The sequence below is a fragment of the Phaethon aethereus genome, assembly GCF_964289735.1.
Source record: "Phaethon aethereus genome assembly, chromosome: 8".
Lineage (NCBI taxonomy): Eukaryota > Metazoa > Chordata > Aves > Phaethontiformes > Phaethontidae > Phaethon > Phaethon aethereus.
In genome coordinates this window covers 19,409,394-19,681,978 of record NC_138584.1, presented here as the reverse complement: position 1 = coordinate 19,681,978, position 272,585 = coordinate 19,409,394, and the positions used below count along the sequence as shown (strand labels likewise).

At 42.2% G+C, this 272,585-nt stretch overlaps 12 protein-coding genes across 14 annotated transcripts; 4 read left to right on the top strand and 8 right to left on the bottom strand.

Annotated features, from left to right (window-relative positions):
* Nucleotides 1–14,703: 14,703 nt before the first annotated feature.
* Nucleotides 14,704–24,607, top strand: SAMD13 (sterile alpha motif domain containing 13). The gene is made up of 3 exons (XM_082002945.1): nt 14,704–14,771; nt 18,880–18,991; nt 24,298–24,607. Exons 1-3 carry the CDS (start codon nt 14,719–14,721, stop codon nt 24,439–24,441), a joined length of 309 nt encoding a protein of 102 aa, XP_081859071.1. The 5' UTR covers nt 14,704–14,718; the 3' UTR covers nt 24,442–24,607.
* A 9,098-nt stretch (nt 24,608–33,705) lies between these two features.
* Nucleotides 33,706–41,333, bottom strand: LOC309407517 (uricase-like; the record flags this gene model as incomplete). The annotated part of the gene is made up of 8 exons (XM_082003063.1): nt 33,706–33,843; nt 34,858–34,941; nt 35,362–35,485; nt 35,964–36,150; nt 39,398–39,476; nt 39,602–39,718; nt 40,485–40,703; nt 41,127–41,333. The coding sequence occupies 8 exons, from the start codon at nt 41,331–41,333 to the stop codon at nt 33,706–33,708; spliced, it is 1,155 nt and encodes a 384-aa protein (XP_081859189.1).
* A 750-nt stretch (nt 41,334–42,083) lies between these two features.
* DNASE2B (deoxyribonuclease 2 beta) lies at nt 42,084–51,505 on the top strand (the record flags this gene model as incomplete). Its single annotated transcript, XM_082003062.1, has 6 exons — nt 42,084–42,402; nt 46,222–46,399; nt 47,657–47,738; nt 48,708–48,869; nt 50,386–50,583; nt 51,150–51,505. Exons 1-6 carry the CDS (start codon nt 42,290–42,292, stop codon nt 51,503–51,505), a joined length of 1,089 nt encoding a protein of 362 aa, XP_081859188.1. The 5' UTR covers nt 42,084–42,289.
* Nucleotides 51,506–74,056: 22,551 nt separating this feature from the next.
* Nucleotides 74,057–80,472, top strand: RPF1 (ribosome production factor 1 homolog; the record flags this gene model as incomplete). Its single annotated transcript, XM_082003100.1, has 9 exons — nt 74,057–74,218; nt 74,318–74,374; nt 75,403–75,483; nt 75,875–75,970; nt 76,695–76,848; nt 77,438–77,520; nt 78,396–78,577; nt 78,663–78,789; nt 80,376–80,472. The coding sequence occupies 9 exons, from the start codon at nt 74,057–74,059 to the stop codon at nt 80,415–80,417; spliced, it is 984 nt and encodes a 327-aa protein (XP_081859226.1). The 3' UTR covers nt 80,418–80,472.
* A 3,806-nt stretch (nt 80,473–84,278) lies between these two features.
* Nucleotides 84,279–85,602, bottom strand: GNG5 (G protein subunit gamma 5; the record flags this gene model as incomplete). Its single annotated transcript, XM_082002883.1, has 2 exons — nt 84,279–84,404; nt 85,522–85,602. The coding sequence occupies 2 exons, from the start codon at nt 85,600–85,602 to the stop codon at nt 84,279–84,281; spliced, it is 207 nt and encodes a 68-aa protein (XP_081859009.1).
* Nucleotides 85,603–87,078: 1,476 nt separating this feature from the next.
* Nucleotides 87,079–103,017, top strand: SPATA1 (spermatogenesis associated 1; the record flags this gene model as incomplete). The annotated part of the gene is made up of 13 exons (XM_082003061.1): nt 87,079–87,114; nt 88,006–88,112; nt 91,550–91,667; nt 93,799–93,852; nt 93,951–94,281; nt 94,396–94,644; nt 96,397–96,520; nt 96,671–96,731; nt 97,720–97,837; nt 98,620–98,745; nt 100,554–100,723; nt 101,973–102,071; nt 102,910–103,017. 13 exons carry the CDS (start codon nt 87,079–87,081, stop codon nt 103,015–103,017), a joined length of 1,701 nt encoding a protein of 566 aa, XP_081859187.1.
* A 2,380-nt stretch (nt 103,018–105,397) lies between these two features.
* CTBS (chitobiase) lies at nt 105,398–111,028 on the bottom strand (the record flags this gene model as incomplete). The annotated part of the gene is made up of 7 exons (XM_082003059.1): nt 110,661–111,028; nt 110,012–110,150; nt 108,801–109,009; nt 107,995–108,166; nt 107,278–107,375; nt 106,450–106,611; nt 105,398–105,583 (listed from the first exon to the last, which is right to left on the bottom strand). Exons 1-7 carry the CDS (start codon nt 110,790–110,792, stop codon nt 105,398–105,400), a joined length of 1,098 nt encoding a protein of 365 aa, XP_081859185.1. The 5' UTR covers nt 110,793–111,028.
* A 255-nt stretch (nt 111,029–111,283) lies between these two features.
* Nucleotides 111,284–134,302, bottom strand: LOC309407512 (vitellogenin-2-like; the record flags this gene model as incomplete). Its single annotated transcript, XM_082003058.1, has 35 exons — nt 111,284–111,399; nt 111,514–111,675; nt 112,753–112,912; nt 112,993–113,090; nt 113,565–113,656; nt 114,961–115,147; nt 116,262–116,397; nt 117,185–117,323; nt 118,538–118,680; nt 118,773–118,985; nt 120,504–120,590; nt 120,749–120,796; nt 121,141–121,467; nt 121,729–121,904; nt 121,993–122,221; nt 122,998–123,142; nt 123,333–123,518; nt 124,282–124,375; nt 124,714–124,903; nt 125,003–125,122; nt 125,732–125,833; nt 126,491–126,615; nt 127,041–127,138; nt 127,257–127,474; nt 127,888–128,106; nt 129,167–129,292; nt 129,783–129,948; nt 130,031–130,188; nt 130,296–130,446; nt 130,885–131,033; nt 131,187–131,348; nt 131,498–131,749; nt 133,559–133,710; nt 133,899–133,919; nt 134,263–134,302. The coding sequence occupies 35 exons, from the start codon at nt 134,300–134,302 to the stop codon at nt 111,284–111,286; spliced, it is 5,187 nt and encodes a 1,728-aa protein (XP_081859184.1).
* Nucleotides 134,303–138,535: 4,233 nt separating this feature from the next.
* Nucleotides 138,536–162,571, bottom strand: LOC309407580 (vitellogenin-2-like; the record flags this gene model as incomplete). Its single annotated transcript, XM_082003145.1, has 35 exons — nt 138,536–138,654; nt 139,524–139,685; nt 141,117–141,276; nt 142,024–142,121; nt 143,204–143,295; nt 144,391–144,577; nt 145,014–145,149; nt 145,679–145,817; nt 146,249–146,391; nt 146,487–146,699; nt 147,800–147,889; nt 148,813–148,863; nt 149,355–149,930; nt 150,308–150,483; nt 150,574–150,796; nt 150,915–151,059; nt 151,585–151,770; nt 151,875–151,968; nt 153,734–153,923; nt 154,009–154,128; nt 154,736–154,837; nt 154,948–155,072; nt 155,371–155,468; nt 155,627–155,844; nt 156,762–156,980; nt 157,324–157,449; nt 158,323–158,488; nt 158,571–158,728; nt 158,845–158,995; nt 159,585–159,733; nt 159,820–159,981; nt 160,577–160,828; nt 162,117–162,268; nt 162,375–162,395; nt 162,502–162,571. The coding sequence occupies 35 exons, from the start codon at nt 162,569–162,571 to the stop codon at nt 138,536–138,538; spliced, it is 5,469 nt and encodes a 1,822-aa protein (XP_081859271.1).
* A 5,204-nt stretch (nt 162,572–167,775) lies between these two features.
* Nucleotides 167,776–185,284, bottom strand: SSX2IP (SSX family member 2 interacting protein; the record flags this gene model as incomplete). The annotated part of the gene is made up of 13 exons (XM_082002944.1): nt 167,776–167,857; nt 168,063–168,183; nt 170,639–170,750; nt 173,017–173,190; nt 173,632–173,768; nt 175,281–175,431; nt 178,612–178,783; nt 178,861–178,936; nt 180,595–180,730; nt 181,971–182,081; nt 183,843–184,043; nt 184,284–184,450; nt 185,242–185,284. 13 exons carry the CDS (start codon nt 185,282–185,284, stop codon nt 167,776–167,778), a joined length of 1,683 nt encoding a protein of 560 aa, XP_081859070.1.
* A 39,377-nt stretch (nt 185,285–224,661) lies between these two features.
* On the bottom strand, nt 224,662–233,783 carry LPAR3 (lysophosphatidic acid receptor 3). The gene is made up of 2 exons (XM_082003206.1): nt 232,633–233,783; nt 224,662–225,585 (listed from the first exon to the last, which is right to left on the bottom strand). The coding sequence occupies exons 1-2, from the start codon at nt 233,366–233,368 to the stop codon at nt 225,236–225,238; spliced, it is 1,086 nt and encodes a 361-aa protein (XP_081859332.1). The 5' UTR covers nt 233,369–233,783; the 3' UTR covers nt 224,662–225,235.
* Nucleotides 233,784–236,876: 3,093 nt separating this feature from the next.
* Nucleotides 236,877–270,812, bottom strand: MCOLN2 (mucolipin TRP cation channel 2; the record flags this gene model as incomplete). 3 transcript variants are annotated; one of them, XM_082003096.1, is made up of 15 exons in its annotated part: nt 236,877–236,922; nt 245,210–245,292; nt 248,119–248,238; nt 249,616–249,822; nt 252,555–252,677; nt 252,799–252,900; nt 254,268–254,417; nt 255,802–255,917; nt 257,477–257,576; nt 258,047–258,143; nt 258,278–258,365; nt 258,930–259,074; nt 263,886–264,059; nt 267,150–267,309; nt 270,763–270,812. In XM_082003096.1, the coding sequence occupies 15 exons, from the start codon at nt 270,810–270,812 to the stop codon at nt 236,877–236,879; spliced, it is 1,761 nt and encodes a 586-aa protein (XP_081859222.1). The 3 variants fall into 3 exon arrangements, with proteins under 3 accessions (XP_081859222.1, XP_081859223.1, XP_081859224.1); XM_082003097.1 differs by lacking the exons at nt 236,877–236,922; nt 245,210–245,292 and adding an exon at nt 246,447–246,807 and having other exon boundaries at nt 248,123–248,238; XM_082003098.1 differs by lacking the exons at nt 236,877–236,922; nt 245,210–245,292; nt 270,763–270,812 and adding an exon at nt 246,447–246,800 and having other exon boundaries at nt 267,150–267,305.
* Between the last annotated feature and the right edge of the window lie 1,773 nt (nt 270,813–272,585).

Sequence of the window (272,585 nt, the reverse complement as noted above, 5' to 3'; positions counted from 1 at the left end):
CAGTTAGCAGGTATGAAATGGCTTTTTTAAGAACATAAACGCTAAACTCTTAAAGGAAGTTTTGGTCAGTATTGTAGTGAATATGATTCATTTTGATTCTTTTTTTTTTTTTTTTAATAAAAAAGCGCCAATGTTTGGGCTCCCAAAAGTATTCCTTGTTTTGAGCCTTTTTTGATTAAAAAAGGCATCCATTAAAATAAAAACCACCACACCACAAAAAGCAAAGTGCGCTCTGCCATTAGCTATGAAAAACAAATGGTTTAGCAAATGCAAAATAATGTTCTAGATGCATTGCTGGATGAACACGGTTATTTTTTGTTAGCTGTTAAAAATAAGAGGTTATTGCCAAGTTTTTATTCTGGTATACTATATTAGTAAACTGAGGATGGAGTACTGCTACAATCATTTTCTTTTTAATTACGGCACTTCATTCATGAAGAAAAGAGACAAAGTTTAAAAACTGCAACAGCTGGGTTTATTTTAGTTTTGTTGTGTCTTCATTTCTAACCTACTTTCTTTCAATCAAACAGAATGTATGGTCACACAGATATAAGTATTTGGGCTTAATTATGTTTTGTATACTCTCACCAACTGACTTAAAAGATATTGCTACCATGTGCTAGCTTTGGGCACTTTTACACACTTACTTCAATGTTAATAATCAGTGGCTCAGCACTTTTTTGGGGGTTGCTTTTAAACTTATTCATAGTAGTTCTATTTGTACACTTGATTCTGGCTGTCTCAGTGACCTGTCTTAAAACAGCACATCAAAACAGTTTAAACTAGATTCATATTTTATGATAAATTTACATGCATACAAGGATGAATTGTTTTTAAACACAAAAGAGCTATATTGATACATAGCCATTGTATTTGTTTGAATGTCAGTGCAAATAAACCACTGACATTCCTTCCTTTTAATCTGTATGACACTCCTTTAAGAAAAGCCTTTGTCGACATTTTACAAAAGAGTATGAAACGTACCATCCAACATTCTCTATGTTTAGGTTGTTGAGCATTTTTGCACAATGTCATTAGGAGGCTGACACTGAATGCAGTCTTTGTCCACCCATATTTACATATGTGCAAGAAAAGTATAAGATACTTTGCTGTAGCAAATTTTATGTAACAAAGATATAGCGTCACATTAATAAATTTAAAGAAATCCTTTGTATGAAAATGTTAAAATCTTTTGTATTTCATTTAGACCAAGGACATGCTGCTGTATGCTAGCTGTATGCGATAAATTCTACAGTAACTTTGTTGTCGTTTATGAACTTTAAAAGATTTTAATAAATGTTGGAGATCACAATTTGATTCTGTTATGATTTTAATTTTTAATCATTGCATTTATAATTCTAGTAAGGTTGGAGATTTTTCTGTTTTGTAAAATACTGTAATCATTCATCTTGCGTGTACAATAAGACAAAAGTCTAGGAAATTGGTTCTGCCATGTCTGTCTGATTATCCAGATTAAATTCTATGTGGGCATAAGTAGAAAAGTCATCTTAATGCCATGATATTACGCTGTTTTTTAATTTTATGAAAATCCTGTTAGAAAGTAAAAAACTTTTCCAATATGGCATAATAGACTTCAGTATGGAAATGAGATTCTATTTTGGAAAAAGAGGGGAAGTGTGCAATTTCCAAGGCATTAGTGAGTACATTTGACAATGTGAGTATTATACAACCCTCTCATTTAAACACAGTCATAAAATATAACTACAGAATATTATGTTACCTGTATTTAATTTGAAAAATCCTTTTCACAATATGGAAAAATTGTATATCTATGACAGTAGAAGCTTGTTAATTTTACACATTTGAGGAATTCAGTGTTGAACTATATGGTATATTTTAATTGTACTCTAGTTGTATGTAACTTTCATTTCCAACATAAAGGATTGTATCTCATTAAGTAAATTGCTTTTTTATTATCTTGTCAGTTGCATTAAAACCCTTATTTTTAAATCCTTTAAAGTATTTTACTAATTTTTGCAAATACTTAGATGTTTTTAAGTGCTGCAATAGTGTGCAATATAGTAAACATTTATATACAGAAGTGAAAATTAAATTATGTACAACACTTGTGCTGCTTCTTTGTGAATCAGAATGTTGTATGATGAGAGTCGTTGCATCTCCCAACACGCTGCAAACAGGGTTTGAAAGCAAGAGGAAAAAGTTATGAAACATACTGCACATATTAGGTGGGACCCATTAAGCTTTACACTAACTAGGGTGTTTGGAGAAGATGGTGTGGAGTTGGACTTCTTAGACAATCAAAGGCAAGGTGATCATCATCTGCAATATTGTTTGTCTTCATATTTTCATATTCGGACTCAATGCTTTTTATTAAAGATGATTGCCTGTTTTTAAATTGTCTGCAGATCCCGCTGTACAAACTTTGTGCTGTGTCTCATTGTGCTGTGAAACAACTGATAGAAGTAAAGACTGTTCATGGTCTTGGCATTGTTTGTCTTGAGGCTTTTTCTGCAAGTGGTGTTTGGAGAGGCTCTGGTACCTGCTCTCTGTAACACAGCTCCTTCTCTTCCTGTGCTCTGAGCAGAGCTTCGGCCTCTTTGCTTCTGCTGCTGTACGCCTACTGACTGTGGTTTTGTGTTCTTCTTGGTTTCATAGTACAAACGCTACATTACATTTCAAAGATCTTTGTACTTTTTCTAAAGCTGAGCTAAGAAACTGCAAAAATACTGTCTTCTGCTTTTACTACAGTTCCCATGCAAACACAGCATGTTGAGCAGCAGATTTGAAGGTGTCATTCAAATCTGTTCTTCTAATGTGTCGTGCATAAGGAGGACTTATCCCAGATAAGAATTTGAGAACCATTCCACAAGAAACTGGTAAAAGGATGATTCCATTCTGAAGCTGGGGTGTGTGTAGCTGATCTTGGATGTGTTTGCCTAAAAACAAACGAACGAAAACAAATTCATAGAACCACCATAGCTTTACAAGTGTGGGTCTTGCACGCATTTTTAAAATGTTTTTAATTGACAGCTTGAGGAATCAACTGATTTGAGGTCTCTGACAGAAGGGGTAAAATATGAGTGTCTAACGTCAGGCTGGGCAGTGATCACTTCCAGTAAAAGGGTTAGAGCTCCACAAAGATGTTTGAATGTCTGTAGATCGTATATATTTTTCATCTTGTGTAGGAATTATGTAAAGTGTTGGGGTTTTTTAGAAGGATAAGACAGGTATCTCGGGGCAAGATAGGATCTCAAGATAGCTTCCATTCCTAACTTTTGAGTTTGATGAATAAAAGTTTGAATTAAACCTGAGGTCTAGTCACATTTTGACCTTCTGTTGTTGCCTTTTTTTTAATACTACAAAAAGGGATGCCTGCCTGAAGGAAACTTGCATGTGTTGAAAATGTAGTTTATTTTTACAATTCACTACTACAAAAAGTTTCTACCTCAGTGGGATAACAGCAGCTTGAGGTTTCCATGAAATCATTTGGATGAGTTCCCAGTACTCTGTTTCAAAGCCAGTAAAATTTCCTTTAGATTCCTGACAGTCTGGTTGTCCTGTTCCCTCCCTCAGAGGGTCGAATACAAATGTCTTTGCAAAAATGTATTTCTAAAAGTTGTGTTTACGTTGCTCTTTGCTTTAAATTTTAAAAGCAACATATTTGTGATGCTTATTTGCATTAGCTCATGGTGAGCGAAGCATGTAAGAAAGACCCAGTGACAAACTTGCACATTCCTTATTAGTGCTCAGTTTACAAGATTTAGATTTTGATAGATTACACAAAAACAATCTAGTATCTAATTGCAAAGTCTACTCCTTGTGCTGAGAAGCAGCCTGTCTGAGCATGAGGCGTCTCTGCAATGGACAAGATGGACAAAACACTTTGCCCAACACGTGGACACGCTTGCAGCACAAAGCTCTTTAGGATGACAAGGTTGTTCTCATTGGAAGGAGTGGGAGGATGGAGGTCAGCATCTGTTCCTGTACGTACCCAGCCGCAGTAACAGATGTTTTCCTTTGCTGGGAGGTAGAGGTCAGAGAGGCTTCTTCCTTTGCCTTTGGTTCCAAGATGCTGTGCAAGATTGGAAAGGACTCAGCTGTAGGTATATTGACTCAAACGGAGCAAGGTCTTGGCAGCCTGGCATGTAGTGCGGTACATTCCGAGTGTGTCCAGTCAGTTACAGGAAAAAATACTGGTGATTAGGGCAATAAAGAAAAAAATGGAGTGCTGGAAAGGCTTAATTAACTTTCTGAAATCCTTCCTCCATCAAGATAATTTGATTAAATAAATTTAAAAAAATCCAACACCTCATTTACATTTAGTGGTGTTATCAGTGCTTTGGTCTATACAAAGAACTGTGTTCTACTGGAAGTACTGTTCTTTACTGTGTATCTACATTGCTGCTTTGAATGTATAGATACTTACCTAAGTAATAGTTCAACAACAAAAAAAAATGCTTGATTGGGATGTCCTTTCAACTTCTTTCATCTTTACCATCATCTTTCTACTTGATGTTTGCATAAAGTGGGAATCTAGGTGTCAAGACTCCATTAAGTAAGTAACAACTTGGATGAGTAAAACAAGGCAATGCACCTATCTCACAGGTTTGTTAATTAAGATTAAGCAATCAATATTTTGCTATTTCATAAATGCCCACAGTTTATAAAATAATCTCATTTTTAACTGCCACCCTAAAAAAAAGGAGAAAAAAATCATGTGTGTCGCCAGTGAAGACATTATCTTTATTTCTGCTTGTTCTCTTACCATATATACCAGGAAGTAGGCATCTGGCCGGCTTGCTTACCCGCGGGGAAAAAACTGAGAGAGGATCTGAGCACATAGCCTTCGTAAAAGCATTATATAGTACCAGAAAGAGGATTGTGGTAGCAGTATCAGTCTAAGGGCCACATGATATAACGTGTATAATGTAGTGATGCAGTTCGTTAATGTTAGCATGCTGGTTCATGTCAGGAGTGTGGTTCTACTTCTGTAGAAGTATCTGCTCTGTGGTTTAGGACATAACCCAGGAACTTGATTCCAGCAAGACATCCCCATCAGAGAGCCACCTTCCATGGCCAAAGCACCCACAGCTCGCTCGCTCGCACTGGAGGGTGAGTCGGAACGGGACTGGGTCGGCTGCCAGGTACGTTTCCTGCCAAGAGAAGTGTTGCAGTGAATGCTGGAGGGAAAATAACTCCCTGAAGTCTCCTAAATTAATTGGTCTAGAAACGGCAGCTGCAGAATATAGTGAGAACACAAGACTTGGAAAAGATGTAAGAGCAGTAGGGAATGAGAAATTTGGACTGTACCAGTCATATAATATGTCAGATAATATATACAATACCAACCATGAGTATTTGTTGTTTATGTATTAGTACATTTTGTCTTTAAATTGTTTTAATTATTAATACTTGCAATATTATTTTTGCTGGTTTTCATATAGGTATCAGCAAAAAAGGAGTTTTTGCCACTAATTTGAACAAAAGCATTTTTTTTGTAATACATATTATCATACAATCTGTATGAAAATTCCACTGAAAATCCCTGACTGATAAATCCTATTTTCATTAGAGGCTAGAGTCAGACGGTCTGTTTTAATAGCACACAATCACATTTCTGTATTATGTGCACTTGAAAGTTCAGAAATATGCTGCTTTTAGACAAAGATTGTCACAAAAAATTTGAAAAGCGTGTCTAAGCTGGTTCATTAAATACATAGTATTTATAGTAGAGAGGATCTACATTTTTGAGTTGGATGCTGATCAAGTTTAGATATATCTCTACTAATTATAGTTATAATGTTTACAGGCAAAAACCATTGTTCGATATTTTTCTGAACAACGTGACCACCAGAGCAGTTGGAGAGAAAGTAAAGTTACAGCGAACGTGCTCTGATCAGAGCCTCATCAACCAACTTAGAGCTGAGCAAATTTTGAAAAGGTCAGTTTAACTGTTATAACCTTAACGTGTAACTTTCGAATGTCATGTCTGCTCATGTTCACGTGTGAATATCTGTTTGGGGAAACAGGGTCACCTTCTAATGTGTGACTGCAACACCCACCCTGCTGTAACAGTGGTTCCCTTCTTGCCGTCAGTGCTACTGTTCACAGCCAGTCTGCCAAACAACACATGCATCCTTTGATCTTTCAAATTTACACGCAGACTGTAGGGTTGTCATGATTTCTTTTGGTTTCCTCATAGTTCAGTGCCTATGAGCAGGTAGAGAATCCATAAGCCCTGCTTCACCAGCAACTGAGAACTGCAGAAAAGACCCTCTTCTGGGTCCATGGTGCTTTCAGTGGGATGAGGAGTAGCATCCTCCATGGCTGATCAGAGGAAGACATGCCATATTCTGGTCTTCCACACTTGGTATCAGTTCTGGCAGTTGTCAGAACTGTAACCTGTAAGGAAGAAGCCAGTGTTTACCAGGACACAGATGCTTTACAAATCCTGGAAATCTGGATTATTCTGAAGCAGACTAAAACTGTCTGCTGCTGGCTCTGTTTGCCTGCCGACTGGGTATCTGGTGGAAAAACTTCACCACCCTAGAAACTCACTACATGATCCACCTGCACACCTCTGAAATGTGATCATTCCCCAAAATGGCTATGGTTAGCAAAGGTGAGAGCTTTTCAAGAGCCTGCCACTATCCAAACGTTGCACAGATCTCTACATGCTCAGAGTATTTTTTTATGCTCAGAAAACCATGAAGGAACAGACTGGTTCGGCTGGGCTCCTGGTACCAAAGTGGGTTTGTGACTAAGCCTCTGCTCCTCTTTACTGAGAGTATATGTGGACCTGAATCTTACTGACCTTACTGACAGTGCTTTTAAGGGGAAATCCATGACACCCCAGGAAGTCCGTGTAGGATTGAGCAGAAAGGTCCATGGGCAGGTGTGGAAAAGGCTCTTAATGTCACCACACTGAAATGTCTCACACGGGGGAGAGCTCAGCACAGCTATTGGAACACTTAGATTGCTGCTGTCAGGTGGCTACCAAGGAAACTAGACATTACTCTTATCTGTTGTAAAAATAATGCGTAAGTAGGGATTTTTGGAAATGGAGGAGATATTTGGGGCTGTCCCTGCAAAAAATATTTTCCAGCTTGTGGACGAGGTGTCTATGATGGATGGATGTTGCCTCGGTCTGGGTGCAGGTCTCCGCTGCCTCTTTAAAAGGTGTTGCGAGAGCGCTGCGCGGGCTCATGGGTACGCCGGCTTCCACAGGGGTCTGTATGGGACCCAGTTCCCAGGCACAGTGTCCAGGGAAGTAAAAGATCATACGGGAGGCTGGCGAGGTATCAGAAGTCAACTTTACAGGCAGGACTCACAGAAGATGGCAGCCTCACCCCTGTAAATACTGTCTGGAGAATGAGGAGGAGGAGCAGAAGTGTACAGCACCAACCCCGAGAGCACTGCAGGGGAAAGCTGTCTGGTGGGAGTTGGGTTCCTGCCTCCCCTGCAGCAAAAGCACCTACGAATTGCACCGTCAGTCACCAAGTGGGTCACTGGGCCACCAAGGCGTCCAAACCAGGCTTTTGGTGGTTTTTCGGTCATAGTCAGGTTCTTAGCTCCTGGGGAAAAAAGCTTCCCAGCAAAGTGGGAAAAAACCTAGCACTGATTTCTTCAAGTAGTGTTTGAAATATAGTTGAGATTACTGCTTGTGTTTCTTTGACATTTTTCTGTCTATAACTATTTTTTAATTCTTATGTGCATCAGCATGTTGTGCTTTTTCATTTTCCTCACTTCATACAATCAAAGTGCTACCTTTCACATTTCCCATAGATTTAACAGCTATTCATTGAGATGTCTGAGCCATATTTATATAAAATATTTTTACTAGGCTGGATTCTGTTTTACAATGTTGGTATTTCATGTGAATACTTTTTATAAGCTTCTTGCTACATTATCACAAGCTAGGCAAATATGTGGCAGGTACAACTGCTAGTATGGGCAGAATGAGTTGTGTTTTATACAATGTTGGGGTTTTTTTATATATATATATAAAGCATAAGCTTTAAAATAACAAGGGTTTAAGTCTGGACAGTAGCTTTATTAAATGTGAGCAACCACCAGAATAAGGAGCACAACAAAATAAGTAGGGCAGGAAATTCTCAGTGAAGTGGATGTAATTCACGTGCAGGAAGATTTATTTAAGCAATTGGGTCTTGGAAACCAGAGGAAGCAAAAGCGGAAAGGTACCACCGGCCTTGCACTGTAGTCAGCTGCTGTACACATTCATTTTTTAGCCTGCTGTGAAGAGGGTGCAAGGCTGGCCATCTTACTGAAGATTCATAGGATTAAAAAAAAAAGGTTGGATAATGCTTGTTGTGTAAAAAGGACCTTAGCATGCTAAAGCAAAGGTTTAAGGGACTCCCCAACAGGACAAAACAGAGGGTCTTTGCCATCCTGTTAATTACTGCCTTGTCAGTAAACCTGAGCAGCGCTCCTCCCCTCCAGGCTTGCAGCAAGGGAGCTGTGCTGCTGATTCAGCACTGTGCACCTGCAGAACTCTGATCCCACACATTGATCCCGAAACCCAGAGCTTTTACAAAACTTTTTGCACATCTATGAACCCCGTTTTTCACATTATAAGAGTGTACCCAGGTAACTGCATGGAATATAAATCGAGGCTGACTGGCTCTCGTGTTCCGACCTAGTACTTAAATGTGCACTTGAACTTAACTGCCTTAGAAATGAATGCCAGGTTGGTACAAGTCACTCTGCTGTATTCTTACCACAGGTTTTCTGCCTTCCTTCCCTCCACACTTGCTTTACACCAGTGCTATCTATGGCCTTTTGTCTAGGCTTTATGCAGAACTTCTGAGCAACATGACAATGTTCAGCGATGCAGAAAACCCTGGCAGGTCAGAGGGACTGTGAAGACGACACAGCACGGCTTTTGGATTACCTTCCTGGCCAAGGCAGGGATTAAAGAGAGAAGCTTCATTGCTGGACTCCATGGGAGGACTGGAGTACCTTGCCGAGAACTGTCCCTCATTCCTCTATGCAATGCCTAAGTAAGGAAGGGAGAGCAGCACGACGGGTATGAAGCTGTTGATGCTGCAGAGCAAGGTAAGCGGCAAAATCCCATTCAAGCAAACTAGAAAGAAAATGGACTGGAGTGGGAACTACGTTAACTGAGGAAAGGGAGTTTTCTGAGAGCGAAGTGTTGGAAAGGTGCAACCAGGACCAGTAACAGGGATTTCACCTCTTTCTGGGTGTACAGTAATTGCCAGGGTCTCTGGAAAAGACCCTGGAAAAAGTACTTACCTGGTTCCTCTGGAAAAGGTACTTACCAGCCCGTGGATGACTAAAATCATCAGTGCCATACAGGTGTGATAAAAGACCTCCATAAGTGTAGTGTGGAGTTACGGGCTACTCGGAGCAGATAGGGAAGATAGAAGGTACTGGTGAGACCCTGCTGTGCCCCAGGGTGCAGCTCCACGTCTGCTCCTGGAAGGCGCATGTACACAAAAAGGAAAGGGGAACGAGCTCAGAAAACACAGGGCTTACTACAGAGAAGCAGAGAAGTCAGCTATTAAACTAAACAATATTACTACAGGAACCAATAGGTATAAACTGTTTGTCTGTTTTTCAAGTTGTAAGTTAAAAGTTCTTAACCACCAGTAAAGGTGGTGGACGCAGGCTTTCTGACTGGCGCAGTGGGGCGGGATTCCTTCTGGGCGCAAAAATGGCGCTAGATCCCGGTGTGGTTACGTGAGGGTTTGCCTGTGATGGCAGGAGATCAAACCCCACGGCCTGGAAGGTCCCAGTTTAGTCCTGTATTGCTAGGAAGGAAATGATGCAAAAGGAATTTTTGAGGCTACTGTTATTAATGGACTGGAAATAGCTATAAATTCAGTTTGGGTGGCAAGCAGTCATATTAAACCTGTGTCACTTCCACCACATCTGTGACAAGAATGGCTTAAACACAGCCCGCTTCCCCTGCCCCCAGTGCTGCACATTAAGAGGAGCTGATGCTTTGGCCGCTGGTCACGCTTGGATGAACTCTCTCGGCCTCTTGGCTCACTCTGGTTTACTTTCTTCCTTACCGCGGGCACCGTTTCCAACCTGGCCGCCGGGAACCGCAGATGATCGGTGCCAGCCCCGAACTGTCTCCCTGAACACCCAGAGGAGAAATGTAGCACCTTCCAACGCCTACCCCACGCTGCAGTTCCGTTCGCAGCGGCACCCCGCTGCTTTAAAAGCCGCACCCCGGGCCCTTCAAGCCGAGGGGCGACAGGTCGGCGGGGCGGGGCGCGGCGCGGCGCAGGCCTGAGGCAGCGCCGCCGGGCGGGGCGCCCTGCGGGACTTCAGTTCCCAGCAGGCCCCGCGGCTGCCAGGCAGGCGGCTCTGGGCGGGGGCGGGGCCGTGCGCGGGCGGCAGCGCTCCCGCCGGCCGTTGCTGCCGCCTGGCGGCCGGGGCCGGCCCGTCGCGCGAGCGGGCACCGCTTGCCCTCGTGCCGGGGCCGCTCCCGCGGGCGCGGCCGTTGCCGACAGAGCGGCACGTGCTGTGCGCGCGGCAGAGCCCTGCGCAAGTATTCTTCCCTGTGAACGCGCTTAACCACGGTTTCACCCAGGGCGCCGGAATAAGAGAGGCTTAAAGGGCCTTATTTTGCTCGGGGGGAGCCGAAGGGCAGCCCCAGTGCACAGCTAAGAGGGTGCCCCGCTCTCCTTTGCCTCACGTGCGATGCGTTTTGTCTCCAGGTACTGCTGTCCCTTCCAGCCACAAAAAGAAGATCAGCTTTTCAGGAGAAAACTGGCATTTTCCAATACCCAGAAAACAGGGCGAATTGGTGTCCGATACCTACGCTGACTTCCACGTGTTTCTCCTCGTGTGACAGCAGAAGTTGGGAAACACACAGGGTTGACACTCTCACTTGGGCCTACCAACCCTGGTCTCACTTTGTTCCCCACGGGGCCTGGAAATGTTTTTTGCCAGGAGTGGGACACAAATAGCCGAACAAAAGTCTAATTCACTTTCCTGCTTTGTCTCCCTCCGGACATAATCTCATTTTAATTAAATTACCTTGCCCCAATGAATGAAAATACAAACCACAGATCATATTCCACGTTGAATTTTTCCACAGCCCGTTTCCTTACAATTCCTCTCTCTGCTGTTCAAGGTCTTTCAGACGAAAGGCAGGCGCTGTGTGAGCCTCACTTTGGATGCTCTGAGGATTAATTGAAGAGCATGATGGAAGGAAGGGAAGAGTGTGAGTAAAATAACTGGTTTATATTTGTATCCTCAGATGTCAGTTCATTACCAAAGTTAGAAACCAGCTGATGTAGAAGACTCATTGTGGCCTCATTTAGAATGCTTATTTCTTGAGGGACAAGAAGAATTGCCTTGCGCAGCTTACTTGTCCAACACAAATATCCCAGATTTCACAGTATGCTTTGGGATGTGAAGTAAAGAGGGTTTTCTTTAGTGTGCACTATGTTTAATCCTCTATTTAACTTGTTTATCTGCATTTATTTAAAATCCAAAGCAGTGAAGATTCCCACTGCTCTCTGTTCTCAACAATCCTATCAATACTCGAGTCACGTTATTTGCATAGTTTTTGCAAGCTTTGGTTATTTGTTTGCCAGCTTTATTTTGTCAGGCAAAATCAAGTGGTGAGGGAAGTCATGACTATAGTCCTTTGCACAGAAGTGCAGTTTTCCTGCAATTTTAGTGCTTGTGACTGCATCCGGGTAGCAGTTGGGTGACTTGGATCTCTGTTCACAAGTGCAGCCGGGATGCAGCAAACATCTTTTGGGAGTGAGACAGAGGCACGGCGCCTGGGACAGCCCCCCGCGCCCGCTCTGCAGCCCAGCAGGCTCTGTTGGTTCCAGCTGGGGCACTCGCGTCACAGAGCCATGACTTGCTCCGCAGAAATCAAACTGAAGCCACCAGCCGGGTCTGTACGAATCCCCAGGTGGTTTGTAATGTCTCCCTTGCCTCACAGTGAACAGCAAGGGTGTCATTTTAAGCAGTTTGACCCAAAAGGAAATTCCACCAGTAAAACATCCCACAAATTTGTACTAACATGGACTGTTAAGGATGGTCAGAAGCTCACTGCATCTGAGTTGGGGTTGGGATGCAGCCCTGGTGCTGGGAAAGTCTGCAAAGCCCGTGCGTGGGGAAGGCAAGGTACGGTGGTTGGTTGGCATTGCTTGCTTAATTTCCCTAACACTGGCAGCATATCCTCCATGTAACACTTCTATACCATTAGAAAACATCCTGAATCAAGGGAAATTTGGAAGAAGAAATTAAAAAGTATTGTAATAAAAAAAAAGTGCAGTTGCTGGAGAAACTTGCCAACAATTGTATTAGTTTCTGCGGGCGAGGTTTTATTGCCAGTGGGTCAGACTCGGTCGTTTGCAGGCGCTTGTACCTCGCTGTACAGCAAGCCCCGTGGGCATCTGTGGGTCTCCTTGTGAAACGTGCGGTGCATACAGGAGTAAGAGATGCAGCTGTCCCCGGCGCCGGGGCCTCCACCGCCTCCCGGCCCCGGCGGGGCAGGGCGCTGCCGGCAGGTCCTGCTGCCCTTAGCCGCTCCTCTGCGCTGCTCCAGTGCCAGGGAAAGCCCAGTGGCTGCCAGCCTCATGCAAGCTGACGAACTCATTCGGGAAATGAATTTTATGTAACTTTATCGATTTTCCGAGATCTGGCTGTTCCCGTTTCCCACCTTGTCTAAAATTTCCTCGTCTCGGTACTGCATCCTTCAAAAAATGCCTGCGGATTTATTCCCTTCCCTCCCCCCCGCCCCCCGTTACTGCCTGCACCCCATGTAGTAAGAGGAGCAGACACGTTTACAAGGAGCTCCCAAGAAACTCGGGTCATGAATCTTACACTGAGCGCTCCTCTCGGTCTGCCGCCGCCCCCCCGCAGGTGAGCGCTGCCGGCAGAGAGTCGGTCCCGCTCCCCGCAGCCCGACAAACTTCCCGGGGCGCCCTCCCGAGCGCCCGCGGGGCGGGCTCTTACGAGGACGCGGGCTGGCGCCGGGCGGCAGGCGGAGGGACCCCGCGGCGCCCCGGGCCCCCTGACGGCTGGGGGGGAGGGCGGGGGGGGGGGGGTGGTGCAGCGCTGCGCCTTTAAAACGTCCGCCATGACGCGGGCGGCGGTTGGTGCGGGCCGTGTGTGGCGGCCGCGTCACGAGGGCCGGGAGCCAGGCGGGGCTGCCGCCCGGTGTCAAACTGAGCCGCCTCAGCGCGCCCCGCTGCCGGCGGGGGGGCGGGAGCCGGGGGCTCCGCCGCTCCGGAGCAGCCTGTAGCAATGCTTTGGTTTAGTTGCTCGTAGGTAGGTTTTTCTGTCTTGCTTCCCCCCACCCCACCCCGGCCAAAAAAATGACAGCGTGGTGCAGTGCTGCCTGGCGAGCGGTTTCGGAGATGCGTGTAAAATGGTGAACGCGTGTCACGCCGTCCCGGCGGAGCCGCCTCTTCGCCCGCCGGCGGGGAGGGGTGTCCCGGGAGCCCCCCCCCCCCCCACGGCGCCCGGGTGGCTGCGCGAGGCCGCGGAAGGTGCGCTGCCCCGAGCCCGGCGGCTGCTGCGCGGCCGGGGCGAGGGGACCTGCCGCAGGGCGCCGGCGCGGGTGTCGTTTTGTAGCCGCCTCAGGTGAACCAAGGGGTGATTTTGAGGGAGCGCGTTGAGCGAGCGGGTCAGCGGCGCAGGGAGGAGCACCTTTCCGATTAGTTTGTCGCTGTTTCCTCGGTGCTTTTCATGCTGCTCGCTGTATAATAAAGGGTCTCTTTTTTTTTTTCTTTTTTCCTTAACAGCGTTATTAATTGCTGTCCTGTATTTTTGCAAAGTTTTAGCTGAAGAGTGTGATTTCCCTATTCTGTACTTCCCAGAGCTCTGTGACATTTCACTGGCATCCATTAATGCCACAGCAAGAACATCCTGAGTCCTTGGTCAGTTCTTCGGTGCTCTCTGAAATAGAAATGGCTTACCTGAGAACAGAAAGAAAAGGCTTGGGTCATTTCTGCATGTTCCATGGAGTGGTGGAAAAAGCTGTCTGGTGAACGTACTCCAGCACGCTGTGAGGAGGGAAGCAAACAGGATTTTCTGCCGTGTCCTTCGTATGCTCCTTTCCTTTTCAGAGTTCAGTATACCATACCGATAGAAGAAGCTGTGCTAGTGCAGGAAGGATGGTCTTATGGATAAGATACTGATTTAGGCCTCGGGAGTTTGGCACTTGGTTAGGAACTCTGATTACTAGCTTTCTGTATGCGTTGGGTATAAGTCGCTTTGTGCTCATCTGTATCCCACGTTCTCCATTTGTAAAACAAGGCTGTGGATTTCAGAACCTTGCTAGGGATAAGATCACGCGTCCATTTGGATCCTCTGTACAGCAGGGTGACGGAAAGCATAGTAAGTCCTCTTGATATCTAGCTATATGTGGTAGGTCGGTCTCTATGTGTATGAGTATATAGTTTGATCAGAATTTTATTAGTTTCAGAAAAGATCAAATGTAACATTACCTTCCTTGATTTTTAGGCATGAAATATTTCTTTTTGAAGCACAGGTCAAGTTTTCCTAGTTCATTAGCTACTACCAGCTTCGCCAGGCTTCTGAGGAAAGCAGTCTTTTGACAGCACCTGGGCTCTCAGGTGGAAACATGGTTGTGTCCCTGTAGAATGCTTGTTTCTGTTACATTATGTTTCTCATTTCATACTACCAATAATTAAACACAGCTTTTTTCCCCCCTATTGATCAGTTGCTGAAGTAAAAGAAACCTCTATCCTCCCCATGCTAACTGTTGACATGGAAAACAAGGAAAATGGCTCTCTGGATGTCAAAAAGTAAGTGAATCCATAGTGTTCAGTTTATGTAAACAGCACATGGATTTTGATTGTAGTTTTCCTTTGACTTAATGCGGTTGGCAATGGTGGGCACCTCCATCTTTGCTCATTTCAAACCTTACTTGTTCTTAATTACTTTTTTTGTATTTCAACTTTGAAATAGAAGAGTCTTTGGCACTGAATTGGTTAAAAGTGATATGTGGGAGGACTGTATAGCAGTGGAGAGATGTAGATGCTTGTAACTTAAGTCTCCACTGATTTCTCCTCTCAACCAGAGACTAAAGCAAGTGGTAGCACCGTAACCAATACTCTACCTCTGCTCACTGGTCTGCTAGTGGCTTTTGCAGAACCAATACCTGATGGTGAGAAGTGTCCTGTGTGGAAGTCTCCTCTCTGTCTTTTGCAGAGACATGCAGGCCCGTCTCTGCTGACTGCCCAGCCATCCAGAGCTGAGAAGTAGTAGCAGCAGCGTATATCTTTGGTGTCAGTTCTATTCTGGAACAGATATTTTAAGCTCTTCGCTGGAGAAGAAGCCCTAAACTGCTGGGTTTTTACTTCAGACCTGGGGTGGGAATAAGACAGAGGTGGGGTGTGCACTGCTCTACAATTTTCTTTAGTGTGGTAGACTGCAGGCTAAGAGGTAGGAGGTGTTTTGGAGGCATTTCTGTATCCTTAAAGGTCAGCAATTTTTAGATTAGGACTAGCAATTCTGAATGAAGTTATGATATGAGGAGTGAAGCTCTGTGTAGAAAAACTGGGCCTTGCTGCTTTAGGGTTATAGAAACTGTGCTGAGATAGATATATACATATTTATATAAAAAAACCAAAACCAAACCCAAAACAAAAAACAACACAAAGAAAGGTACCAGAGAGACTTCTTAGTCTGTTCTCTCAAAATACAACACTTCTGCAAAGCTGCACCTCATTCTTCTCCTTCAGGTCTCTTTTCCACAAGACTTCCAAGAAAACATGACAATGCTTAGGCTTCCAGGCACTAGAGTAATATAAATAATAATAATAACAACAACAACAATAATAATGGTAACTTCAGAATGATGATAAAGCACCTGACTATGACATAGCATCAAAAGATCTGATGGTGGCCATTAAAATCAGCATGCTGCCCCTTCACTTGAGACATTGGTTACACCACACCAACATAAAATGCATTTCCCTATTCAGTGACTATGAACAGATTATGCCGTGTATGTCCTTCAGAAGCCACCTTCAGCTGGCAGTCTTGCTTCTACAGTGAGGACTCCATGGTGGGATGAGAAGGCAGGCAGTCAAAGCAAGGGCAGTTTACACATAATCATCTTCCCCTGAGGCTTAGGTGATAAAGGCTCAACTGCTAGTTGCCAGCGTGGCTTTTTAAAACTGATGGGGATTGTAATTAAACTGATCAGGAGCTGTGGTTTCTAAATGAATGTATACAGTTTGTATGCGCACGTATCTGCAAAGGAAGTATTTGGCACTTTCTTGAAGTGGTTATAAATAGCTTGGATAAAATCTGTTTGTTCACAGCTATATCCTTTCAGGCCTTGCTGCTTCTGCCACATGATGGCAATAAAGGCACAGGGACAGTGGTGAAAAGCAGACAAGCCTAATGTTTATTCGTTATCAGTGCATCTAGTATCTCGCTACAAAGCCTAAAATGCCTGTAAGATTTTACAGCATCCAGGATGTCTGGCATAAACCAGCGTGTGGCTAAGCCGTGGCTGTTGTATATTCCCTTTTTTTGTCTAAAGACTAGAACCATGGGCAACAGCAGGGCAAGGAGGAGACTGTTAAAATCTAGAAGCCAAATGAGCAGCTGCATGGGTAGATGGGTTAAAATCCAGCCAGCCTCCAACAGTCTGCCACATGCCTTTGAGTCTTCTGCAGCTGTAGCTGTGGAAATTGGCTCTGCTTGAGGTCCAGCATGATGCTATTCCTTGAGGCAGGAGCTTGCAGTTATTTCCTGTGATTAGTTAATGACTAAGGTAGAGCCCCTGAAGTCATTGCAGTTGAGCCTGGGATAGGACTGGACCAAGCTGTAGTTCCCTACTGGTAAAAGAAGAGCTACATGAAGAACTGACGCACCTGGGCTGAAATACAAAATTGTGGGAAGGAGGGTTCGGGACTATATTTAGCTTGAATTTAAAGTGTTTTGGGAAGTAAGCAAAATACAGTTAGGAGGTATTTTTACAGATTGACTCTTTTATTTGCTGTTTAGGAAGAATTAAATTCAGTATCTTTTAGGTTTGTGGGTTTTTTTAAATGCTGAGTTGTTGGGGTCTTGTTTGTTTATTTTTAATTTTAATTGGAAGTAATTGAAAGTGGTTGTCTTAGAGAAAATGCAAAGATTTAAATATAATTCTTCAAATTCTGCTTTTACAAAAGCAGGTTTTGTGTGATGCTTTTCACATTTTACTTTTTATGTCTCAGAATCAGCACTTTACCAAAAATCTTAATTGAAAGGAATTCTTTGATTTAAAAAAAAAAAAGTGCAGCTCTGATAAGGCCAAATAGTCTCATTTTCAGTTTTGCTGAGTGTTGGCTTTCTGTGTAATCACAATCAGTGAAGCGATTCATGAAGTCAGTCATTACTTGATGAGTAAAAGTAGGAAACTCTAGCCCTTTGCTCATTGCTCTGATACGTGCATATTCTATGTTATAAGTGAAAGAAACTACTTTTAGAAGGCCAAGTGCAGCATACAGTGTGATATCGAGGTTGCAGTGCGAGTGCCTGGGGACAGAATTTTGTTGCCATATTGACAGGTACATTCCAAGAGTTAGGGGAGAAGCAAAAATCATTGTGTTCACAACTCCTCCTTCCCAAGGCTCAGCTAGTTGTAGAATTTGGGGTGTTGTAGAAACAGTGATGGGAGGCTTTGCATGTGATTCTGTTTGCTTCTCTTCATGGCTGGTTGGAAAAATGGTTAGCCCTTGATTCACTTAGTTATTTTGCTGAAAGACATGCAAGTCTAGGCAAGACAGAGGTGGTGACAGTTGGAAAAGAAAAAATTGAGGGAGAGAGCAAAAATGCTGTCAGGAGAGTATAATCTGTGTTTCTTTTCCACCTGGTGCTGTTGAAAGTCAAAGTCCTGCCTTTCAGCTTCAGGACCTGAAATGGACAGGGTTCTGACATCTGCCCCAGCCTGTACATTTTCAGTATTTCTTCATTAGCATTATGGTTAAGCATGCATGCAGAACAGTGGAAAATGTCTGGCATGAACTTCAGGACTTGTAGTTGGAGAAACATGTTAAAGAAGTCCTTTCTTTCGATGTCTTTCTCTTCATGCTCCTAAATGACTATAAGAAAGGCAGTCAAGCTCACTGTGTGTCTTTTTACCAAGAATTTGCAGATACGCAAAGGTTATCTGAGATAGGGTGATGGCAGTTTGAGGATAAGAAATGTAGGATAAGGGTAGTAATGTGAATGGTTGTTTTTACTACCGTGGAAAGCAATTGCCTGAGGTCAATCACAGAAGGAATTCGTTCTGATTGTCTTTAACAGGTGTTTTCTCAGATTCATAGCTATTTAAAAAGTCCATAGATTTGTCCAAAGATGAGTGCAAAAATTATTTTGGGAAATTTTCTATATTGAGCAATTAGTGCAATCATTGGTGCCTCTTTTTTTTGTTTTTTGTTGTTGGTTTTTTGTTTTGTTTTACAAGGTAAAGATGGTTTCCAAGAGTTTCTACCCATGTTACAAGGAAGCATAGTCTCATCTGGGAAAAGAATAATCCACATACTGCAATTCGCTATAAGTACTTGGTAGCTGAAAACAAGCTGCAGTCTTGAAAGACACGGATTTGGTACCTCAGTCATGGTAGGCTTTGTTCTCGAACTGCAGAGGCAGCACACGTGCAGGAGAAGATTCTGATTGCCTTTGGCTGATGTGAACATTCATATACTTTCTTCTTTTCTGAAGGGAGCGGTACCTCAGTTGTCCCCAGCATCCGCTCTTTGAAATGGAAGAGAACAGGAGTGACAGTTCTGTATCGGGGCAGGGGGAGGTGTGTCAAAGGGTACTTTTCCTGGAGGAACAAGGAAGGAGGGGATGTATGTATGCAGACGCTCTGCACACTTTTAGTGATTACTTGTCTGGATTTGCACTTTGCAGTTCAGTAGAGAATGGGAGACCTCCAGATCCTGCTGACTGGGCTGTTATCGATGTTGTGAATTATTTCAGAACAGCTGGATTTGAAGAACAAGCCAATGCTTTTCAAGAACAGGTAAATCTGTTAGGAAACACTTTTTGACTGCCACCATTGCACGTTTTTGCCATAGACCTGGTTATATACTATTAAATGGGAGTGAAAAATCCCACATTAATGGGGGGATTTGAGTCTGTTACTGGGTTAAAATCCATGGGACTATGAACTTTGAGTAATAATGTTGTTCTATAAGATGTAGATAATGGGTTGGAGTTTATTTAAAACAGTCATCTGAAAGGTGAGGAATGTAAACAGATTTTCTGGCTTGGACTCAGTCTCCCTGTACAACCCACTCAGTTTCGCTATCTTGTTATTTAAAATGTGAATGTTAATTCCCTTCTTCCTTAGCGTATTGTGCAAATACACTCATGCGTATTTATTAAACCTGGGGCTCCTAAGAAGCAAGTTGCTTTTGAAGACCTAGGCTGAAAAGGGGCTACTGTGTGGCACTGAACTTGGCAGTGCAAGGGAACAGAGAAAGGACAAGTTGGCAATAAGGGGGAAGAATTAGGCACAGGAGCAGCATGTTTGTAGGGCTTGGACCGAGAAAGAGATTGGGTCTTCATGTCTGGGCCTTGTGCCTGCTCATGCTAATGGATGGCTTCTTTTGGTAGTTTTGATCAGCAAAGAGCTTAACAGTCATGTGGCCCCTTGTAACTCGCCTGTCAGCACACTGGGTAAGGTGTATTAGTGGGGTGGGATAGGGAAGTTGCATTACCTGGCCTACAGCCCACCTGTTCCCTAGAGGAGGAACTTGCATCTCCAGATGGCCAGTTCAGGACCTTCCCTGATATGTCTATAGGTTCACATGCGACTACCAGGAAATTAGTTACCAACACTTGTATTTAGTTATCAAAATAGATGGCTTGACCTTCCAAGGTACTGAGCTAGTGCAAGTTATTGGCAGCTTTGCCGGGAAACTGTACACCTAATGTGAAATAACCTTACTGTTGGTCAGGTTAATCTTGCTGACCTTCAGCACTTGGGTAGTGAAACCCCGTCTGATTGTAGCTTGATGAGCATAGCAGGGTATCTAACTTTATCTCTCTGTTCTCAGGGGTGAAAAGCCTGGTGCTGGGTAATGCTCTGGCAGGGTGCAGAGAGAGGCTCTTTCTGCAGCTGCTACTAATTTTTCAGAATTTGAAGATGGGTAAACAGGCAAAAAGAATTGTTTAAGTGTATCCGTTCCTTAGCACCAGCATCCATGTCTCCTCAACAGCCCTGGAAATGTGGCTGAAAAAAACACGCAGGCAAAGTAATTGCGCCCTCTGGGTTTTTTTCCGTATACTGACAGATACCTCTGACTTTCATCAAATATCTTAACCTCTCTGCACCTCAGCTGGCTTGTCAATAATACTGCAGTAATTACTACTGATCTTGCGGCAGCAAGGTGAGGCTAACTCATGAGTTTTGGCAAAGCAATTTGCAACAGCCTGATGGAAAGCACCATAGAAGTAGAGTGTAAAGCTTTTATTAGTATTCTGCAGTGAGGGCAAGTGGCTTCAGGAGGATAGCTGAAGTAAGCTGCTTTTTAGCAATGTGTTGCCAGGGCTTTGCTAGGATAGCCATGGGCAGAAATGTGGCTGCCAGCTTCACTTTATGCCAAAGCCTTGGAGAGAGAGTCTGACAGCTGCCACCAGGCTGTGGCCAGGAGATGGGGACAGGCACTCGGCGGCAGAAGTCACTGCCACGTCTTTCCCCCTCCACTCCCTGAGGAGCAGCAAGTGTCCATGCCAGCTCCGCTAGCCCATTCCCTGTCTGCACCAGGAACAGCCCCAGGAACAATCCTGTCCCTGACCTCTTATCAGTTGTGGTGGTCTGTTTCCTCTACACAGTTTACTAGCCACTAACTTTAACTCTGTGTACTTACAGTATTTGTTATCAGGATCTCCCAGGCCTTCCAGGTATGGCAGTGCAGTCAGGTTGGCTTTGAACCCTTAGCCGTCCTCTGTCTGTAGAGTCACCAGGCATGCAGCTGATGGTTTGGCCGCCTCCATTTTTCTCTGCCATTTGTACTGTAGCTTGCCTGGACCCCAGAAACCTGAATTCATGTGGTTTGCTACTGCCCTGAGTATGTACTGGAAGGGGAATGAGGTTGTAGATGGTAAAGTATTGTGTTTCACCTACAACACTAGGAAATGGTTTTCCACTGAACTGCTTCAGTAGGGGTAGCACAATGGCTTCCTTACAAAACATCTGTAGACCAGAGTGTAATCATGAGATCTGTTATTACATTCAGCTTTTATACAATGGTAACTTAAGTCCACATGTTCTTTTGATGAATCTGAATATATCTGGACTCACCCAGAACAAGTAACTCAAAGAATTTTGAAGACCTGAATTTTTTGTGCAACATTTTAAGGAGAATGAGAAGACATTTTAAGGACTGCAGAATGTTCTGTTAAAACTGTACTATAAGTGCTGGTAAGACATGATGATTGTATGATGATTATGCATTATTCCTACTTGGACTTCCACTGATGTCAGCAAGTCAAAAAAGCTCACTGATGAAAACAGATTCAACTGAAAGATGTTGCCCAATAACAAAAAATACGTAACTTCAGCAAGCAAATCAGACAAGCCAAGAGTTGGGGGCACAGGGTAACTAAAGAGAGAGGCAGACCAGATGCCGGATGAGGGTGTGAACATCTTCAAAGAACTGCTGCCTGCCAGTACGTGGCTGATCTTTCACTAGGAGCCCTGGGAGCACAGAGGGCTGTGGCTCACTCAAAGACTGAAGCTGTTTGCCGTGTCTCGAGACATGCTAGTGTTATGCCTGACCTTCGTTGTTGCCCATGTGACTTCTTAACCATTAGTATTGCAATAGCCACATAAGCCCAAGTAACCCAATGGTAGTTTGCAGGCCTCACTGCAATGCGTTACCAGAAGAGAAATAGCAGTTTGATGCTAGCCTGTGTCCATTGCTGCTTTCTAGCAGAGCCACGGCATGGAGGAGCGTGTGAGCATGCTGACTGCCATGCTTTCAAGTTAGCTGTACTATAAAACCTTGCAGTTCTCAGTCACTTGGAGAAAGAGCAGAAAGAGTTCTGGGCGGACTTGAAGCTTAACTGGTCCTTTGGTTATTTGTTGAAGACAATATGCTATTGCTATTGAGGTCATCCTGGCACAGTGGGGAACTGCTGTTAGCTCTAGTTGTGTAGAGGGTTGCCTCTGCAAATGACACAAAGACATTGAAGTTGCATCCTGAAAAAAAACCCAGAAAATAGAGAAGTAGCCGAGAAGAAATTCAGAGAAGTCACCAAAGCATACAAAATCCTACCTGGTGCCAAAAACCGGAATGACTATGACAAATCTACAGAAGCAGGTTTAAGTGGAAAAATAAAAAGAAGTGGAAGAAGTAAAGCGTACAATACATACAAAGATATAAAACACTTGAATTCTGTATACATAATCACTCATTTCTCTCCGGATATGTTTAGAGAATCAGTTTTCTATTCAATGAAAGCCTTAGTAGTTACCAACATTTCTAGAATCCACGGGGAACCCTGTGAAAGAAGAAGGGAAAGGAATAGATGGTTTTTTTCCTATTCTTGGAGTTTCGCCTGTTCCAGGTACTGGATTTACTTCATTTGGATCCTACCAAGCTGGAGGCTGTTTTTCCTCCATAGCATCATTGAACAGCAGCAGAAAAGGCAGCTTCAGATCAGTCATAGCAATGCGCAAAATACTCACTGGTGTCAAAATTCCCACAGAAAGAATTGTGACGAACGGAAAAGAGAGGATAGAAACTGGTTTTAACCATTAGCGTTCTCAACAGTAATTGGAACGAGGTTCCTGCTATAATTGGGTAAAAGTTATTGGAAACTTTTTTCTTTTAGAAATACTGTTATACTGCACTCCTCTGACAGATTATCAGTCATTACTCTTGGGGAATTTTAAAGAAATTCCACTTTCAGCTGATCTTTGACTATGTTGTGGTTTGTCCATGTATTTTGTATGTGTAAACTTTATTAAATCATAAGGGAGATCAGTCTGGACAAATTCATGCTGAATTCTAATATTAAAGTCTTCCTCTTCATGTTAAGTTGTAATCAAGGACAGGATCTCTTACATTTCCGAGACAACATTCAATATTTCTAAGGAAGTCGCTGCAGTGGGATAAATCGATGTGTGATGTTTACAATATTTATAAAAATACAAAATTTTGGCAATATATTATCATGAACAACAACAACATATGCAAGCATTTGAAATGGTTGTTGTCTATTGATAACAAATTCAACATTTAATAGTGGGGTTTTTATTAAAAGTGAAAAAGAATGTAACAGCAGAGTGAAGTCCGGTGCAGGAGAATGCCATAAGGCTATATATTTCTTCTGGTTATGACTACCTTGGGAGGTCTGGCTGTGTTGTGAGGCACCAGTCAATGCATTGTTGTGTAGCTGTAGCTCCTGTTTCCTGAGCAGTGTAGTGTGATTGTACTGTAGGAATGTGTAAAGAAAAGGATGGTCCTATGTCTGAATTGAGAAACGTGGATTCTCTCTCTTCCACTTTGACCTTTGAAAAGTCATTTACAGGTAGTTTTCAAACATACAACAAGGTTTTGAGGTGGTAAAAATCCCAAAGCCTACAGGATTTCTAATCTAAATAGGTCAGAAAGCCAAGGTTTGAGAGGAAAAAAACCAAAACAACAACAAACATATCTGTGATTTAAAAGTGTGAATTTTAAGCAGGAACAAGTATGAGTTGTTGAGACCTAAGCTGGGAAGCTGCTGCTTTTAGCCTCTTCCGTCCTAAGTGGAGGATGAGAAGTTCCCTCAGAGTGTTGAGCTCCACAGTTGGGCCCTTCTATAATTTCTGATTGCAAGAGTCTTTTTTTTTTTTTTTTTCTTTTTTCCCCCCCTCCACAGGACCCATGGGAAGTTTGGCCTCTTAAAGAAGGCACCTGAAGTTATTAGCAGATACTGACTAGTCCAAACTTGCATATCACTGTCAATGGCAATTCTTCTGAAATGCACTTCATAAGCCACCTTCTTAAGAGTTTCCTTCCCTTAATGGCTGATAATTAGGCAATCTGCACATGCACCTATTAATTTGAAACAGATTTACAAGGAGGGAATTTTGAAATTAGGCTCATTTGGGTTTTGTGCTTACTAAATAGTATTTATGCCTTAGTCAGCACAGGTGAGCACTTGAAAAGCAGACAGCAGAATTTAGCAACTATGAACATAGTTCCAGGAAAAAACAAGCTGCTATTTCTCTTCTTATTGATCCTCTGTAGTAGTCTTCCATTTGATGCATGACTGTTCTTATCTGTTAGATTTGTACATTTGTCTTTATCAACTCTTTAATTCTTCTTATAGGAAATTGATGGCAAATCATTACTGTTGATGACAAGAAATGATGTACTGACTGGACTTTCATTAAAACTGGGGCCTGCGCTGAAAATCTATGAATATCACGTAAAACCTCTACAGACACAACATCTAAAGAACAACTCTTTATAGCGAATTGTCCAATTGGGGTCATGTTGTGCCTCAAACAATAGATAAGCAATTTGGTTTCATGTGATGGAACTTTGTAAAGAGAGACTATATCTATTAAGAATTTAAACCAAATTACAATATATATCCTATTGGATAGAGTTGGCAATATACTATATACTGAGTCTGAACTGAGAGAGGTGGTGTGTATTTTTTACATAGTACATAATGATTTTCTCTTTTTAGGAATTGTCAATGAGCGTGTTGAGATAGCTACATCACAGTATCCAGAACAAAAGGGAGGTTTGTCATTCTAATTTTTGAGCCAGACATGTTCTTGATCTCATGAATTAAAAAACCAAAAAAACCCCAACCAACCCCAAATAAAGTTTACATGCATCTTTGGGAGAGAGAAACCAATTAAAGTAGGTTTTGGTTTACACTAAAGACCTAGTAAAATTATTACTAATAATTTTAGGATGGGACTGACACTTGCCAACTCACCCTTTTTTGCAGAGGGTCCTATTTTGACCTTATTAAGGTTTACTTGTGGTATGCTGCAATGTTTAAAACTGTACATACAACATAACCCCTTCGATAGTAGAAGGTGTTGCTGACAGGTGAAACTGGGTTGTGTATTTTTTGCCGTCCTTTAAATTTTCAGCTTGTTTTCACCTGTTTTTAATAGTAGTTCTATGTAAAGTACAGTTGGTTTTTAAAAGTTTGTGTTGCTTTGCAAAACAAAAAAGCTTCATTTTATTCCTTTTTTTAATTTATGATAACTTGTTTTCTAACATTATGCAGAAATTTGTAAAAGGGGTAAAATTCTGCACATTTTTAATATTGTCTGTCATTGGTGTTGTAATGGTTGATTTTTTTTTTTTTTAAATGCTTTACTTAGAGGTTTGAATACTTGTTTTAAAAACTGAAAGAAGCTGTCTCATCACCATAGATCTCTGTTAAAAGAGAGTCTTGTTCAATCTGTTTGTACCAGTTCCCTATTTGATAGGTTGCCTGCTATATCCCAATAAAGCATTGCTTATGTTGCATTCAGTTTACTTTACAGATACTTTACTTTCTCTATTTCTTTGTTGTGGTATATTGGAGCTCCTGGTTTTTTTCCATTTTCCCATTAAAAAGGTACCAAAACCTACTTAATATTCTATGTTCTTGTGATTACTTTTAATACCACCTACCAAGACATTTAAAGATTTCATTATTTTTGCTTTTTCTGATCTAGTGTTGTATACTGCTGAAGGAAGAGCCCTGGTCACAGTTCACCAGTAACGTCTGCACTTCTCTTGTGCCTTTCTAGAGCTGTTGGTGGTGCAGATGCGCTGTGCTGGCCCTGGTACAGCAGGGACATTTACCCCAGAACGCCTGGGAGATCGCCCACAGGTGGTGCTAAGCACTGGGCTCACTGGCCCAGAGAGCTTTGTGATGAGCCCTGAAACTGGGATGTGGGGTTGCACCAGTGAGGCTGAGCAAAGGAACTGGGAAGTAGGAAGTAAGTAGAGAGTGTGGTGGAAGTGGAAATCGTGTGGGAGGAAATGGTGAGGGGGTGCAGCTGAGAAGGGAGAAGGTAAGAGAGAATGGTGCTCTCTGCGAAGGTGGGGGACAGGATTCAGCAAAAGGAGGAAGTTCCTGTAGTCTCCTGCCTAGGTGGTAGACCTGCCCTCACTTCTGACTTGGCCAAGTGCAAGGTGGCTGTTGATGCTACAGTGCTAGGAGAGTTGCTTATGGTTTCTGGTGTTGAGATTTGAGAGGGCATAAAGCCACATTAATAGCTTTATGCCATACACTGGTGTATGGCATAATACATAAACTACGTAGCAGCATGCTTTCTTGCATACTTCCGACCTTTACATTGTGCAGCGTATTTGTTTGGAATTTGAGACACTTGATAGGAGACAGGGATGTATTCACCATTTCTCTTTCTGTCCCTTGTGCTGTGCTCACTTCAGGTATCAGTCTGTTAGCAGCAGGTTTGTAAGTCACAGTCTGAATTCTACTTATGGTTTTATTTATAGTTTGGTAGTGTCCAGAGATACTTACTGGGAGCAGGGATCTTCTGGAAGACTAGGTTCAAATAGAGAGCATCACCCCTGCCTTGGAGAGTTTTCAGGTACACTCTGTATCAGGTTAATTACAGGCTGCAATTGAAAAATTATACATGAAACTCCAAAATATTTTAATATAGAAGTAGGTAGGTTTATGAAAAGGATTATGTGAAGCAGCTGCCTGTAGCAGTCTGAGGATGCCTGCCAGCACTGTATTTGTAGAATTATTGTTGGAGTAGAATACATAGTGCTATATTACTGAAGGATGAATTGAATATTCTCTTTCTCTCTATTTGCATGTTTGGTGTGGGATTGACACATTTTGTAGATCTATGGATGACACAGAATTTAAAGTAAAACATTTATTCCATCAGGGCATAAAAATCTCTGCTGTACAGCCGTGAGAGCTCATTTGGTGATTACTGAGCACCGTGCTTTCTTTTAACATGTTTTAATGAGCAAATGAATTGCATTCAGAAACATCCAGATTGTATTCCCCCTTTGATCAGCACTGCTAACTGGGTCATACAAGTAGAGGCCTAACAGAAAGCTCTCTGCAAGCGTGAAAGAGAATTTGGAGGATGTTACTCGGAACTGTTAACAATTTCTTTTGTTGTCTCTGATCTTTATTGTAGTTTCCTACTGTTCTCTAAGCTTTCTAATGCTGCTGTTCTCTTTGTGCAGGTGACCATTCTGGTTTTTGTCTGTTACATTCTCCTTGCTGTTTCTGGGAGAACAAAAAAATCTTTTTAAAAGAGACTGAGGGTTTGAAAGAGGAAGTCAAAGCCAGATTATTTTTAGCTACCATTCCTCTTGCAGAAAACACAGCTGCTGTGAGATGAGGAAGCGACTGATGGGCATTACTGGATACCCTGTCAGCTCTGCAGCTCTGAGAGTTGCAGAGCTATGCAGGAATCCCGTTTACCACATGCCCTTCATGCCCTGCAGCTAGGAGAGTGCCTCTTCCTTAAAAGCCCTCCCTGTGCTTTGGGTGGTGGTTAGGCTGCTCAGCTGACAGTGGGTGCGAGAGTGCCAACCCTCTCCTTGCAGTGCGGCTCCTTGCTTTTGCCCGCAAAAGGAGAGAGATGCGCTGCAGCCAGGATCTTCCTGTTCCGTCTCCCTCCTCTTGCCCTTTTCATAACACCACTAGTGCACATCTATCAGAATCTTTCCTAGTGCTTTTAAAAATTATTTGAAAGCATTACAGTATTCCTTTTTTGATATGATGGCTGTGAAATATATTGATATTGTTCATCAGCTCTGATATTCCCTCTCCTCTCAAGCTGTGTATACACAATGCGTAGCATGTTTACATCCAAATACAGGCCCAGGTACCACACATAAAACACATATAAAGCAACTGTCAGCAAAGCACGAAGGCTGGGGCTGTGCCTGTCCACCAAGGTTGCTTTCTCAACCCAGAGGAAACTTCTGTCTGCTTGCTGGTATCTCCCATCCCTGTGTGCTGTTATTCCCTTTAAAACAGTTTGCTCTAATGTGCTGCACTCTATAAATTTGTAGGAAATTCTCTGCTCTTATAATTACAGGACAAGCCTTGGCAGCTGTAGCGAAGGGAGTAGCCACCCATGCATCACTTCTGGTTAGAAATGGCCCACGCAAATGTCGCATTAGGCACTCGCTGTCAGTGCTAAATGAACTCTCCTTTCACTGCTTTTTTCAAGATGTTCAAATTCTACCAAGTCCTTTACCCCTCCCTCTTTAAAAATCAGCATCTAATTGGCAAATTAATCTTTAACACCTCTGTTTCCATTGTCACGTTTAAGTTACAATCACAGTTATTTGAAAAGCAGAGCGACTTAACTTTCTGTGGGTCTGGGGGAAGCTGCAAATTAAGGTCTCAGTTTTTAAACGGCAATATTGACTAAAATTTGAAGGCTGAGTCTGAGCAGGACCAGAAAAACATCACCTCACTTTGTCTCCATTCTGCTTCTTTACTTCCAAGTCAGAAGAGCAGTTCCTTCCCTTACAGGAACGGGTTTTGGCCCAAAAGTCATGTGGGAAATTAATTGATTGTCAGTGTGCGTGTGAACAGTGCAACCACCACTGGCTCAGGAGGCAGCAGGATGAATGGAGCTGTACAGAGAGCATCTGTGCTACTCCCTCACTTCAGGGACAATTTACACAGGCAATGAATTGGCTTCTGCGTCATCTAACAGAACAAGAGGACTTGGTGCTTGAGGATGTCAGCCAGGAGAGCCCACCCATGTCCCGTTCCATCACACCAAAGGCCTCCAGACACTTTCACCTCTGTGTTGCTCAGTTTTGATGGCAGCTTCCCTTGAGGGAGGTGCAGAGGGCAGTGGCCATCATGAGGCCACCGGCAGCCTTCAAGGGCATTCTCTGTTGGACTGATGGGCAGACTGATTTAATAAGTAGCCTTCATTCCTGTTGGGAAAGGCTGTGTTCTTTTTAACATGTTAGCCCCTATAATTATGGAATTGTTTGATTTGGTGATGTTCCTCTGGATCCCAGATGTGTATTCCACTTAGTCCCAGAATAACATTAGCTGGTAGATGCTGTAGATTTGGGGGATGCAGTTTGTCTCTCTCAAACACCTGGAGAGCCCAAGGGGAGCACCATGAAGACTGTAAGTGGCCCTTGGTCTCCACGTGAGAGTTTCGTTGCTACTGAAGGCTGCTGGTGAGTACTGGAGACCACTGTTGTATTTATACGCTGCCCTCATGAGCATCTTTGTTAAAGGAACACTTAGCAGTTATAACTGCTGTATCATCAGCTGATCTACCAATAAGACAACAACAAATGTCTTGGCGTTGGCAAGCTCTCACTCATCTGAAGGTGTTTTCTTCCCCTTTTCAGGTGATTGCTATAATCCAGCTGCCCCTCTACAAACAGCCTGCAGTACTTGCTATGTTGAGGATGCCGCTGACTTTGTAGCAGCTAAATCGTACCAAAAAAGGGAGGGAAGGCTCATCATTTGCACTGATCTCTGATTCAAAAGTAACATTGCTTTGTCTTGTACTGGTGGATTGCAGCAGGAGAAAGGAAGTAAAGAGTAAGGAACTTGTAGCTGAGTTTGTTTCCCAGATGGTGGCCAAACCATAGAGAGAAGTGTGGAAGCGGGGGTGTGCCTGGGTGAAGCAACCCTGTTTTGCAAGGATACTCCTCCTCTACTCCCTCCTCCCTTCTGTATAAATGCCACATGGCTGTTTGCCTGGGTTCTCTACCTGGAAATATGCGTAATCTAGAAGATTTGGAAACATTGCAGGAGTACAAGGGCATTGAAACCTGAGCTCTTGTCTTTTCCAGTCAGGTGTAGATGTTAATGTTGGAGTTCACGCCTGATGCCACTCTTGAGAGGTGGCAGAAGCCGCCCTCAGTACTCGGGCACTCTGCTTTCTGCTGTTTTGTTGCCCTCTGTACCAAAGGTTTCTCTACGTCCTCCTTTTTTTAGTTCCGAGTCCCTCCAATATTGCTTGTTTTGGGTTTGTGTTTTCAGCTCTGAGGTACCCAGCTAGGAGAGCTACGTGTCCTCACTGATGTTTTTATTTTCTGTTCTCTCCCTTCTTTGATTTGTCTGATATTTTTTACTACCACTGTATTTCTCCCTCCTCTTTCCTCCCCCCATTTTTCCTGCTTATCTTCTAGCATCTCTTGCCTCTGTTACCCTACGTTCCCATTCCAGGCTCCCCCACTGTGCACCTCCATTCATCAGGACCTGGGCTACAAACGCCTGTCCCCACAGGCAAGCATTTACTCGCAGCGATACCTGACCTGCTGCACTAGCCGGCAGGACTGGCTGATGGGCTTTGCTTCTCACCGGGTCCCTGAACTACACCAGCTGTCTCTGGCGGGCAGCAGTGCCACGTGTGCCCCTTTCCTGGTTCTCCCCACTGCTTTGTTTTGTGAGCCTGGCAGAGGTGAACTGCTCTCCTGGCATGTAGCTTGGGCTGGATCTTGACGTGAACATGGCAGACTTCAACTCAATGCAGCTGAGAGTTTGCAAGTCTGTGATAAAACTATATAACAACTAACCCCAGCTCATGTTGTTTGTTAGTTGATTGCCATAGATCAGTCATGCACCAGCTGATCTGGTAAGTGTCATTTATACATATATTTTTTTATATATTTGTGTATACATATGGGACCAGGTGTGTGTGCATGCACTCACGTACACGTGTGTGTCATTTCTTTCTCGGCCTGCTATGAATGGTAAGGTTCAATCCCAGAATCACAAAACAGTTTATATCCTAATTACAGCTGAGATGTGAGTTGACATTTTTGATCCTATAACTGGAGACACTTAATAGGTTTCCTTTCTAGATATACCTGTGTGCTTTCCAGGAAGAAGATGGTTGGCTGTTTTATGTACACAAATAACGGGATTCTAACTTCAGAAGTATTTATATTGAGATTTCTAGCCAGTCACTTTTCTTGTCACTTTAAGTCAGCTCATTTCAAGTTAGTGTCAGGGTTCTGTACTCATGGTAAAAGCAAGATTTAAAAAAAAAAAAAAAGACAACTTTAAAGAAGGAAAAAAATAGCTGTAATAATTAATAAAAACTGACAGGCTTAAGTGTGTGTTGGAAAGCAGGTAGGATGAATATATATATATAATAATACAGACAGTGAAGACAGATCACTTGTACTGACCCTGAAGGTGGCATTTCATCTCTGTTTTAGATATTGGCTAATGAGCTTAGCTAGTGCACTTTATCTGTGTGATGTTGGTTGCCCATGGAGCGTGATAAGCAGCTGAGGAGGATTGCAGTCGGACTGTGCTGGGCAGCTATCAGAATGGAACAGAAGCAGGATGCGAAAGAATCGGACACTAAAATGATAGTAAGATGTTTGTGCACTTGAAATACGCTGTTTCTTAGTAGGAGTCTCCAGGCCCTATAAACTACTGGGATATAGCCCAGGACCAGCAAGGTCCATGTTACCAGCAAAATGATGTATTTCAAATAGCAATTTTATGATCTGCTAGCTGCTGCTCATTGTCATCAAGTGTGATTTTATCAGCAAAGCATCACAGCTGCCTCTGAGTAAAACACAGTAAGGAACTTGAATAGCTCCTCAGGACAGGAACTGAAAAAAAAAAAAAATCTCTTAATTAAAATAATGCAAGTCCATAGTGGAGACTGAGTCTAATGAAGCCAGTGGGAATGTGGTCAGGTTTCAGGCACAAGTAAGTCCGGCTAAGTCCCATTTTCAAGAATGATTTATGTCATTGTTATCTGAATCTAATTGCCATGTGGAAAATTTGGGCTTCTTCCAGTTGCCTAAGAACTTTCTTTAGAAGCAGTCTGCCCGCATGAGTGACTCAGGTTTGCAGCGCTGGATGGAGCTGTGCCAAGATGTGTTTAAAGGCTTGCTGAATGTCTGCATGTCTGTGGAGGTTTATAGAAACCTCATTGCATGAGTGTACGTGTGTGCTCGTTGCCATGGGAGAGTCTGAATAAACAGCTGGTTGCTGCTCTGTGTCCTCATTCTGCCGTGAAGGTTAGTCCACTACTAGCTTACAAGCCTACAAAGGAAGCACAAGTAGTAACGCCAGGAAACCTTCCGCCTAACGCAGTGCGTTTCTCGTAAGGTAGAAGGGAAGTGGGTTGTGCAGATCTGCCTTGTTTAGAAAGAGGTAAATATCGAAATCTTCTGTAAGATCCTTTTTCATCTATTTTTAACAATTGGTAGTGAACTGTCATTTGGAACAAGACTGGTTGCAATTTGAGGTAAAATTGGCTGAACTAAAGCATATTTTGTTTACTTGCAATGTTTGCCTTTAGGTGGAAGTAGTAAATGGTTTCATTTCTTATTTGGTAAACAGTCAAATACTAGTTTGTTTTTTGATGTTGCTCTTTATTTGCCCTTAAAAGATACATTAATAAATTACAAGCACCTAAAAATAGCAGAAATAGCAAGACAAAAGCCCACAAGTACAACACAACACAATCTAACAAGGTGAGAAAGAATGTCCCCAGCAAAAGCTAAAAGTGCTGTAAATAAAACTTTCAGAATTGGCTAGTGGCCAGAGAACAGCATATCTGGAACAGATTAACTCTGTGGTGTTATTTGTCCTCTTGTTTTTCAGGAGATTTGTCAGGCTTGTGAACAAGTGTCTTCCCTTTGCATCTCTTATGTCCTGCTCACCAAGGCAAGTTCCTATCTTGCAAAACACTTCAAAATGTCACCCGGTGCAGGACATGTTCCTCATTTTTGGTGCCTATGAATTTAATGATTGTACCCAGAGGAATGCTGTCACGTGGAGTCTGTGAACATGACACCCGGAGAAAATGAGAGCAGCGGTTAGAAGTTGTCAGAAGTTGAGCAGGATTTCTGTTGCAAATGTGGCAGCCGCAGTTTGCGAGACGAGAATTGTTGGCTGTATGGTTTTATCTCTGTGTTCAAAGCTATCACCTGGGGTAACTGAAGTAAGATACGCATTGTCTGGCTGTCTAGCTTTCCCTGCCCCTCCCGAAAGTAATAGGGTTACTTAGGTTGACTCCTGCCTGCTCAGAAGTCATGATGAGATTATTAGACTAAAGAAAACTATTTAATTAAACTTACAGAGATAGCCCAAAACCTCAAACACCTCAGTGGTTAATATAAAAGTAATTATATAGTAACTGTATAGTCTGATGAGTAGCAGCGGCAGCCATGCAGTCAGGGTACATGTAGAGGAATTAGTCAACAGCTGTAACTATTCACACCGCAAAGGAGATAGAATAGATACTTTTTTTTTTTCTTTTTTCATTTCCTTCACAAAGAAATCGGTGTCTGACTGATTCCCTGTTCAGTTACTGGGTCAGAACCTCAGCTCTGTAGATCAGTGGTCATGACAGGTTACATCAATGAAACATCTGGTCTCATGCCTGTATATTCATTTTACTGAAGGAACGTTAATAGAATATACAGAGTTGCTGATTTTACCTATCAAAAGTGTGTTACAGACACTATCAAATTCATTGTTTCATTAAGAGGTCTGGGAATAACTCGTTTAAAAATTAATTTACCATAATGTTTCCAGCTGGAATTTTCAAAAGAGCATAGGGAATTTCAATCTGCAAATCACACTGGGATTCAGGGGCAGACTTTGATTTCTGAATTCCTGAGGGTCCTTCAGAAACCCCAACCTCAGGAGTTCATAGAGGGAAAGTAGTCAGCAATGGAAGAGGCCAGCAAGGAGTATACGTTGATAGGAAAGCCGTACTGTAAGTTTATCAGGAAGGTGTGAGTGTAGCCAAGACGTTTAATTGCCCTGGGCAGTTGTCAGTCCAAACTGACTTTGCCTCTCATCTTTCTGCATGTGGCCTTGTGCTTCTAAGAACTTCTTCCTGCCGAGTGTGCAAGCGCAGGAGCCATAGGGAGCTTCCACTGGAACCAGAACCTGAGGGGGACGAGCACAAACACAGAGGTCATTTCAGAGACAGGGATGTACCGGTGCCGTCGCAGCAGAAACTGCAGCTGTTCACCTCCTCTCAAAATCGCGCCCAGGCCCTTCCCTTCCCCTCCCTTACGAATATCAATGGTAGATTTCGCTGTTTTCTCAAGCGAAAGTGGATCTATGGTGTCCATCTGAAAAAGGGCAAGGGTAGGATGGCAGCAGAATCACAAGACTTAGGGAGGGAGACTAGAGCATAAAGAGACTATAGACCATTGATGCAACATAGAATAACCCAGTTTCTCTCTGTCATGTGGGGATAACATATCTGACTTTCAGCTGGACTTGGCTGTCAGCTAGAGCAGCTGTGGAGGGAGGAGCAAATTTATCTTATCCCCCGCATCTCTCATCCTCTGCCTGATCCCAAGCTTATACCTCGTCCAGTGTTGGACCAATCTGCTTTGGCTCCTGATGGCTACAGAAACATCCCTTCACTGCTCCCTGCGCGTGCTGGCCTTCCATCACCTCGAGTTAGCCTATGGCCTGGCTAACCTACTTGTGACCCCGCTGCACCAAGGGTACTCCCTGGCCTCAGTGCTGTTGCTGGCGGAGCAGAGAGAAGAGCCATAGTGGGCTAGCTTTCCACACTACCTGGCTATGGGAAAGGATGCCATGACACATTCTGCTTGGTTAAAACCGCACAGGTTGACATTATCACTAAAAGTCAAATTCAGTGGAGAAAACAGGAATGATTTTTCAGAGGTAGTCTCTGTTACAGATCCCTTTGATCTCCAAAGTGTTCCACCGTGCTGCTGTAGCTTTTATCAACAACAGAGGAAGGCGATTATCCTCCTTCTGTAATCAGTGTAAATCTCTTTTTAGAGGTAAGGGGCAGCTTTCACTGGGGCTGGGGGAGAAAGTTTGCTCCCTTTAATTCTGATTTATGCAGAACTGCTGCTCTGCTTTAAGGCTGAGCATTTCTAAACATGCAGGCAAGTTGTCTTTGGAGCATTTACTTACTTCTTTGTCATTGGTCAAGCCTAGATTCTTCATGTCTACGACATTATAAAAAGTGTTGTTCAAGATGGCTTCTATGACCTGTACCTGAAACCATGAAAACGGATGAGACAATGAATTAGGGCACCTTCTCAGCCAACAGCCCGGCAGGCTTTTCACTCACTGTACAGAAAAGCAGTGCAGCCCCCTCAACCACCCCATATGTACAGTTGATAAAATGCAATCTACAGAACATGTAGACAGTGTTGTAGCACCTCTTTCACTTTTACTCATGTCCTGCCAAGCTCTGAGTGGTACTGTCCCCCATTATGTTCACAGCTGAGGAGCAGCACATGAACTTCTCAGTGTGTTGATATTTTTTTCAGATCATCTACCGGTACCACCAAACCATTTCCAGGCTGACTTAGAACTGTCAGAGGAAATAATAGGCTCATTTTGGTCTTCTCAGTGGTCTGATTAACACACATTATTGTTTAAGTAAAACCTCAACAGGAGGAAAGAAGATACCTGTGACACTTTGGAAAGAACAAGCATCTGGATACTGTTGACAGTCTTCTGGTAAGAGCGTGAATACTCCCCACAGTCGGGTGGCCCAGAAAAGGCTTCGAGGATACATTCACGGATTTTGTTCCTAGAGGTAACACAAGTTCTTATAAAACCTTCTATCAGCTTTCTCTGTCTAGATCCATAATGTTTTACTGTGGTGGGTTTTTTAAAATTTTATTTTCTCTGTGTTTTCTAACAAATACATAACACATGGGATTTCATGGAAGAAGGGTTTCTTTGCCCTGTCACTTCCAAATTCCCAGCCCCCCCCAGCTCTATAATTCACAGGTAGGTATTCTGCTAAAAGTGCTGTTAGTTTGTTCTCCTAAAGTGTTCTGTACTGACGACTGAACTGTCCATTTAAATACCGGCCACTGATGCACCATCTGAGAGTGCAGCAGCCCCCGAGGCCCCTCGTAGCAAGTGTGTAGTGCTGCCGCTGAGGTCCGTGGGAGGGGCTGGTGCACAGCACCTGCAGATCTGGTCCTTACACCTGCCATATTGCCTACCGGGAGTTTGGGATCATCGGTTAGCTAATAAATGTTATTTGATTTGACATATACCATATGCAGTCAAAGTCAAAATCCCTGCATTCGCCGTATGACCATTTGCAGAATAGCTCTCCGCATAAAATCCGGTCGTTCCTTTCGGGAAGTGTGGTGTGTTCATTCTTATAGAAGCCTTCAAATCCAGACTGTGTTGTCTTCATAAGTTTCAGATCTTTAATTCCAGCAAAAACAACCAGAGGACCTGTGATCCAAAAATATGAGACAGTATGAGTTCCTTTTCAGGCAGAGAGAAAGGAACCTCTGGGTGCGTCCTTGCGGTGCCAGCTCCAGAGCCGTGAAGCGGTCTCTCCAGGACTCACTCCGGTGCTTCTGCTGCAAGCCTAGCTACTTCTAAAAATTATCTTCTGCACACTGACGTTAGCAGAAAGGTAAGAAACAAGACAGAAACTACTGATATCAGAGCTGAATCTAGAAAACAGAGAATCCCATCAAGTGACCTGCAGTCAAGGAGAGCTGAGGACACCCTTTATCTCAGCCCCTTGGAGCTGGGACGTGCCGTGGGTTGGCTCACTGATGTCGGGGACTACTAATTGCTCTACAGGGAAATGAAGCAGGCTACTAGTGCTGTGGGGTACAGGAGAGGTGAGGTGAGCCTTTTCTAACAACACAGACGAGTGTAGATACTGTCTGTACAAAGGCAGAATTCTCAGTCAGAAATTCCCTTCACATACCCATCCTGTTGCAAGTTTTGCATCCGAAAGAACGAGAGGGCGAGGAGCCAATGCAAATCCCTGCAGTTCAGCTAATTAGCAGGAACTGGCACTGACACAGATGGCACCCACAGGTTCAAACTGATGGTGTTTTTGCTCTTAGCCACTATTTATAAAATGTGCTGTTGTAGATCACTGTTGCATGGGTGGATTATAATTTTCTAAAGACCAAACAGTTGTGTCCTGAACTTTTTCTTCTAACAAACCTTTTGGGGGGTGGCTAAAAAATTTCAAGCAATCAGTCATTTAGAGCACACGAAACTGATAACTGAAAATTTCACTGACCAGAGCTGCCAAAAAAGCAGATTCAGAAAAGAGAAACTTCATGGCACACAGCCTTATCCAGAGCCTGTACAGATAGTCAGTGGCTGAAGCCCAAGCTTCTGTTTCTGTGCTGCTCTCGGTGCTCACACTAGCTAGTTCAAAATTAAACCTTGAATATGTCTGGCACATAGTAATCTTGCCTTTGGCTGGGAAGACTGACAGACTTGGTCTTTAAACTGTGTCCTTGCAGGAATTTGTACTGGAAACAATTCCTCTGTGATGGATATTTCCAAATTACATGATTGTTTAGAGGGGTTTTGTTACTGGAAATGGTCAAAACTGCATTTTATCTATTTCTTCTCTTGTTTACATTCATTATCATTTTTTAATGGGTTCAAGGAGGTCTATCTATAATTTTGGCTACATGCCCCTGTTGTTTACTAAAGCTTTAAAAAAAAAGTCTAAAGAAGAGACCGTCCTTGGACAGGATATTCTGGTGTTTGTTCAGACCTTGATGAATTCATTGCTTGGGTATAAGATTGTAATACACAAGTATTAATGTAGTGCAGATACTATCAGGGAACCTGGAGATGTATTTATCTCATACTGAAATGCACAGCCTTGTTTGAAAGAGCTCCTTGCAGTGAATGATTTACTGAAGTGCTGGCTGGCTGTGTTGCAATCGCCCTGAAACTCACACTGAAGAGTATAACACCTAGGCAAAGTTTTTGGCATGGATGGCCCGTGCTATGCTTTCAGTATCTTTTGTGCTTTCAATATGTTTTGTGCCATCTTTTCAGTTGTAAATTGTTGACTCTATTAAGTTACTTATGATGTTTTCAGTTTCCAAAAGAGTCTGAGCCTTTTATCAGCCAATGTAATGGAAAAAAATAAGCCTATAATTCTATTAAGCCTCACGAAGTTTCTTTTAGTGACAAAAAAAGTGTTAAAAGATAGGATTAATTGAGAAATAAATTTCTGTGTCTGGCTGATAGGTGCATAGGAGGATGCTAAAGATAGAGAAGGTTCTCTTATAAGAAAAATAAAAGGGATTTGAAAATCTTCTCTTCGGTTATTGTTCACCTAGGCAGGGAATCCTAAAGAAAGAGCAGGAGGGCTACATGAAGGGAAGGCTAAGAAGGAAAGGCAGTTTCTTCAGTAAGCCTTAAAGGCTTTTCGTTTGTGTAGAACCTGAAATCGCAGAATTTCATGCTGAATTTTCAAGATGATGAACAAATTAGATTCAACCTGTACATTAAGAGCAGCAGCTTTTCAAGAAGGCACAAACTCTTTTCTTTTTTTTTTTTTAAATTAAGGTTTCTTTCTTTACATTTCCCAGAAACTTAAGGCAATGCTATTGAGGCTGGCAAAAATGCAGTCATAGTTAACATTACTAGGAACATTAAAAAAGATTAGGCACTGGAGACTTGTACAGGCTCTCTCCTTTCTGTCAGCAGGAATACGGGGACAACGCTCTAATGAGCCTTTCAGAACTTGTGTCCTGTCTGCAAGGGAAACTGGTCTTGCCGCTGGTCCTAACCCCAACGCGTTAGGAAAACAGGGAGAGAGGGCAGGATGGGAAATAGTTCTAAGTTACATTAGGACAGTAACAGCTAGATACTGAACTAATGCCTAAAACCTCTAAACCCACTGTGTGAAACAACGTAGTGTCTCAGCCCAGTTCCCAGTAGTCTGAGAGACAGGTTAAATGCAACACCGACACAGTGAGGTTGAACTAACACTCTTGTCATGAGTCACAGCCAGAAGAGATAATTTTTACACTCCCTTTGGAATGCCAATTTATGGACAGATAGTTGAGCTTGAAAGCCTATGTCTTTTAAGTATCACAAAACTCTTAGTGAAGCCAAATGATGCTTTGTTTACGCATGGCGTGCAAAAAATAATAAGCACAGTCGGAAGTATTTTCACGTGAAAAATTGTTTGCACGTAGACCTGAGTGCTCACAATGTTCTGGCTTGCAGCAATGAAATTGCATCTTAGAAATAAAACCAAGGCATGCTGACAGGGTTTTGAAAATAACTGCAAACTAGGCAACTGGCCTACAGCGCTGTGGTTTCATGATACATTCTCTATAGGGTAACGATAACAGTGAGACTGCAGAACATGGTATAATGTAAACAAGTAAGCAGATCGTTCTCAGGAGGCTGTTACATCCTGTGACAACATATAGCAGTTCTGTTGTATGTGCTGTTGTAACTACTGTCTGTTTAGGATATACGTACAAATGTGAGCTACATTAGTTCTTTGGCCGTGTCTCAGAGATCAAGGAGTACAAAATTAGACCATGAAAGTGCTCTTTGTTTTAGACCTCTGGAAAGGTTTGGCTGTGCCGTAAGCCCTGTAACACCTTTCACAATCTCTAAAGCCATCTTCATCCCTCATCGGCAGAAATATTTACAGAGAAGTAAGGGAAGCTGCAAATTCTTTTCTCACCATTTCGGCATTGCTCAGCTTCACAAAAGCGGATCCCGTCAGGAACGCATATAAACGAGTGGATGTGAGGAACACCATTCTGCAATTTAGAGTAGATATGTAAGTAAAAGTGCAGCAAATAATGTCTTAACTTGAAAACAGGAACTAAAAGAGTGACAAATGGCTCCAGCATAAACAAACTGAATATATTAGTATTTTAGATACCTCGTGTAGACGTTGCCATGGTACTTCTTGAACGTAGGTTTTGACGTACGCCACTTGGCAAAATGTTGTCATGAAGTGTTTGCAGATATCTATAGCAAATTGTTCTAAAGTTGGGATCTAAGACACAAACAGTATTGTTAGAAAGAAGCAATTACCTTCTGTACAAAAATAGACCGTTCTAATTGTGGTAAACATTTGGGAAGGATCAATGTTGTTAAAAACACAGATTTCTTTCAATTCTGGTTTTGCGCACTGCAAATTTGATCAGCTTGCAGCATATGCTGCAATACCAGCTACAGAGGCATGTCAAAAATCTCCCGTTCTATGGCATAACGAGCTGCAGTCCTTGGACTGAGAGACACTGCTACAGAAGCCTCACCCTTCGAGGATATAATGCTGAAATAATCATAGCAATATTCTGATTAAGCTTTACAGGCCGAAGATGGGATGTCATTCCTGAGACAGAGAATTTGCACTATTGTCATTACAACAGACACAACAGAGAGAGGCAAGAGCACAGTTAACAGAATTAAGAGGAGTCTCACATACTTTGAGACCTTCTGTTTAAAAGTGCTATATAGGAATAATGCACTATTAAATGCTATTAAATTTAAAAAAAAAGTTGTATCTTACATGACAAATACACCACAAATACTGCTAGCTCTGGGAGAAAAAAAGGCTTTGGAAAATGAAGGAGTCCACAGGATAAGCACTTGGAGGAGGAAAGATTCTCTCCCAAGTCACTGAAGGTGACTTGAGTGCTGATCTGACATGCCGATGGAGGGAGAGATTCTTTGGATGGATTTTGAAAATAAAAAGTATAACAAACACTTGCAAATGAAGTCATAAGAAACAGCAAGGATAGTTAAAAACTGAAAAATACCCCATTTTTTTTGGCCAACACAAGGACAATATTCTTCATGGTGTCTGTAGGTATCACAAGAGAGTTGTTTCCATCCAGGTACTCATGCGCAGAAGTCAGCCGGAGATGCGTGCACACTTCCACTTCTTTAACGAAGTGCTTCTTCCCTTCTCGACGAAGGCGAAGGAACTTAATTGTGTTCTTGCCATATTCGCAGTTAAGGACTTCTACATCCTTGATCTGCAGAGAAAATACATGACAGTCAGAAAGGAACTCGGTGGAAGCCCGAGTTATGCTTGGTCTATGGAACATAAACAACGTTTAGGGCCTTTATTTCCGTGGTTACCTGTGATGAAAATATTTCCATTATAAATCGCAAAGGCCCTATAGGGTCCTGCGCGCCAGGCTGGGCAGGCGGGGGCAAGCGGGCGCTCCGCAGCCCCCGTCACGCCGGCAGCGGCGAGTGTCAAAGCAATCTTTCACGGGGGCGGGAAGGTGGCTTTGCAAGCGGGCAGAAGTCCCAAACAGAAAATGGAAACAGCTGAAACGTTCCTGGCACGTTGTGTGCTCGTTACCCGCTCCGTGCACGCTGCGGTTCCCGGGAGCAAGAAGAAAAGACCGAGCGAGCCGGTCTTTTTGGAAGCGTTGGAAGTGTTTCCTCACAGCCGGGTCACGCTTCTCATCTCCCCTTCTGATCTCTGAAGGGATCAGAAGCGCGTCCGAGCGGCAAACTTCAGGTCTCGACCCACACCTCCAAAATCCTGCTGGCTGGAATGGCTGGGTTCGATGGCGCTCAGCCCTATCCGCTTTCATCCTGCTTCCGTGGAACACGCCGCCTTTGCGCGGCTGCCGCAGCGCCGGAGAGGCCATGGTAGGAAGGAGACAAACTACTGCCGAGGTTGCGAGGATTTCTGTTACGCTAAAATACCCGAAGCTCATTGCACTGGACTTGCCCTGAGGCTGAAATATCCCGTACTTGGTATCACCATCTTTTAATGTAAACCGGCACCTTTCGATGTAAGCATAATGAGGAGGGAGAAAGAGTACTTTACACACCAAAATATAAATTGAAGCTTTTCATGCATGAGTTGCTAAAAGATTATCAGATGTAAAACTGCTCGATTCAGACATTTTTGTTCCTAAGAGAAATGCTAATGCACTTAATTAAAAAAAATAATTAACTAATTGTAAGTAAATTACTGTGGCTCAGAGATCAGAGCACTTTCTCTGGCTGTCAGTCCCCGCGGGCTCAATCCCCACGGGCAACTGGAGGCCCCCGCTGCCAGAGCCAGAACCGGGCAGGGCTGCGCCCGAAACCCTCCTTGCAGGAACGGTGCCACGGCTGTGCTCGCTACAAGGGCTGGCTGGGGAAGTAGTGAGATGGAAATGATTTTGTTTTGCTTGCGTGAGCACCGAGTTTTTTTCAGATAGTTGTAAAAAAAAAATTGTACTTCAGTCATGCAGCACTGAAAAGGAAACAAAAAGGGTTTCAGCATCTGGAGCCTTTTTTTTTAAAGTGGAATACCTTGAATATTTTAAATAGTCAAAATACTACCTCCTGAAGTACAACGGTAAGTTTTCTCAAAAAGATCACTTGACAACTGTCATTTTGCCATTTTGTTGCCCAAAGAAATCCTGAGCAGTTCCCAGCGGCTGCCGGGAGCCCTGGCCCTGCCGCCAGCGGCCGTCCCTGCAGCGGGAGCCCGACTTCCCAGGCCGGCTGGGCTGTGCTTACTGCATCGTACCCGGGAGCCGACGGTTAGTGCAACACAACTTCTGCTTTTAGAGCCTACCCGGTGCTTGCCCCGTGCAGCCGAGAAGCTAAAATGCCTGCGGGATCTGCCTGGTGTCACCCTGCTCTGCTACTGCTTCTCTCCCCCGCGCCCCTGTGGGCAGCCGAGATTTCCTGCAGGAATGAACACGGGGAGATGGTCGACTGGTGAGTAAACACCGCGCAGGGGAGAAGCTCTGGGTGAGTAAATAACGCTTGAGATCAAACCGCATGTAGGTGGATCACTGAGAAGTAACGCAGAGCAATCGCTGCTTTAATCCTGTTTGCCTGTGAGTAGTAGCTGAATTTTGCATTTGGAAAACCTCGGATAAGTTATTGAAATGTGATTCCATTGCACTGAACCAACCGCCCTGCTGCATTATGGCTCACTGCAGAATAATCACCGGTTTACGCGGCGTTCAGGTCTCATCATCAAAGGCAGCGTAACCTGTGTTCGGATGCCAAGGCTGCGCTCGCCGGCGGCGCCCGGCCAGGCCAGGGCTCCAGCACGCGGCTCGGCTGGCTGAGGGACCTGAGCTGGGCTGGGGGAGCACCCATATCTCGCCCTTAGCCTCGTTGCTCGTACCCGAATGGCAGCGTGGCGGGACTTGTCCCCTTGCTGCCGTCGCCGAGGGGGAGCGGAGGCTGAGCCGCCCCTGAGAGGGACGCAGGAGAGGCGCTGGCGCGGCGGCGGTGTGGGAAAGCGCTGTCTGCGCCTTGTGACTGCAGAGCAGAGGCCGCTCCTCGCCACCCGAGCTGCGGCGCCTTAGAGCTGGTACATCCCAGCGCCCGCGGCGAGCCTGGGTTTGGGGATTAAACGATTAATTGGATTAATGTGCTTTGAAGATGAAAGATGCAGAGTACACTGACATAATATCCAAGCCTGGTTTAAAAAGTGAAATGAGGGCCCTTAGAAAAGAGCACAGAAGCCTCTCGGAGGTAAGTATCAACCAACTTTTAAGAAAGTGTCTTTTTCTCAGAACAACAGTTAGTTTGGATACAGGAGATAAAGAAGTAGGTGCTATTCTCGCACGTCCCTTCCCTTGCACACAGAGCTCTCCGCAGGGAGCGCCAGGGCTCCTCGCCGCGCAGGCAGGCTGCTCAAGCAGGGGCACAGAGCCGGCTTTGCTCTCTTTTGGCATAGCATCAAACACGAGGGGCTGGCCCATCCCTGTGACTCGTCACCCTTGCCAAGGCCCTTCTGGATAATGTGATTTTTTTCAGGAATCATACTCTTAGTTGGTGCAGCTACCCAACAATTTAAAGGTACAAGAAATTTCATGTCTCCACAAATCGCAATTACTCCTTGCGGAATGAGTCTGTGTGTGCTAAAGCTAAAAAAAAAAAAAAAGAAAAACAATAGACCAAAACCCAAACAGAAAAACAAAACACAAAAAAAATATACTATCCATATCTTGAATTCTTGAATGAACACAATTTCTCTGAGAAATTCTTTGAAAGCTGTGACTAGGAGTAATTCCCCTGTGAACACCAGTGATGTGGGACCCGTTCCAGATGGAACAGGGGGGTCCGCACAGGTAAAACCATGTTCTCTTCTGCCAAGTTTAGCAGGAGGACATGGAGGATTTCCTTTCCAATGTGCCATGATCAAATGAAAGAGAAAGCTGCCTATCTGCAGGGGTCATCCTGGCTTATTGACAAGAAATAGTCAACTTCTGCCCAATTCTGGGTTTGGTTGCTATGAAGCTGATAGGAGAAGCAGAACTGAAACTGCTGAGAAAAGCTTCCTCTTAGCCAAAAGATGTCAATGCCCTTTCAAACACACACAGCACTGCAGGTTTTATATGCAGTTAGCAAGAGCTTTATGTGAGTTCCTACTATGCAGTGGTTTCATCCTGCAATATTCCATAATTACTCATAATTAGTGTCCTGCACACTTGCACTTGCCACTAAACCGGAGGAATCACTTGCCTTGCCCGCCCCGCCCGCGCCGCGCTCCCCAGCCCTGCCAGCCCTGGCAGAAGCCCCTCCCGCGCTTTCGTGCCGGTCGGGAGCTCGTCCCGCCATCTTCACCGCACCTCGCGCAGGGGCTACCGGAGCGAACGGCCGTAGGGTCGGCTCTCTGAGGAGGGCAGAAAGTCTTTCCTTTACTCACCCAAACTCACTGTATTCTGTGGGAAGCTTTTCATGCAAATAAAAGCCAAAACTCTGCTTTCTGAGAAGTGTTGAGTCAAGGACTGAAGCCATGGATGCGCATTGTTTGGGGTTTTGGGGGGGAAGTAAAGATGTGATTAAGAAGTAAAGATGTGATCATTTGTAGTCAGTTTGTGTTCTGTCACAAGCAAACAATGTGACAGCGCTAATTGGGTATGAGTGGATTTGCTTTTCCTTGGTTCTCAGGAAAATAACTCCCAGTCTGCTCCCACAACTGCCTAAGCTCTTGGGAAGCTTCCTGTGCACAAATAGCAGTGAAGACTTTTATGCAACTTCAGTTGCTGAGGCACTCAGCTGGCTTTCCGGAAAGGGCCAAAACACGTATCCGCTGGGAATTGGCAAGCAATTCACTGATAGCTGAAGTGCCAGCACCTCTGTAAGCGTACCTGCTGACGCCCGTTTGTCAGGTGCCAGGCTGTGAACACCCCGAGAGCATAAATCTTCCAATACGTTTCAAAGCAGTTTGGAAAAGCTTCATATACTAACTCCTGGATCAGCTCATACTGCTGTAACTACTGCTACTCCCCTCCTTTCCAAACCTTCATTTCAAAGAAATGGGTTGCTGTGACTCCGCGCGCACGGACAGCTCGCCCCAGCCTTGCTATACTAATCGCGTCCCTCTCTGCTCATCTGTGATCAGCGACAGTTTCTCCTGAGATGTTTAAGGAGCACCGCTCACTCAGCGGCAATGCAGGTGGATTACCAGGATCATCAGTGCTGTGTGTTTCTCTTCTCCCCGTACTCCTACGTTTCGCACGGATTAAATGCTCCTCTGGCAAAATGCTTTCCTGCCACTTCGTACCTGCTTTCGGAGATGCCTTTTTTGACCAACTTGAGACTGTAAATCAACTGGGCAAGGCTCGTTCCTCCTGACATACTTGAAAGGTTAAGCACAGTCAGGCTGCGTTTTTGGTAAATAGTATAGGACTGAAAATAATGCCACTCAGTTCTTACTGTTGACATAAATAACAAGTTACTCAAGTACAGCACTCAAAGAAAGTGGCTCAATTCACTCAAAGTGGCTCAATTAATTATATTGCAATTAATCCCATGGACTTGTGCACTGGGAAAACCTCTTTACTTCATCAGAGACATTAGTATGAACTGAGCCATTTACTGACAATAATGAGTACTCCACAATTTTGAAAAGATTTGTGTTTCTGGCTAATGGTTTGCAAATACCCAGTCTGCAACAGTTCAGCAGAGTGCGAGTCTGTTATGAGAAGTAGCTTTAGAACAACATTATCGCACGACTTTGTACTTATTTTGTGGTTTTAATATGCATGACAAGAACATTATGTATTCTTATAATTTTAATACATAATTCTATCTATTTCATATAAAGTTATATTTATATAATACAAAAATGTATTGGTAAGAGGTGTCCAGGTTGACCATGAGAATGTCAGAGTGAGTTTGGGACCCGAAGTTCTCTACCAGAACCAGGAGCGGTAGGGATTTGGTGGCTAATGGGACTCCAAACCAGGGCTACTTCAGATTCTTTCGGGGTACCAACAGCAGCCTGGCCACGGCAATAGGAGTTTGGAGCCGAATCAGCCTCCCTTGCTTGCTAAGCAGCAGCACAAATTTGTCTGCAGCAGGTACTGTGCTGCTGAACTGCTGCTGGTCCCGGCGCTGGGTCACCTGCTGGAGGCTGCGGCGTCCGCGCCGCGCGCTGGCGGCGCTGGTCCCCCTCCAGCGCAGGCATCCCCGGGGTCACCCTTCTCTTAAATCCTCGGGGGGGAATGAGATACTGATTCCCACATTCAGACAGGATGGTTGTAAAAAACCATTTGCTCTTCACTGTTGCAGGTTTGCTCTTTACAAGTTGCCGAAACATGGCAAAGGGGAGATTCCCATGCTGGGGCTGGAATACATGTACATGGACACCCTGGCTCCGGAGTGGCAGCTCGGTAAATACCTGGTCAACATGACACAGGGTGCTCTGGGACAAACACTGAAGCAGCTGTACGAGACATACCAATCTGAGGCAAGTGACATTTAATTATCATTTTGTTATATGCTTACTTGATATTACATGCAAATGAAATGAAACCAGCCAAAATAAGCAGGTAGAGGTATGGCCGGACCTGACCAACGAGATCTACTAAAGCACATCAAGGGGAGCGTCTTGACAGCTGGGAGATTATTTGCAGTTTTGGCTACAATTAGAAATTATCCTCGAACTTCTAATTTCTACTCCAGCCTTTCATACACGTAAAGTATCGCCCATCAAAAGGTACGTAGTCCCTTTGGCTGCTTCTCTGCAATTCATGTTGAGCAACATCTGAAGCTGTGAACTGGCTGTGAACTCAGACCAGGGCCAGTGGTGACCATTACAGACACCCATCCTAAGCCCTCCCACGTGCACGTGTTTCACGCTCTGTCTCAAATCAGTTCTGGGTTTTGCTCTTCCCCCTGGAATCACTGTGACTGCTTCAGCAGCGATACGCTGCTTGTTAGCCCCCCCCCAACACCTCATTTATATTTGTGTGAAGCGATTATAAAATACCACAAGATCTGCCTATAGTTATTTTTTTACCATCTGCGTAATATTGTTGGGAGTCCGGGTGCGCCTTTGCATTGCCGCTGTGGGCTACAGGTAGGGTGCCATTAACTTATATGTAGAAGAGATTCCCAGAAGTCAGTCAAATGTTGGCAATCCGGTCAACTGTCCGACTCCAGGTCTTGCTGTAATTGTGATAAACTGTTTACAAACTCCAAGTACATCGGGAGGGGAAACATGTCCCGAGTCCTTTGAAGTTCTCTATTCAGGGGGAATAAGGTGCAGTCATATGCAAATATTTTGCAAAACGCATTCATTGCTTGTCCTTCGTAAGAACACCCGTCATACCTATTTTTCCTCAGCAAACTTTTTCACTGGACCTGGTTGCTAAATCAGAGAGAAGCACAGAAGGGGGGAACTTCTTTGCAAGCGAGTGCCCAATAAACCCATGTAAATTGTCTTAGTGAGCATATTTGACCTCTTGAGGAAGGGCTGTTGCAGTGATTGAGAGAACTTCCACTTTCTATTAACCAGGACCCTAATAAACCTAAGACCTGAGTCTTCAGGTTTATTTTACTGTAACTGCTGTGGAGACTCTGTCAGCTGAATTGGGAGAAGGATTAGGCTCATGATGTTCATACAGAGAAGTCCGGAATTCTTTCTTCTGCTCCCAGCAGATGTTCACTTAAATGCCTTCCTTTTACTGAATGTCGCGTTTCAGAAATGTGTGTTTTCCTGCAGAGGAACAGCGTCGCGTATGCGATATACAACGATGAGGTCCCTGAATCAGCCTCTGACGAGTGGAAAAGAGGACATACCAAAGGTACAGGGGAAGTCCCACGCTACTATTTTCTCCTTTCTAAAGTTGTGGATAGCATCTGCTTATTTGTTTGTCTATCTGCATATCTAAAACTCCTGCCTAAAGCAAAGCTGGAGAATTATTTGCATGATGCACGGTTTGTTGTATAGTTACACATGCTGCAGCTTCTGTTTTGGTTTTGCTATGCCTATGCCGTGTTGAAGAACTCTTAGGGCCCCTTGGTTTTCAAGAGCCGAAACTCATATAGCTCCTTTCAGTGAGTCCAGACCACATCATCCTGAGCCTAATGGCAGCAGCAGTACAAGATGGGAAAAGAAAGGCACCCTAAACATAAACCCCTCCAAACTCTCTCTGTCTGGGGCAAGAAACTGCTGCCAAGATCATGGAAGATCTGAGGAAGCAGATGGGTTTGCCCAACCTGCCTCAGGATGAAGACACTTTGCAGGGCCGTATGGCCAGGCTCAGCAATGGGGAGGGCTCGGGAGCCGTGTGTCTCCCCGGAGCACCCTGCTGCAGCGGGAGGCATGGCCCCTCTCTCTGCTGCTTCCCCGTGGGGCAGAATTTGGTCCGGGGAAGAAGACACAGTGTTGATGGTGTCCGTTTCCCCTTACGCAGTGAATATATGAAGGGAGGGAAAATGAGCAGTGGGGAGAGGGTCACAGCCACTACATCATCAGACTTTTTGAAGACAAAATTTGAGCAGCCAAAGAGAAAAGGTTTTGAAAATATTTTTTTTTTCCAAAAGAAACATGGTGACAGTTTAAGTTAGGCTATTGCAGGAGAGAATTAATGCAATTTTAATACAGTATTAGTGTCTCCTATAATCCATTAATCTACTTTAGAGCCAGTTTACTGTAGATATTAACACACTGAAGTGAGGTGTCTGCAGCAGCAAATGCAAAGTAGGACACAGCTGTATCATCTCAGGGCTTTTCCCCTCTTAATTCATTTGCAATAACTTTTTTCTGACAGGATTTCTGCTCTTGGACAAATCACAAGGCTTCTGGGTGATTCACAGCGTGCCCCTGTTCCCTCCCATCCCTGAGGATGGTTATGGGTATCCCGCTACTGGGGAGTCCTACGGACAGACGGCCATCTGTATAACCTTCAAATATGAGCAGTTCACAGAAATAGGTAGGAAAAGCCTCTCGCTAAGAAAGCCTTTGCCCCACCGCACCTCTCTTGACTGCTTTCCTCGAGGCTTTGCCTGAAAAATTGCTTGTTCTTGTCCTTCATTGTCAGACTGGGAAATCGAGTGGACCTGGGAAGAGCATTCTCAGCTTCAGTTACGTTTATCCAATGATTTCCTGTGTGAATGTGGGAAATTCACTCTTCCACTCTGTCTCCATCTCCCCGTGGGGACTATTGGGATAATAATAGCCACAAGTGAATATCAAGGGTAAACTCAGTCCATGCATAAAAAATGCTTTGGAAATATAAACTAGGATGATTAATCATTTTTAAGAGTAATAGTTCATTCAGCTGCAATCGTCTGCAGTTCTAAAAATGTAAGGCAACCACTGCTTGAGCTGGAGTAGTAGCCTTGACATGTCAGAAATACGAAGTATGGAATAAATATCACCCAGAAGCTCCCCAGGTACTTCTTGATATATAAAATACCAATACTAAAAATAAAAAAAAAAAACAGTAGCTCTACCCATAAGATTCAGAACCATCTGACAGTGATATTTGGTACTAGAATCCTGAAAAGGGACTATCAAAAGGCATTTCAGAAAGTCATACTGGTATGCTCCTTAACGCTTTTCACACTGTTTTTCACTCTTTTCTCAGTTACAAACCTCAAATGATCTTAATGAAACACATAAACTGTGCAAATGGCCAGGCTGGCCACACCCCAGAGCGATCTAAACCAGGCTCCTGTTCGTGGAAGCGCATGTATGCATGTGTTTAGGGAAAGAGGACAAGAAAATGAGATGGATACACTAATGCTTTTCCTGCCCCATCCTCCCAGCTTCTGGTAATCTGTGGTTCAGGCATTTCCTGAGCTGGAAAGACTGGAAAGTTCCTGATGGACTGGTCTTCCATGAACTCATCTAATGAGCCCATTTGTTCCCTTGCTCTTTACGATATCCATGGCAAGGACTTCTACAGTTAAGCTGTGCGCTGTACAGAAAAGTAAATTTCTTCTGCAAATTCAATCCAGTTGCTGAAAGTCAAGCTCTGTTCTCCCTAAAACCAAACTAGACCCTTTGGCAGCTCTTCTGTTTGCATTTGGCTTGGCAGCTGTAACTGACTGGAAACCACTCCCGTAAATACGGACAGGCTTGGATCCTCACGTGCCACCTGAGTGCTGTGTGACAGCTTAGAGGCTTAGAGCATGGGTGGAAGTGGCACTCAGCTGAGACCACTGGTTAACAGTTCTGCTGAGAATAATGAGGTATATGTGGAAAAACCCGAGCACACTCTCCCAGCCAGTCTACGTGCTGCGGGGCCAGTTAGAATACAAAGCAATTTCACATGTCTTTGGTTGCTAAACTAAGCTACTTTGACACTGAACTCCCCCAGGAGGCAGGCTGCAAAGATTAAGAAGGATTTAGGTTCCATTCCAAGGCAGAACTTTAGTCTCTTGATTGCTTTGCTTTAACCCACTTTAACTCTGCATGTCTTCATTTCTTTGCGGTTTTCTCAGACCAACAGATGCTGAGTTATAATCCGGGAATCTACAGCTGCTCCATCCCCAGCATCTTCCGAGCTGACCTCCCAAATCTGCAGCGGCTCTGTGCAGGGTCCAGGCTGCCCCCGGTCCCTTTGCGTCGCCTTTCCAAACTCCAGTCAGCTCATGGGGAAACCTTTCTCCACTTTGCGAAGTCACACTTGTTCATAGATGGTAAGAGAACCTGTTGCTATCGATCACACATTCTCAAGCAAGTAATAAGCGATGAATATATTCTTTGACAATTAGTATTTTCTTTGAGGGCAAAAAAGAAGTTCAGCTTCAGAAATAAATGTAACAGAGGGCAGGGAAAGGTGTCCTGTCATAGTATTCTCTCAGCCTCACGAAACAAAAAGCTGGCTGGTCCTTTAAACACCTTCTCAAGATGTTCAGTAATGGGATTTTCAGAAAATTTGTTTCCTGCTGTTCAACAGTAACAGCAAAGAACAAGAATGGGGTTTGAATAATCTGCTTTTTTTTCTTGTTATGAAGGTGGCTTGAAATTTTTTTCCTTTCCTTTTTTCTCTGCTGATTGTTTGTAACAGTTTTTTAAGGAGAAGGAGGAAAAGTAGAAATGAACTTCTGAAACAAAAGTCAAAATGAGGAGAGGGGGCAAAATCCCTTCTGTCCCACTTTATGCACTGGAAGGAAATGGGCCCAGCTTAGGTGATGCTTTTCAGTCCCCTCCTAAATGAAGGAACATGAAAGACTAATTTCCCACACCCTGTGTTATTCCACAGATATCTATGTGGCCTGGGTGGCTCAGGAACTGAAGACCGATTTGTTGGCTGAATCCTGGCAGCACTCTGGCCAAAAACTTCCCTCAAATTGCTCTCTCGACTACCACGTCTACAACATAAACCTAATAGGGACGCCACTGAATTTTACCTTTTATTCCATTAACGATCATTCGAAATGGGCTGTTTCCAGGGAAGACAAGGATCAGTGGACCTGCATCGGAGACTTAAACCGTGCCGCCGAGCAAGCTTGGAGAAGTGGTGGGTTCGTCTGTACACAGAACGAACGCATCTACAAAGCCTTCAGGCACTTGATAATCCACTACGAAAGCTGCACTGAGGCTGCCGCGTCCGCGTAACGAACCATTCCTCCCACAGAGCACGGTCCCCGTCACACAGGAAGCGTGGGAAACGTCTCCCTCGAACTGCATTGTCACTCTGAGAAGTGGCCCTGTGGGTCGCCAGCTGTGTCTGACCTCCACCTTATTAGCTACCAAAGCAGCTGGTTTGCAAGCAAATTACGGCCGGTTCTCCCGGGGCGCCGGAGCAGCCCGCTCCGCGTGCGCCAAGCCACGCGCCGCTCGCGCCCCGGCTCCTCTGGCCATCCGCGCCGCGCCGGGCCGCCGCTGTGCGAGGCTGCGGCCAAGCACGTCGCTGCGAGCCGCTGGACATGGGACGGGAGGGCAAGAGGAACCTCTCTCGTCAGCTGGGGCTGGGCGGTCAGCAAGAGAAAAGTACCCCAAAATGCTTCAGAGCCGCCCCGGGCGCCGTTGCCATCAATCGCAGCGTTTCTGCTCAGTTTGGGCTGAATCTCTTGGAGAGCTGACGTTAATTGGATACGGGCAGGGAGACCGGTAGATCTGTGGGCAGGAGGGCTTCATTTTTACATGACTAATTTTTAGAGAAGAAATGAGCTTTAAATCATTTGTAACCAATAGCTTGGCAGTATTTCTAGTGCTTTTATTCATGTACAGCAGTCTTGCAAACAAATAAATATGTCCAAAACATAAATAAGCAAAATAAATTAAGAGCAAAAATGGCCTGTCTACAGTCTCCCTCTTCCATCTTTATAGTTATTTACGGTTGGTTACGATGTTTTATGGCTGCCAAAGGAAAAATGGAGACAATTAGGGAAAAAAATGAAAAAGAGAAGAAAATGTTTGTTGGAAGATATTATTTCACCTACGCTTTCACACTACAACAAATGTGGCTGTTAATTTTCAGTACCTCTGGTCTCAGGCTTAGGACCTGACGTTTGCATGGACTTGCTATAAAGACAAAGCTGATTTGCAAAATCCTGATACACTCTTCGGTTCAGATTTCAAAAGTGTATCTGTATTTAATATGTTCCTAAGTATGTTTATAAGGTTATATCTCACTTGTTTGGGGTTTTTTTTTCCTGAATTGTAATATGAACTCCAGCCTGAAGCGTCGGCTGTCGCGCTGATGTTTGTGTTGTGCTGTGTTCATAGTCCATACCACTGATCTCCACAACAGTGTCCTAAAAGGAAGTAGATACAAAGAAAAGCCCCACAACTGCAAGAAGTTGTTGAAGATTTCCTTCCCTTTTCACCCTGAAAAATCAACCAAACAACAAAGTGTACAAAGTACCAAACAAATCAATTTCAGAAAATATTTTTGCATAATTCTTGAAGAAATAAAAATAATGTATCTGGCCTGCTTAATGAGGAGAATTGTCCAGGAATAGATTTTATATTTAGTTGATCTGGATTGAAAGCAAACTTGAGTCTCATAGCTCAGTGAAAATAGTTTAGATATTCTGCACAAAACAGGACTTTTTCTTTTCCCTGCATATGACCAAATAACATTTGATAAATAATTTGCTTAATAATGTTTTTTCTCTGATGCTTGTCAAATTGTTTTACATGTCTACTTTTCGTTGTTTTTCTAGCTGTGGTCAAGCAACACCTATTTGCGGCAGTGAAAATTGCCAGTGACACAGAATGCTGAGCAGTGGGATGGTAGGGTATTACTCAGATAAGCCGAGATAAAATTTATTTCTCTTGTCCACGTTTTCATGGCAGACACTAAGCTAACCTAGCCTGCCTGGACTCTTATATCTTGCCCACAGCTTTGCATACGCATGGCCTCAGTGTAGAACAGCAAGAAGTCCTTCACTGGAGCCACTGCTGGTGAGGTTCACCATGGTGCATCGGAGGGCACCTGGACCTATGACACAACCCGTATTTTTTACGGCAGATGGTCAGCCACAGCGTTTGGGTCACAGACGTCAACAGCAAAGAGTCGCTGTCCACCAGCTGTCACAACAGTGTTGCCCCAGCCCTGCTCCCCAGGCTAAAAGTCAACTGTCCATCACTTGGTTTTAAGTGTTGATTGTTATTCTTTATTATTGGATCAATTGACAGCTGTAATAAAGCTTCACAAGACTACTTAAAACATTCCTCTTTCATTATACCCAATATTGGCAGCCTCCATTTTAGCTCTTGCTGAGGAGGCATGAACAGCAGCGGGAAGATGGAAACAGCTGGACCGCACTACATTACAAGCACCTACATAGCCAGGTTGTGCGCACACAACCAGTGTGTAGCAATAAAAAGGCTGCAGTTCTTGTTCTCTCATTTTTTGAGTGTAAACAGTTTTAATTCAGTTTTGCTTTCGTTGTGTAACTTCCATATTTGCATATCCCGGTGTTTCTACTACACGCATTATGAAACATGGGCAGACTCTTTGTTTCCCAAAAGAGATGATAGTCAACAAGAGAAATCACACAAATTTTTAAAGGGTTTGTAACTCTCAGGCTTCCTGTGCAAAGGCAAGACCATTCGCCACTTACTCAACCCCGCACGCCCTCACAGCACGCACCGTGACCAATCGTTGGTGTGAAATATTTCTGCATATTTTGTATGTATATTCATAGAGGTTTTAATTTTAAAATGTGCTGTTCTTTTTCAAAATGCCACGCTCTCAACAAATACCTGCCTGTCCCAGTGACTCTGTGCTGCCTTCGCTGCCCACTGTGACCCTTTTGACCGGACAGACCTTCTCCTGCGGACGGGGATATCTGGCGCTGCCCCCTCTGCCATTTCAGGGGGTCCCGCCCAGCAAAGCTGACAGTGCAAAGGGCAGAAGTCTCAGAAGACCCCGGCATGGAGAGGGGAGAAAGCTGGTCTCCTTCTGGATGCCCAGAGTCTCTTCTCCTCGGCGTGCAGGTATGGCTATACTGACCCATGGGCTCTGTTCTAGTTAGACTAAATGAGAACATTTATTATACATGAAAATTGTTTGCCGAGGGAGTAGGAGCGGCCAAAAGCAGACATTATTAATCCACTAAACATTACTGTACTGCAGCCAAGTTTGTAACCAACACAACAGTAGGGATCGTTGTTTGGTATAAATTGCCTTGTAATCATTTCCACAAGCTGGGACTCGGTCCCAGCACGCCTGCCAGGCTCACGAGGGGCAGGAAATGCAAATACAGCCTCTCGAAACACACGCTTGCCACTCGCTCACCCACCAGGGCATCTCCTACCCTCCCCACGGCCACTGCGGTCCCAGAGCAAAGGCACAACTTTGTCTCCCTGTCACTACTCCAGAAAATCCCGATGATTTTTCTGTAAACCCCTGTATCCCCATGGATGCTTCTATAACATGGGTAATTGTGGATTGTCAGGGTAGTGGTTTGCTGTGTTGGGAGAGTGCAGTTTTACACAGGCTCAGTGCAAGAGGTCAAAGGATTAGGCATTAGCCTCACTAGGTGAAAAAATAAAAGAAAATAATATACATATTTTTTTTAATATATATATATTTGAAGGCATACAAACTTAAACTGTGTGAAGCTTGATTCCAGCTGGGCAATTACAGCACTGGAAAACAGGCGCAGCCGTTGCAGGCTGAGCCCGCTTCTGAGGGCAGCCCTTACGGCGGGATTGCTTCTGGTGTCTCCACAATGACTGAAAACATATAGAGCCCTCATGACGGGAGCGATGGGCAACGTATAGGACAATTTCTCGAGGACACCATGCCGGCTGTCTGCCAGCAAGCCAAGGGAAGCTTGGGAAGAAATTACTTGACTGAGCTGGGAACCTCCCCTTCTCCAAGGCACGCTAACTCAGCCTGGCACTTGCGCTTACACGGAGGTTGGCAGGGATATTTCTGAACCACAGCAAAACCTGCTTCGAAGCGTGCTGGATTGTACAGCAGTCCTGCGAAGCCCAGGAGGTTTTGATCGTTTTGCTGTCAGTAATGCCTGTTCTTCCAGCTATCCCTGCAAACCACACACGCTGCTCCCCCTCTGCACTCTTTCTGTACTTTTCTGCTCTCAAAATGGGAAGTTTCCAGTAAAGGCGTCTAATGTAAGCGCTTGTGACAAACGGAGCTTCCTCGGCATGCCTGCGGTGGGAAGGGAGAGGGTTATTTTTGTGAAGACATATGGGCCTCTCTCATCCCTCTCTCCTGTTTAAGTATATGCACTCCCGACTCCTGACAGCAATGAAATGCTCCGGAACATAATGGTGAGAATTTGTTTTAATGTATCAAAGCATCCCTGGCGTTATTAGCATAGTCACATAATTATCCCCAGAGAAACTTACACCCATATGTTAACGCCCATAAATTACTGTGTGGATCTCTTTTATACCTTTATTTTGAGTTTCTGGGAACGATACGTCACTGGGTACTTAGCATAGTAATTGCTTCAGAACGTGTGAGCTGCCTATGCCCTGGCTAAAACGCTCGGGAGACAGAGCAGCGCTGGCAGCGTCTTCTGAAAGCCCGGTGTAAGCCAAAGCCTAACTGTGCTCAGAATGTGATGCAAGAATATGATGCACCTCTTTAATTTCATAAGAGATTTCTTAAAAAGACAGGAATTTAAAAATGAGAATGGAGATGAATAGAAATTTATGTTAGGCGAAGTGTGGAAAAAAGTCCCTTGTAGCAGGGAATAAATTCCACAGCACAAGGCAGAGAGCCAGACCTGAAATTTCAAGCTCGGGTGTCAATATTCATGTTTCCGAGATACCTTGATACCCTGAGTAGCTTAGCCATACCTGACACTTTTCTATTTAGATTGGAGGTACCAGGTTAAAGGCCTAATCTCTTGAATGTTCTCATAATCCCTATGAATTTGGCATGAATGCAGTAAAAGAAGCTACATATGAATTCAGAAATCAGTTGTAGCACTTTCAGCTCTTGGCCTCAGACAAGAGCTAGCTCATAATATAATTTTTTGATCCAGACCCATTGTATTCTTATCTTTATGGTTTTTAACTGATTTATCCCAATATTAAGAGTATGATATACTATGCATATGTTATATGTTAATTTTATTCAAACTGTTAAATACAAAACATTAGGACTCGAAAAAATATATCTTGTCTTTTATAAACAGCTGTGTTACACTTTTACTCAAGTGATTTTAGTAAATCCTCTTAATTTCTGTTGTTGTTGTTGTTGTTGAATTTGTTTGACATTTCTACACAAGGTATCTGGTGACTATTCTGATTCTCCTGTAAGGAAGATTCTTCCCTTCCTTTGATCCCTTTGCAGCTTGGGAACTGCAAACTGATATGCAAATATTCAAGGCTTTACCGGAGCAGAGCATAGTACTTAATGTTGCCTGCCAGAGTGCTGCGATTGCTACACGTGGTTCACTGTAGTACACTTGTAATAGCATTGCCCAATGTATTAGATCATAAAATCACAAAAATTTTGCATGCAAATTAGCCACACAGTTATGCATCATAATACAGTAACCTGAAAATCTGTCTTCACATGTATTAATGCCTGCAAATAAACATGCCACATTACAGCAGTACACAGTTTCACCATTAATTCCAAAACCTGCCAAAAGCTCGCTAAAAGTGGTATCATCAAGTGTTTTCTTTTTGTTCCTTACTTCTGACTTTCTAAAGTTTGAGAGTATTTAGCTCCAAGGCTTCTTTGTTTCTTTCTTTTTTCAGGTTTCATTTTTGGGCTAAGATTCTGCCAGACAAAAATCAGTATTTCTCTTGCTATAATGCAGTTTTAAAAACATATTTTTTGCACTGGTATGAGAATGTCCAGCACCACTGTCCACCATTTCATGTTGAGGATTAAAAATACCCAGCTCAGTACATATCTCAGGAGCTATTTCCTTCCCTGCTCCGAAAGCTGCTCCATTTTACATACTGACCTTGTAAATCTTAGGCATTGTGCAAAGGAAATCTGCATCTTTTCCTCTCTTGCTTTCTAATTACTCCAAATATGTCTTTCATGAAAGTCAAGGTGAGAATCAGGGAAGTGACAATTTTGCACGGGACATTTTGCGAGGGAAGACCGTGGAAGTAATGCTGCACAGCGTATAGGGACAATTAGTGCAGTTGTGTTGCCAGCCAACTTGCCCTCCTCTTTACTGCCCAAAGATGTGAAGAACCAGAGAAATGGAGCAAAGAGAGCTTGCAGGAGAAATGCAGAAGAGGGAACAAGACCACTGAAGGTGAGCAAGAGAGAAAAAGCAAGGGAAGGACAGAAGGAACGATGGGCGACACCAGGGATGTCAGCGACCTTGAGTTTGGTGACTCAACAATTAGGAGTTAACTGTGCAGAAACCCAGTTAACAGGATGTTTCATTCACTATCATAGTTACTTAACATTTATCCATTTTTACAGCCTCTGTGGCATGCCACAGAGGCTGTAAAAATGGATAAATGTCACAGAGAGACAAAAATGAAAGGCATAAACTGAAGTGACTTAGCCAAATATTAAAAAAAACCCCAACAAACCAACACCCGGAGAGAAAGTCGCTACCTGTCTGTTACCAAACTTAAAAGAGGTGGGGCAAGGCGAAGTCAAAAGCATTAAATATGCAAAAGTAGGAGGGAAAAATTCATAAGCTAAGCTGAACAGTTTGAACCACACATATTTGAACAACATGCTAAACAAATTTTTAAAAGAAGGAAGCTACTGTTAAAGTTTAAAGCCAATATAAAAATCCAATGAAAACAAGAGATGCAAAACATTCATAAGAGTAGCTGCAGATCATTTCATTACGGATCATGGCACTAAAGCTGCCTTCATTCATTCTTATGAGTTATTCTCTTGAGAGAGAACTGCAGGCAAAAAAGTAAATACAAATACAAAAGAACATAATAAACAGAACATAAATGGTGATAAGCCTTTAACGCTTTGCTCTTGGGATTATTATTAGATATATCTACAACATATGCCTTTTTATTCTCAGGTAAAAGTCAGGCTTAGTTTAGGAACCTCCCCAGTTTTATATTTTCTTCAGTTTCATCTCTGATCCTACTTTGCTCTCCAGCACTAAACAAATCACCACCAGTCTAATATAGTTGTTTCTCACTGCACTGAGTCAAAATCACCAAGCATTCCTAGATATTACTTACTGTCACTTGGCTCATGGTGGCCTGCTGTTTTATCACCTCCCGGTCCTGGATCCCACAGAGGAATAATGGCAGTATAGAAGCTGTAGCTCTATAAAAAGTGTCATCTTAATATCAGAGGAGGAGCTAGGCATAAGGGGTTGGTTTCACAAATGTAAATATTTCATAATTTATTTAGTAACGTGGCTTTTCTTCTTCCCCCAGGCAAAAGCTTTAATAAAGGAATAGCTCTACTGCAACAAAGGAAACAACAGCAAAAACAGGGACAAGGACACATCCTAACCCCATTAATATCAGTGGGAATTTGCCTTCATCTTCAGTGGGAACAGAACTTCAAAGACACAGGAATCACCCATAAAACCTGAAGGATAAAATCTGAACCATTCGTGGTCTATGACACAAACTGTGTTTAGAGAATGGTAGTGTAGTCCCGACACGGTGGAAATGTCCCCAGCAGCAGTTTCACATCCTTGGCTTGACCACAGCCTTGTACCCAGCACTGCCGGGGGGCTGTTGGGACAGACGTCAGAGAAGCCGGGTGTGTGGGCAGTTCCTTTGACAGAAGAACTCCTCTGAGGCAGGACCACGCAGGAGCTGGGCAGAGATGAACCTCCTCTTGGTGAACGCTGCCTCTCTTGTTGTTCATGGCTTTACTTTCAGCGCCCAAACCAGGAAGAAATGATATCCCCACCTTTAGAGGTATTTTTTTTTACATCTCAGTAATTTGAGATATTCTTTCAAAGCCTGTCTCTGGCAGAATGAAGACTGAAAGTTGTATCTCCTCAGTCCTACCTGGTGGTGTTAGCACTGAGGAATATGAGTGGTGTGGATAGAAAGAATCTTTTCTTCTCCAGGGAGATTCAAGATCTCCCTCAAGGACTAAGAACACATCCTGGGTGCATTCTGCCTGCTAAATGCTGTGAAAAAACAATGTGGGAAAGCCAAGATGAGGGAACTCATTCCTGAGCATCTCTGCAGGTCTTGTTTTGGTACTGGCATCATACAGCAAAGTAGAAATTAAAAGAACAGAGGTACCATTCTTCTTCTAACAGCTGAATTAGTTTCCCTCTCTTTCCTTTGGATGACTCCTTATCTTCTTCCATTCTCAGGGTTGCATAATAAGACACAGTATCAAGTCACTGTATGATAATGTGCATAATGTACAACCTGGAGAGGTTGTTACATTCTTGATGGGTGAGTTCATCTGCCCCACAAACACACAGCTCCTCCTCATAGTCCTATTTTAGCTCTTTAAGAAAAAGTCCTCATCTGTCCTTCATTATTGGTCACCAAAATAAGACTGACAACATAGACCTTTCCAAATAAACCAAATTCCAAATAATGGTAGGTGTTTCAGGAAAATGTTCCATAGGAGTGCATACCCTAACTAAGGTCTCCTCATTAATTTCAAATTATATTTCATATGGGATCTGCACCACCAGTCCATTGCAGGTCACATCAAGAAAACAATGACAAATGTTTTCAAAAAAGCCCTTGTAGAAGAAATATGTTTACCATATGTGAATACATCTGTGTAATATATGACAACGATTTTCAATTCCTGGGTGTAGAGAGGTCTATGGACAACCTTTATAAAAAGCCACAAATATCACTACAAAATACAAGTTCATGCATATTCTCCATACATTAAATTTCTTAAGGAAGCCTGTGCCCCTACTGGAAAACTATAGGGAAATTCAAAACCTGTGCTTTTTGCAAGTCAGAACTATATTGTATGTCAAAATATGCAGCTGGGGTTTGTGGTTTTTGTGAGAGACCGAGCATTGCTCAGGATCCTGCAGTAACAGAGAACTTATGGTTTCAATATTTTTTTCAATAAAACACAGCATTTGTTTAATGCTCGATTCCTTTGGTTTCCAGTGCCCCCATTTTTAACAATCAGCGTGTATACAATCAGTCTAAGAAATGAGGAATGACGCATGTGGTTTGGCTGCTTGGAAAATCATATAATAATGCTATTTGAGTTTGTGGGCTCAGCTTGGTAGTCCAACTAAAGAGACTGTGAGCTAGACAGCGCAATAAAGGTGAAACACAGTATTGCTGATAAGAAACTAATATTTATTTCATGGTCCCCGTCTTCTCTGGGTATATGAGCCCCATGCTTTGTGGGATCAAGTGACACTTAAATATAACGCTATTGAGCACAACCAATTTGTTTAGATTAGTTAAACCAATGTGGTAAAGGCAAAGTGAAACTGAACAGCTTCATGTCCCTTACCACGTACACCATGAGCACGGTATCTTCCCTTAAGCAAGGGAAATTTCAAGGGCTAAGAGCATTTGTAATTTAAATATAGTATTGTATGAAGCGTGGCAATAAGATCAACGGAGTAAAAAACTAGAAGAGCTAGACTCTGGACAAATTTGTGAATGCACTGCACAAATTAATACGTATTTGTGCAAAGTATTCAGGAGAAGAGAAATAATGTTCTTTCTAAGAGGATGTAGGTGTGGCTACTACGGTGTACCAAAGAGATTAAAAAAAATAATCCTGTTGATGCTGTGTTCTTGTTGTGTTTGAAGTAATAATTAGAGTCTGGCGTCAAGTTTGAATGATAACTATTACTTTCTTCACACAGATTTTCTAAGCTTGAGAGACCAGTTTTCAAAAGCTCTCTAGCAAAGCTATTATGTTACCAGTATTACTCCATCAGAAGAAACTGTTAAAGGATGATCAGAAATACTGACGGTGAGTCCTGGTTTTCCAGTATTGTCTCAGGACTGGGCTTCAAAAATGAAAGTCAGCTTTTCTGACAGTAATCTCTCATAATTACAACTGAAAATGACGCAATTGGCAAATTCTCAACAACCTTGGAAATTGGACCTAATACATTCAAAGGCATAAGCGTTTAAAATATTTCACACACAGACACTTCCTGACAATATTCTCAGTTAGAACTCACGTTTTTGTTCTTAAGGAAAAAAACAAACATGCTATTTCTTTCATTGCTGATACAGTTTTGTATCTGTCACTGCTTTGAATTTTCTGTTTTTGAATACTTCCAGAAGGAGGTTGTCACTGCAGATGCCCCATGCTCTGCCAAATGACTGGCTTTCTATGCAGCTCAGCCATTTCCCTCCATAGCAGGTATTAGATAACCCAGCTCACTTCACCGTAACTCCAGTTTGTGGTTTTTTCTTCTTTAGGGTTAGTAAAAAACAACTCTTGGGCTGAAAAGAAAGGACTTTTACCAGAACAGATATCTGGATTCCTTTTACTCCGAACTGCCATAGCACCATGTCCCAGATGGCTTAATACTGAAAAGGATTCCAGTAAGTCTTGTATATGGATGTATGAACATACTATACATAAAGAGAAACTTACAGCTGAAGAGCTCTAATACTGTAAAATAAAGCATTCAAAAGGGAGGAAATATAGAACTACATTTGCCTGTGCAACTCTGTTTTGGCCTGCATATGGCTATCCTTTACAGCTGGACCATCTTTCATTTCATGTACAAAATCTACAGCCTTCCCAGAAAATGGGTAGGGGTTTTGCTGGTTTTTAATCCTTTTTATTAAGTGTATAGTCTTCTAATACTATTTATTGCTCATTAGACATCTCCATCCCAGAACTGAATTCTGTCATGGGAGTTTTAAATGTTTAGCCTCCTGAAGTATTATGGTTCTCACGTTTGCTCTAGGATATGTAGTAGTGGTACAAGTAAGATATATGCCTATGGGTGGAGGGATAAAAAGTATTTACTAGTAGCAGACTCAAACCGCTCATTTCCTTCTTCCTGTGGGTTCCCTTCTGGTATACTATAGCAAGTTCTGCTCCTAAACAATTTTTCTGAGGTTAATATATTATTAGTCACAAGATTATCTCTGCTTCATGCTAAGCCTTTACCTAGTAACAAATCTTTTCTTAAAACCCACTGAAATGCTTTTCACCCTAAGTACCTAGTTCGGTTTCTGCCACACAGTCCTCTGCTAGTATTATACATATGTCTTTTCCAAATCACAGTAGGTGGAAGCTTGGTTTGAGAATACACTGGAACATCCAGTAGCATTAAAGTTTTAGGTAGTGACTGTTAAAGATTCTTGGAAATGTAAGAAATATTTAAAAGCCAGATGGTTCAGGAAGCTAAGAGGAGATTAACTGGCACCAAAATGTGGGACAACAAAAAGAATTAAAAGGGTTCTCTGCTGCAGCTTGCTTTTCAAATCAAAAACATGGAAACAATTTATGAACGCAAACATGAAGAGGACAGCAGTTTTCAAAGAGTTTTGAACTGCAGAAAGTTGTGGAGTGCCCGCCTCTTCCTAAGGCAGGATAATACCTAGAAATGCAGCCAGTAGGTGAGAGTACCAGACTGACATCTCACCTGAAACAACAAAATTACCGTATTTAATTTCTGCCAACAGGCATAATGGAAGGAAAGATCTTGAGCCCAAAGGAAAGCACATCATTGTGTCCCCAAAAAGATGGATTGCTTCCTCATGAGATGGTGTTAAGGACAGGCTGCTCTCCATGCAAAGCTGGAGGGGTACCCAGATGAAAAACAGCATGGCCAATGGATGCAGTTCATCCTTGTCAGGGTGGCAGTCTGCTCCCATGACTACCAAGCAAAATACAGCTGAACAAACAAGTCAGAACAAAATTTTAGATATCAGCCTCAGCTTGGATAAAAGCCTAGAAAATTGTACATTTACTTGTAAAAAAATCTAGAATGACATGCTAAAAATCCTCAACAGAGACCTGCAAAGAGACTACAATCATCTGAGCAATATATTCTAGTTAAGTTTTTAAAAAGCACAACAGAACTTGGTCCTGATAAATAACTTGTGTGCAGGACCTAGAGCAGTTTTCTCCAGCAACACCATCACTCCATCTCTCAATGATTCTGTGGTTGGCATCGAATCAACAATATCAACCTGCAGGTTGTGTAACAAGATAATGATGCAACCCTTAGGGATGAAGGTGGAGGTGCTGGTAGGATGACACCCACATACAGTAAGAAATAATTGAGATTAGGTGAGGCTGCAGTCAAACTTGAAACATTAAAAATACTGTTTATTAACAATCACAGAACCAATTAAACTAAATTTATATAAACTATTTAATTAACAGATTAGAAAGCCTGAAGTGACCTCTGTGATCTTTTAGTCTGACTTGTGTATAATGGAGAGCAGACTTCCCTGAACTAGTTCCTGTCTGAACTAGATTGTATCATTTTAAGGGGGAAACATCACATCTTGATATAAATATCAACAGAAGAGTTACCACAATTCTTGGTAACCCTCTCAAGGGTTAATTATGGGTAACTATAAATTAAGATGGTAGGTCTTGGATCTTTGTCTGCTAGAGCTAAGCCATGTATTTTTAAATGGATATTTACTACATAGAAAGGTACATAAAAGGCCCCCATTAATTTTTTCTTTGGTAAGATAAATAGGTGGAACTCCTTGAGCCCCACATTAGAAGGAGAGTATCCTAATCCTTTAATCTTGTCTCATGTCTATTCTATGAAATCCCTCTTATTTTTCATCACTCTCTTTGAATTTAGGACAAATACCCCATGTACATCATTCCAATTTGCCTTGCGTCTGTGCCAGATACAGAGGACATACAAACCCCTCTATTCTTTCTCAAGATTTAGTTGCTTGGGCAGTCAAGAGTTGGATTCCCTATTCTAGTCACCATGGCAGAGAAGTAGCTATTGTGGTTATTAATCTCCAACTCCTTTTCAGTGACCCTGCTTCTCAGGAGAGCATTCCCTACGAGGTTTGCTGGGCCTTTGCTCTTCTTTCTGGAATATATGTTATGCTTATTTACCCCTATAAGGCAAAAATATTTTCACACTAGTTTTCTAGAAGTATAAGGTACAAAGGAACTTATCAGAGGTTACGCATGAAGTATTTGTGAGGAAGGAAACTGAGGACAGGACAGGTCTCCTGAATCCCATACTGGCACTAGTACTGCACACTTACATTTGAAGTGGAATTGCAGAGGCCGTGACCAGATGCATTGTCAGCTGATGGATACAATCACACTGAATGCTATAATTTCTTTACAGATGCATTTAAAACTCTCCTGGTAAAATAAAAGAATAGGGCTTGAACCATTTAGCCCAACCCTCTCCTGCCAAAGGTAACCATGTTGTACCTCTCTTTCATAAATAATTCCACACAAACTTAGGAAATAAATTATTTTCCCAAGCAGGAGGAAAATATGATCAAACTGGAAATATACACAAAGGAAAATATTATCTTAGCTAGTTCTTCCTTGTCATCTTGAACAGTAACTTTTACTGAAATGGTGCTTTTGATTCTGTCCTCTGTCTCTGTAAAATGCTACAGAAGAGGCTGCAATCTAGGCCAGAGCTAGGGATAGTTCTTGGGAAGCTCTCTGGATTTCCTGGAGGGCAAGGTGTGGCTCTGTATGTGGGAGGTAAATGCCAGTGATTTTCTGCTACTAGTAATTAGGTGCAGCTTGAGTTTCATTAGTAAGAGCTACATATGCATACTGGAAAAAAAGAGGTTATCTGACACTGGGATTATTATATGTTTCCAGCTAAAGGTCTTACAATGTTCATTACCTTTGTTATTTTGTGATTAGCACTTATAAATGTCCAAAAGCATGTTCATATTTTATCAACACCTAAGAAAAAAAAGTTCTGCCACTGAAAGTTTGTAATATAAAAGAGAAGGAAATCTCCTGGTAAATCTCCAAATTATCCCAACAATCTGTCTAATATTTTGGAACTACTTCTTGCATTAGCATTTGTTTTTATTAGCTTTAGTAATTTTGCTTTTGTTGTTGGTCATGATCACTACCAAATATAGAAATATGCTTCCCAGAAAGTTATCCTGAGGTGAACACCCAGCATGGAAATACCAGTCTTGAAAGATTTGATAAACCAACAAAGAAAGGAAACAGAATCTTACCAGGGGAAAGGGGCTGGATAACCTTAAATAAAAGAGATACTGCAATTCTAATGACTATTCATCAAAACTTAGCAATACAAACAGGAAAACAAACCCTGTAACATAGCTAAAAATGTCTGTTAACTTAAATTATTTTAAAAATCCATTAATTGCATACTCTAACCACATACTATCTGAATATTATGGCAGATATTCTAAAATTCTTGTAAAACATTTTAAAGGTATTTTTGGCTCCATTTTAATGTTTCATAGCGTCACAGGTTTTCAGGACAGAAGAAAGCACTGTGATTCTCCAGCCTGACCTTTTTTTTTGCACACTACAGGTGACAATTAGATCAAGTGATGTCTACCGAATTTCTGGTGGAGCTAGAACATTTCTTTTAGGAAAAAAAAACACTTTCGTTATTTAAATATTTCAGGTGACAAGGAATACTTCACAGGCCTATCTATCTAATTTTTTTTCCAAGGCTTAGTTAGTCTAAGGTTTTTTTGTTTGTTTGTTTTGTTTTTTTAATCAAAAAATGTCTCTTGGCTCAGCTTTCAAACACTACATCTTTTAAAAGATTTGTCTGAATAAACTGAAGATTTCTATGATTACATTATTCTCTTTACTTAAAGTGAGTTAGCTCTTACGTGATTTGTTGATGGGCTGAAGTGATTAAGCTTTTTAAGTCTCTTCTGTAAGAAGGGTTTCTAGATCCCAAATCAACCATATAGTTCTGCTTAACCAGTTTCTCAATTTTTGTCTCAGTATGAGGCCAAGACATACTGCTCCATCAATGAAATCCCTAGTGCTACGGTGTGCTCCCCACGTTCATCCACAAGGAAAGCATCTCTGTGTGCTCTTAGCTGCTTTTCTGTATTGCTACTTTTCATAATGCAGTCCTCCATCACGTAACTGATCTACCTGTTTCTTTCCTAGAAATACTGGCCTGCGCTTAACTATATTAAAATGCATATTGTCCAAGTTAGCTCATCTTACCAAAGATCCTGGTAACTTTGTGGAATAAATCCTTATCATGTATCACTTCACATCTTCTGTTTTTCATGCAAATATTAACTTACAAATTTGTAAACTAACTTAATATGTGTTACTGGCTACTTAAAAATACTTCTGACTTATTAGTAGAAAACAGTCCTGACTATTTTTTCCTAATTTAAAATGTGATGTATCTACTAAGAGCTAAAAAGTAATATTGCCAGACACTGCAATGTATTAAAACAGAAGAATAGCTAAGCAACATGCTTGCTTAAGTGTTGATAACATGGATGTTGATACCATGGAGTTAAGAGTGATTTGCAAGGGGAACAACAGTTTCACATAAGGTATTTTACTCTGTAACAATGTAGTTACCTTATTTCTATAGTAACACATACAAATTGTGTCACAATCATTTTGAACAAGGAGAAAATTCTTAGATATCTGTGGGCAACCCGCAAGCAGAAAAAAAAGCAAAATTTTTGCTATACCAAGTTCTATTTATTACAGAGAAATTGTTCCACTACAGTGCAAATACGCCTTAATATAAAGTAACAGGAAGTCAATAAATAAAATGAAAACACAAGGTAGCATATTCTGAAAAATATCTAGCTAGAAATGAGTCGTATTCTAATGTTGGATAAACTCTTTCTTCTTCACTACGTGAAGGACTTTTATTAAGGTAGCCCAAGCTATGTGTAATTGCCACCAGCAGAAAGATACTAGCATTGCTTCCTACAAAGAGAACCACACCCCCAAAGAAGCACAAGTTTTTCTACACACTCATGAAGTTGATGAAATGTTGCCATTGACTACCTTCACTTTTACATGGGAATTCTTTATAAAAGGATTTTTTTTCCAGAAGCAGCGAAATGAACTCATCCAAATACCAAGTTGGAAACAGTAGATGCTTCTTCAGTACTTTGCCATGAGTAGCTATTGGATAAATTTTTCAAAAAGTCTAAATGTGTATAGAATTTCTGTTTGGGGAAGTATTCCAGTTTTCTGCACTAGGCACTTAAAGCTCCAGCAAACACCTTTTTTTTTGGGGGGGGGGGGGGCTTACATACAATTAATGCATTATCTAGTAGTGTTAATTTACTAACCAGAAGTGCTGACAGACTTGTATGAAATCAAACGCCCAGTATTCATCAGGCTGGTCTTCCCAGATTAAGATAATGGCCAGCTATGCTGTCTTGATAGGTCCTGTGGGAAGGAATTATTGTAATGTTGGTTATAACTACATGTTTAAGATTGTGTTGACATCCATACATAAAGCAGCTGTAAAGTAATTTTCTTAAACTCTAATGAGCTTTAAAACTGGACACTTACATGCAGCAGACTACAGAATTTCCATAATTTTTAAATAATACATTTGCAAGGTTTTTTGCAATACCACATAAAATACCTTCTTTTTTAAATGCTCTCCTTTGCTTCATTTTTCCTTATTATTTAAGTTTTGCTCTCTCAGCCTTCCAGAAGTTTTGCTTCTTTTTCTTTCTCACACACATACACACGTGTTCTGAGATGTTAGACAGAGACCATTTAAATGCATCAGTATTCACTGCTCTTCGCACAGTATAGCAAGAGAGTTACACTAAATTGAATTGCTGCAACTTCAAGAAGGGCAAGATGAAAGAGCCAGGGAACTACAGGTCTGTCAGCCTCACCTCTGTCCCCAGGATGCTTGTGGAGCAAATACTCTTGGAAGATATTCCAACCACCTGAGGGACACAAAGGTGACTGAGAACAGCTGGTGTAATGTGGCTTTACCAAGGGCAAACCTTTGATGGGAAGACTGGCTCAGCAGAGGAGGAAGAGCAGTGCGTGCTGTTTACCTTGACTTTAGGGAGGCCTTCAACATGGTCTCCCACAGTACCCTTACAGTCAAATTGTTGAAATATGGAGTAGAAAAATGTACTACAAGGCAGACGGATAATTGGCTGGGCTGTGGAGTACAAGGGGTATTGTTCAGCAGTGCAAAGTCCACCAAAAAGGTGGCTGGTTACTAGTGGTATTCCTCAGGGACCCATATAGGGGCCAAAACTCTTAATGTCCTTATTAATGACCTAGACAAGGTAACAGTGCACTCTCAATAAGTTCTGAGGTGACACCTATTGGGGTGCGGGCATCAATACTCTGGAAGATAAAGCTGCTATTCAGAGGGGACTTTGCCTTTTTTTTTAAGCAAAGCATTGTTTGCTTTCTTAAACCTAGGTCTTTTTACACAAAAGCTATGAAAAGCACAAATAGTGTAAAGAAACTCTCAAAAGTGAGGGCATTACAGAATGAAAACTGATTAAGAAAATTTCACTTGGTCTCCTTATTCACCCATAGTATAACAAACTTTAATTTCATTTTAGGGACAGACACCAAGTCTGCATTCCTCATCTACTGGGTGCTGAACTTGAGATATCTGGAATCTGATATCTAGAAAGATCCTGAGCATGGTGAAGTTAATTGTGAACCTAATTGAACATAGTTGTGGGTTTGAACGTATGGTGCTAGATAGTCTCAAAATATCCAGCTTTGGGTTTCTTACACTGGGCATTCCAAATTCATAGATGCATTTGATAAATTTTGTTTTGGCAAACTTGTTTAATTTTCCCATCTGTATAATGGACATAATACCTTCTTTCCAATAAGCACTTTAATGTTTGTACACAGCTCAGATACTGTAGAATAACCCAGAAATGCATGTGAAAGTAATTCATTTTTGTGTCGAATTATGGGATGAGGACAGGCATTGGGAGCACATAGTAAGATCTAGTGTTCATCCTGAAATGTTAAATAATACCCAACTTTATTGAGCATGATCCCCATTTTGTCCATTAGAGAGATTGCCCTAGGTGACTGAAAATACTGAAATTAAAGACGGTAAACAAGATCCACTAAGGAATGCAAGCCTGTAAGTCCCAAACAGATGATCTTGAAAACTATCCATGCAGTTCCTTGCATAGGCACCTTGTAATTTTACTTTGCTCCCCTATGTAATGCTCCCCTGGAGAAACAGCTCTGGGTATGCCCAAGTCTGGGAACAGTCTGAAAAGCACGAAGCAATTTAAGCATTTGTTTTGTGCTTACGCCTACCTGGATGAACAAGAGGCTTTTCTAAACAGACATCCCAGATGGCTTGGTGCAATAACACATAACAAGCATCACAGGTCTAGGGTCACCAGAAAACACAGTGCAGGCCTTCTCTCAAAAAGGGATGGTATAGATGTCCGTTTTTTATATGGCAGCATACTGGGGTGGGCCCTTTTGAAGGGTACAACTCCTTCCCCACTTAAAGAGATGTGGGCTCACAGATTCCCCTGCCACACAGAGCATCTCCCACCACTCTGAATATTCCACCCCCGTGAGACCACTTTACCCTTTCTTCACAGTGCAAAAAGCCCAACAGAGCATCAGGCCAGGAGCGTAAAGGGTGACTTCAGCCCAGTGATGAGGGCACACACCTAGAGAGTGAACCTGGTTACAATCCATTCTCTACAGCTTGTTTCTGCTTTGTTGTGTCACTTTTTAAAGTAAACTACAGGGGGAATATTGAGACCTGGCCAGGAATCCAACATGCCTTCCTTTCAGGAAGAGAATGCCCCAGCCACTAGCTATTCGGTCCAGCATTTTCTGTATCTTATTTTGCACGCAACAATAGCTTCAGTTGGAAGAATGAAGGAAGTTCTCACCTCTGAAAAACCTGCAGGCTCATGGTTTGATTGTTCCATTGAAAGGGAGGATGTTATTCTCAGTCTCCAGAGGCTGGAATGTCCTGTCTACTGTACCAAGTGTGAATACTTTAACTTTTGAACTACCAGTTAAGGAAAGCTACTATCACTAACTTTGCTACACAGTCAGTGCTGTTAGCCCCTGAGAAAGATTACCAGAGGCTGCAAGCAAGAGTGCGAATTTTGAGGGGCCTGGTAAGGCTCAGACATGATCAAAGGCGTACTAACTGCTCTGCAGTCTCAAGGCTGAGGTGCTTATAGGCATAACAAAAAACAGACCTTTGGCATACAACTTCATTATCTACACAGCATCATGAAGGGATGGGAGAACTACCTTTGAATGCAAGAATAAGAAGAGTACATGCGTCTTAGTTCAGTCGTCTGCTCCTGACAGTTAGTCCTCCTGGGCAGCTGAACAAAGGATGCCTGCTGCAACAGCATGCAACCATACTGCAAGGCCCCAACTTGTATTTCTGCTCCGCGTTGCCTCGTGCTGTTGAAATGTATAAGCCTCTTTGACTTAGCTTGACTACCAGTACACTGCACTAACTTCTACAGCTTAGATACATTCTTTGCCACCAACAGAAATTTCAGAGGGCCTAGGGATTCTGCAGAAGGTGTTGAGGGCCATAAATGTGGACCTCAACAAAGCTAGCCCTTGAGGGAAACTTGAGCCACCTCACTTCTTACTTAGCTTTGTTGTGACCTTGTGTTCCTTGTATTTCCCCTCTCCTCACCAGTTTTAGATCCATGACAATACTGTTTTCAACTGTGTAACTTGGGGGATTTCATCCTAAAGGAAAATCAGCCACTTCTTCCTTGTCCTCTACTCTACCAACACACCAAGAATCCTTAGAACTGAGACACTACTTTACAGAAACTGTGTTCATGAATCTTGTGATATTCAAATTTCTATTTCCAATTGGTGGTTATCTGTTTTAACAACCACAAAGAATTCTGGCTTACTGATTCCGAGGAGAATTCCTTTGCCATATTAACAAGGCAATGTAACTACAGTCAAAATGAATCCATTTTAAAAACATGTAAAACAGCTTTTTGTTTTATTTTTCAAGTGAAAAACAGTATTTTGTAGAAACAAAGAAGGAAGCCTGTAGGCCATAATCTCTCTCCCAACACAGATAACAGTTTGTTTGGTTTGGAGCACTGCATTTTCTGGGGCATTTTGTTCAGTATAATGAACCTTGAAGACAAGTAGTACATCCTCTCTACCTTCAGGTAATGAAACTAAGAAAAACAAACCAGGAAAATAGCAAAACGTTGGTTATTGCATTTAAAAAACCAAACCAGTTCTTTAATAAATTTTTGAATCCAGAGGCACTTTACCCTCTTTTCTCATTTCCTTCCATAAATATTTTCTAACCTCCTAATTTCCTTTCCCAGCTGAATTTCTGTCCTTTCAACTTAATCCTAAGATATTTTTCAATTGTTTAAAATGACAGAACAGCAAAAAAATTCTAGTTCTCTATCAATACAACTGAAAATGCTGCCCTCATGACTGCAGCTGGGTCAGTGGTAATTTACAGAAAGGTTTCCTCCAAAATTCCTTAGTGCTGATATGGAATAAATGTCTTCATTTAGAAGGAGAACTTACTTGTTGGTTTACACAAATCAAAGCTACTGGTTGTTTGGGTTTTTTGGGGGGTTTTTTGTTGTTTTTTTAACCAAGCAGCTTCTTCCAAAAGATGGTTTCCTGGCAATGCTACAATAGTTAAAAAAAAAAAAGAAAAAAAAGAAAGAAGAGTATCCTGATTAAAATGTTATTTACATGGAACAGAATTCATAGCTGAAATAAGCAAAAGACCCTGGGACCTTCTCTATGAAGAAATTAAACTAATACTATGCATGCATTTATTAGCTGGGCCTTCTATTGAAGTTATAATTGTACCTTGTTAGTGATTTTTACCACGTCCACAATGTGTTTCTGGTGTCTTTTTATTGCCCCTCCCCTGCCCTAGGAAGTTCTTGTATTATTGTGTCTCATTATTTTGTTCCTGTGAGTCCCTGGAAGAAAAACCTTTGAATAATATTAGGAGGTTGTCTTCCCTCTTGCTGGGAGGGAGAAAGATAATGTGTTTTTTCCACATGTAAGCACTCGGTGAGCTTCACACAATTATGCTGCACATCAGTTTCATAGAATCATAAAACAGTTTGGGTTGGAAGGGTCCTTTAAAGGTCACCTAGTCCTACCACCCTGCAATGAGCAGGGACACCTTCAACTCGATCAGGTTGCTCAGAGCCCTGTCCAGCCTGGCCTTGAGTTCGCAACGATTCCAACAGAAACACCATTGGAAACTGAAACTACAAATAACTTCGAATTCCCTATTAGCTCTGCTAACAGCAGTGATGAAGATCTCTGCTAATTACTTTTACAGATACTTTAGAGATCAACTAGTGAGAGAAAGTTACAGAAAGTCCTTGTTAACATATTCTCAACTAAATCCCCCAAACCTTAATTACCATGGAAACTACTTATCCTTAAGGCACTAAGGATAGATGAAACATTCTCTTGAAAAAAATGGGAGCGAGGCCAGAAAAATATGGGATTGTGCATAACGAGGCCTTTGATCTTTCATTTACATCTGTGTTAGGTAGAAATAACCTCAGTGAGGCAAGTTGAGTTACAGAGTTTATAGGACAGAAGTAGGTTTGACATGTTGTCTAGTTCAGATTGTTTCTGGATCTTTTTCCATTATCTTCATGCACTTATGTTAATGGATTTCTTTTTCACTCTTCTAGTAAGAGAAACTTAGTAATGCAAAATAGTATTTGTATATAAAATTAGTAGACATATTCCAAGCTGTGAGACAATCCTTGGGACAAACAGAACTAATCAGTCCCACTGATGTTCAGAATTTTGCAGTTCCGAGATTAAAAATGCCTCTAATTTAGCCCAGGCTCCCCAAAATCAATTTGTACAGTCTTCACTGTGCAGCAACACTTGCACACCTCTAAGCAGGAAAATCAGCTCAGTAACAGAAAATGTAATTTCTAGCTTTGCACGAATTAAATCTCTTTAGTTGTAAGGGTTCTCGTTTCATTTTGATGTAAGCTTTAACAGGCTTTAATGGAATAAAAACAATTCTCAGCAACATTACCATCAAAAAACCCTATGGCTGTTTTTAAGCAGATACTCCCCACAACAAAATCACTGTGAGCTAATGTCCGAGTGTGAAACATGCGCACATGAGAAAATACTACTGGGTCACAGTGCTACCATCATTTATGTAAATCCTTCAGTGTGTCATGTTTGTTCAAAGCTTCCCATTTTGATACTGTTAACCCTAATTATAAGTTGCACTGCAGTAATAATTTGTATTAAACACTCTTGTCTTATCTCAAGTTTTGTTGCCTGCTTGAGCAATTAAGCTTAGCCATTTTGCAGGCACCTGCAGTGAAGCAACAGGCTATGCAGGTAGCTCAGTCAAGGCACGCTGCCTGCGCCCTGTCAGGGCCGAGGGAGACAGCCGACGCCCCTCTCTGCCGCACAGCGCCATGGCCAGAGCCGGGTTCCCCGGCCGTGCGCCGCAGGGGGACGGGGGCTGGGCCCTTCTGTGACTTGCTGTACAACGACTGTCAGCAATGCCCAGCCGCGTCCCCTCGGCGCGCCGAGCACGACGGCACCCGGCTTAAAGAGCGTGCTTTCTCTCAAAGGCTTCACCGCAGCCGCCCTGAGGCACGGAGCCGGTAGGCGCCCAGCGACGGCGGTTGGCGCAACGCGAGACCTCTCCCCTCAGAGCCACCCAGCACGCGCCGATGCCAACGGCCGCTTCACCGCCCCCCTCTCCGCGCATGCGCGGCGGGAGGCCAGTCCTTCCGGCCGGCGGCCCCGGCGCAGGCGCAGCGCGTGCTTTCCCGGCGGGCGGGAGCAGAGGTCAAGGGTGAGGGGTTAGTTCCTGCCCGGCGGCGGCAAGCATGGCAGGCGGCGGCAGCGGGCTGGTGGCCTCTGCGGCGGAGGATGGGGGGCCGCCGGCCCCGCAGCGGGTTCTCTTCCCGCCCACCTTCAGCGTGTCCGAGATCAAGAACAAGCAGCGGCGGCACTTCATGTTCCTTCGCTGGAAGCAGCAGCAGAGGAAGGTGGGGAAGGGCCCGGCGCGGCGGCCGTTACCGGCGGGCGGGGGAGGCCCCGGCCGTGCTGCGGATTTGGCTAACGGATCGCCCTCCCTCTCCCCTTAGGAGAAACTGGCCGCCAAGAAGAAGCGGAGAAAGGAGCGAGAAGCCCTCGGAGACAAAGTAAGGGCGCCAGTCGCAGCGTGCCGCGGCCGTCCCCGCTGCAGGGAGGTGGTGCTCCGCCGCAAACGGGGAAGAGCTTGCCTTGGTGGTGGTTCTTCAGCTTGGCCTTGCGCTGGGGATTCCTCAGTTTCGTGAGTGAAACGGTTTCTCCACAGACTTCAGTGGAGCAGTTGTCTCGGCGCTTGCTGGCCGTGGGAGCCTTCAGAATGCTGTGTTGGGTAGGGGAAGTATCAAACAGCTGAGCTTAGAAGCGTTGTTGGTACAGTGTTAAGTGATGCTGTAATCAGGCAAGGTGAGTTTTATGCTAATAGTGGCATAAAAGCAGGCCCTTCCTGAAGAGTCTTACCTGTCCAATGTAATTGCTATGGCATTGTGTTGATGTTATTAGGAATTATATTCTACTAAGTAACTCCTGTATAAATGAAAACATTCAGATGTGACTAAACCCTGCCCAGACCAGTTGTCTGCTTGTTTCCAAGCCTAGGCACAAACATGAGTTTTTGCTTATTTTCCTGAACTACTTCAAAAGCTTATTGACAGTTGAAGACAATAAATTGTGAATTCCTGTCTTTATCATAATTTCACAAGAGTAGTGTAAGTAAACAGGGTAAACATTATACACTATTAGTTGTTAAATTGTAGATGTCAAAGCAAAAACGTGTTGCTGTTGAAAGTAGAGATATTTTTTTTTTTCCATGGGAGAGTAGTGGGTAGAAAGTTCCCCACTTTTTGTTTGTTTGTTTGTTTTGTTTTGGAACTCCATTTCTTAATTAGACTGAAATTAAGCGGGGTCACTGTTCTAGCGATGCTTCTCCTCTATACAATGCTCTCTGGTGTCCCAATAGCCATGCACATTTTTACTCAAGGTGATGTTGTAACTTTTCTAAACTCTGGCATAAAATAAACAGTAATTCTAATTCTGTGCAGAAATATACACTATATAATGGTAGTTATACTACCGTTGTGTTTTTCACAACACACTTAAAAATTACATTAATGTCTTATGTTAATAAACTTCCTTGTTTTAGGCACCTCCAAAAGCCATACCAAAGACTATTGAAAATCAGAGAGTGTATGACGAAACAACTGTAGATCCCAATGATGAAGAGGTAATGCTTAATTTCTGCATATGCTATTAAGTTAATCATTTTTTTCTAAGAAGGGACAGAAAATGGATTGATGAGACTTAATATTCAATACTCTCCTGTTAAGGTGTTAATGAATTACCTTTTACATGTGATGTGATCTCACTAAGATATTATGTCATTCTTTTATTATCTACATTAGATAATTGCCTTTTGCATTACTGTTATTGATAGCAAAACCTGTCAATGTTCATCACACTGGATTCTTAATGTAAAAACCACATGCCTTGTGATGATTAATTATAGGATAGAGCTTGTGAATGGAAATTTTTCCTACTAAATTCAATTTCATCAGAATTTAGATCAGATTAAACAATTGTTCTTCAATTCTTCAACAAGAATTCTGTTCTTCCAGGTTGCTTTTGATGAAGCAACTGATGAGTTTGCGCCATACTTCAACAGACAGACAGTTCCGAAGATTCTTATTACAACATCAGACAGACCTCGTGGGGTATGTATGCTTTACTTGGAGAGTTCTGAGCATTCAACTGGTTATGAGATACCAAGGTTTTCATACTATGTTTGGTAAATTAAAGCTGAAAATAATAGCTTTCACATGGATTTTTTTTTTTCTGCTGTTTTATTTAGTGACTATCAATAACCTTGTATATGTATGTAAATCTATTAGTTTCTCTAGCACTGTTTGTTTCCTTCATAAAAAAAAACCCAACCTCATGCATATGTTCTTGTATGCAAACAATCTGTGTTACCTAACTGGGGAGATTACTGGTATTTGTGAAAACCATAGAAGTGGTTTTAAAAATAGGAAAATGTACGCCTCAAACAGTTTATCTGGAAACTCAGACATTAGTACCAGAAGTAATAGTATCTTACTGTATTTTGAAATGTTACGAACCTTTTGTAAACCAGTGTTCTTAATAAATAATGAGTCTGGGGGTTATGCTTTTGGAATTCTCCTGTTTTTTTGTGATTGGGCGTGGGGAATCCTTTTAAAAAAAAAAAGTCCTTAATGTGCTGCAGTCTTTACTGCAAATACATTTTTTTTCCACTGACTGAGTGAAGTAGTTTAATAGCTTGTCCTCAAATGTTTTTAGAGATACTGGAAGTAGTATATCATCAGGGAAGGCAGTTGGAACAAGCAACCCTCCATTCCCCTAATATTTGAATTTGGCACTGTATTTACCACATTGCAATTTGACTCGCCTGTTTTGCAGAGAACAGTGAGATTCTGTGAACAACTGTCTACCGTTATACCTAACTCGCATGTCTACTATCGAAGAGGACTGGCTTTGAAAAGAATTATTCCACAGTGTATTGCAAGGGACTTCACGGATTTAATTGTCATTAATGAAGATCGCAAAATACCAAGTATCCTCCTGTGTATTTATTAAAATAGATTTACTAGCTCTGGCCCTATTAGGGAAAGAAAATAATTTTGTAGTGTGCATCAAAGATCTACTTTATTCTGGATTTTTTTCTCTTCACTGTGCGGCTTACAGTATAGCTATAGAGTTAAAAATCACTGTGCCAACAATATCTGGTGGCTAATGGAACTTGGAATTATTAAAGAAAGTGTGTTGGGTGGGTTTTGGGTTTTTTTTAGTTTGTAATGCATGGATAAACATTGTTATTATTTCGATAAATTCAACAGTGTGATTAACTAACAAGTTTTTCTGACCAGGAAGTTCCATTTAGTTTTGCTGACTAGATAAACCATTACTAAGTGAGAAAGCGATAGAAGATAACTGGTTAGCTATTGAAACAAAATTTAGTGGACATACTTCAGAACACTACTTAACTAGTTTATGAATGTATGTTCAAAAAAACAATGAAACGTTGTCAATAGGGCATAAATTATGGATATAATATTCTAATGTAATATTGCATTTTGCAGAAAACATTCCTCTGTAAATTATATATTGAATTTTACCAGCCTTTTTTTTAACTCTGTGAACAGATGGTCTTCTTTTAAGTCATCTGCCTGATGGTCCTACTGCTCATTTTAGAATGAGTAGTGTCCGTTTGCGTAAAGAAATAAAGGTGAGACTCCAATTTAAAAAATGTGTAGTCTGTTAATGATAATACGTTCAGTCTACTTTTAACAGTCAAAACGAGTTGCACTTTTGTATGATTCAGCTGACTTTGTAAAGGCATTTTTTGGTAAGCTAACAAGAGGCCAAAGACTAGTATATTCTAGTTCTGTAAGCAGCATATTTCCATTTGCATAGTTACTTGTTGAATTTCTGTACCTGTCTGCCAAGTATTTTTATAGTCATGCCAATAAATAGCAGCTGATAACCTACATCGATAGGGAATACCCAATGTTCAGTATACACACAATAAGGTATATAAAAACCAGAGTATAAAAGATTTCAATAGACATTGTTCCTAGTCTTCAATAAAGCCTAGTTTTTCCTATTCTTATAGCCCTGTCACCTCTTCTGTAGTATTAGTTCTAAATAATTTGCAGTAAAATTTTTTTTTTTTCTCTTTTGAAATAAGTGATTTTTAACCTTAACCTTCTTCTTTAATAAGAATCCCATACAGTCTTAGTCCCATATACTCTTAGTTGGTATTAATATAGAGAGAAGACTCCTGTGGTAGGCAGACTGCAGTATTTGCTACAAGGGATGCTGCCAGGAGAGGAAATTGGTGCAGGAGAGAGGCAATGTAAAATTATTTCTTTGTCCTGTTGAACCAAAGATAGTTATGTTACCAGCTACTCCTTTACTTGTATGCGAACTTAGGTTGTATTTGAAAAAATTATTAGGGTATGTTACCAGCCCTGTTACACAGGAAGTTGGCCCTGGTTGTCTTCCTCCCGCATTTTATTTCAAACTCTTCTTTGATAATATATTAAAATCCTTTTGCATTTGAGCTATTTTTTGCATTCTTATCCATTACTTTCATTTCAGCGAAGAGGGAAAGAGCCCACAGAACACGCACCTGAAGTAATCCTGAATAATTTTACAACACGACTCGGACATTCTATTGGTCGCATGTTTGCTTCACTCTTCCCGCATGATCCTCAGTTCATTGGAAGACAAGTAGCTACATTTCACAACCAGCGAGACTACATCTTTTTCAGATTCCACAGGTGACGTTTTCCGCAAAACTCACAAATGACAAGAGAATGTTCTTGTAACTTAATTCCTAATTTTTATTTTTATTTCTTCCCCAAGATATATCTTCAAGAGTGAAAAGAAAGTGGGAATTCAAGAACTTGGGCCACGTTTTACGTTAAAGCTGAGGTCTCTTCAAAAAGGAACCTTTGATTCCAAATTTGGAGAATACGAATGGATTCATAAGGTATGTCTAAGTAATAATAGTCCTGCTTGGGAAGGGAGACTAAATCTGACATGAAATGTAACCACAAATCTTAGCCTAAAAAAGTGGCATAAATGCAGTTCTCAATACAGAATCACAGAATCACTAGGTTGGAAAGGACCTTCAAGATCATCAAGTCCAACCATTAATCCAGCGCCACCATGTCCCCTAAACCATGTCCTGAAGCGCCACATCCACACGTTTTTTGAACACTTCCAGAGATGGCGACTCCACCACCTCCCTGGGCAGCCTGTTCCAATGCCTGACCACTCTCTCAGTGAAGAAATTTTTCCTAATATCCAATCTAAACCTCCCCTGGCGCAACTTGAGGCCATTTCCTCTTGTCCTATCACTAGTTACTTGGGAGAAGAGACCAACACCCTCGTCGCCACAACCCCCTTTCAGGTAGTTGTAGAGAGCGATAAGGTCTCCTCTCAGCCTCCTCTTCTTCAGACTAAACAACCCCAGTTCCCTCAGCCGCTCCTCATAAGACTTGTGCTCCAGACCCCTCACCAGCTTCGTTGCCCTTCTCTGGACACGCTCCAGCACCTCAACATCCTTCTTGTAGTGAGGGGCCCAAAACTGAACACAGTATTCAAGGTGCGGCCTCACCAGTGCCGAGTACAGGGGCACAATCACTTCCCTACTCCTGCTGGCCACACTATTCCTGATACAGGCCAGGACGCTGTTGGCCGCCTTGGCCACCTGGACACACTGCCGGCTCATGTTCAGCCGGCTGTCAACCAGCACCCCCAGGTCCCTTTCCGCCGGGCTGCTCTCTAGCCACTCCTCCCCAAGCCTGTAGCATTGCATGGGGTTGTTGTGGCCAAAGTGCAGGACCCTGCAGAAATGTTTAACTGAAATATTGAGAGGTATACTTTGAGAAATATGCAAAGTAGAAGCATTCTGCTGTATTGCAAGTCAAAAATAAAAATAGCAAGGGTGATGAATATCAATACACTGTGACTACTTATTTGCAGAATGCAATTTCTTTAACATATAGATACAAGCAAGCATGAAAAATGCTCCCCTGGTATAAGCTATTATTGGAAGCCTAGTAAACTTGACTAGAGCTATTTTTGTGCAAGGTGAATGCAAGCATCATAATGTAAAAATGATTAATCTAGTTACATAAGTGTCACTTCATAATACTGAATGTAAAGTAACACTGACATCTGCACATCTTCAAGTGAAATGGAAGTATCACCCTAGGCAATGATAAATTACTTTTCCAGTCATTTTTACCATGAAATTGCAGTTGATTGTCAAAACTTAGACATGAGTATCCAAGCTATACCGGAAGGAAAATTCTAGTACTCCTGGTGTAGTCCATGAAATAGATAATCTTGCTTGTTTTCAGTAAACAGAGAACTGCTACATGTTCTTTAGTTCTACATCACTAATCTCTAATTCTTCTCCCTTGTTAGTCTTGAAAAGCTGACTATAAAGAACTACACTGTAACTGTGACAGTTTCACTTGCCTACCCTGCTATAAGCTGGAGTGGTCATCCTTATTTGTATCCTGGTGCATGAATTTGCTGGTTAGTAACTTTTCTTTTAAATTTCAGCGCCGAGAAATGGACACAAGTAGAAGAAAATTTCACTTATAAGGGACAACTATCTGCCAATTTCTGGTGACCAGAAATACAACTACTGCATTGAACTATGGATTACCTTAAGAGTCCTAACTAAAGATATCTGTCTGCAGAAAGACAAACTGCAAACATTAAAACTTTCTACAGGAGCAGATCAAGTAGGACACATCTTTCTTCTTATGTTTGTAGCTAAATCCAACGTGACAAGGACAGTGACTCTCTTTCCAGTTTAGCTGGAAAAACTATGGCAACATCAAAGCAGCCTGTAATTTAGTTATCACTGAAGATTTGCAATGATTGCTGCTGTGCTGTAGAGATAAATTACACTTTGCAACAAAGACAGTAAATATTTGGTTAAAGATACTCTCAAAATAAAGTATTGCTAGTTATATGGCTTTTTTTCTGTTAAGCAGCTAAACCCAGACATCTTCCATTAACCAAGGCAGACATAAATACTTTAAATCTCTTTCTAACTTACAGTTCCCTGACAGTATGGTGATAGTTTTCCAAAAATGGTCTCCTATCTAGAGAACGCTGAGAAGGCTGTACACAATCCAGGAAATCTGCGGTATTTTATTTCATTAGCATCTTGCATAAAATAGCCATGTTGCTGAAATTACAAAAATCATATGCTTGACTCCTGCAGGTATCTCTTCTGTGAATGTCATATTTAGAAAAGGTATATACCCAAGGCAGTTGATATTCTTGCATATAAAAAGAATAAACACCGGTGGGAAGGAATTTGTAAAGCCAGCTTGCAGGAAGCATATCAAGCTATCTCATCTAAAAATGCTTGCTCAGTTGAATATGTGAGGTCTCTGAGAAGGGTTTTTCCCATTTAAGTATTAAAAATGCTTCTTCAGCCTCATAGCTATACTCAAGTTGGTATTACCTGCAGAAGAGACTACTGTTCTGCCTCAAGTTTCACTGGCACTTAAAAATGTGAGGGTTTTTTAATTACTTTCCTTTCACATGCAGCTATAGTAAGTGCTTCTTCATATTTACCTAGAGAGTAAGATGGCTCAGTCAGTCATCTACAAGGGTACATGACTTACCTCTTTTAAGATAAAGACAAAGAGTAACTTAATTATTCTTTATTTAATGTCTATGCTATGGGACACCTGTATAGTTGAATTATAAACTAAGAGACAAAAATTTTTTTCTGTTCTATTTCTATTATGCTTCTAAGTATAGTACTGATGAACCCTCATTGTTCTGTAAGACAGTCAACCCCAGGCAAACTTGCAGCAGCACAGTGTATTTAAATACAGATTCTTGTATATGCTTTCCAGCTGCTGCAGAGTGATGCGGTTAACTGGTGAGGTGTCAACATATCTAGAAGTTAATTACTGTAACAAAGTGATTTCAAGACCAGACTAAGTGAAGACGCTTTTATTTTTTTGCTTGGCATATAAAACTGATTCCCTTATGAAACAGAAGTATTTAAACTAGCATACAGTTCATTTGGAGAGGTAGATGGTAAGAGGTTTGACGACAGTAGCAATTTTACAGTTAGATTTGGCACGTTAAAGCTAAGCTTTTGTACAGATTTCAAACCAGGCCACTCCTTGAGGCACTCTGGCCCTACACATACCAGCAGCTAGGAAAAGATGCGAAAAGATCTGAAAAACAAAATGAAAATGTAGTTAGTAAAAGTATCAGTGCTAAATGAAGCAACTCTGTCTAAGAACATGCACCTTCACAGTATGCCATGAACAGCTAGTTAGGAAAAAATCCTCTTTTTCCATAGCTGTTTTATAAAAGTATTAGTTTATAAAATAAGCCTTTAAAACCATGAAACTATCCCCAAGGTTACAAGAAGATAATCAAAGCTGTTACAAAAGATATGAAGCTTAGTGTCTCCTGGAAGCCAAGCTAAGTGGAAGGACAGAAGAAATTGTTGCCCGTCACTTGGTGCCTACAGAAATACCAGGCACCTACTTTGCCTTTGCAAAGCAGGGTGTCTGTGTAACTGGTAAATTCCACTTCCTTTTCACCGAAGTGGTGCTGAAACTGTGTGAACATGAACTCCATTGGCTCATCATGAAAACACCAGGATTACAACTAAGAAATTGCCTATTTTGAGGAAGTGCTTGCAAGAGATATAGCGAAGGAAAGAAATTTTTCCATATAGGTAGTGTAACTAAAACTGCTGTTCTAATGACTTTTGCCTGTAACATCATCAGAAACAAGTGCTCTGTTCCAAAATCAGAAAGGGAAGGGCTGTAATTGATAAAGACAGTATTAGCTTTTTATGCCCTGTGTATGCACACATATGTGTGAGACGTTATGAGGAAACGTTATTTCCTGACATCCATACCCAGGAATTAGCGGATCTTGGCAAAGCTCAGTGAGGAACAGTATGTGTCACTGATTGAAGTACAATTTATTTGGCTTTTTATAGGTTATCAGCCTATAATGCTTACAGATTAATCTGATTTCTTCCTTTAATTACTGCTTAAGCTGAAGCTACAGTAGTGTGAACACAAGTCAGCATCCAAGAATAATATCTTTTAAATAAGAATAGGTGATAAAATTCACAACAGAAATAACTTTAAAAGCTACAAGAATTCTAAAGCACATTTCAGTTACACTGGTGCAATTCATTGCTCAAAACGATGGAGGAAGTGTTTTTGTTAAATAGTTAAGCATCAACCTCTATACTGCTGCTACTCTGGTCTTTACTAGCATGAAGCACCTTGTTTATACAAACTTTTTGGAAGCTTTCTGCAGTTTGCTTGAGGGAAGAACAATTTTAAAGAACAATTTTAACAACTCAGTTTGACTGTGGTCACCTTTCTGTAAAGCTGCCTAAATAACACAATTTAAATCTAGCAAACTGCAATTCTTTGGGTGATGTAAGTCACTACAAAACCAGAATTCTTCCAGGTTAAGATGTGCTGTGAGATTTCTAAGGATTGTGAGCTATGGTTAACTGCATATCAGGTGCTTCAAAGTAACTATATGCTCTCACCCCCAACAGATCCAAGCCAAGGGGCACTGGGGAAGAGAGACACAGTAAAACTATCATGCATTTACTATGGGCAAAATATCAAATTATTGTGACTCAGAGTCTTGGTGAGACTACTGTGGATCTAAAACTCACTCTTCTAAATAGGTTAGTCTAAAATTTAACCACCAGAATTTTCAAGGAATGCCAGATTAGTAATCTTCATAGTGATAGCAGTAGTGCTAATGAATCTATTGAAGTTTTGGAATGAAAATCCAAATGAGTATTCAACCATTTCTAGTTATTTTAAACTGCTACTGATGTAGTAGCTTATTTGTGTGGAGTATGGGCATTGATAACAACTCTTGGACCACATACTTTTTTCTTTTGGCTTAGAGAGCATGTCCTATAGGGGACAGCGCTCTTTGAGACCACCACTAACCTATCTTTGGAAGTGCTCTTTAAAAGTTGAAGAACTAAAGTCTGATTTATCTGCCACAATCAGGATTTGCCATGTATGCTGTCAGGCGAGTAATCCTATGTGAGAAAATGGAAATAATACTCTTACATGGAAGGAAGATACAGCAGAATTACTGTACAGCCAGGTTAGTCCAAATAGCAGCTCAGTAGTAGCTGGCCCCACTACTACTTTGCTGCAGCAACAGAAACTAATTGAAGCTCTGTAATAGCTAAATGCTACTCATAATACTTCTGAACATCATGTGTCCAGTACAAAGCTACCACTAGCATGGGGGAGGAGGGGCCCAAAACGGGGATCTAAACCCAGCTGCAGCAGTCAGATGTCTCTTCTGAATACTTTTAATACAGACAGTCTCATTTAAAGCCAGCTATTTTTCATGACGGAAGAGTTTATGAATTGTAACTTAAGAACTTACCACTGAAAGATACCAAAGTAGTTCACGTAATTACAAAAATGAACAAACTTTCTGGGGTCTGAATGGATTTGTACTTGACGATACTCCTGTCAGTAGGGGATCATGTTGTGCATTCTGCAGGCAGAATTGCTTCAAGTCGGCTGCAGCCTGAGAAACCTAGTCATAATAAAAGTTGGCATTAGAATTGACTGAACACTTCACTGAGGATGTAGCTACATTAAAACCTATAAAGAATACCATTAAAAGATTCTGCAACACAGCTTATGTAGATTTTATACAACAGTTTCATCATAATTTTTTGGTTTCTTAAAGACAAGAAGTTGTGCAATATCAGAATAACAATTAATTTGGAAAATTTTCATGTAACACTTCTAAGCATGAAGTGCGAAAGTTGAGCAACATCTTGGGTATAGCTTTGTTAAATATATGAAGATCCTTGTTCTAGCATAAATTGCTTAAAAATACAGCCTACAGTTTCGGATGCTTTACTCGACTAAACTGGCATTTTATGTTCCCTTGGAAAGCCATCCTTACGGTGAGGCAGTACCTACCTAAAAACAGAACAGTGAAAAAATTGTCTTGCTTTTCTTTGCTGTAACTCTGAATTCATAAACAAAGAACGATCAAAGTTTCAGAAAGTAGCATCTTCACTGATATCTTGTATCTGGGCAGTTTGCCCAGAGTTTCTCCCATTTGACAGGGCTCAGTCTCGCCCCAAAAACGCACAGGTTCAATGCACTGAGTATGTATTGCAGCAAAGTCTCCATTTTCTAGCGTCGGGGCCAGGCCAGCCAAGGCAACCTGTTGTAAACCCCGACTCAAGCTGCCCATTTCACCGCAGTTTGATGGAAGAAGACACTCCTCAGAAGAAGGAAATGCAAGGGGCGAGTGGGGCGCGCCCACCCCACAGGGGAGCGCTTCGGCCGCAGAGCGGCCCCCGGGCGTCCCCGAGAGGCTGCAGGAAGCGAGACGCCGGGCCCCGCACGGGCCGGGGCCCCGGGCAGGCGGCGCAGCGGCGAAGGGACGCAGCTGCGCGGCCACCCCGGGGCTCGGCTCGGCCGGGGAGGCCCGACGGAGTCCCGGGGCTAAAGCTGGGAGCGGGGTGCTGCCGCCGAGGGTCGGCGGGGCGGGGCAGGTCGGAGCTGGCTGGCCCGGCCCGGCCCGGCCCCTGCCCCGCGGGGCGGCCCGGCCGCCTCCGAGGAGCGCCGCGGGGCGCGGCCCCCGGGGCGGTGTAATGGCGGCGCGTCCTTCCCGTCTCGGCTCCGCTTCTCACCTTCACGCGGGTCACGCTGGCCTCCAGGCGCAGCTGCTGCACCACCTTCTTCATGGCCGCCACGTTGGAGGAGCCCGACATGGTGGGAGCGGCGGCACACCCAACCCCAACTTCCCGGCGCGTCCCAAACTCTCCGGCCCGGCGGCGCCTGCGCAACCGCCGTCGCGCCCAGGGCCAGGGCCGCCGCCGCCGCGGGGGGCGCTGCGGGGTCGCTGGAGGCGGCAGCCGCCGGGGCCCGGCGGCAGCCCCGGGGGCCCGGCGGCAGCCCCGGGGGCCCGGCGGCAGCCCCGGGGGCCCGGCGGCAGCCCCGGGGGCCCGGCGGCAGCCCCGGGGGCCCGGCGGCAGCCCCGGGGGCCCGGCGGCAGCCCCGGGGGCCCGGCGGCAGCCCCGGGGGCCCGGCGGCAGCCCCGGGGGCCCGGCGGCAGCCCCGGGGGCCCGGCGGCAGCCCCGGGGGCCCGGCTCTCACTAGTGCTTGTGGTTTGTGGCTGTTCGCCTGTGAGCTCTGTATGCCTGGGACAGGGAGGAATTGCCTGGAAACACAGAAATAACAAATATATATACAGGGACTCATGGGAAGAACTTGTGCTGTCACCTGCTGTGTCTTGGGTTGGGAATAACTGTGGAGAAGTGACAGGATGTTCTAGGGGGGTTGTTCATGAGAGGTCTTTGCGGTGTAATTGTGAAGAGGCAAGTAAGGACATAGGCCCTTTTAAGTAGGTGCTTAGCACTGGCACGAGGAAATCTTAATTCCACTGCATGGCGCCAAGGCGAGACCTGGAAGGTCATCTGGAAGGTCTGGTTACTTGCACTCAAGAAAAGGTGAATTAGAAATAGCAGAGGTGCGAGGGAGAGCTGCTAAGATCAGGACAACAGCGAGGGTGTTCAGCAGGCTGAAAATCTGGAGGAGGTTTGTAACCTCGGAGGTACTGGAAGAGCCTTCAAAGTGAGAGCACTGAGAAAAGTCATAAGGGTAGGGCAGAACCATGGTTTCTAGTTCATGAAAGGATTTTTCTGACATGGTCGCCTGGCCACAGTCAGGTTTCCTTGGGATAGTTACTGTGTTTGGCTGGGGCAATGTGCTGTGCATGTGGCCTGGCTGCAGTTCACAATAATCGTTCCTTTATCAGAGGTAAACCCAAAACCTGCAAGAATCCCATTTTGTGGGGATTTAGGTCTCTGGCTTTAGGAAGATGGTACAATTGTGTAGCAAATTACATACAACCAAAGTATTTTTATGAAAGGAGAGAAAACGTTAAGAGGAAATACTCCAGGGCAGATCTCTCGGAGCTGCAGGGTTGTGATTTAGCAGCTCCCCCAGTTACTTAGGTGATACTTGTGTAGAAGGTGTGGTTGAATCTGTTCGCAGTTAGCTCGAAGTTTTCTGCCTCAGCACAGGAACAACTCTTCCATTTTCATAAATGGAAAGAAGAACAGTAAATGAAAATAAAGGATATTAATGGAGTAACTTCATGAAACTAATTCTTAAAGAATGTTTTGATCAAAAATAAACTTAGAAAGCCCACCTGGCATTCGCTGTGATCAAGTACAGGGAGCAACATGTCATTCAGTCAAATGAGACCTCGAACATCGCAGGTGAGAAATTTTGTACTTTTCCATAGAGGTTTTTTTAGATTTCACAAATTAAAAAAAAAATTAAAATAAGTTACACTGTACCTTTTTTAGGAGACCTGAGAGGGAAAAAACATGATTTTAACATAGTATATATAGAAAGCATTCTTTTCTAGTTTATATTTAGTAACAACAATTGCAGAAATATTTAATACAGCTTATTTGCATGGATTCTAGTTACAGGGAAGAGTATCGTCTTTGTCAATACCATCTGATTTTCACTGAAAATATCAATACCCAGACACTAACAGTCCCACAACTACCACAGGTTTGAAAATAATCTAAGTGAACCTTACTCAGAGCAGGTTTAATTGCTCTTGTTGCGGGCATTACCAGGAGCATTTATGTGCTTCCAAGGTAGCTAATATTATTACTGTTAGAAATATTTTGATTTTTTTTTTCTTGCTGGCTTAGTTTTGGTGCTGTTTGGATCAAGCTTTCTGGGCTTTGCATTTTTTATGAGGTGAACAAAAGTAGGATTTCAACTGAAGTATTCTTATAACTGTGACACGCTCCAGAGTATCAACGGGTTTTGGTAAGCTTTGTCCATTGCTGTCACAGCAACATACAGCAGCAGCACAGGCTCTTTTCTGTCATTCCCACTGTTGAGCTTGTCCTAATGTGACTTATTTTGATTGCCTGTCAGCTGGCATTCAATCACAAATTGTGCTACTCATCCCTGTTCTCACCATCTAGTCATCATTTTCAGATAGAGCCTCACTCTTCTAGCCCATGTGCTAACATCAAAGAAACCATTCCTGCCTCCAGAAATTGAAAGTCCACCTAAGCAAAACTATGCATATAGAAAAAAGGTTATAATATATTTACAGTTATGATCATCTGTTCTTTATTTAGTTGGTGGAGCTCCATGTTTTTTATGTCCCAGAAGAAGTGTGGAACTTCAAGCTGAATACAGTTCCTGTAGCTCTTACGAGCAAATTCATCTCAGCTGGATTTATAAGGTCAGTATAGTCTTAGGCTTTATGTACAGGGAAGGTCCTTTACATTGTCCTTCAGTCATTTAATCCATCTGTTGCTCTATAGAGCACAATTACATCTGTCAGAAGAGACTTGTTCTTTAATAATTTCTGGAGGGTGAGTGGTGCCCACGACCAGTCTTATCAGGCTTAGGTCCATTGCAGCCCTTGGTGTAGACCATTGAAATGCACTTCCAGAGCAGTGCTAGTATTTCTGCAGAATAATTTCTTCTGTAAAATCACAGTTTTATAGTCTTTCTGTCTCCTTGAACCTGATTATCAAAATCTTGAATTCTTTTTGGCAATGGGCCAGCTTCAAGACAGTGGCCTGATGAAGACAGGAGAGCCTATCAATTCCCAGGAACAGGGATATGACGATCTGAGCACTCTCAGTCCAAAGAAATAGCTTAAGCCATGTATCTCAAGCGAAAGCCTTACAGCCCATGCAACCACCAGCCTATCTTCTTTCTTCTTCAGTAGTATTTCTGAAAGGTTGCACCCAACACCATGTGCTTTGTGTGCTCTCAGGTAGCTACTTAGAGAACTTAGTGAAAGAACACCCTGGTTCCCAGTCCTAGGCCCAAGCCTGGCACAGAGAGTTGCAGCTTTAATCTTTCATAACTTTGAAAGTTCATTTTATACTCCTAAACATTTTACTCACAAAACCTGTGTGTATCTAGTGTCGTAAGAAGTTGTAGGAAAATCAAATAATGTGAAGATGAGTATTGAAACAGAGCTTTTACATGCACCTTGTCTGCTCCTGTGCAAAACCTGCCAATTCAGCTTAAACTGCAGGGAATATGGGTTTTAACTGACTTAAATTTAGGCTTAAGACTAAACTTAAGACAATATACTGTGTAGCTGAAAAGATTGACAGCAGTCAAGTATGAGCATGTAGGGCAGAACGTATTTATTCTCGCAGCTTCTTTTCATGAAAGGCTGCTCAAAACCAGAGGAAATAAGTGCACGTATCCATTTTGTTTGCTGTTCTAATTTCCAGCAGAGGTGCAAAATACACAGCTGGAGTGGTAACTTCAAATCGTTTCATGTGATTGGACATTTGTCATTGCCCTCTCTTCTCTAGTGTAAATTTATTTCGCTGAGGCATCAACTTAAGTGAGGATTCTCAGTGATTTCACTGGGTTTATATCTGTCTGGGTATTTGTTGTTTGCTAATGAGTCTTAAATAATTGCAAATTAATTATTCTATGGGTACTATGCAATGCTGCAGTACATTAGCACTAGCAATAACTAGCACCTGGCCAGTGTGTCACCATCTTTAAAAACAGAAAAATATTTTTAAAAACTTCTCTTCTTATAATCCAGGAGAGGGAACAGCAGCCTTGCAGGTATTAATGCTGTTTGGATGTTGTCGATAGCACTGTCCAGTCAGCTTGACAATCCTAGTACTGTCTGAGTCTGCTTAACAAATGATTCCTAGGTCTAAGTACAAGTCATTTCCATTAATCATGAAATTAGAGGAAAATATTAAGTGTGTAATTGTCTATGGCCCTGAGTTCTTGTTCCCATGAACTTGATTTCTCAGCCTCTGTGATCTTTTATTTATTCCTCATTCCTCACCACAGAAGCCATACTTTTGTTATTTCTAGATGAGATGGCTGCAGTGAACTCTAGTTTGCATTACTTTTAAAGGAACACCCTGAAGCAAATGACTCGGATGTGACTAGTCTTCTGCTAGCCAGTGGCAGCAAGTAAGAAATACATTATTATTTGTTCCTAGCAGCTGCACTGGCAAATAATTTTCAGATAAATTTCTATCCTATATCTCAGGATCTGTATACCTAGCTAATTTTCTCCAGTGATACATTGTAGTTACTTAGATGTTTTTCCTGCTGTTTGTAAATGCGTTAGATTTAGATTTCCTTGCTCATTTGGGCAGGCATTATAAGTGAAGGATGTGTAGTGTTAGAATTGCCGCTGAAAGAGCTTGCATTTATTGGGTTTCAGAAGACCATTCAAGGGGCATATCTTCTCTGAGACATCACCTTGAAAGAAATGATAGTGAATGACAGATATTTGAATTATAGATCATCTCTGTTCTCACATAAGACCTTGGAAGGATGTGTATTGAATTATATATCCATCTTCACATATTTCTTTATATATTTGAAATAAATGACATTAGGGCTAATATCTGCAGCAAGTGTGGGCAAAAAATGGCTGCGGAAGAAATAAACAGGAGCTAAATGTACAGGGACTGAGCAGTGTGGCGTAGGTGTGTTCACCCTGCAGACGCTGGTCTCCTCTGCTGCATGCCTGTGCTCCAAGGCAGATTTATGATCTTGAGGAGGGTCCTGTAAGTCCAGGGTGTTTGAAATAGTGCAAGGGAAGCGTTGTAACCTACTGAAGTACTGTGTTTATGAGATGAAACTGAGGGTGTTTTTACATACCTACGGTGTGAGATGAAGGCATATAGGGCTGTTTGAAAGTGCAAACAAACCCTGCCAGCTTAATGTTGAAGACCTGTCCAAAGTGAAGGGATGGCATGTTCTTGTCTATACTGGTTACTGAGAATGGCATGTGCTATCCGCCAAGCTATGTCTGTGCATTGCTTGAAGAGTGATAGCTGCCTGAATTTGTTCTCTGGTTTATTTTATATAGCAGCATAGGAGCAATTAGAATTGCTTATGTTGTGCTGCAGAGCTCTTGTGTGCCTCTTGCACATTTGGTTTTATTCTGTGGAGATAGTTTTTATTCTATAGTGATTTTTATTCTGAGCTTATTACTTCAATATTTACGTGGTTTCCAGTAGCACATTAAATGATGCAATTTGTATTTGCATCAGCTCTCTCATCCTCAAAGTATGGTGGAAAAGCTCACACTGCAGTGTTTGGTTTTGATTGAAAATACATTTGCATGTACACATGCACACACCCAACTTAAATTTGTGTTGGAGAAGACAAAATCAAAGGAATGTGCCTGCTACTTAAAGTGGACAATGATGAAGTCTCCTCTAGCCCTTAGTGCTTCAAGGGGTATGTTCTACAGTCCTGGACCAACCCCATGAAACTTCATCACCTATATGGAAATGCATGACTGTAGTTTCCAATGGTTTTGTTCTCCATCTGCAGATGAGCAAGAGCGTTCTGAAGGAGTTGTTTTCAAGTTGCAGCTACTTCCATATTCTCCCTCTGTATGGGGTTCCTAAAATATGAATATTGCTAGTTAATGTTATGACAGCCCTTGTAATTCAAATACCACAACCTGATACAATTTTCTGACTCTACCACCCCAAGACTCTCTGGCATATATGTAAGTAGGTTTAGTTCTAGGACATAGTTCCCATTTTTGGTCATTCTGTCCATGCAGGCCAGCATGTATATAGTATTATCTTCCCCCTCTTACTAACTAGCCATCGTTATTTGATCTTACAGATGTATTAATGAATAACAACATTCTAGGGTGTCTCCTCACATCACATTAAGAGTGCTACGGGAACAGCTTGGGGACTACCTGGGTGGAGTTGCAGTTGCAGATAAATTCAAGTTTTTAAAATGCATTGGGAAAAAACTAGCAGTGGTAAGTTAATTTTTTTTTCTTTAGTGCTCTTCTTCTTTACAGTGTAAACCACAGATTTCATTCCTGCAGATTAGATAATATCACAAGAAAATAGAGATAACTTTAGGAGCACTGTTAGCATTTGTTTTTGAACATGCTGGAGCATAAGGTCTTGTCAGAGCACATCTACTTCCCCAAATACAAAGGAACAGCTGGACAGGTATATTAGAAACATCCTTTAAAGCATCAAATTTAAATAGTTGCCCTCCAGTCAAAAGATGCAAGTTTTGATAAGTCAGTGGGCTAAATATGACAAATCTGGTTGCATTAAAAAATAATCCCCCTAAGGTCATTATTACCAGTACATGGTTGGGAATATGGCAGTTGAAGAATTTGCAATGGAAGATAAGTCAGAGTTCCTCTAATGGTTCGTGCTGTGACTACCCAAAAGCCTTTAAAAGATCAGTCTCTGAATGAAAACTTCTCTGGATGTACATTTGTGTTCCACTAATGAGTCCAGTAATACAGCCTGAGATGTATGTAATCAAAAACCTACGTCTCTAAATCATAACTGATCCTCACATTGATTCTATATATATTTATATTTTACAAACTATAGCTAAAGATTAAATAAACTTGCAAATCAATCCAACTGAAAGTTTGTTCTTGTAATCCACAAAGACTTAAGTCATGTACATAAGTATGGAATACTTTTTTCGCCTCTCATTTCACCTGTTTCTCACAGATTTGGAAATTAATTACAAGCTGGAAATTTGGTGCTGTTTTTTATTTCATTTGCAGTTGAGTTATCACTAAGATTAGTCACACAGAAGACTAGAATAAATACTAAGTAATGTGCAAAAACTAGGTGGAAAAACATGAAGGGAAACTGAAAGACTATGACACAATCTAAATCTGAAAATGTGCATATGTCTTCAAAGACAAAGGTCTTTTTAACTGGATGATAATAAGTAAGATGGTATATTTACTTCCCCACTGATAGTTCTGAGATAGAAGAAGAAATTTTCCATCTTCCTTTAGAATGTCAGGAAATTAATAAAATATTTTAGTTTAATAGAGAATTAAAAGTATCAGTAGGTACAAGTGAAGATTTTTAGTGACAAATTAAAGATGTAATTTTAATTTGGGGTATTTACTGTTGCTTGATGTTTAACTTTATAAAAAAGTGTAAAGCAATAAACCCACTAACTTGTTTATTTGTTGTTTAGGGTCATGGTAACCTTCCTGAATTACATCTAAATGATCAAATATTTGTTGAGTGTGGTTCCCCGCCCCCCCCCCCCTCAGTCTTCTGTTTCACAACAGCAACAATGTAAGCAGAGCTAAGAGCTGTGCCCTACTTGCAAGTAAAGGCCTTTAAATGAAAAATAAACATAAAGCAAAATCGTGTTAATTTGCTCTTCCTTTTCTTGCATATAGCCTGTGTTTCTAATATGAATCAATGGCATTGCCTGGCTGTCACTGAGACTAGAATTTGGCCCCATGTTTAGTTCAGTTTCATTAGTTAGATGTAAGCTCAGATTTCTTTTTTTTTTTTTTTCTTTTCTGTTGGAGCACATCTTTCAAACATACATTGATTATCTTAGACTTTGTTTTTAGGATGACTGTTGAAATCTGGAAGTGTATATCACACAAAGAATATAAAGACAAACAATAAATACAAGAAGACATAGGACAGTAATAGATTTTTTAAATATGTATACATTAAATATTTTGCAGTATTGTATCAGCTGAATAGAGAAAATTATGTGAGATCCAGCACTTCTATTCAGATGCAGCTTGAAGCAATTTTTGCTAAAAAAAGTCGAAGACCTTCTTCTGTTGGATCAGGTGCTTTGAACCATAAGTGAAAGTGCTAAGGATAAAAAATATTATTCAGTACATCCATGCACTTTTGTGGGTCTGATTGAGATTTTGAAAAATAGACAAAATAAAGTTTCGGTACCACATCAGAAAATAGAATAGTAGTCTATGTTCCTTCTTCCCTACGAGACCATTGCAGAAGATAGTACTGGTTATGAAAAAATGTAGTATGTAAATACGATGGTAGAATACAGAAATTATGTGATATGCAACATTAGGGATAAAAAAGTATTTTTATTGGTTACACTTCCATTCTTTATCTTCCAAGGTGAAAGCAAAGCAAGAAACAGAACTGGAACTGAAGTCATTTGCTCCTCCCTATGTAGGTATTGAATGGCTTTTAAGGTATCATTTTCAGAAACTTTTTACATCATCCATTTCCCCTTTTGTCCTGTCTGATGAATATACTGCATATTTTAGGCACTTTATCCTGAATTATATTTATTACCTGGAGTGGAATACTTTGAAGATGTTTATCCATTATCATCATCAACTCAACAAAGACATCACTTTAATGCAGAAGCTAGTAGGTTTGGTCATGGATCAAAATTGTCCAGTCTTCCCCAACAAAAATCTGAAAAAAGCAAACAAGTTTTAGAAAGCATACAAAACAGTCATCAGCTAGAAAATCGGGAAGTGCACAGTCCTGTGGAATGGGGTGAAAAAGAACCTGATGCAGTTTTGCACAGAAAACATAAGCAAGACCATAACAACAGGATTCAAGAAAAACAGATCCAGTTTAGAGGAAAAGGTAAGTTTAACCAATGTAGTGAAGGAGGATGATGAAGGAGGAAAAGAATAAATATTACTGTTAACATTTACAATAAAATAATATTTCTGTTTTCTAATATCAATTACTGTGCAGATCAAAGTGGATCCAGTGGATCTCTCTTCACACCAAGTAACTCATATCCTGCAGATTGTGAGTCTGGAAAGCGTAATACGGTATTACAGACCTCTCAGCAAAATCATCTCAGCCAAGATCAAAAAGAGTGTAACACTCCTAAGTGGAATGACAAAGGCAAAGGAATTGCTCTAACTCTTCATGTAAACCACAGTGATGAACAAGACCAGAATAACCAAACACCTCAAAATCACATTAAATATCAAAAGGGTACAACTGTTCATTATCATATTTTTGCTAAAACATGTGTTTTAGAAAGTTGGCAGAGTAAAGCTAAGTTTTAAGAAATTTATAGTTAAAGCACGAGTTGGAATATTGCTAGTAGAACAGTATTCTAATTTTTAAAATAATAATAATGTCATTCAAAAAGCTGTAGTCTTACTTTGGATTAGTCCTTCTTTATCACTGTGTACTGATATAGGGAAAACCACTATAGCTGATTCATTTGTCTAATCATACGGAAAAAAATTACTAAGCAGCTACTGTAAAGATGGAGAATAATGATCCCATAATTCAACACCAATTTTAAATGAAAAAAAATCTTGTTTTTTCGTCAGCTTCATACATATCATCAGTATATCAGGGAAAGCGTTTATTCATTTCAACATTAATTGTCATCTTATCTGTGGCTACATTACTACCAAGCAGGAAGGGTTTCCTCCTCTCTCTCCCATATAATGTTTATTTATATGCTATTGAACTGTGGCAGTCCTAAAACTGAGAGGTGAGAGAACTCTTTGAGAAGATTACAGTAAAAATAGTACAAAAATATGGAGGGGTTTAAAGCACACATTAACTAGCCAACAGTTCTGTGCCAAAATAGAAAATGTTGTTTGGAAGAGATCTGTTAACTACTACTTCCTTTAAAATGGGGTATCTTATGGATACTGAGGGCCATTAAGTCCCTGAATGGTTCTATAATGTTCCTAATATTCCTAAATTTTTAGTGATTACAAAGAAAGAAATCACTGGCACATTTCAATTGTATTTGAATGACTACTGCTATATTAGCATCAAAATTATAACAATTGTTTTTGAGGAAATACTGTTGAAAGACAAGTCATATATATGCGCAGAATTTTACAGTTAATGAAAAAAGTTGACCTTTATTCTAGTGCAAATTTTTAATGAGTAATTATTAAAAGAGGCAATATTCAATTTTTCATAGATATGGGTACCTTATAGATTACAGTTACAATGTTTTTTCTGGATACTTGCCCAGTATTTTCTGGATACTTTATTACTTTGAGTAATAAAACAAAAATTTGGATATTGTATTTTTTGAGACATGTCTGGAGGATGTATTAGAAAAGGCTTTCAGGGGTGACTTTTCAGCAATTTCAGTTTCCAATCATAATCTGTCAAAAATAGCTTTCTCCCTCCATCATCACGTTAATTGATATTAACTATAAGACCACTTAATATACAAATATATATGTAAATACATAGCTAAAAGTTTTCCATAACTTTATTTTGAATGCTGAAGGATGTAGGATTTTGTAGTAGTAAAATCTTGTCAGCAATTTCATTTTGAAATATTTATTTTATATATTTTAAAGCAGATAACATTTATTCATTAACATTTAAATGCAAAACATTTTGCTCTCTCTTTCTTTGCTGGCTCCCGTTTGTAGAGTATCTTCAGTCTCTGAAAGCCAGAAAGTGTTAGATACAGAATTAGTTTAGGGAAGGTGAAATAATTAAGTGGTTTCCTTATCTGTGATAATGTTTCTTGTACTCGTTACCAGAATTAGTTAGATACAAATTTGCAAAACAAAAATACTTTTTTCTTTATTTCTTTCATTATTCACATGGCATTTCCAAACCCCAAAGATAACATTATTTATTGGATTGATTCACTGAATTTCTAATAAAGGTGGAAAGTCCAGGCATTGACAGTCAAAACAGCCTAAATTTTGTGAGTGTGATCTATATATTTTGATCATCGCTATCCTGTCATAGAACTAATAAATGTGGAAAATGACCACCAAAAAGATACCAAACTAAGAGGAGAAAGAACACTGGATGCTGGAATTCCTAAAATAATGGCAGACCAAACCACAGAGTATGTATGCAAAAAACAAAGGTTAGTAAATAATGATTCTGCTAAAATAATAGATAATATTAATTCATAGCTAGAAACTTATTTTATAGACTTCAAATAAATGAAAGAAAGTGTGGAAAAAACTCATTTCGTTACATGAATTTTCACTTGCTGCTTTGATTTTATCTTTAGCTTGCAGCAATACAGAACTAGCAAGTCTATAGCTGATCCTGGTAAAAAACTGGATGATCAGGTGTGTTTTTCAAGTTAACATATTCGTAGTAATCTTGAGCAATAAATGTAGTCCTCCACTTAGAAATAGTCTAATTTTATAAGACAGGTAACTCATTAGAAATATGAAATACTCAAATGTAGATTTGTGAGTAATTGAGAAAAGTTAATTCATGCACTGCTATTTAGCAGATTTGCTAATGAAAAATCAGTTGTATTTCCAAACAATGAAATAATCAGAAGTTACACCTCTGGTTATAATTTATCAGGAACTACATATGCAATAACCATCTCAGTCTTATTAATGTTAGCTGATTTTTTTTTTACAGTTTCTTGACAGTAACATTTTATTGTTTTTACTGGTGACATTTTTATAATTTCATATTTCCTATGGGATAAATTTGTCTTCTCTCAAGCCAAAAAAACTATAAAAACTATAAAATCCTTTAAAACATGGATGTGACACAGTCATAGTATCAGAATAAGAACATATTTAGGAAGACTTGGCACCCACATGCAATCATACAGCATAATAGCCATCACTGTTAACTGTCACCTGTGAGCTCTTGTGCAGAAGTGATTGTAGTGGGGTCTTACGAAAATAATAATTAAATTGAAAATCTGCTATTATAAATTTTAGCTTAGAAATTGGCAGTCCAGGCTTTGTAAGCAATGAGCGAGATGGCCGTTTTAAGGCCCATTATTCCTGGTCTTGCATGGGAGTGTCAGTAATTATGGACATGGATAAGAACAATTAGCAATAGTCCATGTTTTTGTCTGCATGTTCTCTGTGATGTAAGTGTTCAGTGTCTTCTGTGTTCTGATTTTATGTTTTATTTGCAGAGGTCCAGCTGTTTGTAATTTAGTAATCGTTTGTACTGGTAACAGAATAAAAAAATCTTACATGCAGAATTCAAAATCAGCCCTCCCATTCATTCAGGGCATATGACTAATGTAACTATTCTGAATTATGAGTTATGTACTTACAGTTGTGTCTTTTGACTCTACAGGCAGATGAAAACAAGCAAAATCATCTTACTTGTCCAAGAGAATATACTTTACCTCCTAGTCCACCTTTTCTGGCGCTTTCTGTAAATCCAGCTCAAGTTCCTGCAATTCAGGCAGCAAGTGAGTATAAGATTCCAAGAAATTGCAGGCAAGTGAACATTTAATCAAGAAGGAGTAGTTAATGAAGACAGAAATACCTATACCTACTTTATGAAAGAATTTGTACATATATTCATTCACAGTATTGTTACAAATTTTAATTTGTGGTTGGAAAATTCCAGGCCTTTATAATTGCATAGAGCATGGCAGGTTCCCAGTGCTAGAAAACTCATCTTACGGACTTGGGGATGGAAGGGGAAGAGGAGGTCGGTCAAATGAAATACTGCTAGCTCAAGTGAGAATGTAGCAAAGAAAACCACTAGTAGTATTGCGGAGGATCCTCCACTAGTGAGAAGATAAGGGATTGACCTATTGTTGCAAAGTAGTGAACGTCTATCTTGCCTATGACCAGCTGGAGTTTAAGGAAAGGTTTTGCTACAGTTTATATCACACAGTATTTTGAGCAGGAAATAGTCTTTTGGAGGCTTTTTCAAATGTATGCAGTGAATATAGGTATCTTTAATATATAGTTTTAGTGATACATTGTCTAGGCATATAAAAGTGTGTTTACTTGTTTGTGTGTGTGTCTGAATGCCTGGATGCATGCTGTATTTCTCACTTTTTTCTAATACACCAGCCATTCTTAAAAGTTAGAGATAGTTTATTAAAATAGAAAAATTTCTCCTGCCTGTTCTGACAGAGCTTTTGGTGTGATTTATGATGGGTGCATTACAAAAATCTTGATTGATCCTTCCGACTTACAGTATCCAGATGCTTGCTAAGTATAATTATAATATCTTTAGAAAACAAGATGGTAGAACAGTTGCAGCAAATGAAGAAAGACAGAAGGCGCACGGAAAAAACTAGAGAAGAACTGATCAAAAAAGCTAAAGGGCTACTGGAACAAAATAAGCTGAGGAGATACCACGGTACACTTTTAATTTATTTTGGAATTTGGAACGAGTGAGAAATGACACTAAAACCAATGTGAAAATTTTGTCTCCTTGTCAGTGAGCTTACGGAGGGAGCAGTTTGCTAACCAATAGCTCCGAGAAGGCTCATCTCTATAACAGCATGCTGGAAAGATTCAGTGTTTCCTTCCACTTTTTTGTGGCAGTCTTATAAATCTAAAAATATCCTGGCTTTTATAAACCATTCAAGTTGTGTCCCATGTACGTACAGTGCCCAGAGAGCTATCGCAGGCCACTGTGCTGTTTGAGGGCCAGGGCAGCTGACATATTCTAAACCTGCCTTTAGCTGGTGCTTACAGAGTTTTTTACTGTGTTGATAGGGCTTCTAGTCAAATTGCCAGTGTAATACTCTTTGTTCCTCCTATCTAATGTGCCTAAGTTTATGCCCTGGAAGTTACAAGCCTGTCATGACAAGCTTGACAACCCTTGTTTTTTAACAAGGTAAAAGCTCATTGAAATCCCAAATTTTCTTTGTAAAATTATTTTCAAGTTTATACTTCAACAATCCTCACTGTTACATTCCAGTTATAGAGAGATGAGGTTTAGTCACTTTGATGTTCTGAGAGCATTCTCAGCTAAATCACTAGGAGTCTCAACTATTATTAGTAGCTTTGTTGGAAGGAGAAGACAAGCCAATTCTTTCAGTTATTCTCTAAGGGCACTCTGCAGCATGGTGAAGTTGTATTTTAAAAAAAACAAACTTGGGTACTTAAAGCAGTGAATCTGTAGTAGCATGGAGCTGCAAGGCAAGCTAATTCACCCGGCTGAGATAAGCCCTAAATGGCTCCTGCATTGTCTTAAATTATGTTATCCAGTTAGGTAAAATAAGGGTTATTTCACAAGGATTCAAACAGCTTCTGCAGGTTCTTTAAGAAGTGTTGCTACCTCTGAATTATTTTTATCAATCATCAGACCTGTAGAGTTTCATAGGTAAGTGCATTTGCAAACATGTTTCTTCACAAGGTATGAAGGGAAGAGCATATTCAGTAGGTAGCGTGATCCAGCCTATATTTAATATCCTCCTAAGATTGCCGTGCTGACAGTCACTCTCAGTAACGTACCATACAGTCCTCCAACAGCTGGGTTCTTTTTGGTAAGTTTCCGAGAAGCAGTTGTCCTGATTTACTGAAATATGCCTTGAAAGAAGGAATCTTTTAAGACCCTTTGCAGACTAGTCGAAGTATGTGGCCATAAGACTGCTGCACTACACAAGGGGAAGTTTATGTACCAGCTGTTGATAGCACATTAGCAACATAGGAGGAATTGTAGTTAAGTGCAAAGGTAAGTAACTGTTTCCCATAATCTTGGGACTTCTGTATAAAACAAAGCTGTACAAAAGCTCTGTCCCTGCAGAGCTCAAATTTTGCATAAATCTATACTGCTAAATATTCTGCTACAGTAAAGCTGTGGACTTCAGACTGTGGTAAGCATACCAGTCTTCACAGGTCTGGAGCACTTACTGTGTACGTGAAACCTGCAGAACAGCCAGGCTGAATTAAACTTTGGTTTTGGACCTTGTGTTCTATCTCAGTGGATAGATAGAGCCTTTTGTTGCAGGTAGTTGTGTGAAAATTCAGTTGTATTTATAGTGAATGTCATTTTAATTAAGATTTTCACTGACAGCTTTTTTTAGAGAAACCTTTTGCCACGTTTTAATGTGTGCATTGGCCAACTGAATCTTGTGAGACCAGTTAGTTATTACTGTCTTCAATAGACCTTACGATGAGGTCAACAAGACCAAAGCATATTATTGTTTTCTTGTGTAGTTCGTGAGGAATGGAAAAAGAAGTACTTTGAAACTAAGAAAGCGACTGTTTCACTGGAGGATGCTTTAAACAAACTGCGACAAGATTTAGAGCTTTGCCACCAGAAATTACTCTTGCAATTGGAAGCCAGAGACAGCCGAAAGCAACCTAACAATATGACAAACTCCAAGGTATTTGCTTGTATTATTTAATCTATTTGCACAGCCTTTTTTTTTTTTTATAAAATATGAATTAAAGTAACAAATTCATCACCAACCAATGACTTGTAAACTAGCTTTAACAGCTAAATATCCCTCAATGATCTGAGGTATATAATTACTTCAGTCAATTCTTCTCAAAAAGACTGAAGAAGTGCTTGAGTCCGAGCATTTGATTCTTTCTGCTTTGTGTTTGTACAACATGCTACGTGCAGTGCTGTGGCTGGCCTCAGTCAGGCAGGAGGAGCTGGGCTCTGGGGACCAGATCCTGCTGTTGCTGGTTTGCCCTCTTCCACCAGCTTTGTCCTCACTGGTGACTCAACCCAACGATACGGTGATTCCTCAGTAGCCCCCAACTAGTCTGATGGCCGTGGCTGTTTTTTTCTTGTATGACTGTATACTTTTCCATGCTTTCTCAGTGGTCTGAGCCAGGGTTACACCGCTGTGCAGTGTCAGAGCTGGAACTTGGACCCTTTTACAGAGGCAGCTACACCCCAGGGTGGGGAGAAGCTTACAGCAGGAGCTTGGTGATGAGAGGCTACAGATACCACTTAATGACTTCTTGTATGGGCAACTTTATCGCATCACTTGCTTCAGCTGGCACTTCAACAGCATTTTTAAAGAGCTGGAACATCAAGAGATTACCACCACCCCTCAGTTTTGCTGACTTCAAGGGACCATGGCTGACTTACATGAGCCAAGTATCAGAACCTACCTTTTGAAAACATTAATTTTAGTTTTACAGGTTAATTCAAAGACAGACCCACCCACAGCTACTGCTGAAATCATGTGCTGTATAACCAGGAATTTATTTGCACTAAACATCACATGAGTGTAGCAATCTCATCAATAAACATATTGTGACAAAGTGGTGCTAAGTCTGTTAGAGGGAAAAAATATTATTTGAAGTATGTCTTTTTATTGTAAATGGGGAGTAGCCATAAAAGATAATTGCAAAACAATGTGCTATTACTCAGGAGATCTGATCTGGATCTTAACTTCCCAAAGTAATAGGGAGTGGAAGAACCTCTGCACCCAGCTGAAGGGAGCTGCAGTCTCTACAAACCAGAGACAGCCCAGCATGCATTAAGGACTGGAGGAAAGCAGAGGAGTTGGAAAGAGTTCAGAGGATTGTTTTGGAGTGGTGAAGTAACACCCAATGAATGAACAGATGCACTAACTCTGCATGTCATGTTTTGTTGTTGTTGTTTGTTTCATATAGAATTACACAATCGTCCGGATTACTACAGTGCAGCATGAACTCGATCAACTGAGGAGGAAGCTGGATGATACAAAAATGAAACTCATAATAGAAATTAAGGTACACTGCCTTTTAATTAAAACAGTCAAAATGTTACTGTGTATAAAAATACTTAGATCTTCCCAAACATTAAATGATGTAAATATTTGCTAAACAGTGCTTGTTTTATGCTGTTAGTTTTATGGTGTTAGTTATCGTTGTAACTTAATCACTTTAGCCAAATTACTCCAGAAGACCAGATTATTAGATGATTTTGAATGTATAGCATTCAGGCATTTAGCTTACATAGTTCCTTGGAAGTCTAAGCTTCCCAATCTCTTTCATAAAATTACCATTTCACTCTAAAAGTAATGGAAGGAACATACGTGGGTGAGGCACTGGTCACTAGTAGACTATGGCTAAGAAAAAAAAAGTTGTATAAAGAAAAAAAAAAAAGAGAATGGATCTCCAAGCAGACAGGAGTCCTCTTGATCTGCTTTATTCCATACCAGTGCTGCCTATGGCTCCCTTTGGAAGGAAATGGTGGTACAGGCCTTCACCTTGGATAGCTTTTCAGCTTTGAGTGCTTGAAATAGGAGTCCTCTACATCACAAAGATTGCCCCTGTTTACTGGGTAATCTAGGGTGGATGTACCCGTTATGCCTCCTCCATTGTATAACAAGGAGTGGAAAGAACAATGAATTTCACAGCTGTCTCTTAAAAACACGAAGGTGAAGTACAAAACAAAGTAGTGCTAGAACTAGGCTATCCAATTAGACATGTAAAATTTTAAAGATGAAAGATGTATCCTGTATTCAGCCATCCTGTATAAAACTCAATCTTAGTTATATAAAAACCCGTATGCATGTCAACTCCACCTTCCTTAAATCACAGTTCCTTAAATTAGTTTTTTCTGCAGATGAGAAAGCAGGCAATATCTGATTTACGAGCACTGAGAGCAGAACTGACGCAGAAGAAGATTCATTCAGCTTTAATTCTCCAGAAAGTCAGGAATTTAAGAGGATGACATGACTTGAACAACTGTAAAGTCTTCAGAAGCTCTGTAATGTATATAGAAGCTCAGAATTTCAGAGCATTTGTTTGTATATTCTTGAAATTATCTTGTAAAGACATCAACTCTATAAATGTAGAATTTGTATACTAGGCTACTGAGGTACTACAGCTCACTTCTTTTGAAATCTCATTCTTACTATAAGATTAGTCAGCTGCTTAAACATACAGTTTAACCTAGTAACATGTCTAAAACAAAGCAAAGTTATTTTAAAAGTGCAAATTAGTGAATTGTGTAACATCACATTAGTATGCTGATGTTCTTTCATTTAAAAAATACCTACTAAGCAAATAAACCTATAATCTATAACCTCCTGCCCCATGGACATTAACCTTCTTCAATAGTTAGTGGAAGATGTAAGCTTTGTCTTGGACAAGCTGTAATGATGATCCTGGTCCTACTTACAGTATTGCATACTCTGTTTTTCTTTAAGTTCAAGCTCATGCATGTGCTTAGATAACAATTCTCTGAAAGAGTAATCAGAAAGCTCTTCATAGTAATTTTTTCTAGCTCTCCTGCTTGCTTCTTTGCAGTCCCAGATGTTAGTACATATTGTAAAGATTTAACAAAGATTTTAGTGCTGAAGTATTACATTAAGACACAAGATCAGGCACTTAGCTACTCAAAAATCTGAACCCAAATTAAAAAGTAAAAAATATTAACCCATGATTCTTGACTGCTACAGGAAAAAGAGTTTTATTATAAAGTCCTCTGGCCTTCAGTTAGGATTTGGTAGCTCAGATCAGCTGCTCAAGAAGACCTCTCAATTTCACAAATATCTATCTATCTATCTCACAGTATTTTAGCATATGAATACAAATAGTAATATAAATTCTGAAGTAGCTATATGTCAAATTAAATGTAACCGTTTCTCCTAAAACTGACAGATCAGATTCTAGTGTAGAGCCCTCTGATTTTCCAAGGGATTTTTTTTTTTATGTGAGAGCAGTAGGTTTTACCTTCTGCTTTCCATCCCCTGTAGTATCAAGCAGTCAGACACTCATGTGAAGTCTTCTAGTCTTCTCCTCAGTAGCCATTATGGTAGTGCTGCTATTCCATGGTGTTTTCCCAGTATAACTATTTAGCAAGGGAAAAACCAAACAAAACCAAAAAAACCACCCCACAACTGACTACATATATCTAATTAAATAAATGGTTTAATTAATGGAGTCACTTAAGCAGGGCACAGTTGCACTTTAATCTGGTTGTGAAACAGTTCTGAGAAGCAGAGAAGCAGTGTGGGCTGTAAGCTGTGTAACAAGTAAAGCGTAAACAGGCAACACGGTTTACCAACCTCAGTGAAGACAGCATTTTATTTAACAAAAAAAATCCTGTAAATACCAGCCAATCTTTCCATGACTACAGATATATTACAAAGCTACACAATTTCTCTAGGTAAATTACTTTATGAAAAGTATAAGCTAGGAAGAAAATATAACCTCATTTTTTCAGAGGTTACACCACATAAAAACAAACAACAGGCTACCGAATGAATCTTAAAGGGTGTAGAAAAATACATGTGCAGTTCATTAAATAAGCTTCTGAGTTTTAGTTTTCAGGAAGTAAAGAATTTTGAAATGGACAAAAACATCATCCAAGTCCTCTCCATATTAATGCTTCCTCTTCAAGATAAGATTTTTGGCTTTTGAAACTAAGGAATTTACATGATGCATAAACACAGTAAAACTGTATTTTCAGTTACTGAATACTCCTTTCTAACAACAAGTCTGATTGATTGATTGATAAAAATCTTAATGGCAACTACTTCATGTTACATAATTTCTCCAGTCTATGAAATATTTTAATCTCTAGAAGAGTAACCAAGTACAAACGCAAGCTGCATGTAATCAATAATCTGTCTCTCCAGTGTTCTGTGTTTACTCTGATTCAAAAGTGACTGACTTTGCTAAAATGTAGGTTGGGGTGGGAAGTCAGAAAGCTGAGACTGCACCATGTGGCCACAGAATGAGTACTTTCTGCACCAGGCAGCCTTAGCAGAGGACCATTATTAGATTAGACTGCTCCTGTAAATCCACTTGGTCTTACTTGTTAGCAGATACACACTGGGTTCAAGCTTTAACCAACTTACGGTAGCTGTTGAAAATGAATAAGATGAGCAGATAAGTCTTTTTAAAAAAAACACTGCTAAAGCATCATTGGAACTTTTTGAAGAATGAAAATGGCTTTGCATACAAAACAACAAGATGAATCTGGCTAGTTATCAAAGTTTTTTGTAATCATAGTATATTTATATAAAGTCGAAAGCTATAATAGTATAAGTCATAACAAAAAAGTACCAATTTTCATCATTCTAAATCAAGTGTTCACATAATTCTTACAGTGTCAGGGCTTGCCACATTGCTTCAGTTTGCTGTTCCGCTACGGTTTCCCTGGAATAGTCAAGACTATTTCCATTCCACATGCCAATGCCCTTTAAACCTCGACGTTTCACATACGCTGCTTTTAGAGAGATGCTGTGCGGGTCATCATACCATACTTGGTGGAAGCGACCAAGCGAATCCTAGGAAAACATTTAAACACTAGTGTCAGTATCTACCTATCTATATAAACATGATACATTAAAGTTCATCAAGTTTTCATAAATTTGCTGTGGAATGCAGTGAAAAGTATAATTAAAAACTCAAATAAACAAGCTATGTAGATTTACATAATGATACTTCCCTGATTTACAAATTGTTTTTCAAACAGGACAATTAAAAATTTTAAGTCAAATACTTGGCTATTTTTTTACTTGTCGAATCTAAGTTATGTTAGATGAAAAGACTTAGCTAATTTGTATTTTAATAATTTTTAAAAATACAGCTAAAATCTTAGTTAGAGATTAAGTGCTTTTTTCAACAATAAACAGTTTTAGAAGAGGTTGTAAAATTTTGTCAAAGTTATGCTGCTTTTACCTGGTCATTGCTTACAATACCATTTAAATCATCTACATGTGAAACTTACAATTATGTCTAAAGAAACAAGATGAAATGCATACTGTGTTGTTCACCTAAGCACAATCATTCATGGACTCTTTCACCATGTCTATGTAGAACATGCATGCAGGCCACTGGGTTAGAAAAACTTAACAGCATCTCAGAATCTGTTTTAGTTTAAATCAGTCATCAACTCATAAAATACAACAATGAAGGATGGAGCCACAGGATTTCTTTGTGCCAAAACATCCTTTTTGACATGATACAATCTCTCAAGAAAACGGCAAAGTGATAAAAATCTTTATTATTCCTGTAGTCTTCATTCACTACTACATGAAAAAAAGAAATATAAAACACAAATGGAAGAATCTAACCCTGAAAACTTCATAGTCAAAGAACTATGGTTCATGAATGTTTACTCTGCAACATGGTCTTTTATAGAGACACTTACCTTGTATTCATAAAATGGAGATTTCTGTACCTCATCCCACAGCACCCCTGAAAGAGAACTGTTCACCTGCTTCATTATTGCTCCATAGGGGACCTGACGCCCTGCAGCATCACTGCAAGGAGCCCCACGGAAAGGTACTTTGGAAAGGGAACAAACGTGATCCTGAAAAAAAAGCAGAAGGTATGAGTTTCATGTTACATAGATTTATTGAACTCCAAAATACAGTACAACCAAGAAAAAAGTCACGAAAGGCACTGGCATCTCAAAAATGCCAAATCTTCAAGTATCTGTGGCAGACGTGCTATTTGTAGACAAAAGTAGCTTAAAACAGTTAAATTTTGTTTATTCTCTAGTAATACAGGATTGGATGGACATCATTCATCTTACACAGTTGTCTTATCTTTCCCACTTTCACTTCACTCCACGATTTATCCATAAACTGCTATACTTTAACAGTCATAGGTTTCTATGGTTTGTTGCACCTAGTCTTTACACAGTGAGCTTAGTGACTACGCTGAGAAGGCAGATACAAGTGTTGTGGTGCCTTTGGACATCATCTCTTCTCGTGCAGATAACATCTATAGCTCCTTAGTCAAACATAGTATCATGGGGTTCAGGTTCCCTAGGGAGAGATAAAATACCTTGTTTGGTAACACTGCTCATCAGTTATCAGCCAAGCAAAAATCGCTTGTCTTGAGCCCCAGCATTATGCTCTTATCCATCAGACCACAGTATTTCCTAATCCAAAAACAGAATCACCAAAATCTAGCTGCCTCCTTCCAAGAAAAAAATAGCAGGAAGATTGCAAATGAATAATCTTCATCTTACCTTAGATAGATTTTGGCAGACATAGTCATAGCCATACCAGGGGACACCCATCACAAGTTTCTTAGGATCAATGCCCATAGTTATGTACTCTTCATATCCTAGTTTTGAAGGAAATAGAAAAGAAGATGCATTACTGCATTTTCCCATGCTTATTTATATATATTTTAATAATAAGTTATATACTAAATTAATAATAAATAATATATATTTATTCTTAGAACTAAACTACAGACAGAGCCAATACAGGACTTCCATGATTCCCAGACAGAGGCTAAGGTGCAAGCTCTTCTTTACCTCCCACCTGCACACTCCTACACTTGCTCTGTTCAGAGCCTAGTAACTGCTCTAGTTGCTCACACTTAAAACCAGCTGCCCACAGCAGCAGTTCACAAGGATGAGAGACCAATGTTGCAGGTTCTTTGCAAGCCCAGGCAGACACCATTGCTTTGGGTGCTGTCTGTCATTCTAACACTGTTCTTCACAATCGTGAGGGATAGACAATTACTTTACAAGTAACAACACACGACTACTAAAGGTCTATCCATTGTGTCGTAACGATCTGAGATACTCTTTTCACATTAGGACAACGCATATTTGAGCATGCTCGAAAGCCTTAATACAACCAAAAAACTTGTCTAAGAAAAGGCAATCTTCTTCTATCTATTCATGTGAACAAGTGCAAGTGTTCTGACTCCTGAGGAGGTGTTCTGTCCTCACCAACTAAAGTCTGCAGGTAAGGAGCATTGGCTTTTGCAATACAGTCTGTCCAGATCTGGCTCTGTTCGTCATATGACATCACAAATAAGAAGTCACAGGCATCTGCAATCCCAGTGTAGTTGTAGCACCTTTTATCTATGCATGCTGGAGACCAAGCCACATCAAATGTTACCTGAAGGAAAAATGCACATTAGTATCATGTATGGCACTTAGCTGCTCTGGTTTTCTCTTTGAAAAAAAGCTATAACTTCTAAAGACAGTATTTCCCAAACGATGCACAGTGTTTAACACATGGTGATACTAATGAACTACAGGAGAAGCTGCACAGCTCATAAAACAAACATTAGGCAATAAACAGTGAGTGCCCCTATTAGTGAATTCAAAACACCAAAGAAATTAAAATACAACATGAAAACCATCTGATAAAAATATGAAGCATAATGCAAATCCTTAAAACTTTAGTGATGGGTTTCCCAAAGCATTATCAGGCTTTTGCACCAGAAGGCTGTATTTGCCCTGCATTCAAAGATTAATTAAGCCATACTAATAACTGCCAGCTCACACACGGCAATAACATTGTATATACAAATCTCAGTGAAGCCCTCCTTCCATTTAAATTCATACAGGTCAAAAAAAGTGATGATGATAGCATATCACAGCTAACATTCATAATTAACCATTCATGAGATTATCATGCTTTAGATCTGCACAATTCTTTTCATAGTCATATACTAAACAGCATTCTCAAAAATCCCTGCATTTCATAAAGTTAAACTTAATGTTTGTGTAAAGAACAGTATTATTACCTGTGATCCTGGAATTTCTCTGTGAAAAGCATCTGTAGTTTCTTTAACAAGCGCTGTTAATGCATAATACTCAGGGGAGGTTTCATTAACCTCTTGCTCTATATCTATGTTAATTCCATCCATATACTGTCTTTTTGCAAGGTCCACTTGTTGGGATATCCATGCTGCTCTTTTAGCAGGATCAACAATTTCCATCAGAGGTACATCACCTAGACAATAGGCCTTCAAGAGTTAATTCGTATTTGCACCACAGTAATAGTAAGGAGCAAAGGTTTGTCTGTACTAAACCAACTAACATAACCACAAAATAAAAACTCCCCACACCCATGCTGGTAAAATAAAATGAAGTTAACTTTTTTTCCCCAAGCATAATTTTGAGAACGCACTCAAGAAGAGCTTACCAAGCTTCTGTGAGACAAAGGTGCTTAAAATCAAGTTTCTTTTGGATTTTTTCCCTATAATTTTAATCTCCTTACTTCTACTTAATTTTTTAGCCACTGTAACCTTTCTTGAAGTCAATTTACTTCCTGTATTTCCAGGGAGCCAGAGGGTCTGTGTCTTACTGTTTCAATAAACATACTTTTACATTTAATCTTTGTTGTTTTCCGCATTGTGGTCTTGGACTACCTTTTTGCCTCAACAGAGCCAAAATTTGATTACAGCATGATCAACAAGACAGACTTTGCCTTTCTAACCAGCATTTATACCTACAAAGAGTATTCATGTTTTAAAACTCAACCACTCCCTAATACAGAGGGATTTATTTAAATGAAAAATACTAAAAATTACTTGCAGTCCTTTCCTTTACCCTGTCTTTCACGTATCGTGCATAACATCGAGAACACAAACCCAAACACACAGCTACTACCGGCCTTTCCTTCCTTCCTCCCTGTTTTCCCATAGCTGTGACGTTCCCTGTTAGAGAACTTTTATTTCGATGTCACTGGAATGGTTTTGCTATTACTGTGACAGAAGCCACTGCTTCTGTCAGCCACAGGGTATTTCTTTTTAATACCCTGCATACCAGCATGTGCAAAATGTTGAGGTATTATAGCCCTGTGTGCATCATCCCCTTATTAATTAATCCTTTTACTTATTTTTAATATTTCGCATACAAGTAAACATGAAATGTCAAGGTATTACAGCCCTGTGTACATTAAGTTCTCGTTCATGTTTCACATAAACACCCACATTTTCGCAACATAACCAACCTTTCAGTACTATCCTGGAGCCTTTAGAGTGAGCATACCTCATGAGGTCAGGATCATACTTTCCGAAAGCTGCCACAGTTGTAATTTTTGACCAGTCGTAGGATTTCCAGGTTTCCTTTCCCACATCGAACACGAAGACCTGGAAAAGGGGTAAAAAGCACCCTCATTAGCTCCCAACACTTCTCAGCACGATGATTATTTTCCACGTCCCTCTTAAAAAAGGGTACATGACTTGTGTCCCTGGTAACCAGCTTGCCTGGTGGCTTCTCTGCGCTCCGCCAGCTTGCAGGGACGGCGGCCCCGGGCTGCGGCCCCGCTGCCGGGCCGGGAGGGGCCGAGGGTTACCGCAGCGGTGGGCGACCCTCCACCCCGCCGCGGGGCAGCAGTCTGCAAAGCCAAACTCGTCACAACCCCGGCATTTCCCAGTAAATCACGTGCACTTCCCCCCCCCCCCAAAAAATCTGTTCGACTCCCACGCAGACAACTGACATAAGGCAATACGGCAGCGGCGCACGGTATGTTTTAACACGCTGCCAGCCGGCAGCGCCGCGCCTCTGCGGGCCGCTCTCCCCGGCCTTCGCCACGTCCCGGGGCCGCCGGACCGGGCCGGGCTGGGCTGGGGGTCCCAGGGTCGCCGCGGGACGCGCACCTCGAAGCCGCCGGTGCCCGTGACGGGGTGGCAGAGGCGCGGGTCCTGGCAGGGGCACGCGGCGGCGGCGGGGTCGCCCAGCAGCTGCAGGAGGCCGAGCAGCAGCAACCACCGCCCCCACGGCCGCCCCATGGCGGGCCGCCGCTTCCGCCTCGGGACCGGCGGTGCCGGCGGGCGGGGCGCCGGCCCGGCCGTGGAGCTCCGCCCCGCAGCCGGCGGGTCAGCGCCGCGGGGAGACGCCGCTGGGGCCCCGCCGAGGGACGGGGGTGAGCCCGGGCCGGTCTCCCGGCGTCAGGGCCGGGCCGGGGCCTTCCCGGTGGTGTGGCCGTGGGCGGCCCATGGTACCCCGGGCCCACGGGCGGCCAACCCTCAGGTAACCACTTGCTCAGAGAGAAATGGCCTTGACTGACCGCTTTTACAGAGCAACGGTTTATTAAAAGATCAAACCCGGTGAAGGGTGTCCAGAATTATTTTCAAGATCTCAAAACAACTCGAGAAAATAGATCTCCTGAAGGGGACAGGGCCCTATCCTCACTGTCCAAGCCAGCCATGTCCGCAGGGTCCAGAGGCTGTCCAGGCTGACGGTGAAACCCAGAAACGAGTGGATCCGGTCAAGCGGGGCATCATGCTGGGCATGACTGTTGTTGACAGGAACACGCCATATGAGCAGAAACCGTGCTCACGATGTCCTCAGATTTCTGGTCTAGCCTAATCTGCCCTTCCAGGTCGAAAGTGGAGTCTGTAAATGAGAAAAGAGGAAAAAGAAGTTGTGCAAGGGTTTCTTTTACACACTGAGGTACTCGCATGTTAGTACTGGTTCTGTTGTGCCCGAGTACCCGTTCTGCAAACTCACCAGCTGGTACACAGTGGAAGCCCACGGAGATGGGAGCAGTCCTGGTTGCTGAACAGCCTTCTACGCAGCGTAGAACTGGCTCCACGGAGAAGCATTTTGCCGCCACCTTCTCAAATGCAACTGGCTTCTCAATTTTGACAAATTTGCGCTGCAGCTTACAAGCTATAAAACATGAATTCTCTTAAAGTGCCTACGGAATTTATATAGATAACTTTTTGAACTTACTTTGTAGAATTGGCAACAGCTAAGACCAGTGGATGAGCAAAGTGACACAAGCTATGTGAAACTAATCTGGTTGAAGTGAGTTTCTTTTGTGTCAATGGCTCAGGCTGTGGGAAATTGAGGCATGTGGGGGACAGTCCCAAAGACAAAGGCTTGTCAAATAGGATCTAGGTGTCCAAATCCAAAAAAGATACATGTGGAAACCTTGGTCAGCTGACACTCAACTTTACACAATGACAGCATTTCATTTTGGGGCAGTAGTGGCTCTTAGACATCCACATATCCACTTCTGCGCCGTACCTAGTGTCACACCTGCCTTGCTGTGGCGGAGTAGCTTAGTTCTTAAGCCTCTGTGATCCAGACTTTCCTGGACCAGTCCCCCCAGGGGAGCTTGATCTAAGAACACATTCCAAAAATGCCACCACATGCCCAGAGTGTTGGGTTCCACACAAAATATGGTGCACCCTGATGTTATCAATATGTTCATGTTGTTGTTTTTATATAGGACCTGGATGGTAAGAACAGTCATTCCCAGGCTGAAAGTTTCAGATTAAGTCTGTCTCCAGCCTGAGGAAATTGAAACAGGTATTTCCCACCTCAAATGCCCTCTAGTTTGATAGCCAGGGCTATATTTTTTTTTTCTTTTTCTGGGAAGCTAAAAGCCTGGAAATAAAGAATGAAACTATTAAGGATGACATAAAATGTGTTTTGTCAACAGTAAAACTGCCTACTTTGCATAGTAACATCATCTTAGGGAGTTTTAAGTTTCTAGTTTTATCTGGAACACACAAACTTCAGGTAACTACATAGTGCATGAGAAGTTGATATAAAAATGCAACAAAACGAGAACTTGCAGTGAACTACCAAACTCAGGAAAAAGATTTTGGTTTAGTCTATGGCCACTAATCACAAAAACAGTGAAAAATGATTGTGCTACAATTAATATAAATAATTTATTCATCTGACTAATTAATTAGTCAAAGGCAATGACATTAATATATGTTAGAATCTTTGTACCTCCAGTGCAGGGATCTTCTGAGATGATCCAAGACTGACCAAAACTCACTGCATCTTTAGCTAAATATCCACTGGGCATTTGATATTCCCTTTCCTTCTCAGCGTCATATTTTCCACAAATACCACATGTTTTTCCAGCCATCCAGAAAGCAACCTGAATCTTTGTGGAATTAAAGAAAATATGCACTTAAATGTTTTTCTTCTAAAAAGAAAACCACTGAAAATAAGTTAAAAAAATACCTCAAGTCTATGCCTATCATAATACAGTTTATCTATGCCATAATCTGGGGCTTCTAGTGACAGGCCTTCCTTTTCACTGCTGATCAGCATGCTTGCATCTGCAACAAAAAAAAAGCAAAAAAGGATTTCTTTTAAAAGGAAGTTGTTGTTTTAAGGGTCCAACCTGAACCACTTTTTAAATTCCTGAGGACTTAATGCAGGCTCTAATGTATCTTGAAAGAGATGGGGAAAGGAGAAAGACCGTACTGCTCCCTGCCCTGGAACAAGCCAAAGCCCTGTGACAAGGGTGGCCGTGGCCAGGGGACATCTAGATGCTTGTTCTGTGGGTGACCACAAGGTACCACAGCCCTGCATTTTTTGGTTTCAGCAAAGATACACAGGATCAGCATGTCTATCTCTGCTCATCTTTCTTGCCACCCCCTACGAAAGCTAGAATGAAATTATGGTAAAATCACCTAATTGTTTCTCGAATTAGGGTGATCATTGTCTTGAGAGGTGTTTGCAGGATCACGTCCTCTCCTTCTTCAAAAGATCACAAAAGATTAAACGAAATATAAAGATGAGTCTCTTACCAGAATTAGATGTGTATGGAACATCTGTTGGGGCTTGAACACCATTAATCTTCAACTGGATGATTCCACTGGAAACATACATGTCAACCTCACTGTAAGTAAAGAAAATGAGTATAAACAAATGCTTCTCCTTCGCACTATTCAGCTCTAGTCCTGGTAGAACCAACGCTGCAGGATGCTCATATCGTTCTGGCATGAGTCACCTGCTACCCTTTGGGAGGAAGATTGAGAGAGCCCAGGAAAGCGTGCCAGGAGGAGTGCTCACAATACACCTTTCCCTGGCTTTACTCATCTCTGAGTGTCTGCTTCTGGCCATGTTCAGGCAGGAAGACACCAGGCTACAGGGACCCTTGCTGCGGAACAATATAATTGCTATTACGTTTGCATAAATTGAAGGCACTTTACATTTCAAAGGAAGATTGGATTCCCTATGGCGGTTCTCTTACAGCCTGAATAGTCTGTGTATTGTAGTATTTTCTTCAGAGCAGTGATTGCCCTAATGAAGAAATATGAAGCTCAAGCACATCAAAAGCACATCCATACAGTTGTATGAAATGATCGGGAATGATACCGGGACAAGGAGTGTCTTTATCACAAAAGATACAGTCTATAAAACAAGCATCCTTCTGTTCTTCCACAAAACATGTGCAGGGAATACTAGTTTCTCTCCGTTTCTCTAACATTCTGGCACAGTTAGGCACACAATTTTCAGAAATAAATAATTACTTGTAATGAAACCTTACAGATCAAAGCATATTTATGCGCTTTGAAGAATACTCCCTACAATGATTTTGGTATGCATAATCCCATGCAATTTAGAGTATCAGACTATACTTTTAAAAAAGAACCTATGATGGCAGAGGTGATTGCTCCAAGATGAAACAAAGTGTGTCTTAAGTTAATTTCAAATAGATTAGAACATTATGTACCAACTAAGGGATGACCTAAGAGAGTGCCTCTAATCTGGGATAAGTAATTCCCTTTTTAGGTATGTCCACTTCTCAACATCTCTGCTGAGATGAGTGCTAATTAGTTCTAATTATTAGCTTAGGGTAGGAGTCCAGACTAAATGATTACAATAGTCCCTTTTGGATTTATAGTTTATGTGTCTACCCAATTACTAAGAACTGAAACAAGATGGTTAAATGCTAACAAATTAATGAAGAATTTTGGAGAGTAAAGACTTTAGATTACTGTGAACCTCAGATATATTTCAGAAGCACTTTTGAAAGACAAAGTCCCAAATCCCAGTGACACTCCTATAAATATTTCCATTGACATCACTGATTTTTGCATGAGTCTTATGCTAGCACCAATCTGCCCTGACAATCTGGTCTTCACATTTATAGCATATTCAGCTTGACATCTATTTCTTATTAAGTTTGCAATTACTTACTGGCTGGCAAGTCTGACATTTATTGCTGTAAAGTCAGCAGACTCTTCAAGTCTTTTCATCATCACCAGGAATTTCAGTTCTGGACTACAGTCCTGCACCAAGACGTGGTAGCAATTTGCAGGCATTGAGTAGTTAAATTCAACTCCATTGAAGGTTGTGATAGTATTTTGGAAAACTGAACAATGAGCTGAAAAAAAAAATCAGTCAAAAGCAAACCGTTTATACTTTTTATAAAAGAGTTATTTTAGATTTGTAATTAAAAAAAAAGACCATTTTCTGGTTTTACCTATTCCCACGTAAAAGCAAAATGAGTAGATGAAATATTGTATTTGTAGTAATGCAAAAGCAAAACTTCGCCAGTCCCCACACAGCAGCGTAACCCACTCATGATTCAATCGTTGTGCGAGATGAATTCTGCTCACAGCTGGTGCTGATGCAACTCTCTGTTTGTGGCCTTTTGGCTTTTGTAATTTTGTTGTAGTCAAAAGAATTTCTCAAATGCTGTTAAGAATTCACATAGCATTAACACTTGAGGAAATTCACTAAAATGCTGCTGCCTTTACTGAGTCATAACCAGGATTAGAAATTGTTAGAAGATGGAGAGGAAAAAAAGCCACACTAAAGTAACTTCTCCCTTTTCCACTGTAATGGTATTTTGTTGGAAATCCTACCAGCTCTGATTAGAAATTATTTGACAGGAATTTTAATTAATATGGACTAGTTTTGGTGTTTACCAAAGAAATATGCATAGGGATGATATTAGCCCACTGATTTCAAGCAAAATGTGACTCGTTATCCTAGGATTACATAAAGCCTTTCCATTTACAATTTACCCTAAGTAAGTATAATATGATTAGTTCTTAATACAGCATTAATGAAACAATAATCCCTTCAAAATCAAGTGCAGGAGGTGAAATTAATGGGTACACTTTTGAAGCAATTTTAGCTTCTATGTAACAGCACTAATCAAGCAGAGTACTCCAGCTCTGAGGTCACTTAGATGTCCCTCATAAATTTTTCTTCACGAGCAATCTCTGCAGTGAAGCTGAAATGGATGCATTTGGGAATGGGTGCATTTGGAATCACTATTTGGCATGGAACTGAATATTTAATCTTACTAATATAAGTTTCCTTTTCTTTACATCTTTGCAGCCTCACAGATAGATGCATTTATTTCTATCTGAAGTCCCACTGATTTTTCAAGTGAGTGTAAAATAATGTCAAGTTATGTCAAAAGTATAAATCATATTTACAAAATCTGCAAAGTCAGTCAATGCTTGTGCAGACAGTTAATTGCTGACCTTTAAGGTTTTCAATGACTGAAAGTGTTGCTTGGGAAAAGACATTCCGGCCAGGGGACGGTAGTGTTGAAATCTGTGTACCTGGACTTGAAGGGAATGGCAGGGGAAGCCTGATGGCTCTGTCGTAAATTGTGAGCTGAAAAATCAGTCAGAAAACAAACATGAATGTAAATGCAAAATACAGTGTAGAATGAGATAGCATTTTCCTAAAATGTTCAAAGAGGACTGTACTGACTGAAATCTAAATTAGAAGCTAGATTTAGGTCAGAGCTAAAAAGAAATTAAGTCCCCTGTCTACAGCATGAAGTAGCTCTACAGCTTGACACATCTACAACTTATAGAATGGCAGTGCTATAAACGAATTTTGATATTCACCAGTTTTCAGCTTTTTGGGGAATTGTACATCATGTTTGCTCACAGTCCAAACAGTTTGCTTACCTGAGATCCACACCCTCTGCTTGCCTATACATTGAGGGCTGCTGTTTGGCCATCATTCTCTGCAGCCTGGTTTTATCTTTCCCAAGACGCAGGAAAACTTATCATCTTCCTGAAGATTTGGGGAGGACTGGTCTTTTTAATAAGTTATTGTTAATGTGCTATCAATCATGATGATTGTTTTGTAACACGTTTCTTATTTCATGTGTTTGCATGCTACATGAGAAAGAAATTTTCATAATGGAACCATTTAGGTCCCCTTAAAAGACTAAAAGAGGTAGTCTTGGTAGGAGTAAGTTATTTGTGAGTTGGGTTGGACTTTGTGGGCTTTTTGTCTTCTTTTAAAGGTGTGAATATAATGTCCTTGTTATGAGAGCTTCTTTATAGTTTGATAAATTTAAGAAAAAATCAGTGGCTTAAAAAAGCTATTGTCCTTCGATTTCATAAGTACTGAAGGCCCCAGGATAAAAGATAGTGGAAATAGTTACCTCAGGTAGCTTGAGGACCACATTGCAGGTTCTTGGAGATGTCAGAGCCATAACCAAGGTTGCCTGGTGAGAGGGACCATGCTGTTGCCTTTGAGAATACCCAAGCACATATGCAGCTCCTGGAAGAAATGAGTAGAACCTGGAAATGGAAGTAAGTGATTAAAACGACCTGTCTTTGAAAAAATTGGTTATTATTTGTTCAGACTAAAATACCCCCATAAAGCAATATGCATTCTGTGTTATATACGTTTTGTGTCAGGGTTTGGTAATACATGGTGTTGTGTATAGGAGGAGGGGCAGGCAGACTTTGACTGCTAATGGGTGAAACAGTCTTCAAGAGACTGGATGGCAGAGTGATATGAGAAGAAAAGTATAGCCAATTGTTTTAAACACATTCAGAGTTAAAAATAGACACCAATTACATAAAAATGAAAATAGTAACATGCTAAAAAAATAAATTATCTTGTATTAATGTGTCAGTGCTGCAGTGGTAACTTTTAGCAGGATCTTTTACCCACTACGATTGTCAATGAGTTGACAGAGGGAGCTCTATGATTGGGTTTCCTTACAGGCTTGGGACTCAAATAGGGAAATACAGAAAATATTCCTTTTAAAAAAGGCATAGTCTCAGCGCGGAAAAAAGCTGACTTTTGTGACTTTGCTCCAGGGTAGTCAATTGGATGGTTTCAACCCTCTAATACGGGCACATAACAGCAGTTCAGGTAATTCAACCTAATATGAAAAATTATCCTCTTCAGTAGACATTTGTTAACCAAATCACCTGTAAGCCTTTAATGTGAAAGCTTGTGTTGCATGCATATTTAGATAACTGAGTTGTTGTATGTGTCTGTATTTTGGTAGCACTATGAAAAATCCCAGGCTTTGACATGGATCTGTATGTTACTGTGGGCAAAGGCATGTATGAGTACAATGAATGAGGGAATACAATATATACTATACATATATGGCTAGACACCTATATGAACTGAATCTGGCAGTTACAGGTTGCTTACACTAAGCATCACACCTAAGGTTAGGCTTCTGCTCTGAACCTTCATCAGTTAGGAAGCATCAGGAGACCAATTTCCTAATTCAGGCACTTTAAATTAAAAGTCTACAATAGAGTAGGTGAATCCCATCATCCCCTTTGTTTCAAGTGGTTTTCCTGCAAACTAAAATGCACTAGGCTTTAAGTGAATGAATACATAGAAAAAACAGACATGTGTAATCTGATTTTATAATATCATACTGATTAAGGGGACTTTTTCCAGCTCAGAAATTGCAGAACTGAATCTGTAATTATCTGGAGCATTGGCACAGGTGAATTTTTCAAAAACTAAAGTAAAATCTCACCATCTTGCAGTTGTTCGGACTATTGAAGGTACTTTTGGCCACTCCAGCTTCATCTGCATAGCTGGATAAGCAGCAAATTGCCCTGTTGCAATCTGAGTAGCAATCCGGTAGTCCTGGCAATCTCTACCCCATCTAAGAGAACCCTAGTAGAGGGGAAAATATATATTTTTGTATAAAGCATAGTAAGATCATGATATTTCATTTACATTGGAGCTGATCATTATTTTAAATTTACCGATACTTTGCAGGAATTTATTACTGAAGCATCAGCACAGAGTTTCCATCTGCTTGATCCTGTGATGCTTGACACAAACATCTGTATCCTCGATCTCACGGGTTCTGTATCAGTGTACAGCACAAGCTGTAATCCTGTTGGTGGCTCGTTTCTGTGGATGGCACGAAGGACTGCAACCAGTACCGGTGGCTTACTGTCTCCCAAGAATTTAGGCTTAAGTCAGTAGAGAGGAAATGCAGACCAAAGACGTAAACAAAGCATTAAAATTACTACATAAAAACCACAGATAAAAAGTATTTGTAAAGGAAAATTTTCATTCAGAAAGTCTTTTTATGTGAGGTATGGGACAGCATCATAGATCATCGCTCAATCTGTTCAGTTCATACATAGTTTTGCCACAGTCTTTCAAGGGAGAGCTGTCGTGACCTATATAACTGAAACAGTAGTGTTGGGAGTCCTTTTGTAAGGTAATTTCAATGCAACAAAGGGAAGTATGGAGTAGGACCCTACGGTATAAAGAATCAATATTACCCAGCTCAGCACTGCTCTTTTACCAACCTGTAGTTTAGCTAATATTCTTTTTGATAAAATTCGTTTAACCATTTGTTTGTGTTGACAGAGGGATCTGTTCAGTGCAGCCCAAAGTAAGTGCAGTACTTGCACGAGGAGCAGCACATGGCCCCGTTCGAAGTCAGAGCCTTGTGCCCAGCAGCAGCATCGGCTCCGGCTGTGACTGCCCTACCTGAGCTGTGGGGCGGGAGCTGCAGGAGGGATGGGCTGTGGGGCAGCAGGTCCTCCCTCTGCTGCCAGGTCTGAGTGACAAAGACCCACAGAAGCATTAGGTGAGACAGAGCTGGCATGGGCTTAGGGAGAGAAGGAGAAAGAGCAAGGCTGTGGCTGAGGAAGAAGGTGTATGTGGTGAAGCGTTCAGGGAAGTATTAATGTGGTGAAAAGACGGACGAGAGTTGAATTCAAGTTACATGGAAATGGGCGGGGGAGAAAGTAGATCTGGTTTGCCTTTTTTCCACAAGCTACTCTCACTAACAACTGAGAGCTGCTGGTGCAGAGGGGGTGCCTCAGCAAAGTAAGGTTTACTATTTTATAGGCATGTAGGTCATTGTCTGAAATGTGTGAAATTTTCCTTTGATGAAATCTGCTCCAGATTCCATCAGTTTTTACAGTAGTTTTTGCAGAAGGACCAGGTTCTGTTAACTGTGTACCATGCAGTCATTCCTGAATAAACACCTGGATTGCTCTCAAAGTTGGAGCATTACTGCAAAATCAAGGTCTTTTCAAAGGCCTTGTATGGTCATGCTAACATGAAGAGAAGTACTTCAATAATGAACAAAAGAGTGGCAGAGTCAAGTCCTGAACTTTTAGAGAGAGCTATGCAACAAAAAAGGTACCCGAAACCAGTTTCTGATCAAGCAGGTCAGCATTTCTAAAGTGTTCTCTTTTTTTATAGTGAATTATTTACTGACAACACAGATTTCAACATATACAGCAATACATTCCAGTTTCATTAAAAATGTAGACTGTATTGAGTGAATATTAAAAAACATTCAATGGCTATCCAAGGTACTCACCTTTATAAAACAGGAAACAATTAATTTTCATCCTGTATATTATCTAATACGCTAAACCGCCATATTTTTCTTATTGTGTTATAAACATACAGTAACTGGAAATCCAAAGTAAATGTTGTTATTTCTTGTAGATTAAGACACTCACCTGAGACATGGCTCTAGAGATGCCTTCGTCACTAGCTGAAGAAGAGGAGGAGCTGATGCTGCTGTTCAGGACTTCCCTTCCTGGGTCCTGCAAAAACAGAGAATCAACTTGAAGCAAGTTGTTTACCATTGGAAGTTGCAGAATTAATTTCTTACATTTTTATTCTCAGAGAACAAATCTCTAATTGCAGCGAAGCTAGTGAGAGCAGTTGCAGGCCCTGCTCGCAGTATAAGCACTGAATGTACCTGTTCATCTGCTGGCTTGAACCAAAACTGGTGAACAGGTAGATTTGCCTGTGAAAATAGATAGTATGTAAGAAGATCTGAGAACAGACAAAGAACTAACTCCTGACAAATGCAAGTTCAGTATTGAGTATGGAAAAAGGCAAAACAAAATTAATTTTTAAAAACATTTTAAACTGAAATAATCTGAAATGTGAAACTTCTGAACTGAAAGGTTTCAAAGAACCAGAGAGATTCTACTCCTAGGTGATTACCTCACACATCCTGCAGCAAACAGCCACCCTCAGCAGCCTGTTTTCTCTTTTCTTTGGTCCATGCTCTATGGGCACAATTTCCTGATGTACAAAAGCATTCACTACAAGAAATATAAAAAAGGTCCAGCCTGAGTGAATTACCTGGTTGGAATATTCATTGTCCCCAGTGCAGTGCCTGTCTCCAGGGTGATCTTCTCTGCTGCTGCAGATTTTACTGCTAGCAGAGCTGACACTGCTGCTGCTGCTTCTCCTGCCACCGCTGCTCCTGCTGCTGCGCTTCTTCCCAGATTGCCTTATTTCATCTTTCTTGTGTTCATTTCCAGGCTCTTTACCATCAGCAGAGGAAGCAGTGGAAGAAGAGGATGAACTGGAGAGCGGGGTTGCACTGGGCTCTGCCCAGAGGTCAGTAACTGCAGTGTTGTCTGTTCTGTGAATCCGCCTCCTACGGTGCCGTGTTTTATTTGCGATCTCCAAGAACAATTCAAAGCATTATGAATTTATAGCTTGTTCTGTAACATTTCCCTGGGTGTCAGACAAAGCTTCTTATCACAGGCTTTCAAGGAAATACAATTTCCTAGCCCTGCACACTGCAGAAGCTGCACCAGAACATACCTAGACCCATTCCTCCCAGCCAAAATCCTTCCTTTCGCATGCCAGTGTTCCACAGTGGAAACCCTTGGCTTCATTTATAGGAAAATATTTCCCTCTCCGATGCTCAAAGTCTCTTACCTTGAATACATTTTCAATGCCTAGAATCTTCTTCAGTTTATCTTGAATGTCCTTGTATGGAGATGCCTCATCCTCTTCCTTAGACCCTGAGCTTGCTACATCAATTATTTTGGAAGCTGCTTTGGATCCTGCCTGAATCTCCAGCTGTATTTTGTCAATATCAGCATCTGTATGAACTAAAGTTAAGATACTTACATTCCAGGGTTGTGCTGCTTGAGCAGCATTCACAGAGATCAACAGAAAAGCTTGTTGTCATGACTGTACCTGGTTTCAAAACTATTTTGGCTTCAAGTTCTCCAACTAATTTGTGCAGATAGCTATTTCTTAAGAAAGCAGAATTTCGTGACTTTAGGCTGAGACAAGCAGAACATCCCAAACTCTCAAATTTTCTACAGAAGATGTGTGCGTAAAATCTTCCTCCTACACTGTGGTGATGTGCCTCGTCTGAACCTTGCTGGTATCCTTTGGATATCACACTAGGAGTATTTCTTTGCTGCATTAAACAAAAATATGGCAAATAAAGATACTTTCCACAAAAAAATTGTCACAGCTCCTAAAATCTTTCCTCCTCTTAATGAAGAGAATGATGACAGTCCTGCCTAAGTAAGGAAGTGCTGCTTAAAATTAGAGATCCAAGCACTGGAAGCAGTAGGGTTTCCTCAAAAGTGCTCTGTGGAAGAGGACAGCTCTCCTGCCCGGCCTTTCCCAGGCAGCGGTCCACAAACACACTTCCCAGTGAGAACCTGCAGGGCTCTTTGGAGGGTCTATTTCTCTGCACCAGTTTTGGGCTACTAGCCCTGCTGTTGCAAATCAACCTATTCACCCCACACCAGTCTCAGAAGCTGAAGAGCACATACGAGAACGGGCTTCTGCAAACCACTGCAGGGATTACCTCAGGATATGGGAAGAAAAATTTATATCCTGACCAAGAGCCATCTTTTCCACATTGCTCTGACTCAGAAAAAAGGGATATTGTACAAAGGATATGAATTTCACACACCCTCCCCATGGCTGTAAATAAATAGGAAGACATGCCATCAAAGCAACCCTACCTGCATGAGATGATGCGAGTGAGCAGACTGTGAATGATCATGACCCACTAGGACTTATGTTAGGCTTGGTTTGCGAAATGTCAGGCGCCTGTTGAATCTCACAATTTCTGTGTTTGTGATCCGGTTAGCCAGCTGCTGTGCTGAGGGTGCTCAGCCCCTCTGAGGAGCTGCCTGATCTCTACCTGTCTGCAATAGATATGGTGAGAGGCCTCCTTACCTTCCAACTGCCAGGTCTTGAAGATCTTTCTGATGGCTGAAATGGCTGATCAGAGATACTTGGTACTTCTCCTTTGGGGAGAAGCTGGGATTTCTTTTCGGAATCTACTTCTTCCATGTTCCTTGAAATAGCATAAACTTCACTCCTGTGGAGGTGATAAGTAACATCTTCTGATTTTGCTTACCTTTTGCTTTGCTGGTGCAAAAAAGGCAATACTCTATGTGGCTGCCAGTGTACGGCAGAGCCTAACAAGGAGTTGTAAGTTCATGCTTTTATAACGGGGAGCTCACAATCAGTAACACATAACAAGCAAAATGCAACAAACCCTTCCGTACCTGGCAGCTGCGATCTCAACCTCCTGATGGCAGGGTGGGATCTCAATCTTCAAATTTTTCTCTTTCATATTTATCCTGGCATCAAATTTCATTGTAGTGTTGGCACTGAACTCTGCTTGAAATTCAAGACCACTCTGAAAGTATTGTGTATTAATCCCCATCATTGCAATCATATGAAAATATGCCCTGAAAGAGTGGAAATGAAAACATGCATAATTACAGATTAATATGCACATATTTAACTTTGAAATGCAAAATTGTATTTTCACGCTGTTCTGTTTATTGTAAGAGCCACTACTGATGGATGAAGAGCCGTATGGTAACAGGATAAAAAGCTGAAGTGCCACTGGGAAAGGTGAAGGGATTTATCTGATGAACAAAACTAACATCGACCCTCTCACTGCTTTGTCACTGATACATTGCTTGAGGACAAGCTAACACCAGAATCTTCTAGCTTCAGATTGTGCCTAGTTTATTATTATTATTATCGCTATTATTATTATCATTATTACTATCATCATTAAAAGTACTGTTGCTTTTGGTTTTGTGGATCCAGAAGCATTTCTCTTTTCCCCCTGAAATCCCCCAGCTTGTGCCAGGTGGTGATGCAATTCTATGTTAGACTTGTAAAAGCCTGTTCATACATAAGCAAACATATCTTTACAGCTTGGTGTCTTTAGTCACTGAACAGGTACACGTGTGAGCATTTTCAGCAATGGCAGAACAGCACAGCATCCTGTGGGATGCAGTGCACATTGCTACGTTTGCAGGGCCATAAAGCATCGGGTGATTGTGTTGCTCTCTCACAACTTCACTGCTCTGGACTAGCACAGCTGTCCCAAATCTGGGACAAGTTAGACCCCTATATAACAATATGCGATCACATATCTATTTCAAATATAGTTATAAATGCTTGTGTGTGTATGTGGAAAATACATGTAATTTTTACTTTGGCTTGATGTCAGCATGAATATCCATGTTGGTTTCCAACAACTGTGAAGGTCTAAAATTGTCAGATAATGGTGGTGATATCTGTATATCCACTGCAAAAGACAGACAGGAATTATATGAACAGAGAAACAATAAATGCTGGAGTTACAATGTTTTCAATAAGCAGAGCAGTTAACACATGGGCAGTGCTTTTACATTTTTAAATACTTTACACGATTATTTAAAGATTGCAACTCCAAACCACAGTTATACAAATATGTCCCAGATGAAACATGATAGTTACTTCTCAAGCCCTTTGGAGGTAGCTGAACACTAATGTTTCCGCATTACAAGAGTATTTTTCAAGATTATAGAAGGATTTAATTTCAGCAGAGGTATTGGACCCACAATTATTGTGGGGAAACTGCTCGGTTTGGCACTGCAAGCTCACCATCAGCTGCAGCCTGGGCCAGCGCGGCACCACACAGGCTGAGCTCCAGTGGCACGCCGACCACTGTGGGGACGATGTGCCGCAGCTCGCCCACCATCACCGGTAGGGTCCATTGGCCTGAAATGCCTTGCTGGACCTCTTCCACCACTTTTTTCACCACCGGCTGCCAGTTTGATGATTCAGTTAGACTCTGAAAACAGAGAAATAGGTTAGGTAAGTAGGTAAGGAAAGACAGGGAAGGGAAATTATTCAGCATTGAAGACAAAAAAGACAACAGCCTTGTCAGTACCGTCATGGTCTGCTGAATGGCATCTTTATCAATGACAACAAAGGCTATCTCTTGGCCCAGTACTTTGATGTAAGCGGACACCAGAGGGTCTTCAGGAGGCAGTTCTTTCCATCCCAGAAGCTGTTGTGTTAAGGAGAGATGGGGACAAAGGGAAGAAGCAGATAATGTCACTGAAAATACAGTAATGTGTTAGCAAAGAGTAGAGCCCATCTGAAAGATGCTAACTATGGTTCCTTAGCCAAAAAACTAATAGACATCTTACAGGTCTGAACCAATGTGGCCTTTCTTACGTTGCATAACCGACTTCAGTGGGAGTTTTCCCACATAAGGATGAAGTAAGGACTTTGTGATTTCTGCTGCTTTATGTAGTGGGTGACACTGAGGACTCATGAACAAAAAGCTTATTCAATGATCATTTTAAAAGACAAAAGGAACCACTTACTGTGTTTTAACATACACTTTAAAACTCATGAATTTTGGCTACTAGCGTCATCATCATCATCATCATCTTTTGTACTGTACATTAAGGGCTGACACATATTGAGTGAAAAGGTGGCATCTGTTGACAGTGTAAGACAATGTAAGAACATCTTTCTGTGACCAGATAGGATGATTGACTCCTTTCTCACTGAAATATCAAAGGGATGGCTCGGTGGGTGGGTGATGCAACCCTGGCACTGGCAGGAACCGTGTATTGCAAACAGCTCAGAGGGGTGCATAGAGACATACCGTTTTACCGAGTTCCTTCAGTGTCTTGTACGTGTCATACTCAGCAAAGGGAATATTCTGCTTCCTGATAAGCTTGCTTAGGCTTTGTGACTGGAGAGCCACCTGTAGGAAACAGAGTTAAGTCAAGCCAAGTACAAGAGAGCCCAGGAAAACCTTTGTACCTAATGTTACGCTCACCGAGGCCACTCTACATACTTGATGAAGCCATGGCACTTACAGGGCTGTGTCTACCTGGCAGATGACTGCAGGCTATGGCTGCAGATGCTGAGCATGTGCTGAGCCAGCTTTGAATTAGTCAGCAGGGATAATTTTAGGGCAGTGCAGAGCTCAGCCCAGGCTGCAAAACTTGCCCAAGAAGCTGAGTAAATGCCTGCATGCTGTTACATGGAGCTTCATGCTGCCCTGGCTGCACTGCTGACTGAAATTTAATTTCAGATGTTATTTCCCTGTACTTACGCAAAATACCCTAGATGCCACGTGAGTTTAGGTAGGCAGATGAATATTCTGCTGCATAGGCTTTCCTCTGCTCTCCTAGATTTTCATGCCTATGCTGAATTGATGAATGTATGTGTCAAGAAGCCCAAATAAAAGAAGAAGCCACCTAAGTAAAATCATAATCATTATCTAAAGTTTCTCTTCCACATCCGCCTTCACAGCCAGAGATGGAGTTAAACACTACATCACAGTCCAAATAGCTTAACAAGTAATACTATCTGTAGCTGGCTTGCATCTAGCTGGCTGTTTTAATGAAATACTTACCTCAATAATATCCGTTGCGGTATTTGCATAATATCCTCTGACTTTTGTGATTATATCAGATGGAAACATGGTGCTGGGACTGTTCATTAGGTAGACCCTCCAAATGGCACCAACCTGATATTCAGCTATCACAGGAGTAAAAAGCAGTAGAGATTTTGATTAGGGTCTGAGGTGCCTGGCGTGTGTAAGCCACCTCAGGTATGTGCTGTAGTAGATCACGAGGGGTTCTGCTGGGATTCAGTCCCACACATCCTCAAGTTTGCAACCTCAAGAGGAGAACTTTGTTCTAGGGCAGAGTCAACACAGCCGCAGGGACTGTGGAAGAAGGACGCCTAAATCCATGTGCAGGCACCGCTTTCCCTAGCAGATACCCAGAGAGTAGTAGAACACCCTCAGGGAATTTTGCATGTTAGGAGACTCTTGTCTTTTTCTATTTCAAAAGCACACTAAACTCACAGCCCATGTTTGGATTTTGAATTAAAATCATGTAACACAAGAGAGGCATTTGTCTATATAAGGTGATGCAGTGAACAGGGCACCTGGTACTCACAGGAATAATCGCCGACGTGAATGACCTTGCTGTAACGATAGCTCAGCCTGTCAAGTCTGGGGCTCAGTATTTTAATGGCAATGTTACAGGCAGCAGATCTGAGTAATAAAGAGTTAAAATCATATAAAGATAGTCGAATGTGACCAAATTCTTAGAAAACTGCAAGAAAGAAAATCACTATTTGCTACTAAAAATTTTACTACTTCCTCTACTTACAGGTTGTAGAGCTGTGGGATTCTGCTGACTGCCAAAGCCTTCATGTGCGAGTATGTGAAACTGGCTACTTGTAAGCTGGGCTCCGTCAGCAGTGAGCTGGCCATAGCTGTTACAGTTGGAAGAGCAGGCTTAGTTTCGAAGAGGACAACACAAGCCACCATTCGGATGTTAGGAGCAAGTGTGTTGTCCATAAAGACCTGGAGGGAGATCTCCCTTACCTAGAGAGGAAGATACAACCTGTGAGTACCTCATAAATTCTCAGTGAGAAGTGGTTCCTACAGCATGCATGTGTGATCTGCAGTGAATGGAGAACAAAACCCTAAACAGACACTTGAGCATGGGACCTGTCACTGAAAATGAAGATACTGCTGGGTGCACAGGGAACAGGGCTTGAAGAAATAGACATTAGTAATGGGCCCAGTGTTACAGCGACTAAAGCAACCTTTTTCCCTGGGTATCAGCAAGGGTAGGTTGATGTCAGGAATTTGCAGTGTGGGCAAGAGGAAGACCAGTAACTGAGAAATATGCCCAGAGTTGCTAACATTACCTGATGGCTTTAGTATTCCTTAATCACTAAGTCAACCCCAATCATACCCTCTAAGACATTTGTTTAAATAATAATTTCAGTTACTTTTGCACGGTCTTTTCTGGCAATTTTCCTCAAGGCCAACACGGCATCAACATGAATTCTGTTTGGTAATGAAGCTGCAGCTGAGGAAAACGTTGGCAAAAACTTCAGGATGCGTTTGATACTGGCTGGCTCTCCTGCATTGCCAATGGTTTTCAGGGCCAAGGCCATGTCTTTGGCATCACCTTTGCTGGTGGCTTCAGTAGCAAGGTCGTGGAGCGGCTGAAAACAGAACAGGCTGTGTTAATCTTATCAGGTAACGAACTTGTAATGGTGCATAAGAATATGCATGCCATAGCAAGCAAAACAGCCCCTGGTGCAAAGCCCAGAATAAAGCTGTTCAGATTTTTCTCTTAGGAAAAATCTCACCATCATTATCAGGATGTCAAACGTGGAACATACAAGCAAACTTGGTTTTCTGCTTACACAGTGTTGGAATTTATTTTAAATTGTGCCTGAGCCTGAGCGTAGGAGATAATCCTAGGTGGATGCCTGCGCCAGAGAATCTGTTGCAACTTCAGGAGCAGCCCCGAGCTGACGCTGGGTTGGGTCATTCCCTGGGGCACCTCCACCAGCCCCGCCAAGCCTGCAGCCCCCAGGGTCTGTGCAGCTGCAGGATGACACGTGCATATTTTTCACTTCATATAGCATAGCAAGTTTACTTAAACAGTTTTGCTGTTCTGAGAAGAGAAATTACCCTCCCAGTGGCTTGGCTTTGTTTCACTCTTTTTTTGGAAGATTTAAACATGTCAAACACCAGCAGGCCATCTCAGTGCTGTGGTTCTTCTGAGTAAGAAGCCAGAGCTGCATAGTTTGAGGACAATGTTCTGAATATTTCTGACAGTGACACTCAATTATATATCAGGGCCTCTTTGGAAGCCTATGGCATATCTAGAGCTTTGCTTATATTCACACCTTATTGCCTTTTTAACAGATTTTTTTAAGTACATGCTACCTAATGTAAAAGTAGAGAGAAGAATCTTAATTATTTTGCTTTAACACTAAATTTGTCATACCTAAACTCAGTTCCAGGTTGTTTACAGGATCCATTATGCCCACGGGCTTCTACCACTTACATTTGAAATTCTGAACTGTTAAGACTAGATTTTTTGAAGGCATCAGCTCAGTGTTTCATTCTGTCTTTGCAATTTTGCAGGCAATCACAGCTAAGAGTGAGGCACGTAAACAGCGAGTTACCTAATTGCCAGCATTGAGAGAGCTAAATTAGAGGCATTGAAAAAAATTCTTCACCCCTTATGAATAAGAAATGAGAGTCACCTACCTGAAGAAGTTCATTTGGACAAAATGAAGTCTGAGCACAGTATTTATTTACCATGCTACCATAACCAAGGTAAACAATTATTCGATGCATTGGTGTTTTCTGGATTTGGGGACAGGTCAGAAAAGTCTGCAGAAGAAATAAGTAGCAGTCTTCAATGTTTCAAGTAATTAGAGCTGGTATTTAGTGAAAATTACATTTGAGAAATAAATAGATAAATTTGCTTTGGATTTTTCCTAAATATTTTCAGAAGTTAAATCAAATGCTAGTCATTCAGCTACAATAAAAGTAAATAGGCTCACTCCAGTTATACTGCATGTACTTTAGATTTTGGTTACATGATATTATATTCTTGAGTTTGTCTATTTTTATTTAAATATTTTGGCAAAAAGAAATCAATAGCAATTTTCTTAGGATTTGTGGGTTTTAACATCAAATATCAAAGCCATTAAAAAAATTTTGGCAACACGTGTTCAGAAACGTTTTCTAAAGCATTCCTCATTTTTGTTAATACCTTGCATTTTACAAATTTAGAAGGAAATCTGTTGTATCTTTCAGTTATAATTCACCTTTAGAAAAAGGTAAGAGGGAAAGAGAAGGAAGAATGCTCTGTACTCACTGAGGCAACTTCTAGGGTTTGCTTGTTGGGTGTAACGAAATGGAAGGCAAGAGGGAGAATCGCAGCTGCTTCCCAGATGTTCAGCTTCTCATCATGAATTTTTTGCTTCAGGAATCTGAACGTGTCAGTAGCTCCAGCAGCACAGACAGCGCTCAGGAACCAGTGCCTGCCAGGGAGAGGAGGATTCACTATCCTCACTGCCGGGTATGCCTCTGATGGGAAATCCTGGCTGAAGGCAATACAGATACCTGTAGGGAAGGTCGCTGGCAAACTGCTCCCACAAAAACTCAATTTGATCAAGGGTCACTATACGAAGAAGCCGGACTATTTGTAAGAACTTGGCTGAAGCTTCTTTAGTGGCTCCTTCCTTGTTATTCTGAACTAATTGCCGCAGTGTTTCTGTTATCTATGGGAAAAAACAGACAGTTGGAAGGATCCCTGTCTAAAATAGTTATGTGATGACCTGTTAACCTTATAAATAATGAAAGAGTATGAATAGTAAGCCTCTAATACCTGTACATCTGGATTTTTAATCCTTATTAGAGGAATGGGCATCTGGAGTAGCTCTCCTGAGAAATGATAACGAAGACTCCCCTGGTTTTGCAGCTGAGTTTTTGGTGCACCAATGGGAGTCCTTTTAATGTTGACCAAAGACAGTTCTTGTCTTCAAGGGAAAGAAGGAAATGCATCAGTAGCCTTTAACCGCACGCATTGTGTGCATGGAGGACACATACAGTGGTTGGAGCAGACTGAGGGGTGCCCAGTAGGACCGTTGCATTGACCGCAAATGGATCGTGCACTTCTCTGTTTATTCATTGCTCAGGATCATCTGGGAATGTCATAGGACTGGCAAGGGCTTTCATCAGAGTTTGACAAAGTCTCTGAGAGGTTGAACACATGTCTCAGGTGGCCCAGCAAAACCCCCAAACAGCAGGGCACAGGACTTGTTTGGGCATCCCAAGGGATGTAGGGTGCCTTGGCCTTTTGCAGCCCACAGGCCAGATGCTTCTTGTTAACTCACAGATCAACAGTAAATATGTTTTAGGTACCTCCTCTTGGCTCTGATAATCACAGCTACACTAAGGACATGTACGGTGCCTACCTTGCCTCCATGACTGCTGCCCCACTGGGTTCACTGAAGGGGGAGATCTGGTACACCTGCTCAGATGTAGCAGACGTCATCAAGGCCCCACTGTCATCATACTTCATCTTGTAAGTGAACATCACCATGCCCTTAATGTTTCTGACTTTCTAGAAGTGCAAAGAGACCCACTCAGAAATACAAATGGGCAGTAGTTAATTAGCACAAACAAGCCAAACTCCCTACCAGCATCAGCACGATGCACGAATATTTAATGGTGGCTTATGCCTGAGCGTGGCAGCAGGGCTCCATGCTGCTCGTACCAGGGGGCAGGTGGGGCAGGGCCGGATGTACGCCATTCCCACGTTCTTCACCGCTTTCTCCTGGCAGTCCGTCAGATCCTTGCTTTTGGAAATGGTGGCACGGTTATTCTTGCTGTCATCCTGGATAACGTATCTGGTTTGGCAGATGCCTTCAATCCCGGCCTGTGAGTATTGATTAAACACAGTGAACCTTCCACTTGAAACAACAATAAATAGGTCAAAGAAAATTGCCTGGGAAGTGTACATACAGGCACGTTACTGTATAACAGTAAAATGAGAATAAAAGTAAAATCAGAATGGATAAAACAAACCTCCTGTAGTTCATACGCATTTTGTGACTTTTTGATGGTTATCTGCATCATGTTCAGAATCCCTCTCACTAGGTTAGTGCACAGGATGGGACAGTCCTCCGGGGCAAAAATACTTCCAACCCTTCCTTCAGTGTATTCAAACTTAAAGGCCTGGCTGAAGCATGCAGCAATAGTCTCTGTGAGCCTCGAAGACGGAGTGAAGGGGTCCGTGGGCCAGAAGCCGTTATATTCCTCCAGCTTTGGTGATCGAATCTGTGAACAAAATTAGGAAAACATTCATCCTGTTCACCATCAGTTTGAAATAGTGCAATAACAGGGAAGCTGGGCACTGCCCATCCAAGACTGGACACAAGCCACTTGTCCAACACTGCAGGAAACCTTTCCTCTTCAGACTCCTGTGCTGGGGCTAGGAAGCATCCTTGAAAATGCAATTGCCATGAAGGATTTCTACCAGAAAAATAAGATTGTGCAAGCAGCATTCAAAACTTCAGCAAGCCTGGTGAAGCTTGCTGGGTGAGTGAAACACCGGCTGCCAGCAATCTGTACGAAAAGGATACTTGCCTGTTTTCGCCAGATGTCCAGCGAGATCTCCCTTCAGCCTGCAAGCCAAACCATTGCTCAAGCTGCCTGCCTAAACACGAGGACTATTTTGGCTGCTGCTTCAGGTCCAGCACATCCCAGAGTGCCAAAGCCAAGGCGCAGCTGATGGGCAAGCAGAGATGATGGCAGGACCTCGCACGGGAGATGGCCCAGCGGGAGCCAATGTCTCTTTCTTTGGAAGTGGCTGTCATCATTTTGAGCTTATCAAGCTGTAAAGCTTGCACACAAGTCCTTGACTGCTACCTAGTGGGAAATGCGTGCCTGCATGCACATACGTATCTGGTCACATACACATACATACACACACGCCTCCCACCTTTGTACATAAAAATACACGTTCCTATGTAGAGGCAAATGGTGTGGGTTTAGTGCTCTGTTTGATTTTAGGCATTTATAATCAGCGCTGCAAGGGTGGCTTGCCTCTTGTCACGTTTTCTCAAACTGAATCCTACTCAAGACTATTGTCTTTAGCAGTTGCTAAAGTTACAGCAACTCTAGCAAGGTTATACAGAGCCTGCAGTTGTAGCAGTGTGTAAAATTTGATAATAGGTATTCCTTCATGCTGTTTCAGTAATATATGCACAAGATTACAGATTGAGTAAACTCCTAGGATGAACATTAAGTGCTCTCTTACAGCTTTCTCTCCACGTGGTGTCTTCTAGATCCCTTTTCTGCGGTCTTTCATTCTGTGCCAGTATTTTAAGCTGTTCAGTTTAATCTTTTTGATAAGTAACAGTGCTTCCAGATCTGATATCATTATGCCAAGCACAAGCATTACCATTACAGTTCTTCACATTTGAATTAATGCCTATGTGAAGAATACCAAAAGCAAGATAACGGAGACAAATGGGACTTCCTCACGTGGTATCTGAATTCCAGCGCCGAGCTTTTCTCAGGCTATGGACCAGGTTGAAAAATACGGATATTTCCTGCTTGAATTCTCATTTTCATACTCCAGCTTCACGTTGCTTTAGTAAAACTATCATAAGGACATTTCTTTAAAGCAGCTGCCTGCCATATTTCCACACAAAGATGAACCTAAGGCAGCTCTAGTCAAGGCGGCCCAGGTACTGACAGCAGCAGAGCCGGGGCAGCAGTGGCTCTGTCCTGCAGAGGCACAGGCTGCGAGGACGCCTGTGGCACTGTCCGTAGGTCACCCCAGTAATGCAGAGCAGTTTGGCTGCAGCTGCAGATGCTCCAGCGGTGCCCTCGGCTCTCCCCCAGCATGGCTCAGCACTATGGGGTGCAAAGCTGGTGCGCCCATGCCCGCACCTCCACCCGCGCTGGGGAGGTCATCGCTGCCTGGGCGAAGCCGCTTGTTTTGACATTGGACTTACGGGCTCATCTTGGCTCTGCATCCTCCTGTTGTTGTGTATTTTACCAGCCTGGAGGTATGAACCGAACATCTGTAGCTGCGTGACGCAGGCTCATGGGTAAGTTCCCATGCCCATGGTGATTTACCTGGAGAAAGTGATCGCTGCGAGACACACGGCTGATCTCCAGCTTGCAGGTCAGCTTCACCCCCACCATCGCCAGGCCTCTGCCAGGCAGCCCATGCAGGATGAAGGTCTCATAGCCATACAGGTAGGTCTTGCCGGTATGAAAAACAGGCTCTATAGAACAAAAAATATAACAGAAATACTTCCTTTGCTATGACTGTTGTGGTGTTACTTGCAAGAACCATCCCAACAGAGAAGGTTGAGGCTGCTACTGCCAAAACGTAAGTGGAAGCAGTGGGCCAGGCACGGCCACAGGGGAGGACGGGGTGGGAGCCGCTCGCTGGCGGTGGGAGCACACTTACCGAGGTCCTGCTTCTGGCCCCCTGTGTGGGAGGAAAGAGAAGGATGGGTGAGGAACCCCCCATCTCTGTGGATCCTTTCATTTATTACTCATTTACTCAGCATGCTAATGGTTGGTAAACAACCAGTAATGGGCTCCCAGGGTGTACCCCATGCCCCTGGGAGACCAAGCCCGTGCCAGCCCCGCTCACTAGCTGCTGCTTGCTCAGCTTTTCCCCTGCTTCTGAGCTTAGGCAAAGAAATCTAAGGGTTTATAACCGAAGTCATAAAAGGGCTTCAGCAAATTAAAGGCCCCAAGGAGATGCAGTTTGCTCAGGACTGCAGTAGCCGTCACGGCTCGGCAGTGCTGGTAAAGCTTCAACTTACCCACGAGGGCGAGCACCAGGGCCAGGATGAGTCCCTTCATGCTAAAAGCAACTGAAGACTGCAGGGGAGAATGTGTGGCTTTTATAGAAGAATTATTGACAGGCACAGTGAGTTTTGTTGAGTTATCAACTTTTTATCAACCACTCAAACTCTTTGAGGGAGAGAGGGTCAGGGACAAGGCGCCAGCTATTATTGCTGAGCCAAACCCATCACAAGCACTTTTGTTCTCACTTCACCACCTGAATGCTCTGAAAGTATAGTCTGAAACAAAAACTTAGGAGTATTAAAATATAGTTAAAGCCAAAATATTTATTGTCTAAGAAAAACCACTAGTTATCACTATTCACTGGAAGCACCCGGTGCTATTGCAGTCCGCGCTGACTTTGCACAGGTCATCCCGACCTGACCATGGGGCACACGGCTTATCTAACTGATAGTGCCCCGGCAGGATTGTGCAAAACGCCCGGGCAGCCCTGCTGTGACACTGTGCCAACACCCCCACTGCCGCGAGCAGGACAGGCTGTCACTCGCAGCGCTGCTCTCCGAGGACAGGGACGTCACCCCGTAAGACAAACCTCCCGTCATTGTCACAAAGGCCACAGCTAAGCGCCGCTGATGTTCATGCGACCCTCACGTGCCTTCTCTTACAGGGCTGACGCATCAGCCGCTTCCGCCGGTGCAATTAGCCATAGAGGGGTGTTGGTGAGGGTTGCCCCTGCAAGGTGGAACAGGTGATGCTGGCGAGCGTTACAGACACAAATCTCTTGGTTTACAAAGGTGTACAAAGTGAGGTTCATCCAAACTCGTTTCCCATCACGCAACAAGGGGCAGCACCTTCACCCCACAGCAGAGCCCCCATTTCCCATCAGTAGCCTTGTCCCTGCCCCTTTGGAGGCAGCCCCACGGGTCCCCCAGGCTGCCCTTGGCTGCAGGGCTGGGCTCGACCGGAGCCGCCCGTCAGGAACCTGCACGAGGAGGGTTGCGGCGGCCCTGGGACTGAGGGGTTCATGCCAGAGCCGCACAGCTGCCGTTGGCCCACCAACCTTCCTCTCCGCAGGCGGGGAACCAAAGCTGCTGCCCAGCTCATTGTGGGGAGGGACGGGGTTCAGTTTCTCATCAGCAGACCAGTGGCTCCTATCCAAGACAGCCTGCTTTTCATAATGCTCACTCTTTAGCTGATTTTTTTTTTTTTTTCTATAATTGGCAGTTGGGATATAATTTCTAACGTCTGACAAACTGTGGATTTTGTTCCTAGATCAAAGATTGCATATGTAGGATAAAAAAAATTAATAATTTTGAAGGGCAGCAAATACTTTATGGTGTTTTTACCAGCACTATATTCTGGTCCTGTTTGCTTTAACCCCTTCCCTTGTAAAACTGACGGCCCATGATAGAAAAGCCAAGCCATTCACTACTGAGCTGTGTCATGTCTTTGGAGATTTGGTAAATGGAGCTAAAAGATTGGAGTATACAGCTACTGGCAACTGGTAATTGAGGCTCAAAAGCTAATATATTATGGCATAACTATATGCGGCTGCACAGGTTGTTGTTTTTTTGTAAAACCCACCTTGCAGGCAGCAAGGACTGAAGGTCAGTGGCAGCGCAAGCGGGAGAACACTGCTGTGATGGCAGGTGAAATACAACAATGCTTGTATTCAGTGTCTCAAAATTATAACACTACATTGCTAAAACGCCACACTACAACAGTGACACCACAAACCATAACACTCCTCAAAATAAGGGTCCTCCCTGGGGGCTGTATGGGCTGTGCCCAGCTGCGAGGGAAGTGTCTCCCCAAAACCCCCAACCCAGGGCTTGCAGAGTCTTTCCCCCATCCCATGCCGTGCGTTGGGTGGCAGACGCCACATCCCCGCTCACCCCGGCCATGCTGCTGCCACGGGGTGGGATCCTCTATGCTTCTGCGAAGTAGGCGAAATCTGTTGGTGAGGGCTTTGCCTTTGGGGGTTTCTGTATAGAACCAAACCCTCTTATTTTTTAGATCATTTCTCCAGTATGTCAAGAACGATTCCAACTCCCAGCCTGTCCCCCCATACACTCACAGCCCTTTCACGCTTCATATTTCTCTGGAGGATATAACCTGAATTAAGAAGAGAAAGGAAAAAAAATCCTAAGAAAATTGTGAGTTGATGAACAAGTTTACTGTGCCCAGGACCTGCCCTGAAGACCATTTCCTTAGAGCTGTCCTCAGCTCTCTGCAATGGCAGTGGGGGACAGGGGCAGAGGCTGGCTGAGGCCTCCCTGCAGCCCTCTGCGGGGTGGGCACCCCCAGCCCACGTCCCCCCGCAGCCCCATGGGTGCTCCATCTGCCATGGTGGTTCGGCGGCACTCACCCGCAGGTCTCCTGCCAGGGCGGCTGAGGTCTCCTGCTGAGCTCATCTCACCCCTCGCGCCTGAGCACGGGGGCTGGAAGACCAGAGACCCCTCCAAAACTGTGCTCCAGCCTCGGCAGGCCGGGAAGAGAGGAGCCCCATGGGCTCGTCCCACCGGAGCTGGGAGCTCGTGCCAGAGCCCCCCATGGAGCCCAGCTCAGGGCTCATCCAAAGCCCCGGCTTCTGCTGGATTCAGCCTCAGGGGTTGCCCGGAAAGTCTGTGCTTCCCATCACTGCTCCGGGCAAGCAGCAAACCCACCAGCTCACCGCTTTGCCGCTGCCGCCGCGTAGCGCCCGAACGCGGCCTGCTGCCAGCTCCACGTCACCTAGCAGCGCAAGGCACCATGGCAGCATTTAAACTGTATAGAACTGGGTATTTATGCCTGTCTTTCAAACATACTCCTTTTGGTACTGAGGACATTACCTTTCCAAACTATAATCCTCACATCCAAACCATAAAACACACATACCTGCACCCATTGAAGGTACCAAAGCTGCTGGGAAAACAAAACACCGCAATTTTTACAGAATGTTTTCAAAAACCAGCCAGTGATGACCTCTCCACCCCACATGGTCGTAGGTAAGTGCCGTTTTTCTTCATTGGTCTCTACTGATTTTAAGAACCGAATAACTTGCCTCACTTTTAATTCATTTACTGAAGAACTACACTTTTAACAATTCAGTAGGATAACATTCTGCTTTGCATTAACAAACTTCAATACAAAAAAATGAATGCGTGGTCAGTCAGAGATAAAAATGGCTGGATGTGTGTGTATTAATTGGGAGAAGGCCGATGAATTAAGGCAGAAAAACTTAAGCAAGTACAATACCATTTCTGTTGAAATTTGTGCAAAACTCCTGATGACTTAAGCTGCCAACAATCTCATTGACATCGATGGTTAAGTCTACGCCATCTCCTGAGGCAAATCTCTGGGGAACAAATTCACTCAGCATACCCAGCCCGCAAGCGCAGCCTTAGGGGCAAGCAGGGAACAGCTTCCCGACCTGCTGGAATCCTTCGGGCTCCAGCGGTCACAGCAGACGAGTACGTCCCTCACCATGCCCACGCAGGCCGGCAGCGGGTGGGCAGGGGGCAGAGCCCCCCTGCTGATGGTGGCCGCAGCAAGGGCTGGTGCTGGGCGTGGAGGCTGGGGCACCCAACCTGAAGTGCAAAGGTCCGGCTCTGCTGCGGGCCCTTTGGCGGGCCGTGTACCTGAGCGACTCCAGCTCAAAGAGCCCCGATTCGCAGTAGCTTCTGCATGTGGTGCGTCGGGAGCATAACGTGTTCATGGCTCCCTCAGGGCAGCCTGGTCCAGTGGCATCAGGTTCGGGCTTACTCCCTGATCTGGCTGTTCCCTGCAGCAGCACTGGCCCGTCACAAGTTACTGCAGAGCAGCGCGCGCTGCGCCGCGCTGAGCTGATCGGTTCCTGCTCCGGGTGCACAGGGTCCCAGAACCAGGCAAGAGAGCACCGGGGGAAACAAGCAGGAGCCTGGTACCACAGGTACCCAACCCGTATTCCCAGTGGGGCCCGGCACGGATGCATGCCTGGTGCGCAGCAGAGGGTCACAGGCTCAAGAATTCTACAAAATGTGGGGGTGAGGAGAAGCAGCACAGAGCTCCTCTTTCCATAACCAGGGAAATAAGTAAGCCTTCATAATTTTTTTCCATGCATGGATTTATTATGAAATCAGGTATTTAGGGGCAATCATAACAGTTTCTACAATAATAAAGTTTAATACTTTAAATTACTTGGGAAGATTCCGCACGTCCTTAAACACTTAATTTAGTATCTCTATTATTCCTTAAGCTGAGTTTTCTTACACCACGCAATAAAAACATGAAAGTGTTTCTGTTTTTTTTCCTGTGCTGCAATGTACAGCTTCATGTGCTGCAGTCTTCGTTCTCACAAGAACATGCTATGTGTGCATCAACAGTGTCCTGCATATCCTCTGACTTCTGGTCGAACTTCATCTGTTTGTCTGTCAGGCTGGTAGCTGAATCTGACGGGGGACAAGAAATGTAAAGTAAACAGTATTCTTCAGAAGCAGCTTTGCAAGGTACAGCATTTACCATGCACTAGTCATTAATTACAGCAGGCTTGGCTTCTCCTCGCTGGCTCACATATTTATATTTGTCTAAGTCACGCAGAGTTGTTCCAGGAAACCCACTTAATTAATAAGCCAGTTCTACATTGAAAACTACTACTTCCATGTAGAATTTTATTAGTAATAGATTTATGAAAGGATATTGTGGTCTTAAAGGAAAAACAAACTTGGAAAACGGACATAAACCTATCATCTATATCTATTTTCTTTAATCTCTTATAATCTACAATATACCTGTAAAAAAGACATCCTCCTATGTCACTGCACCTGTGTGCAGGAATTCTGTCCACACCTGCCCTCCTATTGCCTAAATCAGCCCAGTGAAATAGGATCACGTGCAAAGGCAGCAATATATGAAAATATGCAAGGCGAAGATCCCCGTTTCGGGGTGCTGCACGTGATCAGATGTGGGTGAATCCTCACAGGCTGCAATACACAGGTTTTCAGCTGACTCATAACGTTGACTGTGCTGTTATCTTGCACTTACCCTATTAGTTCGTAGCACCATGGAGTTCAGTTTAGATTTTAAATGCTGGTATCGTGAAAAACATAGTAAAGTTAAAACAGAAAAACATCTCTCACTAAAGATAGTTTTACATATTAATGCAAACAGGGAAACGTCTTCAGTCAACACTGCAGGACGTCCTTCCCTTCCTGTGGGTATGTTAGATTATTCATACATTTCAAGCAGAATAACTGAGTCAAGGCACAATCTCTGCAGACATACGTGCAGCTCCGGTTCAGCTGGCATTCTGTTGACTTACCAGCTGGGAGACAGTGGAAACCAACAGTGACTGGAGTAGTCCTGGTGGCAGAGCATCCTTTCATACAGCGCAGCACGGGCTCTGTAGAATAGCACTTGGACTCGACGCCCGCAAGCTGAACTGTCTTCTCAAGCTTCACGAAGGAGCGTCGCAGTTTGCAGGCTGTAACACAGTCGTTGGTGACAGTCATTATGTGCTTATGTTCAAAATCTTCCGATCTCCCCAGACTGACCCACCTGCCAATGCTGCCAATTTGCAAACAAATTTCCTCTATGAAAACTATGTTTTGATCACAAGTAAAGCAGCATGGCTGACTGATAAACTTTTCAAATCAGCTAATTAGGTATGGAGCTACGGAAAGCTAATTCCAAATGCAACTGGTTTGTTTCTAGATTAGCATGTGGAAACAGAGACTGATATACTTTCTAACAAACATTTTGCAAAGTAAACTGGCTCACAGAATAGCTGCAAACCCACATTCAAAAGCTTTGAATATTCAGCAGTGGAAAGAAAGGGGGGATTTCTGCACAGTTAGAAGTAATCACTAAAGAATTACGCTACTGCTACTGTCATTCAGACTCAAAATTGCTGTAGGGAGAGACCAGAAGTCAATGCTGCCAGTCAGTAATGTTGATCTTGTTTTCGATTACCAGTACAAGCAGCTACAAGTGTGTGAGAAGCTAAATGGACCACAATTTATTCCTGACTATAAGTTTTATTCTCTCAAATTCCAGCCATTTCCACCATATGTGAAATGGAAACACACCACGTGGTCACCACCAGCCATGTGAATATTATTGTGTTCATGCACGTGGACTCCATATGCATCTGAAGTAAGTTTGATGCCCAGTATTCTTTACAAAGACAGAGCAGAATAACAGTTGATGTACAGCTAAACATGTAGAAGCCGCCTCCAGGGACCAAGGAAGTCCTTCCCACCAGGACAGGTCTTCCTTACAAAGGCAACATGCCCATTCTCCTTGCAGCACTATGGCACGCTGTTGCATCATAACCTCAGCTGAGAGCACCGAGCACACCATAAGATCCTAATCTACTGAAACACTTAAAATACAGCTTTTTTTTTTTTTTTTTTTTTTTTACTTCAACCATATAATTAAGTCCCTGGAACTGCTCACGCACTCAAATGCTTTGCTTGACAGGTTGCACTGGTTCAAAAATGAGGTGGTCAGCCAAGGTAAAATAATTACTAATCCTCATCTGATTTTTTGATGGCTCAAATGCTGTCTGGAAAATGCTCTTGTGCTTAAATCAAAGCATTCCGTGTGAATTTGTCCTCTTTCTTACATTTTTTCCTGATCTTCTTCTAAAACACTTCAAAATGGAAGCAAAGATTTTGTTTCAGCTTTGTTACTTATTTTTTTAACTGACTTGTGCTTTTTGGCTTATTTGCTTAACTTATAGTTTCTTATTCCTTTCTAAATAGACAACTACTTTTTATACTTAAGATAACTTAATAACGAACCCTTTTAAATATCTTTCAAAATATTTACATATTTTAAATTTTCTAAATCAATTCTACTTTTTCTATACAACTGCAGTAATATTCTATTAGATTTATTAGAGCTTGCATACCTCCTGTACAAGGCTTTTCTTCCAAAATCCAAGAATGTCCAAAGCTCACTGCATCTTTAGCTAGATATCCATTGGGCATCCGATATTCCTGTTCACATTCTGCATCATATTTTCCACATATTCCACACATTTTCCCTGCCATCCATAAAGCAACTTGTATCTTCGAGAAAAAAAATCAAAACCATTTCAAGTCAAAGAAAAAAATACCTATGGAGCAGTTTTTTGCTATGTAGGTCACTTCCAGTATAAGTTAATGCACAAACATTTAAAATCTCTTTGCTAAGAATTCAGAAGGGTCTGACAGTCAGATGCCAAACTCCCCTGGTGCTGCAGCATCTTTAACTCCGTCACAGCCTTTAAAACATACTGTGCCAGTCTAGTGTGTTAAGTTATTAATAGCCTAGACTATTTATATGCTAAAGCTTTTGTCTGGTGGATGTTTTTGTAGTATGGGTGGTAGATACAGCACGGTTTACGGATTTCTGACATTCACATTTCACATCGCTTTTAGTGCAGCCTTTGAAACATTTGTTCACCTTAAAAGAACAGCTGCATTTTTCCTGGTTTCAAGAATTATACAGCCACAAGAACAGCGGACAGGAGCTGAAAACTCATTTTTCTTGCGAATGCACTGCTGGCTCAGCGCGTGTATGCTCACAGGCACATTTCCCAACACACACCTGTGCTGCAAGAATAAGGTATTTCTGTTGGTGAAAGATTCTCACTCCTGCTCAGAAATGAAGAGCAGGACTGTGCAATCCTGTAGCATCATCTTCCCTTTGGGGTTTTTTGGGCCCTGCACAGATTTGGGTTTGCCACTGTGTACTCTTGCACTCATGCATACGGATTTAAGGGAATCCTATGGAAATTTCTGAACACCCAAGCTTATGAAGAGGGGGAACGATACCCTGAATGTGTATCCATCAAAGTACAATTTATCAATGCCATAGGCCGGGGCAACAAGTACAAGCCCTTGTTTTTCACTGTGGATCCACAGAGAAGCACCTAGAAGAAAACAAAATAAAACAAAGCACCACCAAAACAGACCCAACCTAGCTTCTTTAAGAAAGAAAAAAAGCAACTGTCATGCTTCTAAAATGTTCTTTTCCTTGAAAATCCTCAGTTGTTCTACTCAAGAAACAAAACATAGAGCAAAACAATGTAGAAATGTGTATGTATAGAAAATAGGTGTTTGTAAAAAGTTGGAAAGCAACTCTAATGATCACGGATTTATTAATTTTTCTTTGGGTTATTAACATATTCATATTTATTTCTAGAAACAACTACAGAGCTGCCTATAATATCTGTATAGTCGTGCAGATAGATATAGAAGGCCCTGAGTACACTATATTGGAGTAAGGAAACACAAAGAACACTGTGACTGTTACTGGAGCCATTTCTAGCACAATTATCACTTCCCAAGTACGTAACAAATAGGACAGATCTCAGCACTGGCAGATGCTAACCCAATTTCAGCAAGATCTAACCTGATTCATATACTACAGCTCTACAGTCAGGAAATGCCTGCATTGTACATAGCCCCTGACTGCATAGCACAGAATGAACAAGGTTCTCCTGCACCTTTCACAGGAAAAAAAATATTCCTGCTTTGAGACAAGCAAGCAGGCTATTTTACCAGTTCTCCATATTTACTCCTAGCAGATTTCAGAATGCTAGCCAAATTTATACCTACAAATCAAATGAGGAACAACACTGATATGCAAGTGTGGTGAATTTTAGAAAAGATCTACTTCAAAAAGTTTTAATCAAGCAAGATTTTATAGTACAATCAAAACACTTGTCAAATTTGGAAGTCCAGCAGGAGCTGCAGTAATGTATGAAAAGGAGGGATCTTCATGTTAGTTATATCTTGCTTAGTTTGGCCACTTCAGGAGCATCACACTCTAATGAGTCTTTTTACATGTTACTATGCAAGGGAGTAAAATACACATTCTTAAATATTAACCTTACAACCAAAGGTAGAAATACTTATTGAATACAAACTGATGGAATCTCTCCGATGGATTTTTTTGTGTGTCTGTCTTTCACATACGTGAAAATGAAACAACAGATGCTGCATCACTTACCAGCAGATACGTATGAAACATTCGTTGTGCGGCTTTCAACCCCATCTACCAGCAGTTTCACCTGCCCGTTCGCAGGGTGCATATCGATTTCACTGTTAAGGAGAAGAGTGTTCATACCCTGTTTGTATCGCAGTCACACGCATACAGCAACAAAGGCATTTTCCTGCTCACTAAGTATCACTGGTCACAGCATAAGCTCATTTCAACTACTTACGTTATATCAGGGGTACTCTTGTCACCTAAGATGCAGGATAACATCATCAGCATCACATTCAATATGTGTGGAAAGTAAATAAGGGAAATGCTGAAATACCACGGGCTGCTAACCATTGCAGTAAAGCTCAGATCATACAATCTTCGGGTTGAAAAGGACCTGTTAAGGTCATCTAGTCCAATCCCCCTGCAACTGACAGGGACATCTTCAACTAGACCAGGTTGCTCAGAGCCCCGTCCAGCCTGGCCTTGAATGTTTCCAGGGATGGGGCATCTACCACCTCTCCGGGCAACCTGTGCCAGTGTTTCACCACCCTTGTTGTGAAAAATTTCTTCCTCATATCTAGTCTAAATCTGCCCTCTTCTAGTTTAAAACTCTTATCCCTTGTCCTATTGCAACAAGCGCTGCTAAAACATCTGTCCCCATCTTTCTGATAAGCCCCCTTTAAGTACTGGAAGGCTGCAATAAGATCTCCCTGGAGCCTTCTCTTCTCCAGGCTGAACAACCCCAACTCTTTCAGCCTTTCTGCATAGGAGAGCTGTTCTATCCCTCTAATCATTGTTGTGGCCTCCTCTGACCCTCTCCAACAGGTCCATGTCTTTCCTGTGCTGAGGGCTCCAGAGCTGGATGCAGGACTCCAGGTGGGGTCTCACCAGAGCGGAGTAGAGGGGCAGAATCACCTCCCTTGACCTGCTGGCCACGTTACTTTGGATGCAGCCCAGGATGCCAGCTCATGTCCAGCTTTTCATCCAGCCGGACCCACAAGTCCTTCTTGGCAGGGCTGCTCTTGATCCCTTCATCCCCAGCTTGTACTGATACTGGGGGTTTCCTCGAGCCAGGTACAGGACACTCATGAGGGGGTTGAACCTCATGAGGCCCATGCCTCGTGCGAGCTCGAGATCTAAGCTCCTCTCATGTTAAATGTGGACGATGTAGTTCCTCACCCTCCCAGCATCTGGCAGGAGTTACTTACTGACTGCCAAGCTTGATATTGATTGCTTTCAGGTTCATAGCTTCTTCAGCATTCCTCATCATCACCAGGAACTTAAGGTCAGAGCTGCAATCCTGAGCCAAGATGTGGTAGCAATTTGCTGGCATTGTGTAGTTAAACTGAACTTCATTAAAGGTTGTGACCTTGTTGTGGGAAACTGAGCAGCGAGCTGGTTAAATAAAATGTCAGTGAGTATTTGCTTTTCAATAAAAGAAAGTCATTAAATGGCATATTTTATTCTTAGTGCTATATTATTTTAGCTTTATATTTTTTCCACACTCTGATATTTTTGTATGGATTACAGGGGCTTTTGGCTACTAAGCACCCATAAATTCTAAAAAAGGCATGGAAAATACACTCCTCTATCTAACAAAAAATAAGTGCCAGAAGTTTAAATGTTACCCGTTCAGATAATTGGTATCTTGATCCCTGAAATGCTGATGATTTCTGTACTATATGCACAATATTCTCTCCCAGCTGGACCATCCTCACATTATTACAGAACATTTCCTAATTAACTGAAGACATATAATCCCAGAAAAATTCAGAAGGTGCTAAGGTAATTTGGGAGGATGTCATGCTTGTGAACCCAATTAGACCCTGACCTTTCAAATTCTCGAGCACTGCAGAGGGGGCTTCAGCAAAGACATTCCAGATGGGAGGCTGCAGCTCTGAAGCTGGTATCCTCGGACCTACGGGGAGTGACAGGGGAAGCCTCATGGCTTTTTCATAGAGGATCATCTGAAAAGGAATTCAAAAGCACATTCAAAATACACTTGTGCCAGGTATTCACAGAAAACAGCTGAGATCAGCTTTTTCTCCTATTTGGAATCTGATTTCAACTTCTACTTTGGTTGACAAAGACTTTATGTGAACACAATTCATCTAACTCATTGTCCATGAGGTTTTTGCTTCTGCTTATGGTTTCGTCTCATGGTGTGGGTCATCATTCAGATATTATTTGAGAGAGAATTAATTACTCCCCTTCAAAGGTGGTTAAGGTTAACACTTATGGAGCTACTGCAGATGGAAACGCATGTCATTATGAGTACCCATGGCACTCTCTTTTTCCATGAACAAAATCAATCTATGAATATTCTTGGACGTAATGTAAAAAGGCTGAAAATAAAAGTTGTTCTCATCATTTTTACCCAGACTGATGCTTTCTCAATTTTTCTGTCTCATAATTTACCCACTGTAATTAAAATGCAACCGTCTCACTTTTCTACTAGGAAAAAATAGGAGAGTGTTAATAATATTTCATAATTACATCAGGAAGCTTGATAACAACATCACATGTCCTTGGAGAAGTTAGAGCCACGACCACCCTGGCTTGTCGAGAAGGATTCTTGTCTGTTTTTTCAGAGAACCCCAGCATAAATGCAGCCCCAGGGACAAACTTGTAAAACCTTCAAAAATTCAAATCAGAAAGATCTGGTGAAATAGAGAAGCAAAAAGCAGCACACATCCCAATCAGGTTGTCTCATATCTGTGTGTAAGTATTATACAGCATCTTCAGGATCACTGGTTAGGTCCCCATGACCACTCTCTGCTTTACTGATCAAGTGTTCAGTGAAAGGAAGGATCTGTTCCTCAGTTTTCAGTAATTATGTCCAGTATAAAGAATTACTGCACATCACAATAGGATGGCTATGATGTCCCATTTGACCTACAAGTACTAGTACTTTGGTACGAGTACTAGTACCAAAGGCAGCACTCAGACACATCAGAGAATAAAATAATAACTGGTCCTTTAACCACTAGAACCTCATGGGTGGATGCTGATATTTCCCAGCCGACCGATATCATGAACAAGTGTCACTAAAGACTAAAACCTCACCATTCTGCTATGGATCTTATACTTGAAGGAACTTTAGGCCACTCCAGTTTCACTTGTACAGCAGGGTGGGCAGCAAATCGCCCAGTTACCAGCTCTGTTGAAATCTTGTAGTCCTGGCAATTCCGGCCCCATTTCAGGTAAGCCTATAATGGAGAGAGAAATGTTCCATTTTTAAATGCACGGAACACAGTTTTCCTGTGATGCATACAGCTGTTTATAACTGCTTTTTTAGCCTTACCACTGCCTTGTGAGCATTGAGGACTGAAGCATCAGCACAGAGCTTCCACTTGCTTGAATCTGTGAGGTTTGACACAAACACCTGCACCCGGGGCCTGATGGAGTCAATATCAGCATATATCACAAGCTGGAGACCTCCTGTCTTCTTCTCGTTACGAATGCCATGAAGAAAAACAGCTAATACTGGTGTTTTAACATCTCCCAAAAACTTAGTCTAGGAAGAAAGGGGAGAAAGTATGCAAAGAATATAATTATAAAAGAGTTAACCATAGAACATTTTAGATGCAAGATCTAGATGGATACATGAAAAATAATGAACTACAAATATGTACCAGCATATGTACCACACACATTTACATGCCTATAAACTCTCATGCATATGTCTTTAATGTGCATGTGCCTCTGCATGCACAGAGGGATTTTATGACCATATTTTATGAGCCAAAATTTGTGCCGTTTCCTGAGCTACAGCTGATACCATGGAAATATTAATATCATTAGGATACAGTAATGACTCTATGATTCAGGCTTCATTGTTAATATCCATATATTAGCCTGCGAATGAAAGGAGGTGTTCAATTTGACTAACGTCATCAGCTGTCCGTTGTAGTTGTCACTCATTCTCACAACAAGAACATCACCCCAGCTAGCGTCCTCCTGTTTATCTCTCTGGTTGGTCTGTGGGCTTTCACCTCCCACTTCAGCTGCGAGTTCTGTGGGGCAGGCAGGTTTTGTGTTTGCACAGCACCCTAGCACAAAATATAATCCGGGATGTTTTCTTCAACATCAAGAGCCATCCCTCTTGACAGCAGGGCCTTAAGCGTGCTATGACCTGCAATTCCTTCACTCCATTGCTAGAATTCACTTCATCACTTGCCCCAGAGAGCAAGCCTGCACGCATCAGACTGGGTGGCAATGAGGAGCCAAGGTGCTACATGTCACCTCTGAACCATGCCTTCTGCTGAGGCTCCTGTTAGCCTCGGCCTCCACCACCAACATCCTTGCACTGGAGCTGCAGCACCTCAACTTCCCTCCTGAAGGGGGTTGCAGAGGCCACAAGATCAATCTCTGCAGGCATCTGTTGGGTGGGATTCCCATGAGAGAAGGGTCATGGTGCAAGTAAGAAGGTTCCTCACCTCACTGCAGAGGAAAGTGTGTGTGGGAACTATGGTGCGTGTCTCATTCTTCATTGATACCCAACACTTGAGAGATTGGTATTTCTCTCCGTATCCTAGCAGTACAATTACTGCAAGTGCACAGCCACTCTGCCATTCTTCCAAGCTGTCAAAAACCCCTAAAAATGATGCAACTAACCCGGGAAGCAGCTCGAGATGAGGCATGACTGGATCTGGTAGAGGAGTACGTGCTGCTAAGGTGGTCAGCTGGGATTTTCCTTTCTGGGAACTGCAAGAAGAAAACACATCATGCTCAAGAGAGCAACTTAAAAGCATGCTTGAAGGAATTGCACCAGGCAGTGCTGCAGAATACTCTCTGTCATGCCACTTGGTGTTGGTAAACTTGTGTTCCAGCCCTGAGCAGCTCAGTGACTTGCAGTATGCTTTGTCCTGCTTAGTACATGTGATCTAGCTTTAAAAAATCTTGTTTACCCAAATACATCTGAACTCCTCAGAAGAGACAAATAAGGAACATGTCTAGATGAGAATTCCCTGTGTGAAAAAAACAATTGACCAGAGCAAGTCTAATTGAACCAGCCTCTCAATTCACACACGAAAGACCAGAACTGACTCATTTTACTTCTGGAAGGGCCTGATCAACTGGAGGACACACTTAATGGACCAACTGAATGGAAAGGATCAACTGAATGGACACACAGAGCTGAAGTTTTTACTGTTTGAGGAACACAAATATCAAGTACACTGCTCCTGGCTGGCTCATGCCCTAGTTAGAATCTTCTGCTAAACTAAAGTACCATAAAATAAGGTATCCTCCCACGTTTGTCAACATCACTATCCTGGTGTATATCAGTAGTGATTCCAACCCAAGAAACCAAGTAATCAAAGCCAGTCAGATGGCCCAAGCTCTTGATGGTAGGATCTTTGTTCCTCTGAAGTGTGCATCCCCAGTCCCTTGCACTGCTTTGGTAGAACTCTACTTTGCAGAGCCCAAATGGCATCATGCGCTCAACACAGAGAAGAACATAGTTCTCTGTCTTTAGGCATCTCAGAAGAACCACCACAGTTCATCTGGTGTCCTAAATGTTATCATTACTGTAATTTTCCTCAACAAAGACAACAAGATACCTTTAAGGTTTCCATTTGACTCATGACAGATTCCATACATAATTTACTGAGGAAATTAAAACTCACCTCTTGTCTATGCGCTGATCTAAAGCGATACTGATAAATCTCATGATCTCCCTTTGAAAATGATAAAAACAAGAAGATGAAAAGTCTCAGAAGAAAAGAAATACTGCAATTACATTGAAACCTGAGCACTGGGAATTAACTAAGGATTTTACTAATTATCATTAATACATAGTTCTGTATGCTTAATCACAAGCACATAATGCAAAACTTGAAGTAGTTTATATTAAGCATTAATGTTCCTACCACAAAGTTAAGACAGAAACATGCAATATATGTTGACAGAAAGTAGTAAACTGGCAAAAAAATGGTTCTCTGCCTATAACAAAAGTTTCCACAAACTTGCGGAAACTTTTGAGATGTTCTGAATTAGACATCAGAGCCAATGATTGCAGGTGTGTTTGCAGAATAAATTGTGCCAGTTCATGTTGCTAAAATTTACTGTGTCAACTCATAATTTCTTGATTTATGATGCAAAGCCAGCTGCCATCAGGAATGTGATTCATGAACATTAGCAGCATCAGTCAATTTACTGACAAAGTTACCCATATTTTGGAATATGTGCTGCTGCTGCTGCTGCCACCTTCCAGATGTCCCGAATGATGCTGATGGCTATGGTGACTCAACGACTTCCTGCTGCTGCTGCTACTGCTGCTGCTGCTGCCATTCAGATACCTTGAGTGATGCCCATGGCTATGGTGACTCAATGACTTCCTGCTGCTGCTGCTACTGCTGCTGCTACTACTCCTGCTGCTCCTACTCCTGCTGCTGCTGCTACTGCTGCTGCTCCTACTCCTGCTGCTGCTGCTACTGCTGCTGCTGCTACTACTACTACTGCTCTTGCTGCTGCTGCCACTACTGCCGCTGCTGCCACTACTGCTGCTGCTCTTGCTGCTTGCATCTTTGTTTCTCGCTTGCTTTACTTGATCATTCTTGTCTTTATCCACAGCCTTTTTATGCTCAGGAGAAGCAGCAGCTGATGAGGAAGAAGAGGAGACAGCTGAGGAGGCAGAAGATGAGCTGGAAGGAATTTTTTCACTGGGGTCTGTCCCAAGCTCTGTTAGCATAGTGTTTCCTTTCTTAGAAGGTTGCTTCTTCTGGTGTCGTGTTTTATTTGCAACCTGCAAAAACAGTTCAAAGAGAAGAGAGGGAATACTTCTGGTTCTGTATTTACAAAGTAAAACTTCTCTGGGTGTCAGACAAGTTGCTCACATCAGCCTTTCAAGAAACATCATCCCTGCCTCACTCACTGCAGAAGCTGCAGAAGTCCCTTAGATCCACTCTGTCCAGCTGAAATCTAGCCCAGCACAGATGACCAGCCCCAGCTGGATGCACCCCATAGGATCAGTCCCTCCAGCTGTGGCACTGGCTGACAGGCCTGGCACTGTCACCTGTCAAACTAGCCTTGCTTTCCCATGCCAGCTTTCTACACTGAACTTCAAATTCTTGGCTTCATTTATGGGAAATATTCCCTCCTCCCATGCTCAAAGTCTTTTACCTTGAACACATTTTCAATGCCTAGAATCTTCTTCAGTTTAGCTTGGATGTCCTCATACGGAGATGACTCATCCTCTTCCTCAGACTCCGAGTTTACCACATGAATTATTTTGGAAGCTGCTCTGGATCCTGCCTGAACCTCCAGCTGAATTTTGTCAATGTCAGCATCTGTTTGAACTACACACCAGTTGCACACATTAGAAGGTTATACTACTTCAAATAGCACTGACAAACCTAAGATGACAAGGCCTGTGCTCAATATTGTACCTGGCATCAGGACTATTTTAGCTTCATGTTCTCCAATTAATCTATGCAAATATGTATTTTTTAGGAAACTGGCATCTCGTGACCTTCTGGAAAAGCAGAGCTGACAACCAAGACGATGCAGTTTGACGCAAAAGTCTCGTCTATGAGTTTTTCTTCCTGTGCCACGGTGGAGATCCTCTTGAGAGCTATAGGCATGTTTCCTTGGCATGCTGTCAGCTCCTTGCTGCATCAAGATGAGTATGTGAATACCACTGGGAGCATATCATAGGCAAGAGTAAAACTGCAGACGTGCATCATGGGGAGGATAAATATTACTATGTAAGCAAAAAGGAATAGGTTACCGTTGTGAAACCTTCACTGGAAGTTCTCTCTGATGGTTTGAAAGATTCTTCCACAATATCTGATGAAGCATCTCCTGGGAGAATTGAGGTCCTCTTTTCAACACCTAGTTCTCCTATGTTTCTTGATACAGCAAAAGCCTTATGTCTGTTGAGATATGCACAGAATGGTGAATTATTCTTACCCCTCGTCTTTGGATTAAATGAAATACATCCCTGTCAGTATCATGTGACAGCACAGAGATATGTTGTTTGAACATAGGGATTGTATATGCAGCTCTAAGTATAAATACTATTACAGACAAATAAGAGTTCATGACAAACATCAGTTCCTTATTTCACAGGAAGTTTTCAAAATCTGGATAAATTTAAACAAATTTAAACAAAACATGAAAAGGCATTCATTTAAGAATAAAAATTAAGACTCCTAAAGGACAATAAAATAATAATTAAAAAATAAAATCACAAAATAATAAACTAAAATAAAAATTAAACTCCTAAATAATTTAGGTACCTTTTGACTTTTAATTCCCCTATTTCTCTTCATCCCAAAGATTCTGCTACACACTGAAAAGTCCCTCTGCCTATCTAGAAAACTCTGTAGGAGATCGGTGAATAGCGAACTTCGTAAGGTTTCAGCAGCACGAAGTATGCTGAAGTAATGCTACGGTACCTTGCAACTACTATCTCGGTTTCCTCATGGCACGGATTTGTTTCAATCTTAATATTTTTCAGTTTCATGTCTATCTTGGCATCAAACTTCATTGGCACTCTTGTCAGGACCTTGCCTTGAATTTCAACAGCATGTTGAAAGTATTCTGTGTTGACACCCATTGTTGCGACTGTGTGTACATATAAGCTGAAAGAGTGAAGTGGTCAGATGAGAGAAAGGTGCTTTCTTTAACATCTTTTATGAAAAGGTAGAACCTCCATCACATGTAAAGCCTTAGCAACCTGCCATACCTTGGGTTTATGTCAGAACGAATCTGCATGGTGGATTCAAGCAACTGAGAAGGTCTAAAATCTCCAGTTAAAGGTGGGGTCATCTTTCCATCAACTGCAAATGACAGAACATTTAAACATGGTAAAAGTGAAAGAAAGGATTTGAATTTAAGCAAGACACAGTTTTCAGGAAGAGGTAATATTTTTGTTAATACGACAAATATGGCTGGAACACAAGACAGACTTTGGGGTACATGAGAGATTTTACGAGTCTGAAAAATACTGAAAACATACAGAAAGCTTGTTCTGTAGGCAAGGGTTCTGATGCAACATACTGAAAAGGGAAATAAAAATACAGTAAGAAAAAAAAGAGCTGACCCAAATTGAAAGTTTGTTAATTAGTATAACATTAAAATTTCAGAAATGCAAGGAGACAGAAGACAGAGTGAATGGTGGGCAACCAGGCTAAACAAACCCTGCTCTCCAATCTTTCCTCACATCATGTGAACATCTTTCTTGTACTGTGGACCCAAAAGCAGACATTGTACTCCAGATGGAGCCTCAGATGTGCTAAATAGAGGGGGAAAATAATTTTCATGCTAGCTCTGCTCTTGCTGTTGCAGCCAATGATGCAGTTGGCCTTCATCACCACAAGAGCACGCTGCTGATTCACTATACCAGCTTGTCCTCCAGGCCTCCCTGGCCCTTTTCTGCAAAACTGCCTTCCTTCTGGGTGACGCCCAGCCTACACACCTGCAGAGGTTACTCCAACCCAGGTGAAGGACTTTGCATTGCCCTTGTCAAATTTCATCACACTTCTGTCAGGCTATCCCCTCCAGCCTCTCAGGGTCCCCTGGGGTGGCAGCCTGACCCCCCCAGTGCAGTGACTGCTCCCACCAATCCAGCGTCATCATTGACACAGATTTGCTGAAGATGCCTTCTCTTCCAAAGTTCAAATTGTTAAAAGAGACAATGAACAAGTGCTAACGATGGAGGAATGTTGCTCATAACAATTAGACTTTCATCTGTTGACTGCTCTTGGAGATCAGCAGTCCAGACAGCGTTCACTCACTTTGTAGCCCATCCATCCAATCCATACCTCTCCAACTTGGTTACAAGGATGTTATTTATTAAAAAAAAAAAAAAAAATTAAACCCACCTACAAAACAAGATGCAGGGGTTCAAAGATGTTATGAAAACAAAGGGACAAAGCAAAAACCAAGAGCAGTGAAGAGTGGGCACACACAGACTTCTATAAAGAGCTTAAGTACACATACTACACCCTTCATTCCTTATGTGTGTCAGCAGAAGGAAGGGTCAGTTTTGCCTAAATCAAAAGTCTGATGTGTAACAAACAGTATGATCACTGATTTAACTTCTTGATAAGTATTGGTACTTGCATATTTATTCTTTTAGAACAGAGCGCCCTGTCTCTTTTCACAAGCCCTCTTCTCTTCCTGCCTTCTCTGATGTTCCTGGTAGTTTTGTTTTGATTGTCTTCTATTTTCTTCTCTGTTTAAACCACCATTGAATCCTGCTTAGCTCGTGTGTGCATCTCTCAGGAGCCACGCCCTTCTGCCCATGTCTGCGTCAGCTACCCAAGCAGCTCTTGTTTTTTCTGGCCTTGAATGCTGTGACATTTCTCTCTGGTTTCCCAGGTTCTCACCTCACACTCTCTGTCTTCAGTCGATTCAAAGATGAGGCAGAAATCAACTGTGCCCAGCTTCTCTTCAAACATTTTCAGTACCTCCCCCACACTACAAAAATTCGTTCTTTTTCCAACTTCCCATTTTTCCACTTCTTTCTCCATCCCCTCTTAGCCTGTCCCTCTCATCCCCTGCTCAGAGCTCACAGAGCTGATCTCGTACTTCCCAGCTCACCATTGACTGCCGCACGTGCCAGGGCAGTTGTGTATGACCCGTACTCCAGCGGCAGACCGGTGCAGGTAGGAACGATGTATCGCAGCTCTCCCAGCCACACCGGCTGTGTCCACTGTCCTGCAATGCCGTTGCGGATTTGGCTGGCGATTCTCTTCATCACTGTGTTCCTGTCAGCGGGTTCCAGCACAGTCTACAGTAAAACAGAGATCCAAGAGGTTGGGATATAAAAATACAACGGTGTCAAATCTTGCAAAGAAGAGTGGCGTCCCTGGTACCTTCATAGCCTGTTGCAGGACTTCCTTATTGATGTTGACGTAAGCCAGCTCTTGGCCAAAGACTTTCACGTAGGCTGATACCAAGGGGGTTTCTGCAGGCAGCTCCTTCCACCCCAGCAGCTAGGGAGCAGATACAGAAACAAGCAAAAGTTCCTTAACGCGACTCTCACAGTTCAGCGGGGTGACCAAACCCGTCACCGATCAAGCTGCAGTCTTCTATTGCTGCTTCGCAGGCAGCACAGGGCCGCTAATTCCACTTCCTCCCTGCCACCGAGAGGCCCACGAATAGCCTCCTGCCATGGGTTTTGCCCTCTGATGCAGTAACACTTGGGCGGAGGGTCCGCGCCCTTAGTACCACTAAGCCCAGTTTGAAAGCACAGCAACAAGTCACCTTTTTCACCCGAAGACAAGGGTATGTCCTTGTAAACTAAACGAGGTAGAGGAAGGGAGGGAGGAGGAAGCGGCTCGGCCCGCCTCCCCCCTCTCCTCCCACGCTCCTTCTGCGGCCGTACAGGAGGTGGGGGCGAGGCAGGGCCAGCGCGAGGACTTGCAGAAGACATCGCAACCATGGCTGGAGCAATGGCCCCTGCAGAGCTCTCTCACAGCAACCCTCAAGCTGGCTGCTGGGCGGGTCGTGGGCCTCCCGAGGCAGGGCTTAACTAGTACGCGAAGCCTCCCTGAATACCCGCTCACGTAACCCGCACCTTGCACTACTGAAAATACCTACAGCTTTTCCAATCTCCTTTATCTTTTTGTATGTGGGATAGTCAGCAAACGGGATATTTCGTTTCATGATGACGTCCGTGAGGCCTTCCACACGGACACCAGCCTGCCAAAAGAGCATGGGGGGGAGCAGTCTGAAACATACTCACAGAGATGAAACTCCGTCGTCAATTTCAATTTTAATTTGCTTTATTATTGATTTAGGTGACTATTTACCTCCACCAAATCAGCCACTGACCCTGCAGAATATGCCATCAGCTTGGAAATTACCGCAGATGGGAACATCGTTCCTGGGCTGTTCATAATAAAGACATCTCCAGCGGCTCCAACTTTATAGTTATCTATGTCAGAGGTAAACAAAAGACACATATTTTTTCTAACCATCCTGCTTATCATTCAAGATTGTAGTTCTGCAGCTTTTTCCATTGCCAAGTCAAAGATGTATCATTACATTAATACTAGCTGTTTAGGCCCAAATTAATAAAAGGCTACTCATGTACTTCTAAATATGTGACTGTCACATGTAATTCAATTTCTTATTGCAACGCAGAATGCCGTATCTCTCCAAAAGACTTCACGTCTCTTAAGAATGAATTTCTGAAGTGAAAGTCTCCTGGTCACTGAAAGGCTTTTACTCACCAAAGTAACCACCAATATGCACGACCTTGCTATACCGGTAGCTCAGCCTGTCCAGTTTGGGGGCCAGCAGCTTAAGGGCGATATTGCAAGCCGAAGATCTGAGCAGAACGAGAAAGGTAATATCCAGAAATAAGCTGCACCCCGTCAGGATACAAACTGAATCGAGCGTGTCAGCACATGCAGTGCTCGCTGACAAGAATGTGACAGAACTTAGTATTGGCAGAAGATCGCCCACTTCATTCCTGCCTCTACTTACATGTTGTACATGTACGGCAATCTGCTCTTCGACAAAGCCTTCATGTGGGAATACACAAAACTGGCCACTTGCAAATTGCTCTCCTTCATTGCCACGTTAGCTATCGTTGTTATTAAAGGAAGGGCAGGCCTCGTCTCAAAGATAACGGCACAAGCCATCATTCGCACTTCAGGAGGAAGCGACTGGTCTGCAAGGATCTGAATGAGACATCCCTGCACCTGCGTCGAGAAAACAGCGGCGGCGTTACCGATAACTGAGACTTATTTTGCAGACTGGATCCACACATAACCCACAAGAAACACAAGAGAGGGGGTCCTTGTCCCTGCAGAAAGGTTTCCTGGTCTTACTGCATGGTTCCACATCGTTTTATTAAGACAACTGAAGGGGCCATGGAGAAGGGTGGGCACTGAATCTGAAATAAATGTCCGTGTATCCATGTATTGGGTCAACCCACTGCAATCAAAAAGACATCAGCATAGCTTTTTGCATTACTGACATTCAGAGATTAGTGAATAACTTCAGAAAAAAAACAATTGTAGATAATAAGATAGACTCATTCTTTGACGTAACCCCACTGACTTGGTGAGCACGCTTCACTATTTTAGACCCCTTTTAAAAGGGGAGCTTCAACAGCTCAACAAAGACAGTCTGAGTGGATGCTGTCTCATATAGCTCCTATATCTAAACTATCTCAAAGGCAGGAGCCTTGCCTACGCTCACCATGCCAGCAACCTCAGCGGGACGTCAGTGGTGGCTCATCCAGCCTTAAGGGAAGGGTCTAAAAGAGGCAGAGCAATGGCGACCTAGGAGGTCGATAGAAAGTGTCTCCTCTTGACTGTTGAGGCAGGCTAAATTATGTGCCTGACTTTTAGGTGGCTAAATTTCCATTATATATAACCAGCACAGGACTATGACTAAAGGAACGCTGATGATATCCTTCTGGAAGCTTCCTACTGACTAACAATTATTACAGCTTAGGAGAAAACATCAGCTGAAACACCAAATTGTATTGTGCTCTTATTAAAAATAATCCTTTTTTTTTAAAACATGCTGAATCCACAGACAGGATACCATTAAATTAATTACACTTTACAGTATTCAATCAGTAAAGAAATCTCTGACAGATCATACTTACTGTTTTGGGGTCCTTCCAAGCTATTTTTCTCAAGGCCATTATGGCATCAATCTGAATGTGGATGGGGATATCAGAAGCACTGGATGAAGATACAGGAAGGAACTTCAGGATGCGCTTGATGCTGGCTGGTTCCCCCATGTTACCAATGCACTTCAGAGCTAATTTCATTTTGTCTTCACGGCCCCTGCTGATTGCTTCATCTGCCAGGTCATGGATGGGCTATAGGCAAAGCACAGTTCAGTTGTTTCTTCCTAATGTATAGAATGTCCACAGTGTTCCCCTTACACACTGAAAAGCCTATCGCAATAAACCAACTGGTTTTAATAAGATTACGCAGTAAATGGCTCTCAGGATTTTACCTTACAATGTGGAAACTGTGTTTTCAGCAATGAAGCAAATATCTACATTAGCAAAATGATTCATTGCCTTTGTTCTGAAGGAGACCTATGAAATGTGTGTTTGTAAGTCCAATTACCATTTTTATACTGCACCTTAAAAGAATTAAGCTAATGTAATCAACATTACTAAGCTATTAAGAACAAGCTGAGACAAAGCTACCCACCTGAAGAGCTTCTTTAGGACAAGCTGAGGTCTGAGAACAGTATCTATTGACCACAGAACTGTATCCCAAGCAGGCAACCTGCTGAAGCATGGGACTTTTCTGAATTCGAGAACTGGTCACTAAATCCTATGAGGAAAAAAAAATAAATTTAATTTGGTATTTAATACAGTGCTTCACATAGCTTCCAGAGCAGAAAAATTATCAGAGCTTATCTGACGGGAGCTGTTTCAGAATGATTATTGTTCACACCCAAACAAATTAAATCAGCTCGTAGACATTTCATTTGCAAGCTTCACTTAGGAACTTAATTCCCCACTAGTATTTTAGTATAAATAGGCATATATAGGTAAGTTTATATAGCACCGTTTTATTTTCCTCAACTGAGCATAACACTGACAATACAAAGATTATGGGTAAACATCAATCTATAAATGGAATATCCTTACAACATAGTGTAACAACTATATTAATGATGCATTCTCACATCATATCCTTTTCCTGGAAAGAAGACTACTGACTAGAGATAGGAAAAATCATGTTCAGAATAAATGTTTCATTATAGTGTCAAAATATTTTATGTTTGCACTAATAACGTTCCCTTGCAACACTTTCTAGTTTGTAGGAATAGTTTTCAATTAAAAGAGCTATTCAAATGACATAATACACAAATCACCATTTGTTTCAGAAGTAAGAGACTCAAGTGGACAAAGTTTTGTCTGTAGAAGGCATGATGTGATCCCAGCGAACTAAAATGGGAATTATTCTCAGAAGCTGTTATAGGAGAATGGCTTTTACGCCCATGTAGCAAAATGAAGACCCAGAACTGTGTCTCCTCTCATGTATGTATAGTGCCAAAAGAAATTAATGGTTCAACATTTACACAAAACTGGTGTTCATGAGGGGAGAATCCAGTCTCTAATGTACTTTATAATCAAAGGTTGTCATCAATTATCGTTCCTTTTGTTATCACATGGGAAAGATTCACATGGATTTACTCACTGCTGCTATTGGAACAGTGTCTTCATCAGCTTTCATGAAGTGGAGAGCAAAAGAAACACTTAGAAAAGTCTGAAAGTAGTTAAGGTCATCACTGCGAATTCTGCTCTTAATGAATTTGAGTGCTTCTGTGGTGCCTGTCGCAGAAACTGCACTCAGCAGCCATCGCCTGCAAGCGGGTTAAAAAAAAAATCCTGAATTGTAGCTCTCAATTCTCCAAAAATGGAAAATGATACGAAATAATGAAATACCTGTAGCGGGGTTTGTCTGAAAATTGTCTCCAAATGGACTCAAGAGTATCAGCACTTGCTATCCGGCAGAGCTGCACGAGCTCCAGGAATCTGTATGGGACATCGTCGTGGAAATCTTGTTGGTTATTCAGGACTATGTGCTGCAGTGTTTCTACTATCTGTTACAAAACATGAGAGAGGGCATACCTAATTACATTCTATGGAATTTATGATCATCACTCTTTCATTAACTTTTCTATTAGGACAGCAGTTTGAAGACCTAAAAATACTATACCCGCTGCTCGGGGTTTTTCATCTTGATTAGCTGCAGCGGCATCTGTGGCAATGCTGACGGGAAGCGGTAACGAAGGCTTCCGTAGCTCTGCAGGGAAATGTCCGGGGCGCTCCCCCGTTCACTTCTCACTTCGAGCAAGGTGAGTTGTTGTCTGTCAAGAGACAAATGTGATGGAAGGAATTAATTAGCTCTCTTCCTCCGTTTGCCTTGGCTTTTTGGTGGTTCAGTGATACTGTGATGGTACCAGTTTCACTCTTTAATCATTTTCCTTGTCACAGTAAAATCTTAGTTTGCTAGTGGATAAAGCCTTCTAACTGGAACAAAATAGTACTACAGTTACCTACAACAAAATAGTTTCTGAGGAACTAAACCTCTGTCTTCTGAATGAGAGCTACTGACAGTGTAATCAATGATCTTATTTCTATATGCACCATCTTCCTCCTGGCACTATAAATTAACCCTTTTTCAGGACGGAGTGGTAAAGTTGCATTCTTACGGTATAAGCGAGCAAAAGTTTTTTTCCTTTTCTTCCATGTGATTGTAGTGCCAAGTTCACCAGGGTACAAATAAAGAATGGTTCACTGAATTTTTAGGAGTGTGGAAACCCCAGGTATGAGTACTCCCAGCTTTACCCAACTGCTGTGGAGCTCAACTCTCATATCACTTTGACTGGGGATGAAAGGGACTGCCAGAAGCTCTAATTACTCTCACTTTGTGAAGCAAGCCCACGTCCCACCTACCTTGCTTCCATAACAGCCACACCAGTAGGTTCACTGAGTGGTGAGATCTGATACACCTGCTGCGACACCACCTCTGTGATGAGGGTACCACTGTCTGACTGCTTCAGTTTGGAGGAGAAAGCCGCAGTCCCTTTTATGAGCCTTCCCTTCTGGAGGAGGACAGAGGGACCCAAAGAGTGAATGGGAACACAATGGCCGTGCTTGTAATTAGAAGATCTTTTCACATCTCACGTACCATCATGTCAACAGGACAAGGATAGATGTAAGCCATTCCAACACGCTTCAACACCTTTTCCTGGCAATTATTTTGGTCTACGGTTTTGGTAACAGTGACTCGGCTGTTCTTCCTGTCTTCCTGGATGACGTACCTTGTATGGCAAACACCTCCAATTCCAGCCTGTGCACACCGACAGAGATAATGAGAATTCCCAATTATATCAGGATTTCACTGCATGAGAAGAAGTTTTATTGAAGGAAGATTCTGAAGGAGCAGTAGGAGGGTGAGGACCTACTGAACAGTCTTAATTATGTTTTGAAACCATTACTCACAATTAATCCTATTGAACTAAAAAATAGACATGTGAACAATACTCAGTCAGGGGACTGAGTTTAAAATGAAAAAGTAATCAATATCAACAATAAACAAAATAGCTCAAGTAGCTGTATCAGGGAAACTATATAACAAATACATTCATAGCTAATATTTCTTTTTTCTTCAAAGGACTGCATTTTCTTTTTTCTTCAAAGGACTGCATTTTCTTTTTTCTTCAAAGGACTGCATTTTAAGTCTTAAAGGCCGATGTCTTAAAAAGAATCCAGCTCAGGTAATTAATTCAACATATATGCGCACATTTTCTTCCATGTGAATAAAAATTGACTTTTAGATGATGAAAATTTGAAACTAGATGCAACTAAACAGCAACTTGAAGGAAGAGCACTTAAAGAGAACACAGCCTCTCAGTAAAGTAGTTTTAGAATGGAAAAAAACAAACCTCTTGCAATTCATACACGTTCTGTGATTTTTTAATGGTTATCTGTATCATGTTCAGTATTCCTCTCACTATGTTAACACACATATCGGGGCAGTCTTCTGGGCCATAGATGTTTCCAATCCGTCCACTATTGTACTCAAACTTGAAGGGCCGGCTAAAACATGAAGAAACCATTTGGGTGATTTTGGAAGATCGAGTAAATGGGTCCTTGGGCCAGATGCCATTGTATTCCTCAAATTGTGGAGAGCGGATCTGAGAGGAAATTAAGAAGAGATACTTATGTGAATAAAATTACTCTGGTACTAAATATGCAAACTGATTGGAAGAAATTAACGTAATCACTAGTTCGATATGCTTTCCTTCCAAATATAGGCTTAGCAATTCATACAGCTGTTTATTGCTTTGTCTCTTGCTCACACTATTGTAAAATCAGTACGAACCCTGTGGGCTCAGCAGTGTTATTTCATCTTACAGAAGCAGTTACCATATCGCTATTATGTCTCAAGGACATTTTAAACATTCTACTTGCATTAACTCTATAGGGAGAAAGGCTGATTCAGAAAGCAATTTAAAAAATTCAAATAAAATTCTCCCTATTTTTTCAGCCTTAATATAAATATTCTTATTTAGATGAAATTTAGCATTTAAAAAGTTTCTATCATTCTAAAAGTAAAAAAAAACCCCAACAATAGTTTTAGAAGGTTTCATTTTAACTCGTCCCCTTCCAATTTTTTATTTTTACTGATCTAGTTGTTTTATTTGATTCATATTTGTGAATTGCTTAAATCCACCCAAATGTATTTATAAACCTTTTCTTTCCCCCATACTGAGACACAATGTAAATCAGAAACAATTTCAGTAACTTTGGCAAAGCTTCTGCCAGTTTAAGTGTCTCAGAACACAGCCTGGTGCACGCATGTAAGAATTTCAGGATGAAGACTATAGTGCGAAATGCAATCCCTAGCCCATAGTTTTGGCATCTTGCCCTCATCAGTGAAGGAAGATCTACAGCTCAACTACAACCAGTGAGAGCTCTGTCACTGAACTCAGTGCCCAAAGAGGGCAGCTCTGTTTTGTAACTAAGTCAAAATCTTTAGCTTTTATCTTCATCTAGACTTTTTAAGTCTACTTTTATTAATTGCCTGCATGACAATGGCTTTACATACGCAAGTCCTGGCTTCCCACAGAAATGTGTGTTGAGACTAGAATCAAATCTGAAACTCAGAGCAGGCTTCAGTGCCTTGAGTTAGAAATAACCATTTTCTAACAGAACCCCTGATTTTGGCACCTCTGTTTGACACAAAGCCTTGAAGAACACCTGCTATGAACCAATTTCCACAACAGACACCGGTTAGTGACTGGATGCCAATCACTCGTCACTCCCGCAACTTCAGCTTGCAGATCATTCTCTGACATCTACAGCGCTAAGTCTCCGGTTGTGTTTCCTACAGCCTTCCTGAACCATGGATTAGCCAGGTGCAATTGTGACTGTGATTTATAGTTCACTGTTGCATGGTACATTTGGAAGAAGACGCGGTACCTTGAGGAGGTAAGTGTCCTCTGACAGCCCACTGATCTCTAGTTTGCTGCTCAAGCGCACGCCGGCTTTGGCTAAACTTTTTTCTTGAAGCCCATTCAACACCCAACCTTCATAGCTGTACAAATAGCTCTTTCTGCTGCTGAATCCAGGGTCTGTAGGGAATAAATAGCCATTTTCACAATACTTGCAAGCATGTGCTAATAAATAGAAATCACAACAAAGTCACCGAAAGGAGGTTATAGAAGGAAATTTACTTACCAATGTCAAACTTCTGGCTACCTGCAAAAACAGATGGAAAACCAGATGAGTAACATTCTGTCTAGATACAATTGCTGCCACTGGAAGTTTTGGGAAAAAGAGATGAAGGAGGGATATGTAGGCTTACCTACAAGGGTCAGCACTAGTGCAAGTACGATTCCCCTCATAGTGAAGGTAAATGAGGCTCTGCCAGACATGGTGAGACTTTTATGGAAGAAAGCTCAGGAACACGTGGCTATGTTCTGCTGAATTCTCAAGTTTTTTATCAGTTTATGTAAACACTTCCCTTTTTGCAATCATACTTTCTCTTCAGATGGAATAACGGAAATCAAGTCATACCTTGTCATCCCCACTGATTTGCTCATATAAACCCTTTGCTAGATTGTTCAAGTTTCTACGTATCCTCGTAAAACAATTTTACTAAGCCGTTGACAATAAATTTACAATAAACACATTTCTTAATTGCCTAGATAGTGTCACAGCTGGCTACTGGTATTTGGTGCTGCCACAGATTAGGTTGATTTTGCCCAGGTTATGTTGACCTGGCATCTGACCCAAACTGTTACCTAACTGATAGTGGCCCAATTAACAAAGTAGAGTCAGTGTCACACATGTTAAGGGTGTTCTTTCTCCCCCATCAGCCCTCAGGTTTACAGCCACCCCTGTAGACAGGAGATGAGGACAGCTAAACCCTTGGCTATTCGTATATTCATATGTGCACAAAAGCACATTTAAAAGCCTACTGAAAACCCATATACATGGAATATATATATTTATTTAATTAAATCTGAGGCTCAGTGTGTCCTTTCAGCTCCGGTCACACTGACCAGGAATATTTTTTAAATGAACAAAGATTTCATAAGCAATCTGTAAATATTTTATCTTCCAAGGTAAATGACAGCTAAATGTGAACAATTAAAACCCACAGAGACTCTTCGCAGTGAAGTAGGGGGAACGGGAGTGCAGGTCAGCTAGAACTTTTGCATTTCCTAAGGAGCCAAATACAAAATGCAGCCAAGTACCTGAACTGATGCAGGCTCGCAGCCAGCTTCATCACCCATTTACACTGACAGCCCAGGAACGCAGTCACACAGATGTTCGGCGGGGGCATGGAGGCAAGCGGGGACGCACAAAACACGCTTGCCCCTTTTTGAGCATGGTAGTAGAGTGATAATTACAAAAAGGGAGGAATGAGTTCTGGTCAAGCCCCCTAAAAAGTTACACAGTCTCCCAAAGTGAGCTGGGTGGCAGCTGGATCAACAAAAAAAGGCAAGAAAAATGCACAGGAGGGTATTTCCAGAGGGGTAACTTCAGGCAACGCAATAAACCATGGGCTTTAAGTCACACAAAAAATGTGAATCTGATTCTAATTCAACATCTACGACATACCGGTTCTTCAGTCACTTTATTTCTATTCCCACAATACCTATGGTTATAAGATTAACCACAGGAGTGTGATTTGTGGCAAACACTATTTTAACAACCACAGATGAACATTTATTTTCTATTCCAGCAGTTTCTACACTAGCAACTGTTCTTCCTGGGTTGTCAGTCCCACAAGTCTTGACTTTTTCAAACAGATTTCATCCGGGCTGCAAATCCACTTGGGGTTGTGCAACCTCTGTTTTGGGAACTGCCATCCAGCTCACTGCAGACTACATTTTGAGGGGGGACATCAGCAAGAAGTGTCTCCTTTTCATGATTATCGATTTATTATTATGTTCAAAGGAACAAGCATGTTTTGTGCCTTTTTTGACAAAACAAAAAGTTGTTCCAACTTTTCACTGTGATGCTGGCAAGCTCTTCCATACAATTGTAATTGTTTTAAAGAAATGTTCAACAATGAAAAAATTAAACTTACCTGTTTTGCATTCCAGCTAGTTGTAGGTCTTGTACAACTCAAAACTTGAATAAAGGAACATGAGTACTGTGTCAGTGTGAAAACTACAGCACAATGTATACGATGGGATTTTTTAAATTATTGTTATTTTTTTAATTACAGTGCAACTTTGCTGGGCATAGTGAACATTAGAGGTCAGACGTCTTGTCTGAAAACACTAAATAAATCATCTGATAATTTGAACATTTCTTTTGGGATCAGTTTCTGGATCCATCTATATCAACATTTCATATCTTGTCATCTACCTTCTTGCAAATTAGATGGGGGGTGTGGAGGGGAGGAAAGTAAAAGCAAGGTGTCTTACGTGTCTCCACACACAAAAGCCTTGTGGCAACTCCAAATTAAAAAAAATCAGCACAGGTATTAGCTAAACTAATTCAATGTACACAGCATTTCCTTTACCCTGTAAATATGTCTTTTTTTCCTTTCAAGAATAACTTGTTTAAATTGATACTATCTTGGGGATTTATTAGTTATCTTGGCCCAGTTGAAGTGTACATAGAATAATCGCTGAGAAAAAGCTAGGATATGACCTGTTTTTTTCACACACGGGAATATTTTTGTCCTGCTACAACTAAATAGAAATAGAGCAAGTCTGCAGAAGCTGGTGGAAGCAGTTCTTGTAGGGAGAAAGTTTTCTTACATAAAGTCTTAATTTATTAATTTTTTGCTATACAGCCTGTTTTGCAAAAGCTGTATTGTAACATCCTCTACCGCTGGGGATGAAATGGAAAAAAAATTAACAGCTGTAATGTAACCATAGAAAGTAAATTCTCATACCTAATCAGACATATTTATGGTAAAAGCACTCTCTCATCATGTAGACTGAAAAAAGCAGCAATGCATATTATATTCAAGTATTTTGTGAAATAAAACACCATAGTTTAAGAGAACCACTCATCTTTTCAGTATCATGCACAGGTAGCCAACAATAACCATATGCTAATCAGTCACTGGTAGTCAGTACTTCTTGTTCCTTCTGAAGGAGGGCCACTTGCTCTATCTCACATACACACCTGTGTAGTGACACACCTGTATTACATTCCTGCAAGGAGTCTCACCCTTTGCTCTTCAGTCTCCAAGTAAGAAAGATCCTGAAGTTGTTTCCAACACAGTGAATTATTACAGTGCCACTATGCTACCAACCAGACCATCTGCAGTATTCATACCATTATTGACAGTAGCTTCAGATTTAAAAGCTTGCTCTCTATGCAGCAATCAGGAATCCAAAAACTCTAGGCATTTTTTCTTTATTTACAGGGACAGGACTGAATCTATACCCCCGACTTCCAGACCAGGTCTAAGAAGTCAGCTCAGGACTCAACTGCATACACACTTCTAGCACAGTCAGTCCTTCCATGGAGGCATTCAAATGAGTTTCTACTTCTGTAAGATGGGTTACAGGACGTTAAAGCAAAAAAATTAGTACAAATGTTTATTAATTGCTAATCATTCAACAGGCACAAACAAAAGATTAAATAGGTAAATACTTTTGTTTTTCAAAGGCATTACTATCCTAAAAATTACTGTCATTGAAGAAAAACTGTCTAGTAAAAAAGTCCATCTAAACTGAATGCATTTAAATGTCCCAATCGAGCACCAGCAAGCACACCTCAATTACTCCAGAAGAGCAGCAGCCCCTAGTGGTATATTGATCCTGCCTCAGCTATGGACTTACAGGCCTGGGATAACTTACTAGCTTGAAAACAAGAATCCTACAGGTAAAGTACTGCTCTCCCACTTCATTGACAATGTATTAAATTTTTCACTTTGCATCTCTAAATATGTTTCTTGAATATGCATACTTACTCTTCCCTAACCAAAATTCAGGCAAGAGCTGTCCAGCACATTGTGGGGAAGGTGTAAGCCCAAGAGTAACCATACACTGCTAAACCCTTTCAGCAGATGACATGACTATGATCACCCGTTTATTGAGGGGGAGTTGGAAAAAGAAATATGATATTATTTGTATTGTCTTTCCAACCTGACTACCTATGGAACAAAAAGCTGACCAAGAATTTAATTATCTACATTTCTGCTTCCTTTAAAGGGTACTATGTGAAGACATTCTATAAGTATCCTCTGCAGTTTGCATTGGCTACTACTTCATCTCAAGCTGTAACTCAATGTATTGAACTAATCAGTAGAAGCTGCAGTTTTCTGTCCTAGCTTCTTGAAGAACTCCAGTTTCTTCTCTTTCCTGTCTTACTCTATTGCTATTTTTCCAGGTAGTCCAATCACTCCATTGCATCCAGTTCTGAAGATAGCCGGCAGAGCAGCAATGCATGTTCAGTGAACGATTCTAGGCTTCAGACTTAATTTCCTTCCTATGACCCTGAGAAAGGCAGAAGTTTCTTAGACATCTTCCAAAAGGTCAGTTACACCAGGACCAGAGCTACACACATGTTCAGACACATGAAAACCCAATGAGAGGAGATGGATTTGTAATGGGCAAGGGAAAGTGCATGCTCTGAGTCATGTGAAGGAGACTTTGAAACATCTTACCTCTACTTGGCTATTTTTACTACATTATAAAACAAAACAGATTTCTAAAAGGATACACCAAAAAAGATTCTGGATTCAGTTCAAAGGAAAAAACTATCGAAATACAAAACCAGCATCCGATTTGTTGACATAGTGTACAGTCCTACAACCATGATAGCTTAAAAGTTTAGTGCACACAAAACACAGAACCAGGGTTTCTTAGAATAGAATTACACATTTATTGTTCACATTTGAAATAATTTGGTTCCTGACTGAACCATTGAAAGTCTTAATGCATCTGTAAACTGAGTAACACTATAAAACAATTTAAAATGCCATGTAAAATAATATTATGTATGCATGTGTTTCATTTCATGGTTTCTCAGGATAATCACTTTGTCTATTTACAAATATATAAAGATTTTGCACTTTAAGTCATCTGAAATATCAAAGAGGTATTTTCAAATCACACAATAAATATAGAAGCTGTTTTGTTAAAAATCTACAGTATACTGTACATTCAAGTTGAGGCAAAAGAAGTTTTAATGCCAGTTACACTTGAGACATAAATGAATGTTTACAATAATTAAACAATTTCTAAAAGTGCCATCTCTGCCTGTGATGAAAGGTAATATTAGGATCCAATGTTTCGCTACAGTCAGTTTCACACCATTACTTCATTCACAGAATCAGAGCTTCTGTTTCTAGAAAAATATCAAAGCTTTTATATATTTTTAAATTATCTTCTTTAAAGAGTTGCAAGAGGCAAAAAATGGTCTAAAAAATATAAGCCATGTGCACGCACATACACACACACCACAATTCAGATCACCACATACTCCTCTAGAAGAATGATCAAACTCACAGCATTCTGTTTCACTTTAGAATGTAAGTTTGTGAACAAATCTCTAACAAAAAACCCAGCAGGCAACCCTAGGAAGTCTAAGGCAGTTGTTCTATGTGCAAGTTTCTACATAGCAGAGTGCCAACTCCAGAGTCTTCCCATGACCTTGTGCATTACTCAATTTCTTCTTTGTCACTTTCCACCCACTGATTTGGCTTGCTATCTCCAGCAGGTTTTTTTGATGCAGCACTGGAACTGGGAAAAAGACAATGTTACAATGCAAATAAATTATACTTTGGATAGAAACATAATACTATTTTTATGATGTTTAATGTGTTTTGCTGTGTATCAACCATGAGCCTTAGATTAGGCTTGCTGTAAGTTATCACAACTTAGTCCCTGTGCTCTATGGGGAGTTCAGCACTACAAAAATAACCATCAGCAACATCATTTCAGATACCTGTTACGTGTAGTATACTGAGATGTCTGGCAAGGTTCTGCTGAAACAGGACCACTCAACATACAGTGAGGTTTTCTTTGCTGAGATGTAGATTTCACTAACCGATTTTCTTGGTCAGAACCTAAGAGATATACATATCAGTTAAACTACAGTGCAACCAAAAACATTTGAAGGACTTTCTCCTTTTTGTCTTCTGCTTTAAAAAAAGCACACCAAACATCTTACAGCATGTATCTACTACTAAATCTTATTGTTATAGATCTGTGATAAAATTTTGTAAGTATACTTCATGCTATTGAATGAAGTTATGTTAAAATTAGGATTCTAAATTTGAAAATGAAGCGTTTACATACATAACCACCACTGCAAGCAATCATGTTGAAGTTTAGAGTCACTCAAATGTAAAGTTTCTTGCTTTACAATTGATAAAGCTTTTTTACTCCTTTTACTCCTCTCCAGCACGCATATACAGTAATTAACACCAACATGAGAACTTGCAAACTTGACAGAGTACAGGAAAAAAAAAGTTAAAAGCAATAAATTAAATGCCTTAGCATTTATATGAACTTAGCCATCACTAAGGTCAATGGAAAGACATGGCCAAACTTGGCAGGCCCAGATGAATCCCCACTAACTCTTCCTCACATTTAGATTTCAAAGCTTTCATATGAAGTGGAAAAAAAAAAAATAGAATGATTCTGTATTTCTGCCATATTCACCATAGCGCTACAGAATTAAGAGCTTTTGGACAAGTGTTGTGAAAAAGGATAACATTAAAACAATTCTAATGACAACCTGTGGAGCAATATCCAAATGAAGTAACATTCTCTATGTGGCAGACATATTTTTGCTTTTATTACTATTATCCAGTAGCTTAATATTAGGATATATAAGATTGAAGGAATGCCATTTAAAAGAGAAAATATGGCATTAAATACATCCAGAAACACTAGAATTTGGAAAAAGGCAATTACAAATCAAAAGCTTCAGTGTACAATGAATGTTAAACAGATCTCAGGTTGCTCACAGATCACTAAATCAAGTCACTCTGTGAGCAACAGCCAAACAATCTCAATTCCATTCCTAAAAATAGAAGTTTTCCTATTGTGGAAGATCATTTCATTTCACACTTAAGAGAAGTGCTACGGGAGTTGCACAGAGGGGAAATGAAGAGAACCCAGAACACACAAGGCAGCCTACTTTATCTGACAAGAATACAAATTCAAGCTATCTTTACTTGCCGAGGGTTTCAACATTTATCTTTAAACGTTGGCTGCCACAATAAGAATCTATTTAAGAGATTCATCTATTTAAGAGATTCTTGTTACTTTTTCTTCTCCCGTCCCTTCCCCCCTCACCCCGCAGCCCCTTAAAAAGTGTTGAAGGCTCAGCGGTGAAGACCAACACACTGCACATGCATATTCAGGCATGAGAGGATGGGAAATAAACTCAATGTAAAAGGAAAAAAAAAGATTGTAGAAGGAAGTAAAAAGTATCGTCAATAAAAACAATATACCAAATTACATGCTATATAGCCCTATTTTCATTATCTGTTCGCAATAAGTTATTCCTTTATTAAGATTTGAATCTTAAAATTCAATTGTCTATTGCTCAAATTTATTTTTCTTATCATTATGCTCTTTTCACTATTTCTTTCTCCAGAGGATTCTTTTTTTAGCCAAATATGTATGTGTATGCATGTTTAATATTACTTCATCTCAAATAATTCATGCTGCTGTTTCCACATTATGATGCTCGTTTCCAATCTATACATACCTCTATAGGTCGTGATTTACTTCAACTCCTTTGGCAATTAACATAGAATCTTTGGGTTGAAAAGGACCTGTTAAGACCATCTAGTCCAACCTCCCTGCAACCAGCAGGGACATCTTCCAACTAGATCAGGTTGCTCAGAGCCCTGTCCAATGTTTTCAGGGATGGGGCATCTACCACCTCTCTGGGCAACCTGTGCCAGTGTTTCACCAGCCTCATTGTCAAAAATTTCTTCCTTTTATCTAGTCTAAATGTACCCTATTTTAGTTTAAAACCATTACCCCTTGTCCTATCGCAACAGACCTTGCTAAAAAGTCCGTCCCCATCTTTCAATTAAGCCCCCTTTAAATACTGGAAGGCTGCAATAAGGTCTCCCTAGAGCCTTCTCTTCTCCAGCCTGAAGAACCCCAACTCTCTCGGCATTTCCTCATAGGAGAGGTACTCACATTTAATTTAGTAAGTAATTCTAAAAGTTCCCCATTCTTAACAGCTGGGCTGTCAGGTACTTAACATTCACGAGATCACTTTGCAAATATAAATTCATTACATAAGTAACTATCAGGGAGAGAGTTACCATGATTCCCTTTTTAAGAGGAGATTTTGAACCACCAGTTACCCTGACAGGTAGAGGCATACAAATACATGATAAAATTTGTCTTGAGAAGTTTTGGTTGGGTGTTTTGGGGGTGTTGTTTTTTTTGTTTTGTTTTGTTTTTTAATAATTTTGTTCATACTTGCATGTTCTAGTTGAAAGAGGGGAAAGAAACACGTTACAAGAACATAATTTGAAACCAAATACTTGCTTCCTAAGAAGGCACTTGGAGTTGTCACATTTTCAGAGTGCTTGTAATCAGTAGACATACTTAAGAACTGTTGCTTCAGCCAGGCTCCTCTATCTTCTTCAAATGCCTTTCTCTAGGAAAAGAAATGACAGTTTACACTTATGATCACAGGAACAACCTTAGAATAGCATCAATTTAATGTGGACTATCTAAGAAAGCCCATGTAATTAACAAGAGCCAGGAGTTTAACACAGAATTAGTCATGTAAGCAAGATTTTGAAACTAACAAGGATTAGCTGAGGAGGTATTTATTTACAAGTCAAACTCCACAGTTTGTTTCACAGAGGTCTGACTAATCCTTTCATTTTACTGTTCTCCACTCCAGTGACACAATCTCCTATTGCTGCCTCCTATGCTCCCCTTCCACCTTTAGGGTAGCACTACGTCTTGGGAGCTGCCCAGGAATGAGGGCTGCCTCCAGTAAGGATTACTGGTTAAACCTCAACCCTGAGTCTTCTCCTAAACAGATAAAAATTACATTGAAAATAGCACTGATGACTTCTGTCCAAAACTAGGGCAAAAAGAAAGGGGTTGTTTCATTTTCCAATCACTCTGAACATAGAAAAAGAAAATAATGGCTAAAAGACAACCTCCAGGAGATCCAATGGCTCTGGAATCAAGCAACAAGCTATTTCATCTCCAAAAACCATCAGTGAAACAGGACATCCCCATTATATGAAATTATTTCTACTATGTCAGTAGAAAACAGAGCAAGCTGAACTCCAACGCAAACTTTCAGACACCTACAAAGCTTACAGTATTGCTTCTCTTTTCATACGTGAGCATTTTAACAAGTAGAAGCATGAGTAGTTACACTTATGCTGCAATATAGTCCTAAACATTTCTGGACAAACAATTATCATTTATTATCACACAAGACTTTTAAAGCCGAATTCAAGGTCCAATATGAAATTCATGAACTCATTAAAATGCAAATAAAATTAAATTAAAAAGTTGAATAATACATATCTATATGTAGTGGTCTGAGTCAGTATTTGTCACTATGTGAACTACTGCTGTGCCAGTATCTCAAGCAAAATCTAAAGTATTTTATGTTCTTTATAATAAGTTTTACAGCATAAGAATAAAAAAAGCTGTCTTGAGTCAGACAAGTTGTCCATCTAGCTCAGTATTCTATCTCCAACAATGGTCACAAGAGATGCTATTTATGAGATCACATGAACCTGTCCACTTTTTGTGGTGCATTCCCTCAGATGTTCCCAGCCTCAGAAATCATTTGATTAGAGATGTTGGAAGGCATCCCCTTGTCCTCCCCCTTTTAGTATCCAACTCTGAATGTGTTGTTCATGAGCTTCGGCAACTGCTTTTTGAACCTGCTGGTATTGATTGCCTTCACAATCTCCCATAGCAGTAAAATCCAGAAGTCAATGGCCTGATATCTAAAAATGTACCTTATTTAGATATGTTTTAGACTTAATTTCAAGTAGTTCTGAGTTCCCTCTAGTCCTAATCTTGAGATATTTGGTGAACAACAGTACTGCTTTCATCTGACCAACTGAATCCAGTTTTATAAATTTTAAAATCACATCCCACTCCAGCTTTCTCCTCTGCATGTCAAAGCAAGCAGTTCTGTAAGCAATAAATCTGAAGTCCATTTCTTTTTTCTTCCAATGGCTTTTTTCCTGTCATATCTGCACCATCATAGTTTCATCACCACATCATGGCCTCCCTTCCCTGCTAAATTTGTAAGCCCCTTCATGTTCTTGGCCCTAACTATTGGCTAGACCAAAGGACACACATGCTAGAGCACATTTAGAGACACACCTACCCTGACTGCCTTCCAGTGAGTGTGCTTACTGGCTACAAGAACAGAACAGATTATGACCCTACAAAGGGAAAGGCAGCAATTACTTTGCATTTCTGCAATAGTCACTGGTTTTTCACAAAAGTTTAGGAATTGGGTACCTTTGAGAATTCAACTCTGCAGCCAAATCTCACTGAAAATTTCATAGGCCTTGCCCTCACAGTAAAGCAAACTTAGGCAGCATCTAATAAAGCATTTAGTGAATAAGTGGAATGATTTTTGGAAGTACTTAGATATTTCAAAAGCTGAAACAAAAGTGTGTCATTCCAGCAGCAACTGTATTTTCCAATACAGTCAAAAAACTTGTTTTTTTGAAATGCCAACAGAATGATCTCCTACAATGGCCAAAGATATGTTTTACACAGTATGGGAATGATCTTTCTCTGTAGGTGTTAGCGAGCCGTTATTGTTGGATGGCTGCACTTTAGTGTGTATAACAGTAAAACTACTTAACAATTGTAACTCATCTTCCATAGGAGTTCCCTTTTCTAATACCTTTCCACTTTTCTAATACCTCAAGTCCTAATCTAATAGCAGCCTCTGTAAAACTTCTTCGTTCCTTCTCAAAATTCTTTTTTTGTTCTCTAAATAGCCTCCATTCTTCCTGAAGACGCTCTCTTTCTTCCAACAAATAGCAGTCCTGTAGCAACAGAGTTGTGTCATCGTCACATGGAGACATAAGCTGCTGCTGCAGATATAAAGCAACAAAAGACACAAATGTTAATTTGGGTGTGACTGTTAAGAGGAACATTATTTCCACAGGTCGAATTTTATCAGAAGAATGGCTGAAGTTTAATATGGAAACAATGTAGTAAGTATCAAGTTGGTCACTGTTGGGAGCAGAGTTTCAGATGGCAAGCAAAATGTCCCTGTTCAGGCAGCTTGACCTCATCAGCCTTCTTCACCTTTGTTTATCCCCCAGAATTATTCCTACCAGGATTACAAACTCATTAAATTACTAACCAACCCACTAGCACATCTATACTTGGACCAACCATTAAGATACTTTATTTAAAAAGCATTATCAAAGAATGGAGAAAGGCTCAGAGGTGAGAAAAGTGGCACATAAAAAAAACCCAAGAAAGCTTAGATTCAGTTGAGAAAAATAAGACAAATTAAAGCCTACTACCTGTAAGAGCTGTTGCTGAGTTTTGATCATTTCTTTACATTGCTGAATCTCTAGCTCTAGCTTTTCAGTTTCCAGCTCATGGTCTTCTCTTGAAATGACATCTTTTTCATTCAAAGCTCCTAAGTGTACACGTGACACTAAGGGGGGAAAAAAGCTACTTAAAAAACAGACAAACAAAATCTCTCACATCAGGGATTCATAGCAATAGCAAAAGGCTTTAGACTGTATTTGTTTTATCCTGAAAGACAGATACCCAGTGTATTCAAAAGCACTTCTATCAGAGACAAGAGATGCAGTTTTGGTGCTACACATGTAATTATGCACACAATCCAGTTCAGGAAAAAAAAGGCAATGAAGACATAGCTGCTTCACATTCCCCAAGGTAAACCAAGTGTCTGCGCTGCAATAAGTGTCACACAAAACCCTCACTTGTTTCAGCAGTTATTTAAAAGAAAAATCAAGTCAACGGGCTTATTTCACTGACATGCTATTAGCCTGTTCTTCCAAGCCCATTTTTGAAGGGCTTGTGTGTTCATAAAAATATGACAGTAACTATATTTATCACAGATATAAAAAGAAAGCCTTTTCCTTCAAGTCCTGTGAAGGAGAAACAGAGCTAACAAACATTGTGTGCATATTTTTATCCCAGTAAAGGGAATGAATTTGAGAAGAATAAAGTGTATTTTGTATAATTACATACTGCTTTACTTAATTTCATGCATAGCTATCACAGCGGTTGAAATGAGCCAGCTTTTGATCCCCTGATGCCAGTGTTTGAACATTAACTGAATCCTAAAGGACTAGACTATGGTCATCTCTATAAATAAAAAACCCATCAAAAAGGTGACTCCAAGTAAACAGCAAATACTTGAAACCTTTTTCCTGGTGCTTACAACTATTTTTTCAGTTCGTTACATCAAATCAAGTATTACTCAGAACAAGTGTTCTTATAATTCTTTCTATGGTATAAACATTCTCATAGACCATCTGGCTCTTTTATTTGCAATTGCATGCGTGACCTTCTCAGTCTTATTCTTGACTGCAAACATCCCTATGGTAGCAGCAGCATTTGCTTGCATGGGAAAATAATACTAGGAAAGAATTTTATATATTTTTAGCCATCTTTTAATGCTTTTTAACAGCTGGAAATGAGGAGAGTCCGGCACCACACCATCAACCAGTTCACTTTAGAATGCCACAAGAAGCCTCAGAGGAATGGATGTGGCAAGTCTAGACTCCTGAGAAGGGTTTACATATTTTGCATCCAATTACTTCAGATTGTTATATCTGCATTACTTCAACATCTCAAAGGTGGGGAAAGGCAACAAACATTATTATAGGGCATGTACTTTCAAGAGAAAAATAATTATTTCTTCAGAAAGTTGCTGTTTACTGTGTCAAACTAGAATCATGTCCTTTCTCATGGCTAACAGGCTTGGCATGCAATTCCTTCCCTAACTAACTACAATTAAAAAACTCACAGAAAAATGCCAATCACAAGCCCCTTCAGAAAGTCTACCAAGTCACAGTTTCTTCCATTTTAGCTTCCTTTTAGCTTCAACAGTCAGTAAAGTAAATCCTAAGAGCATGATACCAAATAGAATTATCAGTAGCATTTTCTATGTACATGTAATACACTTAAACGTCACCTTGGTTATCCAGCTTTTCAACGTGATTTTTCAACATTCTCCATTGTTTTCTAATGCTGTTGGTAAGCTGCTCTCGCACAGTTTCACAAGATAGTTCCCACATATTCTCTTTATTTAACTCTCCGATATCTTCCTCCAGGTCTGACAGCACCTGTAGAAGCAGAAACAAGAAGCTGCAAACTACTCCACCACTCCAAAGATGTGTATTTGTTTATTTAAGTATGCATATGGATTGAATTTCCTGAAGAGAAAGAAAACCCTTATATGCAGGAAAGATTTTTCCATCAAGGGAAATTTGACTGTTAGGGAGTTAAGTTCCCTGACAACGTAACGCTGAAGAGACAGAAGTGACCCAGCGGTCCCCAGAACGCCACCCCAGAGCCTATTGGCTAGCAAGACTCAATCACTCTCACACATCACCAAGCTAGGCAAGTTCTGACTGATGAGTTCTGCTGTCAAACTTAAGCGGTAGCTGCCCATAAACTCACTATAGAGCATGAACAGGATTTAAGACAAAGATTTTCTCCTGTTGAGAATTAAGTCTGCCTTATTTTCCTCCATGATGAAAAAAAAGCCCACACCACATGAAGGTAGAGTGGAATTAACACACCTCTCCCACTTCCATTTTACACTACTGTTCAAACATCAAACCTGAATGCTACCTCTAACAGCTAAAACATAAAAGTCTAAATGGGCGAGAGAAGACGACTAGCTGTAGCTGTTTGAATATCTGGCATGAATACTCCACTCTCCTCAAGCATCTAAACCATTCTATGCAGTCCCCTTTATCTACAAGTAGGTAAGAAAAACAGCATAGGAAGTACAAAGACAAGAAGTTCAAAGGCATCAAATTCATTTACAGATGCAGTAAGCACTTTCTTTCAAACCTGGATCACAGGGGATCTTAAGGAGTAAACCAGCTGTATTAAAAAAGCAGTTTTGGGGTTTGGTGGTTTCTTGTTTTGTTTTTTTTGGTTGGCCAGTTTAAGAGTTTTGTGTCACTCCATAAAGAAACATCTTACTCCTTTACTTATATTCATATATGTTAACACAATGAAAGCCCAGTCTGGAGTAGGCCTCTGGATAGTACTGTGACAATATGACAGTCTGGCTGGTTTCACAGCTGTTATTTGCGATGGGAAGGAAAATGATATATGACATGACTACATCATTAGCTGACACACTCCAAGGTGTATGTTTCCTTCCAAGAATCAATATGAATTAGCATTTCTACTTAGAAATGCAATGTTTGGGGTTTTTTTTTTTTAATTCTGAAAGGGATTCAATAAGAGTTCATATTTCATACCAAAAATGTTGATAGCTACAAACAAGCATGAACTATCAGATGTTATGTTAACTAGAAATTTATTTTCAGACATTCACAAAGCAAACCAGTACTTCTAAACAAAAAACTAATCAATGTAAAATGCACATTGTGGGATAGGCTAAGCCTTAAATACATAATTTATTTCCACAAAACCATATTTGATATTAATTTGACAGATGTAAAAAAAACTAAGCAGTGTTCCTGTGATGACAAAAACCATCTCCGGTTCTAGAGTGGCATGGAATTAGATAAGGCATGAAATAGATTAAATGGAAAAAAACTCCCAAAATAAAAACAACATCAAAAAACCCCACGCAACAAACCAAAAACGCTACACTGCCCTACAGCCACGCTGAAATAACTCCACTTGAGACTTGCATCTAGTAAGCACTTTTATTATTCTACTACTAGAAGTTACTGTTGTCTACTAAGTAGTTGTTCTGCTTAATTTGGTTAATTAGTACTATTACAAAGAGAACTAATCAGAAGTTTCAGTGCAGGCTTTTAATATTTTCTTAGTAGACAATTAACACTACAACAGTTAACAAATACTTGTCTAGTCACCCAAGAACAGTGAATTTCAGAGCGCTAAGTCCCAGTTTTTCCTCAAGTTTGTTTCAACACACAAGTCCATAAAGAGCCCATTCCCACAGCTGGATATTCACCAGGGTACTCAAGTTTGTGCCGAACATTCCTGGCCTCGCTGGAATCCTAAAAGTAGAAGGACCACTTACAGAACTGGTACCTGATTATGCTTTATACTATAAACTATACCCAACACCCACTACTGAAGATCAACTTCTTGCTGCTGAGCTATAGTAACAATCTGGTCTACTGATTACCTTAGAAGTTCATCACATAAGAAAAGGTTAACACACTGCACATTACTGACTACTGCACTAAATACACATGGGAGTCATTCTGTGTGGTATAGAAGGCAAGTCATCCAATGAAGTTAAAAAGAGTTTGTTCACATCTTACAAAGAAGTGGCCAGAGAGAGTCTAGCACTCTTCTACACAGCGCATTCTGGGGCTGGACAAATGCACCTGAGATGGCTCAGAAATAAAGGAAGTAGTGCAGCAACTTGAGCACGACAGGGGACCTTCTGAAATGGCAAGTACTAGATTCCACAGAAACAGCACGCTCTGGAAGGCTCCATCTACACATTGACGTACCAGCATATACTATTTACTATAATAAGAACTACTTCGTTCCATCGAGTATCCATGTTCTCTTAATATCCTATTACTAGTACACCATCAATCTTGAATGATTCCTAGAATCTAGCCTTTTTGCATGTCTTCAGTATTTCAACTATTTCTTATGCCCAGGGATACTCTTTCTCTGGTTTCCAAGAGAAAGCTCTGTTAACCTTCCAGATTATTCCCTACTTCACTTTCAAAACAGAACTGCAACTTCTAGCAAGGAATCAGCAAAAGGAATAAACGAGCTCTGAGAAGCAATGAATGCGCAGTCTGCTGTTACATAAAAATAAAGTATCCTCTGTAAAAAAAGAAATACTTACAACCTGGAAACAAACAAAAAACCCACAAACATTTTGCTTGAACATACCAGCAGCTCTGTAAAAGAACTAACAGCTTCTCTTATAGGAACACACCCTAATTACATTTCCTCCACCCCCATGGATTCTATGGGAGGCCTAGTTTCTTTGCATAAGCACCTTGAAAGCTAGCATCAACATCTTAGGATGGAAGGCAGACAAAACCCAAAATGCATTGTTATATAGAATTACATACAGGTACCTACTGCATTTAAAATTCAAAGTGTACTTTCAAGCTTCCCATTGACTAACTGGGGAGAATACACTGGGTGTTGTTCACAGACAGTAGAACATTTAAACATGGATGGATTTCAAGCATAGCACAGGATGTGAAATCTACTGCAAGTTACACAAGAAGCTTACTTTTTTTTTCTTTATGATCAAATTACTCCAGCACTATTCCAAACTACCACACATTTAATTTTAACTGAAGAATACTTACTGGCCCATCTTCAGACCTTTCTTTAGGTTTCTGTTTCTGTGGTGGGAGAAGTGAAATAATCTCTCTTTTCATTTGCTGAAGAACTTTCTTCAGCTCAGCGTTTTCCACTAAAAGCTGTTTTTGGCGTTGTTCATAATCACTTAGCAGAACTTTGTACATTTCTTCTTCATTTCTGGAAGAAGAAGTCTTACAGTAATAACATCACGGCTATAATATACACTTCAATTAATGTTGTTCTAAGACAACTACCTGGCTTCTGTCTTATCAGTCCTCCATGCACCTCTCTTCCCATCAGCTCTACCAACATAATTTAGAACTTCCATAGCTACAAATGAAAAGGATATTTCAAAAAGCGTGAAACAACATGCAAATGTTTAAGTATTCATATGACATTGCATTTACATGTAGTTGCTGTCAAGAGACCACATTACCCAAATATCTCCCTCAATCTTCAGACCCATATGAAACCACACTGCCCTGCTTAAAGTAACAATAAAATAATCATGGAAAGAAGATAATTTTTGTGTTTGGACACTGACGGAGGGATGTATTCTCATTCTGTCTTATCTTTTTTATGTATTTCTAAATGGCATCTTCATCCCTATTTCAGCTATATATCAATAGTGTATCAACTCTAACCTCTCTTCTGGCAACAATGCCAGTTTTATCTCCAGTTTAGGTCAAACAACTTCCTGATGTTTTACAAGGTGTTCCTAAAAACAAAGAAACTTCTCTGTTCACATTTGAAGAGGGGGGGGAAAAAACCCACAAACAAAAGCCACACTACAACAAAAACGCCAGAACAACACGTGACTACAGATTAGTGGTCCAAGTTCCATTCTAGATAGCTATCAAGCTAACAGTAACTAGATTTAAAATGTTATTTTGACCTGACATTTGAACTAGTATTAGACAGCTGGAAGAGTCAAGAAGTGCCACAAGTTCATTCTGCTGATCTCGGGATGAGGCCTCTAGAGATTACTGAGCTGATACCTAAAGACTTTCTGTAGCCAAAATGGGTGTTCCTGCTACAGTGTCCTAACCTGGTTTGGCTTACCAACAAGCACTTTAAGAAAAAGTAAATCAGCAGAAAACCAACTTGGCAACAACATGAATAGTTTTCTTCTGGTTTAGTGAACTAAACCAGCTTACTAAAACACAACATGGACTACAGCTGGCAAACAGCAGAGTGTTTTGGGGGTGGCAGGAAGGGTAAGAGAAGAGCAGGACTTCCCTTCTGCTGGAGAAAAATTACATAAATACTCCAAGGCCAGATATATGAACCAAAAGGTGCAGATATTTTTATCCGTTACATAACACTGATACCTATTTTCAGCAGCACACCGCAAAAAAACTGTACTTCTGCTGAACAGCACTGATTAATATCTTGAACACAATTTTTGGGCAGCACAACATGCAAGTATTCATATGATAAGAGTAGATTTCTTTTCTCCTCATTTCACATAGCACTAGATGCTATGTCTATCTTATGTTAGTTCCTCTCTAACATTTCCTTATCACTTCTTGTTAACACAAGTAGACCGTAGTATCTCAAGGGGAAAAAAGCTCATGCAAAGTTCCTTCCCGATTTTAACTGGTGGGCATAATACAAGACTTTGGATAGTGTCACAAACACTGTGATAGTAGCAGTAGCAAGAAAGTAGAAGAAACATAGCTCTAGCTTAGGAATTAATTCCAAGTAATACTCCCTAATAAAAAACTCATTTTGTAAAGATCTCCACCTTGGTTTGTGCTCAGTAAACAATCTTATGGAACACAATATAAATGTTTATTAGCCTAACACAGTTGGCTGACATGAAATATTACATCTTTTATGCAAGATTTTAACATGCAAATAAAAATCTTGAAGCGGAGGGCCACATTGACTTTGAAGATACCCAGAACCAAATTTAAACATTTTTAACACACAGAATATGCTATTTTGCTGTAGTAAAATTCATCAAACCTCATGAAACTTCTTACCTATCTTTTTGTCCTTTTTGTTCATGACTAATTGATGTAAACGTTCCTTTAATTTGTTATACTCTCTCTCTTTCCTCTTCATATCGTGATTGTACTGTGTAGCTCTACTTGAAATTATGTTCTGTAACTTCTGTACCTAAAAGCAACCCCACAAAAACTGTATTTCTTTAACTAAAGCATAAACACATAAATTTCTTCAGAAAACCAATACATGAAACAAAATGACACTTCTATTAAACTGTATTTCTGGTGAAAGGAAGTAACAAAAGGCATCAGGACAACTCTCCCAACCCATGGATTCTGATCTCAGACTTATCTTGGGGAATTTAGTTTTTTTGCTGCAGAAACCAACACCATAAGCAATATATTATAATACTATAGCTCCTCTGAAGTACAACTGAACTCATGTTCTGGCAATTCACCTAGCCTTCTTTAACACCTTTACTGAACTGAACAAAGACATATTTTTGGTTTCAGTAATTAATATGCAGGATCTAGTTTAATTCTAAAGTATGCTTGTTAGGTTTACACTAAAAAATAAACTCTTCTTTCGGGCAGCAGGATGCTGGAAGACAGACTATTCCATTCGGTCAAAAAGAACATTAAAATATATCATAAAGCATATTCTTGGTCTGTACTATCAATACCTGGGTGGCGGTGTTTGGGGTTTTTTTTAATCAATTTTAACCATACAAACATATACCACATTCAATATTTTAAGCTGGAACTTTAGGATGTTCACTATATACAGATAGTACGGGGATTCCTGACTGCATGAATACATTTATGAACACAGAGAACACTCACAGAAACTTAGGAGCCATATGAAGTACAGTGGGGGAGAAGGAGCACACTGGAAACAAATCCCAAACTAAGCAGTGTCTTGGATTTCAAAGTGTTTTCTGATCTTGGTTCTTCCAAGACTCTCAAGTTTAATGAGACTGCTTTTGGGATGGGTTTCCCCCCACCTCCCTTTTTTGTCTTCTGCTCTCCTCTACAATATAAAAAAACAAAACAAAACCAGAACAAACAAAAGGTCCTATACACATACATTTGAGGATGTGACTGAATCCTGTTGCCCCCTCCTACTATTTGATATTTTTAAACATTCTAAGATAAAGCTATGCTCAAAAATATAGAAAGCCTCAGAAAACTGCACGTGTGCATTTCTGCAGTACTCTCTACTATTGTTATAACTTGGACCTATCCCTTATAGAACCTATTTATCCATAGGTAACATACCAATTTCACTTTCATGAAAGACAACATTTACCAACAAAAAAGCATTCGAAGTGAACAACTAGGAGACTCCTTGCAAACAATCATATTATTGAATATTTATGTAATGACTTGTGTTAAAGTACAAGACAACTCACTTCATCCTTTTCATTTTTAAGTAACTGGTGCAAATTTCTGTTCTTGCTTTGCAGTTGTCTGTCTCTTTCCTGAAGTCCAACTATTTCCCTTTTAGATAATTCCAACTGTTCCTAGAAAAAGTGTTGATGGTTCAGTATCAATAAGAATTAATAGCAAAGGATTTAAAAAAAACAAAACAAACAAACTACCAAACTAACTTCAGTAGGTTAGCCTATATATTTGATCTCTGATGTGTTGGGGATGATCATACATTCTCAATGACAAGTTAGTTCTATTTTCTGGAGCAAGAAGTATGATTCTCCAGTACAAGAAACACTCTCGCTCACAAGAAACAAAAATTTTAGCTTGGTATTTAACAGATATTATCTTATACAGTTATTACTTTTTCATTAAGTCAGGATTCTGTAAGCATATCTATACTGTGATAGTGAGGCGGATACTAAGCAACCTGTATGAATTTGAGGCTACAGCATTACTGGAATGCTTCTGTTAAATAATCAAGGGAACAATTAACACAGACATGCAGACTGTGACCATAGCAAAGCAAATGTGGCATTGCACATATACAGAGTAAGACTCGACAGATGATCTCATTATAACAGATTATGCAAAACTAACTTTTAGAAATTTTTCCACAAATGAGACTCAAACAAACCTGAAATTGCCAACTTAAATGACGAGCCGAACACTACATACAAGTTCTTTTTCTTCATATATATAGTGAGCTACAAAGGTGTAGAGATATTTAAGCAACAAGAACTTCTAAGCAAACCACACTGGAATATTGGTAAGACAATAGTGGAATTCAAGAGGATTCCTGCATGGTATCTGAAAGAACTTGTATGAGAAACCTTATAAGCTGACAGCTAAATTAAGTGCCCTGGGATTGAAATAATACAAGTTTTTCCCCCTCTCACCTTGAAGCCATTTGTCTAGGGAAAGTAACTGCAGTGTTCTGGAACTTAACATTATATAGCATTTGTATAAAAACGAGCTACACATTATTTTTAATGTCACATCAAAATGCGTCTACACAGATGACCAATCTCAGCAGGACTACTAAGATTTTGCGAATCTACAGTAGTACTTGTCAAGGAGACAGTGTTGTCCAGCCCTAGTGAAAAGCAAGCCTAAGAAGGCCCCAAATCAGCATTGAAATATTGTTTTCCTGACAGAATCAAGAGAAAGACAACATTAATGTGACAGTGCATACAAGTACCCATGAAGTAGCATAGGCTGTGATCTTCCAATATATCAGCTACTCCACAATAACTGGCCTTGTGCATGTATTTATCCTGTGATAGAACAAAGCTTAGTAACTTCAGTTTTGACAACAGCTTCTGAGCAACTCTTACAAAGACACCATGTAGTCAGCTGTCCAAGGAATCCAACAACAAGTAAAATACATGGAAAAAGCTACAGATATGGAGAAAGACTGAGAACAACCCTGTGATATACACTAGAAATGCTATCTACACTTTTACTGGTTACAATTATATTGGGAATGTATCTCTTAGAGCTGGGCATATCCTTTTAAGTGATAATGAATGATACAAACTGAAATGTTTAACATGTTTGCCCACAGCAGGCATTAGCACTTCCAATCTGAACAGTCTTCTCTCTTCCTTGATTAAAGATACCACAATTCTCAATAAGCTTTCAGTTCTCCCATTAACTCATATTTTGTTAAGTTTAAGGAATTTTCAACTGGAAAAAAACTGTAAAAACAACCCAAAAATGCATATAAAAACACAGTTGCAGATTAGTACTGGGGAGAAAAACAACCAAAAAAAAAGCACTAACTGTTAAGAATGTACAGTATCTTTAAAACAAGTACTTCATAATATTGGTCGAATTATCTTGTTTTCTACCTTTAATTTAGCATAGCAGTTCTGTAAGTGATCCATATCGCTACCCAGTTTCAGATGCTGCATTTCTACTTCTTCCTGAGCTCGAAGGTTCTTGTGCTGCAGTACAAGCAATTCATTCATGCAATTTATGATGGATATTAAATTTAATTCTTTTCCTTTGGACTCCGCATAAATAGAAGGAAAGCCCAATGTTGTCAATTCCTAGTAAAAGACAAGGGGAGGGGAATAAATAACTGCATCAATCTTTCACAATTCTCCAAAAAGAGAAACAATAGCAGGGGAAATCCTACATGAAGGGGGAAAAAAAATAAAGTCTTATTCCCCATCAACTTTGGCTTCTGAGCATTGAGAAAGAAGCCTTCTTAATCCAGTGAATCTTTACTAGCACAACTAATTTAATGTCACCTTTACACAGCGTCCAATAAACAAGATCTGGCTTACCCTATTGAGATAGGATATACTCTCTTCAATATTCTCTTCTGTGCAGAAGGCACTGAAAAAGCCGTGCATGCTTTTGGATGAAGGCAGTGGCAAGCGTAGCACTTGTGAGCTCATGCTTGGGGAAGATATCTTTCTTTCTGAGGTATATTGAAAAATATTTTTGCTATCTAAAAGTTAAAAGCATTAAGAAACCAGTCAGGGCTAGTAGTTTGGGACACATCACATACAGAAAAAAAAAATCAAATCCCCAGCTATTCAAATTATTATTTACATAAATTTACAAGTCTAAAGCTTAGAATTTTATCTAGAATGACATATTAAACAATTCACAATGGAAAAAAGCATGTAAAATTCCACTGAAGATTTAAAGACTCAATAACATCTTAAGGTATTATCTTTCAAATTTTACTCCTCTGCCAAAAGAAAGACTGCCCAGCCTTTCTTCCCAGTTGGCTTGCCTCAACACAATTTTTATTTTTTTTCCCCAACAGGTGCAAAAGCTCCATATTTAGTCAAAATTTTTATAGAATGCATGATAACCTTATTTGTATTAACCGTATGCTGTAATTTACTCTTCCACTAGGAAGAAGCAGGCAAAAAAATATTTACACCTTTAATAAATTTGTAATCAATTTATGAGGCAACAGAATTTAGAACAAGTAAATAACCCTCTGAAAATGCAAGATATCCTGAAAGTTGCAATTAAAAAAAAGTGTGACTGAAAAGTCTTAGAACCTTTTTATATACATATACGTGAAAGGACAGTATTTTACAGCAGCATTTCTGTAAAGACTCATTTCAAAACAAAGCACTGTATGTATGTACTACGCATTATTTAACATTCTGCTTAACTAGTCAAGTATGTCATGCACAGAACTCCAATCTCTTTCTCTTCAGCAGCTACATCATCACTGGTAAAGTTAGAAAATCCAATAAAATCAAAATATTACCAGTTTACCTGATGACAGCACTGGCACAGTAATAGTCTTCCAATCTCCCATAGCAACAAAGACAGGCAAGGTACCTGAGCAACTGGTTCAGCAGTGAAGTATTTAGTACAATTGCTGGCAACGTGCATTACGTAGGCATCTCCTAAAATAGCAAGAGCATTTTAGATTAACAATAGCAGCTAATACAGCTAGAAGATTAAAGTAGGCATAGGAGAGTGACTATTGGACTTGAGCCACAAGAAATTCTTCTACTTCTTTACACAGCACTTGGAACACAGTAAACACAGCAAATACGCTGTAAAAATGATGCATCTATCTATAGTTAGTTAGCCTTAACTAAGTCTTGTAAACCATTAACTAAAGCTAAAATGCCATGCACACATTAAAGTAATAAAGACACACTGTAGATAACTCAGTTGTTTCTTTTGATATACAGCAGAGAAAACACAGCAAGCCAAATATTCAATATTTTCCTGTCATATAACCAGAATGCAATTTTAGGAAGATAAACACATGTGAAGTTTTTAACATAAATCTGCCTGAGTGGGATTAAAGAGAAGGATAACAAAGGCTCTACGGAAGATATGTTGGCGCAAAGAGGGCAAAGAAATTTCTAATAAATGTTTAGCCATTTAAATTTAACTTAATCTACACATTTAGTTACCTGGCAAGTTGCTTGCTTCTTTGCAGAGTCTCTAAACTTGAAGAAAACAAATAGTAGAAGCCTTACCCCACTGGCACAGCCACTCAGTACAGCACTGGCCCTCTGGAAACCGAAGGAAAGTCACATACTCATAAGAACGAACAAACCAATTGTCCCCTCAACCTACGTCCACCACCCAAAAAGAAGGCACATAATAGCATTAGTTACCACACTGCTGGAAACTTAAAATCCAGCTTGGATGCTTAAGACTTGGACAGAGCAACCCATCAGCTGTTACACAAACAATGATGCTTTGGGGAAACAAGCTTTCCACCTGACAGGAAATTTTTTTCAATTAACACTTTGGAACAAAATTTCAAGTCAGTTTTAGATGGACTCCGTAGACTTGTAAAGCACAGGGATGTTTTCCTCTAACCACACCACACCCCCACCCCACCCCCAATGTTCCAATAAACGCACTCTGGATAAGCAACTTCCAGATTTCTAACACCAAAACCTTGTATTTTTATCACTGTGGAAAAAGCTATAGTTTGGGGTGGGGGGTGGGAATTGTGCTCTATTATCCATAAGGTCTCTTGAGAGTACAGAGACAGTAATAATCCTTATCAACATTTCAAAGCACAGAACACAGTGCCCAAATTAACACCAAGTTTTTAAGAGACCATACTGGTACACAGTCATGTTACACAATGCTCAGCACTAGAAAATAAAATATCCATCTGGATGAGTATTTCTCCAGGTTCATAAATTTACTTGGAGGGGGAAAAAAAAAAAAAAAAAGGTAAACAGTTATTCCTCAGATGAGTTGAGAGCTTGCAGGGACTACTAAATTACATAAAAGAAAGTACACATAAGGCAGCAAGAAAACACAGTCAATGCAACAATCTAGTGGCTGTCCTTGTTCAAGAAATGGGTTTTTCTGCTTTCTCTTTGTCCATATCAAGATGTCCAGAAATGAACAAAGTGAAGGTTGAGATTTTAAAGACAAGAACTGACTTCATAGCAGAAATCTGCACGGTAATCTTTTCTTTTTTTCCACTCATCCAAAACAACTGTGCTTTTAAAAATGGAATTCAAAGTCAAACTAAGGATTAAAAGGACACACTTCTTACATGTTAGTTTCGCTTCTGTTGGATCCATCAGATAAAGGAACCTGCAAATGTAAGGGAAGAAGGAGGCAAATTAAGCTACAAGTATATTCTCATTACTAGCACTGCTATCCTGCATTCTAATAAGGTATCAAAAGATTGTTAAAAAACTCAAGTCACACAAATTCCATTAAGGACTGTTAGAAAGTCCACAAAAACACTACTCACATTTCAGATATGCCATTACTTTCAAACAAACTGGCTTTCATTCTTTAAAACGTTGCATACCCATTATGAGATCTTATTACCCAAATTCCCTCAATGTACAGTATTACCAACCCACACATCTCTCTACACTGACAATACTGTTCTGACACAGCATCTATCACTTCAAACAATGTTTGACTGGAAGCAGAAAAAAGACTAGTCCAGGTGTGGGAATGCACTGATTCTCTAAATTTTAGCCCTGCAAGCCACATGCAGATTCATGCAGTGCAGATGCTTTATCAAGACTACTCTCTAGTGACACACTGTTTCTAGGTATGCCAACAAGAGGACACAAGAAAATGAGCACAAACTCAGGCTCAGAAGGATGTCTAGTAAAGTCAGAGAAAGCAAGAACACATAGGCAGTACAATAACGTCCAGATAAAGCAACTATATTCTTCTTACATTAGTCAACCCTGATGGCTCTATTGTCTTGAAAAGGCCACCTGTAGTACACTGCACACTGTTTAATACATCAGATTAAAAGCCACCATCATTAATTTCAAGGTTTGGAAAGCACCAAACTCAAAAATTTCCTTCAACTGTTAACTACTACCCCAAAGTACCTTAAATTGTTATGTGTCAAACAAGTGCAGTAGCTTTGAAGCAGTAATCATTTGAGAGAGTGGTCAGCATTTTATATTTGAGTCATCTTTACATACTGCATTTAGAATTAAACTCAGATGTGCAGAATGACACAATCCTGTGTCATGCTACAAGTCTTTAGTCCCATGCTAAGATCATCTCTTCAGTTCCACATGGCTTCTACTGCCAGTTCAAGACCTTAGGCATGACTTCTAAAGATATCTAGTCATAAAGATCCATCAAACACATTTCCTTCTCAGTCTAGGCAGTTCCTCTGGAGCAACATGGCTCAAAATAGCCTCATAGAAATATGCAAGAGCTAAAGATGAGCATTCCTGATGAAGACAGTGTAGATGAAAAATTAATTCCAATACACTGTATTCAGAAGGGACTCTTCACCTTTAGTACGCTACAACGCTCTCCAACCACCGTAACACACCAGGGAACATATTCACATAGAGGAGGAAAATGTGTAACTCTGAACCAGTATTTTGTGTAGTTATGGAAGAATAGTAAAATAAATGAGATTGAAAAGTACTTTAAGGATCTCCCTAGGTTATCCTAGTTAACACAGAAAGGCTTTAACCAAAAGTTGTAAGAAGGTTTTGTGGTTGGTTGTTGGTTTTTTCTCCTCCTCAAATCCTGGTTAGGAAAACATGCAGTAGGAAGCACAAATCAAGTTTTCCTGTTTTCCAACATCTCATACTAATGTCAAAAATCTGACTGGCTGCAGGTGGGAAAGAAAAGAACTACTGAACAGCCAAAACTGCTGTAACTACTTAAAGATTTTCCTTCTGTGTCCACTCTCTGTACACAGGGATTTGTTGGAGTTTACTTCACCAAAAGGTTCAATGATTGCCCAAAAACCTGTAACAACCTGGTGCTTGCTAGTTGTAATTCTGCCAATTGGCAGTGCTACTTCCCATCCCAAGCAAGAAATTCCTGAAGCGGACAAAACCTAGACAGAATGTCAAACAATGAGCCTCTGGAACACAATTTCAAACGCATGAACATAATGGCAGAGCCATCTCACTGCAAATAGAAATCTAAACACCAAACACATCTCCCCAAAATTCTTACACTAAAATCACAGAGAGTTTGATTAATACCAAAGAAGCAGTACTCAATCCAAGGCATTCAATGGCTTGTCAGAACAAGTGAAGTACAGAAAAAAACACTAAAGAACTTTAAAAAAAGCTGTCATGGTAATAACATACCAGAACCTGATTATTAGAAAGACACTTGGGGAATTTGACAAAAAACCTGCAATAGTTCCACTAACTCCTACATGATTCACTAAACAAATACAACTTTCTTTTCAAGAACAAGTTCAGATTAAACTTCAAAAATAGTACATTTCATAAACCCAGAGAGCTGAAAGGAGCTTTCTTAAAATTACTGTTGTGTGTTTTGAGGCACAGGGGAGGGATTGACAATGAATGTGCCAAGATTCAAGATAGAAATCTGGTTAAATAAGACTGAGTTCAGACCTTATCACAACTCAAAGATCATGAGCAGTAAGAAGTAGGATTATAAACTTTACACAATGCAGCATACTTAGAATTTCTTGGTATCATGCTTAAACTTGAAAATGAGTAGCTGTAATGGGGTTTGTAAAACTCATTCATACAGAAGAGAATCGCTTGTCACAGTACTGTGCTGTGATCATATTACACCATCTGGTCATCTCTAACCTACACAGGGTGTGACACAAATGGGAAATGCAGTATCTGGTAACCCAGAAAACATTTTACACAACACACACACACACCCCCCCAAGGTAGAGATGATAGGGAAAGGCAATTTTTGGAGAGATGGTTTCTACCTGCCCTCAATATCACAATGTCTTGGAAAAAAGCTTTAAAAGTATCAAAATTGTCAAACAAACATTCCTTTTCTGTATATTTCAAATACTACTAAAAGTTGTGACATGTATATGTTTCAACTTGTAAAGGGTGGGGGGCATAGTTAGCATTTACTTAAAGGGCAATATGATTCCTTTTACTGATACTATATCCCAAAAGGAGCTGTGAATCTGCTTAAAGCTTTTACATTTGTCTAGTAATCCACAGATGCCACACAGATGGTTTTTATCCAGATAGACACAAAGACACATCAGTCCATGGAAATTTAGGGTATGCTCCAGTTATGACATTGTAGGTTTACAAATATATCCCTGATAATGTCATAAGGCATATATTTGTTGTAATTCACTAAATCACCATGGAAGTCCATGCATTTCCTCCCTAGAGTTTTGACACTTACTCTCTCTCTACAGCTGTTTTAGTAACAGTTTACAATTATCACTGGATATAATGTGCATGTTTTAGTGCTAACTGTAGAGTCAAAAGAACTCCTTCCGCTAAAAAAAAAATTTATTACAGTTTTAGTGACCTTTATTTAATATTGTAATTTTAATGATGGGCCTTGCAATCAAAGCAGACCCCAGATCTTTCCTCCCACATTTACACAACTGTGGCAATAATTATTTTATTAACTGCAAAATGGTCATGGCAGAGTCCCTCCACTTATCCACATCCTGTGGGAACTTCAAGTAACATCAAATTTCCAGCTAAACTTCTCAGTATTGTCAAAAGTAATGTGAAAAGGCAAGTCAAACCACCCGGCCTGCTAATACTAAGTCTCCGCTTCATTCTGAGCATATCATACTCAGAAAATCCCAACTACATTTCTCCATTCTGTTTTACTTATAAAACAAATAAGTAAAAAAAAAAATCAAGAGTTTTAAGAAAATAAGTATTTATTTGATCTTCTCAACATACATAACCACACAAGAATATATCCTCACATCTGACAAAATTCAGTATTTGATGACTGTTCTGTCATGGTCTTTGCCTCAAACACTCAGGTTACAAGGTCTACTACCTGATCTACTGATCTACTACCTCAAGATTCTACTTCTATCTTTTACATACACAGACGACTGAAATTTTGTTAATGCAATCACTGAAAAAAATTGAAACACATGGTAATGCTTCATCTGGCTCCCAAATTCCTACCCTATTTTGAACTAACACTATGGATCTTCACACTAGCATTCTCCTATTGCTAATCAATAGCACTGTTTTTGTTACTCTTCAAAATCCTGTTGGCATTCACAAACTACTTACTCTACATGTAACTGTAGCAGAACATTCTGCTCCCAGATCTCCCCATGTCACAGATACCCAAGAGGAAAATCTCAGGAACTGTCTTCTGCAGTTCCTCCTCCTCTTCCCAAGATCAACTTCAGCCAAACTTTATAGCTAGGCTGTCTCTGCAATCAGAGGACTTTTAAGAAGAAAGGAAAACCAAACAAAATAAAAACACCACACAACAAAACAAATCACAACCTTACTAGTTCCTAAAGTTGGTAATATTTACTGGGCAGAGCCAGAACTAGCATTCCAGATCTCAGAAATGGTGAGACTCGCAAGTTTTAGTAGCATACAACCTGTAAGTTAAATCAGGCATGGAATGAGAAGATGGTAACTGTAACTAATTTCTCTGAAGATTGACAGGAAATTCAAGGAATGGTTCTCCTGTAAGTTCTAGGTTTCTATTGAGCAAAACAGAAGTGTCACAGACCAGACTTGGTAATTGCAAACAAATAGGATTTGTGAAGTGTCAGCATACTTTCTGTGGAAGGAACACTAACAAGTCTGCCACAATGCTCTGGAAGAAGAAATGAGCCAACACACCTGGGCAAGACAGCACAACTGGATTCCCACAATGTTTCCTACCAAAAGCTCTTAAACCAAGATGTCAGGGGATTTATTAATGACCATTTATAGATGGGGAAGGGCAAAGTGTAGGAATAAGCTAAAGGGTGAGGAGAGGGTATGAGAGGGTATCGTATGAAAGTCCCAAAGAGACAAGAATTAGAGTCCCAAAGGGGTTTGCGCAGGCATTGCTGTTGTTCAGTAAATTTTAAAAGGTGATAAGCAGGTAAGTGAGAAAGCTCACATACTGTACAGAGTTATTCAGAAAAATAAACATGCAGATTGAATGACAAGAAATGCAGGAGGTTGTCCTCATAGTATGCAAATGGATGATAAAAATCATCAGCTGAAATTCCAGGTTCATAAACAAAAACTAACACAATGAAAAAGGCAACTCTGCTACGTACTTAAAACTAACAGCCTCTAGTTAGGTAGTATTATGCAGGAAATCATCCCAGGGTCACTATGATCAGTCCTCTGGAAATAAACAGCTCACAGGCAGTTACAGAACATTGAAGCAGAGGACAGAAGAGAGATCACCACAACATCTCTGTATGAACACTAAGCTTCCCCAGCTTAAATATTACATGCAGGTACAACCTTCCCTGTATAAAAGGCAGAACAGACCTGAAAATGGTACGAGGTCAACCAATGCTTGCATACAAGAAACTAATAAGCTATGACTTTTCAGCTAGAAGAGGAAACAGCTAGAGAAATGGGACAAATATACAGAAAACAATTATTCATTACTTCTTTTAACACAACAGTTATGCAGAATGAAATGAAACATTCAGCACAAGAGCTGGAAATAAGAGTATTTTTTCCATATAAAACAGTTAAATTGTGGACTCACATCACCATGAGGTGCTGTGAATGCTAAATATATAAACTGGCTCCAATTCATTGAAAAACATCCATCAGAAGCTATTCAATTTAAGAAGAGATAACAACCTCTGCTCAGAAATCCTTCAGCTCCAGACTGCAGTATACTGCAAGGATACAGATAAAAGCATCACTGTACAACTAACATATACTTACAATCTTTTCCTTAGCACCTGCTGCCAGCCACTTTCAGAGACAAGATATTGACCTCCATGAGCCTGATACTACCCTCCCCTATGCCCTCTCCAGTCCCACTGATAATTGATACTAGTACCACAGCTTCCTCCCCACCCCCAAAAACACCCAGAAAGAACATCTTCCCCCCTGAATACTTATAACCCAAAATCTCCATTGATGGTATCAAATAATTTCTCTAGGTCTCCTAAGTTCACTATTAAAATTCACCCAATACATTCACATTTTACTTTGAATGCCTCCTATTTTAAGTCATTGCCCTGAAATTCCTGTCATACCTTTGTAGCATATGGAGCCCCGTGTAACTATTTCATTAACAGCACAGAAAGCAGAGTGCTCTACATAAACAGGGGATGCAGTAACCCTACAGTCTGATATTGCATTATGATTTGATCTTCAAATTGAAGAGGACTTTGTTGCAAGTAAAGCAAAAAATATTTTCAGACAAAATAAAAGCCAAAATCCTTTACAGAGCCTCTACTCTAGCATCACTTGAAACTATCAGCTAAACCCGAGGAGTCACAAATTCTCTGACACAGCGGAAAGCTTTACAACTCTCACCTCTTCGAGCATCCGCCGCTTGTCTCTTCACAGAGATCAGCAAAACGCTGGGCCTTCCAGCGGGGGGGGGGGGGGGGGGGGGGCGGACAGCCGGCGAAGCCAAGCCGCTAACCCAGCTCTCCCTCGTCCCCGCGGATCAGCCGCGGCCTGACAAGGAGGAGCACATGTCAAGGTCCGCAACACTGCCGCGGCCGAGGGAGGCCCCCCCCGGTACGTAGCCTTCCCCCGGCGCGGGCGACGGAGCGCCCCAGGGCGACCCCAGACCGCGGAAACGCCGTTCCCCTCGGCCGCCCCACGCTAGGCTCCCACAGGCGTGGCGGGCGGGCAGAGCCCTGCGCGGCCCCGGTACCTCAGCGCTGCGGCGCGCCCCGGCTCCCTCACCGGCCCCGGCCACCCCGCGCCGTGCCTCTCCAACGGCCGCAGAGCGCCCGTTACCCGCCGCGCCTTGCAGGCGGGGCACAGCCCCCGCGGAACCCTCCTCCTGGGCCGCCGGCGAGGAGAAAGGAGGAGGAGCCCCGCGCGCGTATCGCCACCTGCTACGGCTCCTGCCGGCGCGACAGAGGAGGAGAAAAACGACTCCAGCCCTTCGCCGGGCCCCGCCGGCTTAACTCCCCTCGCCGCCCGCACACCCCCGCCCCAGCGCCGCTCCCATTGGCCGAGCAGTTGCTAGGAGACCTTCAACACGGGCCTGCACCGGCCGGGCGGCGAGACGGCGGAGCAGGTGCCGCTACAGCGCGGTCGCGCTGTGAGGCAGAACGCGGCCCGGGCACGCTAGCTGCGCGTTTGGGACCTGTTGGCCGGTCCTGAGGGAGGGGCAGGCAGCGGCGCAGACTGCTGCCCGTGAGGGGACGAGAAGACGGGGGGCTCTAAGTTAGGCTCGGAGAAGAACCCCATGAGGCCTGCGCCGCAGGGAGCGCCGCGGGTAAACGGGGTTATGTCTCGTTACCTAACGTCCGGCCCAGAATGTCGTCACCTTTCGCAGAGGACAGAGTGGTCGCTAGTTTTGAAGAAAAACTTGTCGTTAAATATTAGCCTTTACCTTTGACTACATGTTGCTGCTTTCCTCCTCCCATGCACAGGCAATTTCAGCGGCTGGACACAAAAGCATGAGGACCTTCTCTGTATCATGTTGTTATTCAGCTACTCTAAAATCACATTTCTGTAGAATACGCTTTAAAGAAGACAGCTTCATAGTATATCTCAGGAGTCGTTTGGTGCGGTCTGAAACAAAGGTATTGCTGATTTGAGCAATTAGCTTACGCCAGGAATTCCTGGCACTCGCCAAGTTTTGCCCAGACATCACAAAAATGCTTCCCCCGGGGAGACCTCACGTATCTGGCAGTCCCCTCTGTGCCCAGGAGTGGTGGTGGAGGAGCCCCAAGACCCCCCGTCTGGCACATGCCTTTATTGCCCAGGGAACATCAGTTAAATTGTCTAGCGTTACCTCACTGAATATGTGAGGCTTTTAATAAAATTACCCAATAGAACTCAGTAAAATTAATTGAGTAATCATGCTACATAGGATTTGATCACTTTCATTGTTGGGGTTTGCAAGACTGCAGCCTTTACTGACTCAGTGACATCTTCATTGATTTTTCTTGATACCTACCACCTTCATACCCAAGTACACCAAATTCTGCAATCATGCTTAGGTATACCTGCAATATTTACTTCTCAGTCCTGCATGTTGCTGTACATTTGTTGAGATATCACATCTCTTTATTGGTATGTTTTGGTACAGGACAGGAGGTCAGTTTTTATGTTGCCTTTCATAATTTGAAATTTTCATCCTAATTTCTTTCCATAAGAAACATAGTCTTTCCAATAAACAATAATTCTCAACATTATCAGCCTTATTCCGGTTTTGTATTTAAAGATGAGGTAACCAGAATAGGTTCTGCTGAGTAAAATAACATTTTCAATACAGTAAATATTTTAAGTTCTAGTGACTAATTTAACTTCTAAATGAGTCTTTAAAGAATATTCCCCTCCGTTCTCTGTAAACTTACCTTTCTTGGTCCAATATTCTCTTTACATTTAGCGTTGATGAGAGTATTCTGTTGGAGGACTCAGTGCAAATAATCACAAAACATCTGAACACAAGCAGAGTGAAGAGACTGAGGATTATTTTTGTCAATTTGCCAAAAGGTAGGATGTTATAGTCCAGATCAACAAATAACAAAACAAGTACTGGCAGAAGAGAGGCATAAAATGCAGTAGACAGGATGGCTGTTAGGACTGGAAAGCTACCATAGCAGAGAAATAGCAGCAATTGGGATATAAAATATTTATTTTTATAGATTATATAGTTGCATACCCTTTCATAAATTCAGTTATTCACCTAAGGTGGCAAATTTGGGTTATTTTTCTGTATTTTCAGTGTAAGAAGATGGTAACACAGGATACAGACTGTACATTAGCATTTTCACTGATAGGGTCACCAAGTGGACAGAGCAATCCTGTGTGGCATGCAACAAGGGATGGAATCACAGAAGAAAATGAGTCTTGTAGGTTTTCCTGCCACAAACATAGCTGTGATAAACCTCCCTACATCTCTTCCATGCGACTTACTCTTCTTCCAGACTCTTTTTCATTCAGCATTTCTAGTTTTTAAAGGTCAGCTTGAGAATGGAAAATTGCTGAATAAGGTCAAAATCGGCCTTTCAAAATTCTCACCAAAATTTAACTCCCAGGAACAAAATATACTCCTGTCATTAAGACTGGAAGTAAGACTATTTCTCTTGTTTATGGGCAGACCATAATTACTTCTCCAGGCAGATGAAAAAGGCTTATATAGGGATAATAAACTGACCAGTTCTTGCTGTGTAGGAAGCACACTCCCACAGCCTGCAGAAATACTGGTTATCGTTTTGGCTTCTAGTACCTTTGCAATAACAGTAATAAATACTTTCAATAACAATATGTTCTTTTTAGAGTTATTTAGGTCATAGGAAATCATTCCTCACAGTGCAGAAGAAATGTTTCGTTTTATGACTCAGGTTAATTGCAGAGACTTTGGACCTTTATACTGTAGCTTTGCTGCAGGTGCACTCTTAGGCAGAAGCAGACTTACACAGAATATAATACGTTCGTGGTAACGGCAAGTGGGACAGCAGATTTTGTTCACGGGGAGGATTAAGCTCCTGAAGCTTTACAAGATAATACATGGGGTGGGTGGTGCTGAATTCCCTTTGTCCATTTGATCTTGGCAGCTGTTCCTGAAGTTGATGCTATTCAAAAGAGAACTCCCCAAGCACTTTGCTGTGCATCATGGGTTGGGTTTGGTTTGTTTTTTTTAAAGGGCTGGCCAGGAAAGGAGGAGTCTTTGTGGGGTGCTTTTGGGTGAGGGAGTCAGAGGAAATTTTAGCTTACAAAAAACTGTAGCCCAACACAGTTCTTTATTGATAAAGCACCAATTTGGTATAACATAGTCTTCATAAACCACAGTGAGAATTAAAACCCTTCTAAAGTGGTTCATAACAAGGTGGCATATAGGCAGGATTTTGGTGTAGGGAAAGGGTGGTGTCACTGGAGCTTTGGTTGCTAAGGGATACTGTAGAGGATAACACCAAGTATTTCTTGTAGTCTCTTGAGTAATATCATAAATATCCTGTAATGGATATCAGGTCTTTGACAGTAAACCAAATTTTAGGAGTACAATTCCTTAAACAGTTTTTTCCTTCCTTACTTGGGTTTGCTTGAAGCTAATTGATGGAATTATCTGGAGACTCACTTTATTTTGCTTTATAATTCGGCATTTTAGAAAAAAACTTTTGTTATTTCATAGCCATTCCTCTCTGTGATATAGACCATTATCCTTAAAACTAGTTTTAGTCCCATTTCCTTTATAAATATTGTTTATAGAATAAATTAATAGAGACATTTTGAAGATGTATTTATCCTTTCTTCTTTGTAATCCTTTGCTAAAGAGTGGGATTAAGGATGATAACAGGAAAATATTAAAGAACCAGAGGAAACTGGATGCTTTGGGAAATCAGATATACAAAATACCTCCGAAAAACTTAAACACAAGCTGGATTAAACTGTAACAGGGACAGGAGGGCAAACAGGCTCCTACAGTTCAGAAAGAGGTAGACTGAGCCACAGTTTGTTTGCATTTCAATTCAAACTCATCTTCTTAAGTACATTCAAAAATGCTGTTTGCTGGAGTGGTTTCTATAGCAGTGTCCTGCTTCATTACAAATCATCAGGGCTGATGAACCATGGACTACCAGAAGCTCATTAAAACATCTGATCCTGTTATGCAATAGGCCAGTGGCAGCCTGTGACTCCTTTATTGTCTCTTGATGTCAGAACTGTGTCTCAACAAAGCCCAGCTCACAGGACTTTCACATCTCTTTGTGGAGATGCATAAAAATAACCTCATAAGCCAGTCTGTGGGTTGTTCTCAGTTCCCGCTCACACATTAGAAGCTCCAGTCATGCAGTGAGATTAACAGATACCTCTACCTGTGCAGGGCCCATTGGAGGCTCCAAAGACGCAGAGATCTACAGCAGGATTTAGGTGGACTTTACATACATAAGCCCACCTGTGTGATCCAGTCCCTCCTCTCTCCTCTGCCCCACTATGTGACAGTCACTTGGCTCAGTGTCTAAAAGACATTCAACTTTTGTCCGAATGTTCCCTCTGCTCTTGCCCTTGGACTGTGAGATTTCAGGCTAATCCCTGCTAGATTACAAAAAGTAGAGAAGAAGATGCCTATCCTTCCCCAGGGGTTGCCAAGCACACCAACATTCACCAAACCATCCCTGGGATGAGATGGTGTTGCTGCCTGGTCAGAGCATCCCCCACCCAAGTCTTTGTGCCAAACCAGTGCCACAGAAAGCAAACACAGCACCAGGGATCCAAGAAGATGCCACATAAGAGGGATGCTGACTCCGCAGCAAAGAAACTACGGGCGAAACTTTTGACCAAGAGTGCCTCAGGGTGAGTGACAAGATGCCAACTAAACCATGGGCTATCACTGTTTCAATCCTTCTCCCCAAACTTGTCTGCACTGTTATGCTTTTGCACAGGCCCTGGGTTTCATTGCACCTTCATCTGAGTCAGTTCAGCTAACTAATTCTTTTTGGTTGCTTGGTTGGTTGGTTTTTGGGGTTTTTTTTTGTTGGGCTAGTGCTGCAACAGCAAGATAATCCAGGGGAGGAGAGAAGAAAAATAAAGAATGGAGAGAGGAATGGGACTTCCCAATTTTAATGTCAATGAGGTGTTAGATCCACTCAACCCTTTCATGGAGTTACACACTCACATTTCTGTCTCTGCAACCATATTTCTGGTTAAAGATGGGAGCAGATATTCACCTCATTTAACTGTCTCCATGCTTGATACAAGCACCACAGGCACCCAAATTTTCCTTTCCATTCTGGGAGGCAGGCACCAGGTAAACTTTTATTGGATTTACTCCAAAGTCCTTTGGGAAGAGGATAAAACATCAGGTGGCTACAATGCCTGCAACAACTCAGGTTCACTTCTGAAATTTCTAGTTCAAGGGACTGCTTCCAAGACGGAAGAAGCAGCATAGACAACACTACGTAATTCAACTATGTTGAAGGGTTTCAGTGATGCAGATACTTCAGGAAAAATTTTGATCTGAGTAGCTATAGCAACTCATGCCATGAAACAGTTGTTCTTCCCACCCTGCCCTGTGCTACACATACACCATCTTCACAGAATATGTGCAATATTGTGCTTCAATCTCCATCTGAAAAAGCTTCACAAACATTTGTTCAACATCTCACGCTCATAAAATATCACTATAGGCAGGGCTAAATGTCACTGAATCTCATGCATTTAACTGCTTTCCTTTATTCAGATAGCTGCTCAGATAGTTGGGCAAATGTTATTACCAAACAATAAGGCACTCAGAAGTGTTTGAAATTGTTGTAATATGTTTGCAAGGAGGAAGAAGAAAAAGTAGCATCAGGGAAATGAAGAGAAGCTTCCACATCTTGTGAAAAGCAGCAAACTAGCATTGCAGGGGAAAGCCGTGAATGAAGATTGTTAGCATGATGTCTGCAGAAACAGTCTCTGGTTTATCGACCTCTCCTCGGTCATGAAAAACAAGGCTTTTTCATTGTCAGCAAATAAGCATGTCTGTGTCAGTGTTCAGTACCCCAAAATAACATACAGAACCCCAGACTCTGAAGGGTTATTAGATAAAAAGGAGCAGGAGTGGTGTTACAATTTTAAACATGTGGAAACTGAGACACCAAAGTATTGAGTTTTCAGGGAAGTCCATTCCACAACCAATGGCTGTAATTTATTTTCTTAGCTCCAATTTTAGATCATTAGGACTCCTATACTTTTAAAAATTAAATTTCAGTAGAAATAAGCCCTTGACACTCTCACATGAGTATACCATTCATTTTGCACTCCTTTGGAGCAGCATGGGCCTAGATGCCACCAGGAGTGATGCTGTATGCAAGTACAAATCTTCTCCTTCCCTGAGAAACCTCACTGCAGCATCATTTATTAACTGTAAAAAGAATCATACATGTGTCAGAAGAGAAGAATTAAAGCTTTCACCCAATGCCACTATCAACCATACAGTGAAATATTTAGGAAAATAAGATTTCTAGAATCACATTTTACCACAGTACAGTCCTTTCAGTCTGAGGCCCACAAAGTGACACTAAAGCATCAGAAAAGCAACATAATGTAATGATTTCAATCCTGCCTCTGTTCAGCTGGTCTGTGAGTAGCTTGCAGAGCAATTAAACTACAGTTATCCATGGTGAACACAGCTGATACTCTGGTTTTTAAGCACCCTCAGCTGCAACTAGTTTCAAACAATGCCTCCCCCAAGAGAGGTGCTTCATGTCACACCACTGGAGTATAGTCTGAGCTAGGGTGAATTTACTGCTTAAAGACACTACTATCGAAATCCTTTCTTTTTCATTTCAGGATGTGCTCAGCAAAAGCATAAGGAAACAATTGTGTATGTGATTCTATATCACCTCTCAGTCTGGCAAGTGCTGATGCATGAGTGCCTATATACAACTTAAACTTCAGCTACGCAAGTAGCATTACCTGTTAGAAACAAAAGTAAGTGTCAAGACAGATCACCAGCTGAAACTATTTTGCAAAAATAAAACTCTCAAGTTAATATCTTAAAAATCAAATCAAATACTTACTGTTTACAATAAATTTTAAGGGCAACAATATGGAAGTGAGCAGTATCTCTCAGCTCTGCCAACACATGCTGTCTGTGCAGATAGCTGGCATGCCTCCTGCACACTGCACCTGCAACAGAGAAGCAAAGCCAAAACAAAAAAAGAAGAAAGTATTTTAAAATCTATATGTTTAAAGATAATGGGAAAATCTTGCTAATGTGAGTTGTTTTTTCCTTAGTTCTTAATCTGAAACCTGCACCAAGAAACTTCTCATTCACTCGTACCCACACAGTTGAAACATCACAAATACAGCTAGCATAATAGCTCTCTGTCCAGAACTGGGAAGAAACGATGAATAACTTGTTCTTACTGGTCTCTAGGGTAATAGCTTAAGAAAGATTTTCTGTTGTTTGAAGAAATAATGAGCTGCTTTACAAACAGATTGAGACCACCAAATGGATCTTTGCAAATGTCCTTAAACGAAGTCATTTTTGTAAAATTGTTGTCGGGTTGTATTCCCGCAAACACCTGAACATCCCACTCTGTAAACTTAGGTTATTTCTTTGAATGTCTGTAGAAAAAACATCTAATGTTGCATGCTGTAGACATGGTAACAACTGTGCTATGCACCTCTTCAGTCACTGTTTAGGCTGTGACGTGCTACTAGGACACTTAGATTGTTGTTATATCAGGTCCCTCTTAAATGAAAACTAATATTCTACACCGTACACTTGGATTTGCAAGAAGTTAGAGTGCCCTTTTGAAATGAAGGCAAAGAAATCTTTTTAAACAGCTGGAGTGGAGCATAAAAGGAATCCACAGGGGAAAAAAAAAAGTCTTTTTTCAAATAAATAGTATCAGGAAGCATGGTGGAAAAGGCATGTTGTCATATTGAAATCATTTCAACTGCTGAAAATTGCAAAAGAAAAAATACGAGCTATGGAGAAGATTTGGTTTAGGTTCAATCATAAATTATACTGCCATTTTTGTCTCCGTATTCACATAGATGACAGTCACCTTTCCCTGGTGACTGAAGTACACTTGCTGGATTCTGAAACACAATTACAAAAGGAGGTTAGGGATCCCTCAGCTAGGATAAAGCAATCTTGATTTTAATTTCAAACATCCAGTATTTTTCATGTGTGTGAAATTGCCGATAGAAGGAGGAATGTGTGTGTATTTCAGAAGACAAAAAGTGCCTATATTTCCCTTTTATACTATCTATCGGAAAGGGAAAGACTTCTTTTTAGTGTTACAGTTAGGTAACATAATTATTTGATTTAGTGCAAAGTTTTAGAGCAGAGGGTTTAAGACATTACTACCTGCAATTGTCGTCTTCACCTCTTGCTGGAGGTGACTGCCTCTGGAATATCAACAGGAGATGCTAAGAGGGAAACATCTATTTCTTCCTGACAACACCATTAGGAAAGTTGTCTCCTGGAAAGGAAAAAAAAACGTAGTATGTCTGCATGGCACAGACAGCGAGGGATGAATGGTGGTGGTGTGTAGAGAGCTTGCATGGGAGAATGCCTGAAGAAAAGCTGGGAGCAGAGGGCCTCACGAGCAGCGTTGTTGGCTGATGCTTTCTATGACTAGAGTAGGGCTCAGTGCCAGCTCCAAGTGGGAATTTAATCATGGAAGGCACCAGCGTGAAATAATACTTACGCAGATCTGGTGTCGTGGGGTGCAAGTGTGTGGAGGCTTTTGGGCAGCGCCACACCCTGTGGCTTATCACAGAGGTGAAAGGAAAGCCCTTCCCTTTCAGGGGGAAGGCTGCAGAGCCATGGTGCAATCCTGGGAACACCTCAGCACTGCACCATGTCCCAGGAGCTGCAGGGCTTCCCTGTGGGCAGGAGAGATTGTAGATCCCGAGGAGCTGCATGCTCAGTCCTGCGGATAGTGAGAAATACGGCAACCCATGTCCCGTGATTCTGCAGACAGAGACAGAATTGGTCTGGTTTCAAATACATATGCAGGTTTTTAAATGTTAAAACCAGTAAAAGACTTTAAAAAGCAAGTTAACACAGAAACATTCATGTAGAGAAAATGCTGCATTTTTTAAAACGTTATTTTCTCTTAGTGTGAAGGGCGCTCTGACATGCAGCTCCAAGCGTACAACCAAGAGCTCTGAGCTCCACTGCAACCTCCGCCAGTTGGTACCGTGGGGCAGAGGGGCCACCAGCAGTCTGCCAGCTGCCTCCCCAGGCCTGGTCCCCGATTTGTTGGGTGCCAATGTTAGGTCATTCATCTCTTCCTCCTTTCCTGAATAACGCCTAAACATTCTGCATGGCCAGAATGTGTATTTGAAATTGCTTCTCTTTAGTCAAAAGATGGGGGTATCCTGCCAGGGCCTTTGAAGGGAGACTGGTGCGGTGATTCCTGCTGAGAAGGGGCTCTGAGCAAGGAGGAAAGTCAAATGTCTAAACCCAGTAAAAGCCATTAATAATTTCAAAACTGACTGCTTATTTTCTGCAGAAAATTGCGCATACCAGTGCTATTTAAACTCCCGATTTTAGGGGTAGTAAGCCAGTCGGAAAGTAAAGCTGCACTTTATTTCAGTGGAACAATAGTGGCATCCAGTGGTCGGTCAGTAAAATTCAAAGCACTCCTTCCCCACCGTTTCTCTGGGATCCTGTGGTCTGCTTGGCCCCTCATACTTTGTCCTTGATTGCTTTTTTTTTTTGGGTGGTGGGAAATACACCCTTGAAAATGGGGTGTATTTGCACCTCAGTGGAAAGAGTAAAATGCATTTTCTAAAGTGCAATAATTAAAAAGTTAATTCTCTGAGGCCCTATTGCAGTTGCCAAGTAATTATAGGGAGGACAGAGTTGGCCTTGGTGCAAACACATTTGATCTAAAGGCCCTGTTCCTGTCATGAATGAGGTCAAACAAACTGTAATACCGCATTGCAGCTATGTTCTGTTTGCTTCCTCTGGTTGTATAGAGGGAGATTTGTGTGAGGCTTTATAAATCACCAGAAGGAATATTTTGGTTGCTATAAATCCTTGGAAATTTATTTTTGCCATGTCACTGAAGTGAGTTGCATCATGTCTCCTTACTAGCCATCATTTATATTATGAAAATATCATTGTATTGTGTAGCTTTATACCATTTCTTCCTAGACAGATAGTTAACTTTTAAGAGGAGGATATGATTTGTTATATTTGGTTTTAGAGTCTCACCTTTAAATTGGGGATGGAGAGCTTTCAGTCACACCAAGCTGATCACCTTAATGCCCATCGCCTCTCCTCCTGCACCGAAAAGAAAGGGGGTGTTTACTCCGCCAGACCTCCGAGTAGCTCATTTACATCCATCTTCTGTTATTCCTTTTATATTTCAACTAAAGCAATGAACCTAACCCTGACTTGGTAATGAAAAAAGTGTCTGCTGCAGTCTCATTTCTGCAGGAAACAAAATTCTGTAAATGAGATGCTGTGATAACTCAGGAAAAAAATACAATAAAATTACACTAAAATCTTGCAACAAGCATAATATTTTTTCCCCTCAGATACACTCCTGACAGTTAAAAGTTTGAAGATTCATTCAGAGCACTTGGTTTTGAGTTGTGTATCTTCACAGTCATCATATATTTGCACATCAACCAGGGGGAAAACTAACTACTTAAATTCCTGAATTCAGACCTCTGCAGGGTATATATTGATACACCATCCATGATTCTCACAAGTACTTGTGACTGCTCCAAATAAATAGTTTCTCTTACCAATTTCTACCTTAAAAACTACATAGTTTTTACTTTCAATCAAAGTAGCATCATAAAATGTATATCAAAGCTTTCCACCTGCCTGTTTTGATAGCATTCATGTCTGGCCTAAATATAAGTTAAATATAAGTTCTATAGGGTTTAGCTTGTTACAGGTTTATATATTGCCTTAATAACAATAAATGTGCTACTTGTCAAATACAGAAATACAATGAATTAAAATTATGTGTTATAACATCTGACAGAGAAACTGAGTGAAATTCTTTGAGAAGTTCAGAAAAGTTTACTGCCCTTTAATTTAATTATATGGCTATTGGGTGACAGAAGGGACATTGTATGGAGGGGAAGGGGGAATCTTGTTCTGTTGTGCTTGGTAGATGCTTTCTAAGAAAGATGTCTGCTATCTCAAATATTTTGATCATTTTACGTAGACTTATGAAATTCCCAATTCTGATTTTGTACAGATTTGCCCCTCAACCACCTTTTTCCCTCCCTCTCTTCAAATGTGTAAAGGTTCCAACTCAGTCCCCATTGAATTAAATGTAAAGACTCCCACTGACTGCAGTGGGAATTGGATTAAATCTCTAAAACAACAATTACATGCCTAATTGCTTTTTACTGCTCACTTAAAAATGCATTCTTTGAAACACTACCAATATTTGTAAAGGCTGAGAGTTTAATGTGCCAAACTATTTAGGTTATTTGGAGACCTATTTTCCACCAGTGCCTCGGGATTTAAATAAATGCTATAAAAGAGTGTTACTTACATTCTGCATTTATAACAGAAGTGTTTATATTGCATAATTATTCTTCACAGTGATTTTCCTCTAAATGCCAAAACTTTGCTGCTTTGAAGTCAGTCTGAGTTCTGCCATTGACTTTATTTGACCTGAAACTGGGAGCTAACCTGAGGAAAAGGGCATGCAGGTTTCAGATCATCCTGAGAGAGAGAGAAGTCTTGTGCAAGACTCTTCCTAGAGCTCTACAATGACTGTCTCTTCTGGAGATCACCCTTACCCTGTCCACTCCAGTCCCCAAAAGTCTCCTGAGCATCAAAAGACCGACCGTGTGTTAGTTTGGTGATGCCTGTAAATAGTACCTAAAGTGACTGTGCTGATTTGACAGTGGCTTGGAGAGCTTTAGCCCTGTTCTGCAAGTGGCAGTCTGCACCAACTCAGCTCTCTAAATCGCAGTCCTGACTCTAAAATACAAGCCCCATACAAAAGTGGGTATGAGAAGGTTCTGCAGAAATTCATTAACCATCAGAGATCTTTTACTTGGCCTCTGTGATTGAAAAAAGCAGGCACTGAAGGAAAACAGCGCAATTCTTTTCCTATAAAATCTACTTGAAAGAAACGATATAATTAAAATAACCCTGAGTCTCACAAGCATAGCCTGGAGGAAGACTGTGAGATGTGAATTTGGCTGCATGCCTAATGACTTTTACTACAGAAGCGCTAGCATCCTCTCTGAATGTGCAAACCCAATCTCTACCACAGAGCTCCTTCTAACTATAATGGACAAAGTTTAGGCATCTTTTTAAACAAATATAGCAGGAACTATCTCCATAGGCTTGGAAATAATTCTGAGTAATGCTGTTAGGCACCATAAGGAGGCAAGTCAGGTTTTGGGAAATGGACTAAAATGGTTACAGAATTTTCTCTTTAACTTGACAGAGGATTGACAAAGAACGTGTTGAAAGCAAATAGCCTCAAAAGCCATTTACCTACCCACAAAACAGCTCATCAGTAAATAAAAATAAGCATACGGTGAGCATACAGATTAAGGTGGAGAATATCTATACACTGTTAATTTCAGCATTATTTCAATGTAAGATGTTTGCAGGACCCCTAAGGGGGCCAGAATTTTCCAGGAATTAAAAACATACATCTCATTTTGCTATAATATATTGATATGCCCACTGCTCAGATTCAAAAACATTTCAAGATCATATCTTAATATGCTGCAGTAATAAAAAACCACAATAGTTTGTGGTGTACAATACTGTTTCTCAAGAGTTGATATTAGAGTAAAAAATTGCTCTTCTACTAATCTGATAAAGGTAAAGAATTCAAGAGCAACCTATTAAAATATAGAATCATAGAACCTTTGGGTTGGAAGGGACCTTTCAAGGCCATCTAGTCCAACCCCCCTGCAATGAGCAGGGACGTCTTCAATTAGATCAGGTTGCTCAGAGCCCCATCAACCTGACCTTGAATCCAGGTTAAGATTGGCATATGAGCACTTTGGTTTTGCAGGACTCTTGGTAAGTGTAGAAGGTTTTCCACAAAAGCATAGGCTGTGACTACAGCCATAGTTTTTCCCTAAAAGCTGTAATTTTTTTACAGTTTGAATTCTCACAGTCAAGTTTATCTGTGTAACATATTTTTCCTTGCCAGTATTGTTTGATTAGTTAGATGTTACTATGATGCTAGAGGCAAACATTTTCAGTACAACTAAGAAGCTTGTGAAACTAGGGCAAAGCTAGAGATTGCTGAACAGAGCAAAATGAAAGGACGCTAATGTGGGACATAATTATATTGAAATTTATCATATATTGTTATGGCAATGGATCAAGCAAACACTTCTGGACTAATGGAAAGTGGCTGTGCAACAGGATAGCCATGATAAAAGAAATGGTCGGTTGTGTCCATATGCCTGGTTAGTTAAAGCAAACAATCCTCCTCCACAAATCCATTTTCTTAGTGATGTTCTCCCCGTTGCTGGGTCTGGGCAGTATCTAACCCCTGTGGTCTGTAAGTGCAATACAAATGGGAGGGCTATATTTGACCAGATAATTCAAATATGAACATGAACATAACACAGCTATAAAATAAAACCAACAAAGACTATGTTGGTTTCACAAACCACAAGCTGAGACATTCATTATTATTGTTGTTGTTGTTGTTGTTATTGCTATTGCTACTACCTAATGTCACGCCAGCATTTTTCAGCATGAGGAGGGATGATTTTAGAGCCCATTACCCAGCTTTCAGTGAGCTCAGGTCCGTCTCCATGGCAACAGGAGATGCAGCCGTCCGCGAAGTTGTCGGAAGGCTGTGGTGTTCGGTTCCTGTGCCGAGCACGGCTGAGCGCAATCCAACGGCAGCAATTCACACATTTTTAGTAACTAGTCTCCACTGCAGTGCTTTCAGCTAAATCAAACGGAGACATAAATATCTTATTAATGGACTGTGGAGCTTTATTTGTTGTACAATTTCTCTTTTTTAAGATTTCATAAAATAAATCTTTTTAAGGAATGTTTATTGACTAGGAAATTCCAATACCTGCATTTTAATTTAAGTCTTTGCAGTCAGAAAATTCACCTGATTTTTTTTTTTTTTATTAAGTGCTTTCTCCCTTTCTTCTCAGCTCTGACTTGCTCCTGTCCTTTGGCAGGGAGCAACAGCCCACGTAACACCGTGCACACACAGTGCAAGGTGTGGTTGTTTGGCCAGGTTTATACACTGGGATGGGGTGACTGACAGTAGTTTGAATAGACTGAGGATGTGATGGGTCAGATGGTCTAAGGATTCAGTTTAAGAAAGTTTGTATGAGAAAAATATTCAAATCTCTGGAAGATTCGTAAGTGTTCAACTACGCAAAGAGCCAGTATAGCTCTGAAGGTACGCACTCTGCACACGCTGGTTACGGGCTGAAGAGCAGCTGGATGTAGCTGGGGCCCTTGGAGCTGCGGCTGCCTCAGGGGTACGTCCTGTCCCTGCCCCGGCGGCCGAACAGCTGCCGCAGCTCGCGGTCCTGATGTTAACCCGAGCGGAAACGCTTCAAGGTCTAGGCCAGGCTGTAAAACGTGGCGGCCGGGGTGGAGCTGTACATCCCCTTCACCCACATCTCCCACAACGGCGTTCGTCCGTGGTGCGGGCAAGGCGGCCGCCCGGGGGCTGCGGTTCCGCCGCTGCAGTGAACCCCTCCCTCCGAAAGGTGGCCGTGAGCCCTGACGGCACCGCTCTTTTCCGAAACGCTTCTAGCACATTCGCACCTTCATAGAATCATAGAATCTTTGGGTTGGAAGGGACCTTTAAAGGTCATCTAGTCCAACCTCCCTGCAATGAGCAGGGACACCTTCAACCAGCTCAGGCTGCTCGGAGCCCCGTCTGCGGCACGGCAGTGATTGATGGCGCTGAGCATGCAACACGCAATCGATGGGTTAGGCAGCTTTATGCTCCTAACAGGATTTTCTGCTTGCACAAGTGCCAGAAGCACAGGACAGCCTGCCCCTACTTCGAGCATATCGAATTATAAGGAACTAACTAGAAAAGTACATGGGGAGGGTGGTGTAATACTGTGCAGCATATGGATATTCTGGTTTGCCATGCCCAAATTCTGTCTAGCATAAATAGGCTCATTTCCCACTGACATCAAGAGATGCTGTCTTGTATTATTCCATACTGAAATCTAAAAGTGGATCACGATTATCTCCCACATTATCAAACAAAAAGTAGTTGTCCAAAGCCAGGCAACATTCCCATAACAGCTCTGGTGTCTGCCATCAATCTTTCCCTGAAAAGTGATTTTCCTCTCATTGCACTGACTGTCCTCTGATTCAGCAGAAGGTTATTAGCAGGACAACGTGGAGAATGTGTCTTTTCCAAATCCACACAGCAAGAAATAACTCAATCCTGGCTTGCAGCTTGGCCCAAACAATGCCAGAGCTGCCCCACACCCTGATCAGCTCCCCTCCAGGTGAGAGAGAAGAAAACTGATGTTTAAGAGAGGCTGAAACTTGCTTCCTAAGTCACTCCCAGCCACCCTGCTCTCCAAGAGCAGCCCTGGTAGGATTCGGCTCATGGTACACATCCACCATCTCCAGCGGACAGCTGAGTGAGATGCTGCTGACCCGCAAGCACATTTTGGGGATGTGGGGCCATGCTGACTGCCTTTGTGCAATCAGCAGTGCCTCTGTTCCTCCAGTTATTCATGTTCTGCCTCCAGTTAAGGGACCACACTTGCTCCTCTGGCATGGACAGTCTCCCCAGGGTGCGAAGGCTAAGCCCAAGGTGGCTGGGAGACACGACAGCGTTTGGGCCCCAGGATGCCCTGCCACAGACCCCAGCTGTAGCACAGAGCTTCACCGGCTCTGTTGTGCCATCAGACTGCAGCACCACATGGACACACATTTTTTTTAATGGCAGAAGGAAGTTTCTCCAGGAAATGCCACACTCAGGCATTCGCATTTTGCGCACAGCTTCTCCCATGGAGTAAGAGAGAAGCTGCCAGTGCAACACCCTTTGGACTGATGTTTTTCAAGTGGCCTGCTGTGTCAAATCCCTAATTGCACTAATGGACCTAACGAACCAAGCCTCTTGGAGGGAAAGCAGGGAAAGCCACAGAGAGAGAGTAATTGAAAATTAAATCAAACAAAGCGCTTGGGATTATATTGCCAGAAACAGCTCTGCCCCAGAGGTGGTGGTGGTCCATAGGTCCTATCCACCCTCCGCCCATTTTAATCTCCAAGAGCACTTTTGTTCACCTTGGTGGGCAAACCCAGACTCCCCTCACCCGGGGCTGCGGAGAGCAGCAAGGCAACAGCTCTGCACCACCAGAGCCACAGCGCCCATGCTCTCCTGGGCTGCAGGAGAGGTTTCCTGCACTAGCACCTTCTCCTTCCAGGACATTCCTTGTAGCTTTATCCCATCCCACCTCACCCCACCTGTGAGGTGCTGGTGAAAGAGCAGGGCATGCCAGGGCTCACCACTCCCAGTCCTGGTTCTGAGGAGATAACCCTTAACAACTCTGCCTTTGCTTTTTCTGCAGGATTTGCAGAACTATGTCATTTCTTCGTGCCAAAAAACTGCAAATAAACAGGCAAACCTCTTATTTCCTAATGTACCCAAGCCTCATGGTTATTAACCGGGTGTCTGCTATTTTTAGGATCTCTTTTTAGTTGTTTTCTAAAATTTTTCTGCCTAAAATGGGAGTGTATAGCACACAGCTTGCTTTATGGTCCTGAGGTGATTTTTAATTGAGAGGTGGTTTAGCTCTCATTGGATGCTCAGAGATAACTTTTACTAATGAAACAGGTTATTTCTCTATCTCCCCTGCTGTAACTGCCTGGTATGCATTTCCATACCTTTTTATTATTTATTTTTTAAATTTGGGCAAAGAAAGGAGGACCCAGCTCCTGCAGACTTCTGCTTTGGCTAAAAAACTGGCAGCCGTCAAGACTCAGTGACCAACCTGCGATTCAAGTGGTGGTCGGAGTAACTGAGTGGATGGGGATGTGGGATTTGTTGTGCTGTGGCTGCCGTAGAGTTGTTTTAAAGGTATTTCATCCCAGGAAAGCAAACTTTAAAAGACAACAGAAAATCATGAGTCTCTCACATTTTTCTCTAGTTACTCTTGCTCCTGCTTGTAACTGCAAATATTTATATGTGAGCCAAGATAGTTTATCCCTCGTGCCTTCTTAACAGCAATGTAACATTACTTGCAGATCTTTAGCTCCACTCACACAGAGACCTCAGCCTGCTTCAGGAAAGAGAGTTTAACCCTATCAAGAAGGACAGGAATCGTAACCTTATTACCTGCTCAGGACTGGCAGCGGAACCAGAAGTGGAGTTTGGGAACAGGGGTTGCGAGGGCTTGTGCTGTGGCTGCCAGCCTGCCTTCCTCCCACCTTGTCCTGCAGAGCAAGAAGGGTGAAAGTTTTACAGCCCCAACCAGGTATCTGCAATAACACAGGAAAGCCCCAGAACATGGCACTGGAAGAAACTGAAGATTATTCTGTCTGAATCAATACACCCAACCATACCTGGAGGCTCCCACATACACACCCACCTCCTTTCTTTTTAAAATGCTCAGTAATGATGTTTTCCTCCCTAATGAGACAGGTCTAGTGCCCAGCTCGATTCCATCGGCCTTTCCTCAGTGGTCATATTTTCTACAACTGCCAGGTGTGGTGTTGTCCTCCAGACACCTCCCAGTTTCTCCAGAAAGGTCAAATCAGTGTCCTAGATGTGGCCTCCCACCCTCAAGCGAAACAAGATACCTGCCCCCCATGCTGTTGGTGCAATCATCCCATTAACAAATCTCAGAACAAACTTGCATTTCTTTTCTCTGCTTGCAACAGCCCAACACCAGAGTTTTATATCAGTTTTGTGACACAGTATTTTTCACTGGTTTGTTTTTGTGATAGCTCTTTGTATTTTTGCACTTGGTTCTTCTTCCAGATGCAAGGTTTTCCTCATCTTTCCATTATCCTCATCTTTCCATTATCCTCATCTGGACCACATGCAGGTGAAGAGATCTGTGTTGGGGAGGGAAAGGGCTGCATGAAGATATGATGATGGGGGCAGAAAAAGCAGAATCTGATGGAAAGAAATCAGAAACAGAAAAAGAAATCCTACATAAGAAATTAAAAGCATGTCATGGGAAAGAAAAGAAGATAGAGAAGGAAATGAATAGAAGAAAAAGGTACAGAGAATGACACTAAAAATAATGTAGAAAAATTATACAGGAGTCTTCAAGAGAATAATGCAGGCAAGAAGTGAAAGATGAAGTCTTACAGAACAAGAACTTTGTAGAATTTCAAGCTGTTTCCAACCAACTCCAAACTGAGTGAATGTTTTTATCCGATAAAAAGCTGCTATAGCTAGGTATGACCTGCCCTGCGTAGTAGAAAGAGTCCTAACAGTAAGATGTATTGAATGCTTTTCAAACCTGCTTGACAGAGATGTGAATCAGAACACAGTGTGCAATATTTTAATTCTTGCAAAGAAAGGATAGAAAATGGCCTGGAAATGTGCTTTACCATCCTCTTCGAAAAAATAAATTTAGCTCCTCTCAGATCTCTGCAAGCCACAGAACACTTTTCTCCCAGGTGAAAGCTCAGGTGGTCCTTGCTTTTCTTTATTAAAAGTACAAACATTTTGTGGCTATTTCCTCTAGGAAATATAGCAAAATTACTGAGAGCAAAGGCTCAAAGATAAGACCTCTGTATACACAGTAAAATGTAAAGATATCTGTGCAAGTCAGGACTCCAGATTAGCAGGCACCCATAGCCTTCAGGAGCAGGGGTTTCCCAAGCAGTGCGATATTCGGTGGCTAAGAAGAGTGCTGAAAGCTACCAGTGCAGATGGACTGCTAACAGGTTGGACAGATGCTACTCAGTATAAACATTGGAGGGGCCAAAACTTTCTCAAAATTCCATCTGTCGGGTTTTTTGGCCTCATTTTCCCTGCAAACTGAAAGGCAACTGCACTCACCTTTCTCCAGGGAAAGCCAAAGAGATCTGCAATAACAGCACTGCTTGGAAGCTGTGGCCACGACCTCATACAACAGGAGGAACCCTCAAGAGACACGCATAGCTAGTTCAGGGCTTTTGTGCATCAGAGAGGACCTTAAATAAGCTTTCTTATGAACTTTATGCAGTGTCAAATGCACTTTGATAGCCTGTGTACAGATGCTGTCCCCTCCTGTGCAGACACATGTGGTGGGGTGACCCTAAAGGAGCAGCTCTGTGAGGCTCTGTGTGCAGAGCAAAGGTGAATGCTGTACCTTGTCTCTAATAAACTCCTTGTGGCATTGGCTTCCCCTCCACCCCTCCATTTTGAAGCTGTTCTTTGGCTCTGGACAGCCCTTCCATGAACTACTTGGACTTCCCCACTAAAGGACAATCTGGAGTTGCTCTTCACAGGGGGCAATTCACCTGCCTGAGTAGTTTATGCAGCTTTTGAGGGCTCTGTGCACTGGGTAGACTTGCTCTGATGCTGTTGTTTGATGCATCCCTCACTTCTCCTCCCACATGCAAAGGAAGGAACAGATAAACACCAGCCTTTCCCAGGTCTACCGTAATGCGCTCCTTTCACCCTTGACTTGCAACTCCTGCTCCGTTAGGCCGCATTTTCTCCCCCATGTTTAGCAATCCCGTGCCGTGCTCAGCACCCCAGACTTCACCTCTTCCCCAGGATTGCCAGTGCTGAAGATCTGTGCAACATCCCTTGTTGCTGTAAAGGATTAGCCAGGGAGACAACTTCTGCAAGCTTTGCAGCAAAGGCACGTTAAAAGCAGACACACAGCCAGTGAGAGGGTTCACAAAGGGTTGCTCAGTGAAATGGGAAAAAAATTGGAAGACAAAAGAAAAGAATGAGTTTTCCTAGGCCAGCAGTGCTGCAACTCTGAGAGGAGCCGGTAGACATTCAGACTCCAATGGGGAAGGGACTAAAAGACCTTCAGCAGTCAGAGGAAAGGAGCACTTAGCAAACACTGGTGGTTTCATTCCCTCCTGTTTTAGCTTCAGCCTCCTGCTTACAGGATTCAGGCTTTGAGGTGCCATGCTAACCGTTCCAAAGCATTGTCCCTGCAGATTGACAGCAAGACTCATGCACAGTCTTAGCTCAAAACATACAGCAGCAGTCCCCAAGCCAGCATTTCCCCACTTACAGCACTATCCTCGGGATTTCCTATTCCGTCTGAGCCTCTGCAGTAACTCGCAGCAGCTACTGTTTCTTTTCCAAGGACACGTTCGCCTGTAGGCACACATGGTACCTCACAAGCACTGAAGGAGAATGTAATTTTAGATAAGACGGTCCTGATAAGAGATATTTCCATATAGTTTACAATGCTCTAATTGGAAGCCAGCCCTTTTATTTTTACTTGCCCCTTCACTAACACTATAAAAAGCTCCCTGCTCCCAGCCATTAGCTGTTTCACTTTAGTTAAACATATCTGTCATTTTCAAATGCAAAAGTGAAGTCGATTTAGACCGGTGGATTAGCCCATAAACCCCTCTAAAGCTGTGCCCCACAGCCAGGGAAGTGCCTTAAGGCTGCAGCGCAGCAGAGCGCTGGCCTGGGCATGCCTCTTCCAAGCCGGCGGCTGACGTTCACCCTGCCGGCCCCTGCCATTACCACCTCCTCGAGGCAGGCCTGTGCGGTGGCTGTGACTTACCCCTACATCGCAGCTTCACATCCCCTCCGCTAATTTGGGTGGAGGAATGAGCAGCAGGAGAAGGAGGACCCTTGGCATTTGTGTTGCGCACCGATCCTCTCCAAAACCCCCCAGCAGGACGGGGCGCGGCAGGGCCCCGGGCGGCCCCGCTCTGGGGCGAAGGGTGCTGCTGGAAGAGGAGAGGTGCCCGCTCGCCGGCTGGCCTGCGCTGTCCTGCCAGACGTCAGTGCCGCATTAACCATTGCCCGGGGGACGAAGGCAGCCCAAACCTGCAGCTGCCTGCCCTCACCAAAAGCTTAATCATTTTTAAATTGGGAGAATGAATGCCACGACCTGCGATTATTCATCTTTTGTGTTGTTAGCTACAGCTCCCCGCATCGTGCCAAATCACACCGTTTCAGACCAGTTTGGTGGCTGGAGCCTTATCAACAGCCCCATCTTCCCACTCCTCTGCCTGCCCTCCCCCTAAGCCACCCCGTCAGCCCCCGGCCCGGCCCCTGCGGAGGGGCTTTGCACAGCCAGGTAGGATCAGCGCTGCTTGGGAAAGCCCCCGGGATGGTGAGGGAGCCCTCGGGGTGGCACACGGCCAGCGGGCACCGAACAAGGATGCCACCGAGGCGCTGGGCCGTCCCGGCGGGCCCCGGGCGAGGGGGGGCCCCGGGAGCGCCGTGTACCGTGCAGGGAACGTGCCGTACCACCCCCGAGTGGCTCCCGCCAGCCGCCCCGTAGCAGCAGCAAGGGTGCTAGCGCTGTCGGGGAAAATGAAAAAAAAACACCAGCACACCGACAAGACGCCTTACCTGACCACAGACTGCAGTTGTTGCCACCAGGAAGAGCCCAGGCCCCAGCACAACCCCGCTCCCGCCTCTGATTCTAGCCCTAAAACTTCCACTTCTCCAGCGCGCTACTTGTACATCCCCAGTCTGGAGCAGGGAGACACCCGTGCAAGGCCAGGCGAGCCGCCGGCGCTGCCGCTGTGGCCGCCGGCTCTCGCAGGACCGGGAGGTGCCGTGGGGCACCGCTCCCCTCTGTGCCTGCGCGTGGGGCAGACCCAGCCCCGAGAGCAGCTGGTGGCCACCACAGCATGGCCCCTGTCCCTGCTGGGCTGTGCTCGGGGGAACCGCGCTTGTCAGCGAATTCCCAGGCGCGTTGATGGAGCAGCCGGTGCTGAGCCCGTGGGACAGAGGTGTAAGAGCAGCCGGGACCAGGGATGGGGTGCCTGAGCCTCCTGCAGACACACAGCTTGGCTGTGAGCCGCACCGCGGAGCCGCAGCATTGCAGAACGTCTGTGGTTGCTTCCTCGGGCCGGGCCGAGGCTGCGAGGCTCCCTGAGGACATACAGTCCATCAGGCGATGCGTATTAACGGGATACCTGACTTCAGGAAGTCTTCAGAACTACTCAATTCATATAAACAATGCTTCATTTAATGTGTTGTCCCAATTATCACTCGTGTGTAAGTGCACCATTCACTTCAGAATTGTAATTTTAACTTCTGATACTCAGGACTTGGTTCAGGGCATCTCCCGCTTCACGAGCTATGCTCACAATTTGACTTTTGATTTGTCATGAAGTCATTGGGGTTACATGGAAGATGGGAGATGGGTTTGGCCCAAGCGACACTTTTTCACCTTGTGTGAAGGAGCCTGGTCATAGGTGCTGTCTCCCAGGGCTGGGGAATAACCACGTGGAACGCTGAGGCCAGATTTACACAGAGGGTTATATACTTGTATATGGGTTAACAACAACAACATAACATTGTTTAAACCAGGAATAAGCAAATAATTGTACTTAAAATGATAGATGTGTACAAACTCCCTCCTGTACAGCAGTAAAAATCCAGAGGTGCTATAAACAGTAACATTCCTAAAATCACATCTAAAGAAAGTTTTATTGTAACAAAACTTGGCTTATCTTTAGTGGCATCTACTAGGTTTTACTACTTTTTGAAGAAGACTAAATAAGACGTTTGACAGCTGCTACTGTCAGACAGTGGTATTTTTGCTGCTGGAACCATGGCATTTAACAGATGGGAAAGCAGATAATGTAATAATATAGCATTCGCAAGTAACATTTCAGAAGTGGTAGTCATGGTCTTTAAATAAAACTGGGCAAAGCAGAGCTGAGTCAACTTCGCTCCTGGATCAAAGAAAGCTCCAGTTGCTTCGATTTTGACAATGTCAAAAATGTTCCTTAAAAACTAAAGGCACAAAAATTTAAACCCCATAATTGGAAAGATGCGTTAGCGCCCGCGGGCTCTCCAGGGAGAGCGGTGGTGCGGAACCCCCCATGGGGTGGGAACTGGCCGCGGCACACCGACTGACTGGGACCACCAGGACGCCGCCAGCGAGGCCACCCACTGGCTCTCCTCATCGCTTCCAAAGCGTGGCAGGAGTTGTAGAGAGCTCCCAGCTGCATTTGGTGGGCAGGCAGTCCCAGCCACTGCGGCATCTCCGGAAGCCCAAGGTCCTTATCCTCACGGCAACATCTCCCACTTCATGCAGAAGAGAGGTACACAGAAGTCAAGTGAGCAGAACACAGCAGTGCCACCCCCTCACAGAGAATGTTTTTAGTTTACTCTTCATAAAGACAACACATCACAAGAGCATGGCTTGTCTCCCAGCCAAACACGGACACCAAATAAAGCATTAGCAAAAATCCACTTTGCTGGGCCGAGTGAGGCACCGGTTGTCTCATCTTTGGCGTGTTGATACAAATACATGCTGGATCCAGCTTGCCTTTTGAAATAATAGCTCACTCAGTCTTCACCGTGGGACTAAATGAATCAACAACCCTCCAGGGCAGCTCCTGATGGAGCCTGTTGCTACCATTTGTATCAAATCAGTGGTTTTCAGCCCACAGGAGATTATTGTAGCAAGTCAAAATATTCGGTGTGACTGCCACAGAGGAGGACGAACTGCTCATACCAAACCCAAGTGTTATCGCATCCCTGGCACCTCTGCTAATCAGCGTTTGGCTTTACTCACTGAAAGCTCTTCGCACTTCAACTCTGAAGCTCGTGCTGTGCTGTAAAGAGTAAGAAGGGACAGAGGACAGGAGAAGAGGGGACAGAGAGAAGTGAGTTGTCATCCACCAGAGACTCCTGTCTGACAACCCTCAGCAAGTCATTTGGGCTTACATCCCTTGAGATATTGAGGTGTCACCTCTTTAAGCTTCCTGCCCTCGTGTCTGGGTGCTGAATGCCAGTACCTCGTCCTGCTGCCCCTGAACGTGGCGGCCGAGGCTGTGAACACTCACAGCACCGCTGGGACGGCTCATTCCCACTCAGACAAAAAGCGCTTACAACCGTAGGTGTCAGCTAAACAGCCCAATGACGAGGCAACAGCGTCAGGTTTCGTTAATGAGGGCAGTAGCCCCCTGCACTGGGAATCCCCGGTGACCCTCTGCCTCCCCTGAGGCTCCCTCATGTCAATCAATCTGTGATCTCTGGCTCATTCGAACCGCTCCCACCAGACACAAAGGTCTCAGGATTCACAGGCAGAAGCAAATCCTCAAGCCGCTTTGCAAAACCTCTGAAACGCAGCCAGCACAAAGTGAACAGACTGTGCACAAGCTGGGCGAGCACTGATTTTCCTTCATTTGTAACTGTGTGTTTACAGATGGACTTACAGCTCTTTGCACGTCATCCCGCTACCTTTTGGAGAACCACAAGCCATATTCAAACTCCCACAGAGAGGTGGAGTCAAAGCTACTTCAGCTCAATAATTCCTTAGCAATTTTGCTGGCTATAAAATGGGATAAAGATGGCAGATTGTGGTATTTTCCTGGCACTGACTGGGTGAGAAGATGAGTAGAGGTACAGCAGTGGTGGGATATCAGGGTGCTGGGGTTTGCTGTGAAGCGGCTTTGGGGATTGCCTTCACCCTTCCACAGGGAGTCCTCACCTGTGCACAGGCAAGCGTAAAATTGCATCCATGACTTAACATAGCTCGAACCAGAAAACATTTTTATCCTGATTTCTGAATGGAATGAGGCATGTGCAGCTGTATTGCTTTTCACCTGGCTAGTCCCTCATAATTTCTGAAATCATCAGTCACTTTCAATAAAACTTGGCTCAGAGGAAGAGATCAAAGTATTCCCTCACCAACAGGTTTTGGGAAAATAGGCAGCTGGGTGGCAGAGAGTCCACAGAAGGAAGAACCATGGTGCAACCTCAGCCACCGCTGAGGAAAGGGACACAAGCACTTGCCAGAAAGTCTCCAGCCAGAGCTCATGCCATGTTCAGCAGAAGTTCCTCCATCCTCGGGCTTGGTATCATTTCGGTGAATCGGCAAAGCTCCTGGTGCCCATGGAGGCAGAAGCGTGGGCTGGGGGAAGGGGTTCAGGAGATCACCCTCCTGCCTGGATCCCCTTCTGCTGGGAAGGAGTCGAACGCACACAGCAGCTTCGCTCCAGTTCAGAGAAGAAGTCAATCAGAAAACAGATTTCTTCAGTTCTGCTGTTCAGAAAACTTACCAGTTAACAGTCTAGGGCTCCCAACTCACATTTGAATTGCAAAAATCAGTCATAAGCTTAGGGTCTACTTTTCTTTTGCCAAAGTATAATTCTGCAATGTTTTTAACTAATACATGCAAACTTAACTATTTTTTGTTATTGTTGGTGTTCTGACCTTGCAAAAACCCAAGACTAAAATCTCTGCTCAACCATATTTATTTCTTTTTGTGGCTCTCTGGTCTGTGAAATTGGAGGCTTGCTCTAGGGCCCAATACTTCTGGAATTTATCTGCTTAGAGAAAAGTGTGGTTTAAGCTATGCTTTGAAGAACAAAGCAGAACACACAAAAAATTACATGGACTGTGCAAAGAGATTATAAAGGAGAAAATAGGACAAAACAACATAGGTCAAATTTGGGACATAACCCAACATTGTAAATTTGTGCTTATGGGCCCAAACGTTTCCTCTTTAAAATCAACAACTCTGTCTGCGAGGGACTGGTGTGTGAAGGGAGCCAGCCTGCTGCAGCTGCGCCTCTCGGTGAAGCCACAGTTTCCCACATAGCAGAAACTTGCAGCAACTAAAATGCGACACTGAATGTTTTCATCTCACAAATGCCGACACACGCGCGACGCCTTTCACAGAGAAGGGTCTACTGAAAGCAATGCAACTGTGCAGAAAGTTAAAGCTAGGCATGTGGGTGAGTTCACAGTCTATGGAGCCTTTATCCCTATAGGCACAAAATCTTATGTTTCTAATTAAATTAACTCATTTATACCTGTGGGAAAATCCCAGCCCAGTATCACAGGGTGCGCTGCACAAACAAATACACTGACATTCATAACAACTGATGCGTTAACCAGGACTTGAATAGAATCATTTACGCATTAATAACATTTCCATCTCTAGAGGTCAAGCCTTTTCACTCCCGTGCATTTTGACATCCATTAGTAACTGAAAATATTCCTAATAGACACCTAATTAAAGCCAACACACCAAGCATTTGCTTGCATAAATATAAACGGAAGCTGGAGATAAAATTAACCCTACACTACTGTGAGAGTCTAGCATATGCAAGAGAATCTTAACATTTAGGGTCAAGACAGTAGATATATATTCTTAACTCTTATACATACAGAATGCAATACTGGGTGAGATCAACAACGATGCTCCCAAGCCAGTATCCCATCTCCTTCCACAGCAGCTTTAGGAGGAAAGCTAAAGAACCTCTCTAGATGAGAAGCCCATCCCCAGGAGACTGCCTACCGAAACCCCAAGCAATTACTTGTGCTCAGAAACACGACTTCCATATTTTCATATGTATCAAAGCAAGTTAGGTAAACTAAAGGTCAGGGAAGATAAGCATGCTTACTTACTCCTGGCCTACAGATACGCAGAATTGGGGCTTTTTGGGGGGGTGTTTATTTTGTTGTGGGTTTTAAATTGGAATTTTTGTTCATTTGTTTTGGTTTTTTTAGAGAAGTTAGACCATATCTATAGTTTCAATGATGTAACCATTTAAGTTAAAATACAGCTATTGGTGAGAACAGGTTATTAAGTGATTTGTGCTTTTCTTATTTTGCATGTTAATTGTCTTATAGGGCTGTACGTCGGAGTCCTAAGTGCACAACTGGGATATTAGTAAAGGTTAGTTCAGAAAAAAAAGCTGTTCCTAGCACAGTTGTGTGTGGTAAACATAGCAGGAGGTTAGTTTGAAAATTAATTTATTTCAACACACACAGGAGAAGAGGCATAGATGGAAATACAAGACAATTTAAAATAGCATACCTATGGGCTGCAAAATAGAACTTCTAGGTAGGTTGGAAGAAAACAGATGCTTCTGCCTGCTGCAGTGAAAAAACACCCTCAATGTTATAAAAAGATGTATAAAAGAAGCCCAGGGACCAGTTACTACTTGAAACGTAAGCAGGATGTTTTGAAGAATGGCTCAGAGCATAGAATTGTCTAAATTCCTTATCTTCCAAGAGACCTTGGCGGCGGGGGGAGACTATCATGACCTAGTTCCTTGTTTCCAAACGGATCTTTTTCCCTTTTCCCCCTGATAGAAGCGTGCCTGATCACCACAAAGTGTAGCATTCAAGGAGGACTGTATTTTACAAAGATTTCTAGAAAACAAATCATCTGTGTGACTCTATGTAACAAACCAAGGAAATAATGCAGCTGCTAGCTCACGACAAGTGGAAAAATCTTCTCCAGTTACTAACAATGTATATGGCCCAGGGTTATTTTTCAGACCCACTACAGTTCACCATATGGTCTCACAAATGGCTGCACCAGCATAAGGAGGGAATGGGTGCAAGGGGTAAAGTGGGATCACTTCCTTCAAGTGATTTAAAACATTCATTAGAATTATAGGCTAGGATAAATAACAGAATTTCCCTGCCTTCTTCTTTTCAACATTTCCATATATTTCCATATATCAGACCAAAGGCTGACCCTGCACTGCACCTTCTAGGATAGTGGCCAATAGCCAGAACTATGGGGAAAGAGCATAAGAAATACAAAAAGTTTAAAATGACCCTGCCTCCTTCAGCTTCCAATAACCAGTAGTTTAGAAACCTTCATGCAGAGTTCACTAAAACTGTGAAGGAATCGTAGCAGAAGTATTCCTCCTAGTTAACTGCTACTTGGAATAGAATTTTAAGTTAAAAAAACCTGCTTATACTAGATATTAGGAAACATTTCTTTACTGAGAGAGTATTCAAACATTGGAACAGGCTGCCCAGGGAGGTGTTGGAGTCACCATCACTGGATGCATTCAAAAAACATGTAGACATGGCACTTCAGGACATGGTTTAGTGGGCTTGGTGATGTTGGGTTGATGGTTGGACTTGATGATCTTAAAAGTCTTTTCCAACCTTAATGATTCTGTGATTCTGTGATATAAAATATAGATCTGATCAGAGAAAGACACCATCGTGTCACATAGCTGCAGGAATTATTGCAGTTCACAAATACGTGCACAAACTGACATATGCACAAATACCAACGTATTTCACCAGTCTGCAGTAATTACTGAAAAAAAAAAAAACAAACCCAAAAAAACCTACACCGAGGGAAAAGCAGTTAGGTAAAGCAGCCCCAGAGCAGCGGAGAAGCCATGCCGCAGAGCCACTCGAGCTGTAGCAATTTGGCTGCTCTCCCAGAGGGACTCATCACCCACACCACCTAGGTCAAACTGACAGCACAGATATTAGAGAAACTTCTCTCCCACGCACACAGTTATTAAACAATGATCAGTCTAGCTGCTTACCCTGAAAGATTCAAAAGCTCTATCGTGTAAAATAAAACCCCATTGTTCCCGGCCTTTAATAATAATTCTCTGAAAAGCATCTCTAATGATCGTGACCACACAGGCTTTATGGGAGAGCTAACCGCGGAGGACAGACCATACATCTTCGCCCTGGGAAAAGCCGTGGAGCGTTTCTTCCTGGACCTACTGATCAACTGGAAGAGCAACTTTGGTTTGAGAGATAAGCAGTTGGAGAGGGGAAAAGGAGGAGACTATCACAAAGGTTTTCAAACCTTAATTGCTGTGAAGACGTCGTACTGGAAGTATCTGCTTGCTATTTACTGCAATACAGCAGCTCTCAAGGCTCGCTCAGACACAGAAAGGCCTCCAGCATCACCAGAAACACGCAAAACCTTACAGCATCCAACTTAATGGTAACTCTATTCTTGCTTTCCTCTGCCTCCTAAGAATTAATGTCCTCGGGTTTCTGTGGGTGTTCACGCTAAAGCCTTCCCCAAAGAATGAATTTCATCTCGCACATCAGTACACTGGAATACATAAATACGAGCAGGCACATGCAAAGTCAACAAATATCTGTTATTCTGCGATATTAGTGAAAAAGGCAACAGGGAAAGGCCATAGAACTTGCCTTCACCAACTGCCCTTTGCTTTTTTTCTTTTCTTTTTTTTTTTGGTACTCAAGTACAAATAGTGCTTTAATGTTTTCCTTGAGACAAACCACTCTGATAAATGTTTATGGAGTTAAAAAGAAATTCCTGGCTACGTGAGTAGCTGGATGTTTAGACAGTCAGATATAGGAAACATTACACAGTCTCTGGTGTAGCAGCGTGTAGGAAAGTTTGATGCAAGATCAGTTTCCTGTTCCAGTCATGTCCCACTGCAATTTATAGTAGTAGACAATGAGGTAGCAGCTCTGAGGGAAGCACCATGCTGAAACAGAGGGCATGTCACTGCAAATAATACCTTTCACAGAGCACCAGTTTGCAAGCTTTTAGGGGCTGGTTTGCTTGGTTTGTTGCCTTTTTTTTTTAATAAGACAACAGAAAGAATGAGAGCACAGACCTCAAATCCTCCCACTCAGTTGTAGCAGAAGGATTGATCATACCTCTCAGATCTTAACCCAGACCAGGAGTCCACTGTATGAGGTGCTCTACAGGCAGTGCAGTCCTTTACCTTTACAGGAGTCACCTTTTCCTGCTTACCTGGAAAAATCATCCACGTGTAGTTATTCTGCAGCCTGAATCCCAAGCTTTGCAGGAAAGACTTCGTGCTTTCTCCACTCCTGAAGATGTTCCAGATCTTCACCCAAGTTCTCTTCAGGGCCTGCTTCAACCACGTATTATACTGCCTAGTATTGCTAGTAAACATGAAAGTTTTATTGAAACATTCCTCCCCGCTCACTGGCTCACGGTAACATGAAACAACATTTCCCCATCTTCATTTTTATCTGCAGTTTGATTCAGTTTTAGCGTGGATGGAACTGTGGAAACAAGTAAGAGTAACAGCAGCCATCTACTGCTGACATTAGTGCCAGGTAATGTTCAGTCACCATCCAAACAGGAAACAAAACAAGTATTTTATTTTGAAGTAGCGTTTTATTTTCTGTTAGCTTTGTATATGGAGCTTCAGCCTAATTAACACAAACTGTGCACTGCAGGTAGCTGTAGGGACAGGAGTGCTTGCGTGCTATGTCTTTGCAATGCCACTGGCTCTAGAAAGCATCACTTTACATACTTTTCAAAACACCAAACTAACAAAGTAGTATTTGCACAAGAACATTGCATTATAATGGCAAAAAACATGTGTAAACCTTTCCAGCATTAGTCACAAATACAGCATTTACCTTGAAATGTTAGGCCATAGTCCTACAAGGTAACTTATATTATATGAGAGCTCTCTGAACAAGGGCTTGCTGTGTTCACAAGCTAAGGCTTGCTACAAAATCCCCCAGTGCCTGCTACAACAAAACTGCAACTTGGCCTTTGAGCCAAGTGCTGGTTCTGCTTTGACCAACAGCCCAGATATCTACGTGCACATTGCACCAAAGGAAAAATTTGCCCAACCCACAAGCTGCTCTTTGTCTTTCAGCCTCATACAAAAATGCTCCTGGTGTTGTTCTCTGACAATTCCAAGTACTCAAAGCTTCCAAAACTTTCCAAAGTGACCTCTGGTCATGGTCACCTGCTTTAATACCAGGGATCAGACTGTCTCTGTGACACAACACAGGTAGCTCCTCTTGAAATTAAGGTGGGTAGCAGGGAGCCCACTGCTGTTGAAACTAGACAGCAGGAGCCAGGTTTTTAAAGTACTGAGAAATCTACATTCCCATTTTTAATTTAAAAGTTTAAGTTTAAAAAACTTCACCCTAGAGCCTTAAGTTGCTGGGTCCTCCATTAGCGTATACCCCATCAACGCTAGACTTGATTAGTGACAATCCTGAAAGCCCTTCATTGCTTGCTGTTTCACAGCCTCTTCCTCAAGTACCTTCCAGTAAGATCTGCTTGCAAATCACAGGTTAAACGTGGTCAGACAAGGTCAGACAATCAATGCATACTGTCCTCTTGTAGGGGTTTAGATTGGTTTCAGGCTTTTTTGCTGTAAAATAAATTTCTATTTTAAATAGCTTGATTGAACCTGTATATATGTATATTGAAACTTCCCTTAGAAGTTCGCCCTCTTAAAACAAGAGTTCTGGATTTTACTTCTCTCAGTGGCATAGCAGTAAAAGAGGGGTGAGTACACCCGTTTGATGTTACCTGGGGAAGTAAGCAATGAGCGTAATGAACACAGCCACACTGCTCTTCTGTTAATCTGCCCTCAGCGTCTGCCTACACAACAGCAGCAGAGAGCGCAGTGGATCTCCTTGCAGCATTCCTCCCCTACGGAAGTAATAATGGCTTTTGTGCTTTTTGTACTCTCAGATCCTGACAATCCGTGGTCGGACATACTCATGCACACCAGTATCTGGTCTGGGCTTCCCCTCACAGCCAGGTTTCTGGCAGAGCTTTAATAAACCATCAAACTACCTATTTTGGAAGCAAGACAAAGAGGAGAAAGAAAGAAGGTATGAACTATTTCATGAACTTCGTAAACCAAAAAAGCAGGTCACAATTCTGTCCAACCCAGCCTACAATACTCCTCAAGATGCACAGAAACTGTTCAAAGCATAAATACTTGATGAATGCCAAGCCTGCACAGTAAGGCAGGTTTGTTCTCTCTGTAGGAGCTTAAGGAGGGTCTCACCACGTTGCTTACATTTTACTTCCATGCACAAGAAGTCTCTGAGATGTATTTATTCCATTCATAAGAAAAAACAATTCCATGTACTTATAAGAAAAAAAAAAAAAGGAGAAAGAAGGCAGCACAGAAAGTTTTCTTCATTACAAAGTGTTTTTCCATCAGGCAATTATTTATAAGAACTTTTGTTAACACTGGAGTTTAGGCTCTGGAACAAAGTGGACATATTGTTTACTAGCTTTGCCAGTCAATCTTCTCTTACAAAACCTCTCCCTTCCCCCTCTGCTTTTCCAGCCAAGTCAGTCCCTTGAATAGCTCAGGAGTTTCCCTTGCCACCAAGATCTCCTTTTCCACAAATTGTCCCTTGAATAATGCCATCCTCAATGTAGTGCCCTGAGGTATCCGTGCTCCTGCAGAGAACTGTCGAGGGGATCCGCGATGAGCGTCTGTCCTGGCTCTTATCCTCAGAGGAGCAGCAAATCATCCTTTTCATGGTAACCCACATCTCATCATCTTTGTACGAATAAATTATTGGATTCATGACAGAGTTCAACAGGGCCAGGAGAAGAAACCACCTTTTAACATTCTGAATCCCACAGTAGGTGCAGTTCAGACCATCGAGCAGTAAGACAACCAGGCCAGGGGTCCAGCAGACAACAAAGGCACCTAGAAATAAAGGAGAGGAAAAAAAAAAGAAAAAAAAGACTTCAAACTGCTAGGAGTTTGGGGGTTTTTTTGCATCTTACAAGATTATTGGGTTCATCAAAATGCTACACAAAAAATTATAAAAGTAGGAGAGGACAAAATTCTAATCACAGTAGCAAAATTATATCTACTACAGCTTCTCTGCCAAGCCCTGAGCACAAGGCAGGACAGCTCTCGGAAGGCCGCAGGGAGCAAGAATCCAGCTGCTGACAGCATCAGCTCGAACACAAGTGGGAAAAAGTCATCACAATAGTGACTTGTCCACGCTGATAAATAAACAAAAGCTCCGGAGCACTAACGAGCAGAGAACTGGCACGCTGAATGCAGACTTCCTCTCTTCATCTTTCTCTCCTGTGCTGGAGGAGAAGATACCAGGTGGCCCACTCCCAACCCTGCCCCAGCAAGATCCAAGGAAGAGCCATGTCCTCTGTCACACTACAGTTGACTCTGCAGAGCTACGGGCACACTGTCCAATTCGTAAAACAAGAGTCACATAATTTAAACACGTCCTGGCTGGAAATCCCACAACTAGCCGCCGCTGACTGCGACACACAAGCACTGCCGGCTCCCCGGCCGAAGCAGCAGCTCACTGCTCCCTCCCGGGCTGTGCGTGACGGGTACCTGAGACCCAACAACTTGGATCCAGGAAACAAATTCAGCTGTAAATGAAAAGAGAGAAAGAGACAAATAGATGAGTTAGAGAAGGTGAACCAAAGGATGTAGCAGTCAGGGCAAAGAAAAGCAGCAAAGAGTGGAATAAGAAGAAAAAAAAAAAAAAAGACAAAAAGGGTGAGGAAGTAAGAAGTGTAGTGATGGGGGAACAAGAAAACTCTGCAAGAGAAGCATTTCTCTAAAATGAAGCTGCAGGACAAGCCCAGGAGCAGCAGAGTTCTCCTCGTGTTTCAGCAGGGAGGCAGGAATGACAACAGCCCCTGCGAGGAAGAAGCGAGACACGAGGTGATAATAAAAGCTGAAAGAGACAAAGTAGGTAACGCTCTCCTCTCCCAGCGGCCCCCCAAGAACAAAAAAATAAAGAAAGGGGGAATAAGGAAGAAGAGATCTTAGAGCGAGGGCAACATGAAGCAAGCATAAACCCCCCAGCTTACAAGGAAACTCAACATCGCCTTTGCATCTTTCCACGTTACCGCAGGTCCCCAGCAGGAGGGCGGGGTGTGGGCAGGCCTGGTGGGGACGGGGAGCAGCGCGACCACACGCAGCCCGCGGCCGGGAGCTCGGGAGGGCCCCGAGCTGCCCCGCCTGCCCTCCTGCCTCCCGCCGGCTCCGCAGCCTGTCATCCCTCGCCTCCAGCCCCAGGAAGCAGCAGCCATATGCGTGGTAATACTAACTTAGCACAAGCCACAATTGCTGTCTGACATACAGAAATAGTAAATTACAACTCTGCACTTTGAACAACGTACTGAGGAAATTCCAATCATTTATAACAGCAGAGTTTCCCCTTTTTTGGGCTTAGAAAAAATAATCAAACAAATAAGGATGATAGCAGCTACATGCTAAAAAGCTCTCCTGGGGTGGTTGGTATCTGTTCAACAATATTGGTAGGGAAAGCAAGCCCAGCTCACTTTTTTAAAGCTGGTGGATTTCCCCCATCTGAGCTGTGCGAGCAAGCAGAGGGAGGGCAGCCCGGTTCACGGCGGGACCCGGCGGCAGCCCAGCCATCCCGCCGGCTGCGCTGTGCCCAAGGCTGGTTTCAGCAGCACTGGACACTTCTCCCCATCATGGATTTTAATGGACACTGTGCCCACTTGATGGGCAGGCTTATAATGGTATATCAAGTGAACTCATGTGATTTAGTAAGCATTAGAATCACTGAAAAATGTATCCGGGATGAGGTACCGTGGATCTTGCTGCAAAACCATGCTCCTGGAGTCCAGGCAAAACTCAACCAACTGATTTACTATGTTCCAGGCAACATTGTACAGAACAGAAAGGCGAGAGACCACCTCCTTCAGAAACTGCATTTTCTACTCTGCTGTACCAAGACTTTTGTGATGCTAAGTACTAATTTAATGGTGTTAGTTTTGAGATACTGCTTAACATCAGTAACATTCCTCCATTGCCCACTGGCATGGGAAGCTGCAAGCTGCTACCGCAACACTTGTTTTCCCTGGTCAGTCTCTATATTACATGCTGGTTTGGCTCTGGTGTGCTGAGTCAGCAGTCGTGACACCAACTCTCTCTTACAGTCTACAACGCAGAAAACACTGTACTGATTTATCACCCTGGGGTTCACTGGCAAATCCCACCCATTTGAACAAGTGCTAGAACCAGACCACCCAGGCAACAATACTGCGTCTAGTTGAGTGTCTCGGTAAGTATTTGGGCAGAGAGCTTTTGCTAACTACCAAGGGTCACTGGCAACTAACATACCAGCTCCATGCAGAAATTGAGATGGTAATAATCCCTCCTTAGAACAAGCACTGAAAGCATTTTGACCGCTTCTACCACAAAGCATGCAAGGTCCAACCCTGCTTTCATGGAAGCAGGAAAGGAAACAGATCCCGAAGCCACATTTAAACAAAAGGCACAGAAATCTCTCCTTCAAACAAAACCCCAAGACTGCAGGCAGGATTAGTCCGTAAACTCCTAGGATATATCCCTGTCTACCTATACAGGCAAAACCCTAAAAGGTGTCGGTGGCAAAAGTATGGGAAGATAAAAGTCATCTGCAGGCATCTCTCTGCACGTTTCCCCCACCCCATGACTGAGGGCAAGGACGGCGGCGATGCCATGGCAGTGTCGGAGTTACTGGCCAATGCTTTCATGGGGCCGCTGCTTTGACTCCTTCAAAAATACATTTTGCTGTCTATGGAGACAACGCAAGCGATTCACACCCTGCTCTTAGCACCGCAGAGATGAAAGTGAGGCATGGCTCTGACTCGAAGCCGCACTTGGATTTCGCTATTTTTACCAGAGAACTTTGAGGGAACCATGGTTAAGCATAAATATATACCTTTTTCTTGGCCCTTTTGCGATTTTTGTGTTTGCAGAGTTTTTATCCCATAAGAGCTCTTCTTCCTGACAGAGTGCCACACTCCAAAAAGAATTTAATTCGTGGGACTCTCTAAAATTCACAGAGGTGACGTGAAATACAGCCTGGCTGCAACATGGATCAGAAGCACAGCTCTGAGTCTTCCCACCGCATTATGGGACATCAAGTGTCACAATGCCTCAAGGTTAGTTTGAGCATTTTCCATGAGATTTAAACATGGATTTTCTTGTTGATTACATCACCTCTGCTTGAAAATGAATTCCTGGGTACCTGGAAGGACTACTGATGCTTTGGCAGCATCATGTTGTAAGACTCTGCACATCAAAGCTGTCTCCGAGCATGCCAATGCTCGGGGTGGGGGGGGAGAGACAAGACTGCAGTAGCTTCCAGTTGCCTTTGCCACATGCGCACCCAAGTTAAAACAGCAAGTTACCAATTAAACTATAAATTCACCGAAACTTAAAATAATCTGTCCCAAAGCTGCTATTTCAGTAGGAATCTCACTGCCCGGTTCAGGTGAGCTCCCACATACACACCACCTGAAAATCACGTCCCCACACACCTGCAGCCACCCTTCTTCAAAGTTACAGTCACAGGCTTAGCTGGGACTATGCCACAAGGTCAGCCTAAGAGGATCTGAGCCCTTTTTGCTAGGTTTCACATCTTCCAGTTTCAACCAGATAACTTCCTACAGTTTAGCGTGCCAAAGGGAAAGCCTTGCTCCTACCCTGTGGTGGACCATTTTAGGGGTTACAGTAGAAAAAGGCAGGTGACGGGAACCTGAGTCGCAGCCTCTGGAAAGGGCCATCCAAGCCCAAAGGGTGGTGCAAAAAGCCACTTGCAGCTGTGATCACCTCGAATCCATGAAGTCACACTGAAACGCAGATTCCCCCAACTCTTAACCGTAGGACCACAGAAGAACACCCAAGAGAGGACAGCGATGTTTTGCTGGAGGGGCAGCCAGCCCCAAGAAGGGAGGCGGAGGCAGAGAGGAGCAGCAGCATGCCCGCAGCACCCAGCTCCACGCAGCCTACTTCCACACGGCCACGGGGCAGCAGGACTTTGTCCTGAACCTCCCATGAAACCAACAGAGCACATTAACAAGAACTCTGGTTCTCAACATGCTTCATCCAGCAACAGAGCGTCTCAGAATCCCTTTTAAAGACTGTATCAGGCATGTACGCCAAAGCATTTTCAGATGTTTTGGAACAAGCCGTGAAAAATAACCGCCTTGGGCAAAATCCATGTGCTGCCTATAGCTGTAGGTTGTTGCATCAGTGGATGTAAGTAGAATTTTAGAAAAATCGCTTTGGTCACTTGGTGACTCCTTTGGTAATCGCAAAGCCGGGAAAACATGCTATTCAGTTTCAAATACATTTTGCACGCTGTGCTTGAACGATTTGGCCAGAAATGCACATTTCAAACTGTTTTAAAAAGTAAATTCTCATTCTTAGAAATAAACATTTATAAAAAGCCTCTTAAAGTCAAACTTTGCAGAATTTATATGAAGGAACATGCCAAGATACAATTTCTCTGACACGGGAGTTTGGGGTAAGTCTTGCACCCAGCAACACACGCACTAATTCGACTTCTTTGGAAGCAGGCTCTGTTTTGGTTTTGTTTCTGACTGACAAAGTAAATACACAAAATTATGATCTCTGAAGTAGCACTGAGGCTTTCTAAGTTAGATTTGCCTGGCCCGGCATACAGTATCATTAAATGCTTTGCGCAAATTACAGTTTAATCTCGTGGCTGAAAAGCCTTATTCTGCGAGTAGGAGAAAGTTAATGCTGATCTTTAATTCAATCTGTAGTCCTAAGGCCCCTCTCTCAACTGAAAATGAAGTTTAAAGGGGGGTTTGTTTCCACGCAGCGGCACAACTGTGGTGAACACTGAAGACCTGCCACAGGCTAAAGGACCGCGAGGGACTAGCGGCCACCGTGGCTGTCCTCCCCGGCGCGTGGACCACCTCTCTGCTCCGACCTGTGAACACGCACCGGTGGCACCGACGGCTGGCAGCGTTATTCCAACACCCACTCCGCAACCTCCAGTTTTGGCTTTTACAAAACCGAAGTAATATTAACTATATAAATATACATATAAAATAGACAAGACTATGCATGATGCTTTACTTTTACGTGACTTCCCAGAACGCAGCCTGCAGTTCTGCCTTCAATAGAAATGCTCAGAGAACTGCTTTTTAAAAGCGCTTTTCTTTTTGTCCCTTTCCAATGCAGCGAACTACAGTCTACCTGACGCTTATGCATTAGGGCAGGATCATATTTAGAGCAATTCAGAGTTTTTCTGCAGGGATTTTCTCCTTCCAGGTGAGCAGTTTAAGTTTCACTGCACAAGAGCTTCAGGCAGGGCAAAAGATTGAATCTTGCCCCTGCAAGTCAAGGGGGGGACAGGAACAACCAGCACATTGTCTCTCTATAGGTGCCATAGAGTCAAGGGGGGGAAAAAAAAAGGACAACTGGGGAGGGATTTGGAAGGAAAAGGCTCTAGCAGTGGACAAGCCAACTTCAGAAGACACAGAAGTATAAGAACCTTGTGGTTGCTTGACCCATCAGTCCACTTTCTTTTCCAAGGTCAGGCACTGTGAAGTTTAACAGATCTCAGCTTCTAAAGCATTTTAAAACATCATTTGGTAGACAAAGGTGTTGTGTACTACAGCACTATTATTTCAGAAACAAAAAAAAAAAAAAAAAAAAAAAAAAAAAGAAAGAAAAAGGAGAACCAGATACCAGACTGTGCAAACAGCATCCATAGACCACAAGGGGAAGAAAGTGTCCTCAGCCTGCACTTCCTACCCTGGCAGCTCCTAGCTCCATGAAAAGTGAAACTTTCCTCCCAGAGCTCTCTAGTACTACCACACTGCAGGACGACACAGCTGTGTCCCAGGTACACATGGACACCAGCTTTCCTAAAAGCTCCAGCTTTCCTAAAAGCTCCAGCTTTCTTGTGCTGGCTCATACAACATCAGAAGAGTTGTCAGAGCAGTAAAACCATATTTGCGGTTTTAGAGTCCCCCACTACCTGAGCCCAGCTTCACAAGTGTCCTGGTGTTGCCCCAGTTCCGCCTGCAGCAAGCCGCATATGCCACACTCGCATGATGCCTGGCTTCCAGAAAACATTTCACTCAGATTCAAGTCTTCCTGGGGAAAATTGACTGCTACAGCTAGCATTTTATTCCAATGAACAGTCATCCACTCTGTGCATCTTTAATTTAATAAGCAGCTATCTCGCAACTGGCTGATGAAGTGATCTGAGCTGCCCAAATGTCAACAGTGTCTCAAGGGCAGAATCCAGGTCAAATCTCATGTTATGATCTAGAGATCCAAGGCCATACTGTATCATCATCTGAAAGTATTTTGCACTATGCAATCTTCACAGAACAAAGGTGAACTCTTCCCTGGCAAAGCGAATCTCTGCTAAAGTCACAGACCCACCAGGCATCCTTTCCTTTCCCCAGGGAAGGTGCGTTTCCAGGGAAAGAAGGTAGTATGTTTAGGAAACAGCCAAGAGGAAGAAGTGCAAAGAAAACTATCCACATCCAGCCGCAGGATCCATGGCCTCATGCAGATATTAAAGAACACTATTTTGACAATGTTCACTAGCTGTGAATCTTCATGAGCCTTCCTCCAAAGCGATTTTGTATTTCCACCCCCCACACCCCAAAAAGAGACAACTGTAGATAATTTGTGGTTTGTAACAAGCTGCCTATGAAAGAGAGACACTTTTCTTCTGCGTGTTGCCCAGTTCTCTACTGCGCGTTTCTGCGTGGTGCAACACTTATTCCACTGTCTAAAGCAGACAGAAGTCTAAATGCCGCCAGCACTTAAAAGTTTGGTAAGGGTTTTTTTACTTTGGTTTGGTTTAGGGGGTTGGGGGGGTTTGTTTTGTTTAAAAAAAGGGGGGGGGGCAAAAACAAACCAATGCACAAACCCATCCATTGGCACTGCCAGCTTTGCACACCATGGTTTGTAGTCTCTCACCTAAGAGAGTCATGACAGTCTTCATAAGCTTCACAGGGGTTCTCCTACGGCTAATGGATCCACTAGTGTGTGACGACAAGACATTCGTTTTCCTCTGGACGTACATGTAGATTCTTATGTAAACCACCACCATAATGAAGAAGACGACTAGGTTTAAGACGCTCCAGAACACCAGGTAACTTCTGCTGTAAATAGGCGCCAAGGATGAGCAGGCAGTAATGTCACAGAGGCAGTTCCAGCCCAGGGTAGGAACAGCACCCATGAAAATAGCAATGGCCCAAATGGATATAATTAAAAAGGTGACTCTCTTCTTCGTGAGATTACTGTGGATCTTCATCCGCATTATCGACATGTGCCGCTCAACAGCTATGACGAGGAGATTCACCAGGGAAGCTGTCAGGCTGGTGTCCAGAAGACCCTGACGCAAGAACCAGCGGTTAACAGTTAACGTCTTGGACACTGGGCCAGTGTTGAACATCAAGAAGACATAGGCAATTCCAGCAAAAAAGTCTGCAGCAGCTAAGTTGGCCAGGAGATAGTAAAAGGGAAAATGAAACCTCTTGTTCTTGACCACAGCTGCTATGACCAATGAATTTGAAATGAAAATGAAGAGGCAGAAAAATGTCCCAAAGCACAGAACAACAATAAGCTTTGGCCCTGTCCACTCATCTACTGTGTCAGTGTTTGTCTTGTTATAGAAAAAGTCCATGCGCTTATCATAGTAGCATTCGTTCATCCTGGATTAAAGCCCCTGCATCCTAGGAAGGGTGGAAGGGAAAAAAGAAAGAAGGATTAAAAATCAGCTATTGGTCCTTGCTTCAATTACCATACCTAACAGCTTGCCTTTTTTTTTTTTTTTTTTTACAGAGGGGGCAGGGAGGAGATGGGACAGGGACATGAGAGTGTATATATTTGGAGGTCTTAAGTAAAAATTCATGTTGTACAGAGTTAATGCAGAAGGAGATATTCTGTCCACTAGAGGACTGCAGTGCATGATGCTTGGATGAATCAGGAATTTTTAAAAGACTTACCTGCTTACAAAACCCCAGCACAGTCCCTTTGCACTAGCAGTCATAGTGTACAGGCAACAAAGTGGAAGTTAAGAGGTTAAAAGTGACTTTCTGGAGGTCACAAAGAAAATGTGAGCAACAGCCAAGCCATTCTTGCTGTGAAATCCCATGTTTGAGCCACAACCCCATCATTATTTCCATTTCTCAATGTATCCAGTCAGGAGGGGGAAGCATAAATCATAACTCTTCCATTTTACTGACTAAGCAATAAAAGGCCTATTACTGGAAAAATATTTTTGGGGCTTTCAATTATATATTAATGAATGTAAAAATGTACGTATATAAGATGCTACAGGCATATATATTCTGAGCACACGCCTGTTACTTACTGCGACAGGATTTAAGGAAGCGTGCTGAAAAGGAATAAAGATACTTTCTAGGTGTCCAACTACTCTGAAGCCAGGGACCGTTTTATTGGGCTGTCAACCCAGAGCCCTGCGAGCACACACAGCCCAATTATCTTCAAAACCAAAACGCAGCTCCCTACCCAACCACGGGTAAAGCAGGCCCCAGCACCAGCGGCAGTGCTGGGCTTTTTTTCTTATGCCCACTCAGCGGTATTTTGGACACAGGGCTCTTAACCGTGATGGGAAGGGGAGGCAGTGTTCCAGATTACATCACACTTCAGCTACTCCGGTGAGGTCGATGTCAGCTGCCTTGGCAATTTTACTGCCTTTATTACGAACCAAACTGAACTCGAACTAATTTACAGAGGCAGCTCCGGCATCAATCACTCGTGGTGAGCAGAGCCCATGCGGGTCTCACAGCCCCGTAGGGAGAGTTTGCGCCTCATCATCACTAGCCCTCGCATTCGCTGCCAGTATCTGAATAAGGGTTTTAACAATTACTTCATTAATAGATACGGCGTAGCTTTAGCAAGACCTGGGAACCCAACCACGGCACAAGACCCTAATCACGTTCAATACGACACAGAGTGGCAAACCTGTGCCTGGCTAAGGACCGAGAGGAGGAAGCACGGGGCTACAAAGCGGCAGGAGAGGCAGCGACGCTAATGGCTTTTGTGAAGCTCCTGGTGAGCCTCAGGCTGTCACGAGCGCCAGAGCGATAGACTGAGTGGGGCTGAAAAGAAAAACAACCTAGAAGTGGTTACAGGCAGAAAGATACGAAAAGATATGAAAAAACATAAGCTTTTCACCTCGGCAGATAAAACTGATCACAGATAAAGATCTGGTACGTTCGCTTAGTCTATTATTACCCTGTGGTTACTTAACAGTTATCTCTCATCTCTCCAGGGACTGGGAAGCAAATTAAGCAATCCCCAGCAGGCTGGCTAACAAGCAACATACATATTAAATGTTCCTTCTGAATTTTCAGATAAAAAGGTCCACCTTCCGTAATTTAAATTATGCTACTTGTGTTATTTCTCTCATGCAATCTTTGTATTATCTAATTCTAAAATCACCTTCCACTATTCCACAGTTAAGATTTTCAGCAAAGTGATTTCTTTTTTTTTTTTTAGTATTTCATTTTTCTGAACTAGCTCCTTGGTCTTTTTTTCTTGGTTCCCACCTTACACCTAGTGGTCAACACGAAAGCAGGCCGCTTGACATTGTCCATTTTATTACCCTCAAGAACCTAGGCAGACACTTCTTTCATAAAAGAACATATTACTTAAAGCATCAGAATAAGAAAGATGGGGACAGACTTTTTAGCAGGGCATGTTGCAACAGGACAAGGGATAACGGTTTTAAACTAAAAGAGGGTAGATTTAGACTAGATATAAGGAAGAAATTTTTCACAATGAGGATGGCGAAACACTGGCACAGGCTTCCCAGAGAGGTGGTAGATGCCCCATCCCTGGAAGTGTTCAAGGCCAGCTGGATTGGGATGTGAACAACCTGGTCTAGATGAAGATGTCCCTGCTCACTGCAGGGGGGCTGGACTAGACGACCTTTAAAGGTCCCTTCCAACCCAAACTATTCTACGATTCTATGATCAAATTCAAATATATAGTTAGAACTAAGAACAATTACTTAAGGACAAGCAGTGGAAGGAAAGGGAAACAAGTAAATCACCCCTTGTGCTGAAATATTACAGAGCATCCCTTCATCTAAAAATAAAAGAGCCCCAGCAATTCAGACCCATCATAAGGAGTCAACCGGAATTCAATGCCTACCACTCCCTGTTCAGGGCAATATGGTGGAGTTGAGCAGTCAGTACCTTCCCCTTCACACCCAGGAAGCACTCAAAAGTCAAATTAAGTCTGTAAGTGACCGGATGTCCCCGAGGAGGTGCAGGCAACAGCTACTCAAGCAGCCGAGTGCTGGGAACCCTGCCCAGCCGAGACGGCTGCGCTCTTACCCATCAAGGCAGTAAGGGACTTGCTGAGCTTGACATGATGCTTTTACAGAACAGCCCAAATGCTTGCAAATAGAAGCAGCATTTTGGGCAAGAATGGCAGGGGAATAAAAAAAAAAAAAAAAGAAAAACTCTGTGAAAATTATAGGGAAGGTTTTCTGAACACGAATCTTACTGCGCAATTATCTCAACAGATTAATATTTTTCACTTGCAGTGACAGGAGAATAAAGAGATCTGCAGATACTTTTTGTGTCTCATCTGAAGAACAAGCTTGAAGAAATACAAAATATCAACTACAAACTTATTCTAAATGCTTTAGCTTATTGAGATCCCATCTTCATTTGAAGTAGTACACCCCAAAAATCACACATCCATAACTCTGCATCAAAATAATCACAGTACAAACACTCACTGTCACACAGCAGATCTCAAATGACAAATGATTTTGAAAAGATGTCTTGAGATGTTGAGGTAAGGCAGGAGGGAGTAGAAAAGCATCCAGCTGAGGTCTCAGGGTCACAGGGCAGACTCTGGAGATGTCCAAATGGAAGCTGCATCAAAGCGGTAGCTGAACTGGAGCTAGTTTGCATCCCAGTCCTTCAGAGCAGAGATGTAGCTCTCGGCTGTCTGTACCAGCCTATGTACAAAAAGCACTTGTCACGCCAGGGTCCTTCCAGACAGTGGTTTGATGTCACTCCTTCATTTTGTTTTAAGTCCTCCCAGCAGAACTAGTCTGGCCTCAGGGGAGCTGTGCAGCTGTGACAGAGCTATGCAGCTGTATCCTCAGTGGTCCTGCCCCAGTCCACACCAGGCACAAGAGATGTGTGATAGGATATCCCATATTTCCTGGCACATCACAGTTTAACACATTGCAGGACTTTATTCTCCAGGTCTTCTCTTCTGCAGCCAAATCAGAGATGTTTATCTTAATCAGGGCAGGTTCAAACTTAAAAAAACAAAAAACAACGCACCTTTAATAAACAACTCTGAAATACGTAATATTTAAGTACACAGAAATGTGAAGATTCAGACAAAATGTTGTTTGAAGTTTTAAAAATAAAAGAAACTGAAATAGCTAAACTGGTCAGCCCAGCCTTAGAAAGACAACAGAGACTTCTAGAGTCTGCAGCAGAGAGCTCCCCAGTTCTGCTACTCATTTCATGAAGAATTGCCTTCTTTTGCTTTGAGAGTGGCTCTTACAAGCTTGATACTTCCCATTTTTTATGGGAAAGGACAGCAAACAATCCCCATTCACCTCTTCTGTACCACTCAACCTTTTATAGCCTTCCATATAGCCCTCCAAAACCTTGACAGCACTAACCACATATTGCGTATTCTACAAGTGGGTTGAGCTATTAGCTTGCCACAAGTCACTCACAGGCAAATACATCAAAACTTTGCAAGTGCCAAAAACACGGCCTTGACAAAAAGGTTCTTTTCCTTATTTCAATCTATTTTATTACTTCAGTTCAACCAATACTGGCTACAAAGATCAGAAACTGAGGGACTGTGAAGTGTGTTTTTCTCTACCACTCTCAGTAAATATAAGCTTTGAGCGGGAGAAGTCATCTGTTCCAAAAGTCTCAAATGATTTGGTTCAGTTAAACTGCTTTCAAATGCAAAAGCATGCATTAAGAATTCTTCCCAATCCAGCACATCTTAAGTTCTGTTTGTCTTAAAGACAGCTTGTATATTTGAATTGGTTTTAAATTCCTCTATGTAAGTGCAACTTGTACCAAGTCTGAATATGTTCTTCACAGTTTTTAAAATGAAAGTCAAGAATTTGCTTAAGTATATAGGAATATATTACACTAGCTACCTAAATAAAGAGTTAATAAAATAAAATGTCACCTAGATAATGTTTTGGACAAAAGCTTCAGCTGTTTGCAAGCTAACATGCTTTAATAGTTGTTACTCAATTAGAATCTAGTTTGCCTCAAGAAAGTTACTAAAATCCTGTATATTTATAATGAAATCTAAGATCAATTCTTTAAATCAAGGATTTTGCTGATTCAAACTGTGATTAAAATCACCTTTTAAGTCACTTTGATTCAAAATTAAACTCGACCTGCAAATCAGATCCAAGCTGAGTTACTCATTATTAATGCGGACGCTTCGAAGGAAAACTCAAACAGTGGTTTAATGAGAAGATCATTACAAAATTTAACCTGCAAGCCATAATGTGATCCATGGCACACCCCACCGGTTTTCTGCCTCTCTCCTGGCCATTAAAAGCAAGCTGTTTTAATACACTGACCACAGCCTTATTGGAGGGTTGGAGTCAGTTCGGGAGACTTCGACGGCTTCTGCCCTGCTCCTGGGCAAAGGCCCCATGGAGGGCACGACCAGCGTGAGCTACTGCGGGAGGACTGAAGCCGAATCTGCAGCCGGGCTGACGAGTCCATAGGCCAGGGCTGAACCTAAAGCAGGAAAGTCCTACAGCAGGGAGGTCCTACAGCAGGACAAAGCCAGCTGGGGTGAGAGGCGAGGGGAGTTTGCCGAGGCAGAACCCCGGCCCGCTTTGCCGCTGGCTTTCCTGAGCTGGCACAGGGATTTCTGTGCAGAGGTTCGGGGCACGGGGGGGGGGTATCAGCATCCAGAATGACACGCTCGGGAGCGGAAGGCGGGAGCACAGGCCGGGCGCGCCGGCGGGACCGCGCAGAGGAGAGGGCAGGCTGCCAGCCTGCGCCCAGCGCCTCACCTCCCTGCTCCCCTCGTCCGGTAGCGAGGATGAGGTATTACACACAGATCTCTCCAAGACAGTCTGAAACTTATCACAGAAGTCGCTCTTCCGAAAGCAGAGTTTATCGCGCTCGCCGATCGCAGGCACGGGCGGCAGAGCAAACAGGCGAGTCACTTGAAATGTTCTTTCTGCATTCAAACTGTTACTGCTGAGAAACATTCAGCAGCAGCAGCAGCTGCCGACCTGCACACGCTGCTTAGGCTTTTTAAACGTACCACGAAAGGAGCATCCGGAGGCTTGCAGACTGCGCAGCCCCGGGCGAGGGCCGCCCGCGGCAGCGCTCCTGCTTGCCTGCAAGCCGGTGCCTCAGGCAGGCGCGAACGCCCTCCGCCCCTTCGCCTGGATCAGCCACTGGTGCTGCTTTTATTTCTCGCGTTACGGAAAAGCGCGCTCCCGCCCCGTTCCCAAGAGGAAGGCGCAGGCAGCGGAGGGGCGCCGGGCAGCCGAGCCGTGCGTACGAGCCGCACCGGTTCGGGAGCGGAATCGGTTCCTTGTTCCCCTCCACACCCCGCGTGCACGTGTGGCCACCGAGGAAAACACAGCCAAGTGATTGCACAGTAACCCAAGAAACCCATTCAGGTTACCTCAGCTCAGAAAGAAATACCAGTGCAGAAAAAGGGTGTGTAACACAGCAGAGGCCAAAAATGTTAATATGTAACCGTAAGAAGGAGTTTTGCGAGGTAAGTACTCTGGTTCACTTTTAATTGTCTTCAATAGCTAATTGATATTATTTAAAAAAAATCAGTTTAGAGAAACAAACTGAAAGGAAGCACGTAAATAATACAAAATTATGGCCAAATATTTCAACCTAAACTAAAGCTTTTTTATCTGGTACTATTAGAGGATGCAATGGAAGCTGATGTTCATTTAAGAGGTTTTACAGAAACAAGTTATCTCAGAAGTAACTGGTTTACATTTTGTTTATTAAGGAAGTTCTGTGGGCACTGCGTGTACTTGGAAGAGAATGCTATATGGCCCGCTTTAAGGAACCGAGAATATACATTTAGAAGCCATTTTTTAAATTCAGCTTTAGTTATTACTAAAAGTCTGTAAGGTTCAAGGAGTAAGCTTTTAATCCAGAGAACTTATTTATTAGCAAGGGAATCTACTTCTGGTTGTGTTTGGCTGTATTTTTTCTTTGCAGCTTAAGTATCCCCAATGCCAGATAATTGGCTGAACTCAGATCAAGTATGCACAAGCAGCATTATCCCATTATCTTGGTCTTCAATGCCTTTTAGAATAAGGAGAGGAGGCTGCCACATCCATTTCCACTCCAAGCCTGTTTCAGCTACATAATGTTAAGTTGATGGAAAGTACAGCAGTGCTCATACTTCCACCACAGTTCTGGTAATTTCCAGTAATACTCCATTTTAATGGCATCACCATTTGGTCAGAAAAGGGAAGGGAGTAGGGTGAAGAGAATCAAGATGATTCTTTGGCAACTCTTACATATGGGTGGTGGAAACATCCAAGGTTTTATTATTTATCGTATATCCTGCATAAAATACAAGGCTATACAGTACAAACAAAGGGTCTTAAGAAAAGTATTAAACCTACAAAAAATGTAGAACCTCAAGACTAAATATTTAAGTTGCCAAAATAGGAAGTAGTACTGCCAGCCGCGGACCACAGTGCTCTGTGCACACAAACTGATAAGAAGGTTAAAAAAAGTCACTGTCGGGGTGCAGAAGTGTCACCCTGTGCATGTATGCGACGGCACTGCTCCTCTGCGAGCTGCTGCAGCCTGGCACAGCTGGCTGAACTGTGAAGCAGAGATACAGGGGCACCTACACCAAGGTCTTACAAAGCTCAGGCTCTAGCTCCTCAAATCCCTTTAGCACAAAGCTGCTCTTGCTGCACTGAATTGCTTTTTAAAGCTCTGATCCACTGCAGAAAGTTGTAAGGGACAGATACTAAGTAACTCACTAGTTACCACAAGTTTAGACTTCAGACTTCAGTAATTTAAGACTTTCAGAAATTATGGTTTACTAAATCTATATCTGGAGTTCAAACTAAAAACTTCACTGCAAAGCTTTCATTTAGTCTCCTTTAAGTGTGGTTCTGGAAGGAGCTGGCAGGTCATCCTATAATGCGGAAACAGACACAGCATTTTAAGTATTTAAAAGCCATTCAAACAGCCTGTACATTGTGAAACATGCCTAGAAGAAAATACCTGTTCTGCTTCTAAACTAAGTTTTCCATTTCCGCAGAACTTCCAGGTATGCTCATCAATCACTATCATCTCCATTTTACAGTTCAACAAATCAGCTTGCTTTCACAAAACCTACAGAATGTGAATACAGACTATTTCAGCACAGTCACAACCAAATGAACTTTTCTTGCTTATTTTCAGCACATCGCTGCTGAGGACCTGAATCACGCCACTGCTGATTAAAACAAGCTGCCTGACTGTATCTGATCTGTTAACAGATGCAGAGCGCTGGTTTGCAAGCAAACATTTCAGTGGAACTGGTAGAAACGGTGCGCTCCACAAAATATTTGCTAGAGACATGGAAGTGGACCTTATGGTTTAGAAGTAGAATCCAGGTATGTGAATCTTTAAAACTAATAGCCAAGAGGAATATATTGTCTACAGTGTCAAACTTTATACATCAGAGATTTTATTTCATTATCCGATAGCATAAAGACTATGCTGGAGAATGTTCCAAAATGGTTAATGGTCATAGTAGCACAGAAGGGTAAGGATACAGTCAAACCAACTTGTCTGAAACTACAGGCTGGCATTGTGCAAAAAAACCCAAATACATCTTTCAGCTTTACTTGCTGATAAGATCTGCTGCTTCTTTACTGATTGTGCAAATGTTATTGGTTTTTTTTTTTTAGTTTCACTTCATTTTCACTAAGTTTGTGTAGTGAAATCAGATTTTTCACCATCTAACTGGATTTGAGTTGTACACCTCTCAGAAAACCCCAAGAACATGCAAGAAATGACGTATTCTGCACAGCTTAAAGAACAAAGCCACAGCAGTATGTCTTACCAATCTGTAACAAGAAACGTCTTTTTCTAGACTCATACTGCAGAAGGGAGAGCAAACCTACCTACGTGACCTCTGGAAACACAAAGTGCCGTTTTGTTCCTTTTTTTTTTTTCCCCCCTTAAGGAAAAAACTTAATCAAAAGACAGAATGCAAAACAATACCGTTGTACTTTTTCAGCGTATGGCATGGATTAAGACGATACCTTACCAAAAGCTCCGTAAAAGCCCCTGTGCCAAGCCCCCACGCGGCGTGTACTTACCGCCGGCGCCTCAGCAGGACCCGACACAGGCGCAGATCCGGAGCTGTGCAGGCGAAGTCCCAACTAGCTAGAAACTCACGTGCGGGTAGGAAGTACCTACGTTTACACACACGCGTGACACATCTACGTGCGCGGAGCCGCGGCGGGCGGGCCGGCCGTAGGGCCGCGACGCCGGCAAGGGGATGGGGACGCCCGCCCAAGTGAAAGGCGGCTCGGCGGAACCGCAGCGCGTCTTGGCTGCCCGGCCGCCGGGGAAACGCTCCGCAACCCACGAAGCTCGTGGAGGCGGCGGCGTTCCCGTCCCTGGCCGCTCAGCCGAGCCGCCGGCTCCGGGACGCGCCCGCCCCACCGCCCCGGCCCCGCTGTGGGCGCCGGGGGCTCTGCCCCGCGCCGCCCCACGCCTCGCAGCCTCCGGCCCGCCGAGGGGGTCCGCCCGCCCGCCCTACCCCCCGGCGCCGCCCGGGCCGCCGCTCCGCACCAGTCGCGCGCCCAGAGGCGCTTCCGACGCGTTTGTTTTCCCCCGGGTGCGAGGGCTTCGCTCCTCCGAGGGGCGGGCAGAGACGGGGCACGCAAGTGAGACACTCAAGCAGCAACCCAGAGCGGCAGAAGTCTTAAGGGTCCTGCTGCCTGACGAGCCCATCTAAAGGTCCACTATCATCACCCACATTTTGGGAAACAAAAGCAAGGACAAGACACCACTTTCTTCCAGTTGTTCTTTTAAACGTGGTATAAGCAGCAAAGAAGATCCACCTTGCACCCAACACAGCGACACAGAATCCTCAAAGCTCGTGTCAGCTCCTGAGGGCAGGACCTAGCACACACAGCTTTGCCATGAAGGACAAGCCAAACTCAAATGTAGAAGGTGGCACAAGATTAAATTTATCTGAGGATCATGATCAGATGGGTCTGTCCTGTTGATACCTACCTGAATCATTCCTGAGACCAGGCATGTATCTGAGCTACTCACAGGTCTGCTTGGAGCTGGAGAACTGACAAAATAAAAAAATCTCAGCAGAAAGCCTCTGCTCCACTTCTCAGAAATCCTGGTAATAATTACCGCATGAAACCTAGACAGTGTTGAAGACCAGGTGGAGCCTTGCACGTGAACATTATACATGAAATACCAAACAGCCTGCACTCCAGCAGCTTTTTCCCATTTTATCCATCAATGGAAGGCCCCAAAATAAAAGCCCAAACTCTTATCTGTCCTGTCCCCCTCACTTCAATGCTCACCTTGAAGATGGCTCAGAAAGCTTTCTTTTCCTCCTTCCTGCCTGTTTCTTTCTAATGCAACCTTCTCACTGCCTTTCCATCCGTTTCTCTCCTCCTTTCGTTAAGTCCTATAAGCAATTAGCAAAAGCTTCTTATTCCCAGGGAAGAAGACAACCAAAAGCAACAGCTGATTTTCAGAACACTTTGCAAAAGCTTATGCTCTGGTTCTGCTTCCATTACTGCGCATCACCCCCTTAGCAGCTGGAGTGGGACCACCTATCAGTCAGCAACCGTATTCAAATCTGTATTAATGCACAGAATTAAGATTCAACATATGCCAGATTTCCGGTTAAGTTTAACCTCCCTGGAATAGAGAGCCAATGAGAAGCTCCAGCAACTGGCTCTTATCAGCAAACAGATGGTCAAGACACAAATTGGTTTCTACAATACATTAGTGACCTGCTCTAACATGGTAGGGCCGAAGCGGTAGTCTAGCTAGCAAACAGCTCATACGATTTTTAAAACAAAAAACACAATACTGCACAAGAAAGCTTTATGATTCCATTATAGAAATTAAATCTTAAAATCAGTAAGAAGTATTTTCTACATTCCTTTGCTTGATAATACTTTACCTCATTCCCTGAGTATTCTCTCATGACCAAGTATTTATCTGAGCAATGGCTTTGGCAGGTCACACTCCTAAATGTCCTTTAGATGTTCTACTAAACTGGAAAGCAGCAGTTTGAGTCAGAGCTCAGGGGCTCTGGCACCATGGCTCGCAGTGCCAAGGGGACGGGACGTACCTCACCTGCTATAGGGAAAAGAGGAACTAGACCTCAGAAGGTGATGAGCCCGTCACAGTTTGTAAAACAGAAAGTAAAGTACTTCCACTGTGTGCTATCCTCAGACAACACTGCAAAAAAATTAAAGAGATTAAAAAAAAAAAACCAAGCCCAAGGACTTGCCCTGCTGCAGTCAGGTGTTGGCAGTTCGCAGCCATCATCAATAACAACATCGCACAGTCACAAGAGATGGGGAACTCACACCCAGGCAAAGGCCTTGGAAGCAGGTACTGCCCAACGTATCTGTATGCCCCATCAGGGCAACACGTACCAGAACACATTATATGCCTGATTATCCACTAACATACCATTAATTATCTGCTTTTTCTAGGTTCAAGTCTCTAACCTAAGATTTCCATAAGTACTGGCAGAAGGTAGGGTAGTAAGGAAAATACAATTAGTTTTCAGACGTGACAGATTTTGGTCCCGTTTACCAGGGAACAGTTTGATTTGGAAAGAAACGTTCCAGAAAGATACCAGTAACACAGCAGCAAATACAGAAAGCACCAGCATCTTACACATCATTAAGTCAGGATTGCACACTGCCAAGAAACTCAGCTAGCAATCAGTTAATGCTGATCACTTCTGCAGTCTGCAGAAGAGCACTTTGATTGTCCAGGGCCTGAACATATGCTAAAAGACTAACATTGACCCCAACAAGTTCTACACATGAACACTAGGAGAAAAGTTGACTTCTGTCCTGAGTGGGAGGCAGTAATCATCTGTTCTAGATCACACAATTAGCATGTTTGATCAAAAAACCCAAACAAACCCACAACAGAAAATTTTTGCTAAGTGTAAAGTCTTGGTTATTGGTAGCAATTTAATTTTTTTATCCACAAGCTGTAGTGACAGCTGAGGCCACAGCAAGGCACTGCTCAGACCAGGATTGGGAGAAGACTCTCTGTCCCAAAGGCATTTTGGCAAAAGCAGCATTAAACTTTGCAGAGCCTGGATGCATGGAAATACCGACATGAAAACCATCTCTTGTAGGTATCTAGCTGCAGCCTAAACAAGACAAAATGGCATTAATTTCCAACACAACAAAGTATTCATTGTCAGGAACGCAAATACTAGGCAGGAAAGATTTGAACAGCACATTTTTCCAGACCTCAGTTACTACTGCTCTTACCTCATGGCCAGAAACACTGCTGGAGAAGCTGCATTTATTAATCTCTCTTTAAGCATCCCAGTGGAGAGGCAGAGAATGAAGACAGACATGTTAAAAAAAGAAATTTTTCAACCTACCAAAAAAGGTGTGAATCCAGCACTGTTTTTCCCCCACTTTTCAGTTTCTCAGGAGAGAAAAAAAACACCCAAGGAAAACTGCCACTCACCTTACTCATACAAGGGCAGTATTTCAAACTGCCTTTGCCATTTGAAACACTATCAGGCCAGAACCCGGAGTCCACCATTAGCAGTAGAACACGTATCAAGACCAAGTCCTAGCCAACACACACTGACTGAAGACCACCTTCTACAGACAGTTTTTTTAGGGAGCAGATAGACCCATTCAAAGTGGAGCATCTAATGCAATAGATCACCCACCCCAGGGGCAGTCAGTTACACCAAAAGTTCTCAGAAGCACCTGGTAACAGTACTATACTGGAAATGCTTTAAAGCTACAGAGAGTGCTCTGTTCTTGTTGAAAATGTTTATAAAGATCAAAGGGAAAAATACAGTACTTCACCAATGACCATCCCAAAGACACCTAGAAAATCACCTGAACAAACCAACTGCCAGACTCAGTTGTTACATATTTTCTTCCAATTAACATGTACTTGAAATAGAAGTAATTCGGCAAGTCAACTCCATAGCATTGTTTTTGCCCGAATTTGTCCTCCAGGTTATGGCAACATAACAGTGCAATACTGAAAAAAAAAAAAAAAAGCATCTTTTCATCATACTTCATATGATGCTTGCCATGGAAGTTTCCAACCATTCAAAAAAAAAAGTATTTACCTATAGCTAAAGTAGTAAGTTTAATTTGGACACAGTACACATCAAATATTGTGGGTCTAACAGAAAAGACTCACAGACAAAAAAAGGATAACAAACTGCTTTTGTTTTTAGTAAAGCTGATAAAGACAAGACTGATCTACAGATAGTTTGTGTTAAAATTATATACAAGAGGGAGAATAGCAATTATTTTGCACTTCTGTGCAGCTTTGTAGTTTTTCCATAAATTTATTTCAGGGAAATAAATTGTGCCAAGTGGAAATTACAGGCTGAATGCATCACTAAGTGAAAAACTCCTCCCTTCTTGAATAACTTTTATTTAATACTTTTTACAAGGAATTGTTTTTTAAAAAAATATTTTCATACAATTCTTTTTCCTATTAGCAACAACAGCTGATTCAGGGCCACCTTCCTTCCTCCTAGAGGTTATTAGCAAACAGAGTTCCCACAGACAATGCTCAGGGATCAGCCTTCTTTAATGTGACAGAACTTGGGGCAAGAACACGGAGTACTTCACAGTTCTCCTCCAGACACAGCTTCTGGGCTCTCCTCCTGGTCAGCCAGCTGATGTCACATGAGCAGCTTTTCTCCCCCCAACACCTTAATCAGGTAAGATTAGTCTGTCCACAGCAAGGCAGATCCAGACAGTGGGTTTTGCTGCAATTTGGAGAATTATTCTCCATGCAACTATGCTTTCTTTGCATATATTAGTGGTGAATTTCAACATGTAATCATCAATTAATAAGTATCAAGTCGTCATCACTCTGTTGTCTGCAAAAGAAAAAAAAAATATCACAATTTTTCATTCAGCAGGAAATGCAGTAAGAAGTATTTACCCATACAAAATCAAATTGAGTTTTGATCCTTCTGTTCCGTGCTCTCCCATTTCAGCATACAGCTCCAACACATGCACTGGGATGATCAAGCAGAAACTGCTGGAGTAGCAAAAGTTCTAGATTTTCACTCCGGCTACCAGGCTTGTGCCCTCAGTACTCTGCAGCATATTACAGTAAAGAGTATTTATTATGCTCAAGCAGACAAAAGTCTCTTATCCTGCACAATGACTTGTATGTGAAACCCGAAGCTGTACCTGGCTGGAGTTCGTATTGACTAGCTGGCTTTCAAGTGTCCACAGCAACTGCTGGGATACCTGTCCATTATCATCTCCCATGCTCCTTTTTGGCTAAGGGCTTTCACTCTGCCAGAGTACATCAAAAGTATAAAGTTGCATTTCACAAAAGCCTCAGTATGTAAGTAGACAAGTATCCTACTGCTAAAATAGGATTTGCTACACCAGTTGGGATTCAGTAAATGTTCACATTCCGCTCTATTCCTTCTCCCATAGCCTGGTTTCCTTGCACAGTGCCCACAACCGTTCCATGCACAAGCATGAATTTTTCTGGACTGCCTAGGGACTGTGACAAGATCCCTCCTCAGTCAATCAGGGATTCAGAGGTGTGTTAAGTTTCCTCAGAAAGAGAATTCAAAGAATCGACTTCCAGACCAGCTAGCATCAGGCAAGATGTTCATCTCTCATGGGCACTAGAGCTTAAAAAGGACCACTGCTAAGACCTCCAAAGGCTTGAGTTTGGTGGCATTTACAAGTGTTTTCAATATTCTGACAGATGGTATTGAACCAGTTTGCCTCACAGACACAGCATAGCTTTGGGATTAAAGTACTGGTCCCTGGCTGAACCACAGCCTCTTGCTTTCTGCTACTACTCCCAGCCTAGTGGAAAAGCTTTTTAGAAACAGAAGACTTGTAAAACCCCAAGAAGCAGAGACTTAGTTTGCTCCTGACTCCTTGGCAGTTCCATGTTATACTCTGCAGTCCTCCCATCAACTTCCACCAGTTTCTGCATGGTGGTTTTTCATACGAGCAAAACACGTAAAACATGCATTTAAGCTCAGAATTGTCAGCCCTACACCATCAGCAGACTAAAGATCTAACACCAAGCAAAGCAACAGTGTCCAAATATTCCATGGGCTGAATTCTGGATGCTCCAGCATTTGTGAAACAGCACTTCAGTAAGCAGCTCATTGGTGTACTTTTGAGAAAAACACTGATTAAAAACATCTTACTGACCTCCTACAGCAGCACATGAATGGCATGGAAGTCCGTTCTTTTCTGTAACCAACACTGCCATGGTCTTTTAGAAATTCATGTAGATCCGTTACTGGAAATCCACTTTGCTGGTATTTCTGAAAGAGAGAGCGTTTTATTTACAACACATGAGAAGTTACTGGCATGATGTGTTCTAAAATTTCCTCTACAGTGTGATAGCCAAAACCAGACTACTTAGCTCATTTGTTCAGTATTGCTGTAGGACAAAAAAAAGAAACAAAACAAACCCATCCTAGAAACACCACATATGTAGTTGGTGGAACAAAGCAATCAAGGTGACATAACATTCATATCGTTCACAGATTCTCTTCCATTTTGTTTGCTGTCCATAAGACCAAGCAAGTGATCTCAAGTCACGCTGGCATTGTTCTCCCTTGTTCACATCAGCTGCTGTGCTCACTGTGAGCACCCTGGGCTCATTTTCCCTAGGAACTCCAGTGCTGCATTTGAAGGGCCCTAACATGGATATTCAGCATTGCCATGCTGAAGAAATGCTCTGCAAAACACCAGTTCAGCACACTGAAATGGCTCCCCATTGATCCACATAAAGTGCTCAGAGGGAAGAGCTAACAGTAAAACACTGTTTTGCAGGTCAGACCATCCAATAAACTCACGAGCACAGACAGTTAAGTTGTATTTCGAGATGCTTATAAAGCAGAGCTCTTGCTCGGTCTGCAAGTTGTGGTTCATGTCAGACTAGCCTTACTCTGCTGGCCAGTTTATCTGACACTAAGACAAGAAAGGAACGAGAGCTGAAGAGCATGACCCGCACTGCCTTCCCACTGGTTACTGCAGCTACCAGGAGCACAGAGGGGAGATGGCACTGGAGGACAAGAACAAAAGATCATTACCAAAAACTTCGTTTCACTTTCAGCCAGTTTATACTGGAAATGGATGGCATAATTTTAACTGGAACGAGAATTAGTGGGTCTTTTGGAAGACATTTACTTTTAACCACACGTTTCCAAGCAGTGCATTAAGCAAGCCTGGACACCTAAATGAGTTTAGTGTTATCTGCTTGGCCCTTGCCTCACTCCTGCCAAGCAGATATTCTCCGAGATGCCAGCAAACCCTTCCTGACCTCACCTTCTAGTGCCACAGGAAGAAACGTGCACCCCAAACCAGACTTACCTGGCTCTCTGTAACTATACTTAAAAATTGACTCTTTCCACTCATCGTTCTACTTGTTTCCATTAGCTGTTAGCTTTTTGAAGCCAGGTGAAGCAGCAGAAAATACAAAACGGACACACACTAAGGATGATTTTCCAAACCGATTATTGCTTAGTCATTTGGATGACTAGCCAATTATCCTCCCAATTTCACCACAGACTATGCTAAAAGATTTTAATAGTCTCACCAGTTATCATAACTAATGCTAGATAGTATGGTGTTGAGTGATTAACAAGAATGAATACAAAACTGACTAGAAGTGTAACAGAAAACAAATGTTTTACCTTTATAGTGTCATAGGAGTCAGTAATGAGTGCAATAAAAAGGCTGAGGATCATATATATAAACAGACTAATGAAGGAGTACAGATACAACCGACTGAACATCCACACCAGCATGCTCTTCTGCTGGATTTGAGCAAATGTTGCAAACATGTCATCACCGTTCACCAAAGAAAACAGACACTCAGCCACTGTGTTCAGATCTTCAAACTAGAAAATAACAAGTACAAATTATTAATACAATGTGAAGATCAATCATCCAGAATAAAGGGAAAGTGAAAAGTATTACAAAAAAGTTTTGTGGTTTTGGGTTTTTGGTTTTTGTGGGGGTTTTCTTTGTTTGTTTTTGTTTGTTTGGTGTTTTTTGGGGTTTTTTGTTTGTTTGTTTGTTTTGGTGGGTTTTTTTTTTTTTTTTTTAAAGTTTTACTCATAGCAGAAGAAAAAAGCCAACCCAATCAGTCAAATGCTACCACACTTTCTTTCCTGTACATCCAGGCCAAAACATACACAGAGCAGTATAAGAACCATGTAGAAATATAATCTTGGCTAAGCATTATATATTGACATCAGGAATAAGAAGATCTATTATCAAGAAATAAACTTGTGATGCTCAACAGGCAAAACAGTCAGTAACTGATCACCACAGAAAGTTCAAGTTACTGAATTTTAAGCCATTTTAGACCTGCAGGAAAATATCACTCCATTTGCCAAGGCACAGATAAAGTGATTTCACAGAATCTATACAGTAAATCAGTGGTGGTACGCTGGGAACAGAATCCACATCCTCTGGTTTCCCAGCTGTGCAGCATTGCTGGAGTATGGGTCATTAATCAATACTGTATTAAGGAGTTAGAGATAGCATATAGCCTTCAGAGCTCAAATGGTCTAAATCAGATTTGTCTTGTGATAACACCATCTCTCTGTCATTCAGAAAGCCCTCTGAGTTGTACGTACAAGCTACAGCTGTACTGTAAAGCTTCTGAAGTGCACCCTGGACAAAGTCATGGTTTCGTTTCAAGGACATTCTCTTAAATTTCTAACTCCATTTCCCCAAGCTGGAACGTGCCCCGAGGCTAAATTCCATTCAGCCACCAGGTAATCATACTTCCCCCCCCTCTCGCTCTGCCCCTCCAAATAACTGGATTTGTTAACTATACTTTGTTGGACAATAAGAATTAATGCACAATGTTTTAATGTAGCTATTATCAATGAAGTAACATGACTACACTCACTTGAATTCCGGTCCTATATTGAAAATCAGATGTCAAGAGACATATGCTTGTAGGGAGAACATACTGTTGCACAGGAACAGCAGGTCTGGTTTTACCTATGGCTTTATAATTATTTATTCCATAAGCCATTATGAAACCCAGCAGTACATTACGTGGGAAGAAGGGGGGCATGGCACGAGTAATTTTTGAGCAACCCACAAGTTTCGATGCACTGTCACAGACACACCTGCCAAGGACTCCTCACCTATAAGCCCCTGGATTGAAATAACACAAAATGCAGGATTCCCACTCCCACTCTCTGGCTGTAGTAGAGGAAGGAAAAGCAACATACCTGTTTCTATGGTTTTGAGCATAGCAGGGAAGGCTCTTCCCATTTCTTACCGGGGAGGCTGGTGCGGGTGGCGAGCCCCGAGAAGCCAGCCCCGGCTCCACCAGCTCTGCGCAGTGCCGCACTGCCTTCCAGCGGGGTGCTGGGGAACCGGCAGAAACAGCAAGCCCACGCGCAGCTACGGCTGCTTTCCCACACATTGATCTGTGATGTTTAGCAAGAGGTAGCATTTTCATAGATAAGCTTATTACTGACTACACTTCCTTTTGCTCAAATAATTAATGTACTTGCTGCAGGGAAGTCACAACAGTATTTATGCCCTGCTTGTTATAAACAGCTGAGATTCAAGTATGACAGAGGATCCCACAGCACCCAGCATCCCACAGAGAAATGTACTGTCATCAGCTTAAAACGTGTGCAGACTGAATACCTACATTTCTCAAAGGAAAGAATTACATTATGTTAGAGAAATCCGAGCTCTGGGGGCAAAAGAAGCTGAAGCAAGCACTGCAGCATGTGTCTGTTACCATACATACTGTGTGTGACCAGAGATCAAGAATGAGAAATCATCCATTAACAAGTAACAAACATATATCTATAATTTAATGACAACAGGAATCTGCCTCTTCTTTTCCCCCCAAACTGTCACAGAGCATCCACCAAGAAAAAAAAAACAAAAACAAAAAAACAACAAACCAAACAAAACACAAAAGAAAACAAACAAGCACTATGGCTGGTTTTGCTTGTGTTTTGGAATATACAAATCCTTACTCCTGTACCCAGATTTCAGATATGAAGACATACCAGGCACACACTTTGGTATCAACCTTAAAAACAAAAAACCACCCACAACACCCTCTCCCTGCCCAGGAAGCAAAGTAAACAAGACAAGCATTCATCCATCCCTTTAGGAGTCAAGATTCAGGAGCTGAAGTTACATGGCATGGGAAAGATTTGGAAAAACAGAGTTAGAGCCAAGGAGATTCCCAGAAATGGTAATGGTGAACTAGTTAGTGCATCTTCAACCCAACCGAAGTGGGATTGCCAGAAGAGGGCGAAAGAGATATAGACCAACACACCTCTAGCCTCCATCCAGACATTGCCTGGATAAACCATTCACTCATCACAAACACAGCCTTGCGTTCGAGATTACATTGAGTTCAAGCACACAGTGAAAGCAAGAATACAGTTATTTTGTTGAAAGGAACAGGTGGCAGGAGGTATGTGTGGAAGGAGAAATACTCCCATGTATTACTTCAGATTACAGCTTTTAAACAGAAACATGAATTTAAGACCCATTTCTGTTTTTATAACTAGGAGCTATACACACACAGATATTCATAGGTTGTCAGACCAGAAAAGGAGTAATACTGCTGACGTACCTTTTCATGATAAGGTCCCAGGACAATCCAACCACAGAAAGTATAGCCAAGATAAATCATTCCAGCACAACAACAAAACCTTAGCACTTTGGGCAATGACGCCTGCATAGTTAAAATGAGCACCTGTCAGTCAGGGTGGAGGAAAGGAGAAGGGGGAAAAAAAGCCAGAAGTTAGAGAGACCCAAGTAAGTGTGACAGATATAAATATATGCTTTAATTGTTAAATATTTGATTCCCGCCTTACATTGTAGGTTTGAAAATATCCCAGGTATCTGATGACTCCAACCCAGACAAACAAAGTTGATGTTCCAAGTAAAATGCTGCAGACATCGTAACTTGTGAGGTTCTGAGGGATCCAAACAGAGCAGGTGGTCAAGTTACAAAGCAGTAGATATGTCAGCTTGACAGCTATTCAAGTTCCAGCAGTTCAAACAAAGCAGGGCAGTCCAATATTGAAAGGATGCTGCTAAATCACAAAAATCAGACTGAAGTGAACTGCAGTTATTTACCGAGATCACTCAAATGCAACAGTGCTGCAAATGAAAGCACATCTACGCTGATATTCTTGAAGTTTTGCATGAAGTCTAGAAGAACTAAAGCCCTTACTTTGGTTACAACACAATTTAAAATTAGATTGAATACTTCCAAAGTTTGTTTAAAAAATTTTAATGTATGCTATTGTTTAGCAAATGAGAGCTTGTTTGCCTTTTAGAAAAACATGAGCCATCATTTAATGAAAAGTGAGCCCTTTCCATACTACACACATTTACATCTCTGAACAGGTTGCCAGCTGTTTGGAGGCTGAACATGATTTTTACTACCAGTGAAGTTTATAATCAATTCTACCTGCATTTTACTTTAGAAGGCTAGAACTGGTTGCAATAAGCACAAGATAGCCATCTAGCTCAAGATTTCCTACCGTCATCCCCCCACCTCACCACAAAGCTGGAGGCTCCCAAGTGCTTCCGCTGAAGGCCACTCTGGGCATCTGCCCTTTGAGCCTTAGTAAACATGAAGCAGGAGCAGCACACTACCTACCCTGTTTTTCCCAGAATACAAAGTTTTGTGAACATGTGAATTGTTGACATACAGCTCTATTGAAGAAAACAAAAAACAAACAAAAAAAACAAACCAAAAATCCCCCTGAAGAGCTGCCAGCCGGACAAAACACACTGATTTCAGCAAGCCTGGACTGGGAGGTCAAGGACTAGCAGGTGACACTGTCTGTGCCTGTAGTTCAGGAAAGCAAGCTGTAACAGCCATGTTTCCAGGTCCCACAAGCCACCAAGACCCCTGTTTTATCCATGGGGATGACCCTTGGTTTCCTTGTACAATACATACTACTGCCACTTACAGAAATAACAATCCAAGTTGTTTTGGGGTTTTTTTGTTTGTTTCTTTGGGGGTTGTTTTGGGTTTTTTTTAGGCACTGTCTACCCACAGATGCTGTCCTACACCAGGGATTAGGTGTCTTAGCACTGTGGAAATAAGATATTTAAATGGTTTACAATGGTCTTACTGAAAGACTTTGGGGAAAAGGGATTGAAACCAGTTATTAGTCAAACTAGCACTAGGAAATGAAGAAGAAAGAACTAGCAAAAGTAAACAAGATGACTAGTGACTATGACAGCTCACTGTTAAAACCCCAAGTTAAAACACATTACATGTGGTTGTAACAACACTAGTATTTTATCTGAAGTATTAAACTCTCACCTTGGCTTTTATTTCCATTTTTAGGATCGACCCAATGATTGTCATCACATCACTGATAATTACCAGGACGTACCATCCATTTATGAACTCCAGGCGGTCAGCATGACAGACATGACGCTTATATTTCTCCAAAAAGAAGTTCACAAATCTCTATTGACAAGCATTTAGATGTTTAGTTACGGGTCACCTTAGATGAAAAATACATACAGATACCCCAGTAGTGTAGCAATGATCAAGTTTCACATATCCCCTTTTCCTATAGTATGTGCTGGAATAATAGCTTAAAACTCATTCTCAATAGCAACAGAAATAAATAGGAAAAAAGTTAATATTGGTTTAGGCCAGTGAAAACCAACTTTCCAGAGAAAGCCGACTTCATAACCAATCCCCACTAGCCTAACCATAGCTTGTTATCCCCTTTTTAGCCCCCTTCACAAAAGGTTTCTATCCACCTCCAACAGAGTAAGGCCACCCAACTAAAGGAGTGAAAAAGACTTAGTAACTCAAATACAACTACAAAGGAAGAGCTCTCATTTCCAACAGAGCCAACAATATCACTTCCCACACCCAACTGCCTATCTGTGTTCACTTGCTCTTTTTGCTCATGAATAAATCCCGATGTCCCCATTCCTGACAGCAGTTTGACAACGCCTTTGCTGGATTGTGTCCTCTTCACCCTTGTCTTGTTCACAAGCTAAAAAAAGGATATACTGAACAAGATAAACAAGTATCTGTACTTTCACATCCTACCTATCCTGAACTCTTTTTCCAACTCTCATAAGCCACTTGCTTGCAAAGTTTGTCTCAATCAATGGTTATAAGCTGGCACATCTTGGGGCCCAGCTTGTGTTTCTGCATCAGTATTTGGACCAGAAGAACTGAGTCTGCTTACATGAAGATCTGCGAGCAGCTTGAGATGAAGCTGGACAAGCCTAGTCTCAGTCTGCAAAGGAGGGTAAGCTGGGAAGAAGGTGACAGCAGACAGTGATCAGGGATTGTGGAAGAAGGAAAGAAGAACTGAAAAAGGGTGATTCCAGCCCCAGAAAGACCAGAAAACCCCAGCTAGAGTTAGACTATATGCTATGCTTTACATTTTCTCCTGTTAGAAGCTAGCATTGATTTACAACGAGTCATCAACGGTAATTCTACTCTGAAGCTAGGGAAGGAAGAATTCATGTTTTGAAGGTGCAGGATGTGTTGTCTGTTAGCAACACAAAGACTCTGAAGTCTTTTTTGCGTAAAATCCTGGACAAAATTAAGTCCTGGACAAAAAAAAAGTCTTCCTCTTTTGCCCATGAAAGATACAGTGAAATACTTCATATTACAGCACTACACAAACAGAAGTAAAACCCATTCAGCCAGCAATTGTTCATTACAGCTATCTACACATCTTTTCTAGAGATAGAGATAATGGTAAAAGGACAACATCCTGCCACAGATTTACTACTCAATGTTTCAAAACACATAACTTCACAAGACTAGCAGCAAGCAAGACAGACAAAATAAGCATTGAGATTATGAGCACTGCACTTACCTTTTGTAGTCTCAAGGCAAGGACAATGGATCGTGTGCAGAGGACGAGAGAAGCAAAGCAACTTAAAATGACAAATCCATCAAAGATTAGAATATACTGAGTGTTTTTCTGGAGAACTGTAAAGAGTCAAAAAGAAAAAAAAAAAAAAAGAGCAGTGTTAGACTTTTCACATCTCTTTGAGCACAAGTCGTTACAAAATGTCACATATTTTGCATTTAAACACTCTCACCACATAAATAGATGAGTTATAAGAAATATTCTTCCTGCAAGCATGTCTTGAGCACAACTGACCAGAGAATTACATCAAGACAGCTATGGCAATCGGGCCACAAGAATGAAAAGCTTGTTCAAGTTCTTAAAAAGAAAGACAAAAATGGATTAATACAGGTGTCCCCTTCTTCCACTAAGTTCACCTGTCCATCTTTGTTCCAACAGTGTTATAACTACATGGGGTGAAAGAAATGCAGACTTTGGCCTGTATCAGCACCATTAAATTAAAAATCAAACAAAAAATCCCACCTTATTTCTCATTCCCTGACCTGCAATCAGAAACTTGTTTGACTTTACTGTATTCTTTTTATCCACAGTTTTAGAAGCCATCATGTGAACCCAAATCAGGTGTTTTCCTTTGCTTACTCATATTAATTGTCCCTACCTTTCTCACAACATGGATTTTAACTATATGAAATATAGACAAACACTCATTTTTAATTGTTGGAATAGCACTTCAGCTCACCTTTATTACAGAATTCTGTGTGCTCACTCAGCTGATTATTACATGCCAAATAAACTACTCAAGAAAAGCTAGTTGAAAGACAGCAGCAAGAAGTTATTGAACATACATGCAAGCCAAAGTACTTTGTGGTTATTTAGAACATACTGTAAGATACCACTTAGTATCAGTAAAACATGGTATTATCAGAGAAAAGACGTCTTTGCCCAGGCAAAAGGCAGGCCACTTGACATATTTGTTCATTGAGATCCTATACAGCACCCTGAAAACTATTACTCCACCACAGTCCTTTGCAACAAGTCAACACATGGGAGAAGCAGTTGCACAGTGCTCAGTCACGGCTACTATTCCTCTGAAGGAGCCTTTAGTGCACATTCCTTAGCTGTCAGAGCAAGCCTTAACACTAGAAATACAAGGCAGATGCCACCCTTTGCTTACACACTCATTAAATCTAGCAGCAGTGGCAAAAAAATAAAACCCGTATTTTTAAAAATAAGTATGCTTCAATTAGAGGAAAAAAAAAATGAAAGCTATAGAAGGTTTGAGTTGGGAATTTACTACTGGAATAACTACCACTGTTAGTGCATTAACTTATTTGCGTAATCTTAGAGCAGCAGAGCAATTCAAATCTAGAGAAGAAACATTCATCCTGCTTCCAGATACAGTTTACTGCTACACACACTGGTATACAGAGATGCCCATGTCATCTCACCTCAATACCCTCACAGAAAGGAATTATTTCCCCAGATCTTAATTACAAAAAGTTAATGAGTTGCATTAGGCAATGGGTTTTGGTGTGGGGTTTTTTTTGTCTTGTTTTAAGAGTAGGAAGGGGCTGAACAGGATGGGGAATATCTCGCTGGACAGACTGTTAGAGAGCAGGGAAAGTGGTGGGAGATGCGTAACGCTGCTATCATGCAAACAAACATCCACCATGCTTACCAGAGCCAAATATGTGCCAGTCTTTGCATTCTTCAATATCAGTGTCGCTATCAAAATAGATTTTGATTTTTCCACTGTGGGCTCTATTATTGAAAGTTACCTGGAAACACAGAAATATATCAGAAACAAGACTAGCAAAATTTCATTCCAGAAAACAAATCCTCTTAAGTGCTTCAACTTATGCATTAATATTTGTTGGCCAGCACCCTTACCTGGCCAGGTAAGCTTTAAGAAAGCTGTCACCAGAAATGGTCGTGTAGACATAACTTGACAACATGTCATGTATTGTGTAAAAAGCAGTATTCCAAGACAACAAACTTGTTTAACCTTTAGAAGAATAACAATTACTTATCCACTTCTCAGGTTGAGGTTACCAGCTGGAACAGGTTACAAAACAACACTGTCCCATGGCAACACCAGTTCAGCAGCCTTTGGGAAGAAGGGGTAAGGGCCAGGACATGCTCAACTGCTTCTCCCTTGCAGTCTAGATATGAGGATGATGCCTACCCCTTAGTTTAGGCTTGTGTTATGTATGCAGTGTTGAAAGTGCCATACCCCATATTCACTTACAGTATTTTGAAATGCATAGCAGTCAGGCAATTCACGGGCATGGATTGTCTGTAGAGCAATGCCTTTCAGCTTGAAGGAGATTTCAACCTGTATAAGCCTGGATGTTTTAAAAAGTGCATAAATATATTTAAATACACAAAAAAACACATACACAAACTGCACAAATCAGAATCCACCATATTCCTACAAAAGGACAATTTGAAATAAAAGAAGTCCCCACCACCACTTTACCTGTAAAATTCAAGATTGAAAAAAGAGGAGTTAAGCTTCAGTTCAGCCTTCCTACTAGCTAGCTCCTGTGGCTTTAAAAAGATACATTCTGGAAAGAGAAGAGGAAAAGCTGTAATCTGAAAAGCTTCACATAGGAAGTAGCATAAAACTGAGATAATCTGGTTAAACAGCAAGTACTGATCAGGCAAAATGTTAATTTTGAGCAAACCTATCCACACAGAGGCCCAGCTAGTGGGATCAGAAGCAGGTTTTTGCACTAACTCTTGAGCAGCTAACAGCCAGGACTCAGCTCTGAGAGGCAGTAAGGACAGCCACACACTGGAGGTACAGACTGACCAGCATCCAGAATTCTGTATTTGAACCGTCTGCATGGTGGGGGGGGGGGGGGGGGGAACAAAACAAAACAAGAAAAAACCAACCACAAACACCTCCACAACCCACTAATGACAGCAATTGAAAAGAGCTTCCTATAGTCTACACAGCTGTCACTTCTAGGCAGGTACTAACAACCAAGAGAGAAATGGGCAAGGGGCATGGTAACGATTTTGCCTGTGATTGCCAGGCAAAAAGCTATTGGTTTTAAGGCTACTGATTTAGCATTAGAATGTAAATATTCCATGGCAAGACATTTTTTAGTACAACAGTACCATACCTGTTTCGGTAGAAACATCTATGTTCAGAGTACCATTGGAAGGAAGCATCGTGCCTTTCTCGTACTGTTGTTTACAGATTTTTAAACCTGATCCTTCATGTTCATAACCAAGTGCCCCCAGGGATATGTTCTTTAATTGTTTGTACTAGTTTAAAAACAAAACAAAAGCAGAAGTTACAGAGATAGTGATCTTTTTTGCATCAGATAGTAACTCACAGTCTCAAAGTTATGTGTATCAATATAGCTTTTTACATTAAAAAAACACAACAAAAATCTTTACTTTCACAGAAAGTCTGTAAATTGAGAGGAGTGGGTATCTCATGGGAAGCCAAGATGGCTGCTGGGCACTAATTAGCAGTGACTGGCATCCTGGTGACACAGTCACTGACCCCCGTACCCACGGGGGTCTGTAAACGATGACCCATGTGTCAGACTGCATTGGGGTTGCGTGGCAAGGCTTTGGTAGTGGGCGGCTGCAGGGGTGGCTTCTGTGAGAAGCTGCTAGAAGCTTCCCCTGTGTCTGACAGAGCCAGTGGCAGCCGGCTCTGAGACGGACCCACCACTGGCCGAGGCCGAGCCCATCAGCAATGGTGGCAGCACCTCTGGGAGAACAGAGGGGGAAATATCCCTGGGCAACTGCAGCTGTAGAGAGGAGTGAGAATATGTGAGAGCAACATCTCTGCAGACCCCCAGCTCAGAGCAGGAGGGCTCCAGGCGCCAGAGCAGAGGTTCCCCGGCAGCCCCTGGGGAAGCCCATGGGGAGCCAGCTGTGCCCCTGCAGCCATGGAGCTCCACGGGGGAGCAGATCTCCACCTGCAGCCCGGGGAGGGCCCCACGCCAGAGCAGGGGGATGCCCGACAGAGGCTGTGACCCCATGGGAAGCCCACACTGGAGCTGGCTCCTGGCAGGGCCTGTGGCCCCGTGGGGAGAGGAGCCCAGGCTGGAGCAGGTTTGCTGGCAGGACTTGTGACCCCGTGGGGGGACGCAGGCTGGAGCAGCCTGTTCCTGAAGGATGGCACCCGTGGGGGACCCAGGCTGGAGCAGTTCGTGAAGAACTGCAGTCTGTGGGAAGGACTCACGTTGGAGAAGTTGCTAAAGGACCATCTCCCATGGGAGAGACCCCATGCTGGAACAGGGGCAGTGTGAGGAGCCCTCTCCCTGAGGAGGAAGGAGCGGCAGAGACAAGGTGTGAAGGACTGACCATAACCCCCATTCCCCGTCCCCCTGCACCGCTGGAGGGGAGGAGGTAGAGAAAATCAGGACTAAATAGGGCCTGGGAAGAAGAGATGGGTGGGGGGAAGGTGTTTTAAGATTTAGTTTTAGTTCTCATTATCCTACTCTGATTTGATTGGTAATAAATAGAACTAATTTCCCCAAGTCGCATCTGTTTTTCCCATGACAGTAATTGCTGAATGATCTCTCCCTGCCCTTCTCTCGACCCACAAGACTTTCAATGTATTTTCTCTCCCCTGTCCAGCTGAGGTGGGGGAGTGACAGAGCAGCTTTGGCAGGCACCTGGCCGCCAGGCAGCCAGGGTCAGCCGACCACACAGACAGCAAGCCAGCAGACAGCAAGCCAGCAGACAGCTTTTAATTAATTTTAATTTACTTGGCAGTGACTTTGATGCAATATTGCTACTAACCACACGCACTCCAGGGACATCTTATGTGTTTCTCTCACGAAGGTGTTAGTTTTCACACCACTTGAAACTTGACTGTCTTACGTACAATCCAAGTCACAGTTCTTATCCAATCCACCCCATGAGCAAAATCAAAGCTGCTCCCTGTGCAACTGTAGAAGAGGGAAGCCGTGTATTTGCTATATAACCAGCAACCAAGGAGCATTCAGAAAGCTTGGGGAGCCTCCAAAAGTAATTTAACCTGCTTCACACAAGCACAGAAGCAACTGAAAACAAGCCTGTGAGGAATGAACTTCCTTTTTCCACCTACTTTAAATACAGCACAAGTCACCTTCTTCACATGTAAGACTCACTTGAAAACAAAGACTAGAAGTGAAAGTGAAAAAAGGTATGCAAAGCCAAGCATTGCCACAGATGGATCAGCCCTGAGCACCACCAAAGAACTCCATTCAAGGCCAGTCCTCTCCTGATTTACAGTCTCGGTCCTTGCTGGAAGCAAGATACATCCTCTGATCCCCAGAGTCACAGCTTCCAGTCCTGCACAGGCGAGGCAAACCCCTGGGGTACAGCTCTCCCTGTGGTTCTTGGCTCCTCCACAGCTGAGATCAATGACTAGCCATGAAGGCAGCTGCCTGACAGCTCAGCTTAGCACCAGGTAACACTACCGAAGAGAAGCCAGATAGACCCATGGTCCTTTGAGGGAGAAGGAATAAATACCCAGTAATTCATTAGTTTTTACCACTACCTCACCTAGTGAAAGAGCTCGGGGCAGCGTACAGCACTGGACTGCTCTCACGGAAGCATTTAGCTTCCCAGGAGGCCTGAAGTAAATAAACGTGGGAGGCCAGACAGGACTTCCTTAAAAAAAAAAAAATGTTCAGCTGGCTTTGATACAGATTAGACCCTCTTCGCCTTAAACACGGATTTCATTATTATGCATCATTCAGTGTCATCCTACTTCCTCCTAGCTATGGGCATTACGGCCACTTGCCCATCTTGTGGGGTACAAAATCCCAGCAGTCATTAACTAGCACACGCTCCATGTCCAAGAGGAACTGCAACAGGAACTACCACATTTCCATCCAGAGCTCTACCTGGCAGTGCCACTTCGAGTCCTCACAGCTGAGCTTGCAACAGGTTTAGACAGCTTCAGAGAAAAGCACAGCCTCCGTAGCCTGTCAGGATGTTATCTTAACTCAGAGCAAGCTAAGGAAGCCAAGTCTGACTAAGGCAGGTCAGGCGAGTGGAAAGAGTAGTTAGTCACAACTCGACATCCCTCTGAGGACATTGCCAGATGACTGCATCTAACAGCCACTGCTCCGTCCACATGTGCTTTCAGGCTCTGCCCTCCTGACAGTGTAACATGTGGCTCTGGGTTCCTCACAGGCCACTTTCAAACAACACTATGAAACAGTAAAAGCAAAATTCCGATTTATACATTTCTAAGCAGCCTCAGAGAAAGTAGCCAGCAGAACATCCTGGTCCTACAGACTCTGCCGCAGGGCAGGGTACAAGTGTAAGAGCTCCACACGGCTTCTTCTTAACAGAAGCTTCCAAATTGGACCCAGGAGAGGAGCAAGGAAAAGCTGTGTACTCTTCCAAGTGGAAAAGTATGTTTGGGGTTTTTTTCTTGGTGGTTTGGATTTTTTGGGTTTTTTAGGGGTTTTTTTTCCCAAACTATGAAAATACCCCAGTGGTACATTACACAAAGCCTAAAATTCAGTTTTTACAACTCCAGTTTTGCTGTGTGCTATTATCATCTTCTGTAATATCATATTCTTCTGCTTGCCCCACCCCTGCAACTCCCCCAACAACCATACATTTCAAATTAAAACTCAAAACCTATGACTTCTAGCTGCCCATCTCAAAATAAAAAAAGCCCTGCTTTTAGCTTAGCTGTCACGTGGCTTGGCTCTTCATACAAGGCATCCTTTAAAAAACAAACAAAAAACCAAAAAGGCAACACCAGTCATAATGTTCACCTGGACGCACATCTTTTGAAGTCTTACGTGATAAAAAAGCATCAGGAACTCCATACAGCACTAAAGAACCCAGGCTACATAAGTTTAATCTCCTTAAAGGACATGTCTACATTTATACAACATAGACATTTTATGGAGAGACCTTTTTCTGATGCCTGTATCACACATTGGCTCATTCTTGAGGATATAAAGCTATTATTTCTCTATTGTCTTCTATCTGGACTTCACCTCAGCCTTAGTGCCTACAAAAGAAGGAAAGTGAGACAAAGCAAGCAAGGAAGAAAAAAACAGCACAGTTTATAGCAGAAATAATGGCAATATTGAGAGTTCAAAGGAAGACTGAGGAAACTACTTCAATACTCATTTAACATACCAAGAGGGAGAGTCTTGGCCTTGTCCAGCACAGCAGAGACAGCACGTTTGATCTGTTGATGGCTCTGCTGTAGCTTAGAGGAGATGGCCGAGGAGCAGCAAGCCCCGTTGTGAGTGCATGTGTAAGAAGGAGGTAGAACCTTCACACCGCCACAACTCCCAGATGCCTGCTGGGCATAACTGACTTGGCAGCAGAACTGCTTTAAACCAAGCGTCAGAGCTGATGTCCCAAGGACAGGGAAAATGAAAGGTAGTTTAAAACCACTTTCCTTTCATCCACTGTGAATCGTTTCTGGGCTTATTGGCATCCCCAAACACAAGACACATTTCATTTTATACACACTCTCTTTCACCTCATGACTTCTGAATGTATTATCAAATACAAAATTGTCTACTGAATTTTCATCCTAGATTTATTCACTTTCCTCCCACAATTGTAAAGGGACTCTTGTTTAAAATACCATCCCTAAGCACTGCAAGTGCCCCTACATTCTTGGAAGTACCATATTCCACATTTTGAGGCCTCTGGCACTCACTACAAAGCTGCAATTCAGTATAGCTGTAAGCACAAATTTTTTGAATACCATGCATAGGTATACTCAGGCCCATAGCTCTCAAAGTTAAGACCTAAACAAAGGCTCCAGTTCATGCAAGATGACTAATTTTCAAACTTTTTGGATTTCAGTACTATGCAGTAACCTAGTAAAATTTTGGTTTAGATTCATTCTGATTTCAGTACTATGCAGTAACCTAGTAAAATTTTGGTTTAGATTCATTCATCTCCAAGGAACAAAAATGCAGACATCTGCACACAAACTTCAGGACACCCCACCTACGCTGATTCGCTGAAATATCAAAACTGAAATCCAAGAATGGAGACAGAAAACCAGAACCTTAGCATAAGTTTATAGCTATAGCTTTGGCTTTAACACTGTTCACTATAAACCCCCCCCCCCCACTTACCTGATTAATAACATAAAAAATGCTATCATAAGCATCCTGTTGTGTATATATACTGCAGCTGTAGTCATCTTCATCAACTCCAGAGTAGCCTTTCAGGAATAGGTGTTTAAAAGCAATAGTGTTTTCCTCTTTGAATGAGACCACCAACTGGTTACTCAAACCAAAAAAAATAAGCTGACAAAAGAAAAAAAAAAAAATTTGAATTTTGAACACTGGTCAAGCATCAACATTGTGGAAACAGCTTTGAATTATAATAAATAGAAAACAGAAAGGTTCTTGTTGCTGTAACCCTGCTACAAAAGGAGAAAGGAATCTGTTAACTAATGCCATTAGACTAAAGTCAAGGTTACCACATGCAGGTTAAAAGAAACAGAACTCCTACTGATTCCAAAACTTACAGTGCAGCAACTAAACAGACAGCTAGATCGCTGCCACTTTTCACTCATCCCAGACCAACAACTCTAACTGGAATTTGCCAAAACTTTCGTTGGGGATGCAAACAGCAGAAGAGCTAACCTAAATACACAGCCTGCTACCCCAGAAATGCCCTGCTTTGCTATGGAACAAATTCCTGCACCTTCTTCCTACCTCTGGCATGGCATAGGATTAGAGCAAACCTGTGTGGGACCCCAAAGCAACAAAAAGCATCTCCTGCCTGACCCAGGTGCTGGTCAAGGAAGCTAAAATAAGCAGCAGCAGGCAGCAGAGTTACTACTCAGGATGTGTGTTGTGCTACCATATGGATGCTCCTATTCCCACCACCACCAAGGAAAACATATAGATGGAGCCTTGAAGCCGGAGGGGGGGGGAAATCAAGCAACAAGAGTTTCTTCACACGTGTAGTAGCAGAAGGATATCCCAAGTCCCAAGTAGATAACTCTTCATCTTAGGTTTAAACTGCTTACTAACAGCAACTGTGAAACAGTTTCATTACTGCACGGAGTTTCCAAGCCCCACCAGAAACTGGCACAAGTAGGGAAGAAGCAATGGTGAGAAACTGCAAGCAAAAGAGCTGCGAATTGAGAAATGCCCCAAAGCAAACAGGCAGACTCCACTAACACCCAGATTCCTTCATTCAAAACAATGGAAACTGGAAAGCATACCTGCTACCCTTCACTGGAATACATCCTCTTTTATCCTAGAAAGTAATTGCTTAGAGGAGGGCCAGGCTAAAAGAATACATGCAGCAGGACTATTAAGTGCAAGGCTGCTTGGTTGTACAGCAGTCACAGCCAGGACAAAAAAAAGTGGATGTCAGTTCTACCAGGTATGTACAGTCTTCAGATTAAGAAGTGAGTCTCCATGCTTTTAGCCAAGTTTTAAATCAACTATTTATATCTTCAGTTGACTGCGGGGGGGGGAATCACTAACTGAATGCAAATAAATCTGCAGTGCTCTACTTAGTAACTCAAACAAAAAATCAGGGATCTTCCACCTGCAATACAGAGAAATAGAACATACTCAGCAGGGTTTCCTTGAGGGAGCCCCTAGGGGATTTCAGCACAGCGTTGGAGTAAAATTTACACCCCGTGCTGGAACAGAAGCCTCTTCTGCTTTTCAGTTGGGCAGAGATACCCCAGCTGCCGCACCACACTGAAGCAGCCACAAGTGTCTCGACTAACGGGCTGCCCAGGCAGCAGCAGCTAGGAGGCCGCTTAACCTACTCCTAGGTTGTCCTTCAAGGGTCTTGCTCTCACTCCAAAACATGGGGATGCTTGTCAAACCCGTCCATTTACTATTAGCTCACATTTGAGACCTCCCTGCAGGGCAGCAACATACTTTCCTTCAAAAACTCCATTTTCCTTTTCTTGCCAACTACCTGCCTGGCATCTGAGCAAGACCCAGGGCTGACAAGAAAAATCTGAAGCAGCCACCCAGAAAATCCTGGGGCATTTGAAAGCAAAACAGCAGAGCACCCCTTCTGCTCACAAAGGATAGCGGGAGACTGGGACAGCAGACAGAAAAATCACACGTTCAGTGATTCCCCAAAGAATTTAAGTCAGTAGGTTAGGGTAGATTGAAAACGCTGAACCTTTTCAGAGCCATGTGAAATTGTATTTTGTCTCATTACTCACACACAAAGGCCAGTGTCTTTGAAGACAAAGCAGTAACCCTCACCTGAGGTGCAGCCGCCAGTGAAGGAAGATGGGCACCCTTTCCTCTTGGCTGACCCTGTGCTCGCACTGCCTGCCCCCTCCTCCCACGCACACCCCCCTTAACACGCTCCCTGTTCTCAGCAGCGCCGTCGCTGCCGGTCGCAGTTGTGCCAGCACTGGCGTCAATAGCTCATTTTAGCTAGTCTTGCCTAGACAGGCCGACCGTCGCATCCCGCTCCCGCCTGCGGGCAGAGCCCCGTCAGGACTCCGGCCCGGCCGCAGCACAGGCTGGACCCTCTGCCAAGCGGGGCCGGGGGGCCTGCTGCGTCCTTCCGGGGAGGGATGAAGAGCAAGAGCAGTCGATAAAATGCTGGGACACATAAGCCAGGGTTACGCTTCATTCTAGCGGGCAAGTCAAACACAAACCTGGAATCCTGCAACTCAGCAGGTTTTTAGGAGTTGTAGATTTAGCTGTTCTTGCAAAGTGTCAGATGTCAGAGTCCTGCATTTCAAAGGTCCGGTAGAAAAGGAATCTCTACTTATACATGTGCCCCATTTTGCTTCCATCAACCTCCAGTCACCATTTCCTAGTGGACTATAAAATAACCAACTACACTGTGATACCAGTGCAGCTTAAAAATACCCTCCTCTTTGCCTCCATCTCGGTGCCCGCCTGTTTGAAATGCAGTCTGTTTGATGACAGAAGCAAGGGGCACCTCCGACTCCTGCAGCCCAGCCATGCCCATCATCAGAGACCGTGGCATTTCCACATATATTTCAAGTTACTGACTAGATTTCAAGAAATATCACTTCTGAAACAGTCTGGTGACACAATAATCTATGAACGTAACAGGAAGCAAAACACAGAGCAGTACTGTGTCAGCAAGCCTGAAGACAGTGTTGGATTTAGAGGGAAGAGTGATTTGCTTTAAAGTGTTATCTTATAAACAGCAGAATACCTAGTTGAATACAGCCCCAAAATCTCCAGGAGGCTTTTGTAATTTAGTTTATGTTATTCTTCCCCCTTGACACACCTTTCATAGTGTTTTTTCTTTCTGGGTGAAGTGGGAAGTTCAAGTCAGTAACAAACATCTAGGGATGGCAAAGGCCCAGAACCACAGACCTGCTTCTCCTGCACATCTCGGAGTACCAACAGAGGAAGGATTACCTGTGTAGTAACCATAAGTATCTTCAAAATCTGCAAAGCCAGTTTCCATGGTATCTGACGTCTTGCTCTGTATTTTTCGCATGGGTTCATGAAGTAAAACTTCAAATCCTCTTTCAGAGCCGTCTCCTTTAGATCTAAATCTGACTGAGCCATCATATTTCTGCCATAAATAATATGTTAATTAGAAACCAACAGAATGCTTTGGCAGACAATTTCCTTATATTGCAGTTTCACCTCAGATCACCACATGACATAAAAAGGTCTGTAGCAGTTTTCTGTTTGTCTTACAGCAAAATGCAAGAAATATTTCCCTGTGATCACATAATTAAAAATTATTCAATCACATCAGATCACCAAAACACAACATTTACACAACTGCTTCTCAAGAAATAGGCATTAAATAAGAGGATCTGTAATAGTAATAACAAGTCTACATTTATCTCTTTCTTAAAGCTAAATATTTGAAATAAAGAGAGGCCACTGTTAACACATTTCTCTGAATAACCCACATTCTACAACCACCAAAAGGTGTCTTAAAGGCTAAACAACCAGAGCAGGCTTTACAGCATGCTTCTGTTACAAACACACAGCTTTAAGGGCTAAACTCAGAGGCATTTATTTGTTTAAATATCTGGCCATGTAAAAATCAGAGGAACAAGCATAGAGGACTGTTGTTGTAGGTGTCTTTAATCACTCCAAGTTTCTCCCTCAGCTGAGCAGGACATTGAAAACTTTCCCCTTCTCCTAATCTTTTTAGCCCTGTTTTCCAGTACCATAATTATCAGAACTTCCCTACTTCACACAAAGATCAGAACCAAACTTGTAATTTTTTTCCTCCCTCCAAGTGTTAAGGTAGAGCAATCGTATCTGAAACTGGCTACGTAAGCCGATTAGCAGTCCCACTTGCCATCCAGAAAATTACTCCCCATTTTCTGAATTTTATAAAGGATAACATTTTCTCAAGGCCAAAACCGAAAGCATTGATTCCAAGTTTTCAGATGCATTCTTACTTCTTTTGTCCTCACCTGTTTGAGGCATACAGGTATTTAAGCCCAAACTGTAGACTGCAAAGCACATTTGGTTTGCTAGAACCAGCTATCTCACAAGAACAGAAATGAGAGTTAAAAAACACAGTAAAGTCAACACTGTGGTGTTTCCTCATAAGGGGAAGCGAAAAAACCAAAAAAATCTATTTTAACATTAGAAGCTCAAAGGTTATCTTTATTACACAGCCTTAAATCAATCATTCATGAAGGTGATGGGAGGCAGGCTGATTTCGGTTTTGAGATAGAAAAAACACAGGAAAGTTTTTAAGAAAAAGAAACTGTGGAGTACATCCCTATTTAAATTTATCATAAAAACATACTGGACTAGTTTTAATAATATTAAAGCTACAAAAATTTTGAAAAATTTAAACGCATCTGACAGAAAAACATATGATAATTATAGCTGTGAGCACTGTCTAGGAAAATGGATACATACATACTTCGATCCTGCACTGACACCCAAAGACATCGCTGTACCAGCTTCTCTTGAACGGGCAGAAGCATTTGTGTGGGTACACAGTGAACAACGCCTAACCCAGAGTAAGAGTCATAGGAGTAGGTGGGAAAGAAAGAGGAAACGGAGTAGGCTTCAACTGGATCTGGTCAAGCTGTAAAGCATGAAGGTATGATATAAGAACCACTCCAACACCGCAGCAAAATCCTCCCCTAAGCTTACAGTAAAAGCATGTCAGAAGTGACAGATCTTAAAAATCAAACAGTGAACTTTGTAACAAACACCATTTCCTTTGATACTCAAATGCGTATCACAGAAAACGTGGTGTTTTTTTCCAAAGTTTTAGAATAGCTTTAAGGGCCTGAAAGACAAAACTTGATGTTGACTAGTAACAATACTTTCACTTTTACACAACCCTCACTTAACTCCACCAGCTAGGTATTACTTGCACAGATGCCTTTAGCTTCCTTTATTAATTAGCTGTAGAAATTGTGAGCAGGAAGTTCAGCAAAGGAGAGCAACACACTTTCTCAGCTGAAGAGAAAGAGATGAGATTCAAGCCTATGCCACAGTTGGGCTTTGCCTTCCAATGAAGAACAGGCATTCTCTGGTGTAGTATTTAAGAAATAATTCATTTGGCAACAGGTGAAATACAACAATTGTTGTCTAATCCATTTGTTTCTAGGATAGATTCAAAATAACATCCAAATAAACTGCATTAAAGCTGTAGAACCAGAACCTTCAACCGAAGCATTAAAACAGTTAAAAACCTCTGAACGATTAACAGTGACTTACCGCATGCAAAACAAACCATCCAGTTCTCCCAAATGTTTATTAACCTAATAATCTAAAAGCAATGCAAACAGAGCACCTAGCTCAAGACAGAGGAATGTAGCAATGCAGCGCAGATGCAGCAGTGTAATTAACACTGCTCCGCAAGCTTCCAGAGCATGTTGTAAAGCACCGATACATGCAAGTTTTGTGAATGAAGACTAACTCTACTACGCGTGTTGAAATGCGTATCTAAGTGTCCTTGAGTGTTGCATGTCACAAATAATAATTGTTACTAACTCAATTCTAAACACTGCACTACTACAGACAGCATTGCATTGGTGCATCTGGTAGGACAACCTGTTTGGATAATGGTTTGTATGAGGCACTTTAAAGCTCAGTGTTCTATTTAAGAGGGAGGTTTCAACAGGAATTACTACAATTTGCAGTTACCTACTTATGAAATACGCTTCTAATACGTAGCTCTTCACCTAGCAGAAACAAGCACCATTGAATCAAGTGGCTAAAAAGCTACAGAGCACTAATTCACCTTTTTTTTTTTGATGAGTAATTAATTACAGGAGCAACACTACAGTGCCCATCAGAGCTCCATATCAGGAACATTTACCTACTTGAGCGCTACATCTCGAAGAGGTATTAACGAGATTGACTAGGGGGGGGCGGGACACGACACGACAGAAAAAAAAACCCAAACCAAACTAACACGGACTTGAGTTCTACATGTCAGACCGGGCAACCCCAGCTTCGCCTTCACGAAGGTGCTCACAGCTCGCCCAAAGGAGACCATCGCCTAGCGCTGCTCCGGAAAGCGAGCTCTAAGAAATTGAGGAAAAAATCCCTCCTTTTACAGAGCTGCCAACGCTACCCATGGCCGAGCGGCTGCAGGGGCGCAGCGACAGCCCGCACTACCGCAGGCAGCCGGCGCAAGGGGCGCGCACCAGACGCCCTGCGGCTGCTCCCGGTGCCCGCCGCATGCCGGCAACGCGGCCGGCAGGGGCGCCTGGCAGCTGCCGAGCAGCGGAACGGCCCTACCTGGTGCGGGCGGCCCGCTCAACCGCCGGCTTGGAGCGACGCCTCCGCCCGCCTGCGGGGCTGCCGCGCGCGGCAGCGGGCGCGCTCCCCGCCGCCAGCCGCACGCCGAGCCCCCGCCGGGCGCAGCCGTTATCGCGCTCCCGCACGGCCGCCGGGCCCCGAAGCAGCGCCTTTATCCCCTCTCCTGGCCGCCTGCCCCGCCGCGCCGGGCGGCGAGACCCAGGCGGGCAGCGCCGCGCCCAGGCCCAGCACCAGCCCTGGCCCCAGCCCGGTCCCGGTCCCGGCTCACCCGCTGGCGGTGGCCCGTCCGCCGGGCAGGTACTTCAGGGAGATCTCCATGGGGCCGCGGGGCTCGGCCGCTGCCCGAGCGGGCAGGGCAGGGCAGGGCAGCGCGGGGCTCCGGCACCCCGCGGCGGCGGGACGGCCAGACGGAACCAGCACCGAGACCCAAGCGGCCTGAGCCGCGCAGCCCCGTCCCGCCCGCCGGCCGCGCTTCCTTTATGGGGGGCCGGGCGGAGGAGGGCGCCCCGCCGCCCACGTGCCCTGCGGCCGCCCGGTGGCAGACGGAGCTGCGTCTCCTCCGCCTCGTCCTTGCGCGGCAGTCGCCGGTGCTCAGGCTCTCGTCGGTGAAGTAGGGCTCGGTGGCTGCTGCCGCAGGGAAGCAACACGCGGGGCCGACTATCGGGCTAGGTTAGTGACTGCAGAGCTGGTCGTGTTGCAGCTGAAAAGGTACTGGGTTCCTCTGAGGATGTGGTTTAATGTGGTTCCTCCAAACCAGGGTGGTCGAAACAGAACGAAGAGTTGCAAGAGGCGTCCTTGCAACTGTGAGCTCCCTACCTGCCCAGGCGGTGGGGATGGGCAGCGAAATGCTCTTGGAAGGTGCTGTGTTTGGTCATAGCCACACTGGTTAAAGGGCAGAAGGAACAAAAGCCCAGACACACATCTATGTGCGGTTACTCAAAATGACTTGCAAGAGCATTATGGTACCTCGTGCATGAAAGTTTTCTTAAGGCTTCCTCCGAAGCATCAGGTATTACCTACTGCCTCGGGCAGGAAGGTGCTCCCAACAGATGCAATCACAGGCTTGGTCTTTCACAGCAGCACCTGGTTTCCCCCCATCCGTCTGCCAGAGATAAGGTATGCCTTTACATTTTTTTTTATTGGAAAGGTGTGAGCATATCTGGATTTGATTTCTTCCTCTTTCACATGCACACTGTTTACCTTCCCTTGAGAATACACTTTGATCCAACATGGTAACTGGTACGTTGAAACAAATGTGGCCCCCACCTCTCTCTTCCCCTTAGTGTAACTTCATTCTGTTAAGAGATCTGAGCTCAGCTGAAAACAAGAAGCTCTCACTACCATATACAAAACATTGGCATTGAAATGAGCCTTGGTCTGAAAACAGCTGTTACCCAAGTTTAGCACCCTTCAACTTATTTTCATAATGAAATACTGACTATCAGTATTTTTCAGGCAACTCTTTCCAGAGCCTGCTGAGAATCAGAACAATGGAACTCTTTTATCCCTCCACAGCTTCTTGGGCAGCACCAAAAGCCCTGCTTTCCTTAGGATGGCATTTTTAAGCATGAGTTTATCTGATGCTTTATCTGCTTCTGTGCTCTCGCCACCTGCATTTTACAGTTCTATCTGTGCCTGCTTGATTGTATCAGCATAAAGATACTGATGTCTCCAGGATACAGCTTTATGTGCATTATTAGCATTGCAAATGCTGAGATCACTGACACTGTTGAAGTCACAGGGATTTTTTTAGAATAAGATCATTGTCACACTTCTGGCCTCTGCGAGGCCATAGCCAACACATCGTATATTGACACGAAATAAGACGCAACAGCAGCAGCCACAGACTTCCTGGCAGAGCTGCACTTCACCTCAAAGGCAGCCAGTAGGCTAGAAAACACAGCATTGACTGGCTGCTTCTCCGCTGAGCGAAATACAGGTGAAGATCCCAAACACCAAGGATCAAGCAGGTCAGAAATCTGGACAGCAAGCACTTAGATTGCTAGCAGCACTACCAAGGTGAACAATACACATTTGAGCGCCTGGTTTTTCTTAAAAAATCAAAATATGCATAGATATCAGATATGTAAT

Bases quoted from the DNA above. Each gene is read 5' to 3' on its own strand.
- SAMD13 (XM_082002945.1), top strand. From the start codon at position 14,719: ATGCTAACTGTTGACATGGAAAACAAGGAAAATGGCTCTCTGGATGTC. The intron at 14,772-18,879 runs GTAAGTGAATCC...TGCACTTTGCAG, and splicing joins GGCTCTCTGGATGTCAAAAA to TTCAGTAGAGAATGGGAGAC. The intron at 18,992-24,297 runs GTAAATCTGTTA...TTCTTCTTATAG, and splicing joins CCAATGCTTTTCAAGAACAG to GAAATTGATGGCAAATCATT.
- LPAR3 (XM_082003206.1), bottom strand. From the start codon at position 233,368: ATGAACGAATGCTACTATGATAAGCGCATGGACTTTTTCTATAACAAG. The intron at 225,586-232,632 runs GTGAGAGACTAC...CTTTATTTCTAG, and splicing joins GACTGTCATGACTCTCTTAG to GTGCCTTTGTTGTCTGCTGG.